At 34.7% G+C, this 288358-nt stretch overlaps 1 long non-coding RNA gene across 1 annotated transcript; it reads right to left on the bottom strand.

Annotated features, from left to right (window-relative positions):
• Positions 1-18694: 18694 nt before the first annotated feature.
• Positions 18695-192113, bottom strand: LOC105483070 (uncharacterized). The gene is made up of 4 exons (XR_988020.2): positions 191742-192113; positions 135735-135851; positions 135488-135604; positions 18695-23408 (listed from the first exon to the last, which is right to left on the bottom strand). It is a non-coding gene; the product is annotated as an uncharacterized lncRNA (long non-coding RNA).
• Between the last annotated feature and the right edge of the window lie 96245 nt (positions 192114-288358).

Raw genomic sequence — 288358 nt, forward strand, 5'->3', positions numbered from 1 at the left:
AATTTGGTGAATTTTTCTGATAAATGGTTCTTTACCAAACCTGAAAATGGTTTCTGTAGTATATGTTATTAATATTGTTTAGGTTGCCTAGCATTTGGAACCTTAGTATGTTTGGAGAATTTTCGACCTCAAGAGTCTTATACAAGAGTTCTTCAGAGAAACAGAATAAATAGGATATATCTATAATATATAAGATATTTTCATAGAAATTGGTTCACATTGTTATGGAAGCTGAGAAGTTCCACCACCTGCATTTCGCAAGTTAGAGCCAGCAAACCCTGTGATATGATTCAGTAGAGTCTGAAGGCATGTGAACTAGGAATACTGATGTCCCAGGGCAGGAGAAGATGGATGTTTCAGCTGAAGAAGAGGGAATGAATTTGCACTTCCTTAGCCTTTTTGTTGAGTAGGATCCTCAGTGGATAGAATGATACTGGTTCATGTCGGTGAGAGCAGATCTTTACTCAGTCTACTGATTCAAATGTTAATTGCTTATGGTGACACCCACACAGACACACCCAGGAATAATGTTTTGCCACCTATCTGGGTAGCCCTTAACAAAGTCAATTGATACATATATTAACCATCACAAGTCATAATGACATGCAAAATATAAATATCTATAAAAGTGAAAAATTCTGCTCTTAGGACATTTGAATGAATATTACCAAGTCCAAAAAGAGGAGAAAAAGAGCTACTCTGATTGCAGTGTCAATTTCAAGTTGGGTGACCAACTTTCTAGATTCCAAACTGGGACAAAGTCATGCTTTAACCTTGCCCAACAAACAATAATATAATGTATAATAAATACTTGTATATATGTATATGATAAATTTTTATTTTGTATATTTTTGATTTTTAATATAAATAGTAAAATAAATTTACTGAGTATTATATATACTTTTTATATAATAAAAATGTAATTTTATATAATAAATAGTAAAATAAATGTACTATTTATCACATATTGACACTATAATATGTAACAAATAATTATATATGCATGTATAATGAGTTTTCTTTCATATTTTATATATTTATTTACTATATTTTAATATATATTATTATGTATTAAATATAATTATCTATGATAACAGATTATATATTATTAATGTATAATGGATTTTTTTTTTTTTTTTTGGACACAGAGTTTCACTCTGTCGCCCAGGCTGGAGTGTAGTGGCACAATTTTGGTTCACTGCCAGCTCCATCTCCCAGGTTCATGCCATTCTCCTGTCTCAGCCTCCTGAGTAGCTGGGACTACAGGCACTCGCCACCATGCCCGGCTAATTTTTTTGTATTTTTAGTAGAGACGGGGTTTCACCATGTTAGCCAGGATGGTCTTGAACTCCTGACCTCATGATCCACCCACCTTGGCCCCCAAAGTGCTGGGATTACAGGCGTGAGCCACCATGCCAGGCCTGGATTTTTATTCATTATGCACATATACATGTAATTATTTGTTGTATAGTTTTAATGTGTAATAAATAGTAGAATATATAAAGATAATTTATGTAATAGAAGGGATTCATATATAATTTCAAAAACACATATTTTCATATATAACACATATAAATGTGTGCAAAATATAACACATAGGAAAATATGTGTTTTCTTTGTATTTTTTTTTTGCTAGGTGCAGTGGCTCACACCTGTAATCCTAGCACTTTGGGAGGCTGAGGTGAGTGGATCACATGAGGACAGGGATCTGAGGCCAGCCAGGCCAACATGGTGAAACCCTGTCTCTACTAAAATTATAAAAAAATTAGCTGGATGTGGTGGTAGACTCCTCTAATCCCAGCTATTTGGCATGCTGAGGCACAAGAATTGTTTGAACCTGGGAGGTGGAGGTTGCATTGCAGTGAGCCAAGATCACACTCCAGCCTGGGTCATAGAGTAAGTCTCTGTCTCCAAAAAAAAAAAAAAGAAAAAGAAAAAAAAAAAGTGTTTTTAAAATTATATATTAGTTTTCTTCTGTTATATAAATTCTACTGTTTAAACAGAAAAAATAAAACTACAGTTGCAATGGTAGTAATAAATATCAGGACTATTTAAAATGTGTGTAAGAAAAATATTAAAATATTTTAATAATGTTTGTGTTCTGATAAAAAATTATTTTAATATTTTGTAAAACATTTATAATATGTAGACTATATTATTTTGTATATTTAAAGATAAATTAATGTAAGATTTTTAAAGGGAGAATATAAATATAACAAGGATAAACAGATATTGCCTATATTTACTTTTTTAAAATGACTTTTAAATCTTCCCTCATGTTACAATAGAGTACTTCTGCTTTTTAATCTGCAAATCTGAAACTCAAAGTGACCCCAAATCTGAAACTTTTTGAGCACTGTATTAGTCCACTTTCACACTGCTGATAAAGGTACAACCAAGCCTGGACAATTTACGAAAGAAAGCGGTTTAATGGGCCAGGCACAGTGTCTCACGTCTGTAATCCCAGCACTTTGGGAGGCTGAGGCAGGTGGATCACAAGGTCAGGAGATCGAGACCATCATGGCTAACATGGTGAAACCCCATGTTAAAATACAAAATCCTGGCTAACATGTTAAAATTAAAGAAAAAGAAAAAAATTAGCCAGGCATGGTGGCAGGTGCCTGTAGTCCCAGCTACTCAGGAGGCTGAGGCAGGAGAATGGTGTGAACTCAGAAGGCAGAGCTTCCAGTGAGCCGAGATTGCACCACTGCACTCCATGCTGGGTGACAGAGTGAGGCTTCGTCTCAAAAAGAAAAAAAAATGGTTTAATGGACTTACATTAGCTGGGGAGGCTTCCCAATGATGGCAAAAGGTGAAAGGTACATCCCACATGGCGACAGACAAATGGAGAGAACTTGTGCAGGGAAACTCCCCTTTATAAATGCACCAGATCTAATGAGACTTATTCACTATCATGAGAATAGGAAGAGAAAGACCCGCCCTCGTGATTCAATTACCTCCAACCACGTACCTCCCACTACACGTGGGAATTGTGAGAGCTACAGTTCAAGATGAGATTTGGGTGGGGAGATAGCCAGACTGTATCGTTCTACCCCTGGCCCCTTGCAAATATCATGTCCTCACATTTCAAAATCAATCATGTCTTCCCAACAGTCTTCTAAAGTCTTAGCTCATTTCAGTATTAACTCAAAAGTCCACAGCCCATCTCATTGAGACAAAGCAAATCCCTTCCACCTATGAGCCTGTAAAATCAAAAGAAAGTTAGTTACTTCTAGATACAATGTGGGTACTTCTAGATCCAGTGAGGGTACAGGTATGGGTAAATACAGTCATTCCAAATGGAAGAAATTGGCCCAAACAAAGGGGGTACAGGCACCATGCAAGTCTGAATTCCATCAGGGCATCAAATCTTAAAGTTCCAAAATGATCTCCTTTGACTTCATGTCTCATATCTGGGTCACGCTAATGCAAGAGGTGGGCTCCCACAGCCTTGGACAGTTCCAACCCTGTGGCTTTGCATGGTATAGCCTCCCTCTTGTCTGCTTTCATGGGCTGACATTGAGTGTCTGTGGTTCTTCCAGGTGGACGGTCCAAGCTGTCGGTACGGTTACCATTCTGGGATCTGGAGGATTATGGCCCTCTTCTCACAGCTCCACTAGGTGGTACCCCAGTAGGGACTCTGTGTAGGGGCTCCCATCCCACATTTTCCTTCTGCACTACCCTAGCAGAGGTTCTCTATGAGAGCTCTACTCTTGCAGCAAACTACTGCCTGGACATCCAAGCATTTCCATACGTCCTGTGAAATCTAGGTGGAGGTTTCCAAACCCCAATTCTTGAGTTCTGTTCACTTTCCGGTTATGTTATACTGAGTTATTTTAAAGGGCCTCTCTCTACAAGCAGTTATAGTTATCATTTTAGTTGAGACTTCAATGAAATATAAGGATCTCCACAAAATATCTGATATACATATTCCTTGGCTGAAAGTATGAACTTTACATTGTTAAAGGAAAAATAAAATACATCTGTGCCTGAAGAATCTTGAGCAAGAGAAAGAAAGAGATAAGAGAAGATAGAACCCTGACTGATATATGAAGAGACTGCCTGTTTCTAACCTCTCTCTTCCTTCTACTGGAAGTATGTACTGATTAATTATATCCCTCGGCATTACAAAAACACTAAAAGGGTCTCTAGGGAACATTTTTGTACTTATAGTTATTATCTTTTCTTTATTTACATTAAACTTCCCATTCTAATTGCTGCAATCAAATACTCAAGGGATTCTATGTTTATCTCAATTAAATAGGGGGCTAGAAGGCAAGGGTGAGTGAAGAGTAACTCAGGAATCAACAGCACTAATAAGTACATTGAAAGTCTGTAAACATAACCTTGATTTGTCATAGAAGCATGACACAAACACTCTGCCAAAATAGATGGAACTTTGTCTGTCTGCAAGAAATGTCTACTTTTAGTAATCACATATCAGGCAATCATAATACAATATTAAAGACATTATGTATAATAGACAATATTTGTTTGGAAAATAGAACAATATTTTGCTTTTAAGATGATAATTTTTTAAATTATAGTATAATTAAGGACAGAGAGATTGTTTTCAAGCTGTCTGCATCCACTCCTTGAGTATCTTCCATACTCCTCCACAGAAGCACAATTCTTACTATTTTTATTGAGAAAAATGAATATACTTCCTACTTCTCTGAAAGACCCCCTCCCCTCTCCAAGGCCATCACTGCTCAGCTGTCCAATTAAGCACAGTGTTTGATGAAAGAAAACTTAAAATATAGTAGTACACAAACATGATAAGAAATCATGTTTCCTCCAAATATGAATATTATTCCTATTATATTATTCATATAAATGTTTACAAATTATGAGAGAAAAATAATTTTTAAAAGTATAAATATAAAAAGTTAGAATATTGATTCTGAGAATTACTATATAGGTGCAATTATCACGACAGTGTTGGTATAATAATAGACCTACAATTCTGTGGAACAGAATACGGACTCCAGAAATAGACCTGCGTATATAAGAGTAATAAAATTTCACCAAAGCTTCCAAGACAAATAAAAGGAAAATGAAATATTTTAAAAATAGTGATATAACAAGTGTATATATATATATCCCACTGCATTTTAAAGAACTCAGCTATCATCATAAAAATTAACCTGAGCTTAAACTAGAAAACACCTAGAAGAAAACATTTACAAACTTGGAGTATACAAAGATTTCTTATGTAGCTCACAGAAAAACACAAACCTTAAAGAAAAAAAAAAGTGCAACATTAAACTTTATAGAAACTTAAAAAAATATTGCTCTTTGAAAGACATCATTTGGAAAGTGAAACTCAAACTACAGAATGGGGAAAGATCATATGTGTATCATTTTGAGATCATATATAGTATTAGATAATAAGCTTCTAAACTCATTAATAAAAAGATAACCTGGTGTGAGTTGGCTGAAGGTAAAAAAATAAATAAATAAATAAAAATAAAAAAAGAAGATAACCTACCCAATTAAAAATGAACAAAATATTTGAACAGAAGACCAACAAATAGCCAATGAACACATAAACATTTTCAATATTGTTAGTCACTCTTGAATTGCAAATTAAAATCTCAGTGAGATACCACTACATAACCACTACAATGACTAACATTAAAACGTTGGATCATATCAAACTCTGAGGAGGTGTTGGACTAGAGTTCTCATACACTGCTGATGGGAAAACAAAATGGTGCAATGATTTTGAAAAAGTTTCAAGTTCTTAAAAAAACCTGTGTACACCTATGTTTTAATTTCTGTACTCCATTTATAGCTATATTAAGAGAAATAAAACATATATCCAATAAAGAATTCTATACACATGTTCATGATAACTTTATTCATAATAGCATAAAACTGAACACAACTCAAATAAACACTGACAGATGAATGGATAAACAAATGACACATAATTGACCATGGAATAAAATTACTAAGCAATAATAATCCTAATACAGAAAACAACATGAATGGATAAAAATCATTTTGATATATGCAAGAAGACAGATCCAAAATAATGATAAGTGAATAAGCAAATATTAGAAAAAGAAAGTTCTAGTAAATGCAAACTAAATTCTAGTTATATCAGGAAGATCTGTGTTTGCTTTATGCCAGGTATGGGGATAAGAATGTAATCCAGTGAGCCATGGGAAATCCTTTGGAGTTAATGGAAATTTTTTGTATATTATTTAGTTTCCAGTAGTGGCTTATGGGTGTGTATATCTTTCCAATGGCATTGAATCAGACACTTTAAATGAATGTAGATTAATTTACCTAAATCATACATGAATACAGTTAATACAGGAAACCTAACCATACGGGATTTCTTTTACTGGCCTGCCAGAGAATACTCTTACAAAAAAAAAAGAAGAAAAAAAAAGACCTTCACACATTCACATATGTAACAACCATAAAATCTAAGTGACATGCAAAAACAAAACAAAAATCTACCTGAATGCAAAGCAGAAGAAATCAGACAGATTCGGCATTGGCAGAGATTCCTATTTTCTATTTTATCTTTTAGTCAGAGGATAGATCACAGCCATTGCTCTTTTCTGTGACTGAAAACTTTAGTAGAAAATCTGCAATCTTTCAGGTCCAAAAAAAGAATGGAATGAAATTTGTGGTTATCACAGCCATTAATAAAGGGACAAAAATAATAGATGTTACTTATTTAATGTTGTAATTTATACAACAATATTACTTATGTATTATTATTACTTACATAATAATAATAAAGAGACAAAGAAAGAGAACACCAAATCTCTGTATAAACTGATACAGAAATATTGCATATTTCGCTGTCTGACTAAATCCTGAAACATGTATTCTTCTAGCAAACAGCCAGCACGTGAATCAGAGCTACAGAAATTGAACAAAAATATAAGCTATGGGCCAATATAATTTACGTTCAACCAAGAAGATTGCCTGCTAAACAAAAACAATCTAGTAATTTTGAAAGATTAAAGCAGAATTTAATATTTTACCAGTATTTCCATTACAATGTCAAAGATACAATTAGAATTTCCAGTTATATGTAGGACCATCCACAAAAGGAAATTCAAGTAACAGAAATTGATCATGAGAATTTTTACCAGAAAATAATTTTAAAGTAGCAATCCTAATTATCATCAGTGCTATAATGTAAAGTGTGATCATGATAAATAAAAGGATAGGAAAATTCTGTGTAGAAGTAGAAATTATAAATTTCAAGTGACTGGAAATTTTAATACTGATAAAACATCTGAAAAAAATTAGACTAGTTGTGGTACGTAGATTAATTTATTTATTTCCATATCCCATGAAAATAATTCCAAGTTTTAATACTATAAACTGTGAATATGTTATATTACACGGCCAAAGAGAATTTGCAAATATAATTAATTTTATAATTATGATTCTTTGTTAGATTGCAATCTATAGATCAAACACCGATAATAGATCACATGCAGAAATTATATTTTAATATTCACCAAAATTTGGTATCACTGAAAGCAGGACCCGCTATATAATATTTTGGCCTAGAGCAAATTGAGAATGTGGGTCTCTTTGTTCAAAAACGATTAAAAATTTTAGGATGACGACAGCATAACGCTAAATCAAGTGCAGGGCACATCATAGCACAAGGTCTTGTGGAATGGCACGGATCAGTCAAATGTCTATGAATCAGCTCTGATTGAAAACTTTTCATATCTCACACTCATAGCTCACTGCATGCTTCCAAAGCTTCTCTGTAAGCTGCATGAATCAAATCAACATCAACTTGGTTTTCATCCACAATTTTTAATTCAGTAATCAAGGTGTAGTGGCAAAATTGGAAGGAGGTGTGAGAAGAAGGTAAAAATTACACTTTATAGTACTTAGCAAGATTGGTTCTTTCCTCCATGCTATTTCCTCATCACACATCAGAGTCCTAAGTGCACTTTTCCAGATTTTGTGACTGTGTCCATCTGAAGGGCTTTTATTTTTTTCCTCTAACCACACTACATCCAAATGAAAAAATAGAATCACTGCTCCAGTTGAACTTGAAATCAACCATTCAATTTTAAGAACAGAGGAGGACAGAAAGAAGGAAGGTCAACATGGTGAGAGATTAGAAGATTGTCATGGTAATTTGAAAATCAGAAGTCCTGTAAGCTGTAATCTAAATTTATGGGCAAAAACATTTAAATTAACTCTCCAATGGTCCCTTTGAATAAATGCAATTGAGTGACTTTATGCTGAATAGAAAATTAAGTGTTATGCTTTTATTTTTTCTGTAAGTGATATATATTGGTTTACCACTACATGAAAAAGATAAATAATTCAAATAAAATACTGAAATAATTAGAGACTTGAAACTGTGGATCCTTTTAAAAAGATGAACGAAGTGAGAGAAACTGTTCTGATAAAATTTTAAAAAGAAACTATACAGGAAGCTGTTTTTATCTTATTATAAGATAAGATAAGGTCTATTTTTATACCCACTGAAAGAAGTGCAAAGCAAAACAGAACATAGTGTTTAAGTGTATACTCTAACTCCTAAGAAGATTTGGGGATGGCAGAGACCTGCAAAGAAACATGAACTTTCTTTTTATTATGCTTATTTATTTGTATTAGGATGGTTCAGGCAATTCTGAAACTATAGTAAGTGTAATAATTAATTGAGAAAATGAGCAAATGTATTGAGGTGGTTAGGAGTTTGCACTATAGAAGAAGAGAAACACAAATATGGAGTAGAGGGCAAGAAAGAACACTGAATTTTCTGTTGCAATTATGAATGAAGTTATGCATATAAATTCATTATTTCTGATATGCCTATAGTATATACAATTATATATATAATACACATGGAGAGAGAGACAGAGAAAAACAGAGATAGAGACAATTAATAACCTGTCTAGGATCTCTCTATAGTTGTTGATTTATGCATCTATATATCTATTTATCCATATGTATACGTGTGTGTATACACACACATATATAACCTTATTGTCACATTTGTATGCACGAATTTGTGTCATATAGGTATGAATCTGTATTATGAATGTGTATATGTAGCTATGTATATAAAAGTATTACTTTCCAATTCCATCTGTTGAAAGGTTCAAGAGCAAAGAAACCTGAATAGCAACGAACACGGCTGTTGCTCAGATGTTGATGTCTAAAACCCTTGAAAAGAACAGGAAAGTTTTGGAGAGATTGTTGGTTTTAGGACTGGTCACAAGAGGTTTAAAATAAGTCTCAAATATCTTCTTTAGTGAGAATGTAAGGAAGGAACACCAAATAGCACTGACAAATGAGATCCAATCATGACAACTGATCCAACTCATAAAGCACTCTTCTTTCCCATGGGCCAGAAATTCCCTTCTCCCACTTGGAGGAAACAGGTAGTCCATCCTGGGTAAATGACTTGTGCCCCCTTGAGCAACACCAGTATGGAATCATGAGAGGCTTAGTTGAACCAAATTAAACAAGCAGAACAACATAACACCACAAAGATTCTGAAAATTGTAAACAAGTATTAGAACCAAAGGAGTCCAGAAAAGTAAAGCAAGACTCCTGTGCTAAATCTAAATTAGGCTACTACTGGCTAAAATACCCAATTTAAATAGGATCATGAGTTTTCTAACAATAGAAACAAATGTCTAGAATACAATGCCCATCATACTAAAAACAGAAATTTACAACTTGAATGAGAAAAGACAATCTGCTGACAACAAAACTGAAGTGAATCAGATGTTGGAATTATCTGACACAGATTTTAAAGCAGCCATTATATATAATAATAGAAAAAAATGACAAATTATGTTTAAATAAAGGAAAATCTCAGTAGAAAATTTTTATATAAAATAACAAATTGAAATCACAGAACTGGAAAATATATTAAAAAATTATCACTGGATGAGCTCATTAGTAGAGTGGGGATAATAGAAAACAGAATCAGTAAATTTTAAGAGAGTGCAATATAATTTAATAATCACAACAGAGAAAAAAGTGACTGAAAACCAACAGAGAATATAACCCAATGACCAATAACAAATTATTCAACATTTTTATCTATGGAGTTCTAGAAAGAAAGAAGAAAGAGTGTATACACTATTGGCCTTCAAGTAGTATCTAAATTTAAAATAGTACCTATTTGGAGTACATGATTTTTTAATGATATGTGAGTATGAAAAGCAAGTAGTATTCTCAACTGGAAAAAAACAAGAAAGAATGATCTTTTTCAGGTCAAATAATAAATATTTAGGCAATCTTTGGGTAGATCAGTTTGCATGCCACCATATGGAGGAAAAGGAGTAGAAAAAAAGGAATACTCTAGTGAAAGTTAAAACTTTTTAAAGTATTCATTAACAACCCATTTTAATTTTATTACAACAAAAAAATCCTAGATTACCTCAGAGGAAGGCAAGAGCTAGCTAAGCATTTAATGCTGAGGATAAAAATAGGATTGTCCTACAAAATTGGTAAAATGGTGATGGAGATAACAAGGTACAGTAGCTACTTTAATTAGCTTTTAAAATACTTAAATAACACAGATCTAATAAGGCAGCTATCACAAATGCCCAGTACCATGTACCCCAGCTTTATTAATTTAACGATTGAGCTAAATCCAAATTTAACAGTCTTTTCTATTTTTTTCCTTTCATTTTTCACTGTGAAGCTCTATCAGGCAATATTTTAAAATTAAATTATATTAAATTATGTTTACAGTTTTTAATGGAGAGATCTGTAGTAAGTTCAACATACCAATTTAAAAAACCTCCTAAATTGTTAATGATATCAATAAATTTATGTAATTTCTGATAATTTTGAATATTTTCACATTCAAATTGAAAATACCATTGTGTAACTGACAAAATTTTAAAATGGATGTTAAATCTGACACATTATTCAGTTAGGGACCCTGTGAAATATAATTTATACTATTTTTCTTCTCTTTACTTATGCAATTAAGCATCTATTCATCAGGTTTAAGCTTTAGAATGTTTTTTCTTCATTATTATTATTATTTTGTTTGATTGTTTCTTGTCTGAATAACTTCTACAGTTATATAAATGTCTCCCTACCTTCAATCTTGCGCACATATTCATCTGTTCTCTATAAGAGATCTAGTTTCAAATCTTTACCTCATTACTTACTGTATGCCATCTAGAGCAACTGCATTCCCATTTAGTATCTTTATTTACAAAATAAAAATCATAATAGCACTAGCCTCATATGGATGTTTAGTGCTCAGAATAAGATTTGCCACATTGTAATCATTTAATAAATATAAGCTATTATAATTACTGCTGTATTTTGTTTTTAATTAAAAATCCAGTTATGCCACTGAGACATCCAGGTGGGAGGGGAGTCCCTGGAGAAAACTCCAACCAGCCTGCCCCCTGAGATGGAGCCTCTGGAAGTTCATGACGCTTGCAGCAGGGAGAAGCCTGAGGCTGGCCCCTCCTTTTCCTGTGTGGAACCTGAGATTCAGAATGTGGGCAGGAAGTGCTCTAGCAGGGCCTCTGGTCTAGCAAGAGTCCCTGTTTTCCCCTTTTCTTCCTTTTCACCCAATAAAACCCTGCTTTACTCAGTGTTCAAACCATCTGTGAGCCTAAATTTTCATGGCCATGGGATGGACAAGGACCCCCATCTTCAGCTGAACTAAGGAAGAGTCCTGCAACATTTTTGGCGCCCAGTATGGGGCCCTAGAAGCAGTGAGTGAAATGGGGACTCAAAACCTCTCCACTGTTGCTCCTAAGTATTTTCATCTTTGGACATCTGAGGGTGGGGGAAACATGCCCCAAACCCTGTTACTCCCAGGGGTTGAAGGAAAGGCACTTTCCTTCTTTTTTTAAGAAGGACAGGCAAGCAGGGACACCTTGCTACCCTGTCCCTCCATGCAGGGGCTAGGATGCATGGCCCAAGGTTCCTGCACAGCTGGCTGGCTGGTTTCCAGCCACATGCTGCTGACACAGCCTTCCCCTTACCTGGCCAAGGGGTTTAACTCTATGGGACAGTAATTAAGCTTAAACTTGTCTCCCTGGTGGAGGAACCACTTGCCCAAGAATAAGAGGTTCTTCTCCAGCCATTTTTAAACTGTTTCTTTTCTTTCCCCTTCTGTACCCCATCAGCAAATTAACGTTTAATGTTTTTTCATTTAGAAGATCTTTTACTAGGCTAGATCTCCTCTCCACACACCAACTATCACAGTATTCCCTGCAAAGGTTTGGTTGTGAAATCAAGCCTCCATCTTGTTTGACATCCTGGGGGCATGGCTGGTATCTGCTTGACAAGGCTTCGGTTAGCAATACTGTCATAGGGGACAGCCCCTCAGGTTAGATATCTGCATGTTCTCCTAGCCCTGTCTCTTATAGAATCCCACCCAGTGACTGGGTTTTATTCTGCCTGTCTGTGTGTGCATTGTGTGTGATGTCTGTAAAGAGAGCTCTAATTAATTTGGCCTAAAGAAAGACAAGTGCTTGGATGTAATATTTTTTAAAGGGAAGATACAAGCTGTGGTACCTTTTTGTTCACATGACTTTAATCTTTGAGAAATAAAAACAGCCTTAAAGACTATTGGTAAAATGCAGGTCAGATGCAAGATTTGCTAAGTGTTTTGAGGTTACAAACTGCTTTTTGGGTTTTGAGAACTGTCTGACTTGCCTGCTTCACAATTGGTAATGCCTGGGTACATATGGAACTAACCACACCCTTAATAAAGAAGGCAAGCCTTGGCTGCACTTAGCACACAATTAAAGCAACTTACAAAGTTTTACCTTAAAGTTAAAAATTGCAGGGAGTTACCATCATAATGTGTAATTGAAACAACTTAAACTAGATTTACTTGCAAGGTGTGTAAGAACAGTAAAATTTGATTTTTAGTAAAAGATTATAAGAAAGCATGAAAAAGTAAACTTTTGCCTAGGATTAAAGAATTGTTTTAAACTAGGAAAAAGCTGAAGATTCAATCAAGTGAGGGAAGAATTGTAGAAATTAATCTTGCAGAAGTTCTCTGTGTGAACATACTGACTAAATTCAGAAAATGGTATTATAAGTTTTCTTTTTTTTCCTGTAAATTTAGCATGAAAATAAAAGCACAACAAGTTATTCTTAAAATGCTAATCTGCTCTTAGGCAAAATTTATAAAAGGTTTTGCTCTTTTAAAATTTCTGAGTCATCATTTTGGCAAAACAAATAACTAATCATAATCTGGAATTCTATTTCACAGTATCAAGTGTTATAAACCTCAAACATTTGACAGCCTTCCCAAAATAAAACTTCAGTTTCAAAATTGTCTTTCCTGACACCTGGATTTTTGAATACTTCAGAGGGCCCCTGAAATGTCCAGAAAAGAGAGGTAAACAGAATTATTTGACATTTTTTAGGTCATGGGATTGCCAAAATGATGCTCAGTCTTCTTTAGGTTATATCTTGGTGAATAATGCTCATATATGTTCCAAAATTGTACAGGACTTGTAAAATTCTAATGTCCGAGTATATGCTATAAATCATAATTAAGATTTTTATGTTAAGTTATTGTAAACCACAGAGATAAACAAACTTCTTTGTCAATCGTGTTTCTAACTGTAACCATCCTGGATATTTTGCTTTCATAGACAATTGTCTCGTTTTGATCCTTTTCAAAAGATAGTTTATAATAGACTATAAGACTCTGACAGGTGCTCTCAGATACAATTTCTGATTATATTTGAGACAATCAGGTTTCTGATAACTTTGAAGTTTGTGATATTGGAATAAAGGAAAATGTGCAAGACTCATGAAGAGTTGAAATTTTCATGGATACTAAACAAAACCAGAGTTAACCGAATGGACTGAACTCAGAAAATTGAAGCCTTTTTGACTTTTGTTTGGAATATTGCTGGTCCTTGTTTTGTTTTTTCAGCGTCAAGGAAACTTACTTTGAGCTATTTATGGCCTTTAATAATTAATTAAGGTAGACTCCTATGCACAAGATTTGGGGCATGTTTATATCTCTCTGCTTGGTTCCTCTAGAAGGGAAAATATGTGAGTATTCTTAATTTATGGCAATGTAGTTGTTTGTATCAGTGCAGTAAAAATCCATTTTTTTTTTCCTTTGCAACAGGACACAATTGGATAAAGTGGTTATTTTACCAAGGCTTTGACTGGAAGGGTATGCTTCCCTTTAAGGAGTCAATCTTGACTTGCAGAGTCAATAAAAGCCCAGTGGAGAAAGTGGCGTCATACTCATGTCTATGCAGTTCCTCTACAGGGTTTCTGACCTGTGGTCAGTAAAGAATGTCATTTTCTAACAGGTCTAGGAGCTCCAAGTTTATCTTGGACCTTAAGAGGAGAGGATCACTCAACTCACAGGTATTTGAGGATACCAACCCATGGCTGGGCTCAGCTTTAAAAGGTCTCATCTTATACTCCTTATGGAACAGACTTCCATCAAAGACAATCCAAAAGGCCTATGCAGAAATAATTATCTTTGCTGTACTTTATGCAAATAATCAGGCCAAAACATGAAACTAAAGTCTATTTTGCAAACCACTCAGTCCTATGATGATTTTTTTTTTAAACAAACATGAAGACTGGAGACAGAGAAATCTTGTTTCAAAACTGATCATGTATTTGTCATTAAATTCTAAACTCATGAGTTTTTCTTCAGTTTTTGACTACATTTTAGACTAACCCTGCTTGTTCTGTGAACCAACCAGCAATCCCTGGTTTCAGCTCAGAAAGAACAAGAGGGATGGTTAATGTAGAAATCTGGATCAATATTCTAGTTCTGTGCAATTATCCTGCAAATCCTGCCAGATGGTGGAATAAATAGAGAATAAATAGGGTGCCCATCACCTGGAGGTTTCCTTTTTGGGAAAGTCAGACCAAGGAAACTAACCGAAGTCAAACACATGCATCCAAATCCTAGCAGGTATAACTATAGCTGCCAGTTATCTGGATGTGTTGCAAGACATCCTTTTCTTTCCCTTGTTGGAGAGAGTTCCACAGTTTCATCATAGCACTCGGCTTATAATAAGGAGTCCGTGCAATCCCCCAGAGACATGTTTTCATCTCAGACTCAATTTCAAGCTTTGGGTTAAAGCCCTAAAAAGAAAACTGGATCTAAGGGATCCAGAGGCAGATGGTAACAAAGGTTAAAAGGCACAGCACAGGTGAGTGGGGCTGATTCCTGCTGATTAAGCCAACCTTCCTGTTTCTCATGGATAAAGGCCACATTAGTATCCATGGCACAAATGAGGTTTGGAAACTCCAAGGCTACCTACAGTAGTAGGGACAGAGACATAGGTGAGGGGGGATAATTTCTATTTGCTAGGCCCTCCCTGCTTCATGGGTGCAAGCTGCTTTGGCACTCATGGCGGTGCCTGCCAAGGTTGCTGGGACTCGGGGATGCAAGGACGGAAGAAGGGAAGGAGGATGCTCTTCCCTCTCTCCCTCACATACCCCAGGTATCTGCTAGGAACAGAAGGGTCCAGGGACACCTGCTCTCTTCTTTCTAGATAGGTAGCCATTCATCTTCAGTCTGTATCCCTTTAGAATGCATCCTGAACCCCTGGGAATCCTTTGAAAAAATGCCTTATTTTTCCCTTTCTTCTCTCAGTTCTCTCTTCACTAATAGATAATTGTGTCTCCATCTTATGAGACACTCCCCTCAGACACATCATCCAAACTGGAAAGAGTTAATTTCCCAAGTCTTAAACTGGCTGGCTTAGGATTGGGCTCAGGGGAAGGGCACCCGCAAACCCAATATGCTGACAAAGGGTAAAGATTTTTAACCAGTTGGGCTTTTGGTCTCCCTCTCACTGTGCAAACTGGTAAAAGGGCTTCGAAGGTTTGAGCCGTCCTTCCCCTTCCCCTTGTTTTGTTTTGATACATGTTTTCTAATAACCTGGTTTGTCTGTTCCTGCCTTCGGGCCATTGAACTCCAAATAGTCATGCAGCTGGAACCTCTGATGATGGTATCTTCTGTTGGGAAGGCTTAAATAGGCCTTTGAGGAAGCTCTGACTGTTGTTTTCCCAAAACAGTGCCCCTGTTAGCAGGAAGCAGTCAAGATCAGTCTTCATCCTTATCCTTATTCTAATGGCAGTTAGAAGTACTTCTTTAGAGGGGGAAATGAGACAGCCAGGTAGGAGGGGATGTCTGTAGAAACTCCAACCAGCCTGCCCAATGAAGTGGAGCCTTGGAACATTCACAATGTTTATAGCAGGGAGAGGCCTGAGCCTGGTCCCTCCTTTTCCTGTGTGGAACTTGAGATTTAAGCTGTGGGCAGGAAGTGCTCTAGCAGGGCCTCTCGCCTAGCAAGAGTCCCTGTTTCCCCCTTTTCCTTTTCAGCCAATAAAACCATGCTTTACTCACCGTTCAAACCATCTGCGAGCCTAAATATTCATGGCCGTGCGATCAAAAGGACCCCACATCTTTAGCTGAAGTAAGGAACTGTCCTGAAACAGCACTGTGTCTAAATCTTCAGAATTTTATTTTGTTCTTCTGGGTAAAGTAAAATGTATTCAATATAACCTATAAAGCCTCCTTGTTCTGGCTGCTACATCTGTCTCCAATTTATCACTTCAAAATCCTTAGTCTGAAACTTAATCATTATTCTATTACTGAAAATTCTACATTTTCTTGGGCTTTTCTCTATCCTCATATAAGAACTTCATACATTTTCCAAAGTAATTCTTGCATGCCTTTTCAAGTTATATTCAACCAGAATTTTCTTGAAACCCCCCTTTTTGTGTGTGTTTTAGGTGCTTTGTTTCATGTGTTCCTGTAGTCATCTGTAGATAGGTCCATTTTTGTCCTTATGCTCAATATCTTCCAGATGCCCTTTCAAATCCACATTCCAGCCTGCTGCAAGGACCAGGAGGCTGACCTGCATTCTACCACATCCATTTAGGTTCAGCTATTGGAAGCACTGCCAGGTATAAAAGAGCAAAGAGTAGGATTCGAGTATTGATTCCCTTAACTCCCTTCCTGCAGAGGTATCATGAAATGGATGCATCCAAAGAATACATTCTCTCTTTCTCAAAGTTCTGGTTTCCCTTTACTCACATTTTCAGGGCTAGAGATATTAATCATGAAAAATGTTTTTGGCCCTGATTTATTGCACTACAGACTATTATTTCTTACATCCAGCACTCACGTTTGTAAATGGTTTCTTTATTAAACTTTTCTAAATTTCTACTTTGAGAGTGCCATGTGTTTCTTGCTAGGACCCTGCAGCACTTATCAGTGTATATCAGTCAGAATAGTTTTGGTCATGCTGTGGTAACAGAGCCCAATATCTCAGTAACTTGTCAGAAACCGAAACATTTTTATTCTCATGAGGGTTCTACTACAAAAACTATGGAAAGCTTCATGTCTATGATCCTCCGACAGTCAAACAATGAAAAAGAAAATGAGCAAATCACACATGAGGACTTGAAGTTTCTGCTCAGAAACGATACCCAGATATCTGCTTATGGTTTACCAGCCAGGGCAAGGTCCTGGCAATATGTGCACTCAAGGAAGGAGGAAAGTTCATGAAAGGAGGATGAGAAATATTGATGAAAACATTATGACCTTTGTATGTATAATATAATAACTTTTAAAAATCTCCATATAAAGCAGATGAGCTTTTTAAAGAAATGGCCTTTTTTTCTTCAACTTCATATCCACATGACTTGGCATTGTACTTAGAAAATAGTAAAAATTAAATAAATTGTTCTTTGAATGAATAAATATTTTTTGTTCTATATGATGAAAAAAGTAAGAAAATAAATCAAAACATAGTTACTTTTGAGCAGAATCAAACAAGTAAAGCTATCCTGCCATTATCATAATATAAATGAGCCAAAATAGCTCCACTAAATCTTGTAATTCAGAACAGAAAGCATTCTCCAGAGACTGTGATTTTCAGTGAGAGAAGCTCTGGATTGGTGTTTAAGAAATACGGATTCTATGGTCAATTCAAAAATGAACTACCATGTGGTTTTAGACAAGTCTTTACATTTGAGTGTTTCCTTTTAAAAAGTGACTATTGAAAACATTAAATACTTTCAGACTTAACATTGAGTTTTTTAATGTGCTATTATAATTTTCACAGAACATAGTAGGTAGTAACCAACTTGGAATCTTTCCATTTGGATAATCCAAATGATGGACTTGTACAGCTTTCAAACACATGTATCAGATGAGATAGAAACACATTAAATGAGTCTACATTACTGTAGGAAATGAGAGCTTGGAGTCACAAAGAAAACAAGCACCTGAACAAAAGATTTCTCAGCAAGGCAAGTTTACTTCTGCAGAAGGGTGCTGCTTGCTATTCTGGTCATTGCAACAGCACACTGAGCAAACGAGGGAAGGAGTTTTTATCCCTAAAGCAGTTAGTCTCTGATACTGTTTCCAGTCCCCATTGGCTGGAGTCGGACTGCACAATCTAAGCTGACCCCAATTGGCTACTTCAAACGGAGCAGGAGTGGGGGCTACAGTGGCAGGAAGAGCAGTTTCAGAATGAAGGGTGCCAAATAAGGAACAGATGTGACTTGTTACAGACTGGGAATGGATGTGGATTACAGACTGGAAATGGATGTGGATTACAGACTGGAAATGTATGTGGGTTACAGATTGGGAACGGATGTGGGTTACAGATTGGGAACGGATGTGGGTTACTGATTGGGAACGGATGTGGGTTACTGATTGGGAACGGATGTGGGTTACTGATTGGGAACGGATGTGGGTTACTGATTGGGAACGGATGTGGGTTATAGATTGGGAACGGATGTGGGTTACAGATCGGGAACGGATGTGGATTACAGATCGGGAATGGATGTGATTACAGATTGGGAATGGATGTGGGTTACAGGTTGGGAATGGATGTGGGTTATAGATTGGGAATGGATGTGGGTCACAGACTGGGAGTGGATGTGATTACAGATTGGGAATGGATGTGGGTTACAGATTGGGAATGGATGTGGGTTACAGATTGGGAATGGATGTGGGTTACAGATTGGGAATGGATGTGGGTTACAGATTGGGAATGGATGTGGGTTACAGACTGGGAATGGATGTGATTACAGATTGGGAATGGATGTGGGTTACAGATTGGGAATGGATGTGATTACAGATTGGGAATGGATGTGATTACAGATTGGGAATGGATGTGGGTTACAGATTGGGAATGGATGTGATTACAGATTGGGAATGGATGTGGATTACAGATTGGGAATGGATGTGGGTTACAGATTGGGAATGGATGTGGGTTACAGACTGGGAATGGATGTGGGTTACAGACTGGGAATGGATGTGGGTTACAGATTGGGAATGGATGTGGGTTACAGATTGGGAATGGATGTGGGTTACAGATTGGGAATGACTGGAAGGTTGTTTACCATAACTAGGTGCAAGGAGGTAAGGAAGTTAGATTTGAAAATAGAGGACAAAGAACCAGGGAGTTGAACAAGCGGAACCTTTGAAGAGGAACTCCCTGTATCCAACAGTTTCCCCTTCTTGATTTTCATAATTCTCCCTCTTCAAACTTTTTAGCATGTCTTGACTCTGCTGTTATGCTTGGTTTTCTAAAAGTAGGAGCTTATCTGAATAAGGCAGAAGAATTAAAGGTTTTGGTGAGAGCTGTTTCTTTAAGTTTCTGCACTAATCCATGAATACAGGGTATAAGGCAGCATCCTACAATAATAAATACACCGATAACAATTGCAAGAGGTAAGGTCTCATAAGGCCTTTCTAATTGTTCCATTGGGTGTTGTGTTATTAGGGATTGAATAAAGACAGACTGGTTGGTAAGTTCTTGGAAGGGCTTAAGCTGACTGCATCCTGTGAGGTCTCCAAGGAATGCTGTTTTCCCCATGTCGTGAGAGACACGAGGTAAAATTGACATTGGGAGATGGAGGCTGGATGGCCCGTGGGGGCTGACTCCAGGGTGTCAGATCTCAGGGTATAGCAGAGAAAGAGACCTTGGCAGAATTCATTACCCCAGGCTGCGGAGTCTTGGAAGAGAGCTACCATACAGCTCAAGCCCAGGTGCCTGGAAGACCATCCAAGTGGTCATTGGGTATGGAAAGGATAAAGGAAGTATAAAAGAGTTAAATTTTTCTTAGCTTTAGTTTGGTAGGACTCTTCCCTGGAACAATGTCCCATGACTCTGGAGGTGGTGACGCCTTCTTGACTCGGGTATGATGAGTCCACCCTCTTTCTGCTATTCAGACTGCGGTCTTGATGGTTAGAAGCAGTAGGTAGGGTCGTTCCCAAGCAGGTTCAAATTTTCCATCTTTCCAGTTTTTGATGAGGATGTAATCCCCAGACTGATGCTAGTGTGCTGGGAAATCTAGGGGTGGCACCTGTGCTAAAAGATCTTTAATTCTGAGTGGAGAGAAAGTGGAAGATAGATGAAGTATAAACTGATCTTTTGTTTAGGAATGTCAACAGTGAAGTGTAAATAGGGCAATCCATATAGCATCTCATAAGAGGATAAACTAACATCTTTCTGAGGGGCAGTTCAGATTCTTAACAAGGCAATGGAAAGGTATTTAGTCCATGGCAACTGAGTCTCTAAGACGATTTGGTTAAGTGACTGTTCAAACTTTGGTTCATTTTCTCTACTCTGCCTGATGAAGGTGGGTGTCAGGAGTATGGTATTCCCATGTTATGTCTAGCGCTTAGGTTAATTTCTTAATGACATGCACAGTGAAATGAATCCTATTACCTGAATTAACATTTTCTATTAGTCCAAACCTGGGTATAATATTTTCAGTCAATGCTTTAACCACATTATTAGCAGTTGCACTTGAAAAGGGAATAGCTTCCACCCAGTGAGTAAGGTGATCTACTATCACTAATAAGTACTAACTCTTTGTAGACAAGGTCTTAGCCTTTGCTATTAATGAGACCCTGTTCAATCCAAATTTTTCCAAAGTTGTGAGCATACTGAAGGCGTACTTGGAATCAGTATAAATAGTCCCCTCCTGGTTTTGCAAGTGTTTCAAAGCCTGATTTAATGCAAACAATTCACAAGTTGGGGTGGACCAATTATTGGCCAATCTTCCTGACAATATTTCTGTGATAGCTTCTCCATCAACTACTGAATACCCATTATGTCCTTTTCCTTCAATTACCCAGGAAGAGCCATCTATAAATAAGTGTTGCCCTGTTTGTAAAGGGGTCTCTCTTAAATTGGGCCTGACTTTTGTATAATAATCAATTAAATCTAAACACTGATGCTCAGGTCCTTTTAGATTTGGATTCCCTGTTAGGAAACTTGCTGGGTTAAATGAATTATCAGTGGTTAGTGTTAAATCATCTTTCTAATGGGATAGTTTCATACTTTAAAATCCTTCAGTCAGTGAGCCATTTTCCTGCTTTCTGGTTTAAAATATTTCTAACTTGATGGGGCATGCTTACAACCAAAATTCCTCCAAAGGTTAGCTTTCTGCTTTCTTCAGTTAATAAGGTGGTGGCTGCAATAGGTTGAACACATTCAGGCCATCCACAGATTACTGGGTCTAAAACCTTTGATAGGAAGGCTACAGGTTACCAGTGGCCCCAATATTCTTGGGCAAGTACCCCTAAAGCTACCCCCTTGTTTACATTAATGAAAAGCTGAAATGGCTTTTCTAGGAAGAAGGTAGGGCTAAGGGCTAGGACAGGGGCAGTTATGAGCTGCTCTTTTAGTTCTTCAAGCTGGTGGATCTCTTCAGAAGTCCACAGGATAGGGTCATGTTTTCCTTGGGTAAGCTTTAAGTACAAAGGTTTTGCCTTTAGGGCAAACGAGTCAATCCCTAGGCGGCAATATCCAATTAATCCTAAAAAACTCCTGAGTTCCTGCTTAGTTTTACGCAAAGGTAAGAACACAATTCCCTCAACTCGCTCAGGTCCTATTACTCATTTGCCCTTACTTATTAAGTGCCCTAAGTATTTAACTTCAGACTCTACAAATTAGCGCTTTCCCTTTGAAACCTATAGCCCCTTTTCTGTTAAATGGTTAAGGAGGCCCATGGAGAGTAATTTCGGTGGCCTTATCCTTTGGAGCCCCCTGCTGGAAGGTGGATAGCATAATTTTTGCTTTTTGTTTTTGCTTCTCTTCATCCTTCCTTACCTATACTTTCTGAGCTTCTCTAAGGAGTTAGTTCACGGGATGATCTTTCCAATTCTCTATTTTTCGTAATTTCTTTGAGATGTCTGGCCAACTATCAGTGACAAAATGAAGCTTCAGCATTCCCTGCCCAAGGGGATCTTCTAAATCTAGTCCCACATATTTTTTCATTTGCTCTTTTAGTCTAAGAATTCCATACGCCCTTCATCTTTCCCTTGTTGCATGTTGAATGCTCAGGAAAGATTTTGGGTTTGGGGTACTGATTCCCAAATTCCTTTTATTATCATTTCCCTAGGGTCTTGCATATTTTCCTGGTGAGCTGCATTGTTCTTGTCCCTGCAGTGGTCTGAGGCGGGGAATTTGTGGTATGTGACGGGAACGTTTTGACCTTTGACCGGGAGAATGTTCACGTTCCCAAATTACCACAGCGGCTCTACAGATCATGCTCCTTTCTTCCCCTGAAAAGAGGATGCCCAGGATGGACATTAACTCGGCCCAAGTATATAACTGGAGTCCTAAAAATTGGACAGTTAGATCCGCCACTCCATAAGGGTCATCGAACAGTGGCTTGAGTTCTTTTTCTCAAATTTTGAACTTCTTAGCTGGTTAAGGGAACATTCATTGAAGCCAATGGCTCCCCCTCCTGGGGGCACCTCTCTTAAGGGGAAGAGGGTGGGAGCTGATGCCTTAGAGGTAGAGCGGAAAGCAAAGCTCTGAATATGTGTTTTACACTGTTCTACCTCACATTTAAGTTCTTTTAGGGAAGGGTTCTTAGGCTGGTAATGAGCAGGCTCATGGGACGATAATTCCCAAGAGTCAGGGTTGTAAGGAGGAGGAATAACGTGAGTAAGGGAAGGATCTGGGGTGGGATCTGGGGCAGCAGCGGCTGCCTGATGGGGTGGGAGGTTAGGATCAGGGGTATTAAGTGGGCAAAGATGGTCTAGGGGATCCCATACACCTGTAGTTTTTAGAGAATAAAGGAGTCTTGGGGTATTTCCCATCCTGGACATTTGACCTGAGGCTCAATCCCTCGTCCTAGAGATTTCCTGCCTTTCATTTCTCTGAAGGCTCAACCCCTCTTACTGGAGATTTCTTGCCTTTATCTCAACCACCAAGGAAATACTTTGTCGCCCCCATGATGTTTCTTACCTTAGTCTGCACAGAGAGTTACCTGGTCGCTGCGGTATGTGAGGATCCTTTCTGCATGCATTGCTGAGTGTCTGCGTTTATTCGTCACACTGGGTGGGTCCAAATTCCTTACCCTGAGTCCGCTGCAACAAGGCCGTGAGATGTGTCTTCTCATGAGAGGGGACTGGAGACCTTTTCCTGGGGGAGAATGGGAATCCCAGATGAGCCTCCAAATTGTTGGAAATAAGAGCTCAGAGTCACAAAGAAAACAAGCACTCCAACAAAAGATTGCTCAGCAAGGGAAACTTACTTATGCAGAAGCGTGCTGCTCACTTTTCTGGTCACTATGAGAACACACTGAAGAAAGGAGGGAAGGGGTTTTTATCCCTAATGCAGTTAGTCCCTGCTACTGTGTCCGGTCCCCATTGGTTGGAGTCAGACTGCACAATCTAAGCTGACTTCAATTGGCTACTTAAAATGGAGCAGGAATGGGGCTACAGTGGCAGGAAGAGCAGTTTTGGAACTGAGGGTGCCAAATGAGGAACAGATGTGGGTTCTTACAGAGCGGGAATGGATGTGGGTTACAGATTGGGAACAGCTGGAAGGCTGTTTGCGGTAACTAGGGGCAAGGAGGTAAGGAAGTTAGGCTTTGAAAATAGAGGACAAAGAGCGAGGGAGTTGAACAAGTGGAACCTTGAAGAGGAAGTCACTGTATCCAACATTACAATACATGTCAGTCTATACTGGATAGCAGATGTCAGGTGGTGCTGGATAGGGGAACTCTTTTCTTCCTGCTATATCTTTTTCATGAATGGGAAAGTTATAGTTGACTTTGATAATTAGTTTTAAGAATACAAAATTGGCCTGAAAAATTATTTCAAAAGTGGTTTGATAATAGAATTCTTTCTTTATGTGCTATTTTAGAGTGTAGCGTACCTGGATGAATGTATGTAAAACACAATATACTCCTGCTTTCTTACCATGCAAGATACTGGCTTATTATGATTGCTATGATATAACTTTATCTTTTCAGAGGAATGGTTGTGTTTGGCTCATGTTTTACAGAATACCACATCTTCATTTAAAGATTCATCATTGCTTCTGATTATAGTCCATTACGATGAAGAAATCCCACCTGACTTAAGAAGCTAGATTTTCCCACTAGGCTACCATGGCTGCAAAGGGTTGGATGAGCTTTGGTTTTATCTAATCCTGTTCTCAATTATCTTACACTTATCATTATTAACATTTTCAAACCTGCAACATTTTTGTAAGCATATGATGGATACATTCAAGAGCACTTCAGTTTTATTTGAAGTGTTCCACCCTAGGTTTACTAAATGGAAATTATTTTTAGAATAGATGTTTTAGTTAACTGTGATGTTTCTCAGATTTTCAAACTAAACATTTGATTGTAATAAAATAAATTCCTTGCTTTTGGAGTGAATAAATGTACATCTTCAAAGAACAGTTTATAACAAGATTGAAATTTAGTGTTGCTTTTCAGGGACTCAAATATAATCATTACATGGACACCAAAAAGAACCAAAATATTTCTAATAAATATTGCATTGTTTTAAGAATGAATAATATGAAAATTCAAAACAATCATGTAAAAATATATGACTTTCTAGGCATTGCAGAAACTAACAAAACCTTGCCCAATTCATGCCACAGCTTCTTCTCATCTTGATGAATTATAAAAAGAATCTGGTTATATTACAAGAGTAACATGAAAGTTCTGCCAAAATATTAAGTTTGACACCTTGAAGAAAACAAGATATCATTGCCAACACTTTTTGTAAGGACATGACATTTATTATGAATGTTTAGAGCAGGAAGAGCCTGAGGGCTGCTAGAGAGCGTGTTGTCAGCTGGTACATGTCACTGTTTCTTTACTACGCATTCTCAGCCTGGCAAGGGGAACAATTGCTTCAGAAATCACTTTTCTGTTTCATTTCATATGACAGTAACTAGTGTATAGATCACCCTAAATAGCATCTTCAGCTTATTATCTTATGTCTTTTTTTTATTCTATATTTCAGTATTATTCTCAGTATCTCCCTTTGGGTGTCCTATGGCTCTGGCCTTAGCACTATTCTCTTCTTGCTTTTTTCACTCTTATGATTCCATAATGATGGCAAACAAATCTCTATTTCTAACTCTAATCTCATTCCTGAAATTGAAATATACATGAAACTAACTTTATGTCTCTCTCCTTGAATATCCCACAGCTATCTCAAAAATATATTTATCTTCATGCCTTTTAAAAAGATCATTTTATTGTAAAATAAAACAAAGATATATAAAACAATAAAAGGCAAATATATAGATTACTGAACAATATTATTAGGCAAACACTGTACAATGACCACCTAAGTCAAGATAGAACTTTGCTATGTACCCCAAAAATATCTATTTACACTCTTTCAATCTTAGTGGTCTCCTCTCTTCTACAGATAACCACTGTCCTGACTTTTACATTGATTACTTCCATACAATGTTTTTGACATTATCAACCACATATGCATCAATAGGCTTTGTATGGGATGGATTTCTATTGTGGTAATTTACTAAGCCAGGTATATCTTTTCTAATTTTCCCTTCCCTGTGTAGTTAGAAGTTAACGTTAGCCACAGGAGACAAACGCATAAGGTTTAGAAGCAGAAAGTTAAGAAGTAGTTGTATATTTTACAATAGCAGAATCAATGGGGAAACAAATCTTTTTGGCAAGATAAAAACCTTTTCAGTAGGTTTCCTCATTACTACTTGCTAATTGGTAGAGTGACTGTTTCTAGGCATTTTAAGTGGAGAAGCTAGAAAAAAACAAATGATAGCTAATAATATACATTTATCATGCTGATATTTATCAAATTTGAGATTTCAGGATGCATACTTAGTCTCCTTTATATTACATCTCTATCTTCTTTTCCCATACTAAAACTTTTAGTTTTTAATAGCAAAGGGGACATCATAATAACAGTATTTCTTAAGTACTCATATGTTGTATGTAAAATTTACATGGACAACACTCATAATGTAACAATACTGTTGTTGCCACTAATTATCACTGATGGAAAGAAAAATAATTTTTTACATGTGCTATTTCCATCTCTCTTTTGTTTGTGTGCTGTATCTACATTGTCAGATCAAATGGCCATTATACAGCATATTGCCTTTCTATAAATCCTCATTTAATCCTAGTTGTAAAAGCATACATTTATTACTCTTCACCATTTCTTATGTCAAAATCTCTGTATTTTGGTTGTCTGGATTCTTTGATAATTTGGAATTATCAAGCCATTCTTATAGAATTGTTTCATTCATGGTAATTATTAAATTAACTATTGAAAAGTAAAAGTATAATTTTTCTGTTTTTATTTCATAGGTTAATTTTCTCTATTAATTTATATTTTGATCTTTGTAGCAGCACCACAGTATCCTGATCACCATAGCTAGGTAGTAACATTAAATGAAGCAATGTGAGTCCTCCAACCTTGTTACTGTTTTCAACATGGTTTTGTTTATTCTGGATTCCTTGTATTTCCATATGAATATTAGGAACAACTTGCTTGTTTCTCCAAAAACATTGCACCTGAGATTTTGATAGGGTATGTGTTGAATCATTAAATTGGTTTAGGAAGTATTGCCATCTTATCAATATTAAGTTTCCAATTCATGAATGTGAAAATTTTGTCTATTTATTTAGGTCTTTTAAAATTACCTTCAATGCAGTTTTCAGTTTACAAGTCTTGCACTTATCATGTTAAATGTATCCTTGTTTTGTATGCTTTGACTTTTTTTGCAAATGGAATTGCTTTCAATCTCATCTTGCATTGTTAATTGTTAGTGTCTACAGTGCAACTTATTCATGATGTTGACCCGGAATCCCTCAACTATATTGAACATGTTATTGAGATATAGCTGTATTTGTGTGTATTCTTTTGATTTTTTTCTGTAATGTTTTCAGTATTCCCTTATAATTCTTTGCATTTTTATAGGTTAGCAGGAATGCCTTCCCACTTATTCCAGATTTTAGTAATTGGATCTTTTTGTCTTGTTTCTTGGTCAAATTAGCCAATTCTTTAGTGATGAAGCTTTTGGGTAGCTACAAACTTATTATTTCTCCTCCAGTGACTGATACATTGCTTGTTTTGACTGCTAATATAGTGGAGAGGTTATTGGTTTTCAATGCTTCTCTGGAGGTAGAGAGAGTGATGGGATTAGAAAAGGTAAAAATATAGTAACATTTACTCTCCTTACCAGATTCGGCAATTATTCTTGAATAAACTTTTCTTACATGGTCATAGCCTTTTGTGGAATCCTAAATTTTAAAAATGATTTTTGGCAATTTTGCCAATGTTATTGCTTTTAACTAAACTTAGATTTTCAGAGATTGTTATCCCAATATTCCACAAGTTGCCATCCTTTTTTTTTTTTTTTTGTCAAATAACCTCTATTTTTGATCTATTAGTATTCTTTTTCTATCATACATATATGTGTGTGTGAGTGTGTGTGTGTGATTTCTTTTGTAAAATATAGAAAAAGTATTGGTAATAGAATATTCAGTGAAAAGAGAGAAATATATAATTTTGAGGAAATAGTTTAGTTAATAGGTATAGGAAAATTTAGAGCCCAAAGCAAGAAATAAGATGAGATCATAGAACAAAGAAGTACCAACAGAAAGAAGATACGCCATCGTAGAGACCACAGGAACACAGTCGTGAAGAAGGGTCAGTTTTGTAAATGCTCTGAAAAATCAAGTAAGATGAGTTCTGAAATGTTCATGGACCTGTGAGCATGGAAGTCATTGAACACAGTGAAAGCTATTCTTATTGAATGGTGGCAGATGCCATGTTGGACTGGGTTTGTTATTGAGTGTGGCTGTAAAAATTAATGGTTGTATGAACACATCTTTCTAGAAAATCAACTTCAAAGGACTAGCAAAAGACAGGAAAGTATCTGAGACATTAGGTTCAAATATTTACACTTGTTTATGTTTTAAGATATTGAAAAGTAGCATTAATATTAAGCCCAGATCTATTGATAATGTATTTTGTCCTGTTTTTCCCCGGATACGTATACCCACACACCACCCCCTATTGATTAAACTGAGTAGTGAAATGTACATCTTTTGTTTTATTTTATGTGCTTTTCTGATTACAGAGTGATTGATTTCTACTATAATGTGGATTACATATCTGAGATGCAAAAAATTAGAGATGCTTTGAGAATTTCTAACCAAAAATATAATTAGGCTTTCATGTGACTTGAACTCCCTAAAATACCCATACGTAGTGCTTAATACTATATTTGATATGTTTTCCTATAGTTAATTGATCTACTTGTCAATAAGCTTGTGCCTAGGCACACCTACATGCCTTTAAACAATGATTTTCATGGTGGGAAAGTTAGGAGGAGCTTATTAGGGGCAGAGAGTTAAAAAGTTGTTGTTTCGAATTAATATTACCCACAAGACTAAAATGTCTGAATTTCTTGCAGAAGATAATTTAAAATTTTATATAATCTCTCTTTCTGACTCTCCAGAAATATTATGGAAATCTTTTATGTTAAGAATAGTTTTCCTCTTCTACTCTCTAGCTACATGACTGTCCTTGAGTTATTTTATACATTTATATCTCAACATCCTTAACATTAACATGGAAATTATAATTTTCTATTGTGTTCTTTCATAGATCAAATATTACATAAATGTTAGGCATTATTATTGCTACCAATATAATAGAGCCCTATTACTACCACTATACTAAACCTCTGTCATCCAAAGGATATTTACAATGTTGTGCCAACTTATTTAAGATTTGCTATGAAATTATTTTGGTTTTCATAATAAATATGGACACAACCTTACCCAGCCATACCATCAAGAACTCTTGTTTATGTTTACAAATCTTAACTAGCCGTAATGCATAATACTTGAAATCGGAATTTCTAGTCTGACTCAGGTCATAGTTGGAACTCTTGGATGTAAGTCCTAATATTTCCACTGATCAAGCTGCCTGCCTTCTCTTTGCCAGAATTTAATAATCTATAATGTGGGAATAATTACATCATATATCCTATAGGGTATGATGAGAATTAGACAGTTGAGTATATATAAAAAAGAATTTATAATATATCAACAATAAATGTAGCAATGCTCACTTAAAAACACTTTGAACAGAGGAGTAAATCCCTGGCACGAGAAAGTAGTCAACAGTTTCTCAATACAATGTTAATTTTTCCCTATTGGGAGTCTTAGACAAGAAGGTATTATTTCAATATAATGATATTTCTCCCTTGAGTCTTAAACAAGAATATAGACTTTGGTCAAAAAATGTGATCATTTGAGATAAACTTTATAAACTTGATCCACACTGGTAAATGCTTGAAAATGTAACCCATAAGCCATGATAATCGAACATGCTCAAAATTTGGAATTATCAAACCATTCTTATAGAATTGTTTCATTCATGGTAATTATTAAATTAACTATTGAAAAGTAAAAGCATAATTTTTCTGTTTTTATTTTGTAGGCTAAAATTTTAACCGCTTTACTAAGATATAATTTATATACCAAACAGTTCATGCATTTAAAATGTACAATTCAATTATTTTTAGTATATTCAGAGAATTATGCAACCAGCACCACAATCAATTTAGAACCTTTATCACTCAAAAAATGAAACCGTGTATTTTGTACCAGTCACTCGTATTTCTCCCCAACTCTCCCTTCAGCCCTAAATGACCAGTAATCTACTTTCTATCACTATAGTTGTACAGTAATTTTGTTTTAAATAGTAGTGAGCTAATTTTTTAAAAAAAGTCTTCAAGTAGTAAAAAGCTAGATATTGCGAGACACTGAAAAGAGTAAAATTTAACTAAAATCTACCTCTTGCCTATTTTGAAAAATTATATATATTCTCTTAATAAAGAAACATATCAAGTGTAAAGGTGGGGTTAGGATTCTGGGTATATCTGAATAAATTTGGAACAGGTTACTTCATGACCACATTTAAGAAATAAACCAATTTTGCCGGTGGATGTGATTTACTATTAAAATTCAAATGTGGATGGCTCATCTTTCAATGAAAAATATTAAGAGAGCAGTTGTATTTAGATAATGAAATGCAAGCAGCAATGTAAGTGGAATCAAATCAAAATCTATCTTAAAAAATCGGTCAGAGGGACCAGTAAGTTCCCTGAGTTTGGTAGTCTATCTTACTTTACTTTACTTTTAGTCTTTTTGGAGACTATATGTGACAAGACAGATTTGGTTAATTATATATCATTTCATCCTGTACAACAATTTAGTTTTTATTTTGATAGATGTTTTTCTCTCTGAAGAATCAGTAATCTCCAGTAGTTTATGTGTATATATTGTACTATTACTTGAATGACTCATTATTGCTTTACTTTTTAAAGATTTTAAATGCAATTGTACGCAACCGCACGAACATATATTGTATTTTATGTATTTAAATTATGTAATAGTGCATAAATAATTTTTAGCTAATCATCTATGCATGCATATGCCATATTAGATTGTAGCAGTTATTATCTAGTGCCCTGCCCCTAAAATAATTAATCAGATTCATCTTAGCTCCCAGAAAGAGAAGTGCTATAAGTGTGTGAAAATATATATAGATTGTAGGTTAATACTGTCCTGATGTCTGAAAGGGACTTATAATTGGTTAAAAAATTATTTATGTTAATCTTTTTTTTTTTTTTTTTTTTTTTTTTTTGAGACAGAGTCTCGCGCTGTCTCCCAGGCTGGAGTGCAGTGGCGCGATCCCGGCTCACTGCACGCTCAGTCTCCCAGGTTCACTCCATTCTACTGCCTCAGCCTCTCGAATAGCTGGGGCTACAAGTGCCCACCACCATGCCCGGCTATTTTTTTGTACTTTTAGGAGAGACGGGGTTTCACCGTGTTAGCCAGGATGGTCTCGATCTCCTGGCCTCGTGATCCTCCCACCTCAGCCTCCCAAAGTGCTGGGATTACAGGCGTGAGCCACGACGCCCAGCCTATGTTCATCTTAAAGACACTAAACACTAAGTGGTAAATGAAATAAATCTATGAAGTGCAAAACAATGTATCATTCTTCCATATGAAACTAATATACCTTAGCTATATTATTTCTTGCAAGAACGTGGCACTTCAATTGTAGAAGAAAAATACAAAGGATGACACATAAAAGAATTGGAATGTAATGATTTGTAATGCATGGTAATATCTGCTTAAAGATTTCTTTTTTCCTGGTAAAATTTTCTGGAAGAAGACACTGAAAAGAATGATAGCTGAACAACTATTATTCAGCTATATATATGGATATTAATAATATCCATTATTAAGAAATAAATGGAAAGTGATAAGTGACAATAAACTGGTTCTTGATTCTGCTCTTGTATATTTACATAGTCTTGGACAATTCCTTAATTCTTATAAATTCTTCATTTTTTTCACCTGTAATATAAGATGTCTACAGGACTTGATTTCTTATAACTTATATCAACATATCGATCTAAATAGTTTTTAAATAACATTCACATGCAGTCTTTTAGTCATTACTACAAGTCACTGAAGTAGGCAGTACCTATTACTATTGCTTTGTAGACATAAAATTTGAGCCCACAGCCCTTAAGATATGTGCCCACGTTTTTAAGGTAATAAGTTATAAATCTTGGTAAAGAACAAGATCTGGCAATGCCTGGGTTATTCCTTTCTGCTATATGTTCAAGTTACCTTTTTCATTATCTACAAACTGTAATTTATAGATGATTCCTTTTTGAGAAATTGAAAAGAGCTAGAAAATTTCATTGATAACCCAGTTGAGAAGGTCTTCACTGAGTTGCTGCTGAATACTTTCCTATGATATTAGTTGAAATACATTTGGCAAAAAGTTTCTGCAGCAGATGGCAAAACTACTGTGCATGGAGACAATAGTAATCAAATAACCACATCTTTATAATTTGTGTGGCTCATTTAATCACCCTGTGAACTCTTTTTCATTAATATAGAATAATGTGTTTTCCATTATTGTTTTGCTACCCATGTTTTGATTTTGTTTTCATTTATTCAAAGAGACTATGTTGACATTTGTAAGAAGTTCTACCATTATATTCAGAAAACACATGTCAAATATTAATGACATGCCAGAAAGAACATAGAGGTTGAAATCAGAAGTTCAAAATCTTGTCATTTCTTTTGCACAAATCAATTTTATGCCTTTGATCTTCACTTCCTCATTCTGTAAATGAGAAAGTTGGGGCTCATTTACCTCCAAGATCCTTTCTGTCTTTATAATCTGTAATTAAAAAAAAAATAACTGGGCCATTGTAAGAAGAAATAAGGGTATTTTTTAAATACTTGGTTTCTTAATTATAGTATTCTCTGTAGATATATATTGATCTCCCTGTTTAGCATTAATTCCCTGAGTTTTCACCATTTTTTTGTGCCTTTCAAATATTTATTAAATAAATAATTTATTTAAATATTTTATAATAAAAAGAGAAAGGGAAAATAGAGAAGTTTAAAAGAAAGACAGATGAATCATGTTTTAAGTAAAATAGATATTAATAAAGTAGAATATATCCTTTAATAAAAAATCATCTTTTTCATAAATCATATTATTAGACGTACAACACAAAAGAAGAGCTATTAGATATCCTACTAATTAATTCAATAACTGATATTATTTTATTATTTTTCACATTCATTCTTTCTTTTTTAACATAATTAACGTTGTTATGGGTATAAACGCATTATCCTCATTTCTTTATTCTTTTCTCACTGTTAATAAGGCAATTACGTGTTTTTTGGTTTTTGGTTTTTGTTTTGACGGAGTCTCGCTTTGTCGCCAAGCTGGAGTGCAGTGGCGCAATCTTGGCTCACTGCAACCTCCACCTCCCAGGTTCAAGTGATTCCCCTGCCTCAGCCTCCCGAGTAGCTGGGACTACAGACGTGCACCACCATGCCCAGCTAATTTTTTTGTATTTTTAGTAAAGACTGGGTTTCACCATGTTGGTCAGGATGGTCTTGATCTCCTGACCTCGTGATCTGCCTACCTCGACCTCCCAAAGTGCTGGGATTACAGGTGTGAGCTACCGCACCCAGCTAGCAATTATGTATTTTAATCCTCAAGAGTTTATCAGAAAGTTATGTCTTTTCTTATGTAAGTTAAATGGACAATATTTTTTCTGCTTGACTTTATTTTAAGCTGCCCTTTCCCAACTTAAATATATGCTTTTTCCTTCTTATTATTTTACATAATTAAATGTTTTCTAAATTTCTGTTTAGGACTTTGAATATTTTTCTTCTGAAGTTCAGTCACCCTCCTTAAATGTTACTCAGAAGTGCACTGTGAGAAACAGTGGCAGAAGGCTTATCTCCAAGATGAGAAAAGTAAGATGTTGTTTATAATATACCTCATTAATGTCAGTTAATAATAAAGTTTATTCTTGACACTTAAAAGCATACCTTTTTTTCATTGAATTAAACTTTCTTTGAAAAGAAGAGTATTTGATAAAGCTTATAAAAATGCTGATGCTGTGTTACTTTCACCAAAGCAAGAACTAAGATTTTTATTTTACATAATGATAGGAATCAGACATGAACTCCTACAGACTTTAATAAGAGAGAATCACCTAAACTGAAGTGATGTAGTATCCCATTTAGATGCTAGATAATTATACAACTCAACGTTGAGTTCGAAACTTCTTGATTGTTCAGTGCAAGGTCCTGCCAGGAGAGCAGCATGTGGTCATTTGAAGTTCAAGAGGACTTTATCAGCGGGATAAAGGGCAGCATTCGTCCTAATTTACTGGATTGTCCTCCTTTCATCCTCCCCAGTGAGAAGCAGTGGTTAAGAATTTAAATTATTTAATTACACAGACTGGCTTTGAATCTAGTCTCTACTGTATACTAGGTGTATACTCCAAGTGAAGCTAATTTTATAACTTAGTCTGTCCTTCCTCAGCTGTAAGCAGGGAAAATATCTCAGTAGTTTGTTGTGAGAGATAGCTGACAAACATGCATGTACATGGTATTGCACAATGCCTGGACTAAATAAATGCTAAAATATTATCTCTGATTAATATCCTCCAGTGGCATGTGATTTGTACTGGATAACTTCAACTACATGTCCACATATATTCCCTTTATCCAAAGAATCTTGGTCTATGATTTTAAGGTGATACTCTTTCCCCAAGATTCTAAGAGCTTTAAGAAAAATTAGAACCTAACAGCTAAATAACAGGATAGAAATACAATTGAGTTTTAAGATTATCTCCTAAATTAGACTATTGCAGGAATCCCCAGATGATTAGCCATTCTATGCAGAGTAAGCTTAGCTACCAGCAGGCACCTGCTTTGGCAGGAAGTCCATTTTATTTTGGACAGTTCTAACTGTTAGCAAGCTCTCACTTAAGTTGAACCTTTGAAGAAACAAATGGCAGTTCTTCAAATCATCAGAGAAGTGGCTACACTTTCTCCTCCTCCATGTTATATATGTCTGTCTCAATTCTTTCATTCCTCAGTTACTTTTTTTTCTTGAAAGGATGTATTTTCAAGAAACAAGATTACATTTTTTAATATAATTGAGTTAGCTAACAATACTCTTAAATAATTACACATGAGATAAAACACAGCATTCTGGGAGGATTTCAGATCCTCGTCCCAGTATATGATCCATGACGGATTATTGGTACCAGCTAGAAACTCCAGTCTTAGCTCAGACTGAGTCAGCAGCACTGCTCTACAATGTCCGTTTAATTCTTTACCCTTCTTAGCAAGCATGTACTAACAATGACAGTGCTTCATGTTGCAGTTATTCTTTAGAAATAGTGTCAAACTATTTCCCAACATGGAGGTGATTTTATTTAAAAATCTCTGATCTTTTTCACATGAATTATGGCTTAGTCAAGTTACTTAAACATCAGGGCTGTAACTATTATTCCAAAGCCTCTTTTATGTTATTTTTCTGCTAGAAGTTACTGGCTACCTCTCATGAAATGTTGTTATAACTATGCCATTCATTTTGTTAATCACAGTATGTCTAATCTTCTATGGACAAAAAATTAAATAGAAAACATGTGACAAATTATAAAGAGAATTAGCCCTCCATTAAGCCTAAAATATTCTCTGACCGCAGCTAGTAAGTTTTATACATGAATGATATAACACCATTTTGGCCAAATAAATGCATTTTTTCCATTATTGTCTACACATGGCTTTGGCCTAAAATGGAGAAATTGTCAAATAAATGCATGTAGGAAAATGAGGTTTTATTGAAATAGCAATAATTGTCATTTTATCTTAAATGACTTGAAGAAAATGCCACTTTATTTCTCATATCTATACCTAATATAAACTGCCATTCTATTTATGATTATCTCTAAATATATTTGAGAAAACTCAGTTCTGATTTTATTCTGATTTTATTACAAATTAGAAACAAGAAACATAAGCCCTAGTAGAACAATTGATATGAAGAAATGATTAGTCTCAATATCAGTGCTAAATTTATTATCATGAGCATAATTTCACCTAGAACACAAAACTGAACTCCCTCTCAAACATAAATTCCCATTATGCTATATATATTTTGTACTGCATAATTGAATAGTTATGAAAAACCAGAATGCTTATATTAAATCAAATTAAATTACATTAGAAACTAATCGAGTTTTGTTAAGAAGCCTTTCAGAATGTCTTTTAAATTATTGAACTATTTTATTAATAAGTAAAAATGACTAAAATGACAGTGAGAAGTATTGTTAAAAATATACTGCCTTGCTAAGATTAAACATGAGTACCCAATTGAATTCTTTTTTGCAGTTTAACAGCTACTTTGAATATTTCTAAGTAATAAGACCTGTGTTGAAAACACAAATACCTCTCTAGGACATAGCTGAGACAAAAACCACTATACTAATTATTAGATAATTATATCTGCTTTCTAACTCAGTGGTGTTTTATTTTAAGATTGTTACTACAAAAGTTGGTCCAGAAAGTATTGAGAAAGTAAACTTAAAGAAAGATTGGCTGAACTTTGCTTTTGATATTGAAAATCAATGGAAATAGCAAGATGTTTGTCAGGAAGCAAAAAAAATATGTAATGTATATATAGGTCTACCTATTTGTCTGACTCTACCTAACACCATTTTGTGTCAAGCTTAACAATAATGAGCTGAAACAATTAAAGATGTACAGAAGCACCACAATGAAAGAGCCAGATATACTACAGGAAACATCTCAAATTAATATTATATAAGTGTATATACCTGGGAATGAATTTTCAGCTGAAAATATAAAAACATCTGAAACAGTTGCAACTAATAATGACCAAAATATTCTAAAACAAGTTTATCAGGGTAATCCATATCATCCTATATATTTAAATCCTATGTATCTATATCCTATATATTTAAAAAGGCAAATAATAGCATATCGGTATTAAGAAAATTAAACACTGTTGATATAGAGATAACTATTTTTAATGTATTTATGGAGATTATTATACAGAGAGAATTAATAAGTTTTCCACAGATTTTATTTTTGTTATTTTATTTTGTTTTTATTTTTTTGAGACAGCGTCCCACTCCTTCACTCAGTTTGGAGTAAACTGGTGTGATCTTGGATCACTGCAACCTCTGCTTCCCGGGCTCAAGTGATTCTCCAGCCTGAGCCTCCTGTGTAGGTGGGACTACAGGCACAAGTCATCAACATCAGGCTATTTTTTTTTTCTTTTTTTGGAGAGATGGGGTTTTGCCATGTTGCCCCGGCTGATTGATGTCAAACTCCTGAACTCAAAGTGACCCACCCACCTCAGCCTCCCAAAGTGCTGGGATTACAGGAGTCAGCCACTGCACCAGGCCGAGCTTTAATTGATATATATTCATTGGGTTAATAATTTGTGAAATACAAATGTTACAGAATGAAAAATTAGTAATTAAGGCTACTAATTGGTGAATTTCATAGTGTTTCTTATACCTTCCTGTATGTGTGCTTTTTCTTTAAGCTTGGATTTCTGCTTATCTCTTACTATTCACTTCCTCTTATTCCAGGCATATCCAAATGCCCATCTACAATATGAAATCATCTCTTTCTCTGAAGTCTTCATTCATCATCAGTTCCTTGAATTCCTGAAAGCTACTTACAGGGCAGCATAACATGCCAATGAACTATTTTTCATTAAAGTAAATTAATTTATCTGGTCCTAGTAAGTAAACAGCAATTCAAAAAAATTAAGTACAAGTCATGGATTAAAAAAATGCAAAACAACAACAACAGAACAAAATATATTAAATGAAGTATGCGTTCATAAAGGAAAGTATTTGGGTTGAACTTCTAGGGCTCTGATCACGTGAGAAAGTAAATGACTCCGAGTAGAGAAATATGAGAAAGAGATATACCAAAAGAAAACAGGACTTTCTCTTATTTTTGATATAATAAGAAATATATTTTACTTAAAAATTGTTTTTGTTCAATTTGTAAAAACAAACAAACAAAAATTTAAAAACAGCAAAAACAAATCAGTAATAACAACAGTAACAAATACTCATCCTCTAAATCTAAAAAACTTACACACAATCCCAGGTTTGTTTCATTATTTCTCAGACCATTGCCTAGGAGGTCAGAAGCTAGGGGTTTCAGAACTTTCCCATTGGATCCTCTACATCTGTCAGGACGCAGTGGTAGAGACACCATGGAGGATAGTGTGGGAGGTTTGAAAGGTCAGATGTGAGGCAGTGCACCGTAATGTACATTATTCCCACTCTTATTTTATTGGCTAGAACTCTAATCCCATTGACCTCACGTAAGTCCAAGAGGACTGGGAATGAAGTTAAGTAATGCATACAGAATGAACATGAGAAACAAAAATATTGATGTTTACTTGCATCCTGTGCTTACAACAGATTGGCCACGCAAGTGGCCCAATTTCCAAGAGTCGCTTATTAATGTGTAGAATACCATTCAAGGTATAGAACCAGGGAGAAAAAGAAGTACAAACTACTACTGTGCTGCATAACAGATAACATAATTATGATCTCTGTCAAGCACATGGTGCAGCTGTGAAAATCAATATACACTGCTATCTAATTTTAAACAACATTGTAAATTTGAGAACCTGTATTTATGTTCGGGAGAATGTGGGTGTGCTTGTGTGTGCATGCATGTGTGTATTTTAATTAATAATTGTCTATAATTTGATGACTTGAATTGTTGAAAAGTTTCATCTTTACCTCTCACAAACAGAATGCAAATAAATGTGCAATTTGAGCTAAAATCTACACTTGTGTTCTGCAGAAGCCTTGCAATGATAAAATATACTGCTGGAAATGTAAGTGTCCTATTGTTTGACTGGATGAAAGAAGCTTGAGGAAAGAATAAATCTGATACTCAAATAAAACCTATGGGAGAGCATTGCGTAGATTTCATTAAAGGGGAGAACAAGTGGCATCTTGGGGTTTTTAATATGGGAGGTGGCTTCATAGTTGAGGAAAAAGCTGAAGTACAGAGAAGTATGTTTTAGATGTTAGAGCATATCTTTCAGGCCTCATACAGGTTACTTTTCCCGTTATATTAAAAAATATTTACATTGAGTATTTTTTTAATTTTTCTTCTGCCCATGAGCATTATGTTGTAATATCACTTACCTTCAACTTATCTGTAAAATTGGCTAAGCCCATAAGAACTTGAGTATGATTGCGTGGGAAAGATACATATGACAGCAAATGGAGATGCTTTTTTGGGGCATTTCATGTGGAAGTGGTAGAGTGCTGTGCAGGGATTTCAAGCTGTGGCTCCTGGCAAAATGAGCTTTGGCCCACAGTATTAGGATTGTTGCGCACGGCCCACAATGCTGTTTGTAGGGATAGCAGGAAAATTCAACTTGCATTTTCACAAAGAACAGTAAATGAGGACCTCTGGATTAAGGAAAGAAACACTAGCTGAGAATCAAGTTACTTGGGAAGAGTGCTATAGTCCCTCCAGATGAAAACAGCAAGTTCAGGCTAGATTTATAGTAGAAAGAGACAAAAGTAAAACACATTATTAAAGAAAAAAAGTTCCTGAATGAAGTAGGAGTAAGAGAGAGTTAAAAAATTACTTCTATATTCAATGGGCAATGTTTTCCCTTATTGAGATCAAACATTGTGGATAAAGAACACATTGGATAGATGTTTTGACAGGCAGAAGTTTTATATTTCAGTCATTGAGTTTTTCTTTCTTTTTTCCCCCCTCACCTAATCCTATTGCAAAGAAAACAGAAATCTGGAAATTGTGGTGATTGCTTTGTAAATCTGTTTATTACAGCCATTTGTAAATTAATTCAAAATTTTTATTTTTCTCCATGTATACCAACAACCTTGAATGACTTAGCAATGTTATGTAATGGTAATTAAGAAAATACTATTGTATTCTGTTTTGAACCAAGTTATACACAAAAAGTCTATTTTTAAGGAAATGCTGTTGAGATATTGTTTTTCTTTTAAAATGAAGTGGTGTAATGTTCTTTTTGCATAATAAGTCCCTTGAAAATATGACTCAACTGACAAAAGATGATACGTCCCTAATTTTTTGGAAAATATCAATGTAAATAAACAATGTAAATAAAAAGAGGCTAGCAATATAAGCAAACTCACTAAGAAATCTACACAATGCAATTTTAATATCTAGATAAATTTTCAATTTAAAACTATAATCACACTAATTTTTAAGCCTAATGTTTCTGTTAAACTTTGGTTACTGGCATGTATCCTATCAGTATTATTTTATGTCTCTAAAATATTAATTTATATCTGGGGAGATCTCAATCATTAGGGAAAAGAACACTTTAATGACTATTGTTTGAAAGATAGTGCCTAATAGTGCATGCAGTATTAGTAATTCATAGGAGACCTTAAATTTGGAAAAAAAAAAAAAAAAGGGCATTAAAGAAAAGTTAGTTGAAGGAAACAGGACATGTTGAGTAGTAAATATACCTGGGAGAGATGAACTGTCAACCTCAAATGAAAAACAACAATAATAATTAAAGCAAAATAAGAATTAGTTCCACTTGCAATGTTTATGGCATGTTCTTAAGGCTGTACTTTGAAAACATGAGTACAAAGGTTTCAGTCTCCTGCCTACAGATCTATAACCTACTTTCTTTTTTGACTTATTAATTTTTAAATGTTTTTTCAGTTAAAGCTTTGCCTAAACCTACTGAGTTTCAAAACTATGATTATTTATTTTGATCTTCTTTGGAAAAGGCCACTAAGTATCATCAAATATCTTGGGAAGACAGTATGTATATATTTTTGTGTATTTCAAGTAGAATCACCTAACTCTTAAAATAATTCTAATGAAGTGTTTTTTTTCAATTCCGGTGGTAATCCATGCTAATGTAACCACTGAGGAGTCTGGTCTTTCTTAAGACTAAAAAAGATAAAAAGCACTTTTTTACCTGTTAAATGCCAAGATAAGCATTACAGTCAAAGATTTGGAGCTAGATGGAGTTTACTGAAAAATTATAATATATAGGGATCTACAAGAAGTTTTACATAAACAACTATTTTATGGTGTGCAATGGAGGCACGGACATATTGACCAAAGAGGTTAAAGTAAGAACCCTGTAAACCATGATGAGTGTCTCATTTTTCTGAATTCAGTTACAAGGATAAACTAGAGAGTATATATTGCTTTATGCCTCTGAATAAGGAGTTAGGTAAAGAAAACACATTGCAATTACTCACAGTTATAATAATTGTTCTATGCATAGCAAGATGCTTTGTTTGAATTAATGTGATTAATTCTCTCAGAGAAAGGCCAGTACATTTTTAAGTCTTTTGTTCTTAGAGCTCACAGCTGCCTAAGAATAGGCACATCCATTTTCCCAACCATATTAAGTGTGCCTATGACCTCTACTTCCTTCCTCCCTTCTACGATGCTATTAGCAGGTTCTGTGCAACAGCCAAAGGCCCATTAAAAGGCAGAAATGTGATTTTGATCTTTTTAGTTTCTCACTAAATTACAGAATCAGTTATCTGGTTGGCAGCTGCTGACAATTTTATAACAGTTTATTTTTCAGCACCTCTCTGAAAAGCACCAATTTATAGTTGAAGGTGCTCATTTATATCAAGACAGAATCCTCATTGGGTAGATGGGTCATTCTTGCAAACCTTTGGTTTGCAAGTGACCTTCATGCTTCCAATTTTGTCTTCAGAACAAGAGAAAAAAATAAATACGTTTTAATTTTTATTTTTAATAGAGTCAGATACTGTTTTAAAGCATTCAACTTCCTACCTTCAGGGAAGGAGAATAATCTCTTACAAAGTAACTTACATATGCTCCTAAAAATGAAAGCTGTGGAGTTGAATATATGCTTAAATATATTACAGTTAACACAAATTCTCTCAATATGAATCTGGCCTGGAGTTTTATGTTTGACAAGTAGTAAACCTTTTTGCATTTTCCCTCTCCTAAGATGCACTTTCTCATTTGAGTTTCCTTCTTGTTAAAAATGCATACTTGACTTACAGCAAAAGTGTTTCTTATCTTCATTTCTGAGATTGAAATATTAAAATGTCTATAAAACTCTCTATATAATTGTAAGTATAACACAAAATCTATTGTTCTTATAATAATTTTTCTAAATACAGATTAATGCAAATAAAAAATCAGAAAAAAATTATTTATGTGTTAAGATGCCACATTCTTATTAAAATTCTGCTTGGTGTTATATTACTGAATAAGCGCAAACAGAAAGTCCTATTTATATAGGTAAATAGGAGTATGTAATTATCTTGAAGTTCAACCAATATTTATTGCATATTAGTTATAATCACAAAATGTCCAAAGTCTGATCTTTTAAAGGGATATTATTTGGTTCCAGTGGAGCCTCCAATGACATGGGTAAGTATTACTTTAAAATATTAAGAAAAGATAATTTCATTAAATTGTGGTTAAAGGTTATGCTGTGCATATATCCAAGATACTTCCTTTCAAGATGAAAAAATCATAATTATTCTAGCCATTATTGTTCAGGAAAGATTTTCTAGTGAAAACAGCAGTTGACCAGTGACATACAAGGCTGAGGGAAATTAACCAGCTGAAGACAAGGAGAAGAGTTTTTCAATCAAAGAAGCATCGTGAATAAATCATCAGCCTATAATAGAATGGTATATGCTGGGAGCTACAGTTTAAAGTGTAGGACATAGAGTGGTAAATGTTGAATTAGAAGTAGTCTGGGTCACTTCATCAAGGGCCTTTAAGCCTAACCATGGAGATTAAACATTTCCCTTTAGCTGTTAGAGAGCAATTGAGAATTTTTAAACAAGAGAGCGAGTAGCACAGTCATATTTTATTTAAGAAGGATGAGTCTGCATGCAATTTGGAAAATCATTTTAAGATTGACAAGACTGGATGAAAGAACACCATTTAGTTACAGATTAGAAAGGTCTAGATAATAAATCAATAGGGGGCTGAATAAAATGGTGATAAAAATAGAGATAGAACATTGGAATGGACTTGAGCCATATTCAGAAAGAAAATTCTACAAGACTTGTTAAAATATGAAATGAGTGAGAATGAAAAACAGGAATTTGGACTAGCTATTAGATTTCTAATATTTATAACTGGATGCATGATAGAAGCCCAGGGTAATTTGGAGGCTGGAAAGGGGAGAACAGATGTAATAATTTTGTGGAAAAGATGCTAAATTCAGATTTGGACAATTCAAACTTGAACTAACAATGGGACATTTTAGAGGGCTTTCCACGGGGCATTTAAATGCAATTTTGTTAGCTCTAGCTTTAGGTTGTAGTAAATGCATTCAACCAAATATCTGAGCTTCAAGAACTGAGAGATGTTCTCATGATAAAAAAATAAATTAGGTAATTTTAAATTGTCTTATTTCCCCCACCCCAATTTTTTTAATTTACTTTTATATTTTTCCTATTTTTTGGATAGGATAAAAATAGTAACTCAGTTATTAGCTATACTAAATCCAATTAACAAGGTTTTTATTAAGATTTATTTTCTTAACTTTTATTATTAATTTTGATGATAGAACTGCCTAAATTACTAGACAATCTCTTTGCATTTTTATAGGTATCTCTGTTTTTTTCATGTTTGAAAAACCTGCTTAGTAAATTAAATAGTGAATTGAATAAAATTTGCTTTAACCAATTAGATTCTTAAATTCTAAAAAACTATAATATAGTTTTATTATAGCTACATTAAATGTCTATATTCAATATAAATCCTCCAAAAAGATATTATACTATATTGATAATTTTTAATATTAGGTGTCCAAAGTATAATACACAATCATAACAGATTTTTTTTTTTAGCCTTACATTCCATCCATTTCTAGTATAGCCACTGACTAATTAACTCAGAGAATTCAAAGATGATTGAGTAATAGGACAGGCAGCCAAGTGTAGTATAAAACACATTGTCTCTGGATTTGGATAAATCCAAAATCTTCCATCTACTGGCTTTGTGACTTAAGTTATTTAATGCTGCATCTGTTTTTCCTGTTGTCTCATCTGGACACACAGTCTGTGCTGTGTAAGGATTTCATAAATACCTAAAGGTGCTTATAATCTAGTACAGGAAATAGAGCAACTACAAAATGCAAAAAAATAGAAAGACTTATAAATCAAAACAGATAAATCTATAAACAAAAACAAGGATTCAAAATTGTGTTATGTCTTCTGCCTATGGATGTGAGTATTGCATATTGATATAAAATGAATATCAAGTTACATGTTGATATAAAATGAATATCAAGACAGAAGACCTAACTTGGCTTTTAACATTCACACCTAAACCATATAAGATATTGGACCAACTTACAATATTTTCTCATTTGTAAAGTGGTGATAATATCAGCGCTACTTAGTAATGATATTCTTTTATAATATTTTACTAATGATAAAGCTTATATATTTTATCTTTCAATTACTTAGTAAAATGGTTGTTATTCAGCTGAATTATGGCTAAAAAGAGGAATATATAAGGGATATAAATTACTTTCCCAAGGTCATACTCTATTAAATGGTTTATGGGTCATTGCTATTGGCCCCCTAAAGATTTGCTTAAAAATCACTGGCATGAAGCAGGTTGATTAATACGAGGAACGGTATACAAATTTATTGAGTGTGCATAAATAGGAGCCTTCGGAATGAAGACCCAACTTCCCAATGAGTTATGGAAACTTTGCTTGGGGTTACAGAAATAATGGGGGCTTGAATCCAGGTTATGGGATGGAAGAGAAGAGGCATTCTATTGAGGGGCAATTAACGATTGCTAGGGAGAAAGATTGGATGGGGAGGCAGAGATTAACTTGTAAATAATTTTCTTTCAAATTTAAATAATCCTTGGAGACAGTCATCACACTTATAAAAACGTCTGCTCAGGTGTAGTCACATCTTGGTCTTCTTTTCCTGAAATAGATAATGGGATAACAAGGAGGGAAGAGAAAACAATTTTTCTTCTTGGTGATTCTGGATCTTAATCAGATAGAGGAACTTCAGTTTCTTTGGGAGAGGAACTGCAGCTTCTTTTGAAGAGAAGAGAAGCTTCAGCTTCTTTGGTGGTAGTGGAGAAGGTCAGAAAGACCTCGAGGCTTCTTCAGTTCATCATGTCAGAAAGCCATATTTTGAGGTATTGATTTCTGAACCCAAACATTGGCATATTTGAAAGTCACTCATGCCTTCTGAATCCTTATTTAATGGTCTTTCTATTACAACCCAATGTATTCTTTTTGCCTGCTGCCCAGAAAAGCCAATCACTGTGAACAGCAGAAGTTGCAGCACAGAAAGAGTTTAACAATCACAGGGCTAGCTAAGTAGAAGGACAGGAGATGTTTCTCAAATCCACTTCCCTAAGAATTCAGAGGCTAGAGTTTTGGATAAGGAATGAGCAAAGACAGCTTGTGAGTTTAGAAGCAAGATAGACTCAGCCATGTTAGATTCCTCCCACTGTCATAATTTTTGCAAAGACAATTTCATTCCCATTACCCTATGCATTAAATGTGTACTGGCCAAGGGAAAAAATTCCCTTTTGCCCTCAAGTTTCACTGAAAATCAACCAGGAAAAGGCAGACTAGTAGGAGAAACAGCAAACAAATTTATTAATGTGTATGGCGGGAGAATCACAGAGTGATTATTCTCAACTCCTACAGGGGTATGGAAGCTTATATACCATCTTGAAGTCACAGAAATAATTTGGGCTCAGAGCAGAGCCAATAACAGGTTATGGTGGTAAATCAAGCAAGAGTGATAAGACAGTTTATGGGAGGAACAAAGCAGGAGCCTTGGCTAGTAAAGATGGTCTTGTTATGTAGATGAAATGTCACAGGTAGCAACCCTTAGAAGGAGTAGATAATAAATGTTTCCTTTAGATCTTTAAAGTGTCAGACTCACAGTTAACCTTTTCTAGCTCTGAACAAGGGAGGGCCTTAAAGAAAGTCTGGCTGTATGGGAGCAGATGCTCTGCAGATGCAAATCTCCTCCACAAGCGACAGCTTTGCCTGGCTATTTCTGTTTGCTAGCTCTCTAAACAGTCATCTCAAAATATGTCAAAAAGTATATTTTGGAGTAAAATATTTTGGTTTCTTTCAAATGTCTGATCCAAATGAGACATTTCAAAAGCAATTGTTTATAAACTTCAAAATATTATGATAAGACAGGTGTAACACTAGTTATATCTTTAAGGATGGATAGGATTTTAAGAGAGTAATTAGTTAAAAATTATTCTGACATAGAAAATAGGAGAAAATATACAATGAGGCATCACATAAAATATTTGGGAAAATCTTTTTTAGTTTGGCTGAAGATACTGTGATATGATAATTTACCTTAGGAAGTTATAATACAGTATTTGACCTGAAGAAAATCTCATTCATGTTCCACCATTCCCTTGAAGCCCTAAAAAATATATGCACAGAACAACTAATAGAAAATAGAAGGGGAATAATATTTATTTCACCTAAAAAAATAAGAAAAAAGGGCTCAATAAAGAACTCTGTTAGGTTGAGATGGGTTCTGTTGAGATGCTCCTGATTCTCCTCCTAGTCCCCAAATTAAGCTAAGCTGTTCAACCCAATGCACAGAATTCACAGAATAGAGCCATTAGAAATCGTTTGGAGCAGAAGTGGAGAGAGATGGCAGAATAGAAAGATCCACAGTTTCCCCTTCTGCCCCTCACAAGGATATCAAGTTAACAACTATCTACTCAGAAATGAAATGCCTTTTTAAGAACCAAAAATCAAGTGAATACTCATAGTACCTGGTTTTAACTTCATATCTCTGAAAAAAGCACTGAAGAATAGAAAATACAGTCCTGAATCAGCATCACCATCCCTCCCCAACTCTAGCAGCACTGGCGTGGTGCAGAGAGTGTCTCTGGGAGCTGGGGGTGGGAGAACACAACAATTGTGAGGCACTGAACTTAGTGCTGTCCTGTTAGAGCAGAAAGGAAACCAGGATCACATTGAGTTGATGCTCACCCATGAAGGCAACATATAAGCCAGCCCTAGCCAGAAGGGAATTACTGATCCCAGCACTCTGAACTTGAGTGACTGCAGACCTTGCCACTGAGGGCTACAGCACTCTATGTCTCTAAGTAAACTTGAGAGGCCTTCTAGGCCATAAAGATTGCAACTCTAAGGAAAGTCCTAGTGCTGAATTAGACCCCAAGAAGGTAAAATGAGGGGTTATGTGACATACTGAGACAACAGCTGGGACAGCCAAGGAAATGTTGGCATCACCCCTCCCCTAACTCCAGGCTGCACAGCTTGAGGCTCCAAAACAGACCACTTCCTTCTACTTGAGGAGAGAAGAAGGAAGAGTGGAAAGGACTTTGTCTTGCATGTAGGATACTATTTCAGACACAGCAGGATAGGGCACCAGAGTCATGAGGTCTCATTCTAGGCTCTAGCTTCCAACAACATTTCAAGACACATCCCTGGGCCAGGAGAGAACACACTGCCTTGAAGGAAAGGATCTGGTCCTGGCAGCCTTCATCACCAGCTAACTGAAGAGTCCTTGGGTCTGAAAAACCAGCGGCAATACCCAGGTATTGCATGGAGGGCCTTGGGTAAGTCTCTGAGACTTGCTGACTTCAGGTTATGGGCTATTATGGGCTAAGGGGCAAAACTCCTTCTGCTTGAGAAAACAGAAGGAAAAGTAAAAGAGACTGTCTTGCACCTTAGGTACTAGCATAGCCACAGGGGCATAGTGCACCAAGAGGGCTCTTGGGGTTCTCAATGCCAGTCTTGGTCCTTGGAACTGCCCTGGGCTAGAGGGGAGCCCACTGCTCTGAAAGGTGAGTCATGGACCTGGCAGCAGTTACCGTAAGCTATTTAAGAAGCCTTATTATTAAATAATATTCCCCTAACTGATTAGTGGGCCAATGAAGAAATTAAGAAAGTAATTGAAAAATTTCTTGAAATGAAGGATATGGAAATACAACTTACCAAATGGAATAAAACAAAGGCAGTACTAAAAGTGAAGCTTATAACTACATCAAAAAAAAAGAAAAACCTTAAATGAACAATCTAATGATACATCTTAAAGAACTAGAAAAGCAAAAGCAAGTGAAACTTAAAATTAGTGGATGAAAAGAAATAAGAAAATCAGGACAGAAATAAATGAAATTGAGATGAAAAAGTAATACAAAAGATCAATTAAAAAGTTAGTTTTTACAAAAGTTAAACAAAGTTGACAAATTGTTAGCCAAACTAACTAAAAAGAGAAAAGGTCCAGATAAATAAAATCAGAAATGAAAAAGGAGACTCCATGGATCACTAGTGGCTGCTATAAGGAATGATATGAAAATGAGCAATGATATGAAAAATATGGAAGAAATACACAAATTCCTAGATGCATACAGCTTACCAATATTTAACCAGGAAGAAATCCAAAACCCGAACAGACCAATAACAAGGAACAAGATTGAAGCCATAATAAAAAGAATCCCATTTTAAAAAGCTGGGGACGTGATGGCTTCACTGCTGAATTCTACCAAACATTTAAAAACTTAATACCAATTTAGAAAGAGAATATTTCAATACTCATTCTACAAGACCAGCATTATCCTGATACTAAAACCAGACAAGGATGCATCAAAAAAGAAAACTACAGGCCAATAATCTAATGAATATTGATGCAAAAATCTTCAACAAAATACCAGCAAACCAAATTCAACAATGCATTAGAAAGATGATTCATCATGAACAATGGATATTTATCCCTGGGATGCAAAACAGGCAAATCAAGCCTGTGTGATACATCATTATAAAGAAAGTAGAAAATAAAAAACTATATGATGATTTCAATTGACGTTGAAAAGGCATTTGATGAAATTCAGCATCCCTTCGTGATCAAATTCCTAAAAAAACTTGAGATAGAAGGAGTATACCTTAATATAATAAAAGTCATATATGACAGCTCCACAGCTAGTATCATACTGGATGGGGAAAAACGGAAAGCCTTTCCTCTAAGATCTTGGATTTTCTCTAAATTCTGGGATTACTGTTGTGAGCCACTGTGCCTGGCTTCTTTGTGTATTTTGGATACCAGTCATTATCAGGTATGTGTTAGCAAATATTATGTTAGAAAACTGCTTTCTATTTTATTGCACTATTTTACTAGAAAGTCACACTCTTTTAGTTTAGCCCACAATTTCTGTGCTGCTACTTTTGCAGTCTGTGGTTCCAAAGGAAATCTAATTTTTAGAGCTTTTACATTACTGTTCTGGTGTGAATGTACTTGCTGTGGTTTTACTCCCCCGTCCTCATATTTCATGGTGTCTGTCAACGCAAGGGTGGAAGAATGGTGGTTGGGGGAGGAGGGGGTCTCTCAGGCCTCAAGGAGAGTTTCATGGACCGTAACCCCCTTTATTGGTGTCCCTGGCCACACAACGTCTCCACATTGGAGAATAGTGTCTCACGCTTCATTGGACAAAGACGTATTTCCAGCTCGGTGATTGTTGTGGATCCCTGTAGCTAGTGTTTCTTCCTATGTCATGTATGTGGATCGAGGAGGCAGCCTCCGAGTGGATGGGGAAGCAGAGGTTTTCCTCTTCAGGCACCATTCTGACTTATGGTAAATAGTGATTTTGATAAATCTCCTTTGCTGGTATTCAGCAGGACTTCTGTTTGATCCAGGGGAGGAATGAGCCTACCTGACCTTGGCTGTCTTCTATTGCTAAATTAGAGGTTGGGAAATGCCAGGCCTGGCCTGCCTTCTGTTGGATGGGAGATCATGAGATGCTCTTCCACTGTGTTGCTCCCCAGTTTCAGGTATCTCCCTAATTAGTTACCTTTCCACTGCTGGTGAGTATTCTCATTCAGTGAAAAGAACACAAGAGAAACTATAGTTGTATTCCCTGGGAGAAGGAGGCAGATGTATCTAGGCTATTTTGTCATGCCCAGAAGTGTGCAAACACTTGACATCTTCCTACCACTGAAAAAATAAATACAACTTTACTTCCTTTTTTATATTTCTAACATATGCACAGCAATTATAGAAATAGAAAAATAATGTGGATTATTGAGACTCAGATGACTGCACAAAAATGTAATGGTTTTATTTAAAACAAGAAATTAGGAAATTAACACTGAGGTTTATTTCTAACTCCAACTTTTGTATGTCTTGAAAAAATTAAAAACATACTGTTTCTTGTTTCTATTGGGAACATATGTCTCAATAATTTTTTATTTTCTAGTGTTTCCTTTGCTAAATAATGTTTTTAAACCACAAGAACATTTGTTCTCATTAAAGTGTATTTTTGACAAAAATTTTAAAATTAGGACATGGTTGTCATCAGGAGTTACTATTATTTCGTTTTGCAGAGGTTTGTCAAATAGTAACTATATAATGCAGTTAAAAACTATAAATTGTTTATTATTAAACTGCAAAAGTATATCAAAGCTTTTAGTTATCCAATTAATCATGATTACCCAGAACTCAGAATCACACTTTTACTACTGTGGGCACAATACTTATTTTTTCCTTGCAATGACAGGCAAGCTTTTAGATACCTGCAATTCTATCATTAGCTCTTCAGTTACTGTGCTTTTGTAAATTCATCAATTTGTCTTACTATCTTGACCCTTCTAGTGTTCAAGAGGAAAAAGTATTACATTAATATAGAAGCTTAAAAATTTCTAAAAGTTACTCAGAAACTTAGACTTCTTTTATTTTCCGGAAAAATACATTCCTGGGATTTACCTATATAAAGAATAGGTTAAAAATGCCTATATTTTTTCCACATATAGCCTTATTAAAAATTGAATTATATAGGAACATATATGTCTATTCTACCAATAATTTTAGAATTTTATATGTAGTAGAAATAAAAGTTGACATTTTATTCCCTTTTCAACCTTCCTGACTTTGAAACTCTTTTGGCTTGACATTCAGATGTGCCACAGTGTCCTAGCTACTCTACAATAGACTTATGCTATATTCTTAGTTATTTCATCAGGCTATCATAAGACTTTTACTCTATTGATTACAACTCATAAGGAAGATTCTAAGAATGTCCTTAACAGTGGATATAATGTTAAATTCATCTCTGTTTTTGTTGCAATGATGAACCTGAGAAATAGCTTGTAGTTCTCATTTGTTGATGCATTTCACTGTATGTACTTGTGTTCTTACATGCTTTATAACTAAGATAAAAGGAACTCTATTTAAAACATGAAATGCGAAAAGAAAGTTAAAAATCTAAGTTAAAACCTTTATGAGAGAGAGGCAAAGTTGTTTACCAGCTCTTGCTGTCCGTAGAAAAGTACACAAACTTATACTAGGAAAGATCTATATGAGGAAAACTACGAAACTCTGACAAACATCAAAGAGAAACTAAATAAATGAAATAATGTTCCATGTTTATAGACAGGAAGACTCAACATTGTCAAGATGTCAGTTCTTCTCAAATTGATTTACAGATTCAATTTAATCCCGATAAAAATTACAGCAAGTTATTTTGTGGATATCAACAAAGTGATTCTAGGATTTATATAAAAAGACAAAAATCCCAGAATAACCAACACAATATTAAAGGAGAAGAGCAAAGCTGGAGGACTGACACTGCCCAATACACAGGCTATATAAAGCTACAATCATACAAAGAATTTGGTATTTGTGAAACAAATAGATACACAGGTAAATGGAACAGGACAGAAAGGCCAGAAATAGGACCATCTAAACATAATCAATTAATATTTCACAAAGGACCAAAAGAGAAACAATGGAAAAGAGTTTTTTCCACAAAGAATGCTGGGACAACTGGATATCCACAACAAGAAAAATGAATCTAGACACAGACCTTGTACCTTTCACAATTAATTCAAAATGGATCACACATTTAAATGCAAAACTATAGAATTCTAGAAGATAACATAAGATAAAATGTAGATGACCTTGGATTTGGTGGTGACTTTAGCTACAACACCAAAGGCATGATCTATACAAGAAAGAATTTATAAAGTGGACTTTATTAAAATTAAAATTCTTTGCTCTCTGAAAGATACTGTCAAGAAAATAAAAAGATAAGTGACAAAATAGGAGAAAATATTTACAAAAGTCATATCAGATGAAGAACTATCATCCAAAGTAAAAGAATCTTTAAAGCCCAGCATAACAAACAACCCAGTTAAAAAATGGACCAAAGACTTTAACAGACAAATCATCAAAGAAAGTATACATGGCAAATAAGTATATGAAAAGTTGCTCCATATGATAATGTCACAAGAAAATGCAAATGAGAACAAAATACCCTGGCATACCTAGTAGATGTTTAAAATCTGACATACTGGCAACACTGCATGTGGTACAAGAGGAATTCTCATTCATTGCTGGTGTGGATGAAAAATGGTACAGCCACTTTGAAAGACAGTTTGGCAGTAGCTACCAAAATTAAACATACTCTTACCATATGATTTGGCAATCATACTCCTTTGTATTTACCCAAAGGAGTTGAAAACTCATGTTTACACAAAAGCTGCACAAGGAAGTTTATAGCAACTTTATTAATCATTGCCAAAACATCGTTGAAGCAACAAAGATATCCTTCAGTAGGTGAATGAATAAACTTGGGAACACCCAGTCAATAGAATATCATTCAGTATTAAAAATAAATGAGTTATCAAACCACAAAAAGACATCAAGAAAACTTAAATTCATATTACGAAGTGGGAGAAGACAATCCTAAAAGGCTACAAACTCTATGATTCCGACTACAGCACAAACTGAAAAACGAAAAACTATAGATTCAGTAAAAAAAAAAGTCAGTGGTTGCCAAGGGTAAAGGGGGAAGGAGGAATGAATACACACAGTGGAGAGAATTTTGGGGGCGGTTAAACTACTCCATAAGATACTAGGATACAAAATGGATATATCTTATTACACATTTGTCCAAATCCATAGCTTTTATATCAGCAAGAGTAGACCATCCTAGTGTATCGACTTCTGGTGATTATAACATGTCAATCTGTGCTCATAAATTGTAACTAACATATACCACTTTGTTGGGGAACTTTGACAGTGAGAGAGGCTGTGCATGTGTTGAGACAGGAGCTATATGGGAAATTTCTCTCTTCTGCTCAATTTTGCTATGAACATAAAACAGCTCTAAAATTAAAGTCTATTAAAAGAAAAAGACATACTAGATTCAGTGGCTGAAAGATCAAATTATGTCAACGCAACCGTATAATCTCCAAGAATGTCAAACTTACAGACCCAACTTTGCCAAATGTTTTGAATCCTGGTTCATGTATCCAGGCTAACTTCCCCACTATTCTAGAGTTTCTGATATTAATAACCACATGAGCTATCTTTTCAAGAAACAAGGAGGTATAATAGTGAAAAACAGAAGAGTGACATACATTTTCAAATTAATATTTATTCATGAAGAATATGAGAATGAATTTCTATTCCAATCCATTCACTAGCTGATCTTCCATGCATTAGTGGTTTCTTCCTTTGAGAGTGATAAGAGTTCAATTACTTGATCTTTTTTTGTTCCAATTGCTTTTTACTAAAAACATGACTCAGCAAAGGTGGTGGGCTAACTGAGATGTGATACATTTAATTCAGTGACTCTGAAGGGAGATGCTACCTGATACAGTTTCTGTAAGGCCCAAGCTGGAATTAAAAATTCTGAGACTTCCTCAACTCTCTTCGATCTGCAATTATAGAATCCATAAACTACATAACAGTAGTTTCCCCCTTATCCTCAGGGTCACATTCTCAGACCTCCCAGTGAATGCCTTAAACCATGGATATTACTGAACCTTATATATACTGTACATTTTTTTCCTATACATACCTACAGTATAATTTAAAAATAAATTAGGCACAGTAAGAGATTAATAAAAAACACAGAACAATTATGAAAATGTACCAGCATGACTGTTCTTGCCCTTATTATTAATAATTGCTATTATTAAGTAAAGCAATTGTTACCTGAACACAAGGACTGCAATACTGGATACTGCAATAGTTGAAATGGCTTCTAAGTGACTCACAGGCAGGTAGGACATACAGCATGGATACACTGGATAAAGGGATGAGTCATGTCCACACCAGTTGGAGTGAGATAGTGTGAAATTTCATCAGGCTATTCAAAATTGCATGCAATTTAAAACTTAGGAATTGTTTATTTCTGAAATTTTCTGTCTAATATTTTCAGACTGCAGTTGACCACTGTTAACTGAAATTGTGAAAAGTGAAACCACTCATAAGAGAAGGCTACTGCACACATATTGTACAGTTGGCTACTGGTTGAAATGGTACCATGGTAGGGGAAAAAGTCAATTAGAGAATTACCGCAAGAACAAAACCAACAATAGCAATCACAGCAACTAATTTCTGTTGAGTAAAATGTGGTCAAAATAAACACCCAGTGAAATTTCAAAGCCAAGAATTAAAATCAGCCTATCTGATATTGATCCATATATTCTTAAAATTTTTGATTTTTTACAAATAGAACATGCTACATTTACCAACTGCCTTTTGCAAAAGTCTGAAGAATACTGGTTTCAATTAATTAGTAGTTATTACAGACTAAGAGAAAAAATGTGGGAATGCAGATAATGTTACACATCAAGTTGAGAGAAGCAAGACGAGTAACCACTTCTCAAAATATTTTCTCTGTTTACCTTTATTTCAAGGACAATTCATACTGGCTTCTCAGGACATAGAACCACCCAAATCAATGGGGTTAAAATAAAAATCTCCACTATTGACAGGGCAGAGAAAAATGAAAAGTTATACCAGGAGAGTAAGAGTGGAAAGATTATCTGTGCTTACCATCATACCTGGAACAAATCATTTTTTATTATATTTTTTCTATTTCTTACACCAATACAAATTTTATTTACACACAAACATCTCTAAGACATATTTTCATATGCATTTTTTTCAAATCCTTATTTAAGAGTTATACTAAAACAAATATACTATGAGAAAATTATGACGTTAATTACACAATACTTTTGTCTTGATTAAAAAGTATCATTATAAATATACAAGAGAAAATGTATTTATATCCTAATAAAGATCCAAAATAAACTAATATTTAAGCCACACACACACACACACACACACACACGTGCATTTTCCCCAAGCTTTTTAGCTACATCTGGAATTGATACCAGTGAAAAGATTTTACTCAAGGATATTCGTTAGAATAGCCAAAAAGTTATTGTTTAAAACTGCATCAATGTGACCATCTAAGAAAAGAAAATTATCTTGAATCATTTCTAAAATATTGATAACATTCAGAAATCACCAATATTCATAGCAATTATCAGAAACTTCTGGGAGTCCTACTTATTTTCAGTATGGGGAAATTCATCCCAATAGAATTGTGTGACTGAACTGATTGCCATCATTGGCTAGAGATCCATATTTTGTCCTTTGAAATTCAGAGAACACATCAGCTTGAAATAAAGAGGAATGCACACTATCTTTGTGGGTTGTGAAATGAAGTTCTACAGAATCCACAGTCACAGCAACCACAGTCTTGAGCTAAGTTCTACAGCTCCTTTTCCACCATCAGTCCTTCTACTTCTTTTGTTTTTCAAAGATAGAAACCTCCACAAGTAACAGAAGTATGGAAAAATTAGCTATGACATACCCTGGAAATGGAGATAATGTGTTGTAGGCAAAGGTGGAGGCAAGGAGGCCTCATAAGTAACATACATAGAATTGAGGATTTGTTTACGTCTTCACTCCTGAATATCAGAGAACTGGATGACGAAGATGGGAGAAATCCTAAATCAGTTGAAGTAGTTGAACAAAACTAGACATCAGAAAGATAACTAAGAGATTTGCATATCAATCTGGCCCTTAGCCTCTCTTGCACATGGGAAGGATATAAACTTGGAGCTAGGCATGGTGGCTCATGCCTAGTCATCCTAGTGACTTGAGATGCTGAGGCAGTAGGATCCAGGAGTTCAAGCCTTCAGTGAGCTATAATAGCACCACTGCACTACAATCTGGGTGACAGAGCAATATCCCATCTCTAAAATAAAAAGAAGAAGAAACTTTGAAAGACAAGTAACAAATTTTATCTTACTGTTGTGAACACCAGGTCTGTTATTCTGAAATAAAGTAAAACATCAAAAACATAAATCCATGAAAGATATTTGCGATAAAGAAACAGGATTTTTATTCTAGTGTGCTATTCTAAGTCAAAGCATAGCTCTGAAAATTATTGATTGCAAGCACAAGAATATCATTTCAGAAATATTTTCGCCATTCTTAATACAATAAATAATTCGCTATATGTTGCAAAATTAGAATATTTTAAAGGGAAAATCCTGAGATCCAAACAAAACAATGTAAGAGTTTATCTTATTGCTTACTGTATGTTAGGCACTATTTCAAACATTTTTATTTGTCTATTAATTTGATCATCACAGAAAATCTAAGGTCTAGGTATTATGATTCCCTTTTAGCAATGGGAGAGTTGAGACTCTAAAGGTTCAGAATCTCCCCAAGATGGTACAGCTAAAATTGGCTAATGCTAACTCAAACACATTTCTTTCTGAGTCCAAAGCCCATGACATTAAATATTTTATTGAACAGTAAGCTTTCCATACTTACAAATTTTTATAAAAATATAGCATTAATTTCTTGAATTCAATAGCAAAATTAATGATAAATATACAAACTGTTTCCATTGGCAAACATTTTAAAGTTTCTGTTTATAGTGAGGTAATATATTTAATAAGCCATTAAGATATGGTAGATTTGCTATTCTCTTATGAAAGTTGTGAGAACTGATAGTAATAAATACAAATGAAATAACCCATTAAATATTAGATTATGAAATTACCCACAATGTACTTCATTAAGCACTAAGAATAAGCACTGAGGTAAGGATACTTTATGTAATTTTTACATAGTTGTTTTCTTCTATATTAGTCAATAGATTTATGCCTATTGATAGAATGAATCAGTTCCCACCTCATCATCTTCCCTCTCTCTCTAGCCTGGCTAGTTTTATTAAGTATCCATTTCCTAACGAAACCCATGACAACAGCTGCTGAGTCCAAGGGTCAGTCCCAGGTACACAGGTCACAAGTTGTGCCTTGAGTAGTCTACTTAGCAGTTGCTGTGCACAGATGGAATGAGCACCATCACCAAAAACATGCATCTCTGCGCTAATGTTGTGAAGAAATAGTGCTAGGCAGTCCCACAGCTCCTGTGGGATACACTATGTAGAAGTACCACTCTTCAGGGAAGATTAATTTGTCAGTTCAGTCATATATTTCAATAGTATGTTTCTCTGCACTACCTGAAGATTTTATTGCTTTATAGCACAATATAGACATTCAGTACTAAACAAAATGACAGAATACCTTTGACAGTAAAGCATAATATTCACAAATAACATGTATCTTTTCAATAATAGATGGAAACCAATTCTCTAGACATCTGAAAACTTTTTGTTTTGGCCAGTATTTACACTAGGTTTTTGTTAGCTCATTGAGAAAACTTCCGTATGAATGAAAGAAACAATTACACAATGCTGAACTATCTCTTTAACTCAGTGCCCTGGGGTATGACTAGTTTCTAGATTTATGCTATTATAATCATTTTTATAATAACACAATACAATGAAATTGTAACTCAATACCATTCCCTAAAACAATTATCTATTATAGCTCTGTAAGCAGAAAGTATTTTTAAGTAACGACAAGATTATCTTTCATGATTTTCAGAATGTGTAACTCAGATTACGTATCACAAGTTCTTCCAAATACATTCAGATCTAAAGTAAATAAAACAGAAATTAATATTAGCAACACTGGTTTTATTATATCAGCCAACATGATTGTGCTCAATAATGTTCAGCTGCAGCAGATCCTTCTTCACATTCAAATGGTAGTTTATTTGAAATATTTCATTATCATCACTTGAGCTATTAATAATTTTTTATTTGTATAATCTCTGAATTTAATGAGTGAATTTTATAATCTTCACTTGGAAACCATCTTATATATTTGATGCAGCTTTCTCATTTCACAGAAGAATAAACTGAGAGCTAAGGATCTTAGTTTCTTATTCAAGAGGAAGATTCTCTGTGTACATCTAACTACATCTATTTTATCTATCTTCCTTTCTTTCTTCCTTCTTGCTTTTCTTCCTCCCCCTCTCTTCTTCCTCTTCCTCCTCCCCATCTTCCTCCTCTTTGTTTTTCTTCATCTATATTTATTTTTTTAGGACACAAATGCTGCTGAATTGCCATCGTGGTGTATAAGCATTTAGTCAGCTTTCTAATGCAAGTAACTGAACTACTATTTCACATTAATGCTAAAAGAATTATAATTGTTTCCTTGTTTTTGCCAGAGACATTATTTGGGGAAAAATTGGATCAATATTTTCTAATAGATCTACAATTTCAAATGTAGAAATCAACAGAGCATATCAGACACTACTGTACCCTTACTGGCATTTTAGATTTTCCATATTGATTAGGGAAGTATGGGAGAGAGCTGTAGAAGATGGTACTTGGTTAACAATATAACCATGTCTTGTAGAATGTTCTTTTAATGTGTTTGTGTGTTTTCCTGATATTGTCTACAGAAGTTTCAATACGTTGCTGGTCTGAGACTGACTGTAGATCACCATTTGGAAAAATAGAAAAAAGAAAAGACTATTAAGTTCAGTTCTACCTGACACCAATCTTTCACCACACAGGACAAAGAACATCTCTTTCTGTCCAGTGGTTTTGAGTCTCCTGGAGTTTGAAATTTCTTCTCAAAATTGGAAACTCCGCCACCAGTAAACATTAATGAAGTTTGTTTTGAAGTCTTAGATAATGATAATAGTATTTTAGAATCAATATGAAAACTACATTGAGGCAAACTATATTTAAAACTCATTTTATAATAATCGTATCTTAGCCACTTATCTCAGTAGAGAAATTGTCACATCATACCCTGTGCTCAGTAAAACACAGTACTTTTTCTCACGCCTGTAATCCCAGCACTTTCGGAGGCCGAGGCGGGCAAATCACGAGGTCAGGAGATCCAGACCACGGTGAAACCCGGTGTCTACTAAAACAACAAAAAAATTAGCTGGGCGCGGTGGCAGGCGCCTATAGTCCCAGATACTCGGGAGGCTGAGGCACGAGAATGGCGTGAACCCGGGAGGCAGAGCTTGCAGTGAGCCTAGATCGCGCCACTGCACTCCAGCCTGGGAGACAGAGCGATACTCCGTCTCAAAAAACAAAACGAAACAAAACAAAACAAAAACACAGTACTTTCTATGTTCTGCTTATGATAAGGATCATGCAAACTATTAGCTTTAGCCCCAGATTAGTCAGTTTCATATTGAGTATATCTGTTGATGAGTCCTGTATTCTCCAAACAAAAAGAGGTAGTTGGTAAGATCTTAGATCCCCTCTGTGTTTACTTACATGAGGTTTTTGAATTTGTTTTCTTATTTCATACGTGAATTTGTTGCTTGCAAAATTGTATTTTCATTATTAATTTTATTTGTTTTACTGTGTGTTCTAAACACAATGTCTTACTTTCACTGTTCCTCCTTTCCAATAACTGTAGGCTATAAATAGATGTGCTACTTGTTATCTACCACAAGTGAGGTTTTAACCTCTCAATAGTAGACTGTTGGAGTTCACTCCAAACATGCTTACATTTAATTTGCTTAAGAAGCCTTGAACTAAATAGACTCCACCCTACAGTTAAATCGTTTCATCAATCTCTATTTAGGCCAGCTTCACTGTCAAACCTAATAGCACATTAAAATCCTAACATATGTAGATTTGTCTATTAGGGTTTCAATTAATTGTCTAGGGTAATTGAACACACTTTATGTTACATTCTTATGAAACTATTTTTGTTTGCTTGTTTGTTTGTTTGTTTGTTTCAGACAGGGTCTCACTCTATCTCCCAGGCTGGAGTTCAGTGGCATGATTATAATTTACTGCAGACTTGACTTCCTGGGCTCTAGTGATCCTCCAACCTTAGCCTCCCAAGTAGCTGGGACTAACAGGTACACGCCACTACACCTGGCTAATTATTATTATTTTTTTTTGTATTTTTAATAGAGATGGGGTTTCACCATGTTGCCTAGGCTGGCCTTGAACTCCTGAGCTCAAGTGATCCACTGGCCTCAGCCTCCCAAAGTGTTGGGATTATAAGCGTGAGCCACTGCACATGGCCAAAACTATGTTTAACCACTAATTTCATGTTATATAATTATTTCATATCAAATAAAAGATGTATTTGATACATTAATAAATGTCAATTAACATTTTTATATAGTCTCTTAGTGTTTCACAAATATGCCCTCCAGTCACCTAAAATCAGGCCATATGTATCATGAGGGTGCATATCATGTCTTATATACTCTTTGTGTCTTCAGAATTATCTGTCGCATTACTACATTGTGAATATGGTGAGACTATAAGTTAGGCTAGCTCATCTCTCTTTTCACTTTGTCTTCTGATTTTCTAGCATGGTACTATGGACTGAATTTTTGTATCAGCCTGCAAATTCTCATGTTGAAGCTCTTATTTACAGTGTGATGGTATTTGAGGTGGAGCTTTTGTGAAGTAAAATATGAGATTGCAGCTTTCATAATGATATTAGTGCTCTTCTAAGAAGAGGAATAGATCAGAGTACTCAGTATACACTGTGTGAGGATATAAGAATGTGATAATCTGCCAAGCAGAAAGAGGGCCCTGACCAGACAGTCTGCAGACATCTTAACCTTGGACTTCGCAGGCTCCAGAATGGTGAGAAATAAATGTTTGTTGCTTAAGCTATTAATTCTGTGGTATTTTGTTATGGCAGCCTGAACTGACAAACATATCTAGTATTTGGCAAATAGTTGGGTGGTTCAATAAACGTTTGTTCAATGAATAATAACACAAATAATTATTGGGTTATTTTGAAAGTGACTCATTTATAGTAGGGGAATAAATTTAATCTACAAACTTACATAAGATAAACTTCCCACAGGTGAATGAAATTTGCTAAGTTCAAATGAAGCTAAAAGATCCAAGGTTGTATTTTACAATGAATATTAAACAATATAGTTAGAATATATACTAGGAATATTGAAATTGCCCATCATTTTCTTCTGATTTATATTTAAAATTATTTTAACTTAAAGTACCTTGAAGTTAATTTATTTCTCTGGTTAATATAATTTAATAACAAATTTTTTATTTCTAATACTTTTCATAACTCTATTCTGCAATAGTATGCTTTGAATAACAAGTGATTTCTAATATATAAAAGCAATATATTTATTCTCTTTTATGTTAGCTTTCCTAGTACTCTTGAATTATGTGCATTTATGTGGAAGGTCATATAAAATTAAATCATATTATTAATATGAAATGATTACTTTTATGTTTTTCATTATATAATCTAATATTAAGTAGTAATCTTAAAGGATCAATATACTATGAAAGATAAAGGCTCACACATGCATGTGTATACCTATATATGTAACACATATAATAACATTTAAAGTAGAGATGAAATAAGGTTATTTATGTCTAATATACAATGAAAGAATTTTACAAAACTAATTAATAATAGTAAAATTTTATCTTGGAATGATATAGATAATTACCAAGATTCTCCATTTTAGTCTGGCATATTGGGAACAACCTGAGGGTTATTTTCCAATTCTATCTTTTAAGGCAAGACACTAAGGTTTATAATGCTCTTTCCCATATACAATTTTATTTGATTATTACATCATTTTGTGAGCTGGACATAGACATTGTCGTTTTCATTTTACAGTTGATATAGAAGTCTCAACTGGCATAGTAGCTCATACATTTTAGTTATATTTATATTAATTGCAAAGGACTTTAGTATCCAAAAGAAGTATCTAAAGTCCATCAGAGAGAATGAAGGTTGTGATTTACATGATAAACAACACAAATTGCTATAATTTGAATGTGTGTCTCCTCTAAAATTCCTGTGAAACTTAGTTTCCATTGCAATAGTATTAAGAGGTAAGGACTTCTTGGAAGTGATTACATCATAAGGGCTGCCCTCCTGAATAGATTAGCGCCTTAGAAAGAAGCTGGAGGAAACTAGTTTAGTCACTTTTTGCTCTTCCATCCTTCCAGCATGTGAAGACACCTAGACATGACCATCTACCAGGAATGGGTCCTCACCAGACACTGAATCTGCTAGTTCCTTGATCTTGGACTTTCTAGCCCCCAGCACTGTGAGAAATAAATTTTTTAAAAATTCACTAACTTCCCAGACTCAAGTATTCTACTCTAACAACACAAAGAGACTAAGACACAGGGTATAAACAATACAGATCCAATGGGCAGTTTGCTACTCTGCTTATGTAAGACTGGAAGCAATTACCTTAGCTTTGTGTACTAGTCTATTCTCATGCTGCTAATAAAGAAATACCTGAGACTGGGTAATTTATAAAGAAAAGAGGTTTGTTTGACTCACAGTTTCATATGACTGGGGAGGCCTCACAATCATGATGGAAGGCAAAGGAGGAGCAAAGTCATATCTTACATGGCAATAGGCAAGAAAGCTTGCTCAGGGGAACTCCCATTCATAAAACCATCAGATCTCATGAGACTTATTCACTACCATAAGAACAATATGGGGCAAATGACCCTCATGTTTCAATTATCTCCACCTGGCTCCACCCTTGACATGTGGGGATTATTACAATTCAAGGTAAGATTTGGGTGGAGACACAGAGCCAAACCATATCATTCTGCCCCAGCCCATCCCAAATCTCATGCCCTCATATTTCAAAACCAATCATGCCTTCCCAACAGTCTCCCAAATTCATATCAGCATTAACTCAAAAGTCCATGGTCCAAATTCTCATCTGAGACAAAGCAAGTCCCTTCCACCTATGAAACTGTAAAATCAAAAAGCAAGTTACTAAATTCCTAGATACAATGGGGGTACAGGTATTGGGTAAATAGACTCATTCTAATTGGGAGAAATTGGCCAAAAGAAAGTACCTACATGTCTCATGCAAGTTGGAAATCCAGCAGGGCAGTTATATCTTAAAGGTTCAAAATGATGTTCTTTGACTCCATGTCTCACATCCAGGTAATGCTGATGCAAGAAGTGGGTTCCCATGGCCTTGAGCAGCTCCATCTCTGTGACTTTGCCAAGTACAGCTCTCCTCCTGGCTGCTTCCATGGGCTGGCACTGAGTGTCTGCAGCTTTTCCAAGTACACAGTACAGCTGTCAGTGGATCTACCATTCTGGGGTCTGGAGGATGGTGGTCCTCTTATCACAACTCCACTAGGCAGCACTCCAGTGGGAACTCTGTGTGGGGGCTCCCACCCCACATTTTCTTTCAGCATTGCCCTAGCAGAGGTTCTCCATGAGGGCTCCATCCTTGCAGCACACCTCTGCCTGGACACCCAAGCATTTTCATACATTCCCTGAAATCTAGGCAGAGGTTCCCAAATCTCAATTCTTGATTTCTTTGCACCCACAAGCTCAACAACATGTGGAATCTGCCCGTGCTTGGTGCTTGCACCCCCACAAGCCACAGCCTGAACTTTACCTTGGACCCTTATAACCACTGGTGGAGTGGCTGGGGCATAGGGCACCAAGTTCCTAGGCTGCACACAACAGAGGGGCCTGGGACCCATCTCAGGAGACCATTTTTTTTCTTCTAAGCCTCGGGCCTGTGATGGATGGACTGCCTTGAAGGTCTCTGACATGCCTTGGAGACATTTTCCCCATTGTCTTAGAGATTAACATCCAGCTCCTTGTTACTTATGCAAATTTCTGCAGCCAGCTTGGGTTTTTCTTCTCTATTGCATCGTCAGGCTGCAAATTTTTCAAACTTTTATGCTTTGCTTCCTCTTGAACATGTTGCTCCTTAAACATTTTTTCCACCAGATGCCCTAAATCATCTCTTTCAAGTTCAAAGTTTCACAAACTCTAGAGCAAGGGCAAAATATCATCAGTCTCTTTGCTAAAACATAGCAAGAGTCACCTTTGCTCTAGTTCTGACAAGTTCCTCATCTTCATCTGGGACCACCTTATCCTAGACTTTATTGTCCATGTCAGTATTCAATAAGTCTCTAGGAAGCTCCGAACTTTTTCATATTTTCTTGCTGAGCCCTGAAAACTGTTCTGACCTCTACCTGGTACCCAGTTCCCAAGTTGCTTCCACATTTTTGGGTTTCTTTACAGGAATACCCTGCTCTACCACTACCAGTTTACCATGTTCATCCATTCTCACTCTGCTAATAAAGACATACCTGAGACTGGGTAATTTATAAAGGAAAGAGATTTAATTGACTCACAGTTCCATATGGCTGGGGAGGCCTCACAATTATGGTGGAAGGGAAAGGAGGAGCAAAGTTACATCTTACATGGTGACAGGCAAGAGAGCTTGTGCAGGGGACATACATTTACAAAACCATCAGATCTCATGAGACTTATTCACTACTATGAGAATAGTATGAGGCAACTGTCTCCATGATTCAGTTATCTCCACCTGGCTCTGCTCTTGACACATGGGGATTACTAGAATTCAATGTGAGATTTGGGTGAGGACACAGCCAAACCGTATCGTCTTGTTAATATTTTTAATTTTCCTAATCATGTACATGCAGTATACAATGTCTTATGCAAAATAGTTGATCTACAAGTGTGCAACACTGTTGGAAAATTAAGTTGATATTCTGAAATGATTTGCATATTCCAAAGAATGGAAAAGATCAAATATTAATTTTCAGACTCATAAAATGCCATATATTGTTATTCCATTGCATTTAGAAAATCACTTCCAAGAACCCTGGAATATTTCAATAGATATAAAAATTATGAAGTCATAATAACATGGAAAAAAAAATATTCCTCCACTTTCCATTTTTATGTCAACCACCACAATCCTTTTATTTTATGTGCATAACTTAATAAAGACTGTTCAGATTGGCATAATACACTTTGAGTTTATGTAAAAGAAATAGCATAATAGGCAAATATTGAGTAAGATATCTGACAGAAAGTCTTAAGACTTTCAGTGGCCAATGAACCTACTTTTAGCCTAAGAAAAGTGGTTGATTGAATTATTTCTGCAGCACTAACTCAATGGATTTATAAAAGTATACTAGGTCTAAGATAAAGCTCTGTACCAAAAAAAAAAAAAAAATAGGTAGTTCATTGTTGATTGCTTAACAGAAAAACAAGTAATTGATTAGTAATTGATAAATAATGACATTAAGCTACGTCAGAGGTTGAATACTATTCGCATACCTCTCAAGAAATATAAAACCTCAAGGAACCCCAAAATTTATTATTTTTCTGAGCTGGAGGTGGTCTGCACCCCACCAGCTTTGTGTCTTTTGACTTTGCCTACCAAATGTATTAGGTGGGGGACATCTGGTGAGTCATCAGAACTTTTCTATTCAATTACTGTTCTGATGTTACCTATTATATATTCTTTTTGAAGTTAGATAAACTTATGGGGAGTAAACCCTATTGTGTCTCATGCATCTGATCTTCAATATCAACCTAAGATTTTTATTGCTAGCAGAGCAGAGTATGCAGGGCCTCATCATTCAATTTCTCCTTAATATTATAGTTAGCTAGGATATTTTTGTTCAAAAAAAGAATGACAGAGATCTGTAGAGAAAGAGGACATATTCTGATTTACAATTTATAAAATCTAAACTAACTAAATATGACTAAGATGTTTCAAACAATAGTTTTCAACAATCTAGGTATTAAATAAGGAAGTGCAGATTATCTCTAAAATATGAGAAAGAAACAAATTCAGCCCTGGAAATACCTAGCTAACTACCTTATTTCCTTCAGTGAAGTACTAGCTTACTACATTTGAAGAGATTTCATGTGGCAGTGCAGGAATGGCAATGAAGCAAAGTCTGCCAACTTATTGATTGAGAAACAGAACTGAGAATCTGGAGACACCAACATGTCTATGGTTTGTAGCTCAGAATATTGGAGAGGAGAAAAAGAATTCCAGAGATCTGCAGAGTGCCCTTGAATATTCAGGTAATTACTGATCAATGCACGCATGTGAGGCAGGCTTAAGACAATATGAAAAGATAGGAGACAATAGTGCCTGACTCTCAAACAGATCTAAGAAAAATGTCTCTTTTCACTAGTAAGAATGGAAAGTCACATGATCCAGGGCACCAAAAAGCCCACCAAGTACAAAAACATGAGTAAAATCACACTAAGGCACATTGTAATCAAAGTTCTTATAATAGTAATACAGAGAGTGTTTAAAATTCACCAGAGATAAAAGATATTATATGTACAGAGGATCAAAGATAAGGATTACAGCAGATTTCTTATATTAAACAATGCATATGAAAAGATTTTAGAGAAACATCTTCAAAGTATTTGAAAGAAAAAATATTATCAATCTAGAATTTTATATTCATTGAAAGTGTCATTCAGAAAGAAGTCGAAATAAAAACTCTTCTGATATCCAGAAACCAAGAGAATACCAAATCACCAACCCTACATTATAAGAGATATTGAAGTACTTCAGGAAAATGGAAAGTAATAATAAGAGGAAATGTAAATCTACACAAAGCAACAGAGAACCCAAGTAAAATAATTAAATAGGTAAACTTATAACATTAAAGAAATTATTTTTAACAGCTAATCAACTCTTTAAGTAAAAACAGTAAAAATGTGTGGTAGAATTTACAATACAGAAAATAAAATGAGTAACAACACAAAAGTTGAGTTTTTCATAAAGGCTTTATCAATTTACATTCTCATCTATAGTCTGTCAAGCTTTCCTTTTCTCCACATTATTCTTCAACACTTATTTTGCATTTAAAGAAAATAATGGCCATTTTAACATGTGTGAGGTGTTATCTCATTGTAGTTTTCATTTGCATTTCCCTGATAATTATTGATGTTTGATCACTTTTTTATATTTCTGTTGGTCATCTATGGCTTCTTTAAAGAAATGTCTATTCAGATTTTTGGTCATTTTTAAACTGGATTAATTGTTTTATTTTGTTGTTTTGCTGTTGAATTGCAAGAATTGCTTATGTATTTTAGATATTAACCCTTACCAAATGCACGGTTTTCTCCATTCCATAGGTTATTTTTTCATTTTGTTGATTGCTTTATTTGCTATGTAGAAAATTTGTAGTTTAAGGTAATCCCATTTGTTTTTCTTTTTTCCTTTTTTTTTTTTTTTTTTTTTTTTTTTTGAGATGGGGTCTTGCTCTGTCGCCCAGGCTGGAGTGCAGTGGCCGGATCTCAGCTCACTGCAAGCTCCGCCTCCCGGGTTCCTGCCATTCTCCTGCCTCAGCCTCCCGAGTAGCTGGGACTACAGGCGCTTGCCACCTCGCCCAGCTAGTTTATTTGTATTTTTTAGTATAGACGGGGTTTCACCGTGTTAGCCAGGATGGTCTCGATCTGACCTCGTGATCCGCCCGTCTCGGCCTCCCAAAGTGCTGGGATTAGAGGCTTGAGCCACCGCGCCCAGCCCCATTTGTTTTTCTTTTGTTGCTCATGTTTTTGGTATTATATACAAATAAAAAAAAAAAATACTGCCAAGACCAAACTTCCAGATGAAAACATAGGGGGAAAGCTCCTTGATGCTAAGATTTGTTAGGAAAAACTGGAGATCAATGTGAAATGAAAACAAATTCTGAACAAAATGATAGGGTTACTTTCTCCAAAGGCCTGAAGTACAATATGCTATAAAATGACCCTATTTAATCCTTGGAATTTCCAGTACCCATAGGTAAATTATCTTAGATAAATGACTTTATATCTTAATATTACCACTACTAGTGTGATTTAATTTATTCTGCTTGTACACAATGAGCTTTTCTGTTGTGGAAAATTTTTACAAAGGGACTAAAACAGCAATTATCAAACTAAAAGGGACTTAATAAATACTGTATAACTGGGTAGTAACCAGGACTGGAACTGTAAACTCTTATGACACAGAGATATTGACAACAGAGTGTCCTGGGTCAACATTATAGAAATGTGTAATTCAGTTGCGAACATGATGGAATAACATAATACAAGGTATACCAGTAGGAACAAAATTAGAAGATAACTGGTAAAGAATTTGAAATAGAAAAGCCAGGAAATAAATCCTGTTTCAATAGAATATAGGTAAAGATTCATCACAACCCTTCACCTTTTTTTTTTTTTGAGATGGGGTCTCCCTCTGTCACCAGGCTGGAGTACAGTGGTGTGATCTCAGCTCATTGCAACCTCTGCCTCCTGGGTTCAAGCAATTCTCCTGCCTCAGTCTCCCAAGTAGCCAGGCGTGTGCCACCATGCCCAGCTAATTTTTTGTGTTTTTAGTAGGGATGTGGTTTCACCATGTTAGCCAGGATGGTCTCGATCTCCTGACCTCGTGATCCGCCTGCCTCGGCCTCTCAAAGTTCTGGGATTACAGGCATGAGCCACCGCGCCTGGCCAAACCTTCACTTTTAAACACAACTAATAGCTGTTCAACAGCTGCAGGACATACTTAATAGTACTGAGGAATAGGACTATACCTGCTTGGGAGAATAATTGGATATTGAGCATTGTAATATCTACAGTGAATGAAAAATAATTTGAAATCAGAGACTTTTAGTTTCAAAATGACAGTGTAGAAGCAAGCTGGCTTAACTCCCCCACCTCAGAAAACTAAAATCAAATTATATCACCAAGATTACCTTCAGCAATATCCTATAACTCAAATATAGGATCAAACAGTTCCTGGGGCCACAGAGAAGAGAAAGAACTCCAAGCAGATGGTAAGAGAATTAGACTTCCATACCCATGACTTGCCTTTCTCTCTCTTCTATTGGGCAGTAAGCATATAAAAAGTTTCCACTCAATTCATAGTTTCTTTTATTTGTAATCAGCTTTTGAGTTCTGGGGTACATGTGCAAGATGTGCAGGTTTGTTATATAGGTAAACATGCACCATGGTGGTTTGTGCTGCACAGATTAAGCCATCACCTAGGTATTAAGCCCAACATTAATTAGCTATTCTTTCTAATGCTCTCCCTCACCCTACCGCCACCTGGCAGGCCCCAGTATATGTTGTTTTCCCCACAATGTGTCCATGTGTTCCCCTTTTTCAGTTCCCACTTACAAGTGAGAACATTTGCTGTTTGGTTTTCTGTTCCTGTGTTAGTTTGCTGAGTATAATGGCTTCCAGCTCCATCCATGTCCCTGCAAAGGACATGATCTCATTCCTTTTTATGGCTGCATAGTATTCCATGGTGTATATGTACCACATTTGCTTTATCCAGTCTATTGTTGATGAACATTTGGATTGATTCCATGTCTCTGCTATTGTGAATAGTGCTGCAGTGAACATACATGTGCATGTATCTTTGTTTTAGAATGATTTATATTCCTTTGGGTACATACCAAGTAAAGGGATTGCTAGGTCAAATGGTATATTTGTTACTAGATCTTTGATGAATCATCACACCATTTTCCATAATAGTTGAACTAATTTACATTCCTACCAACAGTGTAAAAGCATTACTCTTTCTCCGGAACCTCTCCAGCACCTTTTATTTCTTGACTTTTATTATATTATTATTATTATTATTATTTTGAGATGGAATCTCACACCGTCACCTGGGCTGGAATGCAATGGCACGATCTCAGCTTACTACAAACTCCACCTCCTGGGTTCAAGCAATTCTTCTGCCTCAGCCTCCTGAATAGTTGGGATAACAGATGTCTGCCATCATGCCCAGCTAATTTTTATATTTTTAGTACAGACAGGGTTTCTCTATGTTGGCCAGGCTTGTCTTGAACTCCTGACCTCTTGATCCATCCACCTCAGCCTCCCAAAGTGCTAGGCTTACAGATGTGAGCCACCATGCCCAACCTATTTCTTTACTTTTTAATAATCAGCATTCTGACTGGTGTGAGATGGCATCCCATGGTGGTTTTGATTTGCATTTCCTCTTATGATCAGTGACGTTGAGCTTTTTTTCATATGTTTGCTGGCTGCATGAATGTGTTCTTTTGAGAAGTGTCTGTTCATGTCCTTTGCCCAACTTATAGTAGGGTTGTTTGTTTTTTTCTTGTAGATTTGTTTAAGTTCCTTGTAGACTGGATATTACACCTTTGTCAGATGCCTAGATTGAAAAAATTGAGATTAAGGTGGAAATCCAGTTTCCTCATCATGTTGGGTTCCCTGAAAAGAGAACTGTTCCTGCTTCAATGCATGGGAAAAATCCAAGGACCTGAAAGGAAAAATATCCTTTCAGTTTTCAGCAACAGATAGCCAGAGAAAAATGGGGGAGGCAGGACTGATAACTCTGCTCTGCTCTGTAACTTGGCTAAAGGAGATGCCACATCAGAGTATTGTTTTTAAAAGCAGCAAGAGTAAAAAGCAAGCAACATATAAATAAGTTCTTATTCATCTGGTAACAGATTTCTCAATGGAAACCATACAGGCCTGGAGGGAATGAGATAGTGTTTTCAAAATGCTGAAAGAAAAACAAAAAACAAAAACAAAACAAAACGCAACTGCTATCCAAGATTACTGGACCTAGTAAAACTATCCTTCAAACTTGAAAAGGAGATAGAGTCTTTCCCTAACAGGTGTGGGAAGATCCGTCTTTACAAGAAATGCTACAGGGAATTCTTCAATCTGAAAAAAAAAATTAATATGCACAACATTTAAAGGCATAAAACCTACTGGTAAAATTAAGCATAGGAACAAATCCAGAATATTCTAATATTGCAATTCAATTCTAAAATTGCAATCTCATGACTCTAGTATGAAGCTCAAAAGATCAATCTATCAAAAATAGTAGTATCTGCAACAATTTGCTAAGTGATAGACAATATAAAAATATGTATATTGAGACCACATAAATTAAAAATATGGGGGGATGGAATTAAAGTGTAGAGTTTTTTTTTTTTCCTTTTTTCTCTGTTTCTAATTTTGGATCTAAGGTGAGTAATATCTGTTTAAAATAACATTATATATATCAGAGGTATCAATGAAAAAATTTATTAATGTAAAATGGCTGATCGTATTATAGATAAAAGAGCTAAAGTCTGTCATTTGAAGGTTGAAATGTTATTAATGCATATTTAGTTTTTTTCCTATAATGGAATAATATGTTACATGCACGCTTAACATTCAATGATATTTAATCGACTTCAATTCAAATGTCACTGTTGACATTGACAGACATTAAAAAAAAATGTAGTTGTATGAGTTTGTCCCCAAGGTTTGGAACAAACTAAAACTTGTTCCTAACAATTTAACAGTTCTATGTGTACCTTCCAATAAGCACCCCGTAATGAACTTTCATTATGGATAATGGGGTTAGTGGAATATGTCTGTCTTATATTGGAAACATTATTTCAAATATGGGAATATTTGTATTTAACATGCAAGAATAAGAAAATATTACAGAATTAATGGAATATATATCATTGCAAAACATTTTGAATTAACAATTTCAGATTACCAAGCTCCACATGATGATGATAAATTACATATACTGGGAAACCTAATTGGGAAAATCTAAAAGGAGAACTGAAGAAGAGTTTGCAAATTGCAAAGCACTTAGAAAAATATGCTACTGAAGGTAATCAACTCTTTGTAAGTCTATTTACATGAAGAAGAGTTCTTACATATAACTAATCAAGAATCTACTTATGTATCACTGGTATAATCAAAGGCTATTTACCTAATATTCTTTGTAAATTTTTATATTATCTTAATACTAATCGTTGCTTTATTATGTATATTTTGTTGAAATTGTTGATTATGTAGAAAATTAAGAACAGCTCAGAGAGAAATTAGCACTGCAATGTAAATTTATAGAAACTATAAAACTATAAATTGATATCAAAAGGAAGAATAATTGTGTGGAAAATGAGCTTAATCTAATCTTACTGAGGAATTGCAAAGGAAGTGACAAAACATGTGCTAGGTACACTGTCAGGGGCAACCATAGGAGGTACTATTGAAGAATTTTGAAGAACACAAGGTGAGAAATAATGAATTGTCAATAACAGGATAATAGAATAAAGTCAATATAACTACAAATATAAATCGAATGTCTGTTGATTGTTTCCTAAAAGTAGGATTATGTCTTACAGCTGTAGCTTTAATTCCATATCCATTGAGCTGGAAAATGTAGCCTTGTAGCCAGTTTTTTACTGTAATAGTTTGCTAAGGCTACCATAACAAAGTACCACGAATTTGGTTAATGAGAACAATCAAAATTTATCTTACAGAAATGAGCCGAAAGGACATGAGCTCTGATAGAGAATTTGTTCCATTTCTCTCTCTCAGCTTCTGAACGTTTGTTGACAATCTTTGGCGTTCATTGCTTTGTAGGTGCATCAACCTCATCTCTGCTTTCATGTTTACATGATGTTTTGCCTGTGTTTGTCTCTGTGACCAAATTTATCCTCTGCATGAGGACACCAGTCATCTTCTAGATATTTAATCAAGAGAAATGAAAGCATTGTCTGTATACAAACTACATAGACCTATTTCACTTATTATACTTGCTATATTCGTAATTGCACAAAACTGGAAACAACCCACATGTATATACATACACTCATACACAGACATAAGCACAATGGGGAGTACTGTTTAATGAAAATGAATTAACTATTATTACATGCTACAATGTGAATGAATCTCAGAATAATTATGCTGAATGAAAGAAACCAGACACAAAGGTGATTTCTAAAGATTGAAAATTAATCTATAGTGATAGTAAGCCGGTCAGTAGTTACCTGAGAGTTGGGATGATGAATGGAGGATATTTCACAGGATATTCATGTATCAAAAATACATCAAATTATATTCTTTGAATATGTGTAGTTTATCTTATGTCATTTATATCTCTGCAGTCCATGAATAAAATTAATAATAATAAAATTAACAATATAGATTAATTACATATCATTAACAAAATTCATAATAAAGCACATTATGACATTTAAAAAGACAAGTAAATCAGATATAATTTATTTTTATTAAAAGAGACTAGGAGTTTGAGCCACTAATTACTATCAATTTTTAAATCCTTCTATAGCTATTAGTAATTTTACTTATTATTATTGTTTTGTTTTTATTTATGTATTTATGATTTATTCAGATTTATTTTTATTAGTTGTAATCTTATTTTTTTCCTGTACAAACATACTTGCTACATTTTAGAATAGCACTTTTTGTTTTTTTAAGGTAAGTAATCTAGTTTATTTCTACGTTCTTCACTTTTTAAATGTTTTAAAAATTTTTAATTTTTTTTTTCTTGAGGTTATTCATCCTTGGCTATATTTTTTAATTTGTGAGTAAAATTTGCATATAACTATGATGTATAACATGATGGTTTGATATATGCATAAACTGTGGAGTGATTAAATCAAGCTATTTAACATATGCATTACCTCACGTACTTTTTTGTAGGGAGAATACTTAAAAATCTACTCTCCTAGCACTTTTCAAGTATATACAATGTTGTTATTAACGATAAGAACCATGATGTAAAATAGATCCCTTGAACTTACTCCTCCTACCTGAAATGTTGTGTCCTTTGACTGTCTCCCCAAACCCCTCAGTCCCCAATCTCTTGTACACTATTTGACACTCTGTTTCTGTGAGTTCAACTTATTTAGATTCCACACATAAGTGACATCACGTAGTCTTTCTGTGCCTGGCTTATTTTATTCTACCTAATGTCCACCAAGTCCCTCTATATTGTTACAGATTATAGGATTTCCTTCTTTTTAAATGGCATACTGGATATTCTATTGTGTGTGTGTATATACCTACATATATGTACATGTATATACATATGTGTATGTATGTACACATACATATCTATGTATATATACACACACACAATAGAATAATATCCAGTATGCCAATAGTATGTACACATATATACACACATACACACATATATATATATAAAAAACATGTTCTTTATCCATTTATGTATTGATGGACATTGGTTGATTCTATATCTTTTCTATTGTGAATAATGTGGCAATGAACATGAAAGTACAGATATCTCTTCAACATACTGATTTCATATATTTTTGGTATATACCCAGTAGTCAGATAACTAGGTCATAAGGTATTTCTATTTATAATTTTTTAGGAAGCCCCATAATGTTTTCCAAAACAGCTGTATTGAATTACCCTCTTACCTACTGTGTACGAGGTTTCCATATTCTTCATAGTCTCACCAAGAGTTATCTTTCATTTTGTTCCACAGGGCCAACACAGTTTAACAGATGTAAAGTGTATCTCATTCTGATTTTAATTTATATGTCCCTGATGATTATTATGTTGATCACTTTTTTCATATACTTTTTGGCCATTCATCTTCTTTTGAGAAATGTCTATTGAGGTCTTTTGGCCATTTTTTAAGTAGGTTATTTATTTGCTTACTATTGAGTTGTTTGAGGTCCCTATATATTTCCAATATTAACCTTTTCTCAGATGTGTGGTTTGCAAATATATTCTCCTATTATGTCTCTTCGCCGTGTTGATTATTTCCTTTGCTGTACAGAGACTTTTTAGTTTGAAGTAATACAATTTTTTTCTATTTTTACCTTTGTTGTTTGTGCTTTTGGGGTCATATCCAAAACTTCCTTGCCCAGATCAATGTCATGGAGATTTTTTTTCTGTTTTCTCCTAGTAGTTTCATAGTTGCAGGTTTTATTAAAGTCTTTAACCCATTTTGTGTAAGCTTTATAATGTGGTATGAGATGAGAGCTTAATTTCATCTTTTGTATGTGTATATTGAGGTTTCACAGTATCATTGATTGGAGACAGTCTTCTTTCCCCATCGAGGTTCTGGCATCTTCATTGAAAATCAGTTAACCATAAATGTACAGATTTATTTCTGGGTTTTGTGTTCAACGCCATGGGTCTTTGTGTCTGTTTCTATGCCAACCCTATAGATAGCATACTTGGTTTCTTTGTATTTAATTATTATTATTATTATTTTTTTTTTTTTTTAAATGGAGTTTCACTCTTGTTGCCCATGCTGGAATGCAATGGTGCAATCTCGGCTCACTGCAACTGCTGCCTTCCAGGTTCAAGAGATTCTCCTGCCTCAGCTTTCCGAGTAGCTGGGATTACAGGCATGCGCCACCACGCCTGGCTAATTTTGTGTTTTTGGTAGAGATGGGGTTTCTCCATGTTGTTCAGGCTGGTCTCAAACTCCTGACCTCAGTTGATCCACCTGCTTTGGCCTCCCAAAATGCTGGGATTACAGGAGTGAGCCACTGCACCCAGCCCATTGTGTATTTTTAAGGGCTTTACATTTTAATATTTTTGAAATATTTCCCTAAATACATTATGTTTAATAATATTCATACTGAATATTGAAGATTGAAATGCCCTTACTTCTCCAAGAGGCTGTGGTCCTATGTCTGAGAACAAAACAAAAGTTTTCTCAAATGAAAAAAAAAAACATGGATGGAAATTATGCCTTTATTATTAATTGTATATTCAAAAATTAAATAATGTATTACTTTCCTGGAGCTTCATTACCATCTACCACTTAGAACACAAGTTGTTTTTAAAATTTTGCCTCAGTAAACTCAGTAATGCTCATGAATATGGAAAACAAAATTAAGCATTATAATACAATGAAGATCAATACCATATTACCATTTCTGAGAAAACAGCTTTGCTAAAGAAAAGGTTTTCTGGAACTAAGTTTGCAATACATATTTAACATTACAATATTTTGCCCACATTTTGTGGTTCTCAGTGATGAGTTATCAACAGAAACAAGCATCCTATATACCAACAATGACTTGAGCAAAATAATTATGAAAAATCAAGCATAGAATGACACTAATAAAATGTTGCTCCATAAAAATGTATTCACTGTGATTAGATACACACACACATACACACACACACACACACACACACACACACAGAGTGGTTTCTTTCACCAACACGAACTAGAGAGTGGTCCAGTTCCTTCTAGAAAGAAAAAAATACATTCTTAATTTATTCTATTTTATAACAAATTTTTAGAATAATGTAATAGTTTAATAGTTAACTCTAATGATAGCATCTAAATGTTTTCCCATTATCAACCTAGGAATGTAACTATTAACTTGTGATTTTTGTTATTTATTCAAATTGTTAAATTTGTCACAATGCTCATTTTTGCTTCACATAATCTCATATTCTTAGTGAAAATCCCTTTGAGGTAGCTCATAAATAGTCTTTCTTGATATTTGTGTTCTTTTTTCCTACCCTAACCCAATGTATTTGCCAGTGATCTGGAATCAGTCACTATTCCAAAGGCCCCTAGTTTTTGTTTTTGTTTTTTATTGAAATGAAAACCTTAGCTTAAGTGTGAATACTACTACTAAAACTTGTCAATTTTAGTATATATAGATAGATATAGATATGAATGTAGCTGTTACTATGGATTTGGATATGAATATGGACATAACATGTACACATATGTATATATATTCATATACATATAGCAGTGAAATATAGATATAATAAGCAAATATAAATTTATAATTAATTAAATACTAAAATAAAAGTATATATGCATATATCTATTAGGGGAACAAGCCCCCAATATTTCAACATAGGTTCTTTTCTATTTTCCCTAAGTGTCGGCTGGTCTGAGAAATAAAGAGGAAGAGTACAAAAGAGAGAAATTTTACAGCTGGGCATGCAGGGGTGACATCATCTATTGGTAGGTTCCATGATGCCCCCTAAGCCACAAAACCAGCAAGTTTTTATTAGGGATTTCAAAAGGGGAGCGGGGTACAAACAGGGAGAAAGTCACAAAGATCACGTGCTTCAAAGAGCAATAAAAGATCACAAGGGCAGAAGGGCAGAGCAAGATCACAAGACCAGGGTGAAATTAGAATTACTGATGAGGTTCCATGTCCCACTGGGCAAGTATTGCCTTGATAAACATCTTAACAGGAAACAGGGTTCGAGAGTAGACAACTGGTCTGACTAGAATTCGCCAGGCTGGAAGTTCCTAATCCTAGCAAGCCTGAGGGCTCTGCAGGAGACCAGGGCATATTTCATCCCTTATCTTCTATTGCATATGAGTGGCCGTCCATAGACCTCCCCTGGGAATGCATTCCTTCCCCAGGGTTACTCCTTGCTGGGAAAAAAAATTCGGTGATATTTCTCCTATTCGCTTTCTGCAAGAAGAGAAATATGACTCTGTTCTGCCCAGCCCTGCAGAGAGTCAGACCTTGTGGTTATCTCCCTTTCCCTGAAAATCACTGTTATCCTGTTCTTTTTCACGATGCCCAGATTTCATATTGTTCAAACACACAGGTTTTACAATTTGTGCAGTTAGCGCAATCATCACAGGGTACTGAGGCAACATACATCCTCAGTTTACCAAGGTGACTGGATTAAGAGATTAAAGTAAAGACAGGCATAAGAAACTATAAGAGTATTGATTGGGGAAGTGATAAGTGTCCATGAAATCTTCACAATTTATGCTCAGAGATTACAATAAAGACAGGCATATGAAATTATAAAAGTATTAATTTGGGGAACTAATAAATGTCCATGAAATCTTCACAATTTATGTTTTTCTTCCACAGCTTCAGCCAGTTCCTCCATTCAGGGTTCCTGACTTCCCACAACATATATCCACGCATAGATTACCAATTTGTATTATACCTGTTTATCTTATATCTATTTGCTACAATATCATATGTATGTGTGCATACACATGTAGACATACAAACACACAAAAGGTGACATGAAATATATAATACTCTGCTCCTAGCTGCCTTTTTTTTTTTCTTTTTGAGTCAGGGTCTCACTCTCTCCCAGGCTGGAGTGCAGTGGTGTGATCTGGGTTCACTGCAGCCTTGACCTCCCAGGCTCAAGTGATCTTCCCATCTCAGATCCCCAAGTGGCTAGACTAGAGTTGTGCACCATCAACCCCTCTAGCTTTTGCATTTTTTTGAGGAGGGGGGTTTTGCCATATTGCCCAGGTTGATCTCGAATTTGTAGACTGAAACTATCCTCCTGTGTTGACCTCCCAAAGAGTTGGGATTGCAGTCGTTAGCCACCACGACTGGTTTGCTTTTAGCTTTTTTCACAAAATGATATATCTTAGAGATCATATTCTTGTACTACATAAGGCTTTACTCACTTTTTTAGGTGTACATAGAACTTCATTGTGTGGATATACCACAGAGCGTTCAACATCCCTCATTAATAGACATGGATACTTTTCAGATTGTTAATGTAAAAATAATGTCATTATGACTAACTTTTGGCATGCACTCTTTTGTACTTGTTAAGATATATATATATATATATATATATATATATATATATATATATATATTTCTAGATGTAGTAAGTGCATGTGTAACTTTGTAATTTACTGACAAATCAACTTCCACAGTATTATGTCATCTTGAACTTTAGCCAGCAATATATGAGAGTCTGTTTTTAATATACCCATGCCAACAGTTTACGTATTCAAGCTTTTAGATTTGTTTCCTAATCAAATATTGGAGAATTCATATTTCAATTTAGTTTACTTTTTAGTTATAGTAAGGATGACCATGCTTTCAAATGTTTAAGGGCTATTTACAAAAGTTAAATCACAGTAAAAGATAAAGCTATTTTAAAAATTAATATGTTTTAGAACTAACGTAATTCATAATTGAAAAACATTTTCTGTAAATTATTAGAAAATGAAAACAATGTTCAAGCTATTGAAAAGTAACAGTTTTATCATCATTATGGAATTTATTTTTAGGCCATTTATTGTCAGAGCTCTTAAAACTTATTGTTGGAAGATACTTCAGAGATCATCTCATTCTTGATTCCTATGCTGGCTTCCCATAAGAGCCACCATAGAAAATGTAAGAAACACCAGTGTCAGGGGCTTGCCACAGAAAATTTTTATAAAACACTCTGGAATGTTTTATAATTGACATGTAGTGATTACATGTATTTAAAGGCCATTATAAATTAGATTTTGAATACACTACACCCTCACACATTATGCTTAATGTTGCCATAGTACATAATTTTTTATTCTTTGACTTTTAACCTTTCTACATCTTTATATTTAAAATGTATCTGTAATTAACATCATATATTTAAGTTCTCTATTTTTTCTAATTGTTCTCTGCTTTTCTTTTATTTTTTGCTTCTTTTTTTTTTCTACTTATCTTCTTTAAGGTCAACCTAATATATTTTACTATGCCATTATTTCTCTTCTACTGGCTGTTAAACTTTTTATATTTTTATCTAATAGTTGATGTGGACAATACACTATGCATTCTTAACTTACTAGGTCCTCCTTAAGTCAGTCTTGCAAAACTTCAAATAATTGGTATCAGACAATGATAAGAAGTTTCTTTTATACCCCTAGCTGTACTTTGTCAGTTTTCTTCTAGCAATGCTAGAAGCCCTATAATACATCTTTATATTTTTTGGCTTTGAATATTAAATTGACTATCAGCTGATTTAAGAAAAATAGATAAATATTTTTTGAGAATCATCCACATACCATTTTTGGTAGTGTTTCATGCTGAAGAACTTAATTTGCATATGGTCTAACTTCGATTCAGCATAAAAAATTTTCTCTATCATTTCTTTTGTTTTGTTTTGTTTTGTTTTGTTTTGTTTTTTGTTTTGTTTTTTTTTTTGAGACTGAATCTGGCTCTGTCGCCCAGGCTGGAGTGCAGTGGCCGGATCTCAGCTCACTGCAAGCTCCGCCTCCCGGGTTTACGCCATTCTCCTGCCTCAGCCTCCGGAGTAGCTGGGACCACAGGCGCCCGCCACCTCGCCCGGCTAGTTTTTTGTATTTTTTAGTAGAGACGGGGTTTCACCGTGTTAGCCAGGATGGTCTCGATCTCCTGACCTTGTGATCCGCCCGTCTCAGCCTCCCAAAGTGCTGGGATTACAGGCTTGAGCCACCGTGCCCGGCTACTCTCTATCATTTCTTACATTATATTTTCAGATTTCACTTGAGATGGTCTTTATTTAATCCTCAATTTTGAAAGATAATTTTACTGTATTTAGAATTCTAGACTGATGGTTTTTTTTTCTACACATACAAATGTTGATTATCTTTTGCACTCTTTTATAGTAAAAAGTCAGTCATCAATATTAATACCAATCTGCTATATGTAATGTCTTTTTTCTTTAGCTGTTTTTAATTACTCTGTATATTTTTCATCATTTAAATATAATATTCCTAGTTACGCTTTTATTTATATTTATTATTCTACTTGCAGGCTGTGATTTCTCAATAGGTGGTTGAGTTATTGTTTGTTGTTCCTCTATACTACCTTACTCTTGTTGTCTTCTCTGGGCTTCAGTTTGAACAATTTCTGTTGCCTTATCTTTATTCCTATTGATCTTCTTTTCTACTATGTCCACTCCACTGTTTATCCAATTCACTGAGGTAGTGGTATGTGTGTGTGTTTCTGTGTGTGTTTGGTATTGTATTTCTCACTTCTGAGATGTCCATTATATACTCCCATTAGAATGTCCATAAATCTGAAATTTCCCATCTGCTGACTCACGTCAATTCTTTCGTACACATGCCCTAACATATTTATCATAGTAAATTTAAATTCCATGTTGGCTAATTGCAATACCCTGGTCATTTTGGATCTGCTTATATTGACTGTATATTCCTTGAGATAGGTCACAGTTTCCTATAATTTCATGTGTCTATCAATTTTATTACAAATGGAAAACTGTCAATCATATGTTGTTAGAAAATTTAGAACGCTTTTATTTTTTTCCTAGAAGTGTCGAATTTTGTTCTTGCAAGCAGATAAATGGCTGAAAGGTCATCTTGATGTTACAAATAACTGTTTTTAGCATTTAATGTGAGTTTTGTCCTTGATCCTTGGTTGTAATCACAGTTTCTGATATTTGGTCTTTTTGAAGTTTTAATCACTAATCTTAGGTACTTATTATAAAGTTCTCTTAAATTGTCAGGATTACATTATCAAATTCTATCACTAGTGCTACACAGCTGTTGAAATTTCTGCTAAGGAGTTTTAGTTTTCTAACAATAGTATTTGCCCAATTTTCTTGGAGCCTTTCCCTGTAAGATTATGGTTCAGATGTCGACAAGGGTGTGCAATTTATTACGATGCAGATTCTGGGACTTCCAACTTTGTGGCTCTACTTTCCAATTAATCATGCACCCTCAAACTCCAATCTCTGACACTCAGTCTTAGTGAGTGTTGCTTTCTGCTTGAGCCTTATCTCTGAAACACTCTGAAAATAGGAGAATGCTTTCAGAAAAAGCTGAATGAATGTGGATTTCTCCCATAACATTTACCTTCTCTCAAGAGTCATATTCCCTCCAGGGTCTGCTGCTTGTGGTCCCTCTCTGGTGCCTTCAGAAACATGTTTTTGTTTTATGTTCTTTTATTTTTCACTTTTTAGTTTTGGGTTTATAATCGTTATCGTCAAAATGTTAGTCCAATGACAGTTATTCCACCATAACTATAAACTGGAACCCAAAGTCATTTTATTCACTATACCACTACTCACTTTTTGACAGACAACATTTTACAACCTCTAAACACATTTTACCAGGAAGATTTCAAATTAACAAGGGCAAAAATTGGCCAGGCACAATGGCTCACAAGTGTAATTCCAATACTTTAGGAGGCTGAGGTGGACGAATCACTTGAGGTCATGAATTTGAGACCAGCCTGGCCAACATGGTGAAACTCCATCTCTACCAAAAATACAAAAATTAGCTTGGTGTGGTAGTGCACACCTGTTGTCCCAGCTACTTGGGAGGCTGAGGCAGGAGAATTGCTTCAACTTGTGAGGCTGAGGTTGAAGTAAGCCTCGATCCCACCACTGCACTCCAGGGCAACAGAGTGAGACTCTGTCTCAAATACATGAATAAATAAATACACTAACAAAAACATCTACACGTTTCTGAAAAAGGATATTTACTTTTTGGCTGTAGTCTTCTTGAGATGGAAATAATTTTTCTATAGACAGCAAAAATAAGAACAAAGTACTAGTTTCAGATTATTCCATCACCAGAGAAAGCATACAAGTCCTTTGGCCTTTTTACAAGTCTGTGGATCCCAGCACATGGAGAAGTGTGCAGATGGTTATGACAGTACCTGAGAAAATGACAAACTCCCTGATGGGGATGACAGTATAGAGCACAATAGAATAGAGATTAGAAAACTCGCTCTACCTTCCACTGCCCACTTTAGGCTCTCTGTAAAGCCTACTTCATTCATCTGGGACTCTAGAGAAAAAATCCTAGGGCAGCCCAGGTGATCCTTGAGGTTAAATTTTTACCAATTCAATAGAATGAGGGCTCAGTGTCAATTTTAATTTGTTTAAGTTAAATAAATTAATTTTATGCAGACATAATTTCCCTGATTGAGATTTATAGTTAATAAAAATATCTGGAAGGGATGATACAGTGAGCATTCTAAAACACCTCAGCCTAAATGAGCTAGATTGGCTGTATAAGAGCAAAGTTGTTGCGCGTTGTGGTTGTCAGCTGGGTATGTAGGTATGTATGTCAGTGTTTTGGACTTGTACATTACACAGAAAAATACCAGAAGCAAGAGGAAGAGCAAAAAGTGAATATAAGGAAACAACATCAGTTCTTAAGTAAAGACAATAGATGCAAACACTAGCCAGCTCTATATTTTTGTATTATTAGGGATAGGTAAGGTATAGTGGATAGGGTAAAGAGTAGGACAGTGGATGGGAGGAGATAAAGACACACATTTTAAGCTTTAGAATACTTTGTACATCAAGCATGGCCATTAAGTAAAAAAATTCTATTTAAACTTTTTAATATACAAGTACATAGTTTGAAGAAATCTTTCAAGAACTCAAAATGCATCACACATCAATTCCAAAGCATTAGGAACAAACCAGGGTGAAAGAAGAAAGCTAAAGACAAGTTTCAGTTGTTCATCTTCACTTAAGGGATATTTGAATATTAAAAAAGCAAAAATCAATCTAAGTCTGGCATTTATGCAATGTCTGAAAATTTGTATCTTTACCTACTGTGGAGGATTTGGTCATAATACTTTTTATCTTCAATTTCAGTAAAAATTGTAAGAATATTCTGCACTTAGGTTGAAATTTGACTTACGATGCTTTCAAACGATATGGTCCAAACCACTCATTAGGTAGTACATAAGAGAGAAATGTGATGCAATTTAGGTGTAAAAATAACCGCTTCTTGTGGGGAAAAAAAAAAAAAAGCTAGAAAAAGCTTGGCAAGTGAATTTCTTATCTTAAGTGTTTTATTTTACGTTGAAATGTAATTTGATGCAGAAAGAGGAAATAAAACAAAATACATTCTTCTATGTCTCTGTGTTTCATAAAGATTTGGACAGTCTAGAGCTAATTTGCCTGTTGAGGATACTGATGTTTGTGAACGCATGTTCTAGGATTTTATTGAGTAATTATAATTTATTTATTTGTTTTTTTATTTATTGTTACTTTGTAATCTAGTAGAAAACACTTAAGTCCAGAAATATAGAGGATTTGCTTATAATTTTGGCTTACCAAAAATGAATTACATTACCTTAAATCATTTACTAATTTTTATACTCAGTATTTACTGAACACAGCTATATGCTGGCTACTTTTACTGATTAATTTCAAATTTTAATCTTACCTCATCATTAAAGTGTCAAATATTCGCTAAAGAAATGAGACCAGGCAACAGATAAATAATAAGGGTTTCAGAACTAGAACAGAAGATACTGAAATAAAAGGAACACAAATAAGTAAATTTTTACTGGAAACTAACTGAGTAAGCAAATGTAAAAAAAAAAAGGCAAATGGGTTATCGAATTTGCCCAGTGATTGTGAATTCATAAAAGGAATCAGAAATGCCAAACAGCAGAATAAAGGTGTGTGGTCATAATGGTGAAGAAAAATTGTATATGTCCTAGGAAATTCTATTAAACAAGTCTCATTCCCCATGGCATGGCTGGTTTTGCTGTGCCTATTGTGGAACTGAATATGAGAACATATGCCATGTTTAATCACTCTGGAGCCGAACACACAGGCTAGTGGAACAGATATATACATTAAACAAACAATTACTATATATTGAGAAGAGTGCCATAACAGAATAATCAAACTATAATGAAAAGAGAGATAAGGAAAACGCCAGCCCTTAAATGCTAAAAGTAAATAAAACACCCAGGCTACCTTTTACATATATAGTGTGTTGAAAATCATGGAGAAGTTAAAAAGCAAACCCTTTCCCAGAACTCCACACATGAAAGTGTGATCAGAATGAATACATCTAATGAGAAGACGCCTAGAAAGTAAGTTTGGGTAGTCTGTGAAGGGTGGATAAAGGAACTGGTTGTCATACTCCTCTGATGACTCGGCTGTGATACATGCCAAATCCACTCCTTAAGGTAGTCATATCTTCTATATTGTTGGAGATCTCATCATGTATGTGCTAGAGATTGTCTGCACTGGATAGAAAGGACTGATTGGGGCAGAGGTGTTTCTAAACAGAATGATCCATAGATAAGAGTCACTCCATTATTATCATAAATATGTTTGTATTACCAGCTGGTATTGACAAGGTTGACTCAACTTCCACACAGCTCCACCCTGCTGGAGAAAACCAAAATGTGATCCAACAGAATCTGGTAACTTTGTAAACTCAAGCTCTACCATCCATTTGCTTTCTTCTCAGCTTCCACTAACCATGATCTACTTGATCTATTCTGTGGGAAGGTACACAAATCTAATTTTAAAATTTTCATTTGACATTGAATCTTTATGTCTGATACCTTACAAAAAAGGTATTTGTGCTTGAGTTATGTGTTTGTAGCCCTTGTTTCTGTTTCTGCATTGGTTGACTTGGGACCATTTCATCTCCCTAGTCTTTCTGGTCTATATCAAGATGCTGTTTCAATACATGTGAAAGTCCTTGAAACATATAAAGTCCATCACAGAAATGCTATTAGTCTTTAAAGGACTAAGTTTTATATATCATCAGATTCTATGACGGATGATTCATAAAAACAACTAAAGAGTTTATATCTGTGGTGCATCCAATGTATTTTTCGCCAGTGTACTACTGTTTCAAGAAAATGAGTTTTCAGTGTAGTGTCTCGTCATAATTTTTTTATTCCATACAAAGTGATAGGAAACATTCTTTAGTTCCTTCCCAACAGTTCTGAGAATAAGAAACAGCTTACAAGGCATAGATACATAGAAGTGCAGGGCTAAGCAAACACAGGGCAACACACAGACAAGCAGTCTATATATTTCAGAAAACACTGTGAAAATAAGTAGATACATCCTGGAGGTGTGGCAAAAGAAGCTTATAATGAGCAAGGAAAAGAAGACAAAAGGGTTAGTTCTTCTCTTAATCTTTATCATAGAAATCTAAGAGAGATATATTATCCAGTGAAGCAGGAAGAATTAATTATTTTACTCCAGATTAAACAGCTAGTAATTGATTGACCTAAAATATGAAGCCAGGTGTCTTTACTAACCACACTAAAATTCAATCCCAGGAAAGAAAACTTGGCGGAAACATCCTGAGGACAAAAGAGAACATCAATGGCACCATATGAAAAGGAACACGAACTAGTCTAGTGTAGAGACTTATCTTAGCCACATGTTGTAAGAGTTATTTCTGATTCTTAACGATGAGATAAAGGTTAGGAAATAAGATAATTCTGCCACATAAATTGTATTTCACATGCATGAAACTGAGATGATTCATCATTTCATGTATTTATGAGTAGGTTAATTATCCAGTAAAATTCACATAGTGTTTTTTTCTTATTTAGGTTTTAAATAATCTGACTCTTTTATTTTTATTTCAGAAATTTGTGAAGTAAAATAAAACCTGGATAAAATGGACTAATGGAGTCAACCTGGAAATCACAAGTATTCTGATGTTTATTGTTAGGTAAGCAGCTTTTTAAATAAGATGCTGCCTTAATATATCTTTTTGCTTTCTCTCGGTGACGGTTACATATTACATAGTTACAAAGTTTTAAATGATTTTTTTTCCCAAAAGTTCTTTGGAAAGTAGATATTAGAAAGTAGAAAATATTTCCCCATAGTAGTAATGTTATTAAGAGTGTTCATGATCTCAATCCATCTTCCGAAATATTACTTAATAAAAAATGCAGCAATAAAACATAATAGAAAACAATTCTTTTGCAGTATTACTAATTAGAAAAACAGAAAACAATAAAATATAAAAACTAATTTTAAATTTAACTTTGTGTTGATATGTAATGATTAGCAGTCCCTATTAAGAAGAGAAGGAGATGAAAGAAACATTGTTACTTTTTTCTTAAGGAAACTGTGCATTTTCAAGGTCTTTTATTATTATTATTATTACTATGAATTATTGTATATTCTAGATTCAAGTTTGAAATCTCTGAAAAACAATACTTCTCATTTTATGCTGCATTGTTATAGAGTCTTATGTTTGAGACATTCACAGTATTTCAACACAATTATTTGACAGCTTCTGACAAGACTGAGGTTATTGAGTGATCCATGTTATTGCACTCAAAAATAAAAATAATGTTTAGCACCTGAAACAAAGACATAAAACTAGTTGAGAAAATATTCTTATATTCCATAATGAGCAGAGATAAATTATTTCAGTGCTACAAGCTTTCTTGGCATCTGCTCCCAAATCTTTACTAATTAGAATAGCAAGTCAATTGTGGAAAGGGAAGCAGTAAGGCAGTAATGTTTGCAGCTTGAATTTTATCAGAAAAGAAACACAGATGATAGAGAGGAGTAAGTTGTCTCTTATCACTCAGCTTGTGAGAAAAACCTATTTCTATGAACAGACACTAAATAGCAATAACATTTGCAGATTAGACTCACAGATTTCTTTATTTCTGAATGCTAAAATTCCAAGGAGTTTGATATGGTTTGGCTGTGTCCCCACCCAAATCTCATCTTGAATTGTAGCTTCCAGAATTCCCACATGCTGTGGGAGGGACCCGGTGGAAGGTAATTGAATCATGGGGGTGGTTTCCCCCATACTGTTCTCGTGGTAGTGAATAAACCTCGCCAGATCTGATTGTTTTAGAAAAGGAAAGCCATTCACTTGGCTCTCATTCTCTCTCTTGTTTGCCGCCATGTAAAATATCCCTTGCTCTTCCGCCATGATTGTGAGGCCTCCCCAGACACATAGAACTGTGAGTTCAGTATATCTCTTTTTCTTTATGAATTACCCAGTCTCAGGTATGTCTTTATCAGCAGTGTGAAAAAGGTCTAATACAGAGTTCTTTCTCCATAGGGATTTGGGACCAGTCTTCCTTTCCATGAATTATATCATGCTCTCATAGAACTGATAATTTTTTTCATTTTAAAGTAGGTCCCATAAAGATCCAGAAGTAACAGGAGACTACTGACCTCTTTTTCATCTTCTCTATTTATTAATAGACTAGGGCAAAGGTTTCACTTCAAAGGGTCATGCCTCACTGAAAGGGTTACAGAGGGAAAGGTTCTGCTATACTCCGGGACTCCTATGACTGATGCTTCTGTAGTTTTGTTTGCTTTTGTTTCTGTGCTAACAGAACTATCATTCTCAGAAGAAACCCCAAATCAGATTCTCTTTACCTCCTTTTGCTCACATGTCTCTCAGTTACACATTAAAATGGTTGATATTGGAACAAAATCAGTTGTGTGACAGCCTATACCATTTATTTAACAAGAAAACCACAGGTCCATAGATTCAGGATAATGCTTTGTAAGTTTTCTTATCTCCTTCGTCTCTCTGTTCAGAGGGGAAGGAACACTGATGAAGGCCAGAAACACACACCTGCCATGATTGGGCAATGGGAGTGCAGGAAGATGCACAGAAACAAAGAAAGAAAACATTGAATTCTGTAGGTCAAGCACTCACCGAAGTACCATTCTTGTTGGAATCCCTCTCCTTATTGTGGTTGAAATGATCTACATGTCTGCATGCCTTTTTCTTTGAATGGACCCCTGCTTTTGGAATCCCAAAACTGAATCAAGAAGCTTCCTCAGGTAAAATAGGAAAAACAGGCCAATCTACTTGCACTTGTCTATTATCTAGGCAAATGTGACTCATGCTGTCAGCCCATTTATTAATATTGTCAGTTCAGGGTTGAAATTTGTAGTATTTAGCTAGAATGTAAGTTTACTTAACCTTGTTTTCTCTGTGCAGTCCTTCCTTGGATAAATAGAAGTGGATATCATCATAAAGCATGTCTTAGAACTGATTTGGGTGACTAGTTTGTCCCAGTTTGCACAAGACTTGCCTTGTTTTAACACTGGAACCCCTCAAACATAGGCAAACTGTATATTTGGTCATTGTAGGATCACAGATCCTCTACACTATCCACCTGTCTTTTCCCTCTTCTTAGACCTAAGCAACAATTACTGTAGACACTTTAAAATATACATTGACTTCTGTTTCTGGACAAGGTAGTGTGAGCACACTGTACCCTATTTCACCCACTACCTATGATTAATAAAACTACACTAAAACATGTAAACCAACTAACAGAAGATGCCGAAGGTAGATAAAAGCAGATAGACTGGTTAAGAATCTCAGGACTTATGGAACAACTCAACAGTGAGTCTATTAAGTAATTAATTAACTAATTGATTTTATTTTGCCTCATATTCATCTTGCCCTAGTTACTGGAGCAAGCAGAACATCTGAACTGCCAATGGAAAAAGACAAAAACACTCCCAAATAAACTTTCTCTATCCAGAGAATTAGAGTCTTGTAAAACAGAACATTTTTTAATCTATTTGCTCTAATAGTAGAAAAGTGATGGTGCCACATCCAATCCTTACTGGCATATAGATGTCAAACACTGCAGAATGAAGCCTGGTGGACTCTGTTTGACCTATAATGAGTGCCAGCAAAAAGACACAGCACTGTCCCCACTACCACTGGCAGCTAAGGCAGTTCTAAAGGTAAAGATCTCTCTTGACTCTTCCACCTCTCCATCAGGTGAGTACCAGTAAAGAGAAACAGACTTGCCTAGTCCCAGTCAAGGGATAGTAATGACACTGGGGAATGGAACTCTGGCAAGAATGAAGGAAAGTTAAAACCCCAGATTTGTAGACAGAACCTCAGAAAGGAAATCAGTGGGAAATACAGACTGGGCTAGGGAAGAATCATGAAAACTGGGAGTTGGAGAAAGGATACTACAAATTTAAAGCCAGGTGTGTCAAGACTTGTGTTCACTCTATTGTTGGACATACATAAAATTAACTTGAATCAGCATGGAAAAGTCTTTTAACACTGAAATACAGTTTAAAACCCAATGGTCAGGTTTCAGATCTGAGGACAATAAAATAGTAGGTGTGTCACAATACCACAGTGAAGTCTTTATATACTAAATAGACATCACAACTACAACCAGAAGAAAACTGTTAGAGATGTTTCGTCTTAACCTTGACTGATTGCTGTCTATCAAAACAACAATAACAGAAATCACTATTATCCAGACAATTTTAATTGGACCCAGAGTCACATGACACAGTATTCCAAATGACAAAAACATACACCAAAATTTTATTAAGCATACACAGAAAAAGAAAACTGTAAACAATCCTCAACTTAAAAGGCAATCAATAGACACCTTAATATAGCTCAAATGTTGTAATTATAATGCAAAGACTTGAAAAAGAAAACAGAAAAAAATGAACTTCAGTGCACTATGGAACAAGATCAAAAGATCTAATATTGATTTTATAGGTTTTTCCGAAAAAAAGAGTGATGTAGCAGAAAAAACAATTGAAGAAAAATGACTGAAAACAGCCATAATTTGGTTAAAAATATAAATTCACAGATCTAAGAACACAGTAAACTCCAAACAACATCAGTTTAAGAAATCCAAAGCAAGCAACATCATAATCAAATATCAGAAAACCAAAGATAAAGAACAGAACTCATCAGCAACCAGAGGAAAAAAAGATTACATATAGTTTAACAAAGATTTGAATGATAGCAAAATTTTTTTATCAGAAGCTATTGAGATAAAAAATAAAATGGGAGCAGTATCTTTCCCAAACAAGAACAACAAAACAAGCAATGGGATAACATTTTTCAAGTCCTGAGACAGGACTGCCAATCTTGAATCCTATACCCTGTAAAATATTCTTCAGAAAAACAGGAAAAATAAAGTATTCTCAGATGAAAGAGAATTAAAAGCATTTGTAATGAGTAGTACTACTACAGGAAAAATACTAGAGGAAGTTCCTCAGATGGATGGAAGAGGATAGCAGAGGGCATCCTGGAGTGACAGAAATTAGTGAAAAACAATATAAAGGCCGGGCGCAGTGACTCACACCTGTAATCTCAGCACTTTGAGAGGCCGAGGCGGGCGGATTACGAGGTCAGGAGATCGAGACCATTCTGACTAACACGGTGAAACCCCATCTCTACTAAAAAAAAGAAATACAAAAAACTAGCCGGGCGAGGTGGCGGGCGCCTGTAGTCCCAGCTACTCGGGAGGCTGAGGCAGGAGAATGGCGGGAACCCGGGAGGCGGAGCTTGCAGTGAGCTGAGATCCGGCCACTGCACTTCAGCTCGGGTGACAGAGCGAGACTCCGTCTCAAAAAACAGAAAAGAAAAGAAAAGAAAAGAAAAGAAAACTAGTATAAATATTAAATTACCAACTGGTGTGGTGGCTCACGCCTGTAATCCCAGCACTTTGGGATGCCAAGACGGGCAGATCACCTGAAGTCAGGAATTCGAGACCAGCCTGACCAACATAGTGAAACCCCATCTCTACTAAAAATACAAAAATTAGCTGGGCATGGTGACGCATGCCTGTAATCCCAGCTACTCAGGAGGCTGAGGCAGGAGAATCGCTTGAACCCAGAAGGTGGACTTTACAGTGAGCCGAGATCATATGCAGACAAGAGGGAAACTCCGTCTCAAAAAAAAAAACAAAAAAAAAACAAAAAAAAACATTACTAGGTAAAGATGTAGATTGTTTTTCTCCTCTGAATCTTGTTAAAATATTTTTATCTTTCATTTACTTTTATTCATTTATTTTTTCTTTTCAGTTTTTTTATTAGATTCGGGGGTACATAAGCAGCTTTGTTACATGAGTAAATTGCATGCCCCAGAGGTTTGGTGTACAGAGTATTTTGACATCCAGGTAATTAGCACTTGATAGGAAGTTTTTTGATCCTCATCCTTGTCCCACCTTTCACCCTCGAATAGGCCCCCATGTCTGTTGTTCCCTTCTTTGTGTCTGTGTGTACTCAATGTTTAGCTCCCACTTATGAGTGAAAATGTGGTATTTGGTTTTCTGTTCCTGCATTAATTTGCTTAGGTAGTGACCTCCAGTTTCGTCCACACTGCTACAAAGAATATGATTTTTTTTCTTTTTTATGGCTAGGTAGTATTCCATGGTGTATATGTACCATATTTCCTTTATCCCCTCCACCTTTAATAAACATCTTGGTGGATTCTTTGTCTTTGCTCTTGTGAATAGTGCTGTGATGAAGATATGCTACATGTGTCTTTATGATAGAACAATTTACATTCCTTTAGGTATATATACCCAATAATGAAATTGCTGGGTCGAATTGTAATTCTGTTTTATTTCAGAAACCTTCAAAGTGCTTCCCACAGTGGGTGAACTAACTTACCTTTTCATCAGCTATTTAAATGTTCCCTTTCCTTCACAACCTCACCAGCATCTGTTGTTTTTGACTTTTTAATAGTAGCCATTCTGAATAGTGTGAAATGGTATCTCATTGTTCTTTGGATTTGCATTTCTTTAATGATCCATGATATTGAACAATTTTTCATATACTTGTTAGTCACATGTATGTCTTCTTTTGAAAAGTGTTCCTTTTCTTGGCCCATTTTTTAATGGCGTTGTTTGTGTTTTGCTCACTAATTTGTTTAAGTTACTTACAGATTATGGATATTAAACCTTTTTCAGATGCATAGTTAGCAAATATTTTCTTCTATTCTGTAGGTTGTCGGTTTACTCTGTTGTTAGGTTTTCTTGCTATGCTGAATCTCTCCAGTTTAATTAGGTCCCATTTGTCAATTTTTGTTTTAATTTCAACTGCTTTTGGCATCTTTATCATGGAATTTTTGCTAGGGCATATGTATACGGGGCATTTTCTGTTTTTTTCTAGGGTTTTTATAGTTTTAGATTTCACATTTAAGTCTTTAATCTATCTTGAGTAGATTTTTGTATATGGTGAAATAAAAGGGTCCAGTTTCAATCTTCTGCATATGGGTAACCAAGTGTCTCAGCACTGTTTATTGACCAGAGAATGCTTTCCCCGTTGCTTGTTCTTCATCAACTTTGTTGAAAATCAGATGGTTGTAGGAGTGCGGCTTTATTTCTGGATTCTGTAACCTGTTCCATTGGTCTACGTGTCTGCTGTTGTACCAGTCCCATGCTGCTTTTGTTACTGTGCCCTCATAGTATAGTTTGAAGCGGGGTAGTATGATGTCTTCAGCTTTTGTCTTTTTGCTTAGGATTGCTTTGACTTTTGGGACTCTTTTTTGGTTTCATATAAATTTTAGAACAGTTTTGTTTTTAATTCTATAAAAAATGTTGTTGGTACTTTTGACAGGAATATAGCATTGAATCTGTAAATTGTTTTGGGCATTATGGACATTTTAACAACATTGATTCTTCCTATCAAAGAGCATGGAATATTTTTCCATTTGTTTGTGTTATCTCTGATTTCTTTTGGCAGAGTTTTGTAGTTCTACTTGTAGAGATCTTTCCCCTCCCTAATTGGCTGTATTCCTAGGTTATTTACTTATTTATTTATTGTGGCTACTGTGAATAGACTGCATTCCTGATTTGACTTTCAGTCCGGATGTTGTTAGTGTACAGAAATGCTGCGGATTTTTGTACATTGATTTTACATCTCAAAACCTTTCTGATTTTTTTTTTATCAGATCTATGAGATTTGGGGCAGATATTGTGAGGTTTTCTACGTATAAAATCATAACATGTAGGAAAAGAGACATTTTGACTTCCTCGCTTCCTATTTTGATGCCTTTTATTTCTCTTTCTTATCGATTGATTTGGCTGGGACTTTCAGTACTATGTTGAATAGGAGTGGTGAGAAAGGGTATCCTTGCTTATTCTGGTTCTCAAGGGGTATGCACCCAGCTTTTTCCCATTTAGTATTATGTTGTCTGTGGGTTTGTCATTTATGATTCTTTTTAGTTGGAGGTGTGTTATTTTGATCCCTCATTTGTTGAGGGTTTCAATATGAAGTGATGCTGAATTTTATCGAAGTCTTTTTCATGTCTGTTGAGATGATAATGTCCCTTTATTTTTAGTTCTGTTTATATGGTGAATCATATTTATCAATTTGCATATATTGAACCAACCTTGCATCACAGGGATAAAGTCTCAATCATGCTGGATTAGCTTTTTAATGTGCTGCTGGGTTCAGTTTGCTAGTATTTTGTTGAGGATTTTTGCATATACATTCTTCAAGGATATTGGCCTGAAGTTTTCTTTATCGTTATGTCTTTGTAATGTTTGGTATTAGAATGATACTGGCCTCATAGAATGGATTAGGGTTGAGTCCTTCCTCTTCAATTTTTTGGAATAGTTTCAGAAGGAATGGTAGCATCTCTTCTTTATATATCTGTTAGAAGTTGGCTGTGAATCCATCTGGCCCAAGTCTTTTCTTGCTGGTAGGCTTTTATTACTGATTTAATATTGGAACTCATTATTGGTCTTTTTACTGTTTGAATTTTTTCCTCGTTCAGTCTCAGGAGGTTGCATGTTCCCAGGAATTTATCCATTTCTTCTAAGTTTTCTAATTTCTGTGCATAGAGGTGTCATAATAGTCTCTGAGGGTTTTCTGTAGTTCCATGGGGTCAATGGTAATGCCCCTTTGCCCTTTCTGATTGCGTTTATTTGGATATTCTCTCTTTTTTTCTCTAGTCTAACTGGCAATCTATCTGTATTATTCATTCTCTCAAAGAATCAACTTCTAGTTCTGTTGATTTTTTTGTGGTTTTTCACATCTCAATTTCATTCGGTTTAGCTCTGATTTTGGTTATTTATTTTCTTATGGTAGCTTTGAGATTGGTTTCCCCTTGTTTATCTCGTTCTTCAAGGCACAAGCGCACACCACCTCGCCTGGCTAATTTTTTTTTTTTTGTATTTTTAGTAGAGATGGGGTTTCACCATATTGGCCAGGCTGGTCTTGAACTCCTGACCTTGTGATCCACCTGCCTCAGCCTCCCAAAGTGCTGGGATTGCAGGCGTGAGCCAACGCGCCCAGCGGTCTATTCTGTTTTTAATCCTTCTGGTTGTATTATGAATTTCTTGTAGTTAATTTTTCAGCTCTGCCATATCAGATTGGCTCTTTCTTAAAACAGTTATTTCATCTTTCAGTTATTGTATTGTTTTATTGTATTCCTGAGATTCTGTGAATTGGGTTTTGACTTTCCCCTAAATTTCAATAATCTTTGTTGCTATCCAGATTTTGCATTTGATGGCTCTGGTTTCAGCCATTTCAGCCTGCTTAAGAACCATTACTGTAAGGTAGGGCAGACATTTGGAGATAAGAGACACTCTAGTTTTTTGAATTGTCAGAGTTTTTGCACTAGTGCTTTCTCATCTCTGTGGGCCAATATTTCTCCAATCTTTGAGGTTGCTGTCCTTTGAATGAGTATTATTGCTTTTATAATCTTTGAAGCCCTTGAGGATTTGACTGTAGTATAAGTTGGGCTCAGTCAACTGGCTTCATTTATGGATTATTTGAGGGGGCAAGGCTCAGTTCAGCCTCCCTGTGTTGCATGCTATAACCCTGCGGGGTTGATACTAGGCCCACACCTTGGTTCTCTGGACCTTCAAAGTTAGAGGGTGTTGTGCTGGAGGGGCCGAGGTATTCCTCGTCTAACAGGGGGCTGCTAGCAAAAGCACTTGATTGGGGTGGTTGTGGCAGGGACTGTGCATAGGTATGCCAGCAGCAGCAATAGTACAGTAGGGTATGCACTCACTGGCAGGGGTAGGGCGGTGGCATCTGCACTTGCTTGTACTGGCAGTGGCAGGGCAGAAAGGTACACCTGCATACATGTGTCAGCAAAGTGCTAGGGGGAAGTCGTGAGTAAGCATGTGCCGATAAACCAATGGAAGAGGCTGCAGGTGTGTGCCTGCCAATTGAAGCTCTCTGATGGTTAGGTGGAGTGTCTTGGCAAAGGAACTATGACAGCAGCTTTGGGACATGCCCTGTTTGGGCATTTGAGGCCGCACTGTCAGTGGGTGTGGCCAGGAAGGGGCGCCAGGAGAGACTGACAGACAAACGGGCACTTAGATCGGATTGGTCTTGTACCAAGGGCAAACCATTCATTTCTGTTCAGGTCCAACAGTCAAAAAAGGTCAAAGCCACCTAGAGGGGTATAGTGAGCTTCAGGGGACTCACATCCCTGGCTGTGCTCCACTGCAGCTGTTTCTGTGCCAAACCCTCGGGGCTCTGTACAGGCTAGTCCTTTCCTGCAAACTCTCTCAGCAGCATTTCTTGTCAGATCACATATCTATGTGCATCATGGGGTCTCATGCAGGTAGCATTCCAGAATTCAGGGGTGAGAGTGGACCAGTACTTGCCTGCTTAACTCACCCTTTCCCCTGGAATTGTTGGGGACTAGGAATAACTCCTGGTGCTCCGTGCAAGCTTCCCAGTTTCCTCTCCCTTCAACTCAGGTTCTATGTCCTCCCTCCTTCCACTCTCAATGTCTTCTTTTGAAAGTGTCTGCTTGGAGTGTACCAGTCTTCTTGATGGTTTGGTCTCTCCATAAGACATGCTCTTGATGGCTGCCTCTAGTCAGCCATCTTGACTCTTCTCCCTCCCAGTTTTTTTTTAATTGCAGGAAAGGCACAAAATAAAATGTTACATCTTAACAATTTTTAATTGTACAGTCCAATTATATTAAATTTATTCATTATGATATACAACCATCATTACCATCTATCTCCAGATAGCAATTTATTCATCTTGTAAAACTGACACTTTATATCCATTAAACAATAACTCTATATATAATATATTTGGATATTTTTCTAGAGACCTTTCTACCATTGCATTTTTCTTCAGAAAACATACTTTGCATGATTTGAAACTTTTAAATGTGAGGCTTATTTTATAGCTCATAATATTATCTATCTATATAAATGTTCCATGTGCACTTGAAAATAATGTATATTCTGTTGTTATTGGGTGAAGTGTACTCTATTGATGGAAATCATGCTGGAGAATGGCACCATTAATCTGTTTATATATTTACTACATTTTTATTTGTTTTATCAATGATTGACAGACCATGTCTTTGTCCATTTGGACTGCTTTAACAAAATACCTTAAACTGAGTGTCTTATTTATTCCTCACAGATTATTTCTCATAGTTCTGGAGGTTCAATATCAAAGCGGCTGCAGATTCAGTGTCTGGTGAGGGCAAACTTCCTGGGTCAAAGATGGCCATCTTCTCTCTGTGGCAGAAGGGTCAAAGCAGCTCTCTATACCCTCTTTTATAAGGGCACTCATCCCACTCATGAGAGCTCCATCCTCCTAACCTATATAACACTCAAGTGTCTCACCTCCTAATACCATAACTTAGGGGTTAGGACTTCAAACTATTGATTTTATGGAACACAAATATTCAATCCATATCAGAGAGATATTGACATTTATTACCATAATCATTGATTTATATATCTCTGTTTGCAGTTGTTCTGGGAATAGGGATATTGTCTTTCTTGATTACATTTCAAAGGGATGGCGTCTAGGTCCTTGAGAAAGACATTCCTGAATTGTAAAACCGGCAAGAGTCTGGAAGAAGATTTACATCTCCAAAGGGCAGAAAAAGAATTTATGATTCCAAGTTTTCTAAATGAAATGTTCTGAGAAAAGTGAGGTCAGGGCCCTACAGTAAGAAAATTTACTCAAGCTGAGGGGACCCTTAAGGCAGTCTTGGTTTGTATAACTCTTTATTTTGTCATTTCAGTGGTAGCTTTAGTGTACATCTGTAACTCATAGCAGTGTACCTTTGAGTGAGATTATCACCATTTCACCTATGTTATAAGAAAGTTGTAACTGCGTATTTTCATTTCCCTATTCCTGTCCTTTGTGCTACTGGTGTCATAAATTTTATTTTATGTATGTAGTAAACCCCACACTGCATTGCTATTTAAACAATTATGCTCTAGTAAGAAGGACTTAATTTTTAAAAATTGGATATTTGTGTACATAGTTAACATTCCCATTGTTCCACATTCCTTTGTGTAAATCTATATTTTGATCTGGTATCATCTCCCTGTAGCTTATAGGACTTTATAGAAACTACTGGTAAGATTAATCTGCTGATTTATTTGAGATTAGGGAGTTTCTTTTGCTTTGCTTTTTTACTTCAGTATCTTGTTCTTCCCTGTGAAATGTCCAGTCTGCTGCTAATCTTATTCAGTGTCCAGTATACTTTTTTTTTATCATATCCATTACAATTTTCATCTCTAGCACATCAATCTGTGTACTCATTTTTAATATCTCTAGAATCTTTTTGTCTCATAACTTATTCATTGCAGTTAAAATAACTATGTTAATGCTCTGGTTTTTTAATTCTAACATCTCTGTCATTTCCAGGCTTGTTTTGATTTGATGACATTTTTCTTATTTTTACCAGTTTTCATTTTCCTGCTTTCTTAGAATGCCTGTTATTTTTGTTTGATTGCCAAAAACTTTGAATACTTTATTGGCTATTGGATTTTTTTTTTTTTTTTGTATTCCTAACACTATTCTTGAACATTGCATGGTTCTGTTATTTGGAAACTTGTCTTTTCGCCTATTGCTTTTAAGATTTATTAGGTGAGATCCTGGCTCAGTCTCTGAAAATTATCCTTACTCCTGTTACTAGATTCTTCTGAGTACTCTGTTTAATGCCTTGTGTATCATGAAGTGTTCTGTTTGTGCAAGAGAAACAAGCCTGTGTGAGCACTGGAGATTGTTCCCTCTTCTTCTCTAAGATGGCTCTTTCCCTTGCCTTAGATTATTTCCCCACAGTGTGCGCTGATGAGCATTCAGCTGAATACTCAACGGGGGCCATCTTCAGGTCTCTGGAGTTTTCTCTCTTTGCACATCTTTCCTCTAAGGGACTCCGTCTTTCTTAGTCTAGTTGTCTTGGTCTCAAGGCTCTCTCAACTCCATCTCTTAAACCTAACATGTTTACCAGGCTCTGGCATTGCCCTCCGAGTACTAATGGCTAGAAATTCTCCCAAGGATTTAATTTTATGGCTTATCTTATTTAACTTTCATTTCTTATGGATAATTATCCTTTATTTCTTGATATTCCGTTCAATGTGTAATGTGCAGTCTGATGTCTGATATCTTGAAAACCCTCTCATATTTTGTCCATTTTTGTTTTGCCATTGTTTCAGATGGCAGGTTAATCCATCATGGCTAGCAGCAGAGATTCAGCTGCATTCCTGTTATTGAAAAAAAAAAATGCAATAAAATCCAGTTTACTTAATTTCCCATTAATAATTTCCAGGCTGGGTGAGGAAGATATGTAGCTATAACCCAAAGTAATTTATGAAATAATTTCATTTATTAATAAACCATTGATGGCTTTGATCTGGTTATTAACTGATTTCTTTCAGAAGGCTTCCTATAAGGTACTTAAGTGCCTAACATATTGTTTTATATATAATCTTTTGGTAAAGAAACCCACTGTATCAGAACCAAACCTTGGCATATTCGATATACTCAATTTTATTGTGAGTGATCCATGGCTTTAGCAGTAGATAGAACACTGCATTTATAAGATAAGCCAGATTCTGCTTGAAATAAGTGATTTGATTTACAAAGGAATTTGCATAACTTCATCGGATTCCTGATCAATAATATTACCAGTGGATTTTGTTGTACTCTGACTCAACTACCTAACTCACTGTCCATATAAAATTACATAAACAAATTTTAAGTTAAAGTTATTCTGACTATCATTACAAGTAAACAGTATCAATATTCCTACCAACACAAGAAGGATGACTAACCATTCACAACATAAATGACAGTGTCATATATATTGAGATTAGAATCTATCGGGTATGGAGATTTAGTCTGAGGATTGGCTTGAAAAACTTGTTTCGAGAAATCCCACGTAACGCTAATGAAAACAATAATTTCTGATGAGATCAATTATTTTCATAAAGCACAGTTTCATAAATTGTGTATAAATTGAAACAGTTTTAGTTAAACATATAATTTTAACTCATTATAACAATATGTGCCTTTTTCCTTAAAGTAAAGAAACACTACTCTGTTTCTAATCTGAAAACCCTAGCCACAGTCTCCCCTAGATCACAGCTTTTTTCACAGAAAACAAAGTGGCATACCATTGTGTATATAAAGCCACATGTAAGGAATGGAATGGCCTTCTGAAAGGAAATTGTTATTCATCTCGATCTACATCTTTTAGACAAGTTCAATCTCAGAGGTAGGTATTGCTTAAAATACTTTCTTCAATTTCTCTGGAGGCTTCCTTTTGAAGGTTAGGTGAATATCAAAATGTTACCCTTTGTTTTTCTTTTGATATCTATGTGTATCATGAGATCCCACATATTCTACTTTGAAGCTGTGCTTTCTGCTGTTTTTGGGCTGCTTGTATCACCTTCTAGTCCAGTTTGCTTTTGACTCTTTTCAACTTTTGCTTTCTGCTCTTTATCTGTGCAATTCCTTGGAGTCTCATGTTGAAAAGGCATGAAGACATGACTTGACTGCCAGCTTTAAAAAGTCACAAATGAGATGAGCTCAGGAACTTGAGATATCCTGGCACCTCCTAAATGCAGTTTGGCAGTCAATTACATAAACCCATGAGGACCTGGTAAAGTAAGAAAGTTATGGGAAATAGTGACCGGTATATCAGAAAAGAGACTCAATACTAATTTAATGGATTTGCATCATTGATTTTGTTCCTTAGAATATGCTTCAAAGAAAGTAAAATCTATTATTCTGTAACAGTATTTTGAAATCCAATTACAAACCATATCATAGTAAAATTCCTGGAACATAAATAACTTGAGAGGGTATATTTTGATGAATTTAATATAAAAAGTAAGAAAAAAGTATAGTTCAGTGATAAACTTTGAACTACTAAATTTTGAAGGCTAATTTACAAAAAAAAATCTATAATTAAAATCAGTAAATAATAGTATACGTATCCTTTAACACGTTAATTAGTAGCCAGAGTAAATCCCTGCGCACTATGGTATTGTTATCTTAGTGAGTCATAGAATGTAAGCATAATAAATAACTATACATTTGGCATAATAAATATGTAAAATAAGTACTTCAAACATTATTTATCAGTTTAAAGATGATGCCAACTGCATGTGGAATATTTAATGAAGTTTTCTTGAAGGAATACAGAAATTAAATTTATCAAAGGATTAAAAAGATTTTTTTTTAAAAAAGAAAGCTCTAAGCAAAATGTGTCAGGTCTGCACAAAATATGAAGATGGCAAAACTCAGGGAAAATTAAGGAAAAATCCAAAATTGCTAAATTTACATAAATAATTCTGGGCACAGCTAAACAATAAAATATATGATGATCCTCTTAAAATTTCGCTTCTAGCCACCCCTATGTGTACCCTACCTTCTCAGTTGGCAGGACCAAGCATGAACTATGTGCTGAATTGTCTTCAATCTTTTGACATCTTAAACTTAGGGCAGTTTGCTGGATTTAAGTTAATGCATACCTCTCTTGACTACAAAAAGAGACCATGGTCCATAAAGCCTTAAAAGTGCGAGATGTAGAAGTATGTGTCCCTAGATCCATATTGTATTCCACCAACCACCCACTGTATATTTTTGACTTCAATAAATGTTGGTTTTCTCATCTATCATACAAAACTATTTATAGAAAAAATGCATAATGATGTGTATATAAATAATATGTGCATAAACACACAATGTGCATGACAGTATCTCATGTTCTACTGGATGGATGTATGCCATCTGCACGTTCAATTCTTCCTTTGTGATCCCAAATTAAACATTTCAAAAGGACCTCCAGGCTGGGCGCGGTGGCTGATGCCTGTAATCCCAGCACTTTGGGAGGCCGAGGCGGGCAGATCACGAGGTCAGGAGATAGAGACCATCCTGGCTAACACAGTGAAACCCCGTCTCTACGAAAAAAAATGCAAAATATCAGCCGGGTTTGCTGGCGGGCGCCTATAGCCTATAATCCCAGCTACTCGGGAGGCTGAGGCAGGAGAATGGCATGAACCCTGGAGGCGGAGCTTGCAGTGAGCCGAGATCGTGCCACTGCACTCCAACCTGGGTGACAGAGCGAGACTCCGTCTGGAAAAAAAAAAAAAAAAAAAAAAAAGGACCATTACATCTGCTGACCAATTTACATCCAGTTACAGTATTTTCTTCATTCCCTAGTTGTACCCAAAACTATAAATCTAATATCCCTATGCAGTATTTATGATCTCCATTCTGAAGGCTAAGCATTGAATCCTGAAAAGTATAAAGTAACTATTTACTGGCATTTACTGGCTCACCATATTAAAGGGAATAAAATTCTACTAATTACATTTTCAAAAATTCCCTGTGAGGACTCCATAATACAATTTTGGCTTTAATTCTGCCATAACATATACTTTATTTATTTATTTTCCTTTTTATTTTTTCACAGCAGAGATGTTTAAACCTGCCTAGATGCTTAGTGGATGTTAGTAACATCCAGAAAGAACAAAAACTATAAAAATCTTACAAAAGCTTAGTGACAAATAGAAGAATCTTCCAAGGGACTCTATCTTTATAGAGCATCCAATTGGCAATGCACCCCACTATCATTTAACCAGCACTTTCAGAAACCTAGAACATTTTGAGTTGGTTACCCAAAGCTGCTATAGCATGGATTTAATTAGCAATGGTGGGATAGCTTGCCTGATTAACTTGTCCATAGGTAACTAATATATACTCTGGAAAAATATATACCCAATAACTGCTTGAAGGTTGAAGAGAGACTTAATGAGTCACCGAAAAAGGTAGGAATTGATGAAGAGTGGATGCTAGAGGAAGAGGAACTGTCCTGAGTGAGATTTGCCTATTTATGTCTTCTTTTCCAAGAGAAAATCCAGTCCTCACTGTGTAATATGAGTGTATAGAGGGCTCCTAAATCTGCATTATATGCTCTGCAGAAATCCTTGTCTGATCACTGAACTGTACCTACATGCAGGAAACTTCAATTTTTCCAAGAAAAGAGCCACATCCAGAAGTCTAAAAGAAAAAAAGTAGGTATTTTGGTTACAGCCCACCAAAGGGGAGACAGACTTTGGAATTTGAATTGAATAGAGTTACTGACATCTAGAACAAAAACAACACTATTGAAAGATAGATAACAGAAATGAATTACCTACAATTATATCATCTACAATGATAAACCTTTTATAAATCTACAGAAAATCATAGAAATATGGGTAAAGAGATGAATAATGAGATGAATAAATAGATGATAATGGAAACAAGAACAGTGACTATATGGTAATTCTAGAAATGAAAATGCACTATAAGAAATGAAAACTTGCACTCATTTTCTTAATAACAGATTATAGATGGAAGAAGAATGAGTTAATGGACTTGACACAAAACAACAGAATTATCTGATCTGTGGAACAGAAAGACGAAGGATTTTTGAAAAAGTAAAAAGGTTTTAGTGGCCACGACACAAAATAAAAGGTCTAACTGATTTTTATTTGACGTTTTGAAATGAGATAGAGAAAAAGGGGCAGAAAATACTTTGTAATATGTTGAAAATTTTATAAATTTTGTATAAAAAATTACTTACATGAAGCGTCTAAGTGAACTCTAAACAGGATAAATGCAAAGTAAGCTACATCTAGGTGTATTACAAAATATAATTGCTGAAAACATAAAGAGGAAAGTCTCGGGGAAGAAAATACTAGAGAAAATAGGGCAATTTGCATATAGAGTAACAAGGATACAAATATCAGCTTATTTCTTGTCAAAAACAATGGAGGCCAAAGGCGTTGTAGCAATTTCTTTAATTCCTAGAGAGAAAAGGAAAGTCAACCTAGAAATCTATATCCAGTGAAAATATCCTTCAATAAAGATGAAAAACTGACAAAATCAAGGTATTATCAGACAAAACTACAGTCATAGTTGAAGATTTTAAGAAGCTGCTCAGAACCAGACAGGACGACTACTAGAAAAAAAGAGAGAAAGATGAAGAATATGTGATCAATACTACCAAATGTCAGAGAAAATTCACATTTTTAAGTAAACTTAAAATATTCATCGAAAATAGAATAAATTGGACCATAAAATATCTCATTGATTTTCTAAAGATTTTAAGTGTGCAGAGTGTGTTTTCTGGTGAAAATGGAATTACATTAGAAATCACTGGCTGGGCACAGTGGCTCATGCCTGTAATCCCAGTACTAACACGGTGAAACCCCGTCTCTACTAAAAATACAAAAAAATTAGCCAGGAGCGGTGGTGGGAGCCTGTAGTCCCAGCTATTCCGGAAGCTGAGGCAGGAGAAATGCGTGACCATGGGAGGTGGAGCTTGCAGTGAGCCGAGATCGTGCCACTGCACTCCAGCCTGGGCGACAGAGACTCCATCTCAAAACAAACAAACAAACAAACAAACAAAAGAAATCACTAGCAATAAAATACCTAAAAAGCTTCCTCAAATAATTGGAAAGTTTAAAATAGTAACTTCTACCTTGATTAATGTCTATAGACACTTGAAAACAATGTGTATTTTCCTCTTGTTAAGTGGAATGTCAATTAGGTCAAGTTGATTGACAATGCTGTCTAAGTTTTTTATATCCTTACTGACTGTCTATTAGTTCTACAAATAGACATTTATTATTAACTAAGGAAGAACATTAATATCCCTAGCCATAATTGCGAATTAGTCTATTTCTCCTTTCAGTTCAGTTTTTGATTCTTGTTTTTTGAAGCTCTAATGTTATATGTGCATATTCACTTAGGAATTTTTTTTTTAAGCCCTCTTGATGAGTTGACTGCTTTATCATTATAAAATTACTCTCTTTGTTCCTGGCTATATTTCTTGTTCTAAAGTCCATAATATGTTATATTAGTATTAGCTTCTTCAGGGTTATTTTGATTAGTGTTTTTATGGCTTTTTCTTTTCTATCTTTTGGACCTTTTATTGGTCAGGTTTACAATGTAATAATTTATATACAGTAATATTTGCTGTCTTTACTAGTACAGTCTCAGGGTTTTAACAAATATCTGGAGCCATGCAGTCACTGAGGCAATCAAGGCATAGCGCGTTTCCATCATCCCCAAATATCCCGCATGCCAGATTACAGTCAGTCCCCTCGCCATGCCTCTATTCCTGTCAACGCCCAATATTAATTGTCTTGTAGAATGCTGTGTAAATTAGATAATATAGAATTTACTTCATCACTCACTGGGTCCTATTGTGGGGGAGGGGGGATAGCATTAGGAGATATACCTAATGTAAATGATGAGTTAATGGGTGCAGCACACCAACATGGCACATGTATACATATGTAACAAACCTACATGCTGTGCACATGTACCCTAGAACTTAAAATATAATAAAAAATAAAAATTAAAAAAATTAAAAAATTAAAAAAGAATTTACTTTTTGTTTCACAGCTCTTGCATTTAACATTGTTTTTTAGTTTTATCCTTATTACTATATGTATAAGTAAGTCTTGTTAACGCTAAGTAGTATTTCATTGTGCGAATTTACCAGAGTTTGTTTAACATGGATCAGTTGATGGGCATTTGGGTTGCTTCCAGTTTTCAGCAATTATGAATAAAGCTGCTATGAACATTTTTGTACATGTCTTTGTTTGGATTTATGTTTCTATTTCTCTTGAGGAAATGTCTAGAAGTGAGCATGTTGGGTCATATGGTAATTGTGTGGTATTATAAAATACTACCCAACATTCTTCAGAGTGCTTCTAACTATGCATTTCTGACACTAATGAATGCTTCAGTTATTTTATATCTTCACCAGAACTTAAAAAATTACCCCTGGTAAAGGTATGTTCTGTTTTCTCATTTCATTTTCCTGATGATTAGTTATATTGGCCATCTTATGCTTGGTTGCCTAGCATCTGTTTAAAATTGTTTTCCCACTAAAAAAGACAAAACTAAAGTATTGTTTCATTATTGAGTTGTTGACATGTTTTGTGTATTCTGGATACAAGACTATTATCAGACACGTGTTTTTCAAATAGTATTTATGGTCAGTTCCCTAAGAGTTTCTTTTAAAGTGTAAATTTTAAAAATTGTTGTAAAGGCCAATTTATCAGTGTTTTCTCTGATATTTAATATATATAGTGTCATTCAAAAGAAATTTTTGCCTAACCTAAGGGAAAAATATTTTCTTTAACATCTATTTTTGAATATTTATTGTTTTAAATTTTACATTTAGGTTTATAAACCAGGTAAAGCTATTTTTTTAACTTGGTGTGAAGTCAGGGTTGATTGTCAAATGTTCAAGTTATCTTGCATATATTGGAGAAACCACATTTGATCATAAAGAATTTTCCAATTAATGTATTTCCAGATTCTTGCTAACATTTTTAAAACTATCTTTGCGTCTAAATTCATGAGATATATATATATATAGTTTTCTGTTCTTTTCTTCCTCTCTTCCTTTCTCTTTCTCTTCCTCTTATTTCCTCCCTCTCCCTGCCCTTCCTCTCTTTCTCTCTCTCTCTCTCTCTCTCTGTAGCCCAAGGTCTGACAATCAGGATACATTTTTAGTATTTTGAGAATTATAATAGACTTTGTCTTTTCATCCATGGTTTTAGATCAACTCAAGTCTATTAGTGCTTCTTTCCTTCCAACAGTGGGGTGGGGTGTGGATGAAGCAGGAGTATATAACTTAGTTCCATAGCCTAATGCAGGAAACCTTAGTGGCATTGTCATTAATATCAGTAACAAGACAATGTTACCCACCATCTCTGTTATTGGCCAACATTGTTTTGTAGGACACTCAATGCCCCACCCACCCCTTGTACTTCTTTTCCTATTCACCTCCCAATTGCCAAAAAGTATTTGTCCTTTTCCTTCTACCTTTATTAACTTCCCCCAAATAAATTAATCTTGGCAACTACTTCTTCAAAGTTCATGTACTTTTAAGTCCTTCTCCTGTAGTCCATAGTCTAATCATTTAGGGCCCTTGTTCACTATTTTCAGAATTATGATGGACTTCATCATTTTGCAGTTGTTTTAGATTTAGCCTTTAGTCTATTGCTAGCTTTCCAGTTCTGATTTCCTATAACTGAGAGGAGATGGGAGAATAGCGTAAGAAATTGTGCACTGATTTTTTAAAAAAAAACTTAGTTAACTTGATGTTTTGTCATATTTCAATTATGTCAAGGGTGTGGAATATGTGTTGTTTTCTTTTCTCTTCCTATTTTGTTTTTGGAAGACAGTGAAAGAAGGGAGCTAAGCAGCTGCCTTTGTCTCCAGCTCCTCAGAAGTCCCCATTATCTCTTAAATAGATTATTTTAAATGCAAAACAAAACAAATCTTTCGCCCTTTTCTTAATTTTCAAAATTGTTTTCTTGAAGAAAACCCTTTAAGATTTTTTGTACTGCATGTCTGCTAGTAGATAAATTCTATCAGCTTTTGTTCATTTAAAAAAAGTCTTCAGTTTATCTATGCATAGAATTCTAAGTTGACAGAATTTTTCTTTCAATATCTGAAAAATTTCACTGCATTGTCTTCTATTTTGCACCATGGCTAGCTAATAACCTACTGTCATTCTTATCTTTGTGACACTGCATATAATTTGTATTTTGTTCCAGCTACCTTTAAGTTTTTTCTATTTATTACTCCTCTTAAGCAATTGAGCTTTGATATGGTTTTGAGTTTATGCCCAAATGTCAAATAATAAATTATATCAATATGTATCTAATTTATTCAAGTTTAGTATAATCTGTCTCTATAATAAATCCATAAAGTATTGAAAAGTTGAAATAAAGTAAATTAGGTTTTGTTGACAAAATCATATAATAGTGGAGTCTAGTGAATGTTACATAAATCTTCCATTCTTGGCTTTGCAGGCTAATATTTATATAATCTTTGGAATATAATTTGTCATCCTTAAATAAGTTACTTAGACAATCTTTTCCTGAACTCCTATATTAACATACTTTTTGTAATTTGTAATCATTTGTCTTATATATTCATTAATTCGAGCAGTATTTAATTTGAAATTTTCCAACCTTAGACTTGCAAGTTTCATCAGGCCAGATGTATCTATCATATTAGAGATGTGAATGATGTCACTTAAATTAAAATAGGATTTTGTTTTTAAAAGCAAATACTGGAAATAATTTGTAAATCGTATTTTTTGTCATAAGTTTAAAACAGTGTGGAAATCTTATAAGCTTAGAAAGTGAATTATATGTTGAAGGCAATGAACTCTGCTAACCATAGCTTACTTAGCTTTTTCAAGTTGACAGGGCCTTTGTGTGACATTCACTGTTTGATAAGACTAACATATAATCGGGCCAGACTGGGCCTCTTCTCATATTCCTAGGGTTTATTTTAGTTTCATAAATATATATGTATGGAATAAAACTGATAACATTCTTGAAAATTAATGATTCTGTTGTTTGTTAGTGATAAGGGAGCAAACAAATCTGCAATATGGTACTAAACCTTATGCTGGTATGAATACAATTTTTTGAATTTTTGATATCAACAAATATTGAGTGCAAAATCCTTCAGAGACATCAATAATGGCATGTTTCACAGAAAGAAGGCCAAACCCTCTTTAATCAGTTATTAAACATGTGAATGTGACTGAAGTGCAATATAATTTACAACAGCATTTCAAGTTCTTAGGGTTTTATTGCATTCCCATTCCATGGAAATATTTTCTTATAGATACATTTCAAATTGCACTCGTGTTAGGGAAAATTATTTTCCTGACCAAAATCAAAGTGGCAAGTGGATTCTTTTTGCACTAACAATACAAAACAAAAATAATATTGCATAACACTATTGTCTTTTTATTTAACAAATAATAATTGTGGAACTCTGAGGAACTATAGTGTAACAAAAATAAATGACACATTCTTTAGCTTCTAGAAACTTTTCACCTCAGATTTTCTAGTTAGTTTCTCAATTTTAGCACAAAGTGACGTATTTTAGGCCTGTTATAATTTTTATCTTAGCATTTTTCTCTTTATTAAAAAATACATGAATTTGGGATGTAAGAAATCACTGATTAATTCCCACTGCTGAATATACAATAAACTGTCTAATTTTATTGAAAATTAGATTGTTCAATATTAGGAAAATTCAGTAGCTTCCCATTTATTTCAAATGGTATGGGGGCAGGGAGTCAGTTGTCAACTGATAGAGGAAACTACATTTAAAAGTCTTTCCCCACTTCCTACACAATTTGGTTTTGAACTCTGATTTGGTTATATATTCCCCACTGAGATCCTCCTGTCTCAGTCTCCCATATGGCTGGAACTACAGGCATGTGCCACCATGCCTGGCTAATTTTTTTTTTTATTATTTTTGGTAGAGGTGGGGTCTTGCTATGTGGGCTGGACTTATCTTAAACTCCTGGACTCAAGCAATCCTCTTGCCTCAGCCTCCCAGAATGCTAGGATTACAGGCATAAGCCACCACACCTGGCTAATTTATTTATTTATTTATTTTGTGAAAACAGATTTCACTATGTTGCCTAGGCTGGTCTTGAACTCATGGCCTCCAGAGATCCTCCTTCTTTGACCTCCCAAAACACTGGGATTATAGGCATGAGTCACTGCTCCTGGCCCTCCTCCGAGTCTTAATACTTGTGTCAAAATGTTATTTTAGAGCTGTTAAAAGGAACTATCTTAAAGAATATGCATAAGATGCAAATCTTCTGCCTATTCCCCTTTATCTGTTTCCATGTGTGTTTAAGGTTAGAAGTTGAAGAGGACTACTTAGCATGTATCTCAAGCAATATAACTTCTTTATGAATTTTGACCCAGCTCACCAGAAAATACACTAGGATTTAGAAAAATGCTTTGAAGTGACAAAATGTAGACATTTACCTGGACTTTTACCTTTTATGTTGAATTGACTAGGAATTGGAAAATGATGGTTGCAATAGGAAAGTTAAGAAAAAATGTCATCTATCAAATTGTTATTATTCATATTATTTAGAAAACACTCTTCATTCACATACCTTTCCAGACTTGGATTCTAATTTCACCATTCTAGGAACTCCTCACCTCCTCAGACTTCTCTATATGGTTTCTTAATTTTAACACAAAGTGATGTATTTTAGGCCTGTGATAATGTTTTATGCTTAATGCTAGTCTACATGACCTAATCTCGGATCTGTGAAACGAGGATTAAAAAAACTACCCAATACAATTTTATTACAATGAAATCATTTACTCTAACCTCTATATATAAATTGCTTAGACAAGTGGCTAGCACTTAAGGGTATGCACGCACACACACACACACACACACATGAATATATGTATAACTGTGGATATTTGTATATAATAACAAATTTGTATGTATATATGTATACATATTATGTGTATATATGTATACATATTATGTTTGTGTATATATATGTGTATATATATTATATTTATATATTTGTATATAATAACAAATGTGTGTGTGTGTGTATATATATGTATATATATTATCTCCCTAAATTGGTTGAAAATTTATTTAGGGCAATAAATAATATTTTCTACTTTGTTTGTTTGTTTTTCTCATATAATTAATATCCTTCTAAGAACACAAGAAGGACCCAAAAGCTTGCATAAAGACTAATCAGGAACATATTAAAGTGATCTCCTGTCTCAATCATTGTGCTGAGGATTTTATGGTTATTTCATCTAATTATTTTAACAATTATTGAAGCAATTATTTTTAGGCACATTTTAAATATAAGAAAACTGGCCTTAAGTAATTTCTCTCAAGCTTGCAAACCTAGCACATAGCATAGCCTAGTTTGCAGCATATTTTATTCTTATTCTGTATTCATTGTTCTTTTCACACATCATCATTGCCTAGTCTGCCTAATTGAATTAATGAACATGTGAGGAATCTATATCAAAAGATTCACACTTCCCTATGCTTTTATAACAAAGGCTTTTTGTTTTTAAATTTAGGACTTTTTAGAAAATGAGAGTCAACACTACAGACAATAAGAATGAAATTTGGATCATACCGTCTACAGTGAAATGTTCAAATTGTGGTTTACTATTCCTTGTATTCAGAAGCCTCAAAAAGGAGAAACATAGTAAAATAGATCCGTAAATATGGTCTAAGAAGTAACATTCTTTGAAATAGTTGTGTTTTGTATAAGATACTAAATTTAAATAATTCTTGACTAATTTAATATTTGACTTTTTGTTTAATCCATTCAGTGTTTACTAGATAATTATTGTACTTTTTTTGTATTAATGTACTTGATAATAATAGTAAGAATGAGTCATTAGTATGAGACTACAAGATTTTCAGAGTGTCATGTCTTAAAATTCCCTAAAACCTGTGAATGTTACTTTTGATGAAGTAATAACAAATATCTGTTGGAGAAAATTATATTACAAATTTTATTCTATTAAAGCCAAAAGGTAGTCTGAAAGGAATGATCATTATGCTCTTATATTCAAAAATTATAACTGACATGATAAACTGCAAAATTTAAACTTTTGAAATAGAGAAAAAATATGCATTTATATAATTTATACTTGACAAATTTAAAAAGTTACATTAAAACTGTTACACACAAACGACACACACACACACACTCGTGTTTGCATCAATTTAATGTAAATACAAGTGAACAAACAGAAAACATTCAGGATGGCATTCATAAAACAACTTCTGAGTACCCAGAGAGCTCCAGGTAAATTGGAGAACCTGGCAAAATTTTTCACAGATTTTAATTGATATTAGGTAAATTAGAAGTAAATGAGATTTTGTTTAGTTTCTTTAATAATGCTTTATAAATCTAGTATACCACCTTATCTCAGGCAAAAAAAAAACTGTATTATTATTTCTATTTGAATATGGATACATGCATGAAACATTTTTATGTTATGACATGTGCTAGTCCATCAAATAATTACAGAAGCAAAACACTGACACATAAAATATTTGTTATAATGGATTTTACTACATTTTATACTGATAATAAATATCTCAACTGTATAATTCCCACTTTTTTCAATGTCAGAAAAATGACACACACGCACACAAAGCCTTGCTTTGTTTTGAATTATGCTTCTTGAAGTTTTAAAAATAAAATATTGATTGGGAAGAACTTGAAAATAAAGCTTGACCTCCAAATATATCCACATCCTAATTCCTGGAACCTGTGAATGCTACCTTATATGACAAAAAGGACTTTGATGAAGTTAAAGATCTTGGCGTGGAGGGATTATCTGGATTATCCATGTGGGCTGTAAATGTAACAAGTGTATCCTCATAAGAGGGAGGAATGGAAGATCTGACTACAGAAGATGAGAAAGCAATGCGTTGTGAGACATAGAGATGAGAGTGATGTGGCAGGCAAGAAGCCGCGGATTTCCAGTACCCGCCAGAAGCCAGAAACAGCAAGCAATTTTCTCCCTAGAGATTCCAGAAGGGCTAAGCCCTGCTGACATCTTGACTTTATCCCCCAAAAAAGTGACTTCTAATTTCTCAATTGGATTCTGATGTGTGATGAAAATGGATTTTATACAACAACTGGTGACAACCAGCTCAGTGACTGGATTGAGAAGAAGCTCCAAAGCACTTCCCAAAGACAAATTTGCACCAGAAAAAGGGTGTGGTCACTGGCGGTCTGCTGCCTGTCTGATCTACTACAGCTTTCTGAATCCCAGCAAAACCATTACATCTGAGAAGTATGCTCAGAAAATCAATGAGATGCACCAAAAACTGCAATGCCAGCAGCCGACATTGGTCAACAGAAAGGACCCAATTTTTCATGACGATGCCCAACCACAGGTCGCACAGACAATGCTTTAAAAGTTGAATAAATTGGGTTAGAGCAGTGCCTTCCATATAGTAAGCTCCCAATAAATGCTCAGCATAATCTATATTTTCTGTGGTGGTGGTAGTAATAGTAACAGTAGTAGTAGCAGTATTAGTAGTAGCAGTAGTAGTAGAAGAAGAAAACGGGAACAAGAAATAAAACGAGAAGTGAAAATTTACTGAAGTGTAGGGAAATGCTGAATTAGTAAAATCAGAGGGGGAACAGAGTAAGCAAAGACTACTTAAAAAAAAAAAAAGTAAACTCTTGTATTAGTTTTCTGTGGCCACAGTAATAAATTCTGAAAATCTGGTGTCTTGAAACACCACACTTATTTTCTCACACTTCTGAAGTCCAGAAATTAGAAGTCACTTACAAGTGGGAGCTAATTGATGAAAACTCATGAACACAAAGAAGGGAATCACAGACACTAGGGTCTGCTTGAGGAAGGAGGGTGGGAGGACGGAGAGAAGCAGAAAAGATAACTATTGGGTAGTGGGCTTAATACCTATGTGATGAAATTATCTGTACTACAAACCCCCGTGATATGCATTTACCTATGTTACAAACCCTCACCCTGACCCTAAAATGAAAGTTTTAAATAAATAAATACATATAAACATGCCAAATATTAAATATATATATATCCTGGTGTGGTGGCATTTTCCTCTAGTCTCAGCTACTCAAGAGAGTGAGGTGGCAGGATGGCTTGAGTCAGGCATTTGAGGTTGCAGTGAGCTATGATGGCACCTCTGCATTCCAGCCTGAGTGACAAAATGAGATCCTGTGTTAAAAAATAAAAAAATAAATAAATAAATAAAGAGGGCCACCCACGGTGGATCACGCCTATAATCCCAGCACTTTGGGAGGCCGAGGCGGGCAGATCAGGAGGTAAGGAGATCAAGACCATCCTGGCTAACACGATGAAACCCTGTCACTACTAAAAATACAAATAATTGCCTGGGCATGGTGGTGGGCGCCTGTAGTCCCAGCTATTTGGGAGGCTAAGGCAGGAGAATCGCTTGAACTTGGGAGGGGGACATTGCAGTGAGCCAAGATTGCAACACTGCACTCCAGCCTGGGCGACAAGAGCAGACTCCATCTCAAAATAAAGAGAAACAGAACTTATACAACTTTATATTCCAACAATTATTCATTCACTCACTCATTTGTTAATATTATTAATATTCTTTGCAAGTTACTTTGTTGTTGTTGGATATGGCAAAGGAAACCATGAACACTTTATATAACCTTCTTGGGGAAAGTAGACACTGTTGTTCTTGTTTTCTAGCACCAAAGTCTTGTGTTGTTACCATCAATATCAAAAATATCGTTTGTTTGGCCGCAAAGGTAAGTTTTCTCCTATAATCATTGTTATAAAGAGCCTTGTTTGTAATTTAAAATCAATTCCAGTTTTAAACCAGTAACAACTCAGACATTGATTGACTGTATGCAGAAGATTTGCAAAACATACAGTCACTTTAGACCTGGATTTCTTCTCACCGAGAAATGTTTCTTCATTGTTCTTCAAAACTACTTGTATTTTTGTACAAATTCTTAAAAGGGCCAAATAATAGACTTTTACAGTATATGTACTAGTAATTAGAAAACTGAATATTTAATTATACTTTCCACTTTCCTGAATGTCTTGAATTACAGTTTTTTAATTTTATTACTTTCTACTCAAATTACTCTTTTATTATCTGAATTGTGAAAAAGCTAGTTAAAAGAATTGTCTTTAGTATTGGAAAATAATAGTAAACGTTACCAGAAATAATAAAAGACATTTCTTTAAACACATGAATTTTTTCTGAGATTATTTTGAAGACAACTCATTTATTTTCAAGGAACAGCATGAAATATTTTATGATGTACTTGATGTGCTTAAAGCACATTTTAAAATACTAATTGCAAGAGGAGAAATTTCAGTGACTTTCAGTCATTTAAATCAAAAAGTTTAGTAGGCCATGGCTAATATTATTTACACCAGTGAGCTCTTGGCTTGGCATTTTCATGGGAGACATCAGTATTTCATTTATTGATTAAAGAAATAATTTTGTAGTGTTGTATAAGATGTTGGGCTGTCCTTCTGTCGCTAATTATAAAAGAGCAGTCAAGTTTGGGGAATTTTGAGTCCACTACTTTGACATTAAATCACAGCATTTCACTTGTGTGTTTGATCAGCTATTGAAGTAGCAAAGTCTGTAAGGTAGTAAACGATAGATCTTGCTTCATGTTAAATAAGTATATATTTTTTCTAAACTTAGGAAGAATTACATTAAATACTGTTTGGCAAAGTGGGGCATCAAGACCCACTGTCGTGTTAGAAATAAGCTGTTTCTGTGACCAAAGATGACCAAAGATCATATTAGGAGACTGTGGCAAGTGTATTTAAGCCCTTCCTGAAATTCAAGGATATAAATCTTTCTTAAATCCTTGCTACGTTTATCCCCTTTCCCAAAACATTTTATTTTCAATTTTTTTTTTCTTAGTAGCCTTTTTGTTATCTTTCTCTGATTGGAATTAACTATTTATTTACTGAACAAGTATAGGGGCTAGCACTATTTTGCTTTAAAATTAAAACTCACGTGATTACACTGCTACCCTAAAAACCAACAATAGCAACAAAAACAACAAATCGGGAGATTCCTTTGCGGTATAACCTACAACTTTTCTCACCTATTACTTTCATCCAAACATAAACAACAGTTTACTATTCCTTCTTAGACTACTTAGCATACTTTTTTTCATATTACTAAAGTATTTATTTCTCTTCATGTAGGCCATTACAGATAATTGATATCAGGAGTATTTATAAACTTAACCTCAAAAAAAAAAAAAAACCAAAAAAACAGAAATATGATAGCTTCCTAAGAGAATGAAAGAATCATGTTACTTCCCTATCTTCAGTTCCTTAGTTTGTAAGGGAAGGGGATTGAATTGGATGAACTCTATAGTGTCTTCTGCCTCAAAAGTTTTATTTTTATAAATCCTTTGTAAATTATAAATTTCTACAATTTTTACAAATTTTAATCCAACCTTGAAACATTCTTACATATTATACAGAGTATATCACTGAGAAATGTGTTTCCCTTTTAATCAATCCTTATGCTCGTACTAAATAAATATAGAAAAACATATCTGCAACATCTAGTGCAGTGAAGCTTAAAAGCAATAATTTGAACACTTTGTGATTGATTTTGTAAAAATGTATACTCTATCTAGCATTACTAATTATATAATAGCACTCTTCAGTTTTGGAATGTGAACCCAAACTACTATTTCCACACTTTAATGTTTCTGAATCATTATTAAAATATCTCATTATTATTATATATATTACATCCTCTAGTTTACTGGAGGCCCAAGGGAGGCAATTATTTCACTTGAAATTTGACTGGCAGAACGATGAACTATGAAAATAATTACCATCTGCCTGAGTTTTTTTTCAATTATAATAATAGTAATTATTATTAATAATGCATATTGTCTAAAAACGAAAGAAACAACTAACCTTAGTATGGTTATATAATTTCAATATTCAATTCAAAAGACCAATAATTTAGTCTCTATTATGTGTAAAGCATTATTGTAGCAATGGCAGGGGATAAAAAATGACATAGGAATTATTCCTGTTCTGAGGTAGAAAGTATTCAAGTAGGAATAAGTATAGCCAACATAGAATAACAAAATGCTTATTACAGGCATAAATAAACATTATGGATTCATGTTAATTCTTTTTGGTTGTTGAAGGCATTGTGGTAAAGTTAAACTTGGGTCCAGAATAAGAATTGAATTTGGCAAAGCACTATTGGGGTACAATATTTTATACACACACACACAAAAACATATACACATACACATATGTATATGTGTATTTTCATGTATATGGAAAGCATGAGATAAGACATGAAAGCATTACTAGATAGCGTGTTTTCAGGGAATTGTGAGTATCCCAGATAACTCACTATACATAGAACTATACATAGAACTGGACAGGCAGGAGACATAATCTAAGTAAGAGGCAGGTTAAGTCCAAATAGTAGAACACATGGCATAATACGCTAAGTATTTCAATCTTTACTGTTTATGCATGAATAATGTAGAACAAGTCTTTAAAATAAACAAACTGGATCTTAGTATATTCACTAACTTCTGTCAGGAATAAAAATAAGTTCTTTCATTGAAAAGAAGAAAAAAGAGGAGGAGGAGGAGGACAGCAGGAAGAGGAGGAGAACAATGAGGAAGAGGAGGAGCAGCAGCAGCAGTGGTAGCAACAGAGACTGCTTAACATAAACAAAATGAGAATGTATTAGAAAGGTTGAAAAACTAATAATCAAAATTAAAACTTGAAAAATTAAGCTCTAATTAGGCTCTCATTAGGAACAATGGCATTTCTGGAGGTGATAATATGGCTTCTAACTGAGAACTATGCATTATCTAAATTAAATAAAAAATAAATATAATACTAAAATAATAAATGTTTATGATTTTAACAATAAAATAATAATGGTATGAAGAAATGCATCTGAATTGGCAGTTGGGATGCTGAGTTAAATGTCATGTAGGCTGATTTTGACTTTATAGTAGATAACGTTTAAGATGTAACTGGAAAAAAAATTGAGTCTGATTTTATATATATACACATATATATGTGTATATATATATACATGTGTATGCATATATAAAATTACATATATTATATATATAATTATATGTGTGTATGTGTGTCTATATCTTATTGAAATTTGTTACATTAACTTTTAAAAATTATGAATCTCAACAGGTGATTTAAAGCACTGTGGTCTCTCCTTTTTCTGGTTAATTATTTATATACATATGCATATAGTATATGTGTGTATATAAATATATAATTATATATATTTCTGTACAATTTAAATATGTATGCATTTATATATTATATATATTTATGTACACTAAACAAATACATAAATACATATTTACATATACTTTTAGCATATTTAAATATATAAATAAATCTATAATTATATATAAATAAATACATAATTATACATATATTATATATAATTATATATACACAATATATAATTATAATCATATATATTTGTATATGTAATATACAATTATAAATTTCATACAGACACACATATACAAACAATTAACCAGAAAAAGGAGAGACCACTGTGCTTTAAATCAAATACTGAGATTAATAATTTTTAAAAGTTAATGTAAGAAATTTCAACTCGAGTTTAGGGGATTATGATAGATATAGTCTATGCCAATTTATTTTTCTGTCTCCTATCAATTTAAGAAAATTTATCCAAACTTTGCTCAATTTTCAAAATAACATAAGTCTGCATTAATTTATTTAAAATTAATTTAATCATATCAGTATAATAATGGCAATTATTTAAAGTCGATTAGTACTCTAACTTTTATTTGAGAAACAGAATATTTCCTAGCCCCAACCTTTCTTATCCTCAGTCTACTGCTACAAAAAAAATTCATTTAGATGTTTCTTCCGCTAATTGCAAAACATGTCTAAATGACATGCTGTAATGTTTTTAGGTATTAGCCTGGCCAACCCAGGCCAGAGCATTCATGTTCCCATATTTACTATAAACAAGCAGGTAATAATGATTCCATGCCCAATCTACATGCACAGGAATCCACCCAAATGAATATCAGGCACTTTTATTATATTTTATAACTTTATTGCTTCCCTGAGGGAAACAGAAATCCCAACTCCTAGACACCCAAATACCTACTCTTTTTTCCTTATAATGAAGAAAACAGGCTGGCTTCTTTACTAGGATTAGGACGCTTCCTGCAAGAAAATTAGGTTAACAAGTAAATTGGGAGAGTACATGGCATATTAGTTCTCTTCTCTCTGTTCCTCCCCTCACAGGGCTGACACCATGTCTTCCCCCAAAACCAGTAAGTAGGGATCTGAGTTTTATACATTTCCACGAACAAAACTGTCCATTTTAAAGCATATCTTTACGGTCAATTCAGAATATGTCAAACTGTCAAACTTTTATTGTATTGTTTTTGGATGACATAATATGTGATGGCTTATATTACATATTAGTATCACAAGACTCCCTAGTTGAGTGCTGTCTTAAGCTTTTGAAATATTGTTGAATGAAATCTAGGGTAAACAAATGTCTTTAAGGACCAAAAGCAGATTTCTTCCTCTGCAGTATTAGAATAAAACAGTTTCTTTGTTTTGATTATTTCGACTAAGTTTAAATAACTTACTCAATGTCACATAGCTTGTAAGCTCAAATTATTGTAATTTGATTTTGTTTTGACAGTTGTTATATGCACATGGACTGTGTAAATATAATATTCATTTCAGGAAGAAGTTATGTCTATACTATTCTTGACTACTTTAGCCACAAGCATATTAATCTGTGTTAATATAAAGTTGTGCTGTATAAGTTAACTATGTGATAATTATATTCATCTACTAAAAATAGCTATAAAACTAAAAATATAGGAAAACTAGAAAGTCAATTAGTCAAACTTTCGACCAGTGAAAATGATTTTGTCATTCTTCACTCAATTTGATAGGTTGATCAACATATCTAAATGAGAAGATCATTGTTTGTAATAACAAAAATTTAAAATGACTGTGGAAATTGACATGCTTTATACTTTTATATGCAAAAAAGTCTTAGGGAGCTTTCTACATATGTTTCACCACTAGGATACTTGGCTGTCCTTTATACGCTAACTCATGTTCTCCAGTCACAGAGTGTTCCTTGCTGATATATATTTGTATAAAAGTATGTGTATACATATATATACACACACACACACACATTTAAATGTCCTGCTAGATATGCTCATAGTTCAATTATAATGAGCTTAATAAGGCTATTTTTCTTCCAAAACATTATGGTTTGTTATATCTCTGACCTTTAATTTCTAATTGTTTAAATTATGTCAAAGTAATATACATCATATGGTATATGTTATATAGTACATGTAAATGCAATATGTGTTATATATTACATGTAATTGTTACTAGAAATACATCTAGTTGAAGTATAATTAGTTCAAAATTGCTATTCATTTCTCTTCTTAACTGTTACAATTTGATGTTGACTGTGTAAATTCTTTATTTAAGCTGAGGATACCATAATTTGTCATCTCATGTTCTGAGTTTATGTTAACAAGAATTTCTTGTTTTCCCTCTACAAATGAAATTGACATATTTTATTTTCAATTTTAAAAGGGTGGGGAGCCTAGACACCGTATCAGAGGACTTGGAATAAAACAAAGCTCAAAGCTGAATGAATGAGAGAATAACTCTCATCATTGTTGATATTTTGTGCTTTGAATCTTTAATAAAAATTTATAGATGCAGTGTAAGTTTAAGTAAAACATTTCATGATGTGTTTGCACATCCTACTTTATTGTCACTGAGATATTATATAGGTTAAGGAGAATTTATGAATTCTCAGTTATAGAGTTTTCTCTTGAAAAAAGAGTAATCTTTTTTTTCCAAAATGAATGTTAAGCTGTTATTACAGAATATAGACTATATTGTTAATTTTTATATAACAACAATTTATGATTTATTATAAGTACTATGCTTGATCACTTACTGAATTACCTCACTAAGCTTTAAAATAATTTCATTACACACATGCTTGCCTTCAAATATTTCAGCCATGATTTGTACTATATCATTTAAATACATCTAAAAATATCATATTACACATTTATAATTTACATCTTATGTATGTAATAGTCAAATTTAAGCTTTATGACTCCAGCCTCAGTATATGTTTTTTAACCTTCCAAGACTCCTTTGGAAGGTGAGTTCAAGGATCTCTATTGAGATTCTTCAAAAATCCTTCAATGGAATCTGTATATTTGCTTGTATTTACTATGTCACATTAGTTATCTTTTCAAAATAAACAGGTCAGATTTATTACTTGGGTTTTACAATGTATTCAAAAAATACATATCTTGTAATAAAAATAATGCATAGTGATGCTTTCATTATTTCATAAATGCGAAATGTGGCTGCTTTCATTATAAATCCGTATCTATCCATCTAAATATAGAGGTTAATTAGGACAATTGTTTGCTTGGTTACACTGAGACTGCCCAAATTTATCATCTGATATCCAGTCTGATTTTGCATTACCGTTAGATTTTCAGGTTACACATATAAAATTTCTGTTCTTGTAAGTCGAATAATTGATGTTAGCATTTTATATAGGTTATTATAATACTTCTAGCTTCTGACATGGTCTTGCCTAGTAGTGTAGGAGATGCATGTACAACGAATAATGTTCTCACCTTAATCCTTGGTAAACTCAGAGAGACTATTAGTGATGAACAATTCCTCTGCCTTTACACAATTCTTCTCAGCCTCAATTAAACTAACAACTCCCATTAAAGGACAGCACGTAGTGTAGTTTCTGATAAATGGATGTGTGCTCAAAAAGAAGCATCTAGGAAGAGCTCACTCTTTCCAGTTTCTAATGGTGGTGGGAACAACATTTTATGCTGCTGCTCTCCTGACCATTTGGTATACTAGCCAACTGGGCCATGATCCCTGACACAAGTTGAGAGATGCACAAAGTTGCAAAACCACCAATCATGAAGGTCAGGAGGAAATTATATGTTTTATACACATAATATATTTGTAGAAAATAGAGATAAGAAGTCATGTATTGCAGCATATAGAGAGTAACCTAAACACTCGGTAGAGATTTCTCCTCATTTTTTGTCATGAAATGAATCTATAATTACCTATTGCTTCATTTGTTGGTAATGCTTTTTATTTATAGTAACTCCTTTTAACAGCAATGAGCCTCAAAATAAAAGTAAATACATAATAAAAAGTATTAAAACATTTTGGGGATAATTCCAAAATCTTGGTCAACTGAGCCCTTTTTAATTGATTATTGCTTTTAATAATATGATGATGGGTAACGTTGTGTCTTATAATTTTTATTAAATGTTAGATCTTGCAGTAAAATAACACTAAAGACAGAGGTAAATAATGTTTATGCACAGATAAAGGTGCACTTCTTTTTTTGCTGTCAGGTCATTAGTGTGTCTTGTTGAGCCTGGGTACTCAGTCGTCATTCCCAGTCTGGTTTTGTTTACTTATTTGTTTTCTTTTGTTACATTGAAACATGACAGGCTTCACTATCTTTGAGAACAAGACCATAGAAATTTTTAAAGCAAGGATTGGAATCCTAGAGCTTGGATATTTTGTCACAGGTGTCTTCCATAACCCCAGACTTCATGGAGGTCTTTGTACCTCTTCACCAGTGTCAAAACCCTGATCTGCCTGCCCCTCCTACAGGGTAGGTAGACACTGATTTATTCAGTGGGTAATAGCTGAATTATTTCTTTGAGTTATTTCATCCTGGCTTAAGACTATAGCAATCCCAGCAATCTACAACTCAGAAGGGATTTCTCTCAGTTCTGCTGCCATTCCTCCAGTGAAGGCACTTCATTGCCTCATTCTCAGGCTTAGGAAGGGAGTATGCAAAGTTTTTTCCCAGGTCATCTACTCTTGTCTCAGATCATAGTAGGACCAGTGCTTCAAAGAGAACATTTTTCAGTATCTCTCCCCTGCCACTAATTGCTTTGTAGGCATTCGGTCTATGAGAAAGAATTGGCATGTGGTTCTTTTATGTTTGGGGATCCCTGGAATTTTAAACCCCTTCCTCATGCTGCTCTACCAAACATGAAAGCAATGTGGGTTTCCCCTCTCCAAAGAGAGGCTTGTAATTTTCTGGATTTCAGTTCACTAGATTCTTTTGCAATCTTAGTTCACTAAAGGGCTTAAAATAATTATGATTGTGTAGATATTCTAGCACATTCTTGTTGTCAGTTGAAAACAGCAGTTGAATAATGACTTTTACTTTGCTGTCATCAGATGGTCCTAAGTATAATTAATTTCAATAGTGGTTTGATTTCTTTAGTCCAATTCAACAAGTTAGCATAAAGTTTTGAATTTATACCTTGTCAAAAATAAAAGCAACTATCATTTTGGGGTATGCTATTTAAAAACTCTATCCAAAATGATTTTTTAAAAATTACATAAAGTTACACATTTAATTTAGAAAAAAAATTGGTTTTGAATGGAATTTTCAAATAGAATGGTTTTGAAGGTTCAACAACATAATGAAACCAATGGTCAATGAATAATGGTTACAAAATAACATAATAATTTAAACTATGTTAGTGCAATATTTCTCAATTAGAAGTCCTCTGCTTTGGAGAAAAATATCCTGGGGACTTTGGGAGGAATGTTATATGATTACTTCTCTCTCATGTATTGCACTACTCCTTACAACAACCTTATATAACTCTCATCTAGCATCACTATAACTTAAAATTCTAACAAAAAGTAAGAAAAATCCCTTAATATTTAGGTGGCCCAGACATAAGTTTATCTAGTTTTTAGTTAAAGTATCAATTTTTAAATTTGATTTCATTTTTTACAATTTCACTGTATATGTGAAACTTACATTTATTTCCAAAGCACTTCTCTTTCTTCTTTCTAAGGAAGACAAACTTTCTTTAATATTTATACCATTACTTTTATCTACTAATACCCTTCTTTGTTGCTATCATTATTAATATCCCCCATGGACCCTTTCTTCTTATTTATTAACGTTCCTAGAACCTGCATCAGTTTTTTCACTATTCATTTTATCATAAATTATGATGTTTCAATACATGTTTATATTTATTTAGCACCTTTTCCCCTCTGTCAGCCTCCTCATTTGCAACAATCCATTCCCACAGTCATAATTTCTCATGGTCATACTCTCAACAATAATTGTAACCTTCCAAAATTTCCTGGCTACTGGTATTCCAATCTCTGACTACATCATTTCCTTTTAGATCACATAGGTTCAAATCAGTAGTTCTGTCACGTGATTAATACCTTCAACATCTAAACTCTATCATGTTTTCACCATCAATCATTGTGTTAATATGTTTCATTTCCATCTCACCCACTTGCATTACATTGTCCAGAATATTTATGACTGCCTTGCATAAAACTCCCCAAATCCTTTACCTGGGAAAGCAAAAATGCAGGCTTTAAAAAACTAGTAACAACATTTATATATCTACAACTTAAAGATGGTGGAGAATGTTGAGGCAATATTGTAATTGGCCTCTGTAAATTTCTGGAAGCTAAACTCAAATAAGCACTCAAAATTGCGTAATTATTCTATGATACTAATTTCACAAGTGACTTTCCAGTTGTGAGAAATAGTAATAAAAACTGCTAACATTTGTTAGGTACTATGTTGTGTTCACTTTGGGCTTGCATTATTCCATGTCTCATGACATTATAATCTCTACAAAAAACCCGTGACATAATTGCTATTTTTTAGCACCATTTTACAGATAACTGTATGTGACATAACGACAGTCCATATTCCAAATTGTTATACCGTACTGCCTGTGTAGCATGTACTTTTTAGGATATAAAGTTTATTTACTCCAATTGAAACTCGTATTCTCCACTTGTACCCAAATTCCACTTTGAAAATGTTCTCAAGAACTGTCAATCAAGTGATCTTCTCTTTTGTTTTACCAATTACTCATTATCTACTACATTAATACCATTTGTATAGGAAGAAGGTCTAGATTCTCCCAGTTTTGGAAAAAAATGGTAAACAAATGAATATAAATGAATCCTATCCTCTTTCCAACTTTATTCCTATTTCTTATATGGAACTTGGTTATAATATTCCATGTCTTCTGACAGTAAACACAGCCTTTACTCTTCTCTCTACTTCTAACCCTGAGTACTCCCTCTAATCAGGCAATGAGGGGCACTAATTCTTGACAGTGGGGAAACAAATGAGATGAGCCCTATGACCTCAGTTTACTGTCTTAAGACTGTTTCGGGGTTCTAGCATTGTGAGAGGAAACCAATGTTGAACCCAGTGGACTTCTAGGTTGATAAAGCAAAACTGAAAATCTGGGACAACAGACCTAGATAGAATTTGCAGGGTAAAAAACCAGAAAGGAGGGAGTTGCACAGAGAAGTTCAAATCTGAAAAGAGATCCCTTGAATGTTCATTTGATTACTGATGAACACAGGCACATGAGTGAGCTACCTGATACCAAGCAAAAGCTACCTGAGGTGTGCATGCCCCCAGCTGGGTTTTTGGTTTGTTTGTTTGCTTGTTTGTTCGTTTGTTTGTTTTGAGACAGAGTTTCACTCTTGTGCCCATGCTGGAGTGCGATGGTGTGATCTCAGCTCACTGCAACCTCCGCCTCTTGGGTTAAAGCCATTCTCCTGCCTCAGTCTCCTGAGTAGTTGGGACTACAGGTGCCCGCCACCACACTTGGCTATTTATCTTTTTATTTTCTTATTTTTTAGTGGGGATATGGTTTTACCACGTTGGCCAGGCTGGTCTCGCACTCCTGACCTCAAGTGATCCTCCTGCATCTGACTCCCAAAATGCTGGGATTACAGGCGTGAGTCACTGCACCCGGCCGCCCCCAGCCTATTTTCAGTTTGATAAATCATCATAATTCACAGGATACTGGGTAGAATACTCAGAAGGGTATTGCCTTAATCGTGGGGAATAATTTACTTTGAACTAAATGCTGCTCTGATCCCATATAAAAAATTTTAACAGCAAGAATCAAGATGATTAAACTGTTTCTAAGTAGTTTAGCTGCATATGAAAATAAAGTCATAAATATTTAAAAGTACTAAAATATCCAGCACCCAACAATGTAAAATTCACAATTTTTGGTACCTAATCAAAGACTAGTAGGCATGAGAAGAAGCAAAAAATAAATAAATAAATAAATAAATAAATAAATAAATAAATAAATAAAATAAAATATGACCCATAGAAAAGTTAAACAACTAAAGCCAACTAAGAAATAAGTTATTAAAATTAGCAGACAAAGGCATTTAAATAGTTTTTCAAACTGTGCCGAGATATTTAAAAAGTTAAGCAGTTATACTGGAACTATAAAATGACCACTTCTAATAAAGAAACATAAAATATCTGAATTGAGAAATATTGAATGAGATTATTGGTAAAATTTCAATGAATTTGCAGATAACAAATATAAAACACAAAGAAAAGAGAATCACCAAATAATGAAGAGTACCAATAAACTAAAAGATAACTTAAAACAATTTAATATGTGTGTATTATATTTGGAGTCTTTAAAGAGACAGAGCCAAAAATAAACTTCAAGAATAATTTCTGACATTGGCCTAGGTAAAGAATTTATGATGAAGCTCACAAAAGCAATTGCAACCCCCCCAAAAATGGACAAATAGGACCTAATTAATCTAAAGACCTTTTGTTCTGCAAAAGAAACTATCAACAGAGTAAACAGACAAGATCCAGAGTAAGAGAAAATATTTACAGACTGTGTCTCATAAATAACTGATATCCAGAATCTATAAGGATGTTCAAATAAACAAGAAAAAAGTAATCCCATTAAAAATTGGGCAAAGGACATAAACAGAGACTTCTCAAAAGAAGATACACAAGGACCCAACAAACATGAAAAAATGCCTTACATCATTAATTATCAGAGAGATGCAAATCAAAACAATGAGATACCATCTCACACCAATTAGTATGGTTATTAATAAAAAGTCAAAAAACAACAAATGTTAAAGAAGTTGTGTTGAAAAGGAAACACTTACACACTCTTGATGGGAATGTAAATTAGTTCAGCCCCTGTGAAAAGCAGTTTAGAGATTACTCAAAGAACTTAAAATGGGACTACTATCCAACCCGGCAATTCCATTGCTTTTCCTTCACCAAAGGAAAATAAATCATTCTTCCAAAAGGATACCTGCATTCATATGTTTATTGCAGCACTATTCTCAATACTAAAGACATGGAATCAAGACACGTGCCTACCAACAGTGGGTTGGATAAAGAAAATGTGGTACATATACACCATGGAATACTATGCAACCATCAAAAAGAACAAAATCATGTCCTTTGCAGCAGCATGGAATGCAGCCAGAGGTCATTTATCCTTAGCAAATTAATGCTGAAACAGAAAACCAAATACTCTTACTTATAAGTGGGAGCCAAACATTGGGTCTGCACAGACACAAAGATGGGAGTAATACACCCCAGGGATTCCAGAAGGGAGAAGGCAGGGACGGGGACAGGGTTTGAAAAACTACCAGGTACCATGTTATTCTTGGTAATGGGATCATTAGAAACCAAAACCTCAGCATCATGCAATATATCCATGTAACAAACCTGAACATTACCCTCTGAATCAAAATATGAATAAAAAATTTGAGAAAAAGAAAAACATTTGAAACAATTTTGGTTTTGATAGAAACAATAATCCCAAGATCCAAGAAGCTCAACATGTTTGACTTCATGTTTCTGTGGTCCCTCAACCTCACATAATCAAATTGCCTCGAATACATGGTTTAGAAAAATCTTAAAAGCAACAAGGGAGGAAAATGATATGCTATAGTACTTTCAAAGAAAGAGACAAGTATTACTGCATATTTCTTTTCAGAAACAAATCAAGAAGACAATAGAGCAACTTAAAGCAACTTATATCCACTTTTATGTCTTACAGTGGAGACATAAAAGAGGATATAAATTACAATTCTATAACCAGACAACATATATTTTAAATGTAGGGGCAAACTAAAGACTTTTTAAGATATACAAACATTGAAAGTAGCCCACACAGGAAATATTAAAGGACATTCTTTAAGTAGAATAAAAATGGCATATGGTGGGACCAAGAGTCTCAGAAATGGTAACTACATGGGTAAATTTGTATTTTTTCTTATAAATTAAATGTATTTAATTATTTAAATTAAATTAATTATTTAAAATATATTTGATTATTTAAACAAAATACAATACATTGTGGGGTTTATAACATGTTTATAAGTAAAATGTAAGACAAGAGCTGCATCACACCAGAACATGGATAATCTCACAATAATGACTGTGAGTGGGAGAGGCCAGACAATTGATTTCATAAAGTGTGATTACACCCATGTAAAACTCTGGACAATGCAAACTGCATAATCTATGGTGACAAAAAGCCAAAGGTCAATGCCTAAGAATTGGGAGAGTGAGGTCAGGAGGTCAGAATTACAAAAGAGTATGTTGAATCTTTTGGGAGTGATGAAAATATTCATTATCTTGATATTGGTGAGGGCTTTGTAAGTGTAGGCAATATCAAAGCTTACCACATTGTACACCCTAAATATACAGAATTTATTTTATGTCACTAAATATTAATAAAGATGATTTTTCTAAAAAAAAGAAGAAAAAAGATTGAAAATAATAGATATTGCTATGACTTATTTTCTCCATGATATGTTCTTATATCAGTCGGAAATTCTCTCATCAGGGAGGAAAGCCCAAGATCAGAGACTGGAAGTTTCTTGGCACAGAGTGAGCTAAATAAATATTAATTGAAATAAATTAAATGCCAGCAGTATGCCCATTAGATAGTCCAGGGATCTGATCTCTCCTAATCTCATTGAGGTAAATGCTCCAGTGTTTAATTCAATTAAATCCGTAATTATTAAACATAGTTATCCCTTTGCTCAACTCATTAAAATAGTACTGCTATATGACAATCAAAACTGCCTATTATCTTTCCAAAACACTGCTTTACTTGTAAGCACACCTATCTTTTGTTGAATATTCTTACCTTAAACCTCCTGGTCAGATTATGGTACTGTAGTCCTCAAACCTCTTAGATTATTGCAACTAATGATATTTTCAACTGTAGTAGTTCTCATTCGTGAAATTACAGAGATATTGATTGGGAAATCATCATTTATTAATAAAATATGTTTTTCATCTCTAAAGCTAACATAAAAATTTTGATAGAAATCTCTACATTCCAGTCTATAAATTCAAGCTAGAGATAGACTTACTTTTAATTGAGTATGTGTAATAAACTTTGACAGATTTGTTAGCCCTGTATTTTAATACACAATAGGAAATGTAAGGAAGTACTGGCTAGTATTTTTTGGATCTGGTCAGAAAAATCTTTAAAAAATAAATGAGATTGGAACTGAGTCTTTAAGGTGGCTTTGCAGTTACCAGGTAGAACACCAGAAATGATCATTTTAGAAACATAAATGAATGCATATGAACAATATAGCAACTCAATTGTTTGCATAATGAATGAGAAGGCAGACAAAAATGAGGTGGGAGAGATTTTTAAGAGACAGATTATTGAATTTCTTGCAAGTAGTATTGAGGAGGGGGATTAAACTAGACACTTAAGATTTTACTAAGCCCTGTGACACTAGTGGATTATTTGCTCTCTCCAAACTGTTCTTGCTTTGCTATAATTATCTACAGTTATTCTAACAATTTTCCTACAATCATTTGTATTGGTAACTTATCTAAACCACTTAGAATACACCTTCAAGCCTTAATTTGTTCTCTAACATTATATTTATCCTCAGCAATAGTTTCTGCAAATTCCCTAAACTGAGTTAATTATTCATGTGGTTTAGGTCACGTGGAACGAGTTGTAGTCTAAACGAGAAAGACATCTCTTTGACAATTTCCTCTTTTGTTTTCTTCTTCTCAATAACACAAGGTCCTTCACATTTCAAAGGAGTTATAGTTATATTAATTTTATAATTAACATGTGATAATAGTAAGTCACTATTTACAATAATATTAATTACTATGTGTTGAGTGCTAGCTCTGTGACAGATATAAGGTAAAGTGTTTTATGTGTATTACTTCCTTCAATTCTCAAAACTAACCAATGAAGTTGACATTTTACCAATGAGTAAAGTGAAGCTTCAAATGGTTAAGGTCATGTAGATAGAGATTTGAGTGCAACTCAAATTCTAAATTATGTAACAAAACATAAGGTTAGTGAAATAACTGGAACCCTACTAAACCAAAATAACTCATGTATTCTCAGTATGTAATTTAGACTGAAAATAATGTAATATGTCCAATTACTATTAACATTAAAATGAGAAAAGTAGTTTCATTGTTCAATGTTCTATTACACATCTAAAATCCCATTTACAAGGACATTTTAAAAACAAAGTATACAAAAAGAATAATTTGAATTGAAATGTTAAGTGCTTCTGATTCCAGTGGAAGCATTAGAAGTTGTTAGAAATTCTTGAATGACTATCTATAAATTAGACATTTGCATAAAAGAGGTTTTATTTCTGAAGACATATAATTTTGAATCAGCAGAGTGTATATGTAAGTGTTCATGTATAATGAGTTAAATTGCAATGCTGTTACCTGGGAGAATAGGATCTGTCATCTTTAGCACTCAAATGTTACCCACATACAAACTATTTAATTGAAACAGAAAATAGTAACAGTATGTTGCTTCTTTTGTGTGCTTCATATGGGATAAAATGTCAGAGTAAGGAAAGATTCTAGCGATTTGGCTTCTAATGACATTAATGACAGATGCAAGTCTAAAAAACCCCAAGTGGTAGCTTGAAAATTTATCCCACATGTGCTTTAATCATATATGCTTACTGTACAGACAAAAACAGATTGTTCTAGCTGTCAGCATAGAGGATCAAATATAAATGTGAATGAACATGGCACACAGTGTCTTGATTTTTGTAACATCATTCATACACACCACAAATTTCTTACCTGACTTCTTTTAACATTAATAATGAGCCATAAAACAAGATGAAATAGAAAATGAAAATAAATTATAAACTCATTTTTTACTTCAAAAGAAAGTAAGTATAAGGGGCTATAGAGAGTTGAATCTGCAAAGCATCCTTATTCTAAGTGAATAATGAAATTTTGCTTTAAAATTATAAAATAAATGTTGTAACCTAAAATGTATTTTCTTTATTTCTCTAGTCTCCATTTAATTATTCCTTTCACCAGAAATATAACACCACTTTAAATTTATTATTCTATTAAGCCTGCAATTCAGGTCAGAAAATTGTTATTTTAGTATAAATTCAGAGATCGACTCTAAGAATTTGAAACTACACTGTATTTTGACAGTAATGTTTGCAAATTTGCAAAATATGCGTTTACTTATCGACATACGCTAATTGAAAACGTGATTGAATCAATACCTTGAATTTTTTACCTTTCCCTATATTCATGACATTTATCATGTAACTTTGCCTTTCCATCTGCTTTCTTGTTCTTCTGCCTTTACCACAAGGGCATTCCAGTGATAGCCGGATCAATACTAAGGTAAATGGAGGAGACAAATCTACCTGGTAATCTCACAAAATGCCAAACTCTACCTCATCATCAGACAAATGAGGGAGTCTAGGTGAACCCAGACTAAACTGTCAAGCTATAGACTCGTGAACTGAATGAATACTTACTGATTTAAGGCACATGATTTATTTTCCATAACTGTAGCAATAGATAATTGATCCACATAACTTTTTTGAGTTTAGTTTTAAGCTTGAATTTAAAACATATCGCCAAACTAGGCTATATATAATTTAAATAGTTAAAACTTCGATTTTATATTTTTGCACATTTTTATATGTAAAGAATATTCAGCCAGGCGCCGTGGCTCACTCCTGTAATCCCAGCACTTTGGGAGGCCGAGGCCGGCAGATCACGAGGTCAGGAGATCGAGACCATCCTGGCTAACACGGTGAAACCCCTTCTCTACTAAAAATACCAAAAAATTAGCCAGGCATAGTGGCGGGCGCCTGTAGTCCCAGCTACTCAGCAGGCTGAGGCAGGGGAATGGCGTGAACCTGAGAGGTAGAGCTTGCAGTGAGCCAAGATGGCGCCACTGCACTCCAGCCTGGGTGACTGAGGGAGAATCCGTCTCAAAATAATAATAATAATAAAAAAATTCATTAACTTAAATAAATGTATGGTTTTATGACCAGATAGATGTTAAATCATGAGATAGTCGAACCACTTAACTATAATGACATCTCAGCACACTGACATGGAAAATAGCATATTGACCTACCATCTTCTCATCCATTTAATAGAAAGACTAGGTCTTTGCTAAATAAACTTCCAGTTCCAGACCAATTCTTCAAATGTAATAATTATTGTATGAGTCAATTTTCCATTGTTTAGAATAAATATTTTGGAGCTTGAAGATATGCCACTGAGATTTATAAAAGGCACTAAATCTTTCTAAAGTAATTAATTTTCAAAGGTAGCTTTAGGCATTGGTGTTCAAAGAATGCATGATATTATTGCCTACAAAAAACAAAGGTCTGCAAACTGTGTTCTACACACCAAATCCTGACTGCAACCTGTCTGTTCTTTGTTTGCTTGCTGGCTTTAAATCAAGTTTTATTAGAACATAACATGCTGATTCATCTACATATTATATAATGCTGCAATCACACTACAATAACAGAGTTGAATAGTAGTAACAGAAAAACATAAGGCCCAGAAGGCCTAAAACATTTACTATTTGAGCCTTCACATAAAAATTTGCTGAATCTGGTTTACAGCATTCATTTATTTTTTAGTTTATCTTTTGCTTAGTTTTGAATGCCAATCAATCATGCCTTTGTTCTACTTTCCATTGATTTTTAGCAAATTCATTCATTATTTCCATGCATTTTGGTGACATTTTCCTTTATTTATTTTTATGTAAATAAGGAATGAGATCAAGTAAATAGGTGACAGACAAAGGTGTCTTCCCCACTCCACAAAGTAGACCAGGTCTAAGTGATCTATTAGCTCTCCATAACTTGCCCTAGATTTATTATTGTATTTGTTACTGCAATACAATTGATTCATCTTTATCCATTTCCCGTGCCATTCTTTAAAATCATATCCCACAGAGAAAAGTTCTTCTAGTAACCTCCCACCATCCCTATTCCCTTCTATTCCCATTGTAAAATTTAAGAACAAAGATCTACGAGCATCATTTGTCCAAGTAAGTTTACAAATCTAGAAATTTCAAATCTTCAAATACCAATTACAAGTTTAACAAAATTTTAGAATTGATTGTTTATTTCTTATAACATATTTCAAGCAAAAACAGATATACAAACAAACTTAAGTATATATGCCAATTATAATCTCTTCATATATTTTTGCATTTTTTAAGAAATAAACAAATTAATGGTTTCAGAGTATTTAGTAATCTTGAATAAATATTGAACATTTGAATAAATAATTATCCAAAGAGCTCAAATCAGAAATCAAGATGCCCAAAGAGTTTAAATAAAAACCAAGCCATTAGCCTTTAAAGAGTTGAAAACAAGAAGTTCAATGCCAAATAATACAGTTTGAAAATAAAAAAATCATAGAAATAGAACTAGCTATAAAACAATATAAAATAATAGATCCTAGCAAAAGAATTGACTTATTCAAATGAACAACTCTTTATTGCTTAAAATGAAAGCATTAATTTTATGTGTCTCAATAAATGTGAAAATATGGCTATAGGATCAATTTCTAATATCACAACAATGTGTTGGAGCACAGTAACACTTTATTTTTTCAATTTTTTATTTGGGATCATACAGAAAGTCAATAAATGCCACATTTAAAGGCAGATAAGAGCATTTTCTGAAGTCATCTAATGAGTTATAAAACATTGCAATTATAATTAATTGAATATTAAAATTAGTTTATATTTACTAAAAATGCAACAACCCATCTCTAGTGATTGTATCAAAAACTATTAGTTTTCTGCCATTCAGATACTAATAATTGTAGCCACTCTTGATTACCAAGGAAAGATTTGTGAAAGAATCTCATTACATCAAAATGATCTGAAATTTAAAAATAATTTATATAGACACTAAATGTAATACACTTAAAATACTTTGGGGCATTTGAAGTTGAAAAATGAAATTATTTTGTTTGTCAAGTCATAGCATTAATAAAACATATTTTTAAAAAGAAAAATTAAAATTCTCCATTTTTATTCCATACTATATATAAAATCTTATGTTTACAAATCATAAGAAGAGAATTGTGGTTTTCTGATCTTTCAAAGTGAAGCTAAAGTTGCCTTAAGTATGGTGTCTCTTGGGAAATAACCCATTGACACTGTGCTATTTAAATATGAGCAGATTGGATTTCATGTGTTCTAGTTAGATATCAAATAAAAATAGGAAAGGCACTAAAATTGCTTTATTTTGTTTCGCAGTTTGAGAAAATGTTCCAATGGAAATTTCTCATGTTATAGTCTCACTTCTAAATCCTTTAAAACCAGAATAACCAATTGCAAAAAAGAGAGTGTGGTAAGGTACCAGTCAGGATTAGAGAAGCATTTGAAGTAGGTATGATTCAATTACTTTCTAGTAAAAAGAAATGGTTAAAAAAATCAAGTAAAAAGAAAAAATGATATGAACTAAATATAAGGATGAGTTCATTTTTATGCACTTGTTACCATTTATGGCATTTGTCAAAAAGTTAATTTTTCCTATTCTCATTATTTAAGACAGTGCCTAATAAACAAGAGTGAATAAAACAAAGTTCATTGAAAGATTAATTTAATTTTTCAAGCCTTAGTATGCTCCCTTGCAATGAAAAGAATAACAATGCCAGTCCTGAGTTAAAGATTACTACTATTGAATCTGTCTTCTTTGAGTGTCATAAGTATCAACATTTTCAGAATTATAAAAAGGATACAAGATAATACACAGTAAAATTTGATCTTGAGTACAAGGAGTGCAGGCAGAGATAAACTTGGGAGAAAGTTTTAGCTCAGCAGGACACAAAGCTAGAGCAGTAAGTACCTAAAAATCTTTGGAGGAGCTGAAAGTAAATTGCATAAGAAGAAAAGAAGGAACAAGATAAAAACAGGGGTAGAAAATGAAGACATAACATTTGTCTAACTCTGAGAGTGACCTTCATGTATTGCATGATAATTTACAAATTCAACTCTGAAATTTTCAAATCTGATGATGTTGTAGCTAGGAAAATAAATTTCAACCTTCTCTGCTCCAATCTACAAAACTACATTTTACATTCTTTGGGAGTTAGTGCTCCTGTGAATTGAAAAAAAAAAAAGAAATCAGATTTGTTTCTGATAACTTTCATGAACTACTTTAAAGTCCCTATGAAATTGAAGAGTAACCAAATAAATCAGTTTGTTATATCACTTTGATTTTAAAAATACATAATTTTATATGTCTATCTTCTGTAGCCTAAGTTGATTTCCAGAATTCCTACCACATATTAAGATGAAAGACCTAGGTTTTACTCATATTTGAGAAATGCTTTAAGTTCTCATTTACTTATGCATTCAGTTTTTGTAACAAAAGAACAAAAATTAAAACTTTATATAGGTTGGAGAAAACATTAGATGAAAATGCATGACAGACCTGGAATCAAGGTAGACTTAATTTTCACTATCTTTGTTATTGTGTGTTCCTGTAGATAGAGCTTTGGTTTTTATTCATTTTTAATATAGAGAAGAGAAACATAAGACAATAAAATAGAGATAGCACCTACTGTGCCACTGCATTTCACATAGGATGAAATTCAAACCAAGACAAGCATGAAAGTTGTCACAGAAATGTACTAGAATCCATGCGTATCTCAATTTAATTTGAATTATTATCCTAAACTATCACATTATTATGGGTCAAACTGTGACATACACACACACACACACACACACACATGCATGCACACACACACAAACACGTACACACACACACACAAGATCTGTTGAAATCCTACCCCCAATACCTGTGAATATGATTTTATTTTGAAATAGAATCTGCGGATGGCCAGGCGTGTTGGTTTACGCCTGTAATCCCAGCACTTTGGGAGGCCGAGGCAGGCAGATCATGAGGTCAGGAGATCAAGACCATCTTGGCTAACACGGTGAAACCCCGTCTCCACTAAAAATACAAAAAACTAGCCGGGCGTGGTGGTGGGCGCCTGTAGTCCCAGCTACTCGGGAGGCTGAGGCAGGACAATGGCATGAACCTGGGAGGCTGAGCTTGCAGTGAGCTGAGATTGCACCACTGCACTCCAGCCTGCGTGACAGAGCAAGCCTCCATCTCAAAAAATTAAATAAATTAATTAGTTTTAAAAAATCTGCAGATGTTATCAAAAAATAATTAGAATGATCCTAATCCAAACGACCGGTGCCCTTATAAAAGAAGATCATTTGGACACAGAGACAAATAAAGAAATTGTCATTGATAAAGGCAGAGATTAGAGTAATGCTGCTGCAAGCCAAGGAGTGTCAAGGATTGATAGCATCCATCAGAAGCAAGGAAGTAGTAAGGAAAGACTCTACACTATAGATTCTAGAGAGAGTATGGTCCTTGATTTTGGCCACCCAGATTCTGGTATTTTATTATGACAGCCTAGGCACAACAATTCAAATTTTGGTACCAGGGAGTGAGGTGCTGCTCTAATAAATACCTAAAACTGTGGACGTCGTTTTGGAATTGGATAATGGGTAGCAGCTGGAAGAATCGTGAAACATTTAATACAATATATTTAGATCATCTTGAAGATGTCATTCATAGAAATATAGATATTACTGGAAATTCTGTTGAAGGCCCAAAATGAACAGGAGAGCAGTAGAGAAAGCTTCCATCAGCTTAAAAAGTACATATATTTTCATGATCAGACTACTGCTAGAAATATGAACATTAAAGGTGCTTTGTAACCAGGTGTGGTGGCTCACGCCTGTAATCCCAGCACTTTGGGAGGCCAAGGTAGGTGGATAGCTTGAGGTCAGGAGTTGAAGATCAGCCTGGCCAACATGATGAAACCCCATCTCTACTAAAAATACAAAAATATACCAGGCGTCATGGTACTTACCTGTAGTCTCAGCTATTTGGGAGGCTGAGGCACAAGAATTGCTTGAACCTGGGAGGCAGAGGTTTCAGTGAGTAGAGATGGTGCCACTGCACTCCAGCCTGGTGATAAAGTGAGACCCTGTCTCAAAAAATAAAAATAAAAATAAATAAATAATGGTGCTTTGGGTGGGGTCTCAGAAGAAAATGAGAAACTTATTATTGACACTGGAGTAAAAGCAATCCTTGTTATAAAATGGCAGATAACTTACCTGAACTGACTTCTTCTTTTGAGAGGAAGGTAGAATTTGTATGCTCTGCAGTTGGACATTTAGCTAAGGAATTTTCCCATCAAAGTGTAGAATATGCAGCTTGGTCTCTCTTTGTTGCTAACAGTGAAACATGAGAAGAAAAAGATACATTAAAGAAGAAATTGTTAAACATAAAGATACCAGCATTTGATGATTGCACAATTCTCAGCTTATTCAGGTAGAATAATCTGGAAACAGAGCCAAGTGTGTGGCTGAAAGAACACAAACTTTTGCTAAAGAGGTTAGCTGTATGACTCATGTTTTCAACAAACCTTCTCAGCAGAAGACAGATATGCAGATGCAGTTATTCAGGAACGGTCTGTGGAGGACCCTCTTGTCTGATGGTTTAGACCCTCATGAATTGCAGAGGAGTCTGCTTTTCATAATAGAGTTTTGAGAATTTTATGCCAGCAGAAACATTGCCAGCCTGGACTGAAAGGGACAGAGGCAGGACAAAATGAAAGAAAATTACTCCTGAAGCAGAGCAATAAATGAAGAGGCCTTAACCACAGTATTGGTGGGCCAAGAGAACAGAGCCATCATCTCAGCAAGCCGACAGGACAGAGCATCAACCTACAGAAGATTGTTCTCAGGACATCTAGGGGAATATTCTCTGATGGATTACAAACTAGCTTTAAACCAGCAGCTCTTCCATTTTTCTCCCTTTATGAATGGGCATCTGTATCCTATGCCTGTCCCTTCATAGTATCCTCAAAGCAGATAACTTGTTTTCTATCTTCCACAGGTCCACAGATGGAGAGAAATTTTGCTCCAGGATTAATCAGACCTGGAATTCACAATAGCCAACATATGTATGATTTATTAGATGAGCTTTGAGATATTTTAGTAGATTATATTTAAGAGATTATATTTAGATAAGATTTTGGACTTAGAGTTGATGCCGAAGTGAGTTAAGACTTTGAGGATGTCGGGATGGAGTGTACGTATTTTACATATGGTACATAATTTAATATTTGCCCATTTGTTTTACTTTGTTATTTAGCTTTCTAAAGGTACTTATTCTTAATTGATTCCAAGTATTTCTGTTAATACAGAAAAATCCTTCCTTAAATGTGTTCGGCAACATAAGAATATATCTGATTCCTTTTACATGGAATTATTGTATTACAATCCATTGCACTTATATTCCAAACTATATTATTTGCCATCTGGATATTTTTAAGAGCCATTATTCTGGGATTTCACTTTATCTATATCATGAAATTCTTTATCATTGGATCCAAGTTTTGGGGATTTCTATAGTCTGAATGGTTTTGTTTCCCCCAAGTTTATGTGTTGAAACCTAATAACCAGTATGATGGTGAATAGGTCATAAGAACAGAGCCCTTTGGGATTGGTATCCTCATAAATGAATTCCCAGAGAACTAGTGTGCCCCTTCCACCGTGTGAGGATAAAATGGGAAGGCATGGTTCTAAGGACCAAGAAGTGGGCCTTCATCAGACACTGAATCTTCCAGCACTTTATCTTGGATGTCCCAGACCCCAGAACGGTGAGAAATCAATTTCTGTTGTTGATAAGTTATCCAGTTTATGGTATTTTGTGTAGCCCCCAAATGAAGATAAGGATTCTATGTCTTCCTTTCATTTACTCTCTCATTCTGGTAGAGCAATCTTCTAGTAGTTTCCAGAGAAAGGGGGAGTTGGAGGTCAATCAACCAAACTTTGAACAGTGAAGTCAAACTGCTATTGATTTTTAACATAAATAACTCTTTATATGGCTCTGATTTTCCACAATTGTAGGAAATGTTGTAGCACTCTCTGTAAGATGGTGCTTCTGCATCTGGTATTGAGCCTGAGGTTACTGTAGGTCAACAGGATTGGCAGCTGGAAAGGAAAGCTGAATGTGCAGAAGAGCAAGGGTAAACTGGATCCCACGAGGACAACTGGAACCTGTAAGGACTTATTGGGCCTGCGTTCTGACACCTTCAAACCTGGTGCTGTGGGTGGCCGGGTGGAGGCATTGATGCATGTAATTCAAAGGCCAAGGAGAGGATGTCTCCTAGGGCTAATGCAAACTCAAAGCCATACAGAAAAGGAAATTCTAGAAAATGCTTGTTCAGTTCTGAGTACAAGTGGAGGCAAACGTGCATAGTCACATCTACAATAAAATCACTTCTATAATGCAAGATATGTGTATGAGTTTATCATTTGTCATAGCTTTTATCAGCTGATGCCAGTTTGCTGGAATACGAACGGGGTACATTTTTATAGTAAGGTAGTACTGACACAGAATTTCCTGGTGACATCTGAAATATTTTGCTTCTTTCTAAAGGTTTGCTGCTTTCATATAAGGCCAAATTTGGACTGATTGTCCTTCACGCAAGCCAGTTTAAATTATTCTTACATTTTATATCATTTAAGCCATTTTGTGAAGCCTCTTTGGCTTTAAAAAAATACTTATTAATTCTGAGTAAATGTTTTGTGGAGTATGAATTTGAAGTTAATAGAGTAAGGAATACTTGAAATTTTAGAACTATAACAAACCAGTGCTTATCAGGATCTATTGCTCTGTGTAGAGTTTCAGTTTAATGAGCACACTAACATTTCAGTATCCATTACACCCTAAAAAAAAGTTTTCAATAATTAAGGATAATTGGCAATAGAAATAAAATGAGCAGATGAGAATGACTCTGCATTAGTCTTTGGCAGCCTGCTCTTTCAGCATGTGCTGGAAAAAAGAAGGGAGGATGAGGATTTTAAGTGGCAACACAAATTGCCCAACTGTGTCCTTATTATTTTGCACTTTCATTACACTCATTACTTCAACTTCCATTTTAAAATTGCAAGCTTTCCTCAGATTACCCACAACACACTATTCTGAGATTAAATACCAATAAAATGATGACTATATTTAATGGTTATACAGTGTCATTTTCTTTGTCAATTAGCTTTAATTTGTAAGGTCATTTAAAAAGCCAAGCCTTTTTGAACACTCTACCTACTATTGTTTATTGTACTTTTCAGTACGATATCATTAAACCTAATATGATTTCATTAGGGAGATTTTTGTTGGTTAAAATGATCTTAAAAATAGAATATTTGGGGTTTTAATTTATTTAGGTGCCCATAAGAAAGAGGAATATCTTTCTTGTCACTAAGAAGACCATGCTAAAATAAATTACAGTCTATGCAGCATGATTTTAAAACAGATTAGATACTTTTCTGTAACAGATTTATTTCTGAGTGTTCCAGTAACATTTGCATTAAAATATTTTAGTATTCAAACCTACATAGCATCTTTTACATTCTTTCCAAATGCTTATAAATATACCGGTAAATACAAGCACACACAGACACACAAGCACGTAGAAACACAGGTGTGCATGCAGATATGCATGCACACCTGCGTACACAAATACAATGCACACATGAAATGAACATTCACAATGCTACCAACACCTGAAATAATTTGTTTGAATTTTGGAGGAATTATATTAAGTACAAACCCAAGCAGTAAAATAAAATGACCAAAAATGCATCTGAAATGTAGGAAACTGTTCCTTTACTTTTGGAACTTACTGTCAACTCTCATCCTATTATAGTTACATACCAATAAAACTCTTACATCAAAATTACTTGGAAGCATTTTTTTAAAATCAGATTCATGAGCATTATTGAGACCTGAATTATGTCTGCTGTTTGGCTTAGAAATACATATCTTGCATAGAGCCACAAGCTTCTTCAGTAGCATACTGAAGTGTGAAACCATTGTGGGGGAGTATTGTTTCTATATGTTTAAGATACGTGTATTATTAATCTGCATCTCCCCAACTAAAAAAAACTCATAGACCATAACTCTAAGGAAGCAATAATACAGGAAGAGATGATAGGAGGTGACATATTTTATTCTGTGATATGCAAACATCTTCAATGAAGTGTGTGAATGATGTAAAAGTATTAGAGAAGTAGAGAGAAAACATTTTAAAAAGCACTATGCAATTAAGGTTTTAGTTTCACATATATTCTAGTCATAAAATGTCAGAGAGACAGGCAGAGGGGCTAAGACCGATTTCAGATCATATTTTTACTGGATTAAAGTAGACAGTGAGAATTTTACCTGGATGAGTACATATCAAACCATCTGTAAGGTTTTTGAGATGAGGAGATATTAGATGAACAGAGACCAGAGGTTAGGAAAAGAAAGAAAAACACTGAACATCTCCTCTTTCAGGCCATGTATTCATGTAAGAATTATTCACCTATCTCTTTTATATATTCCAGGCACAGAAGATACAACATTAAGCCAACGAAAAAATTCACACTCCTATGGAGCTTACATGTTAGCGGAGAAAACAGACAAAGCACATAATAAATAAGTTAAAAAGGTCGTAAGTGTTCTGATCAAAGAAAAAAGTGGGAAAAGGTACATAGTGAGTGTAGGAGGAGAGATACTATTTTAAATAGAGAAGTCATGGAGGATATCACCCAGAAAATGACATTCAGCATAGGCCTAAAGTGGTGAGGTCACAAATTGTGGCTATTTCTGCAGTAGAAGCATTTCTGATCAAGAAAAGGGTGAATGCCATGCTCTGAAGTAGCAGCTGACTTAACACGTTTATGAAAACAAGGAGGTCAATGTGGCTGCAGTGAACTGGGAGAGGTGAAGCTTTGAGATGCATGAAATGATAGCCTATTTGTGGCTATGTATGCTATATAATGTTATATATGTGTCACGTCTATCCACATATTACTTCAAGTCAATGACAAACTCTTGGAGGAGTTTGAGTAGCAGGATGTCATGATTTGATTAACGCTTTAAAATGGAAACTCTTGGCTGCTGTTTTGATAATCCATTGTACATGAGAAGAGAAAGAAGCAGAGAGGGACCATTAGGAGATTACAATTATTCAGAAGAAAGAAGATAATAGCCCAGACAAAAGGACTAATAGTGATAGAAATGAAATGATTTGATTCTAGATTTATTTGAAAATTATTGCACATCACTCCTCACACACACACAATATGATGTAATGGGAAACATGTATCATTTCTGTGAGATTCTTCCTGCAAATTCATAACCTCACTCTAGTCATAAAAAAACATCAAATTCAAATTGAGGAATATTTTATTGCATATCTGACGAGTACTCTCCAAAAGTCATTAACACGAAGAGAAAAGATTGAGGAAAACAAGATATAAACCTGAGAAGACCAGTGAGATATGATGACTAAATATAATGAGACCCTGGACTGGATATGTAAGAGAAAAATTACATTAGTGCAAAATCTGGTCTAATCCACATAAAATTTGTAAATGAATTAGTATTACTGTTCCAATGTTAAGTTTTAGTTTTCACTAATGCAATATGATAATATTAGATGTTCACATTTGAAGAACTATATTGAGCAGTATATAAGAACTCACGACGCTATTTTTGCAACTTTTCTGTAAGCCTAAAATTGTTTTCAGTTACAAATAAATGTTTTAAGTAAAATCAACAAGATTTGTGAAATATTTTCTGTATGGCATAAGGAAAACAAGCAAACAAAAAATGATGTTGAGAATGACTCCAAGAATGTCACCTGACTAACTGCAAAATACATTTTTGTTCACATTTTTAAAATAATTTGCCTTTCCCAAATAGTTTCTTAGATTTTTCAAAGCACAGAATTGTAGTCACAGCAGAGGAGGCAGGAACATAAAAATTGGAAGAACAAAGAAAGAAACTGGTAGATAAATAAGAAATGAAAGATGAAAAAAAGATATTTGGGTTGTTAAAACATTAGAGCAAAAACAGCTGGGGAAAATAGGAAAGGTGGGGTTAATGCCAGTGTTGCTAAGATTGATAAGTTAGATCTATTTTAATGTTCTTCAGGAAAGGAAAATAAATGTTGAAATTTTTGTTTTTATTTATATATTTATTTTTGGCCTGGGGCTATGTTCCTCCAAAATATTTCACCACTGAGTTGGACTACTTGGTTCTCACATCCATTAGGGTTACCTATATATTTTTTTGAATCTTCATATTATCAAGGACAATAACGGAAAAAAACATATATAATGCATCAAATCTAATACCACAAAGTTAGAAAATAGGAAAACCAGCCTTAAAAAAGCAGACTAAGAGCATTCCTTTCACAATTAATCACTACATAAGAGAGTTAAGCAAATTGGCATCACAAAACTGAAAAAAATTTATATATAGATGGTGAACCTTATTCAGAGAATTTAAATAAGATCATGCAATAGCAAGTCCCTTGTTAGCCACAGAGAATTATTTTGTTTGACTGTAGATAAAATTTTGGAGGAAAATGTACTCTATATTTGAGAAAACAGCTAGTTATGTAATGATCAAAGGATAAACATATCAAATAAAGAGAAGCACTAGTATCAAATCCTTAAGGCTGTAGCTAGCAGAGTGCATGCCAGACCAGAATAAAGGTTGATCCAGCTGCAGCATGGAAGGCAACGTGAAGAGTAATGGGAGATGGAGTCACATCAGCAAGGTGGCACCAGATCATGCCTGTTGACCCTGGAAAACCTAAACAGAAGAGTGATCCAATCTGATTTATAACTGTTAAATGTGTACTTCAGCTTATTGGGAAGAATGAAATTTGGAGAAGCAAAGGAGGAAGTGGGCAAGTTAAAATAAAGAATAACAAAAAAGCTAAAAATTTCAATAGGATTATATGTGTATTATATACTATATTTAGTACATATATCTCAAAACAAATATATATCCATCTACTGATATAGAGTAATATATAACATTTACATATATATACACACATATGCATATTATATATGAGTTAAGAGGATGATTGGTATTGCCAAAAACTGGATGTCACGCCCTAGCAAAGACTGCAAGTGCTCATCAAATGCTTAATGCACTCCCTCACATTTGCCAGCCTCTCATGGAAAGAAGTTGGGGACATGTAAGTGTTTCTGGCTAAATTCCTCTGAGCAGAAGTGATGTGTGGCACTCCTGGTTTGAGTCGGATAAGAAACAGTACGTACTTCTTTTGCTTTCATCTCCAACTGTGATGGCATCAGAGGAGAGGTGCTCCACCAGTGGGCCAGCTGAGCACCATCAGACTTAACCTGAACAAAGAGCTCAATCTTTAGTGTGTGAAGCCACAGAGATTTATGCAGTTTATCAGTGGCAGCAGCTAGCATGAATTATCTTAATATATGCACCTACTAAAATTCTGTTAAGACAATTCTTCAATTACTAAGGTCAATCAGAGCACATGATACTGTTAATGGCAAAAGTTGATGTGAAGCTGTATATGGACTATGACCCTAGACACATTATAGTACTTGTGGTCAAAATGAGTGACAGAAATTTCACAAAATGTTATCAACATTTATTACTATATATACTAACAACATTTATTAACTTATTTTTGCACGTTACTCTTTATCCTCTTGTAATTGTTTTTGGCATGGAAAAACTCACTTTTGTAAACAAGCCATATATATTTAAAAGATAATAAATAACATTCAGAGCAGTTCTTTCAGAAGGAGAACTGCATTCTTCTCCTTTGTTACTTTCTAGCTGCAAGGTCTCGAGTTAGTAATTTCATTTCTTGAACCTCTTTACTCTCATTGTTAAAATGCGAATAATATTTTACCTCACTAAAGACAAGGAGCTCATACAGATTACCTTTTAAAAACCATGAAGCCATATGTCTTTGTGGCCAGTGTACATAATTTTTAAAGTAAGTCCCTTCTTTATCTTCAGATTCTCTAAGAAATTATAGAACTCTTGCACTAAATCTTATGCACTATCTCCATGGTTGTTAATTTCTACATTATACATAAATCCAGTAATGTAGATTAATTTTATAGAATTCACATCAACATTAGTTATTTTGTGTATCTCTTTTCTGAACTCAATCCAAGTTCTTCATTTACATCCCAAGTGGAATACAGAACTCTGATGATGTTTTAATTAATGCTGACTATGTTTCAAAATAATAAGAGTTTTATTTATATACTCTTGGGAAACCAATTTTTAAAGTATAACTGAAATACATGCATGTATATTTAATGCATATATATATTTATATATACACATACGTAAAGATTGCAGAATTGTAAAACACTTAAATTATTTAACCAAACTTTTATTGATTGTCAACTTTAACATTTACATAATTTTATATATTTGTAGTGTGCTTTTAGAGCATGCCTTCCTCTTCTGTGTATGCAGGGAAGTAAGTTGGGACTTTTAGTGTGTGTTTCCCAGACTACCCTAGTATATACAGCATTTGTGAATGAGAGGCTGTGGCAGAGATTAGGGGTCAGGATGGTAAGAGAATTCGGATTCTTTTCCTCCTTTTCTAGCTCTGGAAGCACCACCTACTGAGGAAGTATCCTCTTTGTGCCTCCAGTGCCCAGTGTGCAGGCCTGCTATGGTTTCATCTTCCAGTGGATAATGGTTCCCAAACTAACCTTCTCCTTTTTTTTTTTCTTCAAACTAGAAGCAGTGGTGATCTCTAGTTATCATCTGTGTGATTATCTCCTAGTCTAGTGTTTAGACTACACCATTTTTCAATTACCCATGACCAGCAATTCCAAATACATAAAATGGTTTTCATGTTCCTGGTTGTACTTTGATACCATTCTTAGTACCTGAACATCGCTGGAAGCACAGGGATGGAGGACGGGATTCTGAAATACAATTTCTTGCTTGTTTGAGTGTGAACACAGTGATAATCTACTGTCAGGCAGAAAATCCAATACTGTGGATACTGTGATGTGCATCCCAGAGCTCCTTCAATTCATGGAAATGCTTCACCTCCTAGGGATATGACTAGAAAATAGTTTTAGTTCTAAGCTCCTTCATGAATTGCTTCAACTATAGAGAGTTATTGGGCAAAAGGTTACATTATTTCTACGAGCAGCTGACACAGAGTGACTGATCAAATAGATATTTAAAGGCTTTGCAATTGTAGCCCAATTTGGAACAATTCTGAAGGTCCCTGTGTAGTTGACTAAGGCTACACTGGGCTTGCCTCATTGTTCAAAATGTCCCTCCCCTCTTCCCACGGCTGTATATCTCAAAGATGCTGCTTGATAAATATCCCATACACTGGCCTCTGTGCAGAATCTTTTTCTAGGATATCCATTATAAAACAAGATAAATTATTAACTGCAGTTACTTAAGATGAAAGCAACATTTTAATATATGAAATAGAGGGTATGATAATCATATGGCCACAATGTAGTGATAATACAAATCCTCAGAGTAGATTGGCTGCTTCTTTTTTAAAAATAATTTCAACTTTTATTTTAAGTTCAGGGGTTACATGTGCAGGTTTTTTACATGGGGGGTTTATTCTATGACTCTGAAGTTTGGGGTACAACCACCATCCAGGTAGTGAGCATAGTACTCAGTAGGTAGTTTTGCAGCCTTCGCTAGTCCCCAGTGTCTATCGTTCCCACCTTTACATTCATATGCACTTGAAGTTTAGCTCTCACTTATAGGTGAGAACATGGGGTCTTTGGTTTTCTGTTACTGCATTAATTTCCTGAGGATTATGGCTTCCAGTTGTATCCATGTTGCTGCAAAATGCATTATTTCATTCTTGTTTAATGTAGTATTTCATAGTGTATATGCACCAAATTTTCTTATCCAAACCACCAATGATGGAGACCTAGGTTGATTCCATGTCTTTGTTATTGTGAATAGTGCTGTAAGGAACATACAAATGCATATGTCTTCTTTGTAGAATAATTGATTCTACTTTGAGTATATACCCAGTAATTGGGTTACTGGGCCTAATGGTAGTTCTGCATGTTAGTGAAGGTGATACCCTGTCCCTTAAGCAGTTCTGGAAGTAACTGTTTTCTGAAGGATGGAGTTGATGTGGGAAATGTGGCTATTAAAATGGAATTCCAAGTTTAAAGAAAAATTATGAAATTCTGATCCAAGAAAAGTCAAATGAAAGATTTAATATTTAGAGATGTACCAGTTACAATTGCCAGGATGAACATTGGGGATATGTGGAAGTACCTAATTGATCATGAGTCCTTAACAATTAAATATATGTGTAGACTATTAAAATATAATTTATCTATATAATTGGGAACAATCTAGGTCTCGTGATCAGAAACCTGGTTTGAATTTCTGCAATCATTCTTGAAAATAAATGGTTCCCTAGCATAACCTAGTCCCCGCACAGCAGCCCCATAATTGAAAGGGAGGCTGAGGAAGAGGAAGATACCCTAAATAATTATTTGGGTATACACAAAAATGTCCTTTCAAGGCCTTCCCCGAAAGAAGTTGTAGCCCTGGTATTAGTGAGGAAAAGAAAATATCCCGAATTCACAGAGGTTAGGAAACAGAAGCCCTGGATTGCTGCTCTTCCCTGGAGACACGAAAACAAAAGTCACCATGTTCCCCTGATCGTATTGGAGTCCCATTTAGAGTATTAGATAAATGGATGTTTGGTGTGAATGTGTGTATAGTGGGTCCAGTGGGTACACACTCCCATCTAGTGGCTATTTCCCCATTTCCTCAGTCTATAGTTGGAATGGGCATCCTCAGTGTTTCCAACAGGGTCCAATTAGGAAAGCAAAAAAAAAAAAAAAAAAAAGCCTGTTGTTTGAAGCAGAGGTATTTATATCAAAGTGAAGGGGCCAAATAAGAATAGACCCTCTTTCATTATTGCTTTTCATCTCTGAAACTAGATGCTTTGCTGATTTGACGTTCCCAAGGGCAAAATGCCTCCAGTGGAGGACACAAAAATGGCCTCAGATAATTAAAACAAAACATGACCACCAGGATGTATTTGGCTCCCTACACCGCTAAGCCAACAGGCAAAGAAAAAAATTACACTTCCAGCTGAGATTAATCCCCATAATTTCTTCAGGTGGAGATTATATTGCTGTTACACAATAGAACACGGGAGACTATGTCTAAATCCCCTAATTTTTTTTTTTTAGTTCAATTTTCATTAGCAAAGGATGATAGAAGACCATAGAAACCCAATAATGGCAGACAAACTATGAGCTCAGACATATCCAGCATGAAGTACTGGGTTTTCCTACCTCTAAAGAACCTGACCAAATCTTAAGGAGGCAAGTTACAACCTGAAGGACTGGGTTGCTCATTCTCAGGGAATTCTGATCTGAGATGAGTGCAAAGACTAATAGGAATTTGTGTACCCATTCTTTGAGGAGAGGGTAAGATTACTATTATTTTCTTTTTATGAAGGTGAAGACATAAATACATTAAATGGTAGTAACATACGGATGGAAGAAAATACATGCCGAAAATCAAAAGAAATAAAATGTTCCAGTACATTACCTATGTCAACAATGTGAAAGCTTTAATTCCTTCTGTTTTAAATGTTTGAGATGGTTTTGATTTCCTGGTTGGATCATGACTGATACTGAACTCATATAACAGAAACATCCAACATATTGAATGCTCTCTGAACCCTTCATCTGAAAGTTACCTTTCTAATTCAGATTGTAAACTCTATTTCAGACTGTAAAGTATCTATTTCTGCAAGGAGAACATATTTTGAGACATATGTGAAAATCAGAGGAGATAATGCACTCGCAAAGAACTTTTAATCCTGCTCTACGAAAGTCCAAAGAAGGAGCAAATAATGCCAACTTCACTTTCCTTGTTTTCACATCAATAAAGACATTGATTTTAGTGTCACACTAGCACTGTGTTCTCTCCCATATTTTAAATTTTAATCAAGCTGGGATTAATTGGTAGCTCCAAGTGATATCGATCCAAGACCTTGTCTGAGAAGACTCTTGGAAGTGCAAGATTTCATTGGACAACTTCCCTTGCATCTCTGTAGGAGCAAATGCAGTGTGCCACATAAAATCTTTCACTAATTCTTTCTTGGGTGAGGATTTTAGAGTGGATAATAATGGTTAATTATAATATATATTGCACATTTTTTAATATTTCAAGTTTTATTTCAATATGTGTTTTCTGTTATATGAGTACCATGAAAAATAATTTACTAAGGCACTGACTCCTACAGAGAAACTCAACCACAGTTTCACTTAGAAACTTTAGAAAATATTAATACCTCCTAGGCTGTTTAATTCTCCCCGACCCTCTGCAGTCTGAGCCTGCCCGTGCAGCCAGTCATAGCACTATGTCATGCTATATTAATTCCCCTGCATATTCAAACTTTTACTTTCACATAAGGGTGTGTTGAATGTTTACAACTAGTGAGGGATTTTAAATGTCATTATCATAAGGATATTAGACTGGTGGTTAAAAAAAAAAATGTAATCTACACAATCACAGTTTTCAAATCAGAAGGCCCCAAAAGTTTAATTTTTAACCAGGAGATTAGGGAAATCTTTCCCAAGTAACCTACAGACAGCAGTTTAAGAGACACTGGCTTCGATAACAGAAATCTCTTCAGCCTGGGAATCGGATTACCAAGTTGAAAGTATCACAGCTCTTGTCTCATGAAAAATGTGGTTAAAGAGGGCAGAGGGCTCCAAAATACATTGATATCATACTCCTATCAGAGAGATTTTGAGCTCATGTTTCTAATCTGTATATGTTAATTTAGTTACAAAATATATACAGTACCTTATATTAACAAATTACACACACTTTAGTAAAACAAAAATGAACTAGGCAACAACAGACAAAAGCAAAATAAAGAGAAAATTCTATGTATTGTTCACCTACAAATAGATAACTGTGTGCTCTGTGGGAGTGTGTACAACACATTGGTGACCACAGATCTGATATTGGATAACATAATTGTGGAATAATGTAGGACACTTAAAGTGCTTTTACCAGTGACAGCAAAGGGCTCAGAATGGTATCAAACAACAGAAAAATACTTTTAACCAAACTAGAAAGAAAAAGTTGGAGATTGCTTCCAAAATCATGAGAGCTGGGACTTAATGAATAAAAAGGAGGGAGCCATTACGAGAAAAACATGAGACAAAGAGGGGCTCAAGATATATAAGCAACTCATTTTGATGAGTCACGACATAAGAGGCCAAAGCAGCAGGAATTTAAATTCTAAAGAAAAGCGTAGTCAGAGGGCTAACTACTCACCGTGATGTGTTAGAGTCTGAATCCTATCCTGTTCTTGGTGGGAAACATTGAAGCATTCTTAGAAGAGAGGTAGTGAGGTCATGAGACAAATAGGGAATCAAGAATACAAGCAGTTCGGTTTGATGAATCACGGCATGAGGGGCCAAAGTAGCAAGGATTTAAATACTGAAGGGAAGTGTAGTCAAGCTGCTTAGCCCTTCTTCCAGCAGCTTTGTTCCAGCCTCACTGGCAGCTGATTGGATGGTGCCCTCCTACATCATCCTCAATGGTGAGTCTGTCTCTCCCAGTCCACGGACTCAAATGTCAGTCTTCTCTGGCAAAGCCCTCACAGACACACCCCAAAACAACACTTAACCAGTGGTTATGGTTTGGCTGTGTCTCCAACCAAATCTCATCTTGAACTGTAACTCCCATAATCCCCATGTTTGGTGGGAGGGACCAGGTGGGAGGTTAATTGAATCATAGGGATGGGTTTTCTCATGCTGTTATGATAGTACACAAGTCTCACAAGATCTGATAGTTTATAAAAGGGGAGTTCCCCTGCACAAGCTTTCTTGCTTGCCCGTGTAACACATGCCTTTCGTCCTCCTTCACCTTCCACCATGATTGTGAGGCCTCGCCAGCCATGTAAAACTGTGAGTCCATTAAACCTCTTTTTCTTTGTAAATTACCCAGTCTCAGGTATTTCTTCATAGCAGTATGAAAATGGACGAATGAACCAGCCTTCCAGGCATCCATCAGTCCAGTCAAGTTGACACCTATCATTACAGTGATTGTATATCAAAAATTAATTCAGAAGCTGCTGCATGATTTAAAGCAAGAAATGAGTGCCTGAACTAGGACAGTGGAAGGGCTGGGAGCTTCAAAGAAGAGAGGGTATGAATGCGAGGAAATAGCAGAGAAAAGGATGACTCCAAAGTTCCTACCTTGCTCTACTCACTGCAAGGCAGTGACAAAAAATGAAATGAGGCCTGTATAAGATTTTATGAGGGAAGAGAAGATGTGAAAGGAAGATACGACATCTTTGGGCCTTCTGAATTTGTGGCTTTTATAGAGAATCCAAAAGGAAATAACCAATAAACTTTTGGTTTTCGAAGCTCAGAAAACAGTCTGCAGGCTTGAAACATATTCTTGGGAATTCTGTATATAAAACATATTTGAAGCCATTGTGATAGATTCAGTCACCCAGAGGGAGTGTGTGGATTAAGAAGAGGACCAAGACTTGTCAGAGAAGAGAGCCCAAGAAAGAGACAGAGAAGAAATGATCAGAAATGTTAACAATAAATCGAGAATGTGTGGTGTCATGAAAGTCAAGTAGAAGGCAGTATCAAGAAAATGTTTTCATCATTGATAACTGCTACAGAGTGATGAGGTTAAAAATAACGGAAGTGCAACTGTAGGATTGGGACAGTGTGGGGGAAAATGTTATTGATGTCCGTAGAAGAACAGTTTTAGTAGACTGGTAATTCAACAGTCAGACTGCATTGAGTTGAGGAGCAAATAAATTATGTAGTGTTGTATCTGGAAAATGAACATTATTCTCAAGAGGTATAGATGAAAAATTGAAAACGTTAACAAAAGGGTATGTAGGAATTGTTTTTGACTCAGTAAGCGAGGTAAACAAGTTTCTAGTTGAAAAGAAAATAGCAATATAGCTTAATCGATGAAATAATTGATATTGATAAGAAGGTTTTAGAAGAGGCAAGAAGAAATGAGACCAAGGGCAAAAATAAATGATTTTACCTATAAAACTAAAAAATTAGAAAAGACACCTTCTTCCTCTTCCTCCACTGCTGCTGCTGCTGCTTCTCTCTCTCTCTTTTTTTTTTTTTAAGACAGTCTCACTCTGTCACCCAGGCTGGAGTGCAGTGGGGAAGTCTCAGCTCACTGCAACCTCCGCCTCCTGGGTTCAAGTGATTCTCCTGCCTCAGACTCCCTAGTGGCTGGGATTACAGGTGCCCCCCACCATGCCCGGCTAATTTTTGTATTTTTAGTAGATACAGGGTTTCGCTATGTTGGCTAGGCTGGTCTCGAACTCCTGACCTCAGGTGATCCTCCCCCTTTGGCCTCCCAAAGTGCTGGAATTAAAGGCGTGAAGCACGGTGCCCAACCACCTTCATCTTCAGAAATGCAAAAAAGGAGGATCTTGGAGTTTTGGAAAATATTTCCTATGAAAAAAATAGAAGTTAGAGAAAGTCAGTAAAAAAATATCAATTTAATTGTAAAAATAGAAATTCAATTTATTTGCTAAAAGTGAAACAAATAGGAATTAAATAAGTAGGACAGACACAGGGGTAATGACATTCAGGAAGAGTCAGGGATGGAAAATGCACAAGCACTAATAGAATTGTAAGCCTAAGGATGAGTGTGAGGCAGGCGAGCAGAAGTTGGAGATGATTTTTATTGGCACAAATCTGCAATATTGATTAATTTTTTTCCAGCAAATTTTAGCTAATTGGGTAAAGTAATAGAGAAAAAAGATTCTAACGTTAGTTTTTGTTGTGCAAATGATGAAAAAGGATAAGATTTCAAGAGAATCATATTTTCTAATAAAAGATTAGATGAATAATCACAGAGTACAATAGCATATATTAATGACTTTTTTATGTTAATATTCGGTGATGTCAGCTGTTTTGAGCTCTATAAATCCTATTAAATGAATACACAAACATTCAGTTTTCTCTTTGAAATCTAAAAACTTAACAGGCCAAAATTAAAATCCTTAATAAATGCTTGTAAAAAAACAAACAAAAACTTTTTAGTTAAATGTTATCAATATAAATTAATGACAATATAATTCTCAATGTCTCACTTTCTGTTACTGTTTATATTCAATTCGTCATTAATTACTACTGACATTTGTTTTCTTTTCATATTTCTAATACTCGCTGCAAAACTTTTCTATTTAGAACAGAAGAAAACTAGCTTCAGATTCAAGGGATTTTAAGCTCAAATTCTGTTTCTTTATCTGAGATGTTAAGACACAAGATTTAAACACAGGTGAACATGCACACTCATACACACATATGAATGTTTATGTATGTGTGTATTTACTATATATACAAAATATAAATATAAATGCTTATATAAATATACCCCTAAGTAAATTGTATATGTAATATTTATATATTAATACGTAGTCTTAATATTTGTCTTCTTGACAGTGTTCTCATTATCCTTCTGCTCAGCATTGTTGTCCTGGTTCAGGAACAAACCAGTAAGTTCCAACTGTCCTCCTACTCTGCTGAGAGACATAATCTGCCAGGGGTTCTGAGCATGCCTGCATGTTTTTGCTAGTTACGCCAAAATTGCAAGGCTCTGACAACTCTTAGGCGATTTCTCAAGGTTGTATTTGAGAGATGAGCTAGCTTTTTCCCAGTTACCATAAACATTGTGAATCTCTCTGGCTCAATATTTCTCTCCTGTAATGCAAGTCAGTGTGTGCAGCTATCCATAATAGTTTTCTGTAGACCTCATGGGACACGGGCTGGGAAGAGGGGGCATAGGGAACCAATACAAATGAACTTGAAGTTCTGGGCCCTCATTTTTGCCGAGAGTAATAAAGTTATTTGCTACTGACCCAGGCATCTCGTCTTATTTGTAAAAAGGGTAAAATCCTAGAATCTACACAGTACTTTACAGCATCCATCATTATACCCCTCTTACTCAGAGTCCACATTACTGGCAGGATGATATTTCCAAAGGTAAATTGTACCTTATGTTGACTTATTTAAAATATTTCCATGACTCTTCATTGCTTATAGGAGCTGCTTCTGTAGCTTTGTTTATAATGTTGTTAACTTGTGTCTCACTTGAACTAAAATTATATATTTATAAGTCTATCTCTATATATACCTTAAATCAAGTATTATTGTGTAATATCACATAATGCACAGCTAAATTGCTTCTTAAGTGAACTGAGTTGATAATATAACAGGTATAATATAATGACTGAAGGTATTGGTATTAAAATGAAGAAGACAAAGGTAAGTGCAGAATAATATATTTCTTGTCTAATTGATGAAAAATAATTAAAATAAATCAAATACTTACATTTCTTATGTACAGAGATATTGTATTCAACCTAAATATTATATTGTATAGAGTATGTGTCCCAGTAATTCTTGGTTTTATCTGGAATTTATTAATTTCTCAAATAAATGTACAAAGCATGCGAAGAATGACTGTTGAGTCTTATTTTCACATTTTTTAGTGAAGACTCGTTGAAGTCATACCTACCACTGTTTATAACTGTCATTTGAACAAACTATCCTGCAGTTACATTTAGCTTACAATTAAACTAATTTAATTTTTATCTTGACATCATTTAAACATGATACATGGAATTATATTCTTCAAAACTTCAGATGTGGCATTTTAATTTCCTGGGGTGAAGCATCTGTGTGTCAAATTTTGCATCTGACTTCCTTACATGAATCGGTCTACTATAACTGGGAGCAAGCACTGCAAGTTTCCTCTTGGACACTAAAACTTCCAGACCCAACAAGACCAGAAAAATCAAGAAATCAATACCAATTTCTTCTTGAAACAGGCAAGAAGCAATTTTTGAGTATATCATTAGTGATAAGGGGTACTCATTTTACTCTGTGATTCCTGAACACCTATATGTAACTTATAGGAAAGAAAACTGTGTATGTTGGTAACTGGTTAGAAACACATAACTCATTTTCAAAATAATAACTCAGTTTATAATGTAATCTTTCCCTAGCAGTACCATATAAAAATTGTCTATAGCTTGTTCTATCAATTCCTTAGTCAATCTGTGTTGGGATTGAACCTGCGAATCCCACATATATCAGTTCATGGATTCCTTTCTTTGCCTGGTAAATGACTCTTTTGGCTGAAATTAATATAGAGTGAAATGTATTGATAGTGTGTAATGTACTCAAATGGTGATTTTAGAAAAATCATGAAGGCCAGAGAAACAAAATTCAAACTTATATAAGTAATTATTTTGTAAGAATGAGTTGCTGGGACAAACATAATGTAATGGCTCTACAGGGATTTATGTCTGCATAAGAGTTTTCCTTTCTGCATAGTACCACATCCAAGAACAGGATTGGTTGCTGTTATGAGGAAATTGCAGGCTGAAAATGAAGGACTTGACTGGGGGAATCTATGCTGCCCACACTATGTATAGCTTCTAATCTTACACCATGCCTGCTTTATACATGAGCAAAGTAAACAGCACACTGTGTGGCACAGAGAAGGTGGAGGACCGATACACACAGACTCATCATGCTGCCCAACTGATTGTACAGAATATCTTTTTAATAGGGAACTTTGGATGAGCATTTATATGCATTTTGAGATTTTCACTCATTGAGGCTATGTTAAAATTAGCCTTCCCTGATAACTTTGACCAATCCTCAACTTTGCTTTTCCTTTGCATCTAGTGAGTCCATTAAACACTGACAAACAAGTAACAACTAAATGTATTAAGTCATGAATACTCTATCATAGACACTCTTCCTAGGTTAAGGCTGTCGTGCAGAGTCATTTATAAGCCAGTTTTGACATATACATTTTTGTCAAATAAAAGTAGCAGTAGCATTTGTCAGGATAACATTGGTAAAAGATGATGAGAATATAGCCTTGCTTTGAAAAATTATGTGCATGCCACCTTTGAGCACTGAAACATTATTATTGGTTTAATGTGTCTTTTGTTTGTTCGCTTCCCGCAGAAGCATCCTCTGCCTTCTCTGCCTCATTCTGCTGTGCTGGAAGTGACAACTACAGAATCCATCTCATGGAGTGTCTCACACTTTGGTCTCTTGTTGGATTTGACAGATGGAAGATGTTCACAGGAAAGCACAGGGTAGCGGGAAAGAGAACCCAGGGATTTTACAATATTTTCCCCCTAATTATCTCAACACTATTTTGCCAATTGCTGTGTTCTTCTACATTTATAACTCCTGTTTGGAAGTGCCTATCTCAACCATCACCTTTCAACTGGGTTCTTACGAAATGATCTTTCCTTTGACACTTCAGACCTAGGATTCCAAAGGTTCCCTGCTATTGCACCTAAATACTTATTGATAACTTATTCCTGAACATACCTCCTTAAATCTTTGCTATATTAAATGATCTTTGCTACCTTGTTAAATTTGCAACGTTAAATTATTTTACATATATAGTCTTATGCTAATATCTTGCCTAATACATAGACTCTGCCAACATTTATCACTGAGCATCCAGTTCATGAATGGAGGTCAATTGAAAAGATATCTATTACCTTGTAGTTTTTGATTGAAAGAGTTAGCACTGGAAAAACTTTATAATATCCCAGATATTTGCAGTGTGTTTCAAATATTTCTTTAAGAATATTGAATAATATTGCTATAATTTGGTGACTATTGTGTTAACAAGAATGACAATTATTAATCCATAATATATACTAATCCATATCGCTTATCATTCTTCATTAATATGTGCTGTTTTCTTGGTTGTAAAAACAATCTTCCCTATGTAAATGTAGTACACATATGGCAATGCTAATAAATGAGCAATTGCAGAGTGCTAAACCAATAGGAATACATTTACTTTCTCCCAAACGTGTGTACTGTTTCGTGTGTAAAATTCTGGTAAGTCATTACTGGGGCAATACCATTTATATAATCACAGTACAACATAATTCACTAGGAAATCTTTGTTTTTAGCATGTAATTTTTGGAACTAGGCATTGATGTATATTATAAATTTAGTAGAAATGCTGCAAAATTTTAAGTAATATAAAAGAGTAGCAGAATTGTGATAGAAAATAGTAGCAATGGCCCTCGTAATATCCAAGGATACTAATACTAGTATTAAGAAGAAGGAGGACAATATGAGAGAGGAGGCAGCAAGGAGAAAATATTTTTTTAAAAAGCAAACTTACAAAGAATTGACAAGTTACTTGACAATATAAGAGTGACCTATATTCTTTGCCTCATTTATCCATACAAACAGACCTAAGATTTAGGTACAATTATTATGCTTATAACAGGAAGATCTGAGTGACAGAGATAGATGGGAAGATGAACCAACTGAGGTACAGAGGGGATGGGTTACTTGTTCATCCAGCCTGTTGGTATTGGAGCCACAACCCTGCACTGATCCCTGATCACAGCTGTAATTAACCTTGTCTTTTTATATTTTTCAAATTCAATTATTCTGCTGTGTTTTATCTCCTATATTTTAAAACTACTTTTGCTAATTTTTCAGGTGGACTGCATGGATCTATTGGCACTGACAATTTTTTACTGTTTGATCACTCCTTTTATTCTACTATTTCCTTGCTTAGCTAGTTTGATAGTATGGTTCTTTGCTTATGATTATAATCAATCCTATGTTTATATTAAATTTTTATTTTCTTTTTTTGAGACAGGATCTCACTCCTGTCACCAGGAAGGAGTGCAGTGGCATGATCACAGCTCACTGCAGCCTCAACCTCCCAGGCTCAAGCGATTCCTCCACCACATTTTTTAATTTTTTTTTTTTTTTGTAGAGATAGGATTTCCCCATGTTGCCCAAGCTTGTCTGGAACTCCTGGGCTCAAGCGATCCTCCTGTCTCAGTTTCCCAAATTTCTGGGATTACAGACATCAGCCATCATGCCCTGCCCTCATTTTTGCTGATAAAGAAGCAAAGATAAATTCTGCTTCTTTGTAAAGCCAATCCTCTCTCTTTGTTCTGTTTACTCACCTGACTAAACACATAAATAAACAATAAATCAATTCACATTAAACTCAGGTTATTTTTCAATGTCTCCCTACTCCAAAATTCTCTAAAAGCGGTTCAACGTGGCTATAGAAAACATACAAACAGCCGACTGATTTAATGACCCCACGCTTAATGTGGACCATTGGTTCTGGTTGCTACTTCATATTTCTCTTGTTAAATCATATTCCTATTCTTTTCTGTATCTCCTTTTCTCAGTCTTCCTGTACTTCTACATCAAAGTCCATCTCATCTTTCATTGAGAAAACAAGTAATTTTGAAAAACTTAGTTTCCCTTTAACCATACCTCCTTACTCTGACATCTTTGTACTTATCATAGAGAAAATGTGCTTCTTTCTAAATCCAAACCCCTCAACTTGTTCACTATACCTCAACACATCTCACCTACCCAATACATCACTCCAAAATTGACTACTGCCCTCACATACATCATCAATTTTTAAGCAACCTTTTGAGTTGTAATTACACATAGTAAAATTCACCCATTTTGTTATGTTTTGACAAAGGTGTACGCTTTTGTAACCATCACCATAATGAAGAAATGTAATATTTCTATCGCCCCAAAAAGTTTTCTCATACCCCTCAGTTGTGGCCACAGACTATCACTGATTTGCTTTTTATAACTGGGAATTAATTTTACTTACTCATGAATATTAAAAAAAGTGGAAATCTACAGTTTCCAGTCTTTTGTGCATGGTTTTATTTTTTTCAGTATGTTTGAGCTCCATCTATATTTTTACGTGTATTAGCAGCTTATGTCATTTTTGTGATGTAATGCATGGCATTGTATAGATATTCCATGATTTTTTTCTTTTCATATGTTGATGGACATTTGGGTTGTTTACCATTCTTGGCTACTATGAATGAAGTTTCTATAGGCATTCTTTTACATATCTCCCTATGGTTATATGTTTTCATGGCTTTTTTGTAGGTACCAAGGAGAGGATATTTGGGATCAAATAACAAGTATGGTATGAGTTTAAAGTCAAAGTTTATTTTTTAGCAAAAGATCCTGTTCATCTACATCATTTTTTGAAAAGCACTTTCCCCACATAACGACTTTGGTGCCTTTTTCAAAAATATTTAAGAATACATGCCTGACCTAATTTCTGTACTCTTTATTCTATTCCATTGATCTATATGTCTCTCCTAATACAAGATTCACTTGATCAGTGTAGATTTAAGGTATGTCTTTAAATCAATTATTAGAAGTCCTCCAACATTATCTTTTATTTAAAAAATTGTTTTGGGTAGTTGAGGTTCTTTTCATGAGTCACCATATTAATTCTGAGAATTTGAATGAAATCTTATCAGATCCATAGATCAATTTTAGTGGAATTAACATCATAACAACATAGAACTTTCCATCCCATTAAATGGATATATGTGTCCATCTTATTTTTATTTTATTAAGTAGCTTGTAGTGACATTTTGTAGATTTCAGTGAAATGGTCTTGAACATGTTTTGTTAAATTGATTTTAACTATTTCATGTTGGTCAAGATATTGTATATAGTAATTAAAAATTTATTTTTGTCATTTGTTACTAGTGTACAGAAATTTTTTATATTAACCTTATATACTATGATCTAGAAATTTATTTATAAGTTCTAGTATCTTAGGATTTCTATGCATATTTTGTATCATCTGTGAGTAAAGAAAGTTTTGTTTCTTTTCCTTTCAAATCATTTAGACTTTAATCGTTTTCTTGCCTTATTTCTCTGACCATGCCCTCCATACAATAGGGAAGCAAAGTCATGACAGCATATATCCTTGCCTTGTTGCTGATATTACAGATAATAAATTCTGTTCTTCAGCATTAAGTGTAATGATGGCTAAAGATTTTTCTTTTTCAAAGATTACTTTACTAGGTAGGGGAAGTGCCCCCCCCCCATTTTTAGTTACTGTCTCTTTTGTTTTGCATGTGCATATTTAGTCATGAATGAATGATACATTTTTTAAATGCTTTTCTTTATTGATGTAGATCTTCATACATATGATCTTTATTAGGAATAAATGGTGAATCACATTGATTGAGTTTTAAATGTTAAACCAAACTGGCATGACTTTGATAAGCCCAATTATCTATGATGTATTAACATTATTAGGTATTGATCAGTTTGGTTTGTTATTATTTTCTTAAGAATTGTAGTGTGTATGTTAATGGGGGATGTTGTTGTTTCCCCCTATACCATAGCCCAAGGTCCAATTGTTGAACTTTTGTAGAATAACTCTTCTATGGCCTTTACTTCTATGTAAAGTTTTAAAATACCTCTCTATATATACCTTTAAAAGACATATATATATATATATAGCTTTAAAATACCTATATATTTTAAACTTATATATAGGTATTTTAGGTATTTTATATATAGGTATTAATATATAGGTATTTTAAACCTATATATAGGTGTTTTAAAACTATATATACACCTATATATAGGTGTGTGTATATATGTGTGTGTGTGTATATATGTATGTATATATATACAGACCTATATATAGGTATATATATACACACCTATATATAGGTATATTATGTATGTATATATGTATGGTTTATATATTTATACAAAATTAACGAACAATACTAATTTGTACAAGATTATATATATATGTAATTTTAAACTCTTTTCTAACCTGTGTGCTTATATTAAAAGCATTTTTACACCGATAATTGGATATTCTCTTATCTAATCTTATTTGAACTTTTCCTAGAATATTTACATTAATGTGACTGGTGATTCTTATGTTATATAATCATCTTTTTATTTATTTCTTAACAGGACTATCGATTCTTTGTTCCTTTTTTTTCTCTTTCCTGCCGTTTTAGGATTGTGTACTCTTCGGTATTCAATTTTAGTTTTATCTCTTTTGACAAATTGTGAATGATAGTTTTTTAGTTAATTATTCATATTTTTCAAGTAGTCAAATATATTTTCATTCAATTTGGCAAATTATTCTCTTGGAATTTCAAACATTTATCTTGCTTCTGTGCCTGTGTTTCTTTTTTATTTTTTAAACCTCTTTATGAAAGTAACATTAAGAGCTAAAGTGCTGTACATATTTAATGTACACATCATGATATATAGTTATTCCTTTGATAGTTTTAATCTTATTTACATTTTCTCTCATCTTCATATTTTATTAATTTTTCTCTGAGAAAGTTATTTAATGAATTTAACAAGTTAATTCATTTTTTTCTTCAACTCTTCTTATTGTTCTCTTTTTCTAAGTTTATTTATTTGAATAGGTAATGCAAGTTAATGACGTGCTCAAGAGAAACTCATAGCCTTAAAATCTTATATTACTAAATCTAGCATAAAAGGTGTTTATGGTTTTTAAAACAATCTTCTGATTCCAAATATAAGAAGCAAACATTCTAAATATCCTCTGAAAACTCACTAGTGATTATTTTATTTAACAAGTAAGAATATAACTTTTAAAGGATAATTTCAGGCACAGCAAATACACAACCACTAAATGAATGAATGTAGCAATGGCATGCCTTTGTTGTCACTAACTTCCATTTTTTCCATTTACTTTTCTATAAAATGAAGATGATGCCAGTCTCAGTGGTTTATTGTGACGAGGAAAGAATAATAATCCTAATAGTAATAGTGTTAGTAGTAGTCTCAGCAGCAATTTTATATTAGATATAATGTCTTAGACACTTTTAAAATACAACATTCTTGATTTCAGTGAATATTACTTTCTTTTCTTCTTTCAGTTTACACATTTCGTCGATTTAACAATTACACTACACAAATGAATTGTAAAACAGTTGATTATCAGATTTTTGGCCAGAAAATTCTATCAATTTAAAGCTTTTACAAAGCACATATAAGCATCTACCTCATTTCACAAAGTTCTATTAACTTATGTAAGTAGCCCTAAAAAAGATAAAGTTGGAATGAGAACACATATTCCTTGTTTCTCAGTAGGCTATCCTTGCTTATGCTTGCCATCATGCTTAATTAGAGATTTAAAGATATGTTTCTTGAGAATTACATTTCTGTCAACTACTGTCATTCAGTTCTTGATTTCATGTCACTCTTGAGTAATATAGTACTTGACAATCTTCTGACAGAATCCCAACTGTCAATCTACTCTGCTGATTGCTAGTGCTTCCCTTCAACCTAATTAAATATTTATTATTTTCACCAGAATAAAGATATCCCTTTCTGATTCAGTCAACTTTAGCCCTGAGGTGCCCAAGTATAATAAGGCTATATTTTTTCTCTGAGCTCATCCAATTTTTTTCTCCACATGCCTAAGATGGAATATCTTTGGTTTGCTCTATGAAGGCAAGATTTATTTCTATATACCAAAGTTCTTAAGAGAATGTCCAGCAATTTACATCATACAGTATAGATTTTATAGCATTGTACATACAAAACAAGATTACCAGTTTTTAATATAATGGAATACATGGAAGCAGGTTGACTAATTTCAATAAGGAGCCTCTGCTCTTTTGGATATCCAATTTTTAAGACCAGATATGGACATAAATGTAAACTGTTGCCAAAAAATGAGGTAGACTAACTCATAGTTTTGTTTCACTGTACATCAGAATATAGATATGCATATGGAAGTATGATATTAGTATTTACATTTTTTGTTGCTGTCGTGACTGTGGTTTAGTTTTTATCTCTTAATGGCCCTAAAATTTTCAAAAAGGAGAATCTTGGCCGGGCGCAGTGGTTCATGCCTGTAATCCTAGCACTTTGGGAGGCTGAGGCAAGTGGATCACGAAGCCAAGAGATCGAGACCATCCTGGCCAACATGGTGAAACCCCATCTCTACTAAAAATACAAAAATTAACTGGGCGTGGTGGCGTGTGCCTGTAGTCCCAGTTACTCAGGAGGCTGAAGGAGGAGAATCACTTAAACCTGGGAGGCGGAGGCTGCAGTGAGCCGAGATTGTGCCACTGCACTTCAGCCTCAGCAACACAGTGAGACTCTGTCTCAAAAAAAAAAAAAAAAAAAAAAGAAGAAGAAGAAGAAGAATCTCATTTATAGAGCGATGCACATACTGTAGATGTCTGCAATTGCTTTACAAAATTTCCAGTAGCTTAATAACCTTGAAGGCAAACTTGAAATATTAAATCCTGTCAATGCCTTATATTTTTATTTTAGAGAGAAGTTAGTCTATGGATAGAGAGAATCTTATTTTCCTACAATATTCTAGCACGTGGCTTTATTGATGATATTAGAAAAATGAATGATTACGATCTCCAGTAGCACCTGTCTCTGTCTCCAACACCTAGAAGCACATACACTTGTGTACAGACACACACATACACACACATTTCTGTAAATACTTGAATCCGGGAAAGTTATGCTTTGTTAATGATAAGGGAACTTACTATTCTCTTCAAGTTGTTTATTTCAAATAATCTCAACAGTAGAGCAATGACACTTCACTCACTATTGTACACAGAAGGAAAAGGAAGAGAAGGAGGACAAGAAAGAACAGAAGCATTATTCAATCCTGATATATGTAATGTATGTTTAAGGAATAATATATATTTTAAGGAATAATATATGGTAGCATCTATTACATTTGCTTCTACTAACTAAATTAGGCGCTTACCTGTGTATTCCTTCTCAAATATTACACAATAGAAGGTGCTGGATTTTCTAAGTCTGAAATAATCTCTGTTCAAATTCCTTTCTTTCTTGTTTTTGTTTTTATGAACAAATTAAATCTCAATTCCAAGCAGCCATTTCTATTGTCTTTGGAAGATACCTACAATAACAAATTACGTTTTTAACTTGAGAGAAATACTTGGATGAAACTTAATTACCAGCAGCATTGGCAGGAGTTAACAGAATGTACACCTATAAAACTTGCCTGATGAAGGAATTGCCTTCACACAACAGTTAAAAATGCAACAAACCAGCTCCAGTCACTAGTGGAAAAGTCAATTATAACCAATAAGCAATGTATATATTATTTAAGAAGGGATTGGATTTATCTGACTGCTATAGACAGCAGTGATTGTAATTCTATAGAACCATTTGAAAAAGATATGCAAATGCCACCTGGAAAAATTTAGGAAAATATGCATTTTTGAAATTCTGGAAGACAATATGTATTAACAACAGGTACATATTAAATATGACAAATACATCTTGAAGTAAATGGTTTATAAAATGATTTCACATACAGTTCTAAGAGTTTGATGCTATAATTTATTATAAGTAAAAAAATTTAAGATATAAATTAGAGAAAGCCATCAGGGGATTTGTGTCATACAGAGTCTTTTACTTCTAGGTCACCAGTTCAGATTTGAGTCAGGTTAGTAATGACAAAAAGTCATTAACCTCAGTGACTGTTTTTGACCCATGTGAAATGAGTTTGTATCTTTAGCCTAGATTGCAAAATCTGCTCTAATAATTGGAATCAAGTAAGAACTCCCTGAGAAGGGCTAACATTTGTGTCTTTTATTTCATCTTAACCTATATTACTACATACATCTGGAGGATGTCTGCCACATACAAATGAGACAGAATCTTCCTGCATCTATGATCCCTACATATGTAAAAACTTTAGGGCCTCAGTTTCTTTATCTAAGGTATACAAAGTAAAAATCTTCCAATATGCCATGAGTTAAAATTTACTAAAGACATGGAGTATGTACAATTTTAGTTCTCAGATACATAATTTTAAGTAGAAAGTATAACTCGAAATGTAATATGGAAATTATTACCATATTTATTTCTCGCTATCACTGTGATTTGAACAATCCTCCTATATATAAAAATAAACACAGATCAACAGAGAATTATATAAAAAGTGAGCATCATGTCTTAACTGAAAGTTAAAAGGCTATGGAATCTTGTAATATGAAAAATTGCTGTTAAGTTTGACAGACCTCAAAATAATAATTATGATTTTTCTTAATGTAATGAGATGCTGATAAATTTGACCAATAATAACCAAACCTTAAAGGTAATTTATTCATTTTCAATAATATATATAACTATCTTGAGTATTGAAATACATACTTGTGCTGATAGAATCCACCAGGCCAGTACCAAATATAACATTAGAGATAGACGGAATTAATATACTACTACCAATTTCAGGGTAGTGTATCTATAAATTTACTAAATTTGTTTATCAATTCTAAGAGGTTTTTTTGGTGGAGTCTTTAGGTTTTTTAAAATATAAGATTATGTCATCTGCAAACAAGGCTAATTTGATTTCTTCCCTTTTAATTTAGATATTTTATTTGTTTCTTTTGTCTAATTGCTCTGCTTAGGAGTTACAGTACTATGTTTAATAAAACTGGTTAAGGTGGACATTCACAGCCAAATTCTACCAGATGTATACAGAAAAGCTGATACCTTTCCTTCAGAAACTATTCAAAAAATTGAAGAGAAGAGAATCCTCCCCAACTCTTTCTATGAAGGCTGGCATCATCCCTTTATCAAAACCTGACATGGACACAACAACAACAACTTCAGGCCAATATTCTTGACAAACATAAATACCAAAATCCTCAACATAATACTAGCAAATCAAATCCAGCAGCACATTAAAAAGCTAGTATAATCAAGTGGCTTTGATGCAAGATTGATTGGTTCAACATATGCAAATCAATAAATGTGATTCATCACATAAACAGGACTAAAAATGAAAACCATATGATTATCTCAACAGATGTAGAATAGGCTTTCAATAAAATTCAACATCCCTTTATGTGAAAAACCCTCAACAAACTAGGAATTTAAGGAACATACTTCAAAATAGTAAGAGCCATTAGGGCAAACCCACATCCAACATCCTACTAAATGAACAAAAGCTGAAACATTCCCCTTGAAGACTGGAACAAGACAAGGATGCCCTCTCTCATCACTCTTATTCAATATAGCACTAGAAATCCTGGCAAAAGTAATCAAGCAAGAGAAAAAAAAATCATCCAAATAGGAAGAGAGGAACTCAAACCGTTTCTGTTTGCAGATGATAGGATTCTCAGTCTCTGCCCAGAAGCTCTTTGATCTGATAAACAACTTCAGCAAAGTTTCTAGATGCCAAAATTAATGTACAAAAATCAACAGCACTCCTACACACCAACAACATGCAAACTGAGAGCCAAATCAAGAACGGACCATCTCATTCACGATTGCCACAAAAAGAATAAAATACCTAGGGATACAGCTAACCAAAGAGGCAAAATATCTCTACAATGAGAATTACAGAACACTGGTCAAAGAAATAAGAGATGACACAAATACATGAATAAACATTCCATGCTCATGGATAGGAAGTGTCAATATTATTAAAATGGTTATACTGCAAGAATCAATTTATGGATTCAATATTATTTCTATCAAACTACCAATGACTTTCTTCACAGAATTAGAAAAAAAGTATTTTACAATTCATTTGAAACAATAAAAGAGCCTGAATAGCCAAGGCAATGCTAAGCAAAAAGAATAAAGCTGAAGACATCACCTTACCTGACTTCAGGTTATACTACAAGGGTACAGTAACCAAAACAGCATGGAACTGGTAAAAAAAAAAAAACAAAAACAACAACAACAACAAAAAACAACGAAACAAAACAAAACAAAAAACACGCATAGACCAATGGAGCAGAATAGAGACCTTAAACCTACAACCATTTGATCTTCAATAAACAAGCAATGAAGAAAGGACTCCCTATTCAACAAATGGTACTGGGGTAACGGGCTAGCCACATGCAGGAGATTGAAGCTGAACCTCTTCCTTAAACCATACACAAAAATCAACTCGAGATGGAACAAAGACTTAAATGTAAAACCGAAAACTATAAAAACCCTAGAAGTTAACCTAGGAAATACCACTGTGTACATAGGCCCTGGCAAAGATTGTATGACGATGATGTCGAAAGGAATTGCAACAAAAACAAAAATCGGTAAATGGTACTTAATAAACTAATGAACTTCTGAACAGCAAAAGAAACTATCAACAGAGTAAACAGGCAACTGCAACCTACAGAATGGGAAAAACATTTGCAAACTATGCATGTGACAAAGGTCTAGTATAAAGAATCTATAAAGAACTTAAACAACTCAGCAAACAAAAAAATAAATTATCCCATTTATTTTTTGGACAAAGGATATGAACAGACAATTTTCAAAAGAAGACATAACATGTGACCTACGAGCATATGAAAAAAGCTCAACATCACTAATCACTGAAGAAATGCAAATTAAAGCCACAATGAGACACTAATAGCAGGCAGAATGGACATTATTAAAAAGTAAAACAGATATTGTTGGGGTTGTGGAGAAGAGAATACTTATACACTACTGGTGGGAATGCAAATTATTTCAGACATTGTGGAAAGCAGTCTGATGATTTCTGAAAGAATTTACAGCGGAATTGGACCCATCAGTAACATAAATGGTATGCATGTGTGTGTTTATTGCAGCACTATTCATAATAGCAAAGACATGGAATCAACCTAAATACCCATCAATGGTAGACTGGATAAAGCATGTGTGGTACATATATACCACGCAATAGTATGCAGCCTTCTGCAGCAGTGTCAATGAAGTTGGAGGCCATTATTTAAGCGAACTAAAGTAACAGAAACAAAAAACAAAACACCATGTGTTCTCACTTATAAATGGGAGCTAAACATCAAGGACATATGACACAAAGAAGGGAACAGACACTGGGGCCTACTTGAAGGTGGGTTATGGGAGGAGGGTGAGGATCAAAAACTTATTGGGTACCATGCCTATTATCTGTGTGATAAAATTTATTTGTAAATCAGCGCCCTATGACATGCAATTTACACATGTAACATATATATAGAGAACATGTATCTCTGAATCTAAAATATAAGTTTAAAAAATTAAAAAGCAAAAAATAATAAGTCAGCATTCACCAAATTGTTTGCTGAATATTCTATCATATAAAATAACATTTCAGAGTATCACGGGATAATTGTATGGAGTAGCACTGGCTGATGGATGAAAGAGAGCACCAACACAGCTCAATACGACAGCTTAAGATAACCATGTATTATCTATTAAAATGTCTTTATTAATTGCATACTAACTTACTTCTGATTTTTACTTTTCTTTTTGACTCCAGTAACCTTATGAATGCTCTACTCTTTTCATAACACATTTTTTTTACACAATATAAGATGTTGTGTTTGATTATGTAGGACAAAGTTTACTCCTTAATATAGTTATATATATATATATTTGAATTGATAGGATGCTAAATATATTAAAATTATTTTAGGTGTGCCCCATATAAAAAGCAGTCTGAAACTGACAAAGACAGAAGTTTACCCTGAAAGTCTCCCATCTCTAATATTTCAATAGTTTTAATAAAATGAAAACTGGTGTTTTTAAGTCTTAGTATATACTATATATCATATACTTTCAGATATATTATCTTATTTTGTTCTTATCACAAATATGTAACTTTACAAATATCCCTCCTTCTACAGGAGGAACATAAACTATGATTTTACAAGGTTAAGAGATTTTATATGACAGATTTTATATGACACATTTGATTGTGACAGAGAAAGATTTTGATGCCACAGTTTCTGTCTTAAACTTAGTGATATTTCTAACAACAACTATTGCACCTTATTTAATATTTATTTACTCTTTGTAGTTATCAAAGAGAAATCCAATATATGTAGATAATTAAAATATACATTAAAATTCCCATCTTTCATATATAAGCATTAATGGCCTTGGCTTTTTTTCTTTTTTTCTTTTTTCTTTTTTTTTTTTTGCTTTTTGTTTTTTGTTTTTTGATTTTGAGACCGAGTTTCTCTCGTTAGCCAGGCTGGAGTGCAGTGGCGCGATCTCGACTCACCTCAACCTCTGCCTCCCGGGTTCAAGTGATTCTTCTGCCTCAGCCTTCCTGAGTAGCTGGAATTACAGGCATGCGCCACCATGCCCAGCTAATTTTGTATTTTGTATTTTTAGTAGAGACGGGGTTTCTCCATGTTGGTCAGGCTGGTCTCGAACTCCCCATCACAGATGATCTGCCTGCCTCGGCCTCCCAAAGTGCTGGGATTACAGACGTAAGCCACCGCGCCCGACAACTTTTTTAATAGGTAATTTTAACTGTAATTTGAATAGCTACATTTATCAGGGTGAAATTAAATTTCATGGGAATATCTGGGTCAAGAAATCCAATATAAACATTGAGACATTATAATAAACTGAATACATAATTAATGTATCAAATCATACACATTTTATTTTATGCAATTATTATACATGTACACATATATAATGCTTTACAAATATGTATTTGTGCTAAAATATATGTGCATTTCTTCATGTTCAAAATAATATTGTGTTTGTTTTTGTATCTTGTTTATTTTTATTGAGACATAACTGATGTAGATATTTTGGGGTACACATAAAAATTGTTTCAAATTGTGCTATATTTTATTTTACTTGTTTGTTTAGAGACAGAATCTCTGGTCACCCAGGCTGTAGTGTAATGGTGCAGTCATAGCTCGCCACAGCCTCAGAGTCCTGGACTCAAGCAATCCTCCCACCTCAGCCTCCCTAAGTGCTGGGATTACAGGCATAAGCCACCATGCCTAGCCACAAGTGAAAATTTAATACATTCATATAATTTGTAAAAATCAAATTACTGTAATTAGGATATCTATCACCTTAAATATTTGCATGTTCTTTATGCTAGAAACATTCTCTGCTAATAATAAGGATAGTTTGGGTTATTCTCTTCTAGTTATTTTGAAATAGCTAAAATAGTTTTCAATATATTATTGCAAGCTGTAGTCCATCCTATTGATCTATCAAACACTATTTTATCATCCATCGGTGGACAGTTAGGTTGATTCCATATCTTGGCTACTGTGAATAGTGCTATAATAAACATGAGAGTGCAGATATCTCCTCGATATGTTGATTTTCTTTCTTTTGGATATAAAACCAGTAGTGGGATTGCTTAAGCATATGGTGTTTCTATTTTAATTTTTCAAGGAATCTTCATACTGTTCTCTGCTTGACTGTACTAATTTACATTCCCACCAACAGTGTATGGGAGTTCCCTTTTCTCTACATCCTCACCAGTATCTACTACTGTCTGTCTTTGGATAAAAGCCATTTTAACTGGGTTAAGATGATATCTTATTATAGCTTTGATTTGCATTTCTCTGATGATTAATGATATTGAACATTTTTTATATGCCTATTGGCCATTTGTATACCTTCTTTTGAGAAATGTCTGTTCAGATCTTTTTCCCATTTTTTAACTGCATTATTTGTTTATTTGTTATTGAGTTGCTTGAAATCTTTACATATTCTGATTATTAATCTGTTGTCAGATGAATAGTTTGAAAATATTTCTTCCTGTTCTGTGGGTTTTCTCCTTGTTTTGTTGATTATTTGCTTTCATGTATAGAAGCTTTTCAGTTTTATATAATTCCATTTGTCTATTTTTGCTTTGGTTGCCTATGTTATTGAGCTCTAATACCCCAAATCTTTGCACAAACCAATGCCCTGGAACATTTTACCAATAATTTTTTCCAGTAGATTAATAGTTTCAGGTCTTAGGTTTAAGTCTTTTATCCATGTTGATTTGATTTTTTTATGTGGTAAGAGATAGGCAACTAGCTTCATTCTTCTGCACATGGATATCCAGTTTTCCCAGCGTCATTTATTGAAAAAAAAAAAACCTGTTCTTTCCTCATTATATACTTCTAGTGCCTTTGTTGAAAATGAGTTGGCTGGAAGTGCATGGACGTAGTCTGGATTTCTATCTCTTCCAGTGGTCTATGGGTCTGTTTTTATGTCAGTATTATGTTGATTTGGTTACTGTAGCTTTGTAGACTATTTTGAAGTCAGTTTGTGTGATACTCCACCCCCCTCTCTAGTTTTCCTCTTTTTGCTGGGGATTGCTTTGTCTATTCAAGATACACATGAATTTTAGGATCATTTTTTTTTTCCATTGCTGTAAATACTGTTATTGATATTTTGATAGGGATTTCACTTAGTCTGTAAATTGCTTTGGTAGTATTGTCATTTTAACAATATTAATTATCCCAATCCATGAGCATGAAATATCTTTCCATTTTTTGTGTCCTCTTCAATTTATGTCATCAGCATTTTATAGTGTTTCTTGTATATACGTTTCATGTCTTTGGTTAAATTGATTCCTAAGTATTTTAAATTCTCTTTGGCTATTGTAAGTGGGAATGCTTTCTTATTTCTTTTTCGATTGGTCACTTTTGTGTATGTATGGTGTATGTATAAAATGGTATGTGTATAAAAATATGTATTAAAATGCTACTGATTTTTGTGTGTTCATTTTGTATCTATAAATTTACTAAATTTGTTTATCAATTCTAAGGTTTTTTGGTGGAGTCTTTAGGTTTTTTAAAATATAAGATTATGCAAACAAGGCTAATTTGACTTCTTCCCTTTTAATTTAGATATTTTATTTGTTTCTTTTGTCTAATTGCTCTGCTTAGGAGTTACAGTACTATGTTTAATAAAAGTGGTTAAGGTGGACATTCTTTTCTTGTTCCAGGTGTTAGTGGAAAGGCTTTCCATTTTTCCCCTTTCAGTATGAAATTAGCTGTGGGCTTGTCATATATGGTATTTATCATATTACAGTATGTTCCTTCTATACCCAGTTTGTTGAAAGTTTTTACCAGGATGAGATGTTAATTTTTTTCAAATATTTTTTCAGAATTTATTTAAATGACCATATAATTTTTGTTCATGATTCTGTTGATGTGATGTATTACATTTATGGATTTGTTTATATTGAACCATCCTTGCATCACTGGGATTAATCCCATTTGATCATGCTGAATTTTTTTTATTGTGTTGTTGAATTCTATTGGCTACTATTTTGTTGAAGATTCTTGCATCTATATTCATCAGAGATATTAAGACCTGTCGTGTTTTTTGTTGTTGTTGTTGTGCCTTTGTCTGGTTTTAGTATCAGGGTAATGCTGCCTTCAGAGAATGAGTTTAAAAATGTTTCTCTCCCTATCAATATTTTGAAGTAGTTTGAGTAAAATTGGTAATCAGTTCTTCTCTAAATGTTTGGTAAAATTCAGCTGTGAAGCCATCAGGTCCTTCGTTTTTCTCTCGTTACTCATTATTGGTCTGTTCAGGTTTTCTACTTCTTTATGCTTCACTCTTTGTAGGCTGAATGTGTCCAGGAATTTATCCGTCTCTTCTAGGTTTTCCAGTTTGTTGGCATATTGTTGTTTATAAGAGTCTCTAATGATTCTTTTTATTTCTCAGGTATTAGTTGTAGTGTTATATTTTTCATCTTTTGTTTTACTTTTCTCACTCTAGTTAAAATTTTGTCAATGCTTCTTAATCTTTTCAAAATAGACATTTGTTGATCTTTTATGTTATTTTTTGTTTAAACATTATTTATCCTTTTCTCTGATTTTCATTATTTATTTCTTTCTATTAATTTTGGGTTTAGTTTGGTCTTGCTTATCTAATTCCTTGGGGTGCATTTTTAGATTATTTATCTGGAGGCTATCTTTTTTGATGTAAGTAATTCATTAATATAAACATCAATTTAGTAATGCTTTTGCTATATTCCACAGGTTCTGGCATCTGAATTTTCATTTTTATTTGTTTCAAGAATTTTTCATTAATAATTTCTGTTTTAATGTCTTCATTGAGTCATTTATCATTCAGGGACATGTTGTTTAATTTCCATATATTCATATACTTTCAAATACTCTTTTAGTTATTGATTTCTAGTTTTATTCTGTTGTGGTCAGAAAAGATAATTGATATAATTTTTATTTTTGGAAACAGTTGAGACTTTTTCGTGGCCTAACATATGGTGTATCCTGGAGAATGTTCCATGTGCTCATGAAAAAAATGTATATTCTGCAACAGTTGGATGAAACGCTCTATTAATGACTGCTAGGTCCATTTTCTCTAGCATATACTTAAATTCTGATGTTTCTTGCTTGATTTTCCATCTGGTTGGTCTGTCCACTGCCAATAGTAGTGGGTTGAAGTACCCTACCATTATTTTGCAGTCTTTCTCTTTCTTCAGGTTTACTAATATTTTCTTTATGTATTTTGCTGCTCCAATATTGGTTGCACAGATATTTACTGTTGTAATATTCTCTTGCTAAGCTAACTCTTTAATCGTTATGTAATGTTCTGTTTACAGTTTTTTAAACTCCATTTTATCTGACATAGTAAAGCTATTCTTTCTCTTTTTTTGGTTTATATTTGCATATAATATATTTTCTTCATCCCTTCACTTTCACCTGTGTGTGCCTTGATAGGTAAAGTAAGATTGTTGTGGGCAGTGTATAGCTGGGTGTTGTTTTTAATCTATTCATCTACTCTATGTCTTTTGCTTAGAGATTTTAGTCCAATTATACTCAACGTTCTTATTGATAGGTGATTTGGTTTGGATGTTTGTCTACTCCACATTCCAAATGTGATTCCCAATGTTGGAGGTGGGGCCTGGTTGGAGTTAATTGGATCACGGGAGTGGAACCCTCATGGATGGTTTAGCACCATCCTCTTGCTGATAAGTGAGTTCTCGCTCAATTAATTCACACAAAACCGGCTTATTTAAAAGACTCGGGGACCTCCCCCTCTATCTCTCTCTTCGACTCTCTCCTGCCACGTGACATGGCATGATTGTAAGCTTCCTGAGGCCCTTACCAGAGGCAGATGCTAGCACTGTGCTTCATGTACATCCTATGGAACTGTGAGCCAATTAAATCTCTTTTCTTTATAAACTACTCATCTTCATATATTTCTTTATAGTGACACAAACTGGCCTAACACAATAAGTAAGGCCTTTCAGCAGTTATTTTCTTACTTGTTTTCTAGTTGTGTAGCTCCTCCCTTTCTTACTGTCTTCTTTTGTTGTTAAGTTATTTTCTCTGGTAGTATGTTTTAACTTGTTGCTTTTCGTTTTATAGGTTTTGGCTTTGTGGTTCCTATGAGACTTACAAAAGTATCCTGTAGTTATAACACATATTTAAAACTGATATCAACTTAATTTTGATTACAAAGAAAGAAAAAACAAAACACAAAATATTTGTACACATTAGATCACATGCTTCCACATTTTTGATGTCACAATGTACATTTTATGTGTTCTCTCTCACTCTTTTTTTTTTTTTTTTTGAGACAGAATTTCACTCTGTCACCCAGGCTGGAGTGCAATGGCACGATCTCAGCTCACTGAAACCTCTGCCCCCCAGGTTCAAGCAATTCTCCTGCCTCAGTCTCCCAAGAAGCTGGGATTACAGGTGCCTGCCAGCATGCCCGGCTAGTTTTTGTATTTTTAGTACAGATGAGGTTTCACCATATTGGCCAAGCTGGTCTTGAACTCCTGATCTGGTGATCCACCTGCTTCAGCCTCCCAAAGTGTTGGGATTACAGACCTGAGCTACCATGCCTGGTCCTGTGTTCTATTTCTTAATAAATCATTGTAGTTATTATTTTAATAGTTTTGTCTTTCAATGTTACTAAAGGTATACGTAGTTTAAACATGGCAATTACAATATTAGTATAACAATGAAATTAGCATAATTTCTCAGCAGAAACCTTAAAGACCAGGAGAGAGTGGAATGATATATTCAGAGTAATGAGAATAACAAATTTTCAACCAATAATACTGTACCCAAAAATGTTATGTTTCTGAAATGAAGGAGAGTTAGACTCCTAGATAAAGCAAAGCTGAGTAAAATTTTCACTACCAGACCTATTCTACAAGAAATACTAATGAGATATATTTCTTTAATTTTTAAGTTATGGGGCTTCCTCAATCTATGATTTGGTGTTTTTGATCAAGCCAAAAGTTCTTAATGTTCTCTTTTTAAAAATAACCTCTTCCTTTTCATTGTATTATTTCATTTTAAAATTCTGATTAAATTTATGTTAAAGTTTCTTGCAATATATTACACATATCTTCATTTTTCTATCATATATTTCACCTCTTCGTGAGTGGCATTTTTGACATTTTTTAGGTCTATCTTGTGGAGTAACTAAGTCACTCTTCAGATGTTTCTGATTTCTATCCACTGAGTTTTAAATTTAAATTATTATAGTTGAATTTATAGACAACATAATTAGTTATGCTTCATGTATGATTAGTTATTCATACTATCATTCACATTGCTTATGCCATCATCCTTGATTTTCATATACCATAATATTTGATACAGTTGATTAATCTGTTCTGTCTCATAATTTTAGTAATTAAAGCTTATATGGGTCAGATGCTATTGTTTTCTGCTTCTGTTGGCTCAGACTCATGGTATTTCATTCCTTGAATTTTTTATATCTATGTATTGAGAATTTTTTTCCCTGGAACATTAAGTTTAAGCTTCTCCTGAGTTAAGTTTGCTTGTTTTTTCAGTCTTTAACTTTAGATGTCTATCTCGTACACAGAATGATCAGATCATTGGACTTTCTGCTTTAATCTGGGTTTTTTCTTGATGTTACTGACTTTTACTTCATTCTTCTTTCTTAAGTTCTATTACCATAAAAATGGATGCTGGATATCATTGGAAATTATTAGGAAACTCAGGTTGAAAGAGAACTTTGATGTGAAGTATATATTTCAGGATTATGTTTTTCTTTTCAAAAGTCATTTCTTAAACTGTTCCTGTGATAATTGTTCAAATTGGAAGAGTTCTTAAGAGTATCTATTCTAACATATTCCCAGAGACAAGTCTCAGAAGTATGTTTCTTAAACTTTTAGTACAAATTAGAATATTTCACTTTCTTTCTACTCATATGAAATTATCAGATAGCATAGCCTCGAAGATCTCTAAAATTTACTATTGTTTTAGATGAAATAAATCATTGTGTTGTATTATGAATATATAAACATAATATGGTAATAGGACTGAAGTTGTAGGCTTTCTAATTCTAGATTAAGAATCAACAAGTTTGGACCTCAGAAACTAAGAGATATTAAGAGTATCCCAAACTCAGGGACAAGGTAGAGATTCACTGATTGAAACTATGGATTGGAATTCCCAGATAAAATTGTTTGGAGAGAAAATGGTGGAAAATCTTATCACAATTATAACTCCTATGGTTGTTGCTTTATTGGGAAATGAAAGGAAATAGAAAGACTGAATCTACACCACACTACTGTCTCCAGCTACAAAGATATTATTACCTGAGTTCATTATGTACTGGTTCTGGTTTTGAAACATGGAATGCTAAATGGAATAGGAGAGACAGCTGTTACTCAACAGAAGTGTACAAACTATTGTTTTAAAATATACTATTTTACAAAATAATAGGAAATGAAAAGAAATAGAAAGACCGAATCTATACCAACTATCTGCAAAGATATTACCTGAGTTCACTATGTACTAGTTCTGGTTTTGAAACATGGAATGCTAAATGGAATAGGAGAGACAGCTGTTACTCAATAGAAATGTGCAAACTACTATTTTAAAATATATTATTTTACAAACTAGTAAAATGAAAGATAGTATGTTAGCAACGAAAATGCATCACTCATACACCCTGCTATAGGGAATAATATAGATTGGCATAATTAGTGCTGCATTTAAACCATTTTTATTTTGGTCTGCTCCTGGTAAATAAATAAATCTATATCTATGACAAGGGTATTAAAACAGACTCATGAAGGAGATTCTTTCAATGGCTGACTTTACCTTGAAGCTCCATAGGCTTGGCCAAACCTTTCTTGGAATGATAATGTAGTATGAAACCCTCATCTCAACCTTTCTTTCTTTCCTTTTTCCTTTCACAGGTGTCAAACATACACTAGGATTTCTGTATTCTCCTGCTTCCTCTCTCAATACTTTTTTGCCATCTGATCTGTATTTGTAAATGTTTCTTTGTAGAACTGAACGAAAGGTATACTGAAAATAGTCTAAGGAATCAGCAATAGGATGGTGAGTAAGGTCTACCTAACTCACTATATAATGGGTGAAGAAGTCACCTTTTCAGTGACAAGTGGGGCATGAATAGTTTTTGGCACAACAAGGTGGCAAACAAATTGCTAAAACTTTCTTGGTAGTGACCTTGAAAAATGTCCTGACATATGGGAATTCTCTTGCAGGTCTGGTAATTCAGAAACTTGAAAGATGTGAGACAAATAATTTCTACAAAGAAATAAGTGTTGAAAGCTTAGTATAAAATGGTATCAAAATCCTAGGTGAGATAATTAGAACCTGGGACCATTTTTAAAAGCTTACAAACGTGTACTTATTTTCTATGGCAAAAGGGCAGACCAGTCTGAGAAGCAGGCTGAAAATTTAAAAGAATTGCAGCATTCTAAAGACATTTGCCTTCTCTGCCAAATCACATCTCATAGTCAAAGGTCAGGACCCTGGTTAGGAAAACCAGGACCCTGAAAAATATTAGATGTTGTATTAGGCCATTCTTGTATTGCTATAAAGAAATACCTGAGACTGAGTAATTTATAAAGATAAAAAATTTAATTAGTTCACAGTTCTGCAGACTTTACAGGAAGCATGGTGTTGGGATCTGCTTGCCTTCTAGGGAGGCCTTGGAAAGCTCGCAATCATTCAGAAGGTGAAAGGAGACCTGGCATGTCATTTGGCAAAAGCAGGATCAAGAGAGAGTGTAGTGAGGGGGGAAGTGCCACTTACTTTTAAATGATCAGATTGCATGAAAACTCACCATCACAAAGTCAGCACCGAATCATAAGGGATCCACCCCTATGATCTAACCACCTCCCACCAGGCCCCACCTCCAGCACTGGGACTACAGTTCATCAGGAAATTTGAGTGGACCCAAGTATTTAAACTATATCATTTTACTCCTGGACCCTTCCAAATTTTATGTCCTTCTCATATTGCATAATAAAATCATGCCTTCCCAACAGTTCCTCAAAGGCTTAACTCATTCCAGAATTAAATCAAAAGTCTAAAGTGTCATCTGAGACAAGGCAAATCTCTGCCACCCATGAACCTGTAAAATAAAAAACAAGTCGGTTACAAGATGCAATGGTAACATAGGCATTAGGTTAGCATTCTCATTCCAAATGGAATAAATTAGCCAATGGTTGACTTTAACTTGAAGCCCCATAGCACTGGGCAAAGCTTTCTTGGAATGATAATGTAATACGAAACTCCTCTTACTAAACCTTCCTTTCTTTCCTCTTTTCTTTCACAGGTATCAAGCATACACTATGATTTCTGCATTCTCCTTTTTCCTGTCTCAATAAATTTTCTGCCATCTTATCTACAACATGTTTCTTTGTAGAACTGAACTAAAGCTGATACTGAAAACAGTCCAAAGAAACAGCAATAAAATAGAATGACACTAATCTAAAAAAACAGCAATAAGATGGTGAGTAAGGTCTAGTTAACTCACTATATGATGGGTGAAGAGGACAACATGCTCAGTGTCCTGAAAAGAAAGGGGTTATAGGCCCCATACAAGTTCAAAACCCAGCAGGGCAGCCATTACATCTTAAAACTCCAAAGTATCTTCTTTAACTCCATGTCCCACATCCAAGGTAAACTGATGCAAGAGACAGGTTCCCAAGGTCTTGGGCAACTCTGCCTCTGTTTCTTTGCAGGATTCAGCCTGAGGCTGCTCTCACAGATTGTTGAGTCCCTGTGGCTTTTACAGGTTCAGGGTGAAAGGTGCTGGTGGGTCTACCATTCTTGAGTCTAGAGGGTATTGATCCATTTCTCCCAGATCCACACAGTTCCCCATTGGGGACTCTGTGTGAGGGATTCAACTCTACAATTCCCCTTGGCCCTTCCCTAGTAGAAGTTCTCTGTGGTGGCTCTATCCCTGCAGCAGGTTTCTAACTGGGCACCCAGGCTTTTCTATATATCCTTTGAAATCTAGGCAGATGCTTTGCCAGGAATCTATCACTTTTGCATTCTGTGCACCTGCAGGCTTAACAATAAAAAGAAACTGCCAAGGCTTATGACTTATGCCCTCCAGAGTGGCAGCCCAAGCTGTAACTCTGGCCCTTTGATCTGAGGCTGGCACCAGAATGGCTGAGATATTGGAAGCAGTGTCCTGACGCTGCCTAGGACAGCAGGGTCCTTGGCCTAACATATGAAACCATTATTTCCTTCTAGGCCTATGGGTCTGTGATGGAAGGGGCTGCTGTGAAAGCCTCTAAAAAGCCTGGGAGACCATTTCCCCATTCTATTTGCTATTAACACTTGCATCTTTTTTAGTTATGCAAATTTCTCTAGCAAGTTGCTGCTCTGCAGCCCGCTTGGATTCCTCTGCCAAAAAAGCTTTTTCTTTCTCTGACACATGGCAAGGCTGCAAATGTTTGAAACTTTTATGTTCTACTTCCTTTTTAAATACAATATAAATTCGAATTTTAGTAATTTTTTTTAGTGCAGCTCAGCTCTTTGCTAAGTATAGAACACATGAACTTTGCTCCAGTTTCCAATTTCCTCATTTTCATCTCAGACTTTATCAACCCAGACTTCACTGTCTATATCACTATCAGCATTTCAGTCACTAAGTCTCTAAGAAGTTCCAAACTTTCCCTCATCTTCTTTCCATCTTCTTCTGAGCCCTACAAACTCTTCCAAACTCAGTCATTTGCCCAGTTCAAAGTTACTTTCATATTTTCAGGTATCCTTATAGCAATTCCCCACTCCTGGTACCAATTATCTGTATTAGGCCATTCTTGCATTGCTATAAAGAAATACCTGAGATGAGGTAATTTATAAAGAAAAGAGGCTTAATTGGCTCACAGTTCTGCAGGTTTTATAGGAAGTATGGTGCTGGTATCTATCTGCCTTCTAGGGAGGCTTCAGGAAGCTTACATATGGGTGGAAGGTGAATGGGGAGCAGGCATGTAACATGACGAAAGCAGGATAAGAGACAGAGAGAATGGGGGTAGGTGCCACACACTATTAAAAGACCAGATCTCAAAAGAATTCACTATCACTAAGACATCATAAAGCCATGAGGGATATGCCCCTATGAGCCAAACTCCTCCTACCAGGCTCAACCTTCAGCACTGGGGATTACAATTCAACATGAGATTTGTGTGAGGACAAATATCCAAACTATATCAGCTAGGATGTCTTGATTGATTCTTCTGAGGTAGTTGGCCCTAGAGAGCCCCTCAAATTTTCAAACTGCTAAAGAAAAATATATGTCACCTTATAACTATACTTTCTGATATGGTTTGGCTCTGTGTCCCCATTCAATTCTCATCTTGAATTGTACTCTCATAATTCCCATGTATTGTGGGAGGGACCTGGTGTAAGATAATTGAATCATGGGAGCAGTTTCCCTCATACTGTTATCATGGTAGTGAATAAATCTCATGAGATCTCATGGTTTTATCAGAGGTTTCCACTTTTGCATTGTCCTCATTCTCTTTTTGCCTGCTGCCATCCATGTAAACTGGGACTTGCTCCTCCTTGCCTTCTGCCATGATTGTGAGGCTTACCCAGCCATGTGGAACTATAAGTCCAATTAAACCTCTTTCTTTTGTAAATTGCCCACTCTTAGGTATGTCTTTATCAGCAGCATGAAGATGAATTAATCCATTAAATAGGTACCAGTAAAGTGGGGAGCTGCTGAGAAGATACTTGAAAATGTGAAAGTGACTTTGGAACTGGGTGAAAGGAACTGGGTAACTGCTGGAACATTTTGGAGAGCTCAGAAAACACAAAAATGGGGAAAGCATTGAAACTTCCTAGAGACTTTTTGAATGGCTTGCCCAAAATGCTGATAGTGATATGGACAATAAGATCCAGGTTGAGATGGACTCAGATGGAGATGGGGATCTTCTTGAGAACTGGAGCAAAGATGACTCTTGTTATGTTTTAGCAAAGAGATTGGCAGCATTGCCCTGCCCTAGGGAATTGTGGAACTTTGAACTTTAGAGAAATGACTTAGAGTAGCTGGTGGAAAACATTTCTAAGTAGGAAAGCATTCAAGAGGTGACTTTGGTGCTGTTGAATGCATTCCTTTTTAAAAGAGAAACAAAGCATAAACGTTTGAAAAATTTGCTGCCTGACAATCTGATAGAAAATAAAAACCCATTTTCTGAGGAGAAATACAAGTCCACTGCAGAAATGTGTATAAGTAACAAGGAGCCAAATGTAAATCCCCAAGACAATGAGGAAAACGTCCCCAGGGCATATCAGAGGTCTTCATGGTAGCCCCTCCCATCACAGGTCTGGAGGCCTAGGAGGAAAAAGTAGTTTATGGGCCAGGCCCAAGGTCTCCAGCTGTGTACAGCCTAGGGATTTGGTGCCCTGTGTCCCAGCCGCTCCAGTCATGACTACAAGGGGCCAAGGTAGAGCTCAGGCTGTGGCTTCAGATGGTGCAAGCCCAAAGCCTTGGTAGATTCCATGTGGTGTTGAGCCTGCAGGTGCACTGAAATCAAGAATTGAGGTTTGAGAACCTCCACCTAGATTTCAGAAGATGTATGGAAATGCTGGATGCCCAGGCAGAGGTTTGCTGCAGGGGTGGGGCCCTCATGGAGAACCTCTGCTAGGGCAGTGCTAAAGGGAAAGGTGGGAACAGAGCCTCTACACAGAGTCCCTACCAGGGCACTGCATAGTGGAGCTGTGAGAAGAAGACCACCATCCTCCAGATCCCAGAATGGTAGCTCCATAGACAGCTTAAACTGTGCACCTGGAAATGCTGCAGACACTCAGTGACAACCCATGAAAACAACTGAGAGAGGGGCTGTACCCTGCAATGTCACAGTGGTGGAACTGCCCAAGACCATGGGAACTCAACTCTTGCATCAGCATGACATGGATGTAAGACCTGGAGTCAAAGGAGATCATTTTGGAGCTTTAAGATTTGACTGTCCCACTGGATTTTGGACTTGCATGGGGCTTGTAGCCCCTTTGTTTGGGCCAATTTCTTTCATTTGGATCAGTCGTATTTACCCATTATCTGTATCACCATTGTATCTAGGAAGTAAGTAGCTTGCTTTTGATTATACAGGATCATAGGTGGAAGGTACTTGCCTTGTCTCAACTTTGGGCTGTTGACTTTTGAGTTAATGCTGAAATAAGTTAAGACTTTAAGGGATCGTTGGGAAGGCATGACTGATTTTGAAATGTGAGTACATGAGATTTGGCAGGAGCCAGGGGATTGGAATAATATGGGTTGGCTTTGTGTCTCCACTAAAATCTCATCTTGAATTGTACTCCCATAATTCCCATGTGTCGTGGGAGGGACCTGGTGGAAGATAATTGAATCATGGGGGCAGTTCTTGTGGTAGTTAATAAGTCTCACAAGATAAGGTGGTTTTATCAGCTGTTTCCACTTTTTGCCTTCTCTCTGCCTGCTGCCATCCATGTAAGATGAGACTGGCTCTTCCTTGCCTTCAGTCATGATTTTGAAGCTTTCTCAGCCATGTGGAACCGTAAGTCCAATTAAACCTCTTTCTTTTGTAAATTGCCCAGTCTCTGGTATGTCTTTATCAGCAGTGTGAAAATGGACGAATATACTCTCTTATAAAATTATTATAAATGAAGTAAAATAAGAGACACAATTAGTTAATTGCAAATATCCTTTTGCAAAAGCAAAAGAAAAATCTAAATAGTATACTTGTTAAAATAAAAATGAAGGTAAGTACAAATACGATGATAAACAATGTAATTAATAAAAGATATTGATATTTTAATATCATAGGTATAGATATTTAAAATAGCAAAAGTTGCAAAACAAATTTATACAATAGTAATGTAGAATTGAGCAAGGTTTTAAAGCGTTAAACTATTAGGGATTTTTTTGTTGTTCTGGTGGTATATTTAAGTACTGGTGGATAATATACTTTGGTAGGCAAATTTACATTTAAAAATGTTATTATACTTCTAAAGGAATCACCTAAAACAAGAGAGGTAAAATCTGTAGAGTTTATGTAGTTAAAGGAAATAAGAAAAATAAAAACCAATCTGTGTATCATGAGTAGAAAAAAAATTAAAAAAACAAAGCTTAACGAATGCACAATATAAGGAGTTAGAAATAAATTAAAATTAATTTATGGTAAATAACTATATAGAGATTATCTAATTGGATATCCAAAATCCCGCTATATTCTACTTAAAAGAGTTAAATGGAAAGCACAACTTCATATGCAGACAATTCATGGTCTATAATATACCAGAAAAATCCAAGCATCATCATTCTGTAGCCTGATTCTTTACATCATTGAGCCTTGACTTTTCTTCTCTTCAAAGTAGTCATAATAATACTCATGTTGAAGATTCCTTGTAAGGATCAATTATCATGTATTTAAAACACAGTGCCTAGTTCTGATTAGGAACTTCCATAAATAGTTGTAATAACAATATTGTATTTCTTTAAAAAGTTAACATAATTCAGAATTGGAGTAATAATTCATCTTAACACTGCTCATTTTCTCTTTAAGTGGATTAATGAAGGCCTAATTTAATTTGGTTGAATATATATTTTTAAATCTAATTTTGTTCAGAGGGACTGATTAACTTTGATAGAAATGTTAACCTTCAAGGTTGGACAGTTTATCAGAGAAAAAATTATTTATGGCCTTGCCAAAAACTAAACAACAAAACCCTACTAATTATGTATTTGGTAGCCCTTGGACACAGAATAGCTCACATTTGGTATGTGGCAATGCTTTGTCAGAGAAGAAGTCAATGGAAATGAAAGAATTTTGTTCACTTAGAGTTATTAAATGTCACAGTTTAAGGACTATAGTTTAATGTCTAGAATAATAAATGTTGTATTTTGTTCCTGTGTTTTTCCTGGAATAATCCCTTATTTACACACTCTAAATAATACTTTCTTCCTACTGAATGATTTCTTTGCTTCTTTTAAGATTTTATTTCTTCTTCTCATTGGATATTAGACTTAGTTATTGGTATTTTCTCTTAAACCTTTTAATCTTAATGGGGTTTAATGTGACAGAGCTTCAGAAAGAGGTTTTCTAAGAAAACAGATTATAAAAAAGTTTTATTATTTCACTCTATTTCAGGGGCTACATACATGATGTCCATGCCTCTGTAGTAAGAAAGAAGAAAAGAATAGATAACTGAGTAATACTGGCCCCTTAAGCTGACTTTTTATTTTCTATATTTTTCTTGTTTTCAAATTAGTTTTGTAAGTATTACATAAATAATAGAATTATATTAACAAATATTTTAAATTACTATCAACCTGGAACTGTAGAATGCATTGTGTTACCAACACTTGAATTTACTGTTTATTTTTCACAGGTCCAAAATTGGTCTCATCAAACTTGGTCTAATCGCCTAAATTATAAAGTATCTTTCCAGATAATTTTCCTCTCCCTTTTCTCTAAGATGGCCTCTGGTTTTGTAGATGAGAAGGTTCCATGATCTCTTGGCACTGAAGATAAAACAGGCAACTAGAAAATGGGAATGCCCTTGCCGTAGGAATTCTTGGTAAGGAAAAACCTTATCACCTGCCTGCCTGAGATTTCGCCTTCCTCTCCCTGTATGGATCTTCCACTGTGTCATTTCCTTCTCCTTTACTAGATAACATACTTAACCACTGCCTTCTTTCTTTCTTGGAACTATAATGGTTAACTAGGTGTGTTGAGAGAAAATCCAGGTAACTGAAAAAGAATCAAATAGAGATACATCAAAATTACCCCACCAGTTATAACCATGCATGTCTAGGGGATAATACTATTATTTGTACAAAAACTGAGTACGCCCAATTCTGCTTTATTACAAAGGGAGTATACGGAAAATCACCATGAAAGCAACATCTTTTCTAGTCATTCTAAATCTGCTTAAAATTTAAAAGGAAAAAAGGAATAGAGAAATTTAAAAATTGTTTCCCTTTCTTCAATGCAGTTACATTGTAGATAGGTGACCTACTGGTTAGCAGAAAATATCTAGAAGGCCTAGTTCACAGAGATGGAAAGGAATCTGGAAAGCTGAACGTCTCTACAAAAGCAGAAGATTTATGCTTCTGACCAAAACCTGAAAGGCAGAGACCTGAAAAATCAAGAGTTATAGATTGTTTAGAGAATGTAAGAGTACCAAACAAGATAGTAGTGTAAAATTCACATAATTTTGAACATTCTTCAAGGACTGTTGCACACAAAAAGTAGCCTTTAGAAAGTGAAGTTAATATATACAACACATGTATCTTAAGAGTTGTATAGTGGAAAATTAGATGATTTATTCCAGAAAATAATTCAGTGCCTGTGTTGTTAGAAAAATGCAAGCCATTCCCAAATCTTTGAATCCTGACAAAAACCAAAGAACACAGAATATGGATTACAGAGAGTACAGGCTTTGAATCACAAAGTAGTGGAAACCACTGGAGACGTCTGAGACAAATATGTATTAAGATAAATTTTCTCATTTTGGTAACAAGAAAAACAAAATGTGTAATAAATTTCTCAAATAAAGTTTTATCTGTGACTCTGTTTTTCAAGAATTCAGGTACCAGGGTAGACCTATAAATCAGATCTCCTGAATAGGATGTTTGAGTTTTATTGAAAACTGGCTTGAAGGCCATAACAGCCCCTTTCCTGGTTTTAGAGTGATGGGAAAAGGGAAGTGATTCCAAAAAGGAGGGAAACAAATGCAAGGTAGCATATCGCAGAGCTGCCTAAAGCTTCCAAGAAAATCGTTGCTGATTGATTGGAAACCTGAGACATTTATAGAGAGACTTCTGGAATCATTGTGAATGAGAACATTTGATCAAGGAGAGGAAGGATGACCGGCAATTTATCTACTGGATCCGTTCAGTTTATCTTCCACTGCCACTGACATTCCATAGAACGTGAATCTGCTAAACCACAGTTTCATTAATGGATGACTAATTACTAAATATGATATCCAAGGATAGTTTAGTGTATTTACATTTGCAATAGTTCTACATGTTGGTTCATATCTGTCCCTCTGATGTCTATGCAGCTTTGCCTACAGAAGTTAATGTAATGTGTGCTAGTCAATGACACGGGTATTAATCACTATGTAAGTTTTGTGGCAGTCTAGGAATCTATTGCAATGTTTAAAACAGTCTTCACAGGGCTGATAGTTATGATAAAATTTATAGTTAGAGTGAAGATTTCACCTGAGGTCAGGAGTTCGAGACCAGCCTGACCAACATGATGAAACCCCGTCTCTACTGAAATACAAAAATTAGCCAGGCACAGTGGCAGGCGCCTGTAATCTCAGCTACGTGGGAGGCTGAGACAGGAGAATCGCTTGAACCCAGGAAGCGGAGGTTGCAGTGAGCCGAGATTGCACCACTGCACTCTAGCCTGGCAACAGAGCGAGACTGTCTCAAAATAGTAAGTTATTTTTAAGTTATGATCTAAGACTGTTATTAAAGATTATAATGAGCAAAATGAGATAGGAAGAATCAAAATCAAGGCCTCAAACAAATGTTTGCACACCCATGCCCATAGAAGTATTATTTATAGTAGATAAAAGATAAAATAACTCAAGTGTCCATAGGAGATGAATGGATAAACAAAATGTGATATATTCACACAATGTAATAATATTATTCAGTCTTAAAAAATATCTGGCACATGAAACATGGGGAACCTTGATAACATGATGCTAACTAAAATAATTCTGACACAAAAGGAAAAATGTTGTATGTATGATATGAGGTATCTGGAGTACTCAACCTCATAGAGGCAGAGAATACAATAGTGGTTGCCAGGATCTTGGGGGAGAAGGAAATGGGAATTATGGTTTTATGGGCATAGAGTTTCAGTTTGACAAACTAAAAAGCTTCTGGAGATGGAGGATGGTGATGATCGCAAAACAATGTGTCCTTAATGCCACAGTTTATAGTATTTAAAAGGAGTTAAAATGCTAAATTTCCTGTTATTTATATTTTCTCATAATAAAAAGGTATCTTCTAAATTTGAAATGGGAAGGAAGGTTTGAGAAAATATGTTTTTCAAAAAAGGTATTTAATTAAAAATATTGATTTGCTGTATGTAGCATATCCACCCTGTGTTAGGCATTTTAGATGAAATAGGAATGTGTTACTAATTAGCTATGAATTACTCGGCTCATCAATTACTCTACCTTACCTTCTTCTGGATCAAGTGAATTCCAAGATTTCTTGCACCTTCGAACACATGTTACATCTCTGATGATATTCATAACTTGCTCAAACAGTTTGGAATATTCTCTCAAATTACAGTCAGGTGCCTTACTATGAAAAATAAAAGCCACCCATATCCTGTTCAAACTTGTCTGCCCTACATCAAATTCACTGCCAAGGTCTAGCCTTGTTGACCACTTACCATTCTCTAAAGACATCCTGCTGCATTAATAGTCTTTGTTCAGGGAATTTCCAAATCCTTGCACTAGGAAGTACCCAGCAAAAATGCTTAATTACACTGGCGCAGTGGCTCATGCCTGTAATCTCAGCACTTTGGGAGGCAATGAGGGTGGATCACCTGAGGTCAGGAGTTCGAGACCAGCCTGACCAACATGGTGAAACCCCGTCTCTACTAAAATACAAAAATTAGCTGGGCGCAAGGGTGGGTGCCTGTAATCTCATCTACTTGGGAGGCTGAGGCAGGAGAATCGCTTGAACCCGGGAGGTGGAGGTTGCAGTGAGCCGAGATCCCACCATTGTACTCCAGCCTGGCATCAGAGCGAGACTGTCTCAAAATAATAAGTTATTTTTAAGTTATGATCTAAGATTGTTATTAAAGATTATAATGAGCAAAATGAGATAGGAAGAATCAAAATCAAGGCCTCAAACAAATATTTGCACACCTATGCCCACAGAAGTATTATTTATAGTAGACAAAAGATGCAAATAACTCAAGTGTCCACAGGAGATGAGACTTTCTTTGAGTCTCATAGGAGATTTTCTTTGAGACTGTCTCAAAGAAAAAAAAAATGTTTAATTACTTTGAAAAGTCAGTGATATATGTGTTTTACTATTTATGACTTTGAATAATTTTCTAGTTTTTATTTTTCTAATGCTTTACTGTAAAATTGAATTGAGAACTTTGTAGAAGTAAATTATTTTAAGGTAACTCTAAAGAGTCTCTAGAATAACTACTGACACAATTTATTTTGATCTTAAAATAAATCAGGGCTAGAAGCCTAATGAGAAACAAGAATGAGTAGAAGTAAAATTAGTCAGTACTTTTTCTTTCTCTTCGTTGTGACAGAATATCATATTTGGGAAATGGAATCATAGTTGGGGATAAAGCTACTGTGGTTTCTCCAATTCATATAAGAAGAGGAAATGAAAAGGTGGATGTTGAAGTGGGGGGTAATAGTACATGTAGAATAAAACAATGAAAATTTTAGGAACTATTAGTCTGTCACATTTTAGACACCTTATTTGATTTAATTTTGTGAAAACATAGTTAAGTTGAAAGGGCACAATATTTATGTAGTTACATGAAATAGAATTTTAAGGACTATAATTATAGAGCCCTATAATAATAATTCAATGTCTCAAATTTAGCTTAGTAGGATAGGTGCAGTTATGTGAGAGCACTGCCACTGGTATAACATGTTTCAGAAAAAAAATAATAATCCTAAGGGAAAAAAATCTAATTTATAAAAAAATTAAAATGAAGGCTGAAATGTTGTGATTTAAATGAAAATTCTTTTTTTTTTTTTTTTTTTTTTTTTTTTTTTTTTTTTTTTTTTTTGAGATGGAGTTTCGCTCCTGCTGCCCAGGCTGGAGTGCAATAGTGCAATCTCAGCTCACTGCAGCCTCTGCTTCCAGGTTCAAATGATTCTCCTGCCTCAGCCTCCTGAGTAGCTGGGATTACTAAATCCTAGGATTTATTTTTTGTTAGATTGAGTGAGAACTGTAAAATATGAAGAACGGCATGCCTGCAATCCTAGCACTTTGGGAGGCCTAGCTGGGTGGATCACAAGGTCGGGAGATCGAGACCATCCTGGCTAACATGGTGAAACCCCATCTCTACTAAAAGTACAAAAAATTAGCTAGGCATGGTGGCACATGCCTATAGTCCCAGCTACTCAGGAGATTGAGGCAGGAGAATTGCTTGAACCCGGAGGCAGAGGTTGCAGTGAGGCAACATTGCGCCACTGCATTCCAGCCTATGTGACAGAGAGAGACTCTGTCTCAGAAAAAGAAAGAAAATAAATAAATAAGAAGAATGAATCAACATGGTATAGCTCTTAAAATCACATCTCTTTCAATTACTAAAAAAATGACAGGAAGAAGTTACTGATGACAAGTTCCTGTTGCGTAATATTACCAAGCTTATATTAACAGTTTTTAATATTATGAAGGCAGATTATATAGTTCTGCAAAATCCATGTGATAAAACAGTATCTGAATAAAGAAGTATTAGTCCTGAGTTGCTGTAAAATTTTTTCTTGTTAATATACTCTGAGGATGGTTTTAGTATCCAAGTTTACTTGTGCTTATCTAAAGCTTCCGATCTCAAAGCTAATGAAGAGATTCTGATAGCTTTTCTGCAATGTCAGTTGAGAGCTTTAATGACGAGAGATTAATCGTTTCCAAGGCAGCAATCTTTAGGGACTTCCACCCCATAAAGGATAGAAAAAGTACTGGCAAAAATTTATGCCAGCAAACAGAAACAAACAGACAAAAACAAACCAAAGAAAAAAAACAAGGGAAGAACACTTCTGCTTCTTCATAAAATTGCAGGGGAAAAGTCTAGATTTAGTGCTGCATTCACCTAATTAAGACAGCCAGGATTTTCATTTTCTTCTCAATATAAATCACTACTGAGAAAAGCATCTGCCACCTCTGATATTTCCTGGGCAATAAATTTAAATGAATTAATCATTCTGCTTATTCAGAAATTCTGAAGAGTTGAAAGGCACTTGCCAATGGCCTGTAGAATTCCTGGCTCATTGATTTTTAGGTGCCAGAGGAGATTCAAGAGGCTGTAAAATGATTTAAACAGAAATCTAAAAAAATCATTCCAGCCTTATTTTGCCTACTTATCTTTTCACCTCTAATCAAACATGAATCATAACATTACATATATATATAATTGTACAATAACATACATGTAAAGTGTTCTGTCTTTGTGCTTAAAGTTTGTGTGATCACCATGAATTTGAACTACATCTGAATCTGAATTTAATTTTGAGTAGAAACTTTTTAGAATTCTGATATATTATTGAGCAAGCCAAGTCCCTTAAAATAGGGTGTCATATCATTTATCATTTAAACAAGGCTATTTTTGAGAGTGAATAAAAGCATGAACAATAATTAGGTCCAACTACAGATATAAAACAGGCAGTCTAAGACAAACTGGGACATGTGCTTGCCGTATTTAAACCTAAAGTATTAATAAATATGCAGTATATGAGTATTGGCTGGATTTGATCCAATTCTTCAAAAACATTTTTATTGCAATGTAAGCTATGCTGCCATAACAAAGAGGGCAAAAATATGGAGACGCATATCAGTCCAGAGGAAGGCAAGTGGTCCAGGATATCCAGTGTGATCTTCTTTTCTGCTACCACTTCCTTTTTTTTTTTTTTTTTTTGTCTACTTGGTTAAATGTGACTCACCAGCAGCATGACCATGTTACAGACTGTGAAATGGGAGAAAAGGAGCTTATCTTTTAAAGAAGTGACAAAATTTGCACATTTAATTTCTATTTTCCTTTATTTGGTGAGAACTTAGTCACATGGTCAAAATTATCAGGCTAGTTATCTGACATGCTATTATGCAGATGTGGGTCTTGGGATATTCTATCCCTAGAAGAATGGGTCTCTTTCCCCACAATAGTACTTCTGGAAGAGGAAATACTGAAAATTATCATCTGAATTCCATGGAATGCTTTTTAAATTGTGTATTGTGAGCACCACACTTGACATTTCCCAACAAAATATTTGAGGGTGGGAATCAGAAACAGACATTTATCAACAAACTCAGGAATTTATTATGCCCGCTATAGTTTGCAAATTACTTCAAGTAAATATCATAGGATTGACACTATAATTTTAGAATAATTGTTACATTTCATAGCTACTTTTATTTAAACAAAGGCAATTTCCTTAAATTTTTATTTGCAAAAGTACTACTTTTTTATATCGTATGTAATTATTCACCTACACATAAATAAATAAAATGAGTTAAATTAACCTATAATACTCTCCTTATGAGCCAACATTTTTTTTTTTACTTTATTTCTGGAGCAAAATATGCTAAACAGTGTGGCTTAAAGTGGGACTTTCCACATGATTACTTTAAAATAAAATGTAGTTTCACCTTATACTAAGATTAGGCCTCTACTATTGTGTGAGGCAAATATTGCACATCCAAAGTTACTCCTGAATATATCAGATTATATTGTATTGGATTATAAACCAAAACATAAGATGCATGCTTGAATCCATTATGTTATAAATAAATGATTGAACAAAGACGTAAATGACAGAGAACAGACAAATCTCTCCTGTAGAAGAATTTCAAATAGTTTATATAGATACTCCGCCCTGAAGGAGGTGGAACCACCCAGGAGGCATGAGAACCAAATATATTATTCTGGGTAGGATACTGGGCCGATAAAAGAACATTGGGTAGGAACTAAGGAAATCTGAACACAGTAGAAATTTTGATTAATAATAATCTACCACTATTGGTTCATTAATTGTGACAAAAAATACAACACTTCTGTAAGATGTTATTTTAGTAAATTCTTATAAGTTTATACTTCCTTGGCATCTATTTTAAATACAAGTTTAACTTTCTCGTACAGAAGCAGAGCTCAGTCACCCTTGACACAGTTTCTAGTTTTATATCACATCCAAATGGCTCAAGTCAGTGGCCAGAGTGGCCACAAATAAGAACTTAGAAGCATCTGTTCTGCCGGGCTGACTGGGCTCCCGGCCTCTTCTTCTAAGCAGAGCATTTAGGTATTTGCTTATGAACTTAAAGTGACCCACACCCTATTTCTTTATATATACTGCTATTTGCTCCTCTCTCTATCCCTCACCTAATTTCCCTCTCTCTCCTTGCCTAGAATCTGTACCTTAAAAGATCTTTGAACTCGTTTCCTACTGTGGTGCTGTATTGAATTTGTGCCTTTCATCTGAAGAACCAGGGGCTACTCCAGGCTAGATTTCCCTATGATGCCAGGAGAGAACAAAAAGTCAGGCTCCCAGCACCAGAACAATGGGCAGGCAAGCAAAAACAGCACACAGGTCAGACAAGAGTCAAAAGGGTGTCTGCCAATAGAAGCAAATTTCCTGTCTCAGCGAACCCCTGGTTGTAGGTCAGATAACTAGTCATTAGGCCATCTGCCAGGTAAAACATGCGTCCCATAAGAGGCACACTGCAAACACCCACCTCCAGTTCCCCTTCATTTCCTGCTCGGGCAGGGTTGTTTGTCAGTGTGGCACTGAAACTCTAATTAAGCTGTGGATGCTCAAAATAGTTAACAAGAGTAGAAACTGTGAGGGGAGATGTGTGGAGTACATGAAAACCCTCTCCTATCTTCACACTTCTGTAAATCTAAAACTAGTCTACAATGAAAACTTAATTGAAACAAATGAGCCTCGACAACTATTTCTTCAGCTGAACTTACAAATAAAATGACTGGCAGAAGCCGAAGAGATATGTTCTACAAATAGTATGCTTATTAAAACTTTGAATGTTTGCTTTCTATTAAGATATGCTTTTGCCTTGTGAAACACAATAGATCTGAGAACACTGAGGATTGGGTATATGTCAGTCACCTCATCACAATCACCAGAAGGCAAAAGGGCTTTTTCCAGGGCTATTATATTCCTTTTTTTCTTTTTTCATGGAATTCAGAAGAGTTACTGTAAATTAAAGACATGCACAATATGGCAGTACTGTTGTTTCGGAGTTATTAAGAAATTATTTTAGAAAGATAGGAAAAGGGGTCCTTGGAAAGTTGTTTCTTTTAAAGCAGCTCCGGAAACGTTTCTGTCTAGCAGGAAAACCCTGGCTCTTAGAGACAGGCGGGCAACCTTTGATATGCAAATGAAGACCATTAGAAACTGGATCCGCCCAAATATGGCGATTCCCGCTCTGTTCCTCTTGCCCTTGCCCTCACAAGTGCCTGGCACCATGGCTGCCCCCACATGTCCCCACATGTGTAGGACATCTCGGCGCCCTTCATTTACATATTAAAAAGGTAAGTCGGGAGGGCCAGTTTTTTTGTGGACTACCTGAGTGACATGCTGGGTCATGCCAATCCCCTGAGCCCTATGCAAATCAGACACCACCTCCTCCATCCTCCTCACAGAAGCAGCCATCTTTACCTGTACTTGGGTTTCCTCTCTCCGCTTTGGAGGCCCCTCTCCCTCTGTCCGTGTACCGGGGAGCTTCTTTCTTCTTTCTTCTCTCTTCTGTCTTGCCTATTAAACTCTCCACTCCTTAAAACCACTCCATGTATGTCCATGTCATTTTATCCGATTCGTGAGAGACAAAAGCCCTGGTGTTCCTCCACTCACCGGAGCTGTATCACTGTGTTTGGAAAAGTAGATTAGGGGTCGGGCGCAGTGGCTCAAGCCTGTAATCCCAGCACTTTCGGAGGCCGAGACAGGCGGATCACGAGGTCAGGAGATTGAGACCATCCTGGCTAACCCGGTGAAACCCCCTCTCTACTAAAAAATACAAAAAACTAGCCGGTCCCAGCTACTCGGGAGGCTGAGGCAGCAGAATGCCGTAAACCCAGGAGGCGGAGCTTGCAGTGAGCTGAGATCCGGCCACTGCACTCCAGCCTGGGTGACAGACCACTGCACTCCAGCCTGGGTGACAGAGCCAGACTCCGTCTCAAAAAAAAAAAAAAGAAAGAAAGAAAAGTAGATTAGGATCAGAGAAAGGAATTTCTAAAGTTCTAATTATTTATTGAAATTAGGTATACATAGGAAAGTAAAATTCTTAATGTGGTCCTTCGGGGAAAATTTAATTTCTCTATGTATTTAGAAAGATTTGAATTAGAGGGTATCACGATATTCATTAGCTAGGAGATTGTTAGGACAGTTTAGGTATGAGGTTATAAGGGTGGAGGTTGTAGAACTGGATAAGTTAATGAACCGAAAAAATAATAGAATCAATGGAGATGTGCAAGGAGGGAAAGAGAACAGTGATTAGCAGACATTTTGAATTTTGTCACTCAACAGGCTTGATGGTATAAAGTAGTCAATATAAAATTATAAAGTTAAAAGTAGTAGTGGAATCAAATGGAATATCTTTAATATTACTCAAAGGTCCTTGCAATCATTTAACTAGTGTCGTAGTTTGACAATTAATTTGATGAGGACAGTAATTCTTTCCACCTACCTTACAGGGATGTGAAAATTAATGCAATAAAATTTCTAAAGACATTTTGAGCTCTCCATGTGAAAGTCACTACCTAATATTGCTAGAGAAGAGACTCACTAAAGCATGAATTACAGTTTTGCCACAGGAAAAGCAAGAGTTTTGCAGAAAAGACAGGAATAAAAGGATATGTTTTAAAAGATTTACTTCTACTAGAATATTTCCTGATGTGACACATAATTAATTTGAAGGTATCTAATTCATACATACGCTTGAAAATATTTCCCTATTGGGACTTTATCTTTTTGTCTTTTAATAATGCATTTAGAGTTTATTTGATTTTTAAATCTTTTCCACACTAGTATGCTCTATCAATTTCCTCCTTTGAATCTTCTAGTAACGATTTTCTGTCTTGCAAAGAATTGTGATGCTTTCATCTCCCAAAAAACTACTAAGACAGAAGTCTCTTAATTATCATCATTAAACTTGTGGGGTCAAAACTGGATCTCAAAGGAATGAGATGAGGCAATTGAGGATGAGATGGAAAGGCTCAGGATTACCCTGGGGCTTTTCCTTGTATTCTCTTCTCCTTACATCTGTAATATTTCTAACTATTTTTTTTTTTTAGCTAATTGTTTGCATGTTCATTGGATGAAAAATGACATTATAAAAATAACCTTTATTTTGAAGCCAAATATTTAAGATCTATTCTAAACTATTGCATGAGCAAATGATTTACTATTTCTGACCTCACAGATTGGTGAGAAGTTTCAATGAGATACAGAATATAAGGAAATTGGCACATAGCTGTATTTCGATGGCTTTCTATTTTACTTCTCTTGCCTCTGCCATCTTGAAAGTCATTATGTTTTGCCTCCTCTGTTTGCTGTGATTACGGCTGTTTGAATACATTTCAGATATTCCATACCATTCTGTACTTTGATATTATTATGAACTCAGATATTTATGACTTAGGTTTTGACAAATCATCACTCATACCCTCTGGTTCTATGGTTTTACTCCAAATCCCCTAGAAACAGGTTTAAGTGTATGCACTCCCAAATCCAGTATATATGTATCAAATGTCATTTATTGATTTCTATTATCTTTTCTCGGTTTGCCTCTTCAAACTGTGAAATCTATGAAATTGTGCAATTGTGACTGTGAAATTCTTACAAGGGTTAGGAAGCATAGATAGTACTCAGATTAACACTAATAAACGTTTAGCAAATGATGGATATATAAATACACATCTACTGAATGTGCTGATGTGGTAGTTTTAGCAATAAAAGCTACAATTTGTTCATTGAGTAATGAGAAAGTCAGAATCTGCTTTTGGGAATTTGTATCTTTTTCAAACAAAAGACCCCAATGTTTTGATAATATTTATTGAAATTTTATTAAAATTATTATATCTAATTTGTAAGTGTACTTTAAAATATAGAGTAAAATGTTCAAGTTACTAAAAAGTATCAAGGTTCCTTGAGTTTAGTAAAATGTCAAACCAGCATACGTTAATTGTGTAGATCTCTGTATTATCCATATTTAAGAGATAATCTTTCATGTCACTAACGGTATTGAGTTACACAAAGCTTTTGTAAAAATATATGTAACTCAGAGATCCTCCAGCCACCTCTGTCAAGGCTGTGACCTCTGCCCACCATTAGGTATTGCATTTACCCCCTTGCTTTAGCCACAACTGGTTTCTACCCAGGGACACTTCACTTACTGGCCTAAAGCCTGAACTACTTAACCCAGGAAATAAATATTAGGGAGAAAAATAAATAAGTGCATACCACAGGGGAATGAGATAAGCTTCAAGAAATCTATGCCATTCCAACCCCATAGGAGACAGTGAACTTATTCACACAACAAACACACTGCTCCTACAGCCAGTACTGAGAAAGCCATCACACAAAGATTCTGTAACCAAGGAACCCTTACAGAGTCTTTACCCTTGAAAGCACCAGGAGCTGAATTAGATTACAATAAACAATAAGCATTAAAGCTACATCCTTAAGGGGGAAAAAATAAGACAAACAAACAACAACAATAAAACCTCACAGTCAAATAAAAAATAAATTCAAGAATAATCAGGACAAATGAGAAGCAATCAGAAAAATAATTATGGTAATGACAAAACAGCATTCTATAACACCTCTCAAAAAATCATACTAACTCTCCAGCAAATGATCCAAACCAAGATGAAATCTTTTAATACCAAATCAAGAATTCTAAAGATTAATTATTAAGCTACTCAAGGAGATACAAGAGGAAAGTGAAAACTAACATAAAGAAATAAAAAAAATTCAGGATAAGAAAGACAGATTTTCTGAAGAGATAAATATTTTAAAGAAAAAACAATCCAAATTTCTGGAAATGAAAGACACATTTAGGGAATTACAAAATGCAATGGAAAATGTTAACAATAGACTACACCAAGTAGAAAAATGAATTTCAGAGCTCAAAGACAAGGCTTTCAAATTAATATAGATAAAAATAAAGAAAAAAGAAATAGTAGAAATGCACAAAGTCTCCAAGAAATATGAGATTGTGTAAAATGGCCAAATCAAGAATACCTGGTATTCTGAGAGAGAAGAGAAAGCAAAAAGTTTTTAAAACTTATTTTTCCAATTGAGGAAATCTTTCCTGGCCTTGCTAGAGATTTAGATATCCAAATACAAGATCCTTAAAGAAATCCTAGGAGATTTATTGCAAAAAGGACATCACAAAGGCATGTAGTTATAAGGCTATCTAAAGTCCATGTAAAGGAAATAATTTTAAGAGCAGTGAGACTAAGCATCAGGTCTGCTGAGGGAATTTGTCACTATCAGACCATTCCCAACGAATAAAAGGCCAGAATAGAACCTCTTGAAAACATAAAAACTTACAGGGACTATAAAACAATAACCAAATGAAGAAAATAAAATATCTAGGCAGCATTTAACATAATGACTGGAATAATACCTCACATCTAAACATTAATGTTGAATGTAAATGGCCTAAGTGCTCCACTTAAAAGATACAGATTGGCAAAATGGATGTAAAAATCATAAACCAAGTATTTACTGCCTTCAGTAGACTCACCTAGCATGTAAATATTCATATAAACTCAAAGTAAAGGGGTGGAAAAAGATATTCCATGCACACGGAAACCAAAAGTGAGCAGGAGAAGCTATTTTTGTAGCACACAAAACAGACTTTAAAGCAACAACAGTTAAAAAAAAAAAGACAATGAAGCTCAATATATAATGATAAAATGATCAATCCAACCAGAAGATATTACAATTCTAAATTTATATGCACCTAACTCTGGAACTTCCAGATTCATAAAACAATTACTACTGGACCTAAGAAATGAGATACACAGCAACACAATGATACTAGGAGACTTCAACACTCTACTGACAACACTAGACAGATCATCAAGACAGAAAGTCGACAAAGAAACAACGGAGTTAAACTACACTCTAGAACAAATGGACCTAACATATTTACAGAACATTCTACCCAAGAACTGCAGAATATACATTCTTCTCATCTGCACATGGAGCAGTGTCCAAGGTAGACCATATGATAGGCCACAAATTGAGTCTCCATAAGTTTTTAAAAATCAAAATAACATCAAGTATCTTCTCAGACTGTAGAAATACATGGAAATCAAACAATCTGTTCCTGAATGATTTTTGGGTTTGCAATGAAGCCAATATTTAAATTTAAAAATTATTCACAATGAATGATAATAAAGACAAAAGTTATCAGAATGTCTGGTATAAGGCAAAAACACTGCTAAAGGGAAAGTTTATAGTGCTAAAAGGCTACATCAGAAAATCTGTAATATAACAAATTGGTAACATAACAGCACACTTCAAGGAACTAAAGAAACAAGATCAAACCAAACCCAAAGTAGCAGAATCAGAGATATAACAAAGATCAGAGCAGAACTAAATGAAATTAAAATTTTTAAAAATAGAAAAGATTGATGAAACAAAAATTTGGTTCTTTGAAAAGAATAAGCAAAATTGATAGACCATTAGCTAGATTAACTCAGAAAGGAAGAGAGGAAATTGAAATAAGCTAAATTAGAAATGAAATTGGAGACATTACAATTGACACCCCAGAAATACAAAAGATCATTTGAGACAATTATTGAAACAACAGGGAAACTCTAGAGAAAATGGATAAATTCCTGGAAACATACAATCCTCCTATATTGAATCAGAAAGAAATAGTAACCCAGAAAAGACTAATAATAAGCAATGAGATTGAATTAGTAGTTTAAAAAAAAAAATTGCCAGAGAAAAAGGTTCAGGACCAGATGGATTCACAGCTGAATTCTTAACATCTAGCATCCCTTTAAGATAAGAATCCCTTTTAATAAGATCCCGTTAAGAATTCAATAACATCTAGCATCCCTTTATGATAAAAATCCCTTTATGATAGTCAAGTAACTATGCATAGAAGAAACAACCTACCTGAATATATTTAAGTCCATATATCACAAATCCACAGCCACCATCATACTGATTGGGGAAAAGCTGAAAGCATTCCTTCTGAGAACTGGAACAAAACAAGAATGCCCACTTTCACCACTTCTATGCAACATCGTACTAAAAGTCTTAACCAGACCAATCAGACAAGAGAAAGAAATAAAGGGCATTCAAACTGGAAAATAGGATGTCAAACTATCACTGTTTACCAGGGATATGATTGTATTACCTAGAAAGCTCTTAAGACTCCTCCAAAAGACTATAGATTATTAATCAATGTACACAAATCAGTAGCACTGCTATCCACCAACAATGACCAACATTAGAATCAAATCAGGAACTCACATGGTGAAACCCCCTCTCTACTAAAAAATACAAAAAAATTAGCCAGGCCTGGTGGCAGGTGCCTGTAGTCCCAGCTACCAGGGAGGCTGAGGCAGGAGAACGGTATGAACCTGGAAAGCAGAGCTTGCAGTGAGCCGAGATCACGCCACTGCACTCCAGCCTGAGCGACAGAGCGAGACACAGTCTCAGAAAAACAAAACAAACAAAAAAACCCCCTAAATTCCTTTTACAATAGCTGGAAAAAACCAAACCAAACCAAACCAAACAAAACAAAACAAAACCTTGCAATATACTTTATCAAGGAAGTAAAAGATCTCTACAAGAACTACAAGACACTACCGAAAGAAATCATAGGTAACACAAGCAAACGAAAACACATTCCATGCTCATGGATTGGAAGAATCAATGTCATGAAAAATGACCATATTGCCCGAAGCAGTCTACAGATTCCATGCAATTCTTGTCAAAATACCAACATCTTTGTTCACAGACTCAGAAAAAACAATCCTAAAATTCATGTGAAACCAAAAAAGAGCCTTAATAGCCAAAGCAATCCTAAGTGAAAAGAACAAATCTGGAGGCATCACATTACCTGACTTCCAATTATACTACAAGACTATGGTTACCAAAATGGCATGGTACTGGTATAAAAGTAGACACACAGATCAATGGAACAGAATATACAACCCAGAAATAAAGCCAAATATTAAGTTGATGCAAAAGTAATTGCGTTTTTTTCATTGAAAGTAATGGCAAAATAACACAATTACTTATGTATCAACCTATTACAACCAACTGATCTTTGACAAAGCATGCAAAAAATAAATTGGGGAAAGGAGATCCTATTTAATAAATGGTGCTGGGAAAACTGGATAGCCCCATGTAGAAGAATGAAATTGGATCTCTACCTCTCACCTTATACAAAAATCAGCTCAAGATGGATCAAAGACTTTAATCTAATGCCAAAAATCATAAAACTTATAGAAGATAAATTAAGAAAAACTCTTATGGACGTTGGTCTAGGCGAAGAATTTGTGACTAAGACCCCAAAAGCAAATGCAAGAAAAACAGAAATAAATAAATGGGACCTAATTAAACTAAAAAGCTTCTGCATGGCAAAAGGGATAATCATCAAATGGACAATCCACAGGAAGGGAGAAAGTATTTGCAATTTACGCATCTGACAAAGGACTAATATCCAGAATTTACAAGGAATTGAAACAAATGAGCAAGAAAAAACAAATTGTCCCATCAAAATGTGGGCAAATGACATGAATAGACATTTCTCAAAAAAGATATACTAATGGCCAACAAACATGAAGAAATGCTCAACATCACTAATCATCAGGGAAATGCAAATTAAAACCACAATGAGATACCGACTCACCCCTGCAAGAATGACCATTATTAAATAGTCAAAAAACTATAGATGTTGACATGGATGTGGTGAAAAGGAAACGCGTATACACCGCTGGTTGGAGTATGAATTAGTACAGTCTCTATGGAAAGCATATGGAGATTTCTTAAATAACTAAAAGTTCACCCAACATTCAATCCAGCATTTCCACCACTGAGTATTTACCCAAATGAAAATTAATTATTATATCAAAAAGACACCTGCATGTGTATGTTTATTGCAGCATAGTTTACAATTGCAAAGATATGGAACCAACCTAAGTGCTTATCAACCAATTAGTGGATAAAGAACATTTGGTATATGTACACCATGGAATGCTACTCAGACACAAAAAAAGAATGAAAAATGCCTTTTGTAGAAACTTGGATAGAGCTGGAGGCCATTATTCTAAGGAAAATAACTCAGGAATGGAAAATCCAATACTGTATGTTCTCACTTATAAATGGTAACAAAGCTCTGGGTAAGCAAAGGCATGCAGAGTGGTATAATGGACCCTGGAGACTCAGAAGGGGGAGGGTGGAAAGGGAGTGAGGGATACAAAAACTGTGCATTGGGTACAACGTATACTACTTGAGTAACAGGTGCATGAATATCTCAGACTTCACCATTATACAATTTATTCATGTAATAAAAACCCACTTTTACCCCAAAAGCTATTGAAATTGTAAAAAACTAACTAACTAAATAAAATGGATACACAATTTTACAACTCTACCAAAAAATGCCTTATATATCAAGAATCAGTGCAATTTGTTGAGGATAAACTCTAGTTCTTATATCCACAGAAATGGGAAGAAAAAAAAATTATAGATGGTTTGCCAACACTAGGAAGTATTTCTTTTCAATGTATTTAGAAAATGCAATTACAATTATTTAGGGATGTGTACTGAACTCTGTCAATTACAACATAGAGCAGGATATGGGACTTATTTTATATTATAATTTTCTGCATCTAAAAATCTAACAATGGACACCATAAGGAAGTGTATATTTCAATCCTGAATGTTCCAAGGCTCAGCACCAGATGTACATCTCTAGTTGTATCAATGTCTTCTTTCTCTGAATGCCACTTTTAGCAGTACTAAACTATTACAGTAATACATTTCTAGCTCCAGGAAAAACATTTTTGTGTGTGTGTGTGTATTACTTTAGAAAAAGGACGAGTAAAAACTTTTGGAAGAAGTTTCAGACGGAATTATATGGATGCCAAAGGCAGAGCAAATCAAGACAGTATACTCAGAAGTAGATGGGAGGCCTTGCCCTAAGTCATATAAAGCAATTACAAATATTATAAACACATCTTATACACACACACACACACACACACACACACACACACACACACATTTAGCTGAAAGGCACTAATATTTTGGTTTTGTAGAGGCTAAAATCTATAACTCCATTATCTCTTCCTCACAAAGTATCTACTGCAATTTTGCATACACATTATGAACGATTGTTGCTAATTTATTTTTATATACTAAATGACTATTTAAGTTATAACTGTAACTAAATTGTAAAAGAAAATATCTGAGTAACAACTAGATTTGTTGAATAAATGCATTTTGAAAAAATAAAGGGGAAGTCTGGAATTTTGAAAAAATTACAGAGAAATTTTCTGATATTGAATATTTTTGAGATAATCGGAATTTGAAAATTTGATCCCATTGAGGAAATATTATTTCCTTAGGTGTGATAAGAATATTTGCAATTATGCTGATTAAAGGTAATACTTCTTTAGAAATACATACTGAAATTTGATAGATCATAGGATAAAATGACTCAGAATAATATGGAAAAAAGATGTGTGGGGATATAGGTAATACAGGCTGTAACTGATGCAGATATGGATTCATTATACTGGCCTAATTACTTGCTTGTACATCTGAAATTCATCTTAATATAAAGCATTTAGAATATAGAAATATACAAAGAAAACAGAAATATGATGTAACTTTATAAATAAAACAAAAATTTGATGTAATTATTTTATATATTCATTTTCTTTTTTTTTATTATACTTTAAGCTCTGGGGTACATGTGCAGAATGTGCAGGTTTGTTACATAGGTAGACATGTGTCATGGTGGTTTGCTCCACCCATCAACCCGTCATCTACATTAGGCATTTCTCCTAATGCTTTCCCTCCCCTAACCCCTCACCCCCACAGGCCTTGGTGTGTGATGTTCCCCTCCCTGTGTCTATGTGTTGTCTTTATTAAACTCCCACTTATAAGTGAGAACATGAGGTATTTGGTTTTCTGTTCCCGTGTTAGTTTGCTGAGAATTATGGTATCCAGCTTCATCCATGTTCCTGCAAAGGACATGAACTCATCCTTTTTTATAGCTGCATAGTATTCTATGGTGTATATGTGCCACATTTTCTTTATCCAGTCTATCATTGATGGGCATTTGGGCTGGTTCTAAGTCTTTGCTATTGTGAAAAGTGCTGCAGTAAATATATGTGTGCATGTGTCTTTATAGTAGAATGATTTATAATACTTTAGGTATTTATCTAGTAATGGGATTTCTGGGTCAAATGGTATATCTGGTTCCAGATCCTTGAGGAATCGCCACACTGTTTTCCACAATGGTTGAACTAATTTACTTTCCCACCAACAGCGTAAAAGTGTTCCTATTTCTCTACATCCTCTCCAGCATCTGTTGTTTCCTGACTTTTTAATGATCGCCATTCTAACTGGTGTGAGGTGGTATCTCATTGTTATTTTGATTTGCATTTCTCTAATGACCAGTGAAGATGAGCTTTTTTTCATATGTTTGTTGGCTGCATAAATGTCTTCTTTTGAGAAGTGTCTGTTCATATCCTTCACCCATGTTTTGATGCAGATTTTTTTTTTTTTTTGTAAATTTGCTTAAGTTATTTGTAGATTCTGGATATCAGCCCTTTTCAGATGTATAGATTGCAAAAAGTTTCTCCCATTCTGTAGGCTGCCTCTTCACTCTGATTATAGTTTTTTGTTTTGTTTTGTTTTGTTTTGTTTTGTTTTTTGCTGTGCAGAAGCTCTTTAGTTTAATTAGATACCATTTGTCAATTTTGGCTTTTGTTGCCATTGTTTTTGGTGTTTTAGTCATGAAGTCTTTGCCCATGCCTATGTCCTGAATGGTATTGCCTAGGTTTTCTTCTATTGCTTTTATGGTTTTAGGTCTTACATTTAAGTGTTTAATCTATCTTGAGTTAATTTTTGTATAAGGTGTAAGGAAGGGGTCCAGTTTCAGTTTTCTGCATATGGCTATCCAGTTTTCCCAACACCATTTATTAAATAGGGAATCCTTTCCCCATTACTTGTTTTTGTCAGGTTTGTCAAAGATTAGATGGTTTTAGATGTGTGGAGTTATTTCTGAGGGCTCTGTTCTGTTCCATTGGTCTATGTATTTGTTTTGGTACCAGTCCCATGCTGTTTTGGTTACTGTATATTGTAATTTTCTTAACCTTTTAAACAGGTTGAATTTTTTTTTTATTAATTCTCTTGAGATTTTTTAGGTTGATGACCAAATCATCTACAAATGACAGTTTGGCTCCTAGTTTCCAAAGTAAAGTCATTGAGGGTTGTTGTGGCTCAGATATAATCAAGGATATATAGATATCTAAATCATCCATTTCTATCTGTGTGTCTATCTATCAATCTATCATCTAGTTTTTTGACAGTGAGACAACAGACAAAACTCTGCTTCGGAAATAACTCACAGTGAACAAGTTTCCTGAGCAAATAAATACACACAAAAAAAAAAAAGGGTTGAAATTAATCTCTGGCAACCAACATTTGTCCACATGATTTTCTGAGTTAATCTGAAGTCAAGTGACCACTGGCAGTTTCCCAGGCGGATAATGACTAGAAGTAGGGATGACTACCTTTGTAAGAAAAAACAAATATCAAAATCAATGCTAGCAAAAGAAAGGAAAATAGAAGAAAGGGCTTGTTAAGAGCACCGTGGGCCTGTTTGTGTAAGTGAAGAAGGAATATGTGACTAATGATTAGTTTCACGGAAAAGTCACAGAAAAATGTTTTTGCTTCAGACTATGTTTTTTAAAAAGCCTTGCTTTTTAAGAAAATTCATTCCACGAACCACATGAAAAAATACAGACTAGAGATTAAGACAATTTTTTAAAACACTTTTTGAGTTCCAAACTCAACTACTTTAGACTACTGTAACTACAACATGCTTTTAAGCAAATGTTACATACACGGGATTTAAACAAATATTTTACCACATATTACAGTTGATTTCTGATTGTCTAGACTAATGAAAAATCAATAAATCTTATATATTATTTTATTTTGTTTTCACACATATATACATCATATACCTTTTTGACTAGAGATTAGTGTTTCAAATTTCATTTTATTTAGGGTAGTATCATGTAAATAAACTATAAGGAGATTTTACTTTCTAGATGCTGAGAGGCAAACAACCTGTGTTTACACATACATATATATACACACACACACATATACATATATGCATAGACATATATATACAAATACATGTACATATATGTGTTTAGATATTCACACACAGTCATAAACATCCAAACATATATTTTTGACTACTCATTCTTATATAGGGAAATAAATGAAGACATATTTTTCTGTTGAACTTGACAGTGAGAAGAAAAATCACATATTAAAAATATTTATTACAGTAATTATGTTAAAAGGATACAAATGAGATCAGTTCTTGAAATACTTACACTTCTCCAGTTTTATGTCTCTTACTTCATCATGATGAAATATTTATAAGCGTCTTCTAACATAGATACCAGAAAAGATCCTGAAACAGGTTAGAATGAAATATTAAATTTATTATTATTGTATAAGTATTGCTATGGGAATTGTTCTCTTTTTATTTTGCTTAGCAAAAGATGAAGTGGAAGTTTTGCTTCAAACATATCAAAACCACTAAAATATAATCAATTTATTATCTTGTAGAAATTTTAACATTATGCTAAAACATTACTGCAATGGTTCTGTATAAAAGCATTGGGAAAAAAGTATCACTAGATAATTTTGAAAACATTTAGGAGAAAATGCTAATGGTACTCATATTGTTAATCAAACTATAAACATGCATTAGAATAAAAACCTTTAGTGCCCTTAACAAAATGTTATGGTTACTAACATGAAAATATATTTTCTTATACACAACAGGGTGATAAAACCGATTTTTAAGGGTGTACTCAAAGAGATAAAGTCTAAATATGAGACAAAATTAGGAAATGAATAGAAAGAAAATGAAATCATCAGAATGCAAATGACACGGCTGAACATTTAGAAGTAATAGTGGTAATGACAATAAATTTGTTTTGTTCTGTTTTAATTGTTAGTTGCATATCCTAGGAGAGACTTTTAAATTAAGCTTAATTTGGCAATGTGCATTTAATAAAATGGCCTAAATTATCACAATATATTAGAAGTCAGTGTAGCATTTTAGCAGTTAATCTGGTTTTTATGTAGATTTTATTATAGTTTACCTATAAAGGTTTTCTTCAAACCTACTTCTACCAAGTTATATAACTTCCAAATTTTTAAGAATAAATGAACAGTAACCACACTAACTAGTTCTAAAGTTATCGACTTGCGAAGGTGAAAAAAATGTTAAACTAAAATATGACAACCTGCACATTTCCTCTCCCTTGTGATTTTGAATATTTCTTTTATGGGTTTAAGTAAAGAGTGGTTATGTTAGAAGGAATGTTAAAAGTAACAAGTAATAAGGATGCTTACACCTAGAACAATCTGGGAATACATGATTCTGAGAAATTCTTTTCCTTTCTTTATATTGTCTCTCACTTCAGTAAAAAGAATATTAAAGATATGAGCCGGGTGTGGTGGCTCACACCTGTAATCCCAGCACTTTGGGAGGCCGAGGCGGGTGGATCAACGAGGTCAGGAGTTCAAGACCCACCTGAAGAACATAGTGAAACCCCAGTTCTACTAAAAATACAAAAAAAAATTAGCTGGGCATGGTGTCAGGCACCTGTAATGTCAGCTACTCAGGAGGGATACAGGATAATCGCTTGAGCCTGGGAGGCGGAAGTTGCAGTGAGCCAAGATGGTGCCACTGCACTCTAGGCTGAGCAACAGAGCTAGCGAGACCCCATCTCACCAAAAAAAAAAAAAAAAGAATGTTAAAAATATATATCAAAATGCACTTTCTTTATGCTGTGTTACAGGTAATATAGGTGCACCATCACTTAGATGGGTTCCTACCAGTATTTAATCAGTACAATCAGACACTGTATTTCTTTTCTTCAAATTATATTTTAGCTTATATTTCATTACATTCAAATATCATCTCTTGCATAAGCAATTAGGATATAGCCCTAATGTTTAAAGTGAGGGTTAAAAAATTACTTGTTTTTTTTTAAATGAGGAAATCTAGAGATATATACTTTTATTTCTAAAGTTTTTATTTACATGTATTTTCTAATCACTGTTTTATAATTTTAAAAGGAATGTTTTTTTGTTCTCATGCAAATAATTTTTATATGATATATATAAAATATGAAATTTAAATTTTATTTTAAAATTCAATTACTATTAATTATAATAATTATTTATCAAATAGCACATTGGTGTTAAGTATAGAATGTCTAAACTTTGATATTCTAAAACACCATGCATTTATGAAACTATGTGAGCTTAACAAATTGTCATTAATCATCTCCCTAAATGTATAGCTGAATGTACTATACTTCATTTACCTTTTTAACTGGAAATGATCACTTTAAGAATTTGTCATATTTATAATGATGACCAAATAAGCCACAATTTATTATCAATAATAACTAAAGGCTTTTCTTCAAGATTTTTATGAATGGTTGTTCTAAAATGATAATTTTATTTGATAGAGAAAACATAATGATTTTACATTTATAATGAAAGCATAAGAAAGAGTGAATGTAAGATAAAAGGAAACACAGTGAGATAAAAAAAACAGCAAGCAAACACTGGGAGTTGAGATAGTAACCCAGGTAAACCAAAGGGCAAGTGCTGATCTTAGTTTAAAGAAATATGTTTTCTTAAATTGCAGAAGTGATTAAAGCAGATATTTGTGGAGTTGACTGAGAATTTTAGAATTTATGTCAAATAATATAGACATCTACTTCAAAGTCTTGAGTAATATGATGAAAATGGTGCTTGAGGAAGCAACGATTGTAACTACAAAAATTAATGGCAGAAGTCATGAGAATGGATTCTGGATGCAGATTTCTGAAGCAATCTGCTAATAATTACAAGTAAACTACACAGGCTCTTGGGTGAAGGGTGGAGCTTGAATGAAGCTTTTATAAAGTTGGCATAATGTAGTAGTAATTAACAGGGGCAAGCCACATTAGAAGGTCTTTTCCTCTCTACGTAGAATGAAACTGTCATAGCCTCAGTGTGACTCTCTCTTATAGGAATAATGACTCAATGCATTCTGGTAGTAAGGTAAACTAAAATTTCCAAAATTGAATTTTGTTCAAAAAGCACACTAAAATTATGAATAATTTTACTAATGTGTTGTTTAATTGCCTAACTTCTTGACACATTTAGACTGGCATTGTTTTAACCAGGTGATGTGTCAAAAGAAAAAGTTATGCAAGGGTTAGAGGACATGATACCTCTGCAATTTGATTTAATTTTCATTTTTGGAAAATATTTAATAACTATGATTTGTATCTATATTTTGTCCAAGAGCTTATGGTAACAGATAGTGAAAGAAAATAGAAAATTAGTATGCACATTCATTTTTGTAAAAGAAAAAAATGATATAAATTTGGAGAGTCACAATGAGTGACCCATTTTTCCCTCTCATCTGGATGCCTTTCTTTTTTTTTTTTTTTTAAGAGACGGAGTCTCGATCTGTTGCCCAGGCTGGAGTGGTGTGATCTCGGCTCATTGCAAGCTCTGCTTCCCAGGTTCATGCCATTCTCCTGCTTTAGCCTCCGGAGTAGCTGGGACTACAGGTGCCCGCCACCATGCCCAGCTAATTTTTTGTATTTTCTGTAGAGATGGGGTTTCACAGTATTAGCCAGGATGGTCTCGATCTCCTGACCTCATGATCTGCCTGCCTCAGCCTCCCAAAGTACTGGGATTACAGGCGTGAGTCTTTCTTTTTTTATTGTTAGTCTCTGATAATAGCAGTTTGTAATTCTTTTATTTTCAATCTCAAAGACATAACTGAAATGAGGTCATACCTTTTCCAGCGTTTTTAATTTCAGAGAGCTCTGCTTCTAACTGTTCTCTTCTAATAGTAACTGGGCTGCAATGATATAAAGTGTGCTAAACAGTTTTACTTTTCCTTTGTCTCTGTTCTTTTTGTTTTTAAATTTTATTTTAGGTTCTGGGATACATGTGAAGGTTTGTTATAGAGGTAAACTCATTTCATGGGAGTTTGTTGTACAGATTATTTCATCACCCAGGTATTAAGCCTAGAGCATATGAAAAAAGGTTAAATATCATTGATCATTAGATAATGCAAATCAAAGCCATAATGAGAATCATCTTACACCAGTAAGAATGACTATTATTAAAAAGTCAAAAAATAACAGATGCTGGCAAGGTAGCAGTGAAAATGGAACACTTATACACTTTTGGTGGGAGTGTAAATTATTTCAGCCATTGTGGAAAGCAGGGTGACAATTCCTCAAAGAGCTAAAACAGAAGTACCATTCCACCCAGCAATCCCATTACTGAGTACATACCCAGAGGAATATAAATCATTTTACCATGAAAACAGAAGCACATAAATGTTCATTGTAGCACTATTCACAATAACAAACAGATGGAATCAACCTTAATGCCCATGAACGACAGAATGGATAAAGAAAATATGGTACATATACACCATAGTATACTAAACAGCCATAAAAAAGAAAGAGGTCATGTCCTCTGCAAAAACATGGATGGAACTTGATGCTGTTATCCTTAGCAAACTAACACAGGAATAGAAAACCAAATATTGCATGTTCTCATTTATAAGTGGGAGCTAAGTCAGAACTCATGAACACACAAAGGGAACAACAGACACTGGGGTCTACTTGAGGGTGGAAGGTGGGAGGAGGGGGAGAGGAGCAGAAAAAATAACTAGTGGGTACTAGGAAAATATTTATTAAAAAAACTAAAGTGAATGTGGCAAAAAAAAAAAAAAAAGAAAGAAAAGAAAAGAAAAGAAACACCAACAAATACCTTTAAATAGCAAGCATATGACAGACTGGTTATAAAATTTTTCCAGCTCCACTAATCTGGTCTTTCACACGAGCTATAGTCAACACCAGCTATAGTCAAGGAGGGCTTCTGAGGGAATCCATGTGTAAAAAGGTCATCTCTTGTCGTGGTGAGCAAGAACTATCAATGCTATATGACTTGCTTTCAATTTACTTGTATCATTAGGGTTATTGTCAATATCTGGTACTTTTTACAAGTATCTTTGTCAGCTATCTTTTTGTACTGTGTAGTTTAGCTAACATTACATAATTTAATACAAATAAATCCACTCAATCATGTGAATATGAGAGGAAACTCTTATGCACTGACAACTCTCCCTCTTCTCTTGGGGTATCTCTTATGCTGTGTGTGATACCTGGCAACATATACTAGGGCAAACTCGGTGTCCATGGGCATATTAACTATTAGTGAAATGTGATGTTCTCTCATTTTTTTTTTTTTTGGAGATGGAGTCTCGCTCTGTCACCCAGGCTAGAGTGAAATGGCATGATCTCGGCTCACCTCAACCTCTGCCTCCCAGGTTCAAGCAATTCTCCTGACTCAGCCTCCCAAGTAGCTGGAATTACAGGCATGTACCACCATGCCCGGCTAATTTTGTATTTTCAGTAGAGGCAGGGTTTCTCCATGTTAGCCAGGCTGGTCTCAAACTCCCTACCCCAGGTGATCCTCCCGCCTCAGCCTTCCAAAGTGCTGGGATTACAGGAATGAGCCACTGGCACCCAGCCAATGTCCTCTAACAGTTTGAATAATAAATTTAAATGAATGTGCTACTAATTTTTCTCTGGATCACCTTGCAGACCTATTTTAGGCTGAAATTTTCTGAAAACACATTCTGACAGGGAGACTAGCATGTGTCTTAGTTTCAGCTGCTATAACAAATATGTCCTAGTACAGAGGACTTAAACAAAAACTGTTTATTTCTCACAGTTCTGAAGGCTGGGAAGTCCAATATCAAAGTGCTGGCAGGTTTTCTGCCTGGTTGGGACCCATTTCCTGGTTTTCAGATGACTATCTTCTCTACCTGTCCTCATACGGCAGAAGGAATCAGGGATCTCAGTAGGAGTCCTTTTATAAGGCTGTCAATCACATCCTCATGACCTAAATTAACTTGCAAAGGTCACAACTCCTAGTACCAATGCATCCTGTGTTAGGATGTCAACATATGAATTGTGGGGTGGGGCACAAACATTCCCTCTATAACAGCATAAAAGAATGTAAGTGTTCTCTTCTTGAAGCAAATATTTGTGGGGGAGAAAAAAAAATCAGCCTTGGTCAGTGGGAGAATTAGGCTGCAATGCAATGTTGTTTCATCCAAAGATTCAGCTCACTGCAAAGCGATCTCCGAAACATCTTAGGTCCTTCAGGGTTGTCCTGTGAGCAAAGGAGTTGGGTCTTCCTTGGATGTCCCAGGAAGTGTATGTAACCTTGAGCAGGAAAGTTCTCATCATCAAGTTCTTTTCATTAATTCCTAAAGGGGCTTCACATCTTAGGGGTATATGTTAGCAGCTGTATTCTGGATAGGGATGTAAATAACACACTATTGTATCCACTATAGTATCCCATATATGGTACCTTTAAAAATGGTCATGAAACATAACCACATGATGACAATAAATCATCTAAGAATAGAGTTTCAGATATATATTTAATACTTTCAGAACCAATGTAAACATGGAGTGGAAACTTCAATAATACATTCAATCAATCAACAATTATTATACATCTAATGTATGTAAATGCCCTGCTAGAGTACACAAATATTGATAAAATAGAACCATTCAGACTAGTTAAGAAAGGTTGACATGCAAATATTTAAGTAGAATAAAGCATTACAGATACTACTATATAAGCTCGTTTCAAGTACAGGGAGTCAAAGATATAACGGTTCAATTTTACTTAGAAAATGAGGTAGATGGGGAATCTAGCAATGTTTCATAGTAGAAGTAACATGTGAGCTGATCCTTAAAAGAGCAGAAAAGGCTATCTGAGCAGACCATGGGGAAAGGAGGATTCATTCCAGGCAAAGAGAGAAGAATGAATTTGATTGGTCGTTATTAGCATGATGTGTAAAGCAGAATGCATTAGAAGAGCATGAGCAACACAAAGGCTAGGAGATGCAGTCAGGTACTAGCTCCTGGAGAGCCTGCATTCTTCAGCTAGGAATGTATAAAAAATTTTACACAGAGATAGATATAACAATTTTCAAATTACAGAAAGACTATTCCTGAAAGCATGTAAAGACCTAAAGCAGAGACTACTTGAGAATATTGCAGTATTAAATTATAAAAAATTAAAGGGATAAAAGGAGCATATCGAAATGGAAAAAAGCACTAAAAACTATGTCAGAAAAGTCAGAAAGAAATTTAAATAAAGAATATATCAAATTTATGAATTAGCTTAGGAACAAAGAGTATCTTTATATTAGCTTTCCTAGTCAAGAACAATATATGTTTTCCTATTGATTCAAGTCTCAGTGAAATTTTGGAATTTACTTTATATTTCATAATTTACTTTACATTAAGATCGTGCCAAGAGGCTATTTCCAAGTCATCCACCTTCTTTTTTTCCCTGGGAATAACCTGCTGGGAAATTGGAAGCCAGTTGACCAATCACTCTGTTAGCCAAAATAATGCTAAGATGATTCTCATTTGGCACTTTTTAAAGAAGTCTTTGGATTATTTCTCAGATCATACTTCTAGAAACAGAACTCTTTAGTCTTCATCTAGTTTTTGCTTTTCATAAAATTGGTCTCAAGTTTCATTGCAAGTAACTATGTATAATAGTAGTATCACTCTGGCAACATTAATGAAATTAATTTTTATTGATTTAAACTAATTTTGTTTCTTAACAAATTTAAATATATAAGAAATCACAACCATAATTTAGCATTTTTGTTTGTTTGTTTTGTTTTTCCACAGAACCTCTAATTTATTTTAGGAGCTACTTGTTTACCTGCTTTTGGTGAAAACTGGGATAAGAGTAATAGCTTTCCTCGTAATGCTTATACATTTAATAAATATAATCTTTTATTATTTTCTTTAAATTTGTGTTTAGTTTAATCATCAGAACTTGAGACTTTACTTAAATAGTTTTCTATCTTCCTGATTGGGCCTCTTTCAGTCTTGGAAACTGTATGAAGGATGGGAGTAGTTCCAATTTCTCTTACAGACTCACTACCCCATTATGGAGCCCTGGTGTCTGACCTCCTCAAGATTATACTCATAGAGAGATGATATTCTTTTTTCCACAAGTGGAGCAGACGTTTTACTAGTGCTATTTGTGATCTAGTGTTAATACTGAGAGCTAACTCTCTGCTATGGAAAATTGATGTTTTTTCTGGAAATATTCTTGCTAGCCACTTCCAACTACAATTCACCAGACACAAATATACTTCCTCTATATGGGCCCTTTAATCTCTGATAACCTACTTTAGAACTTGATAATTAGTGCTTTTTCCCATTTTCTCTTTACCCTCAAGGTGATTCTCTTAAAACTTTTCCCTCATTAGATAGTTCCAGGTCTGCTTTCCACCACATGTTCCTCATGCAATCCCCTTCATCAGACACTTTTGTCTCTAAGTAAGTGGAAATGCAGCTTTTTCCCAATGAAATACTTCCCTTTATTCTCTGCTTTGTACATCAGGCCAGGTTAGCCACAGCCTCTCGTGCAATCTTTATGTTTCCTAAACTTAAATTATCTGAATAACTGGTCTTCTTAAAAGACCCTCTCCCTTGTTTACAGTTAGTAGAAATACCCTCCCCTTTGCCTCCTTTGTGGAGGTAAATTTACAAAATAGTCTAAGTCATTGCAAAGGATTCTTCTCTCTTGACTCTTCATCTTCATTCCTTAAAACCAACATCTAGGAGATCACTTACATTGCAGATCCTCTTTGATAGTTTCTTAGAAAGTCTGCATAGGTGACCTAACACCTCACAAAAGATATGAGAATACCTCGAGCCCACTGTATTTCTTTAGGTTTGGAGTCCCTGCAGAAACTTTGAGAAGATTAGTATCATTGCAAATCTTATTACACTTTTATTATCATTATTTTACTGAATTTTTTTCTTCTTGAGTGAATTATGTACACCTTTATATGGAATTATTATTTTTCTGTAAGGAATTAATCAACTGCATTTTATAATTTTTCCTGACATTGCTATTTACTCCCATCTGGGACTTACAAGTGGCTATATTAACCCTTTATCACTTTTCAAAGTTATTATTAATTCTTTCATCCTGCTTAGTAAGATACACTAAGAAAATAATTTACTACCGAATATCTTAGTTTATTCTGTAATGTAACTTTATAATCCTCTTAAGGGAAATAGTTAACTTGTAGAAATGATTAGCTTATGCCCCCCTTTGAAAGCTAATAATCTAAATCTGTGCTTAAATGTGCCTAGAAATCTAAAATTGAAACACCTATTACGATTAATTCTTCGTAATGTAATTTCCTTGTGTCTATATATTTAAAATACATATAGTGGTTAGTTAATAGGAAAAACATTGTATGTACAATGATTAAACCACCAATTTTTCGGTAACTAAATATCACTCAGGTCTTTAGTCTCATTTTTATTTAGAGCTATAGCAATTGTTGCCACTTCCTAGTCAAATCAGTCAGTCACGTATTTTTAAGTTTTTTTTCTTGGCCTAAAAAGTTCACGACCATCGTTTTTATTCTTCCCTTCTTTTTCAGGAATATCTATGCTTGAGTAGATGGTGGTAGGATTTAAAAGTCAGTGGCAGGACTTAAAAAAAGGCTATCTTGGTGTGACAGACATGAAAATGTTGTGCTGAAATCCGTCTTCCAGAAAGGACTTGTTGCCGGGTTGCAAAGAGGGTGGTTAGCTGAGAGTCCCAAACTGTTAGCTCAGATTTTAAGCCTAAGTAACTCTATTTTCAGGGTGGATCCTGCAAAGCAAGACAGCAGTATCAAAGAATATGTTCTTTTCTTGCCCACCAGCCAATAACGACTTGTAGTCCTGCAAGGGTCTACTCATTTCTACCCAACATTGGTCTGATTGTATTTGCTCTGGAGCTCCATTTTGGGTTGATAGACTTTGTTAAATCAGCGTCAGTATCTAAAAGCGTTCCCTTCCCAATCTTGCTCCCTCCATTTATCTTTCCCTGGTGTTATTCCTCAATCAGTATTTCTGCTCCTAACTAGATTTTAGCATCTGCTTTTCAGAGTACCCAAACCTGACATACCTGGTATATGTGGGGAGGAGTTCAAGTTTTTCTCTCCAGATATTGTTGTTCTTATGCCTCAGTCTTATGTTCTTATGCCTCAGTCTGCCACTAATGTGTTCTTGTTCCCAGGTTTTTTTCCTTGCTTCCATCTGGCTGAAGATGCCTTTATACTTCCGTTCTGTGGTCATGGTCCTCATGAAGATCTAAATGCCAACTTCTTGATCTGACCTGGAGGCCTCCTCAGTCCGTGAGTCCATTATTTTTCTTCTTGCTCATTCATGATGGGAACCATAATATACATTTGTACATGAACAACTTAGGGGAGGAATGACTTGAGAACTCTTTTGAAATAAGAACTGGCACATCTCCTACAGGATTTCTTCTACTTTTTACTTTTAATATATTACTAGCGAGTAGTTTGTCTTGGCAAGAACAGTTGCTATCTATGGCTTAAACAACAAAATGAAGCAAAGAGTTTCTCAGATCTAAGTCACTCTACCTTGTATTTCTATTGCCTAGTACTTGGGCTTTCAGCAAGAGAAGTTTCTCAGCTATTTGATAGCCATACTCTCTCTGCTTCTCTTCTACCCTCTTTTATTTATTTATTTGTTGTTGTTGTTGTTGTTGTTGTTTTTGAGACGGAGTCTCGCTCTGTCGCCCAGGCTGGAGTGCAGTGGCGCGATCTAGGCAAGCTCAGCCTCCTGGGTTCACGCCATTCTCCTGCCTCAGCCTCCCGAGTAGCTGGGACTACAGGCGCCCGCTACCTCGCCCGGCTAATTTTTTGTATTTTTAGTAGAGACAGGGTTTCACCGTGTTAGCCAGGATGGTCTTGATCTCCTGACCTCGTGATCCACCTGCCTCGGCCTCCCAAAGTGCTGGGATTACAGGCGTGAGCCACCGCGCCCGGCCTCTACCCTCTTTTAAATGAGAAATGCAACCACATGTTTTTCCCATTCTATGGTTTATAACATAATTCAAGCTCTTTAACCCTTACTATCCAAATTCAATTCTCGGTTAGAAAGGAAGAATGAAAAAAATAAAAGAAGAAGAATGAAAAGGCATATGGCTTTTTTTAAAAAGGTGAGCTTATGTCTACTTTAAAAAAGTGTAATAAATCTGACACTTCATTTTAAATATATCATTTATTTAAATAAATATATACATATATTTATTTTTAAAATTAACAAATAAAAATTATATATGTTAGCCAAATATGGTGGCATGTTTCAACTTGGTCAGAACCATTTGAGAGTGCTAGTCACTTGGGAAGATGAGGAAAGAGGATCAATAAATCTCTTGAACTTACTCCTCCTAACTAAAACTTTGCGTCCTTTGACCATCTCCGTAATCCCCCAGTCCTCAGCCTCTTGTAACTGCTGTTTGATGTTCTGTTTCTATGAGTTCAAGATTTTTAGATTTTATGTAAGTGAGATCATGTAGTATTTGACTTTGTGTGCCTGGATTATGTCACTTAATGTCCTTTACTTCTATCCATGTTGTTGCAAATGACAAGATTTTATTCTTTTTAAGGCTGAATAGTATTCCATTGTGAATAAATGCCATGTTTTTTTTATCCATTCATCAGTTGGTGGACATGTATGTTGATTCTATGTTTTGGCTACTGTAAGAAAAAATGCTACAGTGAACATAGAAGTGCAGATATCTCTTTAATATACTGATTTCCTTTCCTTAAGATATATGCTAAGTAGTAGAATTGCTAGGTATATATCCAGCAATATATCATATGATTTTAAGTTTTTGAGGATTCTCCATACTATTTTTCACGATGACTGTAGTAATTGATATTCCCACAAACAGATGCAAGGGTTCTCTTTCCTTTATATCCTCACCCAATGTTGGTATCTATTGTCTTTTTAATAATATGCTTTCTTGGGTGGGCACAGTGGCTCATGCCTATAATCACAACACTTTGGGAGGCTGAGGTGGGTGGATCACCAGAGGTCAGGAGTTCGAGACCAGCCTGGACAATATGGTGAAACTCCATCTATACTAAAAATACAAAAAAATTAGCCAGGTATGGTGATGTGTGCCAGTAATCCCAGCTACTAGGGAGGCTGAGGCAGGAGAATTGCTTGAATCCAGGAGGTGGAGGTTGCAGTGAGCCAAGATTGTGCCACTGCACTCCAGGCTGGGTGACAGAGCAAGACTCTGTCTCAAAAGAAAGAATAATAATAATAAAAGTAATAATAATAATAATATGCTTTCTTAAAGGTGTGAGGTGACATCACCTCACAGTATGTTTTCTTCAATTTTGTCTCATTTTCTGTTTCTTCAAATTGTGATGTCTTCTCTTTATCATTTTGTCTTTCCTTGATTGCATCTTTGCTAATCTCTGACATTAGTTAACTCCATACAGAGCTGAACACCATATGCAGTGATGATAACTAGACCCTGTAATAAAATTGTTATTTTCTGCAACATCAATACCTACTATTTTGTCAAGCTCCTTTTTAATCTCCTAACTTTTGCCAGACACGTTCCTTGTCAGCTCAGCAGGAAATATTATTAAATTCATGATCCTAAAATTACATTCATTAATATATTAATCAATTATTTTTAACTTTGATTATTTATGTATACAATAAACTTTAGATGCATTTTACATATTTGGTATATGGAATTACCTATTAAATAAATTCATTTTATTATAATATCCAAGTTTATATTATTTAATACCATGTATTTTCAAATGTTTCTGTATATATCACTCACTAAATATGATTTAATAAAATTATAACTCAAGTTACGAGATCATGTTTCAAGAATAGATTCTAAGCGGAAATTAATCTAATCTCTGTGGATATATTTGAATTCTTTAAGGTTAAAATAATTTTATTTTATTAATGATATCTCTAACATAGGGTTGAAAGATATTCTAGAATTTGAATCTGTGCACCAAAAGTAGACTCTTAACTGAGTTTGACAAACTGCTAAATGAAAGTAGTACTTATTTAAAAATTGACAAGTTAATAGTTTCTAAATAATCAAAAAACAGTTTTAAGGAACAATATATAAAATCTATGAGGCAACAAATAACCTGTGTCTCCTTGTAATGTCATGCTTGAATACTTCCGAATAAGTTCACTTAACGATAAATGCATTGAAAACATGTAAGTATTTACTATTACTAGGACCTATTCTTTATCAAGTTAGCTGTTAACTTGTGCAAAACTAACACTAGTCCAATAATCCCAAGGTTTTTACTTTATTATCCTATGGACAATTAACCTGTTTAGATTTCATGTCACAATTTTATTGCAGGATTAATGTATATCTTCATCATAATCATATGTATAAAAAGAGATCAATTTCTCATATGTACTTTTTCTGCTTTATCTTTATGTTCTCTTATTAATTAGCTGAAATTTTTATACTTATTTTCCTGTGTATGTATAAAAATTATGATTTTAATATTTTTAAGTGATGACACTAGTTATCAATAAAAATAATTGAACTGGTTCATGTTTATAGAATATTCATTTTGGAAGATTGTTCCATTACACTTAAGAAAAATTTGTTATCTCTATTAATAAAAAAGCAGTGAGATAATATTTTATTATTGCTTAATGCTTCACAAGACATTATGTCCAAAAGGAATAACATTTATTTACTTCATAAGATCAATATGTGTGACATTACATATTTAACGTTCTGGTATATAGTTTGAGCCTCTCATCTGGAGTTCAAACTCTGCGTAACCCAGATCAGAAAAACAAATGTGTCCTTTCTAAATATGACTACATTTTTACCTGTATAGAAATATTATATATTCCTCAAACAAGGCATCCAGGAACAAATTAATTTTGAAAACATATTCCTAAAGAATATTAAATTACTATCTTTCATGGACCCTGAAATTAATGTAAATGCATTAAATATTTCTTACAAGTATCATATTTAAACTTTGTCATCATGAATACATATTTATCTATTAAATATTATTTTTTTCATTGGTAAAGATAAAGGGAAGATGGAATGGTGTTTATTAATTTTTAGTGCTCTTTGTGGGTGGTACATAATTTGCAACCCATTTGGAAACATTTTGTTCAGAGCTACATAGACCAGAATGCAGTCTGAACTATTGATTTTAACAGAAAGGCCTCACTGGTATGTATAAATCCCTTTTTCATTATTGTAAACTTAACATTGAAATATGCTTAACTCAAATAATAAAATGTTTGTTTGTGTATATTTTAATGTTTCACTAAATTAACAACGTTGATGTACATTTTAAAAAATGTTTTCTTGAAGGAAGTGCACATTTACCTCTCTCTTTTTTATTCCGGCTATTTCTTGAAGTCAATTCACTGGCACTGGCACCACTGGGTTACCAAAGGGGTGAGAAAAGAGTGGAGGAAGCAGTAGTTTTAGTGTCCTTGAAAAATGGGTACTATGTACTATGTAGCTAGAAAGTAATTCTACATCATAATTTTTCTGAACATGATTGTGTGGTTTACATATACTTAAGAGTTTTAGGAGAAAAGAGTGAAGAAAGAAGAAAAGTTAAAAACAAACAAAATAAAAAAAAGAAACCACATCCTCCCTAAAATCTTCTTTCAATCATTTTGTTTATAAAAATTCTTAAACTACCACTTCAATGCTTCCTCAACAGATGAAATCATTTGTGAATCATAAGAGGTGTTATCACTCTATTTTAAAATGCCAACAAGACTGCTAGAGATTTTGGATTATAAGTAGAAAACAGCCAATTTACTAACGTTCTTTTTTGGAAATTTTTTAATTATAAGCAAATATTTACTGTATTAATAAATTAAGTCACTCATATATTTGACTTTTCATTTGCTTATTATAATTTATTTTAATTATTAGACATGAAAAAGTAAAAATTGAACAATTTAAATTTACACATTTGGCAAATATTGGTAAGAGGATGGGAGTGCCTCCCAGAAGCTATTTATTTTAATGCCATTAACAGTAACATGCTATTAAATCTATAACTCATATCAGAAACTATCATTTTATTAAGGTGGGTATTATTAGGTCAATTTCTTAGATTGAGAACAAAACGAGAACCAGGAAATTTTAAGTATGGTGTTCAAATTCATGCAACACCTTGTGTTACAGACACAAATTTTGTGTTACAGACACAAAATTTTTACTGGAGCATTTACAACTATAAAACCTATGCTCTTCCTACAGTGTATACCTGAAATATTAATATATTTTAAATGTTAACATTTTAGATTAAATGTTATATTACATATTATTTGTATTGAAATATGAAGTCAAAATATTAAATATTATTTAAATATTTATATATCACTTTTTACATATATACTATTTTAAACTTTTATTTTAGGTTCAGGGATACAAAAGCAGGTTTGTTATATAGATAAACTCTTGTTATGTGGATTTGTTGTACAGATTATTTTGTCAACCAGGTACTAAACCTAGTACCCAATAGTTATTTGGTTTTTGCTTCTCTCCCTCCTCTCACCCTCCACACTGAAGTAGGCTCCAGTGTCTGTTGTTCCTTCTTTGTGTTGATAAGTTCTCATCATTTACCTCCCAGTTATAAGTGAGAACGTGCAGTATTTGGGTTCTTGTTCCTGTATTAGTTTGCTAATGATAGTGGCTTCCAGCTCCGTCCACATTCCTGCAAAATACATAATCAATCCTTTTTTTGACTGCATAGTATTCCATGCTGTATATGTACCACATTTTCATTATCCAATCTGTCACTGATAAGCATTTAGCTTGATTCCATGTATTTTATTATTGTTGATAATGCTGCAATGAACATTCACGTGCATATGTCTTTATGGTAGAAAGATTTACATTCTTCTGGATATATACCCAGTAATGGGATTGCTAAACCAAATGATAGTTCTGTTTTCAGCTCTTTAAGGAACTGCCACATTGCTTTCCACATGGTTGAACTAATTTATATACCCATCAACACTGTATAATTGTTCCCTTTTCTCTGCAAACTTGCCAGCATCTGATATTTTTTGACTTTTTGGTAAACAGCCATTCTGACTGGTGTGAAATGGTATCTCATGGTGGTTTTGACTTGCATTTCTTTAATGATCAGTGATATTGAAATATTTTTCATTTGCTTGTTGGCCACATGTATGTCTTCTTTTGAAAAGTGTCTGTTCATATTCTTTGCCCACTTTTTAATGAGTGGTTTGTTTTTATCTTGTAAATTTGTTTAAGTTCCTTTCAGATGTTTGATATTAGACCTCTGTCAGATACATAGTTTGAAAATATTTTCTCCCATTCTACAGCTTACCTGTTTACTCTTTTGATAGTATCTTTTGCTATGCAAAACTCTTTAGTTTAATTACATCCCATTTATAAAGGTTTGTTTTCATCGCAATTGCTTTTGGTGTCTTCGTCATGAAATCTTTGCCCATTCTTATGTCAAGAATAGTATTGCTAGATTGTCTTCCAGGGATTCTATAGTTTGGGGTTTAGATTTAAGTCTTTAATCCATGTTGAATTGATGCTTGTATATGGTACTAGGAAGGAGTCCAGTTTCAGTCTTCTGGCTAGCCAGTTATCCCAGCACCATTTATTGAGAAGAGATTCCTTTCTCCATTGCTTATATTTGTCAGCTTTGTCGAAAATCATGATGGTTGTTGGCGTACAGCCCTATTTCTGGGCTCTCTTTTCTGTCCCACTGGTCTATGTGTCAGTTTTTGTACTTGTACATGCTGTTTTGGTTACTGTACCCCTGTACTATAGGTACATTTATTATGTTTATTATTATTTATTATTATTCCATATAAGTTCTATGTATATATTAATATATACATAATTTCATAGTATGAGAAAGAACTATTAGCAAGTAAAATTTAGAAATAGGAGTCACCTGTGTGGGTTATGATAGTTGAAGCCATAAGAATGGATGAATTCACTAAGAGAGAAGTAATACCTAAACCCAAGTTTGAGTATACTATATGCACCAATGAGGACGGGAAAATGGAGCCAGCATTAGAGTAGGTTTATAGAAATGAATAAATGAAAGTATGAAGTGAATGAGGACAAGAGAGGCATTTTTCTTTTTTTTGTTTTTGTTTTTTTTTTTGAGACGGAGTCTTGCTCTGTCACCAGGCTGGAGTGCAGTGGCGAGATCTTGGCTCAGTACAACCTCCGCCACCCGGGTCCAAGCAATTCTCCTGCCTCAGCCTCCTAAGTAGCTGCGATTATGGGCGCGTGCCTCCATGCTCAGCTAATTTTTCTTTTTTTTTTTTTTTTTTTTTCCCCGAGACGGAGTCTCTCTCTGTCGCCCAGGCTGGAGTGCAGTGGCCGGATCTCCGCTCACTGCAAGCTCCGCCTCCCGGGTTTATGCCATTCTCCTGCCTCAGCCTCCCGAGTAGCTGGGACTACAGGCGCCCGCCACGTCGCCCGGCTAGTTTTTTGTATTTTTTAGTGGAGACGGGGTTTCACTGTGTTAGCCAGGATGGTCTCGATCTCCTGACCTCGTGATCCACCCGTCTCGGCCTCCCAAAGTGCTGGGATTACAGGCTCGAGCCACTGCGCCCTGACGAGAGGTATTTTTCTAGAGAAAAAACATGGTGATATTGATGAAATGGGAGTTAAAAATAAATTATTTAGGCAGCTAAAGAGGGTAAGAAAGTCCTTTATAAGGTATTCCTTTTAACAGAAAGCAGCCCCCAAATCATTTATTTTCTAACAAAAAGCAGCCTGTAAAATCAACCTGCAGACATACATAAGCCAACTGGAAGATTGCACGGGTGAGTGCCGGCAGCTGTGCCAACAGGAAAAGGCTACCTGGGGGCTAGGCATGTTCACCATAGCAGCTCCAGCTTCCTTTTTCTGTGTCAACCATGTGTACAATAAAGGAACAGGCAACATGGTGCCAGCCAGGTAGAGAACCCATCTACATAACAAAAGATTAGGGTTGGATGATCAGCTTCTTTTGTGTGCTATGTAAAGAGCACACTTGGTCCAACAGATCATTGGGTCCTATGTAAATCAGATACCACCTCCTCAAGCCAGTCTATAAAATCCCCGTCCACTTTGCTGCGGACCAGAAGACCCACTCGGGCACCCTCCTCTCTCTGCAGGAGAAAGAACGATTCACTTTCTTTTGCCTATTAAATCTCTGATCTTGTGTTTCTGCATCCTTGATTCCTTTGGCATAAGACGACAAACCTCGGATATATACTGAAGAAAAGGACACCATTTCAGTAATGAATATTAAATGCTCCAGGTAGGTTGGAAATGTGAAGGTTGATAGATTCCCCCTTTTTATTTTTCCCTTTAGTTTCAAAGTTATAACTCCATCTAATAGAGATGACTTACAAACTATGGAAGTATTCACTAAACCCCTATGGATTAATTCTTTGAGATCAGTTCTATGTAGACATAAGAAAGTTGAGAGTACCATGCCAAAATTGATAGGAACATTTTGTTGACTTAGTCAAATGCTAGACAATCTTTAACTATTAGTGCACTTGTATAGAGTTAGTCACATATTAGTTACTGGCTAGATATAAAGTAATTTAACAAATATTTATTGACTGTTTACTATATCTCAGATACAAAAAAGGTATGTTGGTGAATGACACAAAAAGATTCCTGATCTCATGGAGCTTAAATTTTACTAATAGAAAATCAATTCAAGAATAAGTATATAAAGAGCATGCATTGAAGTTGCAATTTTAAAAGTGCTATTTTAAAAAATTAATAAAACAAACAAAAAGGTAATGGGACACAGAGTAACCAGTAAAGTTATATGTTAGGTAGGTTTTGTCTGAAGAGAAGTTGAAGCATGTATGAGAGGATGAGTACTAGATTCCCCAAGAAGCAGATACGCAGAGGGCATTAAATCTTCAAGGATTTTATTGGGGGAAATGCCTGTGAAGGAAAATAGGAGAAATCTAGATAAGGCTGGAAAAGCGATCACAGTGTGTTGAAAATATAACCCCAACTCAACAAGAAAAGAAAGGAAGATTGAAAGTAAAAATGTGATCTCTTGCAGCCTCTGAAAAGTTGGGCAGGACCATGGAGAGTCCTAGAACCAAAGCCAGCACAGAGGGTCACTGTGCCTCCAGGGGAACAGCTCATTTCAGCATCCTTGACATGTCTATCTGTGGCCTAGGAGCAGCCTATGTGCAGTGCGGGCTTCGGTGCAAACCCAGAGATGAATATCAGGGAAAAGCAGCTGAGGCCTATGTCAATTATGTTCCCTGTGGTTGGAATACTGAGAGATGAATTCTCACGACTTCCCCAATAAGCCAGTGATGAGATGGAATGTTCTGAGCAGAGAGGATACATAGCGTTTGCTATGGTCTCGATGTTTCATCCTTTCCAAATTAATATGTGGAAATTCTAATCCCCAGAGTGATGGTATTAAGAAATGGAGGCTTTGGGAGGTAATTATGTCACTTATTAGCCTGTTTCCCATTGCTTTTGTAAAGGAATACAGGAAACTGGGTAATTTATATAGAAGAAGTTTATTTTGGCTCGTGCAGGCTAAACAAGAAGTATAGTGTTGGCATCTGCTTCTGGTGAGGGCATCAGGAAGCTTACAATCATAGTTGAAGGTGAAGGGGGAGCAGGCATGTCACATGGTGTTAGAGGAGGCAAGAGACAGATATCAGGCTCTTTTAAACAACCAGTTGTCATATGAACTCATTACTGCAGGGAGAGCATCAAACTATTCATGAGGGATCTGCTCCCATCACCTAAACACCTCCCACTAGGTCTCACTTCCAACACTGGGAATCACATTTCAACCTGAGGTTTTGATGGTTGAAATATCCAAATCATAACAGGTCATAAAGACAGAACCCACATGAATGTGATTACTGCCCTTATGCAACAGGCCTGAGGGAGCTCCTTGCCCTTCTACTATGTGAGGACCCAGAGAGAAGTTGCCATCTATGTAGCGGAGAGTGGGCCCTCACCAGATGTCAAATCTGCTGGCACCCTTATCTTGTACTTCCCAGCCTCCAAAACTGCAAGAAATAAATTGTTACTGTTTTGGCTTCCCAATTTATGGTATGTTGTTATAGTAGCTATATTAGTCTGTTCTCACACTGCTATGAAGAAATACCTAAGACTGGGTAATTTATAAAGGAAAGAGATTTAATTGACTCACAATTCTGCATTGCTGGGGAAGCCTCAGTAAACTTACAATCATGGTGGAAGGCAAAGAAGAAGCAGGCACCATCTTCAAAGGGTGGCAGAATGGAGTGAGTGCAAACAGAAAAAATGCCAGATGCTTCTGAAACCATCAGGTCTTGTGAGAACTCACTCACTATCGTGAGAACAACATGGGGGGAAACTTCCCCATGAAGCAATTACCTAGATCTGGTCCAGCCCTTGACATGCGGGGACTATAGGGATTACAATTCAAGGTGAAATTTGGGTGGGGACACAGAGTCAAACCATATCAGCAGCCGATGCTGAATAAGACAGCATCGAAATGGGAAAGAAGATGACATATTAAGAACATAAAGAAGGCTTTCAGGCTAGAAGATAACATTGAAGAACATTTAGATAACTTTGGGGTTGGTAGTGACTCTTTAGATGCAACACCAAATACATGATCCATGAAATAAATAATTTATAAGCTGGACTTTATTAAAATCAAAATTTTCTGTTCCACAAAATAAATAGTCAAGAGAATAAAAAGACAAACCACAAATTGGAAGAATGTATTTGCAAAAATATATCTGATACAGGACTGTTATCCAAAATATATGTAGAACTCTTAAAACTCAACAAGGAGAAAGTAAACAAACTGATTTAAAACTGAGCCAAAGACCTTAACAGATACCCCACCAAAGAAGACACACAGATAGTAAATAAGTATACGAAAAGATGCTACACATCATATTTCATTAGAGAAATGCAAATTAAAACAACAACAAGATAGTACAATGTATCTCATAGAATAACTAAAATCCAGAACACTGACAACAGCAAATGCTGATGAGGATTTGGAGCAAGAGAAGTTTTTATGCCTTGCTGATGGGAATGCAAAAATGATACATCCACTGTGGAAGACAGTTTGTTCATTTCTTCTGAGAGTAAACATACTCCTGCCATACAAACCACCAATCATGCTCTTTGGTATTTATCCAAAGGAACTTGAAACTTAATCTCCACACAAGACTTGCACATGGATCTTTATAGCAACTTTATTCATAATTTGGAAACATCTTGGAAGCAACCAATATGTTCTTCAGTGGGTGAATAGTTTAATTGGGATACATCCAGACAATGAACTATTATTCAGAGCCATAAATATTCTTCACAAATGAGCCATCACAACATGTGAAGATATTAGAGAAACTTAAATGCATGTTACTATGTGAAAGGAGCCACTGCAAAAGGGCTCAATGCTGTATATTCCAGTTATATGATATTCTTGAAAGTGAAAATTATGAAGACAGTGAAATGATGAGTGATTATCAGGGTTTAGAGGGGAAGGTGGGAAGAACAGGTATTTTTAGGGCAGTGAAACTACTCTGTGTGATACCATAATGATGGATACATTTGATTATATATTTGTTTAAACCTATAGAATGTACAGCACTAGGACTGAAGCGTAATGTAAGCTAGAGAGTTGAGATGATACTAATATATCAATGTAGCTTCATCAATTTTATGAAACATACCACTCTGATAATAAGGGTATCTATGTATAAGTCAGAGGCAGGGGCATATGTGAAATCGCTGTACTTTCCTATCAATTTTGCTGTGAAACTAAAACTGCTATTACAAAATAGTGAAGTCTTTTTAAAAAGAAGAAAAAGAAGGAGGCTGGCAGGACCAATTAGCAGTAAGGAGGGGAGGACTGTAATAAAGTGTGATATGGTTGGAAGGGTAGGCTAAAGTCAGATCACAAGGACCTTCTACAATATTACTAAAAGCTTTGATTTTTAAAGAAGCAATTGAAGAATTCTAAGCAAAAGAATGTCATTATTCCATCTATTTTTTAAGATAATTCTTGCTGCTCTGTAGAGGAAAGATTAGAATTTGAATAAAGTCAAAACCAGGAGACCAAGGAGAATGTAGCCTTCAAAGAAAGGCAGGTTGGACTACAATGGAGGTGGAGAAGAAAAGAGTTGTTTTGTTAGAGATGAAGTTTTATCTCAAGATAAAGACTACATAATTTAGTATTTGGTTAGCTGTGGGGTTTCAAGGACAGAGAAGAATCAAGAATCATCCTTGGTTTTGGACCTTATGCTCTATAGTTTGATGTGAGCAAGAATGGTGTAGGGGCTTTGCTTGTTGCCATTGTTTTTAATTTTTTCTTTTTTTTTCTGATTATAAACTTTGTTCATTGTAACAAATTTAGAGAGTTAATAAGTGTTAAAAAAATTTAAAAATTGCTCATATTCTATGTAAAGTGTCAAACCGGCCCCCTGATTCAATTACCTCCCAGTGGGTCCCTCCTGCAACACGTGGGAATTCTGGGAGATACAATTGAAGTTGAAATTTGAGTGGGGACACAACCAAACCATATCAACCAGTCTATCATTGAGGGGCATTTAGATTGAGTTCATGTCTTCACTATTGTGAATAGTACTACAATGAACATATGCATGCATGTGTCTTTATGGTAGAATGATTTATATTCCTTTAAGTCTATACCTGATAATGGGATTTCTAGAATGAAATTCTAGTTCTGTTTTAAGTTCCCTCAGAAATCACAAAATTGCTTTCCATAGTGGCTGAACTATGAAAATTACCTGGCTGCTGACAGTGCAAAAATTCTCCCTTCTCCACAGCCTTGCCAATATTTTTTTATTTTTTGAATTTGTAATAATAGTCATTCTGACTTGTATGAGATGTTATATTTCTTGGTTTTGATTTGCATTTATCTAATGATTGGAGATCCTGAGAGATTTTTCATAAACTTGTTGAACACCTATATTGTCTTCTTTTTGAAAAGTGTCTTTTAATACCCTTTCCCCACTTTTTGATGGAATGTTTGATTTTTAATTGTTAATTTAAGTTCTTTACATACTCTGGATATTAGACCTTTGTCAGATGCATAATTTACAAATATTTTCTTCCACTCTGTGGTTGTCTGTTTATTATGATGACTGTTTCTTTTGCTGAACAGAAGCTCTTTAGTGTAATTAGGTCTCATTTGTCAATTTTTATTTCAATTACAATTGCTTTTGGCATCTTTTTCATAAAATCTTGGCCAAGGCCTATCTCAAATGGTATTTCCTGTGTTTTCTTCAAGGGTTTTTGTAGTTTTATGTTTTAAATTTAAGTCTTTGATCCATTTTGAGTTGATTTTTTGTATATGGTATAAGGAAAGGGTCCAGTTAAAATATTTTACATATGGCTAGCCAGATATGACATCCCAGCACCATTTATTGAACAGGGAGTCTTTTCCCATTGATTGTTTTTGTCAAATTTGTTGAAGATCAGATGGTTGTACGTGCATAAATTTATTTCTGGGCTCTGTTCTGTTTTTTTTGGTCTCTGCGTCTATTTTTTGCCCTGTACCATGCTGTTTGGTTATCGTAGCCTTATAGCATAGTTTGATGTCAGAGTAATGTGATTATCTCCAGCTCTGTTCATTTTGCTTAGGCCCACCTTGGCTATTCAGGATCTTTTATTGTTACATATGAATTTAAAAATATATTTTTCTAGTTATTGAAGAATGTCATTGGTAGTTCATTAGAAATAGCATTGAATTTACAAATAGTTTTGAGTGCTATGGCCATTTTGACAATACTGATTTTTCCTATTCATGAGCATGGAATGTGTGTGGGTACAGCATGCAGAGTCTTTGTTCCTTCCTCAGTCTAGACAAAGCAAAAGCAGTACCACTGCAATGGTAGTGGCAGAAGGGCTTTCAGTTTCTTCTGGGAGCTCCACCCCAGAGAAATGCAGAGCCACTGCCAATAGGAATTTTCAGCCAGGGGATGTGGTGGTTGTGCTGTGGGCCTAAGCAGGGGCCCTACTTAGTGAAGGACAGGGGGTTGGAGGCTCACAAGGAAGAGAGACTGGGCTCTTCTTTGTATGGGGAGTGTGGCATGCTGGAGGCATGAGTAAAACCCTTAGCCTCTTTGTTACTTCTCCAGTCTGAAAGCAGCAAGGGCAGAACTGCTGCAGTGGCATTGACAGAAGCACTGTCAGTAGTGCCTGAAACCTCTCCCCCCAGGGAAACACAGAGCTGCTACCAGTGGGAATGTTCAGTCAGGAGTGGGGCATCTGCTCTGTGAACCCAAGGACCCTGCCTGGTGAGGAGTAGGGGGTGGGGGCTCACAGGAAAGATAGACTGGGCTCCTCTGTGTATGGTGGCTGTGGGTGTGCTGAAGATTCCAGTGACATGACCAGGCCCTTTGTTTTTTCCTCTGCCCAAGGGCAGTAAGGGCAGGTACCATTTTATATACAATGAGAAAGGGGCTGTGAGTTGTCTATGGGATTACCTCCCCAAAGAAACAGAAGCTGCCGCTGACTGAAGAGTTCAGGCAGGGGCACGGTAGTTATGCTGGGGGCCCAGATTTAGAGGCCTTGATCAGTGAGGAGTAAAAATTGCAGGGACACACATTGAAAACTGGCCACTTTTCCATAAGGCAGCTCTTCTGTGTGGGGGTCCCACGTTAGTCCTTAATCACTGTGTTCCCTCCCAAGCCAGAGGGTAGAAGAGATTGGAGCTGTGGACCAATAAAAATGGAGGGTCTGTCTGCTACCACTGGGAGCTCTATCCCAGAAAGTGCAGAGCTGCTACTGGCTGGAGATCCCAGGTGGGGCTCAGGTGGCTGAGGTTATGGGTTGGGAGACCCTGTCCAGTGAGGAGTAGTGGTGGCAGGGAACCTTGTGGAAAACAGTCTGGCCATGTTTTCATAAGACAGCTGCTTTGTGCTGTGGGCCCACACTAGTCCTTATAATTTCACTTGCTCTCAAGTCTGAGAGCTGCAGGTGCAGGGACTGCAGAGCAGCAAAATTGAAAGGTTGCCCTGCTCCTTCTTGGGCTCCATCCAAGGGAAATGCAGGGCTGCTCAGGTTGGGCTGGGGTGGCCATGCCATGGTCCTAGGCCAGTGGGCATTGTTCAGTGAATGCAGTGGAGGTGAGGCCTGTGGTCTGTCCACTCCTTAATCTCATGGATTCAGCCCCTATTCTGGGGACATGTGAGGGGTCCTGGCCTTTACTGTTGCTGAAGTTGCAGCCACTGGTGCCAGGATGTCCAGTGGTCCAAGGCCCCCGGAACTCCACATGTGCCTGAGTGGAGGCTCTGCTCAGAATCCACATAGCTCTCTGTGTCTGGAGGTCCCAGTGGGGAGGGGTCATGGGGGATCTCTTGAGCTCAAGGTTGGAAAGGTTCATGGCAGAAGTGTGGGTCCCTGGGGGCTCTCACACACTCACCATTTCCCTATGAAGGGGAGACTACAGTGACTCCACGCTGATCCCACATGGGTGGCTGTCCTGTCTCACTCTTCTTTGTTGTCTGTTGGTTGCATTGCTTCTCTGCTAAATCCAAAAGTGTCTACCTGGATGTTCAGTTAAGGAGCTACTCTTTACTGACCACTCTCTCCTCTCCATGAGAGCAATTCACACTAGCAGCTTCTAGTCAGCCATCTTGGCCCCACTCCCCCACTCCCCCACTACTTTATGTAGATTAAAAGTGTTTTACCAGAAACTATAAATTTTAAATTGTGATTCATTCCAGTTAAACATTTGTTTATTCTCTGTCTCTCTATTTAAACTACTTATTACATTTATGGTCTGTTTTTTTCAGGAGTTAAATTAGCTCCCTAATTTTTTGTTAGGGTTTTCATGGTTTATTATATTTTAGTCTTCAAATTTCATTCTTTTTGTTTTAGTTCTTGAGATTTAGGTCTTTCTCTTGTAAACTGCGTACAGCTAGATTTTTAAAACTTGATATAACAATCTACCTTTAAGCTCTCATTTTTTGTGTTGTTTGGGTTATTTTTTTTGGGAGGGGGGAAATTGTGAGACTAACTAGTGCATGTGCATTTATTATTTCAGACTTAATTAGCAATTGTTGTTTTACTATTTATTCTTCTCCTTTCTGCCTCCTCCTTCCTCTTCACCTTTCATTTGAAGTTTCTTTTTAAACATTTTCTGCTTATGTCATAATATCAGGATAAATTTAAAAGTCATTGAAATGACCAAAAATGATCACTGGGTGCCCTGTCTAGCAGACTTTCCCAGATCATTGGCTCCTTTCTTTCATCACCTTTATGTTTTTGTATAACTCTGTAAATTAGTGTTAACTATTAGAAATGAAAATTACTTCGTAGAAATGCAAATAGGTTTGGGGTATAATTTATTATATTATAATTTATTATTGCCCTGTGTTTTGTGTATTGCCAGTTTTGTGTCAGTTAGTAAACACTGTGAGCATTTTTAATTTTCTTTGCTTGTGTGTTAAATTCTCCATTGAACTGGTTTTTAATACCCTATTGAGTACATACATAGTTAATAAATACCTTAAATAAAATCTGTGATGTATTCATTTTATAATTTTATGCCAGTAATGAATTTACTTTCTTTAAAAGCTCTTAACGGTTTAACAGTGTAAATGCTGTAAGATAAGAATTTGTAAAACAAAAAAAAATAAGAACAGAAGAAAAAGAAGTAATGGAAAAGTTAGCATGTTTCTCTGATTAGAATTCCCACAGACAGTTCATAGCAATTGGAGAAGGAAAATATTTAAACAGGAAATGACTAGAGCCTAAACCATCTTTATCAACTTATAAAATAATAATGATGTGTTGAGTTCAAAATAAAATGCTGGATATAGACCTCATAGTGGGGCTTCTGGATAATGCTTATGTAAATACGCTCACTTTGCAATGTGCACTGAGCTAAAAACTTAAGTTTTATGCACTTTTCTCTCTCTATATCATCATTCAGTAAAACACATATATTACAGCACATGGTGTTATTGAACAGATAAAAAATAGTGAACAACAGGAACATTCAAGCTAGGGTTAGGTGAATGGGGTAGAAAGATTTTTAGGTATTGTGTTTTCAGGAAAAAATTTAGAAATATTTCCGAACTTTAAGCCTTATTACATAAAATATGCATTATTAAAAACCCAAGAGAAGTTTTTAAAGAATAGCATAAAGTGTGTAATTTTAAAACCAGAAGGGAGAAATTATTTGAAAATAAATTACAATAAATCCAAAGGAAGATATATAACAAGAAATAAAGCATAACCAATTATGAGACATAATATTACTTGGTAGAAATGAATCCAAATGTAACACAGTAAATACAAACAGGCAAAGCTCAAAAGATATGCTTTTAAAAAAGGGACCTAGAAACCTTGTCTAAGCATACCAAACTACCTTCATTTTTCTTTGAATTATGCAAGTTGTGAAAATAATAAATATAAGTTCACCCTTGTACAACATAGGATTAGCAGTACTGACCCCTGTGCAATTGAAAATCTCCATGTAATTTTTCACTTACCAAAAACCTAACAATTAATAGCCTATGGTTGACCAGATGCCTTACTAATAACATAAACTATCAGTTAACACATATATTATATGTGTTATTATATATAAAAAATATATAATAAATATAAATATATTTATATATAAGTAATATATAAATATATATATATATTTGAGACAGTCTTACTCTGTCAGCCAGACTGGAGTGCAGTGGCGTCATCTTGGCTCACTGCAACCTCCGCTTCCTGGGTTCAAGCGATTCTCCTGCCTCAGCCTCCCAGGTAACTGGGATTACAGGCGCCCACCACAGTGCCTGTCTAATTTTTATATTTTTAGTAAAGACTGGGTGTCACTGTGTTGGCTAGGCTGGTCTCAAATTTGTGACCTCAAGTGATCCTCCTGCCTCCGTCTCTCAAAGTGCTGGAAATACAGGTGTGAACCACCATGCCCAGCCCACATATATTATATTTTATTTGTATTGTACACTGTGTTCTTACAATAAAGTAGGCTAGGTAAAATATAATGTTATTAAGAATATCATGAAGTTCTTTCACCTCCTTGGTTAGCTATATTTCTAAGTATTTAGTTTTTGGTGAAGTCTTCAGGATTTTCTAAGTATAGAATCATATCATCAGTGAAGAGAAATAGTTTGACTTCTTTTCCTAATTGAATGTCTGTTATTTATTCATCTTGTCTCATTGTTCTACCTAAGACTTCCAGTACCACGTTGACGAGGACTGGTGAGAGTGGACATCCTTGTCTTATTCCAGTTCTCAAGCAGAATGGCTCCAGCTTTTGCTCACTCAGTGTGATGTTGGTTGTGGGTTTTGTTACAGATAGCTCTTACTATTTTCAGGTATGTTCTTTCAATGCCTAGTCTGTTGACGGCTTTTTATCATGAAGGAATGTTAAATTTTACCAAAAGACTTCTGCATCTACTGAGATGATATTTTTTTCTTTTTTTTTTTTTTTTTTTTGCTTCTAATTCTCTGATTTGTGGCAAATCACATTTATTTTGTATGTTGAACCAGCCTTTCATCCCAGGAATGAAGCCTACTTGATTGTGTTGTGTTAACTTTTTGATGTGCTGCTGGATTCAGTCTGCTAGTATTTTGTTGAGGATTTTTGTTTTGTTTTGTTTTGTTTTGTTTTGTTTTTGTCTATGTTCATTAGATATATTGGCTTGATGTTTCCTTTTATCATTGTGTCTCTGACAAATTTTGGTATTAGGGTGATGCTGGCCTCATAGAATGAGTTAGGAAGGAGCCCCTCCTCCTCAATATTTTGGAATAGTTTCAGTAGGATGGGTACCATTTCTGGCTTGTATGTCTGGTAGAATTCAACTGTGAATCCATTTGGTTCAAGGCTACAGAGCACTGCTAAAAGAAATCAGAGATGACAGAAGTAAATGGGAAAACATTCCATGCTCATGGATTGGAAGAATCAGAATCAATATTGTTAAAATGACCAGACTTCCATAAGTAATTTACAGATGAAATGCTATTCCTATAAAAATATCAATGCCATTTTTCACAAAAGTAGAAAAAAAAACTATTCTAAAATTCGTATGGGACCAAAAAAAAAAAAAGATATCTAATACCCAAAGGAATCCTGACAAAAGGGATAAAGCCAGAGTCATCACACTATCCAACTTCAAACTATATTATAAGGCTATAATAACACAAAACAGCATGGTACTGGTACAAAAACAGACACATAGACCAATGGAACAGAATAGAAACCTCAGAAATAAAGCCACACACCTATAACCATCTTATCTCTGACAAGGCCGAGATAAACAAGCGACAAGGAAAGGACTCCATATTCAATAAATGGTGCTGAGATAACTGAATAACCATATGCAGAAGAATGAAACTACATCCTTACCTTTCACCATATACAAAATTAATTTAAAATAGATAAATATTTAAATGAGACCTCAAGCTAAAAATTTCTAGAAGAAAAACTAGGAAACAGCATTCTCAACATTGCTCTTGGCAAATAATTTTTTATTAAGTCCCCAAAAGCAATTTGAACAAAAACAAACTTGACAAGTGGGACCCAATTAAACTAAAGAGCTTCTGTAAAGCAAAATAAACAGAAAACCTACAGAATGGGAGAAAATATTCACAAACTATGCATACAACAAAGATCTAATATACAGAATCTTTAATGAACTTGAGCAACTTGACAAATGAAAAATGAATAACCACATTAAAAAAATGAGCAAAGGAAATGAACAGACACTTCTCAAATGAAGACATACAAGTGGCCAACAAACATACGAAAACATGCTCAATATCATTAATTATTAGATAAATGCAAATAAAAACAACAGTGAGATACCATCTCACATCATTCAGAATGGCTATTATTAAAAAGTCAAAAAACAACAAATTCTGGTGAGGCTACAGAGAAAAGGAAATGCTTACATTCCCACTGTTGGTGGAACACTAAATTAGTTTAGCCACTGTGGTAAGCAGTTTCAATATTTCTCAAAAAACTTAAACTATTTGACCCAGAAATCCCATTACTTGGTTTATACCCAAAGGAAAATACATTATTATACGAAAAGACACATGAACTCATCTGTCCATCACAACACTATTCACAATAACAAAGAAATGGAATCAATCCATGTGCCCATCAACAGTAGACTGAATAAAGAAAATGTGGTACATGTACAGCATGGAATACTACACAGCCATAAAAAATAATGTAATCATGGCCTTTACAGCAACATGGATGGAACTGGAGGCCACAATCCTAAGTGAACAGATTTAGAACCAGAAAACAAACTACCACATGGCCTCACTTATAAGTTGTTGCTAATGCATGCAGGGCTTAATACCTTGTGATGAGTTGATAGGTGCAGCAAACCACCATGGCACATGTTTACATCCTGCCCATGTATCCCAGAACTTAAATTAATTTAAAAATTTTAAAAAACTACACATATACCCTCAAACCTAAATAAAATAAAAGTTAAAAAAACTAAGTTGTCGCTAAACATTGAGCACACATGGGCATAAACAGGCGAAGAATAGATACTGCTGACCACTGGCACAGGAAGAAAGGAAGTGGGGCATGGGTTGAAAAAGTACGTTAGGTACTATCCTTACTACTTGGATGCAATATACATATACCAAACCTGCATAATTACCCCCTCTATCAAAAATAAAAATTGAAATTAAATTAAAATTTAAAATAAAATAGGTGATGGAGAAGTATAAAACAAGTATACACTCAAATTTATTTATTCAAATACGGTTTACTAATTTTAGAAAAAGAAAATCATAAGGAATCATGATTGATTCATAAGGATTGAATCATAATGAAGATAAATTATATTTACTCTTCATTAAATCGAAGTTGATCATCATAAAGATCTTCATCCTCCTTTTCTTCATGTTAAATCAGATTAAGAGATAAAGGAAGAGGGGAGACTGGTCTTGCTGTTGCAAGGCTGGCAGAGGTGGAAGAAAATCCGTATGTAAGTGGACCCACACGGTTCAAGCCTGTGTTTTTCTAGGGTCAGTAGTACTTATTGAATCCACTTGCTTTCTTCTCATAAAAAGGTGCACCAGGAGGAAAATGATTTTCATGTTTTATCCTTCGTGTTTCTGCCTTCCCCTGAACTATTTTAGGTTTCCTCTGCTATAATATACATGACATTTTCCACAAATTACATATTTTCTTTTTGTGATTATAATTCTGACCAGTTTCTTTTTAAAAATCATCTCTATGTCTTAATATATTTGGAAAAAATGTGTATTTTTAATCTGGTATTCATGGACCTTCTTTGCTTTAATTATACCACTTTTTTGCTTTGAAGATTCTAAAATTATATTCTAGTCTTTTGAAATGATTAAAACTACCTAGCTTCATTTCAAGGTCATTGATATTATAAAATTGTGAGACAAATCTAGTTCTGAACTTCTAAACCTGCATTATTGTAATTAAAAAGTTTCATTCTAGGTCTGCTTCCTGCTGTTTCTATTTGAGCAATTTAAATTCTCGGAGCCTTTATTTTCTCTTCTGCAAAATGGACCTAGTAATAATACCAAGAATAGCAATAATACTAGCGTAATTCCTGACACAGAGGAGGTCTGAGAAAACTGTTGGTTAAATATCACAATAATTATGACAAGAATTATAGTTAGCTCACACTTATATAGCCAGTTTCAATATTCTGAGCATTGTTCAGTGAAATAATTTATTTTTAAAAACCTTATTTGGTAGAGAAAAAGCAGCAAAATGTCATAACTTCAAGCACTTGGAACTTGACGTTATACTTTCTGGGTTTGAATGTTTACTACTTGATAGATTTATAAGCTTGGAAAGTTACTTAACTTCTCTATGCCTCAGTTTCCTTATATGTAAAACAATGCCAATAGAGTTGATAAAAAGATTAATGCGAAGCACTTAGCATAATATCTGCAATTTAAGTTGTTGCAATTAGTGTTTCTTAAAATGCATACATGTTATGGTCTCCATTTTACAAACAAAACAAACTAAGCTACAGAGAAGCTAATGTGCGCAGTAGCTCATGGTCATTACGACAAATATTATGTGAACATATTGAATTATTCAACATTTTTAAAAGCAATCCATCTATACTCAAGCAAAAAGAAATAAGGAGTCTTACTTTAAATTTTTTTTTTTACAATTTACAAAATGCACATAACCATCGTAACTAGTAACTTATAAAAATCTGATAGTAGGGTTAGCGAACCATAGGAACACTGTACCAATGCATTTCTGTCTGTAAGCAAAATAATCCTGTGCTATTTTACTAAGTAGAAAAAGCAACACTTAGGTTAAAAAAAAAGTATTACTTTTGAATATTTATACATGTAGTCAAAAGAAGTACTTTGAAACTTTTAGACACTTGTAACCACTCCCTGTATATCTGTATTTGCTTCAAACTCGTATTACGACTCACTGAAAGGTAATTGAAAATAAAGACTTCCTAGTGAGTGTGAATACAGGATTTAGAAAAAATAAAAACTGGAATTAACCCCTATATAAGTATGTATAACAAAAGGGCGACGCAGCCTTTTCTATTGTATGCAGGAGAAATGGATTTAGATCATCAAGCAGGTGATTTATGAAGGGAGGGAGTGAAGGAGAGAAAAAAATAAGGAAGTTCACTTTTAATTTTGGTCTCTAAATGAGTTAGTTTATTTGGTCACTTATAGATACAGGTTTATGAACAAATTAAAGACAAATGCTTCAGAAAGCCACTGAAATTTTCTTAGAATATGAGACTAAATTTTATTTAGCTGTGATTTTTACACAGACTCTGTTAGAGAAAAAGAATAAATAACTCTGACAACAGAATAATATTTTGATTCTCTTCAGATGGAAAGCCCATTCCATACCACTTTTTAGTTTTCTTAAAGCTCTTGATTGAACAGAGTAAACAAGGTTTAAGCACAAACCTAAAGGACAGCTTAATCTTACAATCATTTCCCCTTATGCTTCAGGCTTACATTTTAGCTTTATTCATTACAGCCCTAAAGCTTCTGCTTTCTAAATGTATAGGTTAGAGAAAGTTCCTTGGAGCTCACCTGCTCAAGATTAATAATACCACTCCAAGAAGATTAGAGCTATTACTCTTCCTGCCCTGATCCAAATGGTACAAATGGGATTTTAAGGATGATGTCTGTTTAGAGATCCAATGGAGTGATGAGGTACATGGGATGGCTACCCTGAGGAATCGGGAAGATAGACTGCCAGGGTTGTACCAATGATACACCATTAGCTTTAGCTATTATCCAAAGAAAAGATTATGGCTATAAATAAACTCATCCAGGCCTTTAATACAATGGACAAGCAGACCAATGGATGGACAGGCCAGGAACATAACCATTATTTTTTTAAAAAAAGAGCCTTAAGATAAGTTCTTATTTCAATAGCAGAATTGCAGGTGATAACGAATTGAATACACACACACACACACACACTTTGGCCAATATGATTTAATTTGAAACCTTAGAAATACTATTTCAGTACTTTTAAAAAATCATTTCTCAGGAATTATCGGTGCTTGTCCTGCTTTTAGACTATCATGGTTCTGACCATGAAGACTAGAGTTTTCTAATTAAAATTCCTTTGTGACAGACTCAAAGAAGCATTAAAGAATGCAAGAATATGTAAATCTTCTAATCTTGGAGAAGGATAACCACTGAAATTATGCACACAAAGCACATAAGTATATATACTGTACACATTTTAATTTTTTGTGATACTGTGCATAGTGCTTTTTATATATGATGTAATTAAATATTAATATTGGTAATAAATAAAATATAATGAACTAATACACATGCTACATATTTTTGATGCACTTAATGTGCGTTAATTTATTCTCACAATCACATGGTTGTTATACACCCATTTTAAAGATAAGAAAATTGAGTTAGCAGAAAGATAAGTGAATTGCTTATTCCTCCACTCTTAAACAATTTAACTTATAATCATTAAAAATCTCTTTAAATCTGTCTTATCATTCTGGCTCTTCATCATTTCTTCAGGAACATCTTCCTGATCCCTAAAAAAGTATATTTGCTTTCACAATGCCTTCTCTTTTGCAGATAGTATAGTGGTAATCTTCTTCAGCCTACATTTTATAAAAGACTTAAGAATATACTATTAAAAATAATCTTCATATATACTATAGATTTTAATTATATTGATTATCAGTTTATCTTCTCTCTGTCCCACTAAAATATAAGCTCATAATACTGTAATGCAACCACCTAGAATAGTCACTGAAATATGTATGCAAATGATATATACTTATATGAAATAATGAATGGAATAATTATACATAGAATTACCACTTTTGCAAATACTAAAGAAGAATTGCTTATGAAGTTAAAGGAGAGCTACCATTCAATGAAACTGTCTGCTTTTTAGATTTTCTGAATGATTAGATAATCATACCATTCATAAAAAATTATGGCACAAAAAGGAAAGGTCACTGTTGGGAAAGGAGAGAGCTGATAAGAACACTTTTTGATATTTTGACTTTAAGGTATCTAGGAGATGTTTTATAGAGTGATTTTCAATAGGTTTTTAGAAGAACAGTTGGAGCTCAAGGCATGATTTGGATTTGGAGAAGAAGATTTGTGCATCAATGACATATGGAGAAGGTTGGGGTGTGTATGTAAACACTGACAGAGAGGAGTGAAAGCTGAAATAGATGAAAACTGCTGACAGAATTCTGCAGACTCCCACTACATCTAGGCTAAGCAAAGAAGGAGTGGACAGAAGTTGAATGCTAGGGTATTGTAATTTTCTAATATGTTCCAGATTTCTTTGCTTTAGTTGTACTTATTTATTGAATTTAATGTCTAATTGTCATCCATTACAATACTTACAGATGTCAAAGCTACTTTTAAATTTCAACATGTATTCACACACATACACACACACACATGCACACACACACAAAGAAACATAGGTGGATTGTGAAGAGGAATATGAACAGTTTTATCGGCTAATTAAGAACTCTGAATCTTGTCATTCTGTCCTGTGGTTTTAAAATTTTTATTATGTCAGTTTTGATAATATTTAAATCTCTCATATCGAATACTTATGAATACAATTATTATAGAAATATGAATATGGGATGTATGAAAGGTGTTTTCAACTTTAAAACTATTGAAATAGATAAAAATTATTAGCTAGGAATATTTTAAGGCATTTTCTATTTATGACCTTACTTTCTGTAGAATTAAATAGAAAGTACACAGTAACAAAATGACACTCTGAAACCAGCTACAGATTCTTTTCTTTTCCTATTATTAGTACTTTCTAAAACTAGATCTAATTATCCAGGTCAAGGAGCTAAGTGATTATAATATCAGATAATATTGGAAAATTGTACTCTCCATAAAAATTATAACGGCAGGAATTTATTTCCTATTCACATTTCCTACTACCCATAGAAAATGATATTTTCTGGATTTTTTACCTATCTTTCTTCTTGTGTAATTCAGTTGACACTTTGTTCCTAAGATGTATGTATGTATGTATGTATGTATACATGTATGTATGTATGTATGTGCATTTTCCCAAAATATATTCAGGAAAAAATAATTATACACTAGCAAGGCACAGAACAGTAGCAGAAAATGAAGGAAATAAATGAAGAAATAAACATATTACAGCACAGCTCGCTCATTCAGGCAAATGTTATGTAATTATTAGATTTAAATCATAAGAAACTAACCTGGACTTTAATTCATCTGATATCCGTTTGTACACAGTTCTCAAATAACTCAGCCCAAATCTAATTCAAAAATAGTAGTGTTTTAAAAAGATAGCTACAATGCCAGGGCCCTATATAAGAATATAATAATATCCTGAAAGTGTCATGTATTATTTAAATGTCACCTTTTAAAAATACTACTAGATGTCTGTTATGGAGTGCATTCCTCAGGAAATAGAAGAGATAAGCAAGTTCAACTTGAGCTTAGGAGAATGTCAGCCATTGATTTTCACTTTAGAGATGAAGAAACTATGGCAGGTAGCATATCAGTAAGATAAATAGAAACCTGGTTTCTAGCTCTATGGAGAGATGGTCTGCATAACTAGAGGAAATGTTTGCATTATCAATCCCACCAAAGCCTATTAAAATAAAATGTCTTTACCTGACTTTGGTAGAATCAATTACTATGGATACTATATAACTATCACTTAATATATACATTTTTTGTTGAGTGCTTAGAGTGCATGAGACACTGTATTTGCAACATGTGTACATTATGTAACTTGCTTATTACTATATAAATGTAAAGGGAATATTACATTTTATAAATAAGAAAAAAAGGCATAAAGAGAAAGAATCTTGATGGTCACATGGCTTATTGGAGAAAATTTGGACCAAGGTCTTCTGATACTTTGCCTTATAATTTTCATATTATGTTTTATAGTTGTTCGTTTCTTTGTTGAATTTGACTAATAAAAGAACGCTATTATGGAATTCTTAATAAAGTGGAGGGTTGATATATCAAGGGATATTTTATTAATTTTTTTTGGCTGTTTCCTGGTTACTTTAATTATCTAACATATTAAAAAGTATAATAATATAGTGAATACTTTGATATGTTCTATCATTTTCTTGACAATTTTTGTTCCCATTTTTTCCACCTTCTTCATGATGGACATAATATAATATCATTACTGGAGCACCAAATTGACACTATTAATGAAGATATGTCATTTATTCATTTGTAACTTATGTAACAATTAATACATGTCAAGATGTGACAGGGTAAAATAGTGAGAAAACAGTGTGCCTGCTCTGATAATGCCTGCTGCAGAGAGACAAAATAAGAGCAAAATTAAATTTAATATTGCTACCATTGTAAGCTTTGTAAATGAGATGAACTGATGATAGTAAATTACAAGGTGCTATAGTCTGAATGTCTGTATCTCCGGAAAACTTATATTTTGAAATCCTAACACCTGATGTAATTGGAAGTGGGGAAGTGGTACTGTCAGGAGGTAATTAGGTCATGAAAGCAAAAACCTATGAAAGTAATTCGTGCATTTATAAAAGAGGTCGCAGAGAGATCCCTTGCCCCTCTGCCATGTAAGAACACAGTGAAAAGACAGACTCTTTATGAACCAGAAAACAGGCCTTCATAAGATGTTGAACCTTCATCTTAGACTTCCCAGACTCTAGGACTGGGGGAACAAATTTCTGTCATTTATAAACAGTCTATAATAGTTTGTGATAGCAGCCCAAATGAACTAGGACATATGGAGAACCTCTGCCCTTTTTTAATGGATCAAGAATACTTAACTGCAGAAATGATGGAGAACATAAGGATGAGAAGAATTATTTTTTAAAAACTTTTAATTTTGGGGGTACATAGTAGGTAAATATGTTTATGGGGTACATGAGATATTTTGATACAGACATACAATGTATAATAGTTACATCAGGGTAAATGGAGTATCCATCACCTCAAGCATTAATCCTTTGTGTTATGAAAAATCCAATTATATTCTTTTAGTTATTTTAAAAGGTACAACTAAACTATTGTTTACTATAGTCACCCTGTTATGCTATAAAATATTAGAAGTTATTCATTCTTTCTAAGTATCTTTGTATAGTCACTAACCATCCCCATCCCCCACCCCCATATATACACATACACATTCCTACTGCCCTTCCCAGCCTCTGATAACCTTCGTTCTACTCTATCTTCATGAGTTCAATTGTTAATTTGTAGCTCCCACAAATGACTGAGAACTTGCAAAATTTGTCTTGTTGTGCCTGGTGTATTTCACTTAAAATAATGCTGTCCAGTTCCACCCATGTTGTTATAAATGGCAGAGTCTCGTTTTTTTAATGACTGAATAGTACTCCATTGTGTATATGTACCACATTTTCTTTATCCATCTGTCTGTTGATGGACATGTAGGTTGCTTCCAAATCTTGGCTGCTGTGAAAAGTGCTTCAACAAACATGGAAGTGCAGATATCTTTTAGATATCCTGATTTCCTTTCCTAGGTCCTATGGTAGCTCAACTTTTAGATTTTTGAGGAAACTCCCAACTGTTCTTCAAGTTGGTCATACTAATGTACATCACACCAAGAGTGTCAAAGAGTTCTGTTTTCTTCACATCCTCATCTGCATTTGTTATAGACTGTTTTTTGGAAAAATGCCATTTTAACTAAGATGAGATGTTATCTCATTTTGGTTTTAATCTGCATTTCTCTGATGATCAATAATGTTGAGCAATTTTTCATATACTTGTTTTCCATTTGTATGTCTTTTGAGAAATGTCTATTCAGACTGTTTTCCCATTTTTTAATTGGATTATTAGACTTTTTTCCCCTATACAGTTTGAGCTACTTATAGATTCTGATTATTAATCCCTTGTCAAATGGATAGTTGGCAAATATTTTCTCCCATTTTTGGGGCTGTCTCTTCACTTCTTTGACTGTTTCCTCTGCTTTGGAGAGGCTTTTTAACTTTATGTGATGATATTTGCCCATTTTTGCTTTGATTGTTTGTGCTTGTGGAATATTACTCAAGAAATGTTTGCCCAGACTAATGACCTAGAGAGTTTCCTCAATATTTTCTTTCAATAGTTTCAGGTTTTAGGATGAGTCTTTAATCCATTTTAATTTGATTTCTGTATGAGGCAAGAGATAAGGGTCTAGTTTCATTCTTCTGCATGTGGATATCCAATTATTTTCCCAGGACTATTTATTGAAAAGATTGTTCTTTCTCCAGTATATGTTCTTGGCATCCTTGTAGAAAATCAGTTCACTGTAGATATATGGATTTGTTTCTGAGTTCTCTGTTCTATTCCATTGGTGTATGTGTCAATGCCATGCTGTTTTGGTTAATATAGATCTGTAGTATAATTTGTAGCCAGGTAATGTGATTTCACCAGCTATGCCCTCCTTTTTGTTTAGAATAGCTTTGGCTATTCCGAGTCTTTTGTGGTTCCATATAGATTTTATCATTGATATTTTGATGGAGATTGCTTGGAATTTGTGTTGGGTAGTATGTACACTTTTACAATATTTAATATACAATATTTATTCTTCTAATTCATGAACATGGAATATCTTTCCATTTTTTTGATGTCTTCAATTTCTTTCATCAGCATCTTACAGTTTTCATTATAGAGATCTTTCCCTTTCCTAGGTATTTTATTTTATTTGGGGCTATTGTAAATGAAATTACCTTTTTGACTTTTCAGCTTGCTCACTGTTGTTATATAGAAATGGTATTGATTTTTATATGTTAAGTTTCTGTCCTTTGACTTTACTGAATTTATCAGTTCTAATAGTTTTCTTCTGTCTTCTTTAGGTCTTTCAAAATATGAGATCATATTATCTGCAAACAAGGATAATTTGACTTGTTCCTTTCCAATTTGGATGCCTTTTATTTCCTTCTCTTGTCTGAGGGCACTAGCTAGGATTTTCAGCACCGTGTTGAATAACAATGGCGAAAGTGTCATCCTTGTCATGTTCCAGGTCTTAGGGGAAAGGCTTTTAGTTTCTCCCCATTTAGAATAATACTAGTTGTGGGTCTGTTGTATATGGTTTTCATTATGTTGAGGTATGCTCTTTCTACATCCAGTGTTTTGAGGGTTTTTATTGTGAAGAGATGTGGAATTTTAATGGAAGCCTTTTCAGCATCAACTGAAATGAGTATATTGTTTTTATCCTTCGAACTGTTAATGTGACAATCAAGCAGTCACATTGATTGGTTTGCCTGTGCTGAAACATCCTTACATCACTGCAATAGACCCCATTTGGCCATGATGAATTATCTTTTTAATGTGTTGTTGAATTTGGTTTGCTAATATTTTGTTGAGGGTTTTTGCATCAATGTTCATCAGAGATATTGACCTGTAGTTTTCCTTTTTTTGATGTGTCTGTCTGGTTTTGGTATCAGGATAATATACTGACCTTGTAGAATAAGTTTGGAAATATTCCCTCTTCCTCTGTTTTTTTGGAATAGTTTGAGTAGAATTAGTACTACTTAATCTTTACATGTTTGATCAAATTCAGCATTTAGACTATTGGATCCTGGGTTTTTCTTTGGTGGGACATGTTTTATTACAGCTTCCATCTCCTTACTTGCTAATGATTTGTCAGGTTTTGGATTTCTTCATGGTTCAATTTCAGTAGGTTGTATGTGTCTAGGAATTGTCCCATTTCTTCTGTCAAAGATTTTCCAAATTATTGACATATAGTTGTGAATATTAGCATCTAATGATCCTTTGAATTTCTGTATTATCAGTTGTAATGTCTCTTGGATGATCTGACCAATGTTGAAAACAGGGTGTTGAAGCCTGCAGCTATTATTGTATTGCAGTTTATCTCTCTCTTTAGCTCTAATATATTTTGCTTTATATATCTGTGTGTTCCTGTCTTGGGTGCACATATATTTAAAATTGTTATATCCTCTTCGTGAATTTACCTGTTTGTCATCATATAGTGACCTTCTTTGTCTCTTATTGATTTTGTCTTGATATCTATTTTGTCTGATATAAGCATAGCAACTCCTACTCCATTTTGTTTCCATTGGAATGGAGTATCTTTTTTCCATCCCTTTATTTTCCATCCATGTGTGCCTTTACAGGTGAAGTGTGTTTCTTGTAGGCAACAAATCAGTGAGTCCTGTTTTTTAATCTATTCAGCCAGTCTATGTATTTTGATAGGAGAGTTTAGTTCATTTTACATTCACTGATATTATTGATAAGTGAGGAGTTACTCCTGCATTTTGTTATTTGTTTTCTGGTTGTTTTGTGGTCTTCTCTTCCTTCTTTCCTTCCTTTCTGTCTTCTTTCAGTGAAGGTGATTTTCCCTGGTGGTATGTTTTAATTTCTTGCATTTTATTTTTTGTGTGTCTTTTGTACTGTTTTTGATTGGAGGTTACTATGAGAGCCTTGCAAATAATATCATATAACTCATTAATTCAAATTGATGACAACACTGATTGCATGAACAAACTAGCAAATAGGCAAATAGAAAACTAATAAACATTTTACACTTTAACTTTTTGTCCTCTCATTTTTACTTTTTGTTCTTTCTATTTATGTATTCATATCTTATTATACTATGTCTTGAAAAGTTATTGTAGTTATTATTTGGGATCAGTTCGTCTTTTAGTCTTTCTAATTAAGATATGAGTTGTTTATACACCACAATTACAGCATTATAATATTCTGTGTGTTTACTAGTACCAGGAAGTTTTGTACCTTCAGATGATTTCTTATTGCTCATTAACAATGTTTTCATTCAGATTGAAAAAAACAAAACTTCCTTTAGCATTTCTTGTAGGATAGGTCTGATGTTGATGAAATCTCAGCTTTTTCCTTTTCTTTGTTTGAGAAAATGTTTGTTTCTCCTTCACGTTTGAAGGATATTTTTTGCTGTATATACAATTCTGGCGCAAAAGTTTTTTCCTTCAGCACTTTAAATATGTCATGCCACTCTCTCTTGGCCTGTAAGGTTTCCACTGACAAGTCTGCTGCCAGATGTATTGGAACTTCATTGTATGTTATTTGTTTACTTTCTCTTACTGCTTTTAGGATACTTTCTTTATTCTAGAAATTTGAAAATTTGATTATTAAATGCCTTGAGGTAGTTGTCCTTGGGTTAAATCTGCTTATTGTTCTATAACCTTTTTGTACTTGAATACTGATATCTTTCTCTAGGTTTGTAAAATTCTCTGTTACTAACCCTTTGAATAAACTTTGTACCTCTCTCTCTCTTTACCTTCTCTTTAAGACCAAAACCTCTTAGATTTGCCCTTTTGAGTTTATTTTCTAGATCTTGTAGGCATGCTTTATCCCTTTTTATTTATTTTTGTTGTTATTGTTTCCTGATATAGTTTGTACATTTGTCTCCACCCAAATTCATGTTGAATTGTAATACCAACCATTGGTGTTGGAGCCTGGTGGGAGGTATTTGGGTCATGAGGGTGAATTTCCCACGGCTTGGTGCTCTCTTTGCAATAGTGAGTGAGTTCTCATAAGATATGAATGTTTAAAAATGTGTAGCACCTCCCCTCTCTCTCCCTCTTGCTCCCACTCTGGCTGTTACGTGCCTGCTCCCATTTTGCCTTCTGCCATGATTGAAAACTCCCTGAAGCTTCACCAGAAGGTGAACAGATGCCAAAACCATGCTTTCTATAAAACCTGCAGAATCGTCAGCCATTTAATCCTTTTTTTAAATATAAGTTACTCAGTCTTAGATATTTCTTTATGGCAATGCAAGAATAGCCCAACACATTTCCTCTGACTGTGTGTTTTCAAATGAGATCATAAGCGTTAAGAGTGGTATGACCATAGACTGGCTGTGTATTTTCAAATAGCCTGTTTTCAAGCTCACAGTTGTTTCCTTCTGCCTGATTAATTCTGCTATTAAGAAACACTAATGTATTCTTCAGTATGTCTCTTGCATTTTTCAACTCCAGAGTTTTTGCTTGTTTTTAATTATTTTTAATTATCTCTTCGTCAAATTTATGAATTTTATTGAACTTCTTCCAAACAGCTGTTTTGAATTCTCTGTCTGAAAGATTGCACACTTTTGTTTTTCCAGGGTTGGTCACTGGCACCTTATTTAGTTTGTTTGGGGATGTCATGTTTTCCAGGATGGTCTTAATGCTTATAGAAGTTTGTTAGTGTCTGAATCTTAAATAAGTATTTACTGTAGTCTTTGCAGTCTATTATTGTGTCTACTCATCCTTCTTGTTAAGGCTTTTCAGGTATTCAAAGGGACTTCTGTGTTGTGATCTAAGTTTTAGGTCACTGAAACCATATATGCATTAGGGGCACCCCATGCCCAGTACCCTGTGGCTTTTGCAGACCCATGGAATTACCATCTTTGTGGTCTTGAACAATATCCAAAAGCATTATCTGAATGACCAGGCAGAGACTCTCGATCTGTCACTTACTTTCTTCCAAACAAAGAGTGTCTCTCTCTCTCTCTCTCTCTCTCTCTCTGTTCTGAGCTTCCTGGCACTGAGGGAAGGTTAAAATGAGTACCCCTGTGGCCACCACCACTGGGAATATGCTGGGTCAAACCTGAAACCAGCATAGCACCAGGCCTTGCTCAAGGCCTGCCGTAACCACCTGCCTACCACCTATATTTCCTCAAGGCCTTGCGGCTCTGTAGTCAGCATCTGGTCAAGTTAGTCCGGATTGTGTCCTTCCCTTCAGGACAGCAGTTTCTCCTAGGGTCCTGGGTGTGTCCAGAGATGCCATCTGGGAGACAGGTCCTGACACTCTATTGTACCCGACACTCTACTGTATTGTGTTGCAGCTGAGTTGGCTCCCAAGTCACAAGACAAAGTCCTCCCCACTGTTCCCTCCCTTTTTCCCAGGCAGAGGAGTCTCTCTCCATGGCCACCACCATCACAGGCTCATGGGGAGTACTGCCAGATTACCGTTGAGATTCACTAAAAGCCCAGGGGCTCTTCAGTCAGCTTCTGGTGAATGCTGACAGGCCTGTGACTCACCTTTCAGGGCAGTGGGCTCCTCTCTGGCCCAGGGCAGTTCCATAAATGCCATTCAAGGGCCAATATCTGGTATTGGTGACCCTAAGAGGCTGCATGGTACTTTATTCCACTGTGGCTGAGCTAGGACCTAAACTGCAAGACAAAATCCTCTTTACTCTTCCCTCTCCTCTCCCAAAGTGGAAGAAAAGTCTCTCTTTTAGAGCTGTTAAGTGTGCTGCCTGGGGTTGGAGGAGAGGTGGCATAAGCAGTCCCTTGGCTGCCCTTGTTGGTGTCTCACTAGATAACCTGCCCCCAAAGTCCACTTTCTCTGAGCCCAGCCCAGCACTATGTTATGTCTAACAGTCACAGTCCCTGTGGGCTAGACTGTCTTTCAAGTTTATTTAGAAGCACAGAGCACTTCAGCACACAGTGGCTAGGCTTGCTGAAACTCTCTGAGATGGACAATTCTGCTCTGGCTAGGGCTGGTCTTAATATTCCCTCCATGGGAGTCAGCTGAGTTTTGCCTGATGTTTCCTTTTGCTGTGACAGGGCAGCACTGAGTTTCAATCCAAAGCTCCACATTCACTGCATTCTCCCTCCCCCAAGTGCGCAGATTCTCCATGCCACACAGTTGCTGCTGGGGGATGGCACAGGGCTGGTGTCCGCAATTCAAGACTGTTTTTTTTCTATGCTCTTCAGTGTTATGGAATTAAAACAAAGTACTGTGATCACACATCTGATTTTTGGTTCTTGTGAAAGTGCTTTTTTGTGTAGATGATTGTTAAATTTGGTGTCCCTGCAGGGAGGACAAACCACGGAGGCTTTTATTCAGCCATCTTGTTCTGCCTACTTTTAAAAAATTTTAAGGAGTTAAAATGGAATAAATTAAGAGAAGGAGAAAGAGGAGCGTTTCAAAGTGATATTAGTTTATACAAGAACTTGGGTTGTGAGTAGGTGTTGGACAATGCTATATATTAAGAAATGAAAAATATCCATGTGACGTTTGACATGGAAGATGAGAAGATATATAATGTAAGATCGCATTCAACAGATAGATATGGCTAAGGGACTACAAAATATAGATTAGAATTGTGGCTTTATAATTGAAAAGTGTTACAGAAGATGAACATTTTTGCATGCCATTTATTTTTCCTATTTAAGATGTACTATGCTGTAAGAAAAGCTTATTTAACAAAGACCAGAATGTATAGGGGTAGTTGGAAATACACTGACTTAGTCAATTATCGTAGGGTGTGCTACCTTGGCATTAAATCAGAGACTGTGAAAGGTATAAGGGGCATTCTAACAAGTTAGCCTGCACATTTCTCTCTCTCTCTCTCTCTCTCTCTCTCTCTCTCTCTCACACACACACACACACACACACACACATTTTAATAGAAGACATAATTCTTCCTGAATCAGACAGACAGGAATTTTATTACTCAGAGTAAAATGCAGTAGTCAGAGCAACACCTTAGTTTTGATTTCCTGAACCACCATACTCATTGGGTAATGTGGTGAGGGCCAGATATTACCCTAAATATGCAATGGGTATTGCCACAGGAGAGGAACTCTGAAGTCAGCAGACCCAGTTTATATATGGCAACTGGCACTTCTGCCCATCCTCCTCTCCAGAGAAAGAGAGAAATGGCTTATTAAGCAAATATCCTCCAGGGAAGAGAAAACTGTCAGTACACTTATTACCCTGGAATGTAAGCAAATATTTCCAAGGAGAGGAAAGTAGGGCTTTATGGCTTATCATATTCTCAGGTGTCTATCTTTAGAGAGACACTATTTTTAACTTTTAAAGCTTTCTGTTATGCAATAATTCTTGTAGTACCCTTTGTCCCAGAAGATTTGCAAAATGGCTAAAATTATAAAGAATTATCTCCCAACATTATGTTCCAAAGATATTTATATAAGTGGAAGGTGACTTAAGTAACCTTGAACAATAATAAAATAGATCTCTCAGAAAGAAGAACAAAGTATAGATGAATTATGTCACGTAAAAGTGTAAATCAGATCACGAGTATAGCTTCAGATAAAAGTTGCCTGAGAAAGGAGGGGTTGTTTCTCTTATCTATTGCTGCATAACAAACTACCCAAAACTTAGGGCTTAAATCAGCCCACGATTTTGCTTGGCATTGCATAGAAAGGCTTATCTACATGGTTTCTGACTGACCTACCAGGCATCTACTGACGTAGCTAAGGATGAAGTCTCTACTTCCAAGATGGCTCTGTCTTTCATATTTTGGATTCGTTAAGACTCTCTGGCCTCTCTGCATGGTGCCTCATTCTCCAGGTCTCTCCATGTCACTTTGTTTTTTTACAGTGTGGTCATCTCAATGTGGATTTCCAACATGAAGGGTATTTACCTCAAAATAAGCATTCCGTTGAGAGTTTCTCAATGGGAAGATGATACAGAATGTGTGGTCCTCTTTTATCTACTGCGTTGTTTACAAAATAATAATTATGTGAAGAAGAGTGTATTAATTTTTCATTGCTGCCATAACAAATAATCATACATTTAACAGTATAACACACAAACTTTTTTATATTATGTTGTATAAGTCAAACTTCCAGGTAGGTTTAATCAGTAATATACTTATGGTCTTACAAGGCCAATATCAAGGTGTCAGTTGGACTGAGCTCTTATTTGGAGGATTTAGGAGAGAATTTACTTTCATTTTTATTCAGTTTTTTGAAATAATTTACTTCCTTCTCATGTCTTCCATGTGTCCCTGGGCCAGCAAAGGCATTCACAATCTCCACAACATTCCCTTATGCTAAATCTCTCTGACTGGTTCCTCTACCCTCAACTGGGAGAAAGCTCTGCTTTTCTCTGCTATCAGGGGTTTTATTATGATCCGGAGCCCTCCCCTCATACAGGTAATCTAGGGAAATCTCCCTATTTTAAGATCAATTGATTAGTAACTGTACTGCTTTAAATAATATCTTTTCAATATTAGTGTCCACCCAGAACTAGGGAATGTAATCCTATTTAGAAATAAGTCCTGTTATGGACAGGATGTTTTTCTTCCCCCAAAATGTATACATTGAAGCCCTAATGCCTAATGTAATGGTATTTTGGGGCAGGGTCCTTGGGATGTAACTAGGTTGAGATGCAGCCATGAGGGCGAGGCCCTCCTTTTAAGAGGAGGAAGAGATCAGATTTCTGTCACTTGCCTTGTGAGGCTACAACAAGGAAGCAGCTAGGAAATGAGCCCAAACCAGTAACCAAATCTGGAGGCACCATGATCTTGGACTTCCAGCCTCCAGACTATGAGAAATAAATGCTTTTTTGTTAAAGTCACCCAATCTATGGTATTTTGTTATAGCAGCCAGAGCAGAGAAAAACACAACCTTTGCAGAAATAACTAGTAAAGTTAAGATGAGGTTACAAAGAATTAGGGTATGCCCTAAATTCAATATAACGGGTGTCTTTAGGAGAAGGGTAGAGGACACACAGACACAGACAGACACAGAATGGAGAAGGCCATGTGACAACCAAGGCAGAGATTAAAGAGTTGCAGTTGCAAGCCAAAGAAAACTAAGGATTGCCAGCAACCACCAGAACCTAGGGAAAAAAAAAAAAAAATAGAAAAGTGGAATTTTTCCTAGAACGTTCAGAGGGCTTGTGATGACTCAAACAGCTAGTCTCCAGGACTCGGAGAATACATTCTATTGTTTTAAGCCACAAAATTTATGGTAATTTGTTATGGCAACCAGGTTTGTGGTCATTTGTTATAGGAACCTAGGAAAATAACACAGTAACCTTAATTACATCTGAAAAGTCCTTTTTGGCATGTAACATAACATATTCATTAGCATGACACCAGTGTGCAAAGTTCACAGGGCCAAAATCCTCACTACTGAACTCTATTCCCTGAGCCCCATGATGCCCATCTCTCTCAAATAAAAGATATATTTATCCCTTCCTGTATTAGTTTATTTTCACATTGCTGTGAGGAAATACCTGAGACTGGGTAATTTATAAAGGAAAGAGGTTTAATTGACTCAGAGTTTCACATGACTGGGAGGGCCTCAGGAAACTTACAATCATGGTGGAAGGCAAAGGGGAAGCAGGGCACCTTCTTCACAAGGTAGCAGCAGAGAGAAGTGCGTGCAGGGGAAATGCCAGATGCTTATAAAACCATCAGATCTCGTGAGAACTCCCCTCACCATTACAAGAACAGTATGGGGGAAACTGCTCTCATGATCCAATCACTACCCACCAGATCCCTCCCATGACATTCGGAGATTATAGGAACTAAATATTCAAGATGAGATTTGGGTGGGGACACAGCCAAACCATACTACTTCCCAAGGTCCCCCAAAGCCACATTAAAGCATTAGCTCAAAGTTCAAAATCTTAGGTTGGTGCAAAAGTAATTGCAGTTTACCATTTCTCACCATCTGTAGGCCTATGAAACTAGGGAAACAGGTTATCTGCTCACAAGACTCCCAACATATAATGGTGAAACAGAAATAAGATAACAATGGTAGATATTCTGGTTCAAAAAGGGGGAAATGCAAGAAAAAAGGGGTCACTGATCCAAAACTATTTTGAAAGGTAGCCATGCAAACTTCACTAAGTATCCAGGCAACTAAATGGACCTCCTTGGCTTTCATTCCACCCACATGGCTCTAAGTTCAGTCCTCTGAGTTCTGAATTCAACCCTCTGAGTCATGCTCCCTTTTTCATGAACATAGGCACATGTTTGCAGCTTACTGGTTATATCAGACTGCTTCTTATCAGTCGAAATTTGGTGACCCAGAAATCTTCACTTAATATTTATCCTGTCCTTTAAAGTCTAAGCTAGCAATCTTTCTGCTGATATAAAAATATAAAGCAACTTGTGAGTTTTGCATAGACTCAACAAGGGATAACTCTGTTAGAAAAAGACTCCTCCACAGACCTTTCTTAGATAATCCCTTCTTTATTCTTGACTTCTGATGAAAAGAGTGAAGGTCAATACCCTTAAAATACCTAGAGAGCCTCTGATTTCATTAAGAGGATCTGTAAGTCACTACTGTTAAAGTTTTCAAAGAGTGTTTTGTGTGATGAGTACTCTGACCTATATTGATTTTTCTGCTGGTTAACAAAATATTGTATTGCCACACAATCAGATTTTTCTCTGTCACACTTTCTGAAGCAATCTCTTAACATTAGTCTCTTTTGCCATTTGGATAGACTGAAAATTTCTCAAATCATCAAGTTCTGCTTCCTTTTTGTTTAACAGTTTTCCCTCCATTAGTCTGTATTCTTTCTCATTTTACTATGAGCATCATTTTCAAAATTTTGAAAATCTTCTGAGCTGATTATCTATATCCATTTCCTATAAATGCTGTTTTTGAAAGCACTATAGGGCACAATTTTTTCGAAACATTCTGAAACCATATAACAAAGATTTCCTTTGTAGCAACTTTCAATAATAAGTTTCTTACTTCCATCAGAGCCCTCACAGGCAAGAACTTCACCATCAATTTTTCTTCTTGCATTCTGTTCAAGGCAATCTAACTTTTACTGATAAGCTTTTCTAAATTCTCCCTGCCTACTCCCACCTACCTCTTACAATGCTACCTCCATATTTTTCTGTATTTGTTATAGCAACACCTTATTATCTTGATGTAGCTGTACCTCTCACAAGTAGGCTCATCTCCAGCAGAATGTACCATGCCACTGAGCATTCCTCCATGGAAAGAATCACAAAGAATTTGTGGTATCTTTACTCTACCACTGTGTTATAAAGGAAAATAATTTTGTGAGAGTGATTAGGCCTAAGAAAGCCAACTAAGTTCAACTAATTTAAATAAATATTTAACAGTTTTATTCAATCTAAATTAAGGTTGACATTTTAAAATACTCATTTAGCAAAGCACATGGAATGGTACTCTTATTTATAATTTGTTGTGAAATCATCCATTACCAATTGCAGTTAATATGAATTAAAACGTTTTTTAAAAGAAAGGCTATGACTTAAGGTTGGTGTAACTAATTCAGATTACATTCTCCTCAGTTATTTAAAATTAGTGAATATCAAATTATACTCATATAGGTTTCCTCTTATTTTCCTTGTTGAAATTTTTAGTATGTAATCCCAAAATAATGTCTAAAAATCTTGTGATTTATTTAAACTTTACATTTTAAATAAGAAAACTAGAAAACAGAAATAATTTCTTAAAGGTCTCACAAAGATGCACAAAGAAAGTAGATTAATTACAATCCAAGGAAAGCATGAAAAGGTATGATATCACTTAACCTCTTCTTTCAGTAAGAAGAAACTAAAGATTAATTTTTGGTTCAAAAGAAAGTTCAATGCCATTTAATTTTCTAGTAAAAATATGAGTCTGGAAAATGAGGTCTGAAATCAAACATTTATGAAAGTTCAGTAGTAGCCTAATTCAAAACTCAAAAGATAAAATTCTTGATATTCTCTACTGATGATTCTTAAGGAATTTACTTTTATTCCTGAGAATTTAAAACATTTGAAGTAGTGTTTCTCAAAGTGATGTCTGCTAAAAATCAGGCGTATCTTATATTCGTAGACTTCTGATTTTCGAGTTTAAAAACAGAATTAAGTGGATAAATACATTTGAGAAACATTAAAGTCTTAGTTAAATAGGCTTTCTCTTTCTTGTTAAATTATAATTTAGTATAAGATGACAGAGAGTGACTTTCAATAATTTTTTAAATAATCTTTTTAAAAAGTTGAAAATGGAAATAAAAAAGGAGAGAAAAGCAGTAATGTTTTGGAGATCTCATGAAGATGCCCTAGGAAAGGATAAATGTTCCAATGGAAATAAAGAAATAAGTAAAATGTATATATTATCAATGTACCATATATATTCCACAAAAATGCACATATTAATTTATATAACAAATCATTCTATATTATATACTATATTTATATTAATACTAATTCTACTAAAGTATAATGTAAATTTATACATAAATATAAAATATATTAGTTATATGATTATATAATATCATATTAATATAAATATACATAAGTTTTATTAATGTGTGATTTATTTATATCTTATAAATATGTAAATATAGCATTCTATATAAAAACGGTACATTGAATTACACTATGGTGTAATTGGTATAGGTATATTTATAAGGTTCTTTGTCTTGGTATACATGTTCCTGTGTTAACATAAATGTATCTTAATTATACTTTTTAATACTGGTTTAAATGACTTTGGCATGTAAGTGGAACTTACTCTGTTTATTAGCATTGGTATATTGCAAACCCTGCACAGCTATTCTAAACTACTTAAAGTTTCATCTTCCTGTATCCCATTACTACAATCCTAGCTAGACTCTAAGACATTTCAACCTGTGTCAGAAATTGTGGATTGAAATGTAAAGTATAAGTTTTTCTTAATCTCATTGTCACTTGTTCAACAAATATTAATAATCTACTATGAACCAAGAATATGCTACTTACTAAGATTAAGTGAATAAAGAATAAATACATAATTCTTACTCTCTTGGAAAGAAATTTTAATAAAGGATTCAGGCGATAAATAACTATGTATACAAGTAAATATGAAATTACAATTGTGGTGAGTATTAACAGGGTGCTATTTTAGCATATAAGAGAGAACTAGATCAAGACAAATATCAATTGAAAACTAAGAAAGGGTTATGTTAGGTAAACTGTAAATATTTTAGGATGAAATAATTAACAAAGAAAAAGAATATTGTAATATGAGAAAACAGTTTCTGGGGAAGACTCAACGCAGAAGGTAACGTATTCATTACTGAAATGAAACAAGGACAATTTGATCTAAAAAAAAGAAAACAAAATGTAAAATAATGTAATATGAATGTCAAAAAATTTAACAATATCTAAATACTTTAGGCTCTTCATGTCCAAACTACAAGTTTAGATGAGGAGAAACTATTGAAGATTCTTTTTTTTTTTTTTTTTTTTTTTTTGAGACGGAGTCTCGCTCGTCGCCCAGGCTGGAGTGCAGTGGCGCGATCTCAGCTCACTGCAAGCTCCGCCTCCTGGGTTCACGCCATTCTCCTGCTTCAGCCTCCCGAGTAGCTGGGACTACACACGCCCGCCACCACGCCCAGCTAATTTTCTGTATTTTTTAGTAGAGACGGGGTTTTCACCACGTTAGCCAGGATGGTCTCAATCCCCTGACCTCGTGATCTGTCCACCTCAGCCTCCCAAAGTGCTGGGATTACAGGCGTGAGCCACCACGCCCGGTCAACTATTGAAGAATCTTTAGACAAGATATGATGGAAGCTTGATAGGGACAGACAGTGGAGATAAATGAAGAAGATTTAAGGTTTATTTAGAAATCAAGTACTTAAAACATAATAACTTTTCAAATATAGAGGTTTGGGTAGTGAGAGGAGTTAAGAATAACAGATTTCTGGCTTATGCAGTTGAATGAATGATTACACCATGCACTGTAACATCAAACCTTAGAATCTGTGGGATTTGTTTGTATTTTTTTCTTTGTGTTTATAAGTCCCACAAGTTACAATTCACAAAATTACAATTACAAAGCATAGATAGACAGATAGGTAGACAGACATTTGGCTTGTTTGAAGAAGGGTGATGCATTCATGTTTTAATACTGTTCAAAATACTTGTGAAGAATCCACATAAAAATATCAATTAGGCACTTGGTTAGAATGTCTGGAACTCCACTTATATTGTGAACTGTTTTCTGGTTTATAGTCTTGGGACTATGTCTCCTAAGTGGCATTTAAAATTGTGAATCATGGTGACATCACATGGGGAGAGAGTACTAGATATGGAAGTGGATAGGACCAAAGAGTGGAACATGAGAAAATGCTGCATTTAACAAAAGTTATATCTGTGTGTGTGTATTATAAATACTCCAAGTAATAAAATATGCTTTTCATTTTTATATGGTATTTTAATACCAGATTTATAAACCTAACTTTACTATTTTTTTCTGTTTTTTAATCATCCTCCCTTTCTTGAATGCTTAATTTCTTTTTCATATGTGCTGTTATTATGGAATATTAAAGAATAATGTAACTTTGATGGTATTATTCTACAAGTAAATATTGTAAGACAGCAGCAGATACTCGAATTTGGAAATAATGATGGAAAACAACCCTGAACGAAAATAGGAGAGGGAATTAAAAGAATAAACACCAAAATGAGGTAGCTTTCATCAGTTGTAGAGTTAATTTCCAGTAATCCCATGACATTGGAGCAATGATAACATTTTATGTATTTATGCTGGAGAGTAGAATCAACAGGCAGCAAATTACAGTTAGCCAGTAGCTTCATGAAAGGCAGAAAAATAAAAGTTCATAGCCCTTTGTAGAGAAATATAGCTTATTCCAGGGTCTGAAAGGTAAATTAAGATAATTGAACAGAAGTAGACTTCAAAATGTATTAACAGTGGGTTTTCCAACAATCAAGCTTTGCATAAAGTATCTAGAAAGTTTAAGAGGCAGACCACAAGGGGAATTCACCTCACAGTATTGCATTATCACACAAGACAAAATAATAACTATATAATTGTGTATCAAATATATGTGTACACATTCATATGTATACACACATGCATACATTATATATATGTGTGTGTATACATATAAATAGGTAGATATGTATGTATCTAGTATGCTGATAATTTTGTAAAATAAGATAGCCTAGAATTTCTCATCTTCCACATTGGTTATGTACTATATGATAAAATATATGATACATTAATATTTTCTTTTCAATCTACTTCTCAGTATTAGTTTATGACAAAAGTACTGGGAAATTACCAGGAGCAAGCATAGGAGATTAAGCCTAAACTATGAGGGAATGACTTATGAATGAATTACCTGGGGAAAATGTATTGCCTATTACAGTATTATGGTGCTATAGCAAGTTGTTTATTAGAAAGGAATAATTACAATACACATGCTTTACAGTGTTAAAAGTCATTACAAATATTAACAGGGACTTCTAATTTCACTTCCCACATGTAAACAGCTTGGAGGTGGGAAGTGGTCACTTCTATCCTTACAATAAGAAAAAAATCAAATAATCAGAAATATCTGCAACTTTTCTTAGACCTATCAGGAAACTAAAACAACAGGGAAGGCCACCACTCAAAATTAGAAGGGATAACACTAAGACATGCTTATATGGAGCAAAAGCTGCTGAAGCCATGAACTGGTATAAATGCTTAATTGGCATTTTGATAAGTTGGCAGAGGCTGAATATGGGCTAGCATAGAGTCAAAAAATCCTGGGAGTCAGGCTTAAGGAGGCCCCCACACTTCTGTGAGATTTACCTCCAGGATCCCCGCCAGGTACTCACATAACAAATGTCCATGCTCCAAGAGAAAGGATTTTGTCAGAGTCTTATCCCAGCTCGTGGAATGTAATTTTTTCTCATGTTGGGCCCCTCCAGCTTTTATGTCTCACCTGGGAAGAAAAAGTGTAGTCAACAGGGGTCAGGACTTCAAGCAGATATATTGGGAATGACATACCCAAGGAAGCACGTGAGAGGCTGTACTACAGGAGAAACACTTCTAAAGGTTACAGGTTCTAATGAAAAAAGTTGACATGAAAGAACAGATGGGTATCATAAGCAGAGATATTTAAACTCTAAGAAAGAAACAAAATGAAATACCATAAATGAAAAACACAAAACAAAAATGAGGCATATCTTTGATGAATCCATCAGTAGACTGGACACAGTCAACAAAGCCCACCACCCCCCACCCACCAAAAAAAGAGAAGGAAAGCTGTGAACTTGAAGATGCATCAATGACAACTTCCAAACCTGAAATACAGTGAGGAAAAAGGAATGCCCAGAATATTCAACAACTAGAGGGCAATTAAAGAGGTATAAGATATGCAAAATTGGAATGCCTGATAGAGAAGAAAAAGAAGAGAAATTATATATATAATTATACATATAAGAGAAATTATATATTTAATTATATATAAGAGAAATATGTATAATTATATATAAGAGAAATTATATATATAAATATATATATATTTGAAGTAACAGTTGCAGATAAATATATATAGAAGAGAAATTATATATATGTAAAAATATATATATACACATATATTTGCAGTAACAGTTGCCGATAATTTTCTAAATATAATGAGAGACACCAAACCACAGATTAGGGAAATTTAAACACTACTAAAGCAGGATAAATAACAAAATAGTAGCCCTATCTTAGCAAAATATGCACCTACATATATGATATCAAACTGCAGAAAATCAAAGACAAAGAGAAAACCTTGAAAGAAACTGGGGATGGGTAGGGCAAGAGGAAAAAGATGACAACAACTTTACCTATGGAGAAACAGGGATAAGAATAGACTACTTCACTAAGCATGCAAGCAAGGAGAATGGAGCCAATTATTTAGTGTTCAAAGAACAAAAATAGCATCTTAGAATTCTCTATCCAGAAAAATTACATTATTTTATTTTATTTAAGATGGAGTCTTACTCTGCTGCCCAGGTTGAAGTGTACAATATTGACTCACTACAACCTCCACCTCTCAGGCTCAAGCGATTCTCCCACCTCAGTTTCCCGAGCATCTGGGACCACAGGTGCCTGCCACCATGCCCGACTAATTTTTGTATTTCTAGTAGAGATGGGGTTTCACCATGTTGGCCAGGCTGGTCTTGAACTCCTGACCTCAAGTGATCCATCTGCCTCGGCCTCTCAAAGTGCTGGGATTACAGCTGGGAGACACCATGCACAGTCTCAGAAAAATTACACTTCAAATGTGAAGAAGAAATAAAGACTTTCTCAGACTAATAAAGAGTGAGCACATTCATGGCCCACAAACCTGCCCTGCATGAAATGTTAAAAGAAGGCAGAAGGGAAAAGATGAAGCCCAGAAGCATGGATCTACAATAAAGTAACAGTGTCATAAAAGGAGCCAATAAAGGCAAGATTCAATCATCTATCTGTGTTACTCATTACTGATCTAAAAGAAAACTGTGTTTAGAGCAAAGTAGTAGCATTGTATTGGACCATTATATCATGCAGATAAGTAAAAGGATATGACAGCAATATAGCAAAAGGGAAAATTAGGAATACTCTTTGGTCAGAAACCTGCACTAAACATGAACCAGTACAGTGTTAATTGGAAATGGACTAAGATTAGTAAAAGTGAATATTTTAAACAACAGCACAATCATTTAAAAAGGAATAAAAGGTGATATGCTACAAGAGGAAATTAAATTGAGTAATATAAATTGCTCAATCAAAAGACAGGCAAAGAGAGAAAAAAGAAATTAAAAAATGGAACAATTATAAGAAAGTTACAAAAATGATAGATATGAATACAAATATGACATTACTCACTTTAAATGTAAATTGTCTTAACAAACTAATTAAAAGTCAGAGATTTTGAGAGTTGCAGAAACAAAAAAGACCAAACTATGCATTTGTTAGAAACCAACTTTAAATGTAAAGACTCAGTTTAAAATAAAGTATTGGAGAGACCATCCTGGCTAACATGGTGAAACCCCGTCTCTACTACAAATACAAAAAATTAGCCGGGCATGGTGGCTGGCGCCTGTAGTCCCACCTACTTGGAAGGCTGAGGCAGGAGAACGGCATGATCCCAGGAGGCGGAGTTTGCAGTGAGCCAAGATCATCGTACCACTGCACTCTAGCCTGGGCGACAGACTGAGACTCCGTCTCAAAATAAATAAATTAAATAAATAAATAAATAAATGAATAAAGTAATAAAGTAATGGAGAAAGATACATCATGATAACACTAATTTTTTTAAAAAAGCCAAAGTCACTAAATTAACTCAGACACAAAAGTCTTTAGAAAAGGTAGATTATAAAAGAAAAAGAGGGGCACGACATAGTTAAAGAAGTCAATTCTCCAAGACAACAAAACAATCCTAAATGTGTGCATCTAAAAGGAACACATCAAACTACATGTGGCTTAAAAAATAAAAGACAAAAAAGAAGCATACAAATACTAATGCATTATTTCATTGAAAACTTCAACTTCCTTCTATCAGTAATCAACAGGTCATGAACGCAGAAATCAGTAAGAATATAAAGACATAAATAAAATTATTAATTCACTTAATCAAATTGAAAAATATTTCATCCAACAACAGAAGAATACACATTTTTCTGCAGCTTGCATGAAGCACCACGAAGCCATGAAGCACTAATCAACAATTAAAAAAAAGATATCATACAGTCTATGTACTCAGACCACAACTGAATTAAATTAGAACTCAATACCAGGAAATATAAACTAAAGCACCATCAAATATTTGCAAATTAAACAACACATTTATAAATAACATATATATAAAAGAATAAGTCTGTCAAGAGTTTTCAATTATATATTAAACTAAATGAAAATGGAAATACAACTTATCACAATTTGTGGGATGCAGCCAAATAAATGCTTAAAGAGAATATTACAGCAATAAACATATGTATTAGAAAAGAAGAATTCCTGAAAGTTAATAACTTAAACTAGTTCTTAGGAAACTAGAGAAAGATGAGCAAATTAAGCTTCAAGAATGGAAAGAATAAAAACAGAAGAGAAACACAGGAAAACAAAAGAAAATAAGTGAAGAATAAATGAATCAAAATTGATCCTTGAAAAGAGCAACAAAATTGATATGTTGCTAGCCAAGTTAACCAAAAATGTGTGTGAGAGAGACAGAGACAGAGAAAGCGAATGCAGATGACTGATCAATATTACAAATGCAAGGAAGAAGAATCATTACTATTGATAACATGGCCATTAAAAGTATGAGAAAATGGTAAAAACAATTTAATGCCCACAAATTTGAAAACTTAGAAGTATATCCCAAATTTTCACCTAGCAAAGCTCACACAAGGAGAAACTGATTACCTGACTAGCCTATTTCTATTGAAGAAATTACATTAAGAATCCTCCGTAGGAAAACAAAAGCAAAAACAAAAACAAAAACCTACTAGGTCCAGAGGTATTCACTGACAAATTCTACTAAACATTTAAAGAACAATACCAATTCTCCAGAATCTCTTCCAGAAAAGAAAAGCAGAGGTAACATTTTTATCTCAGTCTATAAGGTCAGTATTACCCCAATACTTAAACAGATAAAAGCATTGAAAAAATAGAAAACTACAAAATGACATCTCTCATGAACACAGACGCAGGAATCCTAAAAAAGTAGTAAATTAATCCAGAAATGTATGAAAATAATTAAATATTAAAATCAGTTAGGAGTTATTTCAACAATGCAAAGCTAGTTTAAAATTTAAAACTCAATCTGCATAATCTTCCATATCAGAAAGCTAATAGTAAAAAATCGTATTATCATACCAGTGAATGCAGAAAAAACACTAAGCATAATCCAAAAATCCAAGACCCACAAATGATAAAAACTCTCCGAAAACTAGGAGCTTCCTCAACATGATTTAAAAATAAACCTACGAAAAAAACCTTATTCTAAAATCATAATTGTGGAATGAGATTGGGCATTTTCCTTCTATGATCAGCAACCAGGCAAGGTCATGTCTCTTATAGTTTATACTACTCAGTAGTATAAACCCTAGATAGTGCAATAATGCCATAGAGAAATAAAATTTGTAATTATTACAGTGAAAGAAACAAAACTACCTTTATCCAGGGAGGATATGATTATAGAAAACTCCAGAGAATATAGCCAAACAAGCAAACAAAACTTCCTATAATTAATAAACAAGTATTCCATTCACAGGATACAAGATCAATATGGAAAATTCAATTGCTTTCCTATATGTCAGAAATGAGCAATTGACATTTTATGTTTTTTAAAAACTACCACTTAACAATAGTACCAAAAGCAATGAAATAGTATAAATCTAATTAAATATGTACAGAACATGTATATGGAAAACTATAAAAGGTAGAAGTAAGAAATGTAAAAAATTAGTGGAGAATATTGCATGTTCATGAATGTAAAGATTCATTATTGTTAATATGTGAACTTTTCCCATCTTCATCTATAGATTGAAGGCAATCACATTTAAAATACTATCAAGAAGCTGAGTGCAGTGACTCTCACCTAAGGTTACAATGAGCTATGATCATACCACTGCACTCCAGTCTGGGTGACAGAAGAGGACATAGTCTCTAAAAAAGAAAAAAAAATCAAAATATTTTGAAGATATTTCCTCAGGCCTGGAAAACTTTCTTACCAAAAGATAGTCTTCACAATTTGTATTGGGCTTAATGCATTGTGTGGAAATAACTTTTACGGTTCCAACCCATGTTTGTCTTTTTTCTGCTTAAGCATGTGCATCGTATGGCACCTGGTCAAATCCACTGATATATTTATAATCTGCATGAGGGGATGGGGTCTTTCTGCTGCATCACAAGAGGTGTGTGTATAGACCAATTATTGTGCATCAGCTTCCGGGAAGAACCTGATGGCCAGGGGAGACCAAGGACCACTACTAAAGCTGATCTTGCTCTGCTTCTTCTCTGTGTGAGTAAAGCTTGTTCCATCCAGAGATTATCTGTGTTGTGTTTTTCTTGGGAATTCCAATTTTAAGATGATAAATAAATCTCCAGAAAACCACCCTAATGAAATGGAGACATATGATTTACTTGACAGAGAATTAAGAATTACTATTATAGAAGTACTCAACAATGTCAGAAGCACAATGCATAAAACAAGTGAAAATTTCAGCAAAGAGAAAATATGAAATTGTACCAAACAGAAAATAAGATTCTTAAAAATACAATAATTAAACAGAAAAATTCACTAGAAGGGTTCAACAGAAGATTACATAAAGCAGAAAAAGAATTAGTAAACTTTAAGGCAGGTAAGTGGAAATTATTCAGTCAGAGGAGCTAAAAGAAAAATAACGAAAAACAGTAAAGGAAGATTGAGAGGCTTATGTGACAGTATCAGATGGATTAACATATGCATTATGGGTATCCCAGAAGAATAAGAGAAAGAAAAACAGGAAAAACTTATTCAAAGAAATATTGGCTGAACAATTTCTAATCTTGGAAAGGAAAAGGACATCTAATCCATGAATCCCAAGAATACACAAATATAATGATCACAAAGAAATCCACACTGAGACACATTATAATCAAATTCTCAAAGTCAAAGACAGAATATTTTTAAAGGATAAAGAGTAAAGTGACTTGTCATGCAAACAGTCACACCATATAAGTCTATCTATTTTAGTGAATTTCTCAGCAGAAATATTGCAGATCAGAAGGAAGGTGAATGGACCAGGCATGGTGGCTCAAGCCTGTAATCCCAGCACTTCAGGTAGCCAACGCAGGCAGATTGCTTGAGCTCAGGAGTTTGAGACGATCCTGGGCAACATGAAGAAACCCTGTTTCAACAAAAAATACAATCATTAACCGAGTGTGGTGGCACAAGCCTGTAGTCCTAGCTACTCAGGAGGCTGAAGTGGGAGGACCCTTAACCCAGGAGGTTGAGGCTGCAGTAAGCCAAGATCACGCCACTGCCCTCCAGCCTGGACCACAGAATGAGACCCTTACCTCAAAAAGAAAAAAGAAGAAGAAGAAAATGGAATGATAAATAATATAGTCAAAGTGCTGAAAGGAAAACAAAAACTGACAACCAAGCATGCTACACCCAACAAGGCTATCCTTCAGAAATGAAGAATAGTTAAGAACTTTCCCAGACAAATACAAAGGATAGTTTATCATCACTAGATCTGCCTTACAAGAAATGCTAAAGGAAGTTCTTCAAGTTGAAATAAAAATATCCTGAACAGTAATATGAAAGCACATGAAAATATAAAAATCATTGGTGAAGGCAAAATATAGACAAGTACAGAATATTGTAATCCTGTAAATGATGGGTAAATTATGTTTAATTATAGTGTAAAAATTTTTTAAAAGTATTACAAGTAACTAAAACAGTAAAATTATAATGTAACAACATACAAATATGTAAGTTATGACATCAATAAAAATGTATGTGGAGAGGGAGAAGTAAAAGGATAGTTTTAGTATGCCATTGAAATTAAGCTGGTGCAATTCAAGTTAAGTTGTTATCAACTTAAAATAGACTCTTACAACTACAAATTGTTTTATGTAAGTCCCTTGGTAACTAGAATGAAAATGACTACAGAAGATACAAAATGAGAAAAAGGAAGTAATCAAAACACATCAATACAAACAAAAAAATCAATGAAAGCAAAGGAAGACAGCAAAAGAGAAAAACAGAAGACACAAAAGACACTTAAAAGGATCATAAGATACTACCATGGACAATTATAAGCCAAAAAATTCAATGACGTAGGAGTAAGGGTCAAATTCCTAGAAATATATGTAGAAGAAGAAAAGGAGTGACTCCTTTCTTCTCCATCATAAGGATCAGAGTTGACTATAACAAAAGACAGGTTAATAAGAGAAAAGCGTAACAAATTTATTTGATCATAGTTTTATGTGACACAGGAGTCTTCAGAAGGAACACCCAAAAATACAGGGGAAAGTATCTGATTTTATGGTTGGGTTCAATGAAGCAGTGACAGACATGTAGAATGTGACTATATAAAAAAAGCTATGATCTAACAGTAATACAATTCACCCTTCCACAAAACACTAGTTTGGATTGCATGGGTCCACTTATATGAAGATTTTGTCAATAAAAGTTACACAGAGTGAATCTGCCTCTTATGCCTCTCATTTCACCTCCTTCACTTCTGCCTCTGCCATCCTGAGTGGCAAGATCAGCCCTTCCCTTTTCTCCATCTTCTCAACCTACCCAATATGACAATGATGAAACTGAATATCTTTATGATGATCCACTTCCACTTAATTTACAGTAAGTATACTTTCTCTTCCTTATGGTTTACTTAATAGCATTTTCCTTTTTCTAGCTTACTTTATGGTAAGAATACAGTACATAATACATATACAAAATATGTGTTAATAAACTGTTTATGTTATTGGTAAAGTTTCTTGTCAACAGTAGGCTAATAGTTAAATTTGGGGGCACTCAATAGCTATATGCAGATATTTGCATGGTGGGTCCACAACCCTGACCCACACATTGTTCAAGGCTACACTGCAGATGGAGCAGGCAAAAAGAGTAAAGCCTGTCTGTTCAGATTCTTCTTAGTCTCTCTGTTGTAGTGTTTCTTTGTTATGGATACGGGATAGAACACTTCTGGAATAAGGACCTTAATTTCTTTATAGTCAGCTGTTACAAGGAAAAGAGGAAGAAGGTTTGAGTAATATTTTTAGACTAATGGTTTGCTTTGGGGAAAAGGGGTTATGGTTTCTACATCCTGCCTTGGAGAAGAGGAATTCTAGTTTCTATGGTTTGCCTCAGGGAAGAATGAGGATTAGGAGGCTAGAGAGCAGGATAAGGTCAGACAGAGACTTTACTTTTAAGGATGCTTCTTAGGCATTCACTTTGGGGTATTGCTTTTAATTCCCAACACATTCAACCTACCAAGACTGAATCATTAAGAAACAGAAAATTAGAACAAACCTATAACTCTTAAGAACATTGTAACAGTAATGAAAATCCTCTCAAGAAAGGAAAACTCAGGACCAGATGAATCCATTGGTAAATTCTTGTAAACATTTAAAGAAGAAATAATATCAGTATTTCTCAATCGCCTCCAAAAGGTTAAAGAGAAGTGAACACTCCCAAACTCCTTTTATGAGACCAGAATTACCCTCATACCAAAGCCAGATAAAAACACTACAAGGAAAGGAAGCTACTGGCCAATACCTTTGACAAATATAGTTGCAAAATTTCTCAACAAAATACCGGCAAACCAAGTTCAGCAAAACAACAAAAGGATTATAAACTGTGACCAAGTAGAATTTATCCTTGAGATACAAAGATGGTGTCTTATTTAGTTTGGACTGCTATAACAGAATATTGTAGGCTGGCTTACTTCAAATATGCAGTTCATAACAGACGGTTCAACATGAAAATCAACTAAAATCAATTATACCACATTAACAGTATGAAAGATGAAAACCACATGATAATCTCAATAGGTGCAGAAAAAGCATTTGACAAAGTTCAACAACTTTTATTGTTTAAAAACTCTTAACAAATTAGAAATAGAAATAAATTTTCTTAACATAATGAAAGTCATATATGAAAATCCCTCACAGCTAATATCATGTACAAGAGTGAAAGACTTTCCTCTAAGCTTTTCCTCTAAGATTAGGAACAAGGCAAGTATGTCCACTATTGCTACTTCTATCTACTAGCCACAGCAGTTATGCAAGATAAAGACATAAAGGGCATCCAAATAAAAAAGAAATAATACTGTCTCTGTTTGCAGGTGACATGATTTTATATGTAGAAATTCTAAAGATTTTGCCAAAATAGTATCAGAACTAATAAATTAATACAGCAAAGTTGCAGGACACAAAATTAACATTAAAAAATCAGGTGTGTTTCTGTATACTAGCAACAAACTATTCAAAAATATAGTTAAAAAGACAATATCATTTACAGTAGCCTCAAAAACAATAAATTACTCAAGAATAAACTTAACTAGGAAAGTGAAAAGCTTTCATACTGAAAACTGTAAAATATGATGAAAGGAACTTAAAAAGATGTAAACAAATGGAAAGAAAAGTTCATAGATTAGAATACTTAATATTGTTTAAATGTCCATACTACCCAAAGCAACCTACAGATTCAATGCGAATCTTAATCAAAATCCCAATAAAATTAATCCATAAATTTATATGGAACCACAAAGAACCTTTAATAGAATAGCTAAAACAATCTTGAGAAAGAACAACAAATATGGAGGCATCACACTGTGTTTTCAAAATGTAGTGCAAAGGTGAAGTAATAAAAATATATGTCCAAGCATAAAGACAGACAGACTCATGGAACAGAATACACCCAGAGTAAACTCATCCTTATATACTCAACTGATACATAAGGGTGCCAAAAATACATAATGAAGGAAAGGTAGATTTTTGCATAAATGGTGTTCAGACAAGTGGATATCCATATTGGAATGCATGAAATCCAACCCTTATTTTACACCATAAACAAACGTTAACTGAAAATGAAGAAATGTCTGAAACCTGTGACCTAAAAACTGTATAACTTCTATAAGTAAACAGGGGAGTCAAGGACAGTGGCTCATGCCTGTGATCCCAGCACACTGGGAGGCAGAGGTGGGTGGAACACTTGAGCCCTAGAGTTTGAGAAAAGCCTGGGCAACATAGGGAAACCCTGTCTCTATTGAAAGAAAGAAAAAATAGCTGGGAGTGATGGTACATGCCTGTGGTCCTAACTATTCGGGAGATTGAGGTGGAAGGATTGCTTGAGCCCAGAGAGGTCGTGGCTATGGTGAACTATGATCACACAACTGTATTCCAAGCTGGGTGACAGAGCAAGGCTCTCTTTCAAAAAGTAAGAAAAGAAAACAGGGGAAAACCTTCATGACATTGATCTTGGCAATGATTTCCTGTATATGACCCTAAAAGCACAGACAACAAAACCAAAAATAGACAGGGACAGATGGAACTACATCAAACTAAAAAAATTCTGCACAGCGAAAGAAAAAAAATCAGCAGAATAAAAAGGCAACCTTTGGAATGGAAGAAAATATTTGCAAACCATGTGTCTGGTAAGTTTTAATATCATAAAATCTATAAGGAACTCTTTCAACTCAAAAGCAAAAAGAAATAAAAATAAAAATGGGCAAATAACTTGAATAGACATTTATCCAAAGAACACATACAAATGGCCAACAGGAATATGAAAAAATGCTCAACATCACTCATCATCATGGGAATACAAATCAAAATTACAATGATATATTACCTTATACCTCTTAGGATGGCTATTGAAAACAAAGCGAGACAAACTATAATAAATATTGGTAGAGAAACTGAAAACTCTGTACACTGTTGATGGGAATTTAAAATGGTATAGCTGCTATGAGAAGTGATGTGGAATTTTCTCAATAAATTACAAATAGAAATACCATATGATCCAGCAATTTTCCTTCTGGGTATTAACATGAAAGGATTGGAAACAGGGTTTCAAAAAGATATTTACATTTCCACGTTCAGTGCAGTGAACTAGTCACTTGACTATTCACGATAGCCAAGATATGGCAACAACTTTAATGTCCCTGGATTCATCAACATATAAAAAATGAAATATAATTTACTTTTAAGAAAGAAGGAAATAAATCCTGCTGCATGTGACAATATAGAAGATATTATGCTAACAGAAATATACTAGTCACAGGACAAATTCTGCTGAATTCTATTTATATAAAACAAATATTCAAACACACAGAAGCAAAAAATAGAATGGTGGTCACCAGGGGCTGGGGGAGTTGGAAACAGGGATTTGCTATTCAATGAGTTAAAAAGCTTCAGTTATGCAAGATGATTAAATTCTAGAGGACTACCATATAACATTGTGCCTAAAGTCATCAATATCATATTGCACACAAAAATGTGTTAAGGGGTTAGATATCATATTAAGCGTTCTTACCACAGCAACAACCATAAAACCAACCAGGATTATATGCAATAAAAAGATGATTGGGGAAAAAATAAGAGTTACAAATTTTGTTAAGATGTTAATAATAGGAAACATTTGAAAAAAGATATTTTTTGCATAAACTAAAGTGGAAAAGGCAGTAGGCATGTTGGTAACAAACTCACTTCTCTATCTATGAATCATTTAGGACCAGAATGAGGATCAAGTTTGTAGAATGGAAAAGAATACACATGGGAAATTATTGATGTTAAGATTTTTCAGAAGTAATATATAATTAGAAATTGAAGATAACTCCAAGGTTCTCAGCCTAGAGTGGTAGGAGAAAAGTGGATGCAACCTTCATGTTTAAAAACTATAATCCTGTAGTAATCCTCATATATGAATAAAGAGAGATGCAATTTAATTTCAGATTATTTTAGCATCAGTGATTACTGGATAGTTTCCACATTACATAGTTTAATTGTTTCATTTTCTAATAATGAAAATTCAAGCAGTTTGACAAATTAAAAAATGGCTCTTGATTTTCTACTTATTGATCTTATTTAATTGGTCACAATATATACATGCTTTAAGTCTAAAAAATGTGAAAAGTGTGTAGAAGTCCTACAATTAAAAAAAACTAGTAGTTTACACAGTGAAAACAATGCTTATTTTCTCACTGTCAAAAATAGACCATTTTGAAATTAGATCTATGTCAAAAATAGTAATACATACACTAAAGCAGTTAGGAGAGGGCAATTCCACCAAGTTTTATGAGTGCTTTTGACATTTAGGACTCTGACAAATGTTCAGTGTAACACCTATCATAGGTGTTCAGGGAGTAAACAGTATGAGGATTCAATTAATGTTATTTTGTGTGCAGGCAAATATTTATCATTAGAAGATATTTTCGTTTATTTTACTCATGTATGAAAGTTCTAACTTGTTGGTACTTTTGTAATGTACACACTTGAGAATACTCAGTATTAACTATGAGCATATAGGGAAGCATAGCTTAACTCCATTTACATTCCAATAAATGCCAGAGGCCAACATTACGGCCAGTCTCCTTTTGGGAGAATCTTTTCACCTTTAAAATTCACTTACTCACTTTTCCCTATTGTTGCTAAGGCCTATGAAAATTTCCAATGTCCTTGAGGAGGAAAAAAAAAGATAGATTGAAAAAGTCTATAGGCGTGTGGCTATTCTACAGTGGATTAGGAAAGGAGAATAATCTTACTTCTAAATTGCAAGAGGTATATCAGGGGGAAAAGAGAGATAGAAATTCTTGAGATTAAAACAAGAAAGTGATGACCAGGACTTGGAAATGATTTAAATCATTTAAATCAGTAAAGCTTATTTAAATTGGGGATTTAAATCAGTAAAGCTCTGTATCTGCACATTGTCAGTTTTTTTCTGTTTGTTTGTTTGTTTGTTTGTTTGAGACGGAGTCTTGCTCTGTCACCTAGGCTGGAGTAAAGTGGCATGATCTCAGCTCACTACAACCTCCGCCTCCCAGGTTCAATCGATTCTCCTGCCTCGGACTCCTGAGTAGCTGGGACTACAGGTGCGAGCCACCACGCCCGGCTAATTTTTGTATTTTTAGTAGAGACGGGGTTTCACCATGTTGGTCAGGCTGGTCTTGAACTCCTGACTTCATGATCTACCTGCGTTGGCCTCCCAAAGTGCTGGCATTACAGGAGTGAGCCACCGTGCCCGGCCCTCGTTGTCAGTCTTTAACTTCTTTATTCTCCTATCTCAAACAGGAATCCCTGCCAACTTTGGAGTAACTAAGTTCCAACACCAGTGACCATCACAATGTTGAGCTTGTTACTGTAATTTTGAGAAACTTTATAGTTTACCTCTCTACGAATTAATATTATTAGTGGTTAAGAATATGGAGTCAGATACTGAATCCTCACAAGGGCACTTCAGCAATTTCTAACTGTAATAGTGAACAAATAGTTCAATCTTTTTAAGATCCAGTTTTCTCCTTCATGGAACTCAGAAAATAACAGCACCTTCTTCATAGAAGGGAGGATGCAGGACTTAACTCTGGAGTTTGACTTTGGACACCAGTCCAAATTAAGGACTAGTGGAGGAGGCAGAAGCAGCTTTCCATAAGATACACCCACCAGGGTGCCATGTCAGTTGACCATTGCCATGGCAACAACTGGGTGTTACCACTCCTTTCCATGGCAACGACCTGAGGATCCAAAAGTTAACTCTCCTAGAAATTTCTGCATAAACTGCCCCTTAATCTGCATGTAGTTAAAGTAGATATAAGTATAACTTCAAAACTGCCCTAAGCTGCCACTCTTACCTATGGGCTAGCCTTGCTCTGCAGGAGCAGTCATGGAGCTACCACGGTAGCTGTAACGCTACTGTTTCAACAAAGTTGTTTTCTTCTACCTCTGGCTTGCCCTTGAATTATTTCCTGGGCAAAGGCAAGAACCCTCCCAGGCTAAGTCCTACTTTAGGGTTCACCTGCCCTGCTTCAGAATCACTGGGAGGATCAAAAGAAGTAACCGATATAAAGTATTTATCACAGAGATTGTCATGTACTAAATATTTAATATATGTCAGTTGTTAACATTATTAACTTCATACGTCTCATACTGGTTGGAATTGCTTGGACATATAAAACCATTTAAAATGCAATTGAACTTTTAGAATGTGACAATTCATATGCTGTCATAATGTTTTCATTCTCATATTGTAATAGTGTTTTTACAGTTCAGAGAAGGAAGAGGTACAAATTCATATTGATGAATTAGGTTGGCATAATATATATTGTAGAACATTTTCAAAGTGATCTCATGTTTAGTATATCACAGCATCCTCATAATAGTTGCTAGGTCAGGTACATTATCATATCTCCGTTTGACTACATAGGTAGCAGGGAGGCACCTAAAATACAGACTACAGCAATTACACATGATCATTCTGCTTTACTGGAACAGTATCCGCTGATCATCTTCCAGTGCTGAACTAATAACCAGGCTGATTAATTACCATTATTCTCATAATCATATAACCCATTCTGAGACTAGTGAACAAATGCTGAAAGAAATTGTGTTTTTCCTTGTGTTCAACAGATTTAAACATGGAGACAGCAATTTTGGTAGTGTTTCAGGTCAATTAGGCAGCCTTGTTATGTAACTGCATCAAGGCAAAGCTGCCTGCGCTGGTGACGGCTGCACAATACTGTTCACGACTTGTTGCTTCCTGTTCACTGATGTAGGAAACCTTACCAGCCAGGCCCATTGAATTGTATTTTCAGATACAGCTGGTAAAATCGTAGACTGCCACACATCACATTATATTATTATCTGATCAAGTAGCATATTATAGTCCAGTCTGTGTTTTGCAGGGTGGAGGGCAAAGGTGCACAGACCAGCCTGCACATGTGTGGTAAAACAAATGCTGAGGTCATTGCCTATAATTAAGGGTTCTGTTTCTATTAATGGACCCTGAAATTAATTTGTAAGCTTTCTGTTGTTGTTAGTAGGTCTTTATTGGGAAATATTCAGTTGAGATGCTAATATATTTGTTTTGAAACAAATATTCTTAACTACATGAATTGTGTAACAGAACTTGTCTTCCTCTATGAAATGTAAATATTAACCATGCAAATAATTTATCAAGATAAAGCTTAAATTTGTAATTTAAAAATATAAATGTAATTTGGGGTTTTTACCAGTTTTTAGCTAATGAAAGTAGACAAGTCATTTTAATTTTGTGAATCTCAATTTCTTCTATAAAATAGGTGGAAGAATAACATGTGGACATATTTCATAAATGAAAAATAACTATTTCCATTTAATATTAGTAAAGAATAAGTTAAATACCTCAATCTAAAGAAATATTATTCATATTCAGGGCAAGATCTATTTTTTCAGTGATTTTGTTTATTTTCTATAAGGTTACCATATTAAAAGGAGGTTTAACTTGCTCAGAATCATTGTCATGGGCAAATGATATTAAATAAAGATGTTATCTGTGAGTGAATTTATATTCTATTTTCTTTATTACTTTTAAATTGTATTTCCTATTCTCTTAGCTTTTCATGGAACTATTTTCATATGCAAAATTTACTTGGCTGTCTTATTTTTTAGGATAATATTTCCATGTCTTATTTATCTACATGTTTTTATAAATATGCTATTCTAGATTGCTCTGTAGAGCTTGGTGGAATTGCAGAGTCATTTAGTAGAAGCAGCTTTTCACAATTGGCTAACTAACGCAAAGAGAGGCTAAGTGGCTTGCACAAGGTCATTCAGCTACTCTAAGTGAATATGCTCAATTCACTGACTAGTTTAGTGATCCATGTGCTTTTCATGAGCTCATTGCTTCAGATAATGACACATAGTTACAAAATGGTGTCGAATATATGATAGATTGATCTTGCCTTTAAGGCACTTTCACATTCTGTTTCATTTGAAGTCCTGGACTTCCAGAATCTCAACAGAAATGTGTCAAAATATTCATTTGGGGAGAAGGATCAGTAAGTTTTCTGACATCAAGCAGAGAGAATTTCTTTGGTAGTTCTTAGCTTTCATGTTGCCTTTGTCTTCTACACTTAACAAAATGTCCCCAGTGACTAGATACCTAAAAAAAGAAAGAAAAATCTATGACCAAATCACATCACTTAATTTTGACATTTCATAACAAGTTAAGGGATAGCTATTTAGTCCCAGTCCCTACAATGTGTTTTTACCATAAGCTGGAAATCAGTTATATTCAGCAGGAATTCTGTGAAGCAATGTGCCTAAATTGGGTAAGTAAATACATATTTCTATATTTCTATTTTTATAACAGTTTCTCTTCTCAGAAACCTTATTGCAATGTTCAGGTGCTGCATTCATTTTCTGTATTCTGAAATTGTTTTCATGATACAACCTCCTTATTAGACTAGAATATAATAGAGAGAGAAATTCACCTTCTTCAGTTTTATTTCCCCATCACTGAATAAAATGTTTTCAATATAATCAGTACATAAAGAAGACTTTTTGAGTTAAACTGCAGATGGGTTAAATAGTCCCATCTGAGCAGAGGACCCTGACATCTCTATATGCAGTCCCATACCTGAACCCACACCAATTATCTGATAAATGGTGTCTACTGAATATCATATTGTATCACCAGTTTCAACACATTTATCATTTCCCATTTCCCACAATATTTATTTTCAATCCTGAATGTGCACTTTGAGCAGTCAATTATATTATCTTGGACACTGTGGTTTAAAATAAGATTAAATTCTCTGCATTGCACTCCATTATACTCAGAAACATCTTTCATTCATTCTTTTCATTTTTTCAATTATTAGTTTGTGCATTCTTCAATCACTAAATATTTGAGTGCCTGCTATATGGTAAAGGAAGTAGCATATGCAATGGTCATGTTACATGGGTATGTATGGTACATTACAGAAGCTGAAAAAGAACAAGGATGACCAGACTCAGAACAGGAACATGGTTGTGAAATGAACTTTGAGAACTTGGTCAGGGCCTAGCCCTCCAGGGAATTATAGGATACACTAAATATGTATAATACTTCCTGTAGTATGCGTTAATGACTTTGTTCTCTATTTTAGAGCAAGAATGTGAGCATGTCGGATTTAACTTATAAAGATCTCTCTGGCTCCCTGTTCAAAAATATTGGTCAAATAATTTGTTGCACAATACATGCACAGAAGAAACTTAGGAGATTATTACTTGTCATCAAATGATGCCAGTGGAGTAGGGTGGTGGCAGTAGTGAGTCCCTGAAGTACTGATTAATTATAAAGAGGGTTAGAGTAAACGAATACACCAAAAAGTGTTTGATTGCTTCCTTTCTGTTAGATACTTGGGTTGTTTTCAGATTTCCCATCATTTCTCCATGTACATAAACCTTTAACAAACCCCAATCTTTGACAAATTTCTTAGGATGAAATCCTATAAGTTAAATTACTGGTAAAGTATATTGATATTTTTAATATATGTGGGCATACTGTGATTTCTTTTCTTACAGAAAATGTGTGATAATGTGCATTTCCTTCAACTGAGTAAGAAAATATGTCACAGTATTAAATGTTCATTTTGTCAAGCTTTAAATCTTTGCCAAATTTGTAGGTTAAAATAATTATTTTAATATACATTTATAAAAATATTTTGAGAGCTGTCTTCTTGAATTGTCATTTTATGATATTAATGAAATATATGTCTTATATGTGACTTTTTTCTAGATGTTCATTTGTCTTTTGATTTTGTTCACATTATTTTTCATATACAGTGCCAATTCCTAACTCAAATACTTTCCTTTTAATGAAGTTTAACTACCGTTGCTAGCCTATATTGTGACATAACTGACCCTTTTACTATTCTCCCCCTTTTCTCCATAAACCTCACCATTATCTAAAATACTACATAATTTGAAAAATTATGTGTATATCCTAATATAACAGCAATGATCTTTGTCTAGTTTATTTATTGAAGTATCCTAAATATTCAGAAAAACACATAAATGTTGATTAATAAATGTTGGTTGAATATTAAATTTTGTTTATTTAAAATCTTTTTCCTTTGTTTTCTTTTGCTACATGTATCAATAAAACATTTCACTTCATCTATGAATCTGACAAATATTCAACTATAATTATTGTGAGCACATATTATTATTTCAGTTCCATTATGGTGATAGAAACTCTCTCTCTCTTATGTTTATTCTTGTGAACTTTGTCCATTAGACAAATTCTTGCTTAATTGTCCATTAGATAACTTTAAAATGATATTTGCATAGTATTACAAAAATCCCTGAAGTTTTGATTGGAGTAATGGCATGTTTGTTAATTGAGTTAATTTGTAAAGCTTTCAACACCAGAATTTTGCAGAGGATGGTGGAATAAAACATTTGAGTTAGACCGTAATCTAATAGACACATTTTCATGGCTTCACAATTTTACAAAAAGGTAAATGGAAAAATAAATAAACATTAGAAACAAAATGCTTAAAACTTGAAAACTAAACTTTAAAATGTACAGACACATTGATAACCACTAGAATCTTTGCAATAATATGACCATTAAAATAATCTGTGCATGATTACACTTGGATTGGGCATAGATTAAAGGAAACTCTGTTAAACAGTGGAGACCTTTCCTAGAATGAGAGCAGAGATTCTGTTTCCTCTAATAACTGTACTAATACCCCAATAAATTAGAGAATAATATCAGAGCCACATTGTTATTGTTCACATAAACTATTTATAAACACTGCCAATTTAGTTAATAGAAACAAAGCTATATAAATATGAAGTATGCTTTAAGTGTATAAATAGAAGCTAGACATGCTTGCAATACACTTTATTCCTTAACATCTTTCAGTGGCTTTCCATTTTTCTTAAAATCAAATAAAAGGTTATCAGAATGGCCTATTGGGGTAAGTATTATTTAGCCTCTCACTACTTCTTCAACATTCTTTGATGTTACTGTCCCTTTTGACCACCACTATCTAGACAATTGTTCTCTTGTATCGTTCCTTACCTATGGTGAGCCCTTTCTAATCCCAAGGCCTTTACATTGCTCTTCAGTGAGGCTTTCTTAGCCATTATATCAAAGGTAGCCTACTCCCCAAACTTCTAGTCACTAAGTCTCCATCATTTACCCTTGGCATTTCCTTTATCATACTGATCATAATCTGATGTTATCATGTTTATTTAAGGGAGAAAACTTCATGAAGTCTTGTAAATTCTTTGGAATTACTAAATAATCTGATAGCTTAGCAGTAATTAATAATATATCCAATAATCTAGTAGTGGAACATTCAGGAGTGTTTTTTAAAATGTCTTGTTAACATATATGGATATTAATGTGGCTCAGCTGTCAACTCCATTTTTTTTTTTTTTTGTCTTTCTGAGTGGCTTTCTGTTTCTACTTCTAATCTCATGTAGTTTCCTAATGCCATGTCTCTCATTCAAACTCATTAAGATAAGGAATCAAAATTGTTAGGCAAAGCTCTCACATCAGCCTTTTCTTTAGTTCACAGTGGAGTCTACGAGTGTGTGCCATCACGTCAAATGTTCTTTCTTCTGAAGCAAGCAGCCATGGCCACATTAGGAGACAATATATAAAAACTTCCCAGGACTGCCTCAACTAAGAAATATGAAGAGAATAGTTACCTTTAGGAGAAAAGGGTGTTTCAGTGGTCAACTAAAACAAAAACAGAAAAACCACAACTGTTCCTATTATAGTGAACAAGTCACATTATAGGCTGAAAGATGATCAGGGAATAGCATAATCCAGTGAATAGTTTAACTAAACTATCCCTTACTACACTCTTGAGCAAGACTTTGAGTCTTTTCTAAAGTAAAGACATAAGTAAATATGTTAAAACATTTTGTATCATGGTAGGCATCAGATTTTTCCAGTAACTGCACCATAAGACTTGTGGTAAGGTAAGTGCTATCTAGCTGGATGTATAGTTCATAGATTTCATAAAAAGTGGTTTAAAAATAATGTCAAACACATCATTACTGTTGACATCTTTTTTCACATGGGTGAGACTCATTGTGAATTAAGTTGCATGTCTCTCTATTGCAAGAGTTAAATTCTGCAGAGCATCTTTATAAACCACAACAGAGGCCGGAAACTTTAGAGCAAATACCATTTTCTTTTGCCTTTTTGAGGAATAAGAGTGATTTATCCAAGTGGCAATTCAATTGTTAAAGTAGAAGGTACTAGAATGGATATAAAGGCTCACAAATCTCTGTTGATTTTGGGTATAGAAGTGGAGTAGTGAGGTATGGTAAAGTCACCCCTACAACAAATAACATCAGACTGTTCTGATGTAGCTGTGTGAGTAAAATTGTTTCACTGGATATTCAAGAGGGAGAGAAATATAAATACTTCCTTATTTGAGTTATTTGTGGAAGAAGAACTTGAACATACATTTGGAATCTTGGAGATTGATGTGGATTTCCATTTTATATTACAAAATATTCATCAAGTAAAAGAGTACAAGTGCCTCAAACAGATATATTATATTATACTTTATTATATTATATATATCAATATATATCTTATATATACAACTATATATCTTATACATACATCTTACTATATAGCTAGATTTTAAAATTACTATCAAAAGTGATAATATAAGTGAGATAGATAGTGAAAAGTCTTTGGAAGTAGACAGATTTTGATTCAAACTTCTCTTTTACCAATTTACATATTTGAATCTGAGATCTGGTAATTTCCCCCCATAACCTTTTGTTTGCTTAGATCAAGATTACAAGTTCTTTTGTGAGATATTAAGTTTGAGGAATAGTAAATATAAACCACCAAGAACAGTGTCTGACCCTCAGTATCTGAAAGTTCTAACGAAATTAGAATATATGGGAACTGCAGTGTTTATTCACTTAATCTAGTTTGCATTCTGTAACGATCTGAAATGTATGCACTTGGCTAATGTTCAAGCATTTATAGCAATATCAATTGTATTTTTCCTTTAAGGTAAATAGTTTCTAATTCATTTTTTAAAAAATTATCCTCTTATAACACTAAACTTTTAAGAACCAGGCTTTGGCTTTCTAGACTTTGTTGGGTTTTTGATAGTTGATTTATCCACAGTCACAGGCCTCACTATAGCTAATACATCTACATGATTATGCTTGTGGTTCAAATGCATTTATTAAAACCCTCTCCAAAAGGTCAAATGTTTTACAGTAATTAGTTTAGTTATTAGTTTAGAAAAGAACATTGAACAAAAAATGTGTTCTTAGCATTGGCATAGACGTGTACATGTACATGTCTTAACTTTCATCAAATGTATTACATTTGATAACATTAGGACTGAAGGTATTATTTTGAAGTGACTACATGAGAAGAGGTTAATAATTTAGAGTCAAATTGTATACACACTTGTTATTGGTTTTGTTATTTTAAGTTTAGATAAGCATTTACTTTGGAAAACCACTTGTATTTGTTCAATAAGAACGATTAATTTTGTTTTAAAAATCTTTTTTAAATTGTGAAATACAACAAATATAGATAAGAAATATTTTAAAATGTACTGCTCAGTGACTTTTCAGAAAGTGAACACCATGCAAGCACAACGCAAAACAACAATAGAATATTATCAACCATTCAAGTGCCATCCTCTTTCCACCCTTAGTCACTACTCAGAGAAAACTACTATTCTCACTTGCATTTCTTTATAGATTCATCTCCTCATCTTAACGCGTTTGGGCTGCTGTAATAAAAATGCCATAGATTAGGTGGCTTATAAACAACAGGAATTTATTACTCTCAGTTCTGGAGGCTGGAAAGGCCAAGACGAAGGCAGCAACACATTCAGTGTCTGGTGAGGCCCTGTTTTCTTACAGACTGCTGTCTTCTCATAGTAGCCTCACATGGAAGAAAGTGCAAGCAAGCTCTCCAGGATCTCTGTCTATAAGGGCACTAATCCCATCCAAAGAGCCCTTATGACTTAGTCATCTCCTAAAAGTCCCATCTCTCAATAACCTCACCTTGGCAGTTAGGATTTCAACACACTAATTTTGGAGGTATGCAAACATTAAGACCATAACATTCCTTAACATACATCCTTGAAACAATAATTTCATAAAACATGGCCGGGCACGGTGGCTCATGCCTGTAATCCCAGCACTTTGGGAGGCTGAGGTGTGCAGATTGCCTGAGGACAGGAGTTCGAGACCAGCCTGGCCAACATGGTGAAACCCTGTCTCTACCAAAAATACAAAAATCAGCTGGGCATGGTGGCACACGCCTGTAATTCCAGCTACTCGGGAGGCCTGAGGCACAAGAATTGCTTGAACCTGGGAGGTAGAGGTTGCAATGAGCTGAGATCATGCCACTGCGCTCCAGCCTGGCTACAGGATGAGACTCTGTCTCAAAAATAAATAAATAAAATAAAATATAAAACATATATATGCGCTATATATATGCTACATATATGCTATATATGTGCTATATATATATGCTCTCTATATATATATATATAATATATATGGAACCGTAATATGTATTTGTTTGCACCTAACTTGTTTTAATCAACATATCAGGAGTTGTACTCATGTTATTGTGTATATACATCGGTGGTATAATTATTAATCTGTGTTTTCTCTCTTCTTAATCGCTCTAGGTAAAGAATTGGAAATTTTGTTGATGCTTTAAAAGAAACAGTTTTTGGCTTTATTGATATTCTTTATTGTTTTTCTGTACTCTCTTTCATATATTTCTGTTGTAATTATTATATCATTTCTTCGTATTGTCTTAGCTTTACTTTGCCCTTCATTTTTCTAAATTGCTAATGTGAAAGCTTTAGATTTTGAATAAAATCCTTTTCCTTTTCTAATTTACACACTTAAAATTTAAACTTCTAACAAAAACTTTTGCTGCATTCCAAACATTAGTAATTTTTACAAATTGTAATTCAATTTAAATATTTTAAAATTTATGTTATTTTCTATCAGACGTATTTTATTTAGTTTGTATTACTTAATTCCTAAATATTTAGCATTATCCTGGATTCTTATTGTTACTCTTTTTTGATTTAATAACATTATGGTCAGAGCAAGTACTTTGTAGGAATTTATTATCTGATGCTACTTGGTGAATGTTCCATGTACACCTAAAAATACCTGTATTCTAAAATATCCTAAAACTTCCAATTATCAATATAAAGTTTTTAATAGTTACATTTCAAATATTCAACATCTTTTCTGATTCTTCTATTTACTTTTTTTTTTAATTGCTGAAAGAGAAATATTAAAACCTCATATTTTCATTGTGGTTTGCTTTTATCCCTCTCTTTAATTTGGCCAACCTTTCTTCATGTATTTAAATCCTGTTTTTAGGTACTTATACATATGGGATTATTATACATTTTAAAATGTTTGCTATTATAAAATATTTCCCTTTATCTCTTCAATACTTTTTGTATTGAAATCTACTTTTTCTAGTATTATTGTAGCCAAATTGGCTAATTTATGTCTAGTGTTTGCGGTTATGTCTTTTTCTAAACATTTTCAAACTATTTATTTTTATATTTAAAGTTTGGTTTTTATAAAGAGCATGAAATTGGGGCTTGTTTTTGTATACAACTGGAATTATCTAGCTTTTAAATGGAGATTTAATCAACTTAATATATTATTGACATGCCTTTTAAAATAGTATTTATTATTATCTATTTCATTCCTTTGTACCTCTTTTTCTAAATTCAGTTGTGTGAATTGTACAGTGTTAGCAATTCATGTTATCCCCCGCATTCTTTCTTAGCTTACCTATTTTCTCATTTTTACTGGTTACTCCAAGGATTACAATGTACATTTTTAGGTTATGTCATTCTACCTTCGGACAATATGCTATGTCTCGTGGCAGTGCATTGCATTTCCTCTCTCTCATATTTTGTTTTCTTGTTGTCTTATATTTTACTTTTTAATAATTACAACCTCTACTACATTACCTTTATTTTTGCTTTGAACATCAATCTTCTTTTATTCTTAAAACCATCAATATTGTCTTACATTTACTTTTATGTATACTATAAACCCTTATTATGTTGTCGTAACTTGGCTTCAAACAATCAATTCCTTGAAAGAAATTCTTTCCAAACTCAATAATTTATTCTAGCAATTTTTACAGTGCAGAACTGTTTGAAATAAGTGTTATCACCATTTTATTGAGAATGTCTTTATTTTGCCTTATTTTTTGAGGAATATTTTCACCTCAAGATTATCAGCATGTTTTATTCCTTGTATATAATATAAATATTATATTTGTCCCAATAGTAGATATATGAATAGTTAATTTTTTTAGCTCTTAAAATAGACATTTCACTGCATTTAGTCTTCTATTATTTCTAGCAAAAACTTGGCAAGCAGTTGTAGATTAGTTTTTCCATATGTAATGTCTTTTTTTCTCTGATTGCTTTCAAGATATTCTCAATATTTTTCTTTTACAGCAGTTTGAATCTAATATGTCAGTCCTTTTTCTGTATTTAAACTGCTTGAGCTTCTATATGTATAAGTAAATATTTTTCACTAAAATTTTAAATTTTATTTCTTCAAAATATGTTTTCGTTTTTGAAAAATATATATTTTAATTTTTTTGTTTATACTTCTGAGATGTATCCCATTCAGTATGAAAATACTTTTTAACATTTTTCTTAATATAGCTGATCAGCAAGTTTCCCAGTATTTTTTCACTTTTTCTATATTCTTTTGTTCTGGTTATTGTTACAGTTTATTTTAAATGCTTTTCTTTGCCTCTTATCTATGTTTTATTGTGTAAGTTTTCAAATATATACTTCATTGAGTCATGTTCAAATTTATTAATTCTCAAAGAGTAATGTTCTATTCTATGTTTAATCTGCTCTTAAATTCATCAGTCTCCATTGCAGTTATTAAATTTTTACTTCTATAACCTAAAATATTTTTAGTCAATGTTGTTTTAGCATCTTTCCAATGAGACTTCTTCATTTTGACTTTAAAGATGACTCAAATTAATATAAGACAAACATAAAGTAAATTATAAATGTTATTCAATGGATACTGAGCAATCCTTTATGGTTTTTTAAAACAAATTAATAATTCACAAGGGAGTAAAGATAATTTTCCCAAACATAAAGAATGATACATCCAAAACTCATTGTAACAGGGAGGGGAATCTAAACATCAAGAAAAATGGAACAAAGGACAATAATTTTACAGCATCCACCATTAAACAAATTATAAAATATTATGGGGGTATTATACAAAGCAACCAAGATTAATTGCTGCTAATTGACTAAAGTCACAAAACCAAGTGTTGGTTTCACTTGTGATACTAATGCCATTTACAAGGTTAATTACTGTGTCACCTCAAAGCCCCCAGTTGTTTTTCATATTGTGGCAGAGAATGCTGGAACAGATGGACCAAAATAACATCTGGGTTAGGTGAGCAATAAAAAGTACAGCTGACATCCTTGAATGATTTCCTACAGTAGCACAGTCTCAGGGAAGGAAAATAATAAGATAGAAATGTGGGTGCCAAAAATAAACAACTTGATATATAATTATTAGCATACTGGCCCTTGCCAAATCCCAGGGTAAATGTTATAATCACCATCTAACGGGGCAATGGTAATGTTCTTATCAATAAAGTCTTTTAAAAAATACTTATATTTGATTCAGTCAATTTGTCACTAATATCTTACTTTGTCGACCTTGTTTCCAAGCATGCTTGTGCATAAACTCCAAAATAATGCCTTCTATTTTAAGGAAAATGATAGTTTTTAAAACATATCCCTCTTGATCCACAGGATAACACCACAAATTGGATGTTACTACATGATATTCAACTTGAAAACCAAGGCCCAGAAAGGCTATATTTGAGGTTTAAAAGGTATAAGGATACAAAACCAAAATTACTGATTTTAACTTATTGCACTCACATTGAGAATTATATTATGCCAGTAACTGGAAAAGGAAAGCCTGTTAAAGACTATCAGAAACTTTAAAGCTATAATTTACAAATTTTATTTCCTGCTCTGCTTTAAGTAATATTAGAATCATTTTGTTTTTCAAAATGGTGCATATCTAAGGAATTTTATTCCAAGCATTCTGCTATAAAATCATTTCAGTTTTATTTTACCTACTAAACATAATCTTTCAAGACCTGGGAATGAGCACCAACGCCATTTCCAGCATGCAAAATCTTTTCAAACAGTTCAAGTTGAAAATACACAGTCAAATAATACAATACAATTGCACTAGAAAAAATATATTTATCAAAATTCTGAGATTGTGGCCATCTTTTCAAATGCATTTGGATGTTTTCTGCAACTGGTTTATATGCTGTATTTTGTTTGTGCTGAAGACCTGCCCTCTCCTGGTTGTGCTCATTACAAGGAGCACAGGCTATGCATGACACATTAGAGAGGTAGTTCAAAGGTGAGCTCTCTTGGCCTTGATTTGTCTCTGAAAGGTATAATAGTGTTGCTGCTGTCTTGTAAGGAAGGAAAACATTGAACACTGCACATGTAATTAATTATCACTATTGTTGCCACTGAGATTCTGCTAGGCATACTCCGCCTGGCTTTGTTTTTCTCTTTCACCTCGGTATGTTTCATAATGTACTCCCTTTCTGATGAAGTCACAGAGCCACTTTCTATCCTTAGAGCTAATGTTGTTTTTTGTACCCTTTGAACATGAGAAATCTGTGGAGAGGTGGTTATTCAAGCTATATTTTCTCTCTTTTTTTCCCTTAGGTATTTTTTCAGTCACAGCCTCCTTTTATTTTCAGCTCATCAATATACATTGTCCCAAGGAGAAATATTTTATTGAGATACTTTTAGTATAAAGAATACTTAAACAGACTTATATCAGTGTAAGTAATGCTTCCTGAAACAAAATAGAGAATTGTCTGTATCATTGAAACCTATTTTGTTCACATTCAATATCCATGCCAAAAGGAAGACAGTAGGAAGAGGCTACCATAGATTGTTTCTACCAACTTTATTAAGATATTATTCACATGCTATACAATTCATTCATTTAAAGTGTAAAATTCGATTGATATTTTAGTATGTTCACAGAATGGTATGACTATTACTACAATTAATTTTAAGATAATTCTAGCACTCTGGGATGAAGCCCTGTAACCAGCAGCAGTCACTCTCTTCCTCTCAATTTCCCCCAAATTAGTCCCAGAAAATCATGAATCCACTATCTCTTCCTATACATTTGTCTATTCTCAACACTCCATATAGATGAAGTCATGAAATATATTTTCTTTTGCAACTAGTTTCTTTAACTTTGGGTGGTGATTAAAGGTTCATCTATATTGTAGCAAATATAGGTAGGTCATTCCTTTTATTGCTTTTTAAACTTTTTTTAAGTTCAGGGCTATGTATGCAGGTTTGTTACATAGGTAAATGTGTGCCATGGGGGTTTGTTGTACAGACTATTTCACCATCCTGGTATTAAGCCTAGTACATAACAGTTATTTTCCCTGATCCTCTCCCTCCTCCAACCCTCCAAACTCTGATAGGCCTCAGTGTGTGTTGTTCCTCTCTATGTGTTCATGTATTCTTATCATTTACCTCCCACTTATAAAGGAGAACAAGTAGTATTTGGTTTTCTGTTCCTGTGTTAGTTTTCTAAAATAATGGCCTACAGCTCCATCTATAACCCTGCAAATGACATAATCTCATTGTGCTTTATGGCTACATAGTATTACATGGTGTATATGTACCACATTTTCTTTATCCTATTTATCATTGATGAGCATTTAGGTTGATTCCATGTCTTTACTATTGTGAATAGAGTTGCAATAAACATATGTGTGCATGTGTCTTTATAACAGAACAATTTATATTCCTTTGGGTATATACCCAGTAATGCAATTGCTGTGTCAAATAATATTTCTGTCTTTAGGTCTCTGAGGAATTGCCACACCATCTACCACAATGGCTAAACTAATTTATATTCCCACCAGCAGTGTATAAGTGTTCTTTTTTCTCTGCAACATTGCCAGTATGTTATTTTTTTACCTTTTTAGTAATAGCCATCCTGACTGGTGAGAGATGGTATCTCATTGTGGTTACTGCATTTCTCTAATGATCAGTGAGGTTAAGCTGTTTTTCACGATTGTTGGTCACATGCATGTGTTCTTTTGTGTAGTGTCTGTTCATGTCCTTTGTCCACTTTTATATGGGGTTGTTTCTTTCTTGTAAATTTATTTAAGTTCCTTATAGATGCTGGATATTAAGCCTTGGTAAGATGCATTGCTTGCGAAAACTGTCTCCCATTCTGTAGGTTGTCTATTTAATCTGTTGATAATTTCTTTTGCTAAGCAGAAGCTCTTTAGTTTAATTAGATCCTGTTTGTCAATTTTTGCTTTTGTTGCAATTGCTTTTTGCATCTTCAGCATGAAATCTCTGCCCATTCCTATGTCCTGAAGTGATATTGCCTAGGTTGTCTTCCATGGTTTTCATAGTTTTTGATTTTACATTGAGGTCTTTAATTCATATTGAGTTGATTTTTGTATATGGTATAAGGAACGTGTCCAATTTCAATCTTCTGCATATGGCTAGCCAATTATCCCAGCACCATTTATTGAATAAGGAATCCTTTCCTCATTGCTTGCTTTTGTCAGTTTGTAGAAGGTCAGAGAGTTGTATGTGTGCACTCTTATTTTCAGGTTCCCTATTCTGTTTCATTGGTTTATATGTCTGTTCTCATACCAGTACCATGCTGTTTTGATTACTGTAACCCTGTAGTATAGTTTGAAGTCAAGTAGTGTAATGCCTCCAGCTTTGTTCTTTTTGCTAGGGATTTCCTTGGTTATTTGGGCTCTTTTTTTGTGTGTTCCATATGAATTTTAAAATAGTTTTTTCTAATTCTGTGAAGAATGCCAATGGTAGTTTAATGGGGATAGCATTTAATCTATAAATTGCTTTGGGCAGTATGTCTATTTTCACAATATTAATTTTTCCTAGCCATGATCATGGAGTATTTTTCCTTTTGTTTGTGTTATCTCTGATTTATTTGAGCAATGTTTTGTAGTTGTCCTTGTAGAGTTCTTTCACCTCCCTACTTAGCTGCACTTCTAGGTACTTTATTCTGTTTGTGGCAGTTGTGAATGGGAGTTCATTCATGTTTTGGCTCTCAGTTGGATTGTTGTTGGTATATATGAATGATAGTGATTTTTGCACATTAATTTTGTATCCTGAGACTTTGCTGAAGTTGCTTATCAGCTTAAGAAACTTTTGGGGTGAATTCTAGAAGATAAGACCATTTCTATTGAAAGTATTCCAAAGAGTTGAAAAAGAGAGACTCTGTCCTAACTCATTCTAAGAGGCCAGCATCATCCTGATACCAAAACCAGGCAGAGATACAAAACAAAACAAAACTTCCAGCCAATATCCTTGATGAACATCAATTCAAAAATCCTCAACAAAATACTGGCAAACCGAATCCAGCAACATCAAAAAGCTGGTCTACTATGATCAAGTAGGCTTCATCCCTTGGATGCAAATTTGGTTCAACATACACAAATAAATAAATGTGATTAAACAGAACTAAAGACAAAGTCAAATGATTATCTTAATAGATGCAGAAAAGGCTTTTGATAAAATTCAACATCCCTTCATGTTAAAAACTCTCAATAAATTAGGTATTGAAGGAACATATCTCAAAATAATAAAAGCCACATATGAATATCCTAAAGCCAACATCATACTGAGTGTGCAAAAGCTGGAAGTATTCTCTTCGAAAACTGGAACAAGACAAGGATGCCCTCTCTCACTACTCCTATCCAATACAGTATTGGGAGTTCTGGTCAGGGTCATCAGGCAAGTGATAGAAAGAAAGAAAGATGGTCAAATAGGAAGGGAGGAGGTCAAACTATCCCTGTTTGACCATCCCTGTATCTAGAAAAGCCCTTTTATTCCTTAATAATAGTTTATTATCTAGGTATACCTCATTTTATGTATCTGTTCGTCGGTTGAGAGGCATGTAGGTTGTTTCTACTTTTTGGCTATTACGACTAATGTTACTATGAACATTAGGGCACAGGATTTTGTGTGGAAATATGTTTTCATTATATATATAGTATATACTCACTGAATTTTAAGGCATCTCTATGTTTAATCTTTTGAGGAACTACCAAATTACTTTCCAAAATTGGTGTGCCATTTTATATTCCCACTAGAAATGTATAAGAGCTCCAATTGCCTCACACCCTTGTCAACACATTATGGTCTGTCGTTTTTATTATAGCCATCCTAGTAGGTATGAAGTGCTATTTCTTTTGCTGTGGTGAATTGCATTTTTCAAATGGCTAATAACATTGAGCATCTTTTCAGATGTTTATTAGCCATCACATAAGATCATTCACATACTTTGCCCAATTGTCTTTTTATTATCAAGTTGTAAGAATTCTTAAATATTCTAGATACAAATCTTTATCTGATATATAATTTCTAAAAATTTTATCCCAATCTGTGTTTGTGCTTTCGCTCCCTGATAGTGTCCTTTTAAGTACAATGGTTTTAATTTTGTTGAAACCAAATTTATAAAAATTTTTTCTTTTGTTAATTGTATTTTTAGTGTAATATCTTAGAAAGTTTTGTATGGGCCGGGCGCGGTGGCTCAAGCCTGTAATCCCAGCACTTTGGGAGGCCGAGACGGGCGGATCACGAGGTCAGGAGATCGAGACCATCCTGGCTAACACGGTGAAAGCCCGTCTCTACTAAAAAATACAAAAAACTAGCCGGGCGAGGTGGCGGGCGCTTGTAGTCCCAGCTACTCGGGAGGCTGAGGCAGGAGAATGGTCTAAACCCGGGAGGCGGAGCTTGCAGTGAGCTGAGATCCGGCCACTGCACCCCAGCCTGGGCGACAGAGCAAGACTCTGTCTCAAAAAAAAAAAAAAAAAAGAAAGTTTTGTATGACCCAAGGTCATGAACATTTAGTCCTATATTTCCTTTAAATCTTTTAAAAATAGGTTTAGATTTTATAAGAGCTTTATGATACATTTTTAAATAATGTTTGTATATGTGTGATTCATTTTCATGTGCCCATCCTGTTGTTTCAGCACAATTACTTGAAAAGACTATTTTCCCCAGTGAATTATGTTTTCCCCCTTGTTGAAAATAAATTGGGCTGGGTGAGGTGGCTTATGCTTGTAATCCCAGCACTTTGGGAGGCCGAGGCAGGCGGATCACAATGTCAGGAGTTCAAGACAAGTCTAGTCAACAAGGTGAAACCCTGTCTCTACTAAAAATAAAAAATTAAAAAAAAAAAAAAAACAAGCAAACAAAAATTTAGTAGGGCGTGGTGGCAGGCGCCTGTAGTCCCAGCTACTTAGGAGGCTGAGGCAGGTGAATTGCTTGAACCCGGGAGGCGGAGGTTGCAGTGAGCTGAGATCATGCCACTGCACTTCAGCCTGGGAGACAGAGCGAGACTCTAGTCTCAAAAAAAGAAAGAAAGAAAATAAAGAATTAACTTTAAATATGAAGGTAGATTTCAGATTTTCAATTAAATTCCCTTGATCTATATGTC

The sequence above is a fragment of the Macaca nemestrina genome, chromosome 19 (genome assembly GCF_043159975.1).
Source record: "Macaca nemestrina isolate mMacNem1 chromosome 19, mMacNem.hap1, whole genome shotgun sequence".
NCBI classification, from domain to species: domain Eukaryota; kingdom Metazoa; phylum Chordata; class Mammalia; order Primates; family Cercopithecidae; genus Macaca; species Macaca nemestrina.